The sequence below is a fragment of the Schistocerca americana genome, chromosome 11 (genome assembly GCF_021461395.2).
Source record: "Schistocerca americana isolate TAMUIC-IGC-003095 chromosome 11, iqSchAmer2.1, whole genome shotgun sequence".
Lineage (NCBI taxonomy): Eukaryota > Metazoa > Arthropoda > Insecta > Orthoptera > Acrididae > Schistocerca > Schistocerca americana.
The window spans coordinates 142,301,275-142,589,632 of NC_060129.1; the positions used below are offsets into that span (position 1 = coordinate 142,301,275).

Sequence of the window (288,358 nt, forward strand, 5' to 3'; positions counted from 1 at the left end):
CCACTTCTGTTTCTGTGCTGTTCATTTTTGGAACAAAAACTGTGACCTGCTTAGGCGCGAACTAGTGGTAGAGATGTAAGAGTAATATTGAAAAGTACTCACGTTTCTACGCTTGATCTTGATCCAAGGGAGGAGGAGGAGGAGGAGGAGGAAAAGAGAGAGAAAGAGAGAGAGAGAGAGAGAGAGAGGGGGGGGTGCATGGAGGGAGGGAGGGGCGGAGACATCATGTGGCTTGTGGCTTACGTCAGTGTGACGCACGTGATGATGCGTGCGCAGAATCCAGACTGCGGGGCGTCGCAGCTAGCTATTCCTAGTAGCGTTCTGCGTAACGCCCGTAGCATTTCATGGCTAGAGATCTAAGGCGGCAGGCCCACATGTTTCCCACCCATCATCGTATCTAGCGCAACTATCGTAACCCATCACAGAATCCTGGAGCAATAACTATCTTTGTTCACGTACATACTCCGCGACCCTCCATGTGCTGTGTGGCGGAGGGTACTTTGTGCACCTCAGTCGCTTCCTCCCTTTGCGAGTTGAAAAAGAAAATGGGACTTATCATCTGAGGTCATCAGTCCCATAGAACTTAGAACAACTACTTAAACCTAACTAACCTAAGGACATCACACACATCCATGCCCGAGGCAGGATTCGAACCGGTCAGCGGGATGAACGATTCCCGGTAAGCCTCCGTAAGGACTCGAAAGTCTCCAAGTTTATCTTGATATTGTTTCCGGGAGATGTATACCGTGTGTTCCAGAAATAAGTACAAACGTTTTGTGGGATGATAGGCTGGATATATGCGTAGGCTTCCGTGGCCAGAGTCCGTCGACATAAAAGTTTTCTGGGTAAGGTACAGCGTCATAATGTATAAAACTTCTGCTGCTGGAGAAAAAAACCAACGTGTCGCCCACGGTTGCAGCGGCCTTCTTCTTTGATATCAGTTTAAGACATCAGTTTAAGTATATGAACATGGGGTCACTGACTCATACACTGAACCGTCAAAGAAACTAGTAAAGGCTTGCATATTCAAATACAGATATATGTAAACAGGCAGAATGCGGAGCACCAGTCGGGAAAGCCTCTATATAACAAGTGTCTGGCGCACTTTTTAGATGTGTTACTGCCGCTACTATGGAATGTTATCAAGACTTAAGTGAGTTTGAACTTGGTGTTATAGTCGGCGCACGAGCGATGCGACACAACATCCCAGAGGTGGTCATGAAGTGGGGACTTTCCCGTACGACCATTTCACGGGTGTACCGTGTATATTAGGAATCCGGTAAAACATCAAATCTCCGACGTCGCTGCGGCCAGAAAAAGATCCTGCAAGAACGGGACCAACGACGGCTGAAGAGAATCGTTCAACGTGACAGACAGAAGTGCAACCCTTCTGCAAATTGCTGCAGATTTCAATGCTGGGCCATCAACAAGTGTCAGCGTGCGAACCATTCAACGAAACAATATCGATATCGGCTTTCGGAGTCGAAGCCCACTCGTGTACCCTTGATGACTGCACGACACAAAGCTTTACGCTTCGCCTGGCCCCGTCAACACCGACATTGGGCTGTCGATGACTGGAAACATGTTGCCTAGCCGGACGAGTCTCGTTTCAAATTGTATCGAGCGGATGGACGTGTACGGGTTTGGAGACAACCTCGTCAATGCATGGACCCTGCATGTCAGCAGGGGACTGTTCAAAGTGGCGGAGGCTCTGTAATGGTGTCGGGCGCGTGCAGTTGGAGTCATATGGGACCCCTGATACGTCTCGATAGGATTCTGACAGGTGACACGTACGTAAGCATCCTTCCTGATCACCTGCACCCATTCATGTCCACTGTGCATTCAGACGGACTTGGGGAATTCCAGCAGGACAATGCGACACCCCACACGTCCAGAATTGCTACAGAGTGGCTCCAGGAACACTCTTTTGAGCTTATACACTTCCGCTGGCCACCAAAGCCCACAGACATGAACATTATTGAGCGTATCTGGGATGCCTTGCACAGTGCTGTTCAGAAGAGATCTCCACCCCATCGTACTCTTCCGTATCTATGACAGCCCTGCAGGATTCGTGGTGTCATTTCCCTCCAGCACTACTTCAGACATTACTCGAGTCCCAGCCACGTCGTGTTGCGGCACTTCTGCGTGCTCGCGGGGGCCCTACACCGTATTAGGCGGTTTCTTTGACTGTTTACTATATAATGATGGGGCTGCTAAGTGTTATACAACCTACCGCACTCCCCTGACTTAAGCCCTCGTGAGTTCAACTCGATTTTTTAAAATGATGGAAACACTTCACGGCATTCGCTTCACAATTGGTACAAATTCGTCGGCCAATAGACCGCGCCGCTCGAACTGTCAACACAACTGGCACTGCTAAGAGTATCCTACGACTTCCACGTCGCTGGCAACGGGTTATACACAATTCTTGTGACTACTTTGAAGGTCAGTGAAACTTTGAAACACGTATCTATTTTGTACGAGCTGTAAATAAATGGTTGCCACTATTAAAGTTCCAACCCTCCTAGATAAGGAACAACCGAGGCCCTGTAAACACTATCTTGGGGAATGCTCGAATTCACTTCCGTTTTACTCGACGACTTTCCACCAATTACTACGAACTGTGACCTCCCTGACAGGAAATCATGAAACCAGTCGCATAACTGAGACGATATTCCATAAGCACGCAATTTGATTACAAGCCGCTTATGAGGTACGGTATCAAAAGCGTTCTGGAAATCTAGAAGTACGCTGTCTATTTGAAATTCCTTGTCGATAGCACTCAACACTTTGTGTGAGTAAAGAGCTACCTGTGTTTCACAAGAACGATGTTCTCTAAGTCCGTGTTGGCTATGTGCCAATTGACCCTTCTCTTGGAGATAATTCATAATGTACGAGCACAATATGTGTTCCAAAATCCTGCTGCATATCGACGTTAATGATGTGACCCTGTAATTTAGTGGATTACGCCTATTGCCTTTCTTGAATATTGCTAAGACCTGTGCAACTTTCCAGTCTTTGGGTGCGGTGTTTTCGTCGAAAGAGCTGTTGTATTTCCCATTTATGCAGAATCAGGTCTAGTTGGGACATATTTCCCGTGTCTCCCACCATTCTTGTTCTATAACTGTTTGTTACAGTCCAGATTCCATCTTCTTAAACTATTCCTGATCCAGTCAATCCCTCTCCCTCTGGGTCTCCCTTTTGCCCCCAGACTTGGCTTCCATCATTTCGTTTGGTATTCTTCCATCTCCTATTCTTTTTATGTGTCCAAACCATTTTAACTTACTCTTTTCAATTCTATCATTCAACTTTCCTATACTAGTGTCGTTCCTAACATCTTCATTTCCTACTCTCTCTCCTCCTCTCTTTCTCTCTCTATATCTCTTTTTACTCCTTTTCCCTATTTCTTAATTATTTCATTTCACCGGCTTGGATTCTACTCTCCTCTATTCTTCTCATTGCCCAGGTCTCTGATGCATTTGTCAGTATAGGAGTAAAGTATGTCTTGTAAAACATTCCCTTACACTTTACTGGTACTGTCTTTCCCCAGACTAAGTTCTTCACACACGTAAAATGCATTGCCTTGTGATAATATTTTAAATTCCGCTCCACTCTTGCATTCTTCATTATCACCCTTCCTATAAGTTTAACGTTGTTCAAAAGCTCAATATCGTGTACTTTAACATTAATTTGTCCTGTCCCTTCTATGTATCCATGGTTACCAACATAGTGTTGCTTTTCTCCACTCTGCATTCCGTGCCATATATCTCGACTTTTTGTTTATAATACATCTAATTGTACATCCTCACTGTTGGTTCCCCACAAGACAATATCATCGCCAAATAGCGATAACTTCGTCTCTTTCCTCTATGGGCTCCTTTTCTCTCTTTCATGATTTCATCCATCAACGTTACAAATAGTAAGGGTGACGAGACACTTCCTTGTCTCACCCTCGTAACGTTCGTAAACCTATGAGTTCGGGTCGGGACGCAGCTGAAACTTTTGTCATACAGGGTGATTAAAAAGTCAGTATAAATTGGAAAACAATAAATTACCCAATAATGTAGATAGAGAGGTAAAAATTGACACACATCCTTGGAGTGACATGGGGTTTTATTAGAACAAAAAAAAAAAAAAAAGTTCACAAAGTTTCCGACAGATGGCGCTGGACAGCAAAACTGCTACCGTAACGGGTGAGAGGTACACCGATATGTTACAGAATCGCATCATCCCCAGCCTGGCTGATAAACACCTGCTGGAACGTACGATGTTTATGCAGGATGGCGCTCCACCCCATATTGCTAGACGCGTGAAAGATCTCTTGCGCGCGTCGTTTGGTGATGATCGTGTGCACAGCCGCCACTTTCGTCATGCTCGGCCTCCCAGGTCCCCAGACCTCAGTTCGGGCGATTATTGGCTTTGGTGTTCCCTGAAGTCGCAAGTGTCTCGTGATCGACCGACATCTCTAGGGATGCCGAAAGACAACATCCGACGCCAATGCTTCACCATATTTCCGGACATGCTTTACAGTGCTGTTCACAACATTATTCCTCGACTACAGCTATTGTTGAGGAATGATGGTGGACATATTGAGCATTTCCTGTAAAGAACATCGTCTTTGCTTTGTCTTACTTTGCTATGCTAATTGTTGCTATTCTGATCAGGTGAAGCGCCATCTGTCGGACATTTTTTGAACGTTTGTGTTTTTTTTTTTGGTTCTAATAAAACCCCGTGTCATTCCAAGCATGTGTGTTAACTTGTACCTCCCTATCTACATTATCCCGTGATTTAATCAGTTTTAAAATTTATACTTACTTTTTGATCACCCGGTACATTACTTGAAGTATTTCAAATCCTCCTTTTCCAGCGCCCTTCCTCTCCAAGGTTTCTCATCCGTTTTGTCTGGGATCATTGTAATATGCGTTCTGTAAGTCAAGAAGTATCATTGACAGATCTTTCTCCTACTCCCAATGCCACTACAATTCCATCAACTGTCTCATACTAAAGTATGGGTCCAGTATTGGTCCATCACCTCGAAAGCCGTACTTCTCCTCCTGACCTTCTACTTTTCCGTTCAGTCTTCATTCCAGTATCCTCCCCGTTACTTGTTACTTGCGACATGAGTGTGATCATCCGCGGAGGCCCAATAAGTAAGTGTGACGCATCGTCGAGTTTCATTGCAAAGGATACGGCGGACGTTTGAAGGAGAAAACGACTGCGTCCTACATATCTCTCGTGCGTGCTGGAGATAGCCAGTTCGAATCCCGGTGGCGCGGGGAAATTTCATCGCCGCCACTAGACGGACAAGGTCGCAGCACTTCCTGATGGCAGGCCTGTGAAGCGGAGTCCTGGGTTTATGATCCGTCCACTTCTCGCCGGCCCACGCTTTTAACGCCGTCATCGAGATTCCAATTTCACGATAGGTTGCGCCGCGTTCACCGAGACTGGCCATCCGGTATCTCCGGCTGTGCAGCGAGATGAACTGTGGGGAGCTTTTAGAGGTGACCGGCGTAACGTCGACCTCAAAGGGCAACACTATATGGTCCGTAAAGGGAACTATGAGGGTGGAAGAGCTAGAACGAAGTGCTCGAATTGAAAGGGTGTAACAACGGATCTAGTCTTTCGCCCCTACAATTCAATCTGCGCATCGAAGAAGCGATGATGGAAATAAAAGAAAGCTTGAGGAGCGGAATTAAAATTCAAGGTTAAAGGATATGAATGATAAGATTCGTTGTGATATTGCTGTTGTAGTTGCGGTCTTCAGTCCTGAGACTGGTTTGATGCAGCTCTCCATGCTACTCTATCCTGTTCAAGCTTCTTCATCTCCCAGTACTTACTGCAACCTACATCCTTCTGAATCTGTTTAGTGTATTCATCTCTTGTTCTCCCTCTACGATTTTTACCCTCCACGCTGCCCTCCAACGCTAAATTTGTGATTCCTTGATGCCTCAGAACTTGTCCTACCAACCGGTCCCTTCTTCTTGTCAAGTTGTGCCACAAATTCCTCTTCTCCCCAATTCTATTCAATTCCTCCTCAGTAGTTATGTGATCTACCCATCTTATCTTCAGCATTCTTCTGTAGCACCACATTTAGAAAGCATCTATTCTCTTCTTGTCTAAACTATTTATCATCCCTGTTTCACTTCCATACATAGCTACACTCCATACGAATACTTTCAGAAATGACTTCCTGACACTTAAATCGATACTCGATGTTAACAAATTTCTCTTCTTCAGAAACGCTTTCCTTGCCATTGCCAGTCTACATTTTATATCCTCTCTACTTCGACCATCATCAGTTATTTTGCTCCCCAAATAGTCCTTTACTACTTTAAGTGTCTCATTTCCTAATCTAATTCCCTCAGCATCACCCGACTTAATTCAGCTACATTCCATTATCCTCGTTTTGCTTTTGTTGATGTTCATCTTATATCCTCCTTTCAAGACACTGTCCATTCCGTTCAACTGCTCTTCCAAGTCCTTTGCTGTCTCTGACAGAATTACAATGTCATCGGCGAACCTCAGTTTTTATTTCCTCTCCATGGATTTTAATACCTACTCCGAATTTTTCTTTTGTTTCCTTTACTGCTTGCTCAATATACAGATTGAATAACATCGGGGAGAGGCTACAGCCCTGTCTCACTCCCTTCCCAACCACTGCTTCCCTTTCATGCCCCTCGACTCTCATAACTGCCATCTGGTTTCTGTACAAATTGTAAATAGTCTTTCGCTCCCTGTATTTTATCCCTGCCACCTTTAGAATTTGAAAGAGAGTATTCCAGTCAACATTGTCAGAAGCTTTCTCTAAGTCTACAAATGCTAGAAACATAGGTTTGCCTTTCCCTAATCTATTTTCTAAGATGTCGTAGGGTCAGTATTGCCTCACGTGTCCAACATTTCTACGGAATCCAAACTGATCTTGCTATCCTCAGCAAACGCCAAGAAAAATTACAGGATGTGATGAATGGAATGAACAGCTTAATGAGTACAGAATATGGACATAGAGGAAATCGAAGGAAGACGAAAGTAATGAGAAGTAGTAGAAATGAGAACAGCGAGACACTTAACATGAGGATTGATGATCATGAAGTAGATGAAGTTTAGGAATTCTGCTGCGTAGACAGTAAAATAACGAATGACGGACGGAGCAAGGAGGACATCAAAAGCAGACTCGCTATGGCAAAAACGGCATTTCTGGCCAAGAGAAGTCTACTAATATCAAATACCGGCCTTAATTTGAGGAAGAAATTTCTGAGAATGTACGTGTGGAGCAGAGCGCTGTATGGTAGTGAAACATGGACTGTGGGAAAACTGGAACAGAAGAGAATCGAAGCACTTGAGATGTGGTGCTACAGACGAATGTTGAAAATTAGGTGGACTGATTAATTAGGGAATGAGGAGGTTCTGCGTAGAATCGGAGAGGAAAGGAATATATGGGAAACACCGACAAGAAGAAGCGACCGGATGGTACGACATTTGTTAAGACATCAGGGAATAACTTCCATTGTACTAGAGGGAGCTGTAGAGGGTGAATACTGTAGAGATTGGAACACATTCAGCAAATAGCTTAGGTTGCAGGTGCTACTCTGAGATGAAGAGGTTGGCACAGGAGAGGAATTTGTGGCGGGCCGCATTAAACGAGTTAGAAGACTGATGACAGAGAGAGAGAGAGAGAGAGAGAGAGAGAGAGATACATCATAACATGAATGTTTTGAGGTGAGGGACTAAAGCTCGCTGGCCGAACGGTTCTAGGCGCTACAGTCTGGAACCGCGCGAACGCTACGGTCGCAGGCTCGAATCCTGCCTCGGGCATGGATGTGTGTGATGTCCTTAAGTTAGTTATGTTTAAGTAGCTCTAAGTTCTAGGGGACTGATGACCTCAGAAGTTATGTCCCATAGTGCTCAGAGCCATTTGAACCACTAAATATACGGGGACACGTATTCATATTTTCATTTATTTATTTTTTTTACGTTTGTTCGCACAAGTAACGTTATAGTTTGTAGAGTTACACGGCTGGTATGAATTCGAACAAAACTGTTTCGTTTGTTTTGCTGCGTCATTGTATGAAGGCGTTTAAGGCATAATGGTTTAAGTCACATTCTGAGGAAAGTGAGTTACTTTCTATGTTATTTAGTAGAAACTGCGATGTTTTAGATGGGATACGGATGTCTGCCTCTATATGCACAACAGCATCAGAGATAGCACCACACGTTGTACGGTGAAATGGTTTGTATAACGCATGTTGTGGCAAAGTGAAGTAAGTCTGACTTGCACAACAATGCCATGAATAAAAGATAGGAAGTGCAACATGAATTACAATGAAGGAGAGCCGAATCCGCACGGAATTTGATGAAAGTGCGTAAGTAATTATCGAATTACAGCTTCCAAGGTATTTATGCTTTTACATCTGCTAGAGACAGCAAAGGACTTGGAAGAGCAGTTGAACGGAATGGACAGTGTCTTGAAAGGAGGATATAGGATGAACATCAACAAAAGCAAAACGAGGATAATGGAATGTAGTCAAATTAAGTCGGGTGATGCTGAGGGAATTAGATTAGGAAATGAGACACTTAAAGTAGTAAAGGACTATTTGGGGAGCAAAATAACTGATGATGGTCGAAGTAGAGAGGATATAAAATGTAGACTGGCAATGGCAAGGAGAGCGTTTCTGAAGAAGAGAAATTTGTTAACATCGAGTATAGATTTAAGTGTCAGGAAGTCATTTCTGAAAGTATTTGTATGGAATGTAGCCATGTATGGAAGTGAAACATGGACGATAAATAGTTTGGACAAGAAGAGAATAGAAGCTTTCGAAATGTGGTGCTACAGAAGAATGCTGAAGATTAGATGGGTAGATCACATAACTAATGAGGAAGTATTGAATAGGATTGGGGAGAAGAGAAGTTTGTGGCACAACTTGACCAGAAGAAGGGATCGGTTGGTAGGACATGTTCTGAGGCATCAAGGGATCACCAATTTAGTATTGGAGGGCAGCGTGGAGGGTATAAATCGTAGAGGGAGACCAAGAGATGAATACACTAAGCAGATTCAGAAGGATGTAGGCTGCAGTAGGTACTGGGAGATGAAGAGGCTTGCACAGGATAGAGTAGCATGGAGAGCTGCATCAAACCAGTCTCAGGACTGAAGACCACAACAACAACAACGGAAAATCCCTGGCATTTCCAAAGTTAACATGTTCATTAGCATACCACAAACACAATTTATATTCCCTGTCACGACCTCATAGCTGACTCTGCTTTCATGTACGTATGGGACGAAACTACAGTTTCGAGATAATGGCAGGAAATTTCATAACGCGTAGCATACACACAAAATAAGTTTCTAGTCTAAGGCAACTGATAGTAATGTACAGCGACGCTTGCACTGGACAAAACAGAAACTTTAAAATGCAAGTTTCCTGTTTGAAACTTGTGCCACATCCACTACTTCAAGTAGGCGTCCTTTGTCATATTTTCGTGACAGGCGGACAATCGTATATGCCAAACGACGCTGATTTTGGCTCTGTGGAACTCCAGGCAAGAGGAAGAACTACCTACACACTGTAAGACTTGTGTAAAATCGTTGCCTAATAACGAAGAAACAAGCCATCTACAACAGTACAGACGGAGCAACAAGAATTTGTATCGACGGTATCTTTGGAGAAAGGGGTAGTTAACCGCAAAAGTAATGAATTGAACTGTCCAGTAGCTTGGCTACAAATTCAGTGTTTGCAGTGGAGGAAATATGAAACTACCAAGGTACTTTACAGGAAAACTGTGAATGTTAATATGGAGTTTCTCACCCTCGACTTACAAAAAGGAAAGAAGGGACGTCAAGTCTAACTCAGCAGTATAACATGGGAACCACTGCGTGATTAAATACGACCAGTGAGTAATTTGAAGGGGAAGGACAAATGGTTTAAATGGCTCTAAGCACTATGGGACTTAACATCTCAGGTCATCACTTCCCTAGACTTAGAACTAAAACCTAACTATCCTAAGGACATCACACACATCCATGCCCGAGGCAGGATTCGAACCTGCGACCGTAGCAGCCGAGTGGTTGCGGACTGAATCGCCTAGAACCGCTCGTCCACAACGGCCGGCTATGGGACCCCTGATACGTCTAGATATGTCTGACGAGTGACACGTACGTAAGCATCCTGCCTGATCGCCTGCATCCTTTTGGGCAATTCCAGCAGGATAATGCGACACCCAACACGTCCATAATTGCTACAGAGTGGCTCCAGGGAAACTATTCTGAGTTTAAACACTTCCGCTGGCCACTAAACTTCCCAGACATGAACAGTATTGTGTCTGGGATGCCTTGCAACGTGCTGTTCATAAGAGATTCCCACCCCCTGATACTCTTGAGGATTTATGGTCAGGCCTGCAGGATTCATGGTGTCAGTTCCCTCCAACACTACTTCAGACATTAGTCGAGTCCGTGCCACGTCGTGTTTCGGCACTTCTGCATGCTTGCTGGTGCCCTACACGATACAGTTTCTTTGGCTCTTCAGTGTAGATACTGTCTGGGAAGTGTGTTGCGACTAGAGTTAGTGGTAAAGAAGTACTAACTAAATTAATACGGGATGCCTGATGTTGAAGTTTTACTGCGCTCCGTTTTAAGCAAAAGTTTTTCGTCCACCTCAAGGTTTAAGACGTCATATCTTCTGAACTGTTGAAAGGTGGCTACACTGAGCCACAGCGCCAGAGATTGCGCCAAAGAGTTTTATTCCGCCGCCTCCACTGGCAGTGCTTGTCGAGATGTGGCAGTAGTCAGTGCTTGTTGAGAAGTAGTAGGAGCCAGTCGTTGTTGAGATGTCGTCGTAGTGAGTGCTTGTGCAGATCTTGCTGAGAGGATATCAATAGCTGTGCTATTTGTGGCCATGTTGTATGCAGTTGTTTGATGGGCTAGACAGCAGATGTTGTTCGAATGGAGATATTGTAATGATCAGAGTGCTTTTCGTCAATATATATGAAGGTAAAAAAAATTCCTTTTTTTTTCATTATGTCTTAAACAATGCCTTGTCACAGGTTCAGTCAACAAAGCATCTGGCTCGTGTTCTTGTATTAGAGTGTATTTCTGGTTTTCTTGCGCAATTATAGTATTTCTATTTTTTTTAATTACTTCAGTATAAATGGTATTTAAAATTTCTTGTCTTATTGAAGAAGAACCATGCCATATGTGTACGTTGAATCACACTTCCACACACAGAACAGTTACACTTGTGCTTTGGTTTCATACGTTTTATAGTTGCTGGGGACTTAATTCATTAATTGTGTTAACGGAAATTTTCTTTCATTCTTTGTTGTTATTCTATGCAGTCAGATTGCGTACTAAAACTAGTCAGGGCCAACCGTTTACGAGACCTCGTAACCAAACAGACAGCGACAAAAAAAATTAAAAGTATTTGGATTTCATATCTATATAATTAAGCCCCCACGCACGTGGCGACCCTGCCAGGATCGTCCCTTGGAATTCTTCTGATTGTAAAAATAGCAGACAGTAGTATTGTTGTAGTAATTTGTAGTTTAGTAATTGTAGTCTATATTGCATGTGTAGATTTGGTAATTGTTATTCTTCTAATGGTATTTTTTTTTTTTTTTTGCAGAATTTAATTTTTGATGTCTTGTATACGCATTTGACAATTTTGTGTAATTATGAAGATTTCAATTGTTCGTTAATCGTGTTTGTCGGGAAGCATTTCGTGTGAATGGTATTGTTGGAGATAAAGTCTCATTGTGTGTAATTTTCGTATAGTGACGAGTTTTGTATGTTTTGTAAATGATTACGTGGTCGATGAAAAAGGCAAAAATGATGGATAGTGAGAATGACGAAATTGTTAACATGGCGAACTCGCCAACACAGGAGAACAGTGTGATGAATAATGAAAGTGAAAACAATTTAAAAAGTCGGGAAAATAGTCCGGAACCAATTCAAAACTTTTCACAATTAGAAAATTTTCAGAATTCGAGATTAACGACAGAAGATTCTGGAATAGTATCGAACACAGATAGCTTTACAGCTATGACGAAGGAAGCTGGTTTTGTGGGAAATGTTAGGGGCGAAAGGAATTTTGAACTAGTTCATATGGAGCAGTTGATGGGTGCAATATTAAATTTGGGATCACGGTTAGACACACTGGGATCACAGTTACGATCTGAAATTAAAACTGATATGGGAACAATGGAAACACGGTTAGACTCACTGGGATCACAAATAGGAACAATTAAAACAGAGATAGGAACTATTAAAATTGATATGGGAACAATGGAAACACGGTTAGACTCACTGGGATCACAGTTGGGATCACAAATAGGAACAATTAAAACAGAGATGGAAACAATGGAAACACGGTAAGATTCGCGAATAGGGACATGTTTCAAAAACATGGAAGATGAATTAAAGAAAGAAATTAGAGAAGAAGTACAACCGATTTTGAATTCTCACAATAATAGATTAATTGCAGTAGAGATTAGACAAAGGGAACAAGATAGAGAACAGGAAGAAAAAGATCGCGTGATAGTACAAAAATTTTCAGAGTTAAATTTACAACGTGCACACGATAAGGAAGAAATATTTGAGAGAATCGAGGAATCCGTACCAAATGACAGATTAAATAACCTAACACAACAGTTTGAACAGTTAACTACTAAATGTGTCAATACTGAAACCCGAGTGGCGACACTTACGGAAGACGTAAATAAACAGAAAGAAAAAATAGGTGACTTATCGGAAAGAGTTGAGGAGATTTCAGATAAATTGACAAGTCTTAGTTTAAATGGAGATAGAGATTCAGATGATACAGCTCCATTATCATTTGCAGAAACCGAAGAGTACCAGAACATAAATAAGCATGTTGAAAATCAGGGAAAATTTAATGAACGCGTTAAAAGGGAATTTGAAGCATTACAAAAGCAAGTCAAACAAATTGAAGGCGAAATCGTAGGAAAAGACAGCAAAAGAAATTTGGAATCACAGATAGCAGAGGGGTTTGAAGAAAGTAATTTGTTTCATTATAATAATCGACATCGGACTGGGACAGACGCGGTAGGTCTTTGTCGCCACGGGGAGAAAACTTTGACTATAAACATTTTTTGACTGTTCGCAAATTTAAGATCTTTCGCAATTCTAAGAATGACATACATCCATGTTCATGGTTAGATCAATTTACGTACGCACTTCCACCAAATTGGCCACTAAGTCACAAACTGGAATTTATGTGCGGCTATTAATGTCCTCAGGGGATTCACTACACTAAGTGAATATGTGCCGTAGCGTGCATAGGGCCCCGAGCTGTAGTGGTGCTATTTCCCTTTTAGTGTTCTGCACCGCTGCCTACTCTTTTACTATTCTTTGCATCTGTCAAAACAACTCTTCGACTACAATCTATCTAGAGAATCGTTAAAGAGTAACCGGATATGACTATTTTACCCAAAAGTGATTTCGAAAATTACTGTTTGGACTTACTGTATCTTCAGCAGCATTCATTTGTAGCTTAAACGAAATTTTACCTGTTTATCTTCGTGACAATATTACTTCATGTGTTGACGATATTCTTATTGCTAGACGTTCTTGGAGTGAGCACAACAAAATTTTGGATTCATTATTACGTATTTTTGCAAGAGTTGGCATTACAGTGAACTTGAAAAAATCAGACTTTGGTCGTTCTCAGGTGAAATTTCTCGGTCACATTATTTCTACAGAAGGTATTCTTCCTGATCCAGAGAAACTAGACGCTATTCGTAATTATGCTGTTCCTACCACAAAACGTGAGGTTCGTAGTTTCCTTGGTGTCTGTAATTTTCTTAGACGCTTTGTTAAATTGGACGATTTGGCCACGCCTCGTTTATGTGAACTATCTGGAAAGAATTCTAATTGGTGTTGGGATGAGGAAGCTCAATCAGAATTTGAACAACTTCGTGATGCTTTAGTTGCTGCTCCACTTCTCTCACACCCGGATTTATCTAAAGATTTTTGTTTGGCGACGGACTCATCATACAAGGGCCTAGGTGCACATTTATTTCAAGAGATAGAAGAAGACGGCGTTGTAGTACAGAAAACTACATCTACATCCACATCTACATTTATACTCCGCAAGCCACCCAACGGTGTGTGGCGGAGGGCACTTTACGTGCCACTGTCATTACCTCCCTTTCCTGTTCCAGTCGCGTATGGTTCGCGAGAAGAACGACTATCTGAAAGCCTCCGTGCTCCTCGTGATCTCCTCGGGAGGTATAAGTAGGGGGAAGCAATATATTCGATACCTCATCCAGAAACGCACCCTCTCGAAACCTGGCGAGCAAGCTACACCGCGATGCAGAGCGCCTCTCTTGCAGAGTCTGCCACTTGAGTTTATTAAACATCTCCGTAACGCTATCACGGTTACCAAATAACCCTGTGACGAAACGCGCCGCTCTTCTTTGGATCTTCTCTATCTCCTCCGTCAACCCACAATAGGTCGAACGAGTGTTTTGTAAGCCACCTCCTTTGTTGATGGACTACATTTTCTAAGGACTCTCCCAATGAATCTCAACCTGGTACCCGCCTTACCAACAATTAATTTTATATGATCATTCCACTTCAAATCGTTCCGCACGCATACTCCCTGATATTTTACAGAAGTAACTGCTACCAGTGTTTGTGCCGCTATCATATAATCATAGAATAAAGGATCCTTCTTTCAATGTATTCGCAATACGTTACATTTGTCTATGTTAAGGGACAGTTGCCACTCCCTGCACCAAGTGCCTATCCGCTGCAGATCTTCCTGCATTTCGCTACAATTTTCAAATGCTGCAACTTCTCTGTATACTACAGCATCATCCGCGAAAAGCCGCATGGAACTTCCGACACTATCTACTAGGTCATTTATATATATTGTGAAAAGCAATGGTCCCATTACACTCCCCTGTGGCACGCCAGAGGTTACTTTAACGTCTGTAGACGTCTCTCCATTGATAACAACATGCTGTGTTCTGTTTGCTAAAAACTCTTCAATCCAGCCACACAGCTGGTCTGATATTCCGTAGGCTCTTACTTTGTTTATCAGGCGACAGTGCGGAACTGTATCGAACGCCTTCCGGAAGTCAAGGAAAATAGCATCTACCTGGGAGCCTGTATCTAATATTTTCTGGGTCTCATGAACAAATAAAGCGAGTTGGGTCTCACACGATCGCTGTTTCCGGAATCCATGTTGGTTCCTACAGAGTTGAGTCTGGGTTTCCAGAAATGACATGATACGCGAGCAAAAAACATATTCTAAAATTCTACAACAGATCGATATCGGAGATATAGGCCTATAGTTTGCGCATCTGCTCGACGACCCTTCTTGAAGACTGGGACTACCTGTGCTCTTTTCCAATCATTTGGAACCTTCCGTTCCTCTAGAGACTTGCGGTAGGCGGCTGTTAGAAGGGGGGCAAGTTCTTTCGCGTACTCTGTGTAGAATCGAATTGGTATCCCGTCAGGTCCAGTGGACGTTCCTCTATTGAGTGATTCCAGTTGTTTTTCTACTCCTTGAACACTTCTTTCGATGTCAGCCATTTTTTCGTTTGTGCGAGGATTTAGAGAAGGAACTGCAGTGCGGTCTTCCTCTGTGAGACAGCTTTGGAAAAAGATGTTTATTTCAGCTTTACGCGTGTCATCCTCTGTTTCAATGCCATCATCATCCCGGAGTGTCTGGATATGCTGTTTCGAGCCACTTACTGATTTAACGTAAGACCAGAACTTCCTAGGATTTTCTGTCAAGTCAGTACATAGAATTTTACTTTCGAATTCACTGAACGCTTCACGCATAGTCCTCCTTACGCTAACTTTGACATCGTTTAGCTTCTGTTTGTCTGAGAGGTTTTGGCTGCGTTTAAACTTGGAGTGAAGCTCTCTTTGCTTTCGCAGTAGTTTCCTAACTTTGTTGTTGAACCACGGTGGGTTTTTGCCGTCCCTCACAGTTTTACTCGGCACGTCCCTGTCTAAAACGCATTTTACGATTGCCTTGAACTTTTTCCATAAACACTCAACATTGTCAGTGTCGGAACAGAAATTTTCGTTTTGATCTGTTAGGTAGTCTAAAATCTGTCTTCTATTACTCTTGCTAAACAGATAAATCTTCCTCCCTTTTTTTATATTCCTATTAACTTCCATATTCAGGGTTGCTGCAACGGCCTTATGATCACTGATTCCCTGTTCTACACTTACAGAGTCGAAAAGTTCGGGTCTGTTTGTTATCAGTAGGTCCAAGATGTTATCTCCCCGAGTCGGTTCTCTGTTTAATTGCTCGAGGTCATTTTCGGATAGTGCGCTCAGTATAATGTCACTCGATGCTCTGTCCCTACCACCCGTCCTAAACATCTGAGTGTCCCAGTCTATATCTGGTAAATTGAAATCTCCACCTAAGACTATAACATGCTGAGAAAATTTATGTGAAATGTATTCAAAATTTTCTCTCAGTTGTTCTGCCACTAATGCTGCTGAGTCGGGAGGTCGGTAAAAGGAGCCAATTATTAACCTAGCACAGTTGTTGAGTGTAACCTCCACCCATAATAATCCACTTCTACCTCACTACAGGATAAACTACTATTAACAGCGACAAATACGCCACCACCTGTTGCATGCAATCTATCCTTTCTAAACACCGTCTGTGCCTTTGTAAAAATTTCGGCAGAATTTATCTCTGGCTTCAGCCAGCTTTCTGTACCTATAACGATTTCAGCTTCGGTGCTTTTTATCAGCGCTTGAGGTTCCGGCACTTTACCAATGCAGCTTCGACAGTTTACAATTACAATACCGATTGCTGCTCAGTCCCTGCATGTCCTGACTTTGCCCCGCACCCTTTGAGGCTGTTGCCCTTTCTGTACTTGCCCGAGGCCACCTAACCTAAAAACCGCCCAGTCCACGCCACACAACCCCTGCTACCCGTGTAGCCGCTTGCTGCGTGTAGTGGACTCCTGACCTATCCAGTGGAACCCGAAACCCCACCACCCTATGGCGCATCGTCCCCTATGCTCCCAGAGTATGGGACCTCTTTATATTTTCAGTTCTCCTGACAAATGTGAGCCTGAGATATATATATGGCTTACATTTGTTAGGAGAACTGAAAAATAATGTACACTATGTCTTTTTGCACTTAACTTACTTGCATAAGAAAAGAGATGTAGCAGTGCAAACAGGACTTGCGCTCTGAAGGTTCCGTACAAACTTAATTATGTATATATACATGTGAGTCTGACATTTCCGATCCACTGTTGAAATATAGACTCTGGAAGGAGAGAAAAACAGATTAATTTGGTGCTGCATTATGTATAAATTTAAATACGAGTGTTTCTATCTGATTTATAACTGTAGTGACATTATGTAACCCGAGCGCTTCGCTATTTGCCCGAGCGCCGGGCGTAACACAATCTGCACAGAGCGGATTACGCCGCGCAGCTATTAACTTCTCGGCGCATCGCGTTGCTCCGCCTCGCCAGAGATAATAGCTGCCCGCGCGTGAACATAAGAGTCGACGCGCCTAGCCAGAGGTAACAGCTGTCCGCCGAGGCGCCGCGCGTCATCAGAGATAATAGCTGCTACGCGGTGAGCGAGCGCAGAGCGCTTCAGAGATAATAGCTGCTACGCGGTGATCGAGCGCAGAGCGCTTCAGAGGTAATAGCTGTGCGCGCGGCGGCGGAGCGCGCCAGAGATAATAGCTGTGTGCGCAGCGCGTCGCGGCGCGAGGCCTCGGGAGCAGAGCGCAGGGCTGCCAACCTGATCGGCGCGACCGTTTTTCGTGGTGTTGGCAGAGCTGTTCCGGTCCGCGGCGGAGGCGGGCCCGCTGGACATCGTGAAGCTGTACGGCTGCGACGGCCGCCTGCTTAACATCTCGCCTGCGCTGAAGGACAACGCGCCCGACCGCCCCTACCGCCTCGAGGTCGTCGCCGCGCACTGCAACGGTGAGTACCTGACGACGGCACGTACGTCTGACGTCGAAACGTCGCGACAGGAATAAATCTCCACAGTGTTAGTTCTACTACTGACGACACAGAGCTGCGTTGTGCTGTGTCCATGTGTCGCCAATGGACAACTGCAATGATTTACCTGACGACGGCGTACACATATGACGCCGAAACGTCGCGATAGAAATAAATATCCACGCTGTTACTGCTACTACTGAAGACACGCAGCTGTGTGTTCATGTGTCGGCGATGGACAACTGCAGCAAAGCGAAACGTGATGGTGCACCAGTCTGTCTTTTAAACGTCGCAGTAAATTTTAGTTTTCTAAGGATTGTTATTCCAACCAAACACGAGAATTTGCACTTTTTTCAGGGTATAACTAAAATCCCTTACAGAGATTGAGGACAGGTTCTTTACATCAAAACAAACAAAGAAAGATCTAGTAAACATGGCCTCTAAAATGCATACTGTAATTCTAGAAAGGGTTTTACTAATGCATTGGTCTGAAATGATATTCGTCATATAGTTTAACACTATTTACAGTTGCGAGCTTTTATACACAAATGCCAACAGTTTATGCCCACGTAGTTATAAGGGAGATAAAATTACAACACTGTTACATAAATTCCTAGTGTAATATTAACCGTCCAACACTAAGGAGAATTTCCTAAGGAATGGCTAGCAATGATCTAAACGGGGCGTTGCCTCTTCACATAACAGCAGTTTTTCAGTCAAGAATGTGATATTCTCTTATTTACAGGGAAATTATGGTCCTGTTTATATGTGTTGCCAATGTAATGTCGCTTTTTCTTAAGACTAAAGAGAACATTTCATACTTTTGACCGAAGGTAGAAGTGTTAGCTGCATCAGTGCTGGAACACTTTCGGTAGTCTGCAATCTGGTGCACCTAAAATTTGCTGAAATTCAGGAAAATCTCAATAGTAATACTTGCATAATAACTCGTCGTGGGTAATGACGTAGTTTTTCTCTGAATAAGCTGGCCACTGCGGTCGTATTCGAATCCAGGTAGTAATGGCTGCCAACAACGAAAATTTCCATCTGAAATTAATTCTGCAAGTTGCCAGAGAGAAAATCACATATCACTTTAACAAAAGTAAGTTATATTTTATAGATAACAAATACATAATTTCCAGCAGTACAGACCTTTTATCAAGAGAGAAAAATAAGAGCATCATGATATTACAACGCACGCAGCGTCGAACTATAGATGGGACTTGTATGTCCATTTGCAAACGATAAAATTCCTATGTCGTGTGTCATCGCTTTTTTCGTCTTTTTGACATAGTTCACGTATATTTTTGCACCAGATTTTTCCAGAAGATGTCTACCTTTAGAGCTATGTGCGCTTGTTCAGTACAGAGCTGTTTCATAGTAGCGAAGATGTACAACTGCCCATACCTCTGAAGATGTGCATTTCAGATCGTTTGTTTACTGGACATGTGTTCTTATTTTATTGCATACTAACTCGTCCGAGATTATGGAAAGCAAAGGGCTTGCAGTACAAGAGATGTGTTTCACAGTATCGAAGATATGCATCTTAGAGCCCATGTTTACTACGATTTTTTCTTGTTTTGTTCTAAAGAACCTGTCTTCAAAGTCTGTAAAGGGAATTTAGTTACGTCCTGTATATTTATCCGCTACTAAGCGACAATTACAAAGATGAGATCGCTGTTGATGCCACACGCATATGACGCCGAAACTTTGCAAATAGATTTTAGTTTAATAAGGGCTCCTGCTTTCACTGACCACTTGAAAATAAAAGGGAGAACGTTGTATCTTGGAATACAGCCCCGAAATAGCTACACTACTGACCATTAAAATCGCTGCACCAAGAAGAAATGCAGATGATAAACGGGTATTCATTCGACAAATATATTATACTAGAACTGACATGTGATTATGTTTTCACGCAATTAGGGTGCATAGATCCTGAGAAATCAGTACCCAGAACAACCACGACTGGCCGTAATAACGGCCTTGATACGCCTCGGCATTGAGTCAAACAGAGCTCGGATGGCGTGTACAGGTACAGCTGCCCATGCAGCTTCAACACGATACCAGAGTTCATCAAGAGTAGTGACTGGCGTATTGTGACGAGCCAGTTGCTCCGCTACCATTGACCAGACGTTTTCAGTTGGTGAGAGATCTGGAGAATGTGCTGGACATGGCAGCAGTAGAACATTTTCTGTATACAGAAAGACCCGTACAGGACCTGCAACATGCGGTCGTGCATTATCCTGCTGAAATGTGGGGTTTCGCAGGGATCGAATGAAGGCTAGAGCCACGGGTCGTAACACATCTGAAATGTAACGTCCGCTGTTCAGAGTGCCGTCAATGCGTACAAGAGGTGACCGAGACGTGTAACCAATGGCACCCCATACCATCACGCCGGGTGATACGCCAGTATGGCGATGACGAATACACGCTTACAATGTGCGTTCAACGCGATGTCTCCAAACACGAACGCGACCATCATGATGCTGTAAACAGAACCTGGATTTACCCGAAAAATGGGATTTTGCCATTCGTGCACCCAGGTTCGACGTCGAGTACACCATCGCACGCGCTCCAGTCTGTGATGCAGCGTCAAGGGTAACCGCAGCCACGGTCTCCGAGCTGATGGTCTGTGCTGCTGCAAACGTCGTTGAACTGTTCGTGCAGATGGTTGTTGTCTTGCAAACGTCCCCATCGGTAGACTCAGGGATCGAGACGTGGCTGCACGATCCGTTACAGCAATGCGGATAAGATGCCTGTCATCTCGACTGCTAGTGATACGAGGCCGTTGGGATCCAGCACGGCATTCCGTATTACCCCCCTGAACCCACCGATTCGATATTCTGCTAACAGTCATTGGATCTCGACCGGCGCGAGCAGCAATGTCCCGATACGATAAACCGCAATCGTGATGGGCTACAATCCGACGTTTGTCAAAGCCGGAAACGTGATGGTACGCATTTCTCCTCCTTACACGATGTTCCACAACAGCGTTTCACCAGGCAACGCCGGTCAACTGCTGCTTGTGTATGAGAAATCGGTTGGAAACTTCCCTCATGTCAGCACGTTGTATGTGTCGCCACCGGCGCCAACCTTGTGTGTATGCTCTGAAAAGCTAATCATTTGCATGTCACACCATCTTCTTCCTGTCGATTAAATTTCGCGTCTGTAGCACGTCATCTTCGTGCTGCAGCAATTTTAATGGACGGTAGTGTATTTCTTTTTTTGTTTCCAATTGTGAAATGATAGCATTCCGATTACGTGAGCTGCAGTCTTTTTTTGTGAAATTATAAAAAATAATCTGGGAAAGTAACGTCTTCCAAAACGTGCAAAACGCTACAACACGGTTGTTGCAGTCGATAGAATCTTACCTACACTGTGTTACATTATTACTCTACAACACAGTAATAATGAGTAAATGAAAAGATAGTAAGAAGAAGTATTAGCAAAAACAAGTTATATTAAAAACGTTTTGAAAGGAAACCTGTTGGCAAGCAGCACGAATTTCTGTTTTCAAGACAGGAAAAATAGTTAAAGCTATTAAAGAAACTGAGTTCATTTGAAAATATAACAAGAGTCTCATGGTGTGAGTCCAGCAGTACATTTGATGACCTCTTCTATGCCATTTAAAGACAGTCTTACGTCCACTTGAGTTTCACCCTAGCAAAAAATCACCAGACCATCTTCCTTTTGGAGGTAAAGGATGGCATGTGACTGGCGATGTATGACTTAACCGTCCACACGTTATGTAACTACACTATGTGATCAAAAGTATCCAGACACCCACAAAAACATAGTTTTTCCATTTTAGCTGCATTGTGCTGTCATCTACTGACGGGTACTCCATATCAGAGACCTCAGTACTCATCAGATATTGTGAGAGAGCAGTACGGGACGCTCCGCGGAACTCACGTACTTTGAACGTGGTCAGGTGATTGAGTGTCGCTTCTGTGATACATCAGTACGCGAGATTACCATGCTCCTAAAGATCCCTAGGTTCACTGTTTCCGATGCAACAGTGAAGTGGAAACGTGAAGGAACACGTACAGCACAAAAGCGTACAGGCCGACCTCGTCTGTTGACTGATAGAGACCGCCGACAGTTGAAGAGGGTCGTAAAGTGTAATAGGCAGACATCTATCCAGACCATCACACAGCGATTCCAAGCTGCATCACGATCCACTGCAAGTACTATGACAGTTAGGCGGGAGTTGACAAAACTTGGATTTCGTGGTCGAGAGACACATCACGCTGGTAAATGCCAAAAGACGCCACCCCTGGTGTGAGGAGGGTAAACAGTGGACGATTGAAAAGTAGGAAAAAATTGTGAGGAGTGACGAATCACGGTACACAATGTGGCGATCCGATGGCAGGGTGTGGTTATGGCGAATGCCCGCTGAACGTCATCTGCCAGCTTGTGTAGTGCTAAGAGTAAAATTCGGAGGCGGTGGTGTTATGGCGTGGTCGTGTTTTTCACGGAGGGGGCTTGCACCCCTTGTTGTTTTGCGTGGCTCTATCACAGCACAGGCCTACACTGATGTTTTAAGCACCTTCTTGCTTCCCACTGTTGAAGAGCAACTCAGGCGATTGCATCTTTCAACACGATCGAGTACCTGTTCATAATGCACGGCCCTGTAATGGACTGGCCTGCACAGAGTCCTGACCTGAATCCTATAGAATATGTTTGGGATGTTTGGGATCGCCGGCTTCGTGCCAGGCCTCAACGACTGACATCGATACCTCTCCTCAGCGCAGCACTCCGTGAAGAATGGGCTGCCAATCCCCAAAAAACCTTCCAGCACCTGATTGAACATATGCCTTAGAGAGTGGAAGCTGTCATCAGGGCTAAGGGTGGGCCTAAACCATATTGAATTCCAGCATTACCGCTGGAGGGTGCGACATACTTGTAAGTCATTTTCAGCCAGATGTCCGGATCCTTTTGGTGACGTAGTGCAGTTTTAAAAATATACGGAACTTCACTCACCACAAAGCTCTGCAAGTGGAGAATGAGCGATATCCTCAAAGTAGGTTTAAAATAGTAAACAACACTGAAATATGTTAAACTCCTGGTATTCAAAAACGCTGCCAAAACACAACGCTATGTTTCCGAGCAACAAAAATAGTGGAAAACACCGAAAACTGCTTATGGCGTTCCCTAGCGCACTCTCCCCAAAGTGATTCTCGAATCGGCCAGAAGGCTGAAGCATCGCCCAGGAGTGTCACATGTTCGTAGGTGCACTAACATCAAGGTACAACATTCTCCACTACCATACCTGCACTACTGGCCATTAAAATTCCTACACCACGAAGATGACGTGGCACAGACGCGAAATTTAACCGATAGGAAGAAGATGCTGTGATATGCAAATGATTAGCTTTTCAGAGCATTCACCCAAGGTTGGTGCCGGTAGCGACACCTACAACGTGCTGACATGAGGAACGTTTCCTACCGATTTCTCGTACACAAACAGCAGTTGACCGGCGTTGCCTGGTGAAACGTTGTTGTGATGCCTCGTGTAAGGAGGAGAAATGCGTACCATTACGTTTCCGACTTTGATAAAGGTCGGATTGTAGCCTATCGTGATTGCGGTTTATCGTATCGCGACATTGCTGCTCGCGTCGGTCGAGATACAATGACTGTTAGCAGAAATTGGAATCGGTGTTTTCAGGAGGGTAATACGGAACGCCGTGCTGGATCCCATCGGCCTCGTATCACTAGCAGTCGAGATGACAGGCATCTTATCCGCACGGCTGTAACGGATCGTGCAGCCACGTCTCGATCCCTGAGTCAACAGATGGGGACGTTTGCAAGACAACAACCATCTGCACGAACAGTTCGACGACGTTTGCAGCAATAGGAACTATCAGCTCGGAGACCACGGCTGCGGTTACCCTTGACGCTGCATCACAGACAGGAGCGCCTGCGATGGTGTTCTCAGTGACGAACCCCGGTGCACGAATGGCAAAACGTCATTTTTTCGGATGAATTCAGGTTCTGTTTACAGCATCGTGATGGTCGCATCCGGGTTTGGGGACATTGCAGTGAACGCACATTGGAAGCGTGTATTCGTCATCGCCATACTGGCGTATCACCCGGCGTGATGGTATGGGGTGCCATTGGTTACACGTCTCGGTCACCTCTTGTTCGCATTGACGGCACTTTGAACAGTGAACGTTTACATTTCAGATGTGTTACGACCCGTGGCTCTACTTCATTGGATCCCTGCGAAATCCTACATTTCAGCAGGATAATGCACCACCGCATATTGCAGGCTCTGAGCGGACCTTTCTCGATACAGAAAATGTTCGACTGCTACCCTAGGCAGATCTCTCACCAACTGAAAACGTCTGGTCAATGGTGGCCGAGCAACTGGCTCGTCACAATACGCCAGTCACTACTCTTGATGAACTGTGGTATCGTGTTGAAGCTGCATGGGCAGCTGTACCTGTACACGGCATCCGAGCTCTGTCTGACTCAATACCCAGGCATATTAAGGCCGTTATTAGGGCCAGAGGCGGTTGTTCTGGGTACTGATTTCTCAGGATTTATACACACAATTGTTGTGAAAAGTTATCACATGCCAGTTCTAGTATAATAACACTCCTCGAAATTGAAATAAGAACACCGTGAATTCATTGTCCCAGGAAGGGGAAACTTTATTGACACATTCCTGGGGTCAGATACATCACATGATCACACTGACAGAACCACAGGCACATAGACAGAGGCAACAGAGCATGCACAATGTCGGCACTAGTACAGTGTATATCCACCTTTCGCAGCAATGCAGGCTGCTATTCTCCCATGGAGACGATCGTAGAGATGCTGGATGTAGTCCTGTGGAACGGCTTGCCATGCCATTTCCACCTGGCGCCTCAGTTGGACCAGCGTTCGTGCTGGACGTGCAGACCGCGTGAGACGACGCTTCATCCAGTCCCAAACATGCTCAATGGGGGACAGATCCGGAGATCTTGCTGGCCAGGGTAGTTGACTTACACCTTCTAGAGCACGTTGGGTGGCACGGGATACATGCGGACGTGCATTGTCCTGTTGGAACAGCAAGTTCCCTTGCCGGTCTAGGAATGGTAGAACGATGGGTTCGATGACGGTTTGGATGTACCGTGCACTATTCAGTGTCCCCTCGACGATCACCAGTGGTGTACGGCCAGTGTAGGAGATCGCTCCCCACACCATGATGCCGGGTGTTGGCCCTGTGTGCCTCGGTCGTATGCAGTCCTGATTGTGGCGCTCACCTGCACGGCGCCAAACACGCATACGACCATCATTGGCACCAAGGCAGAAGCGACTCTCATCGCTGAAGACGACACGTCTCCATTCGTCCCTCCATTCACGCCTGTCGCGACACCACTGGAGGCGGGCTGCACGATGTTGGGGCGTGAGCGGAAGACGGCCTAACGGTGTGCGGGACCGTAGCCCAGCTTCATGGAGACGGTTGCGAATGGTCCTCGCCGATACCCCAGGAGCAACAGTGTCCCTAATTTGCTGGGAAGTGGCGGTGCGGTCCCCTACGGCACTGCGTAGGATCCTACGGTCTCGGCGTGCATCCGTGCGTCGCTGCGGTTCGGTCCCAGGTCGACGGGCACGTGCACCTTCCGCCGACCACTGGCGACAACATCGATGTACTGTGGAGACCTCACGCCCCACGTGTTGAGCAATTCGGCGGTACGTCCACCCGGCCTCCCGCATGCCCACTATACGCCCTCGCTCAAAGTCCGTCAACTGCACATACGGTTCACGTCCACGCTGTCGCGGCATGCTACCAGTGTTAAAGACTGCGATGGAGCTCCGTATGCCACGGCAAACTGGCTGACACTGACGGCGGCGGTGCACAAATGCTGCGCAGCTAGCGCCATTCGACGGCCAACACCGCGGTTCCTGGTGTGTCCGCTGTGCCGTGCGTGTGATCATTGCTTGTATAGCCCTCTCGCAGTGTCCGGAGCAAGTATGGTGGGTCTGACACACCGGTGTCAATGTGTTCTTTTTTCCATTTCCAGGAGTGTATTTGTCCAATGAATACCCGTTTATCATCTGCATTGCTTCTTGGTGTAGCAATTTTAATGGCCAGTAGTGTGTTTATATATCGCCAGTGGACAAATGCAAATGAGCACCCTTATGATGGCAAACAGTGCTGTCCCTTGAACGTCATAATAAATGTTATCTGCCGAACGATTACTATTACGGAGTAGTGTATTTATTCATGCATCGCCAATGGCCTGCCGCAGTGTGCAATATGATGTGGCGGCGCCCTCATCTGTTGCCGAAACGCCACAATAGCTAGCGTCCACTGCTGCCGGTGAGTTCATGCACACCTGCTGTGTCGCTATACCTACCAGCGGGCATTAATATGGAGTGGTCAACCTTTATGTCGGCTTTTGTTCTTCTGGGGACACTTTCAGTGAGGTTTCTGAATACCTCTGGAGGAATGAGAACCTATTCTTCCTCACAGGCCGAAACCAGATAAGTTAGTCATGTTGGGAGCTAGAGCCGAGTCGACGTTCTAAATCATCCCAGAAGGATTCCATTAGGTTCAGGTCACGAATCTGGGCAGGCTGGTCCATTTCAGGAATGTTTTCGTTCACAAAAAATTACCTCACAGTGCTACTTTACCTCTGGTTGAACTGCCATGCTAATAGAAACTACAACCGCCTCCAAACTGACAAAAAAAAAAGAAATGGCTCTGAGCACTATGCGACTTAACATCTGATGTCATCAGTTTAACCTAAGGACATCACACACAGCCATGCCCGAAGCAGGATTCGAACCTGCCACCGTAGCGGTCGCGCGGTTCCAGACTGTAGCGCCTAGAACCGCTCGGCCACTCCGGCCGGCCCAAACTGATCATCTACTGTACGTAGTGTAGAATGCTATGAAATGTGTTCATACCCTTCCGCATCTAACAATTTCTTAGGCGGAGTGCACGTGGCATTCTGCAGACATTCGCCAGCCTCAAACCTTTTCACCAGAATCTCTTGCCCAGTACAAAGTCCCAAGCGACTGGAACAAAGCGCAGTTCACTCCACCGTATAAAAAGGGTAAAAGAACGGACCCCCAAAATTACAGACCAGTATCCCTAACTCCCGTTTGCTGCAGAATCTTGAACATATTCTCAGTTCGAATACAATAAACTTTCTTGAGATCGGAAGCTTACATCCCTGAATCAGCATGGTTTTAGAACGCATCGTTCGTGCGAAACTCAGCTTGTCCTTTTCTCAGACGATATCCTGAGAACTATGGACGGTGCGCAATAAACAGATTCCATATTTCTAGATTTTCGGAAATCATTTGACACGGTGCCCAATTGCAGGCTGTTAACGTAGGTACGAGCGTATGGAGTACGTTCACAGATATGTGATTGGCTCAAAGACTTCAAAGAAAATGGTTCAAATGGCTCTGAGCACTATGGGACTTAACTTCTGTGGTCATCAGTCCCCTAGAACTTAGAATTACTTAAACCTAAGGACATCACACACATCCATGCCCGAGGCAGGATTCGAACCTGCGACCGTAGCGGTCACGCGGTTCCAAACTGAAGCGCTTAGAACCGCACGGCCACAGCGGCCGGCGGCTCAAAGACTTTATAAATAATATAACCAGTATGTTGTCCTCGACAGCGTGTGTTTATCAGAGACGAGTTTATCGTCAGGACTGTCCCAGTGAAGTGAGATAGGACCGCTGTTGTACTCTGTATAAATAAACGATTTGGTAGACAGGATGGGCAGCAATCTGTGTTTGTTTGCTGATGATGCCGTGGTGTACGGTAAGGTGTCGAAGTTGAGTGAATTGTAGGAAGATACAAGACGACGCAGACAAAATTATCAGTTGGTGTGATAAATGGCAGCTAGGCCTAAATGTGGACAAATGTAAGTTAATGCGGATGAGTAGGAAGATCAAACCTGCAGTGTACGGATACAGCATTACTAGTGTCCTGCGTGACACAAACAACTCTTTTAAATATGTAGACATAACGATGCAAAGCGATATGAGTAGAAGGAGAATATGAAAACTGTGGTAGGGAAGCCATATGGTCAGGTTTATTAGGAGAATTTTTTGCTAAGAGTGGTTCACCTGTAAAGGAGGCCGTATATAGCACGCTGGTTCGACCTCTTCTTGACTACTGCTAGAGTGCTTGGGATCCGTACCAAGTCAGATTGAAGGAGGACATCGAAGCGTTTCAGAGGTGGGCTACTAGATTTGCTGCTGGTAGGTTCGAACTACATGTGTCACGGAGATGCTTCGGGAACTTTAGTGGGAGTCCCTGGTTGTTGTTGTTGTTGTTGTTGTGGTCTTCAGTCCTGAGACTGGTTTGATGCAGCGCTGCAACCTACTCTATCCTGTGCAAGCTGCTTCATCTCCCAGTACTTACTGCAACCTACATCCTTCTGAATCTGTTTAGTGTATTAATCTCTTTGTCTCCCTCTACGATTTTTACTCTCCACGCTGCCCTCCAATACTAAATTGGTGATCCCTCGATGTCTCAGAACATGTCCTACCAACCGATCCCTTCTTCTAGTCAAGTTGTGCCACAAGCTCCTCTTCTCCCCAATTCTATTCAATACCTCCTCATTAGTTATGTGTTCTACCCATCTAATCTTCAGCATTCTTCTGTAGCACCACATTTCGAAAGCTTTTATTCTCTTCTTGTCCAAACTGGTTATCGTCCATGTTTCACTTCCATACATGGCTACACTCCATACAAATACTTTCAGAAACGACTTCCTCACACTTAAATCAATACTGGATGTTAACAAATTTCTCTTCTTCAGAAACGCTTTCCTTGCCATTGCCAGCCTACATTTTATATCCTCTCTACTTCGACCATCATCAGTTATTTTGCTCCCCAAATAGCAAAACTCCTTTACTACTTTAAGTGTCTCACTTCCTAATCTAATACCCTCAGCATCTCCCGACTTAATTCGACTACATTCCATTACCCTCGTTTTGCTTTTGTTGATGTTCATCTTATATCCTCCTTTCAAGACAATGTCCATTCCGTGCAACTGCTCTTCCAAGTCCTTTGCTGTCTCTGACAGAATTACAATGTCATCGGCGAACCTCAAAGTTTTCATTTCTTCTCCATGGATTTTAATACCTACTCCAAATTTTTCTTTTGTTTCGTTTACTGCTTGCTCAATATACAGATTGAATAACATCGGGGAGAGGCTACAGCCCTGTCTCACTCCCCTCCCAACCACTGCTTCCCTTTCATGCCCCTCGACTCTTATAACTGCCATCTGGTTTCTGTACAAATTGTAAATAGCCTTTCGCTCCCTGTATTTTATCCCTGCCACCTTTAGAATTTGAAAGAGAGTATTCCAGTCAACATTGTCAAAAGCTGTTTCTAAGTCTACAAATACTAGAAACGTAGGTTTGCCTTTCCTTAATCTAGCTTCTAAGATAAGTCGTAAGGTCAGTATTAGATCTCGTGTTCCAACATTTCTACTGAATCCAAACTGATCTTCCCCGAGGTCGGCTTCTACCAGTTTTACCATTCGTCTGGAGGGAAGGCGAATTCCTTTTCAGTAAACACTATTGAGAAAATTTAGAGAACTGGCATTTGAAGCTGACGGCGGATCGAGTCTACTGCCGCCAACATACACTGCGCCTAAGGATCACGAAGTTACGAGAAACTGGGTCTCATACGGAGACCTATAAACAGCCGTTTTTCCCCCTCGCAGTTAGTGATTGCAACAGGAAAGGAAATGACGAGTAGTAGTTATGGGATTTTTCTAGTAATAAAGGTTAATTCTTATTTGGGGTTGAAGTTTAATTGTTTCCAGGCCGCCTTCCGCCAAGGACCATATGGTAGCTTGGGGAGTATCTACATTATGTGATCAAAAGTATCCGGACACCTGGCTGAAAATGACTTGCACGGTCGTCGCGCCCTCCATCGGCAATGCTGGAATTCAATATCGTGTTGGCCCACCCGTAGCCTTGATGGAAGCTTCCATTCTCGCAGGCATACGTTCAATCAGGTGCTGGAAGGTTTCTTGGCGAATGGCAGCCCATTCTTCACGGAGTGCTGCACTGAGAAGAGGTATCGATGTCGGTCGATGAGGCCTGGCACGAATTCGGCGTTGCAAAACATCCCAAAGGTGTTCTATATAGGATTCAGGTCACGACTTTGTGCAGGCCACTCCATTCCTGGGACGTTATTGTCGTGTAACCACTCCGCCACACGCCGTGCGTTATAACCAGGTGCTCGATCGTGTTGAAAGATGCAATCGCCAACCCCGAATTACTCTTCGGCAGTGGGAAGCAAGAAGGTGCTTAAAACATCAGTGTAGACCTGTGCTGTGATAGTGCCACACACAACAAGAAGGAGTGCAAACCCCATCCATGAAAAACACGACCACACCATAACACCACTGCCTCCGAATTTTACTGTAGGCACTACACACGCTGGCAGATGTTCACCGCGCATTCGTCACTCCACACAACGTTTTTTCACTGTTCAATAGTCCAAGCGAGGCGTCGTGTGGCATTTACCGGCGTGTTATGTGGCTTATGAGCAGCCGCTCGACCATGAAATTCAAGTTTTCTCACCTCCCACCTAACTGTCACAGTACTTGCAGTGGATCCTGATTTAGTTTGGAATTCCTGTGTGATGATCTGTATAGATATCTGCCTTTTGCACGCCGGCCTGACTGGCCGAGCGGTTCTAGGCGCTACAGTCTGGAACCGCGCGTCCGCTACGGTCATACGTTCGAATCCTGCCTCGGGCATGGATGTGTGTGATGTCCTTAGGTTAGTTAGGTTTAAGTAGTTCTAAGTTCTAGGGGACTGATGACCTCAGAAGTTAAGTCCCATAGTGCTCAGAGCCGTTTGAACCATTTGCCTTTTGCACATTCCAACCCTCTTGAACTCTCGGCAGTCTGTCAGACAACAGACGAGGTCGGCCTGTACGCTTTTGTGCTGTACGTGTCCCTTCACGTTTCCACTTCACTATCATATCAGAAACAGTGGACCTAGGGATGTTTAGGAGTGTGGAAATGTCGCATACAGATATATGACACAAATGACACCCAATCACCTGACCACATTCGAAGTCTGTGAGTTCCACGCAGCACCCCCGTCTGCTTTCTCACGATGTCTAATGACTACTGAGGTCGCTGATATGGAGCACCTGCCAGTGGGTGGCAGCACAATGCAACTAATATGAAAAACGTATGCTTTTGGTGGTGTCCGGATACTTTTGATCACATAGTGTATGTAGATGTACATGTAGATTGCCACAGGGTGTGCCGCGATTCATCACTCCAAATCTGTCCAGTCGTCCATTGTCCAGTGGCGTTCGTTTTTACACCACCTGAAGTGTCGCTTAGCATTGCCTGCAGAAATACAGGATGTTTCAAAAATGACCGGTATATTTGAAACGGCAATAAAAACTAAACGAGCAGCGATAGAAATACACCGTTTGTTGCAATATGCTTGGGACAACAGTACATTTTCAGGCAGACAAACTTTCGAAATTACAGTAGTTACAATTTTCAACAACAGATGGCGCTGCGGTCTGGGAAACTCTATAGTACGATATTTTCCACATATCCACCATGCGTAGTAATAATATGGCGTAGTCTCTGAATGAAATTACCCGAAACCTTTGACAACGTGTCTGGCGGAATGGCTTCACATGCAGATGAGATGTACTGCTTCAGCTGTTCAGTTGTTTCTGGATTTTGGTGGTACACCTGGTCTTTGAAGTGTCCCCACAGAAAGAAGTCACAGGGGTTCATGTTTGGCGAATAGGGAGGCCAATCCACGCCGCCTCCTGTATGTTTCGGATAGCCCAAAGCAATCACACGATCATCGAAATATTCATTCAGGAAATTAAAGACGTCGGCCGCGCGATGTGGCCGGGCACCATCTTGCATAAACCGCGAGGTGTTCGCAGTGTCGTCTAAGGCAGTTTGTACCGCCACAAATTCACGAAGAATGTCCAGATAGCGTGATGCAGTAATCGTTTCGGATCTGAAAAATGGGCCAATGATTCCTTTGGAAGAAATGTCGGCCCAGACCAGTACTTTTTGAGGATGCAGGGACGATGGGACTGCAACATGGGGCTTTTCGGTTCCCCATATGCGCCAGTTCTGTTTATTGACGAAGCTGTCCAGGTAAAAATAAGCTTCGTCAGTAAACCAAATGCTGCCCACATGCATATCGCTGTCATCAATCCTGTGCACTATATCGTTAGCGAATGTCTCTCGTGCAGCAACGGTAGTGGCGCTGAGGGGTTGCCGCGTTTGAATTTTGTACGGATAGAGGTGTAAACTCTGGCGCATGAGACGATACGTGGACGTTGGCGTCATTTGGACCGCAGCTCCAACACGGCGAACGGAAATCCGAGGCCGCTGTCGGATCACCTGCTGCACTAGCTGCGCGTTGCCCTCTGTGGTTGCCGTACGCGGTCGCCCTACCTTTCCGGCACGTTCAGCCGTCACGTTTCCAGTCCGTTGAAATTTTTCAAACAGATCCTTTATTGTATCGCTTTTCGGTCCTTTGGTTACATTAAACCTCCGTTGAAAACTTCGTCTTGTTGCAACAACACTGTGTTCTAGGCGGTGGAATTCCAACACCAGAAAAATCCTCTGTTCTAAGGAATAAACCATGTTGTCTACAGCACACTTGCACGTTGTGAACAGCACACGCTTACAGCAGAAAGACGACGTACAGAATGGCGCACCCACAGACTGCGTTGTCTTCTATATCTTTCACATCACTTGCAGCGCCATCTGTTGTTGAAAATTGTAACTACTGTAATTTCGAAAGTTTGTCCGCCTGAAAATGCACTGTTGTCCCAAGCATATTGCAACAAACGGTGTATTTCTGTCGCTGCTCATTTAGGTTTTATTGCCGTTTCAAATATACCGGTCATTTTTGAAACACCCTGTATGTGGCTTATGGGGGAATTGCTCGACCAGTGTACGCCATCATTTTAATGTCTAAAGCACAGTCATAGCGCTGTCTGGACTGCTGGTAGCAATCTGGAACTGACTACTGATTCCTTCCGTTGATGTCGTGCGATTTTTTCACCACCACCCGGTGCACTGCACGGCAGTCGCTGTCCGTCAGTACATGCGGTCCGTCTGGTCCTGCTGTGCGTGTGACATCCAATGACCAGCCCGTGTTAGGAGTCACTGAACTCTCATGTCTGAGCCATTGTGCTGCTACTACTTGTCAACTGACAACGCAGGACACCCCGCTTGCTATGTCAAGATTGTTGGATTTGAAAATCACGTTAAAGGGAACGAATGGAAATTATAATAGGTGAGAAAACACTGGGACTTATGACATAAACTGAATTACCACATATGCTTACCATATAAGCTCCGTGTGATTTGGATTGTTGACAGTAATAAAAAGTACTCCGTCATCAGACCACAAGTGGCCCGTCGGGACCATCCGACCGCCGTGTCATCCTCAGCTGAGGATGCGGATAGGAGGGGCGTGTGGTCAGCACACCGCTCTCCTGGTCGTTATGATGGTTTTGTTTGACGGGAGCCGCTACTATTCGGTCGAGTAGCTCCTTAATTGGCATCACGAGGCAGAGTGCACCCCGAAAAATGGCAACAACACATGGCGGCCCAGATGGTCACCCACCCAAGTGCCGACCACGCCCGACAGCGCTTAACTTCGGTGATCTGACGGGAACTGGTGTATCGCCTGCGGCAAGGCCGTTGCCAATGCTGACTGTAGTGTGCGACTGGTCCCAGCGGAGGTTCGAGTCCTCCCTCGGGCATGGGTGTGTGTGTTTGTCCTTAGGATAATTTATGGTAAGTAGTGTATAAGCTTAGGGACTGATGACCTTAGCAGTTAAGTCCCATAAGATTTCACACACATTTTTGCCAATGCTGACAGTAATACACTATCTTATCTACAGTATCCATGAATCCCTTATCTGATGTCGAATTGACCACTAGCGTCATGAGAGTTGGACCTGTCAGTATAAAGGTAGGCATTGCCAGTAGATAAGCAGTAACAGCACAATGGGTTGGCATGGAGAGCCTGCCGGCTGGGATGGCCGAGTGGTTGTAGGCGTTGCAGCCTGGAACTGCGCGACCGCTACATTCGCGGATTTGAATCCTGCCTCGGGCATGGGTGTGTGTGCTGTCCTTAGGTTAGTTAGGTTTAAGTAGTTCTAAGTTCTAGAGGACTGATGACCTCCGAAGTTAAGCCCCGTAGAGCTCAGAACCATGGAGAGCTAAATGAGTTCCAACGTCGGCAAGACACTGGATGTCACCTGAGTGAAAATGATAGCTGAGTGGTCAGTGTGACGGATTGCCGTCCTATGGGCCCGGGTTCGATTCCCAGCTGGGTCGGGGATTTTCTCTGCTCAGGGACTGAGTGTTGTGTTGTCTTCCTCACCATTTCACCCCCATCCGGCGCGCAGGTCGCCCAATGTGGCGTCGAATGTAATAAGACCTGCACCAAGGCTGCTGGACCTGCCCCGCAAGGGTCCTCCTAGCCAATGACGCCAAACGCTCATTTCCATTACCTGAGTAACAGACCAATCGGCGGCACTTCGCCGCTTCTAGAGTTGCCCAAACCGACTGCTGGTGACGTGACTGTGAAATGGAAACGCGAAGGAGGAACCACAGCCAATCCAAGGCCAGGCAGTCCTCATGTACTGACAGACTGGTGGAACATTGCGGAGGATGATCGCAAAATACTGCATGAACTCGGTGAAAGGGAATCACTCTTGAGTTCCAAAGACGCGAAATTTAACCGACAGGAAGAAGATGCTGTGCTTTTCTGAGCATTCACACAAGGCTGGCGCCGGGGACGACACCTATAACGTGCTGACATGAGGAAAGTTTCCAACCCATTTCTCATACACAAACACCAGTTGACCGGCGTTGCCTGGTGAATCGTTGTTGTGATGCCTCATGTAAGGTGGAGAAATGCGTACCATCACGTTTCCGACCTTGATAAAGGTCCGATTGTAGCCTATCGCGATTGCGGTTTATCGTATCGCGACATTCCTGCTCGCGTTGATCGAGATCCAGTGACTATTATGAGAATTTGGATTCGGTGGGTTCAGGAGGGTAATACGGAACGCCATGCTGGGTCCCAACGGCCTCGTATCACTAGCAGTCGAGACGACACTCATCTTATCCGCATGCCTGTAACGGATCGTGCAGCCACTTCTCGATCCCTGAGTCAACAGATGGGGACGTTTGCAAGACGACAACCATCTGCACGAACAGTTCGACGACGTTTGCAGCAGCGCGGACTATCAGCTCGGAGACCGTGGCTGCGGTTACCCTTGACACTGCATCACAGACAGGAGCCCCTGCGACGGTGTACTCGACGACGAACCTGGGTGCACGAATGGCAAAACGTCATTTTTTCGGATTAATCCAGGTTCTGGTTACAGCATCATGATGCTCGCATCCGTGTTTGGCGACATCGCGGTGAACGCACATTGGAATCGTGTATTCGTGGTCGCCATACTGGCGTATCACCCGGCGTGATGGTATGGGGTGCCATTGGTTACACGTCTCTGTGGCCTCTTGTTCGCATTGACGGCACTTTGAACAATGGACATTACATTTCAGATGTGTTACGACCCGTGGCTCTACCCTTCGTTCGATCCCAGCAAAACCTTACATTTCAGCAGGATAATGCACGACCGCATGTTGCAGGTCCTGTACGGGCCATTCTGGATTCAGAAAATATTCGACTGCTGCCCTGCCCAGCACATTCTTCAGATCTCTCACCAATTGAAAACATCTGGTCAATGGTGGCCGAGCAACTGGCTCGTCACAATACGCCAGTCACTACTCTTGATGAACTGTGGTATGGTGTTGAAGCTGGATGGGCAGCTGTACCTGTACACGCCATCCGAGCTCTGTTTGACTCAATGCCGAGGCGTATCAAGGCCGTTATTACGGTCAGGTGTAGTTGTTCTGGGTACTGATTTCTCAGGATCTATGCACCCTAATTGCGTGAAAATGTAATCACATGCCAGTTCTAGTATAATATATTTGTCCAATGAATACCCATTTATCATCTGCATTTCTCCTTGGTGTAGCAATTCTAATGGCCAGTAGTGTATCTGGGACATACCTTACAGCATTGTGTACTGTGTACAGTAGAGGACAGTTCAGGGACTATGACTGATTATATCAGCATGACAATGAACCGTGTCCTGAGGCAACATCTGTGAGGCAGCGGTTTGTAGACAGTAACATTCCTATAACGGAGAGACTTGTCCAGAGTCCCAACTTGAATACAGTAGAACGTCGACTTTGCTCCACACTCCAGCTACCACCACTATGTTCCCTGGTTTCAGCTGTTGAGGAACAATGGGCTGTTGATCCTCCGATCCTCAAGACACAGTCAGACACGTCACTGAAAGTGTCCCCAATGGAGATGAAGCTGTCGTAAAGGCAAAAGGTGGACAGCCACCACCACTTACAGGGTGGGACAAATAAAATTGTCCCAGGAGAATAGATACAATTGGACGTGAATTTGTGGCAGCATTAAGGCAGGAGGGAAACACCTATAGTTATTTCCAACAGAATATAGCAACTGCCCATGCAGCCAGCCGGGCAGTGGAGCACATTTACACAGTATTCACACCTGTCAAAGTTGTTAGCAGAGGCCAGTCCAGTCACAGCCCTAGTGGCCATCCAGGTCATCAGACCTGTCAATTTGCGATTACTTTGTGTGGGGAGCCGTCAAGTGTAAGGTGTATCACAACAACCTTCATAGTTTCCAGAATGAGATTTTCACTCTGCAGCGGAGAGTGCGCTGATATGAAACTTCCTGGCAGATTAAAACTGTGTGCCCGACCGAGACTCGAACTCGGGACCTTTGCCTTTCGCGGGCAAGTGCTCTACCAACTGAGCTGCCGAAGCACGACTCACGCCCCGTCCTCACAACTTTACTTCTGCCAGTACCTCGCCTCCTGCCTTCCAAACTTTACAGAAGCTCTCCTGCGAACCTTGCAGAACTAGCACTCCTGAAAGAAAGGATATTGCGGAGACATGGCTTAGCCACAGCCTGGGGGATGTTTCCAGAATGAGATTTTCACTCTGCAGCGGAGACTGCGCTGGTATGAAAGTTCCTGGCAGATTAAAACTGTATGCCCGACCGAGACTCGAACTCGGGACCTTTGCCTTTCGCGGGCAAGTACTCTACCAACTGAGCTGCCGAAGCACGACTCACGCCCGGTACTCACAGCTTTACTTCTGCCAGTACCTCGTCTCCTACCTTCCAAACTTTACAGAAGCTCTCCTGCGAACCTTGCAGAACTAGCACTCCTGAAAGAAAGGATATTGCGGAGACATGGCTTAGCCACAGCCTGGGGGATGTTTCCAGAATGAGATTTTCACTCTGCAGCGGAGACTGCGCTGGTATGAAAGTTCCTGGCAGATTAAAACTGTATGCCCGACCGAGACTCGAACTCGGGACCTTTGCCTTTCGCGGGCAAGTACTCTACCAACTGAGCTGCCGAAGCACGACTCACGGCCGGTACTCACAGCTTTACTTCTGCCAGTACCTCGTCTCCTACCTTCCAAACTTTACAGAAGCTCTCCTGCGAACCTTGCAGAACTAGCACTCCTGAAAGAAAGGATATTGCGGAGACATGGCTTAGCCACAGCCTGGGGGATGTTTCCAGAATGAGATTTTCACTCTGCAGCGGAGAGTGCGCTGGTATGAAAGTTCCTGGCAGATTAAAACTGTGTGCCCGACCGAGACTCGAACTCGGGACCTTTGCCTTTCGCGGGCAAGTGCTCTACCAACTGAGCTCCCGAAGCACGACTCACGCCCGGTACTCACAGCTTTACTTCTGCCAGTACCTCGTCTCCTGCCTTCCAAACTTTACAGAAGCTCTCCTGCGAACCTTGCAGAACTAGCACTCCTGAAAGAAAGGATATTGCGGACTACACTACTGGCCATTAAAATTGCTACACCAAGAAGAAATGCAGATGATAAACGGGTATTCATTGAAGAAATATATTATACTGGAACTGACATGTGATTACATTTTCACGCGATGTGGGTGCATAGATCCTCAGAAATCAGTACCCAGGACAACCACCTCTGGCCGTAATAACGGCCTCGATACGCCTGGGCATTGAGTCAAACAGAGCTCGGATGGCGTGTACAGGTACAGCTGCCCATGCAGCTTCAACGCGATACCACAGTTCATCAAGAGTAGTGACTGGCGTATTGTGACGAGCCAGTTGCTCGGCCACCATTGACCAGACGTTTCCAGTTGGTGAGAGATCTGGAGAACGTGCTGGCCAGGGCAGCAGTCCATTTTCTGTATCCAGAAAGGCTCGTACAGGACCTGCAACATGCGGTCGTGCATTATCCTGCTGAAAGGTAGGGTTTCGCAGGCATCGAATGAAGGGTAGAGCCACGGGTCGTAACACATCTGAAATGTAACGTCCACTGTTCGAAGCGCCGTCAATGCGAACAAGAGGTGGCCGACAGGTGTAACAAATGGCACCCCATACCATCACCATCACGCCGGGTGATATTCCAGTATGGCTATAACGAATACACGCTTCTGATGTGCGTTCACCGCGCTCCTGTCTATGATGCAGCGTCAAGGGTAACCGCAGCCGTGGTCTCCGAGCTGATAGTCCATGCTGCTGCAAACGTCCTCGAACTCTTCGTGCAGATGGTTGTCGTCTTGCAAACGTCCCCATCTGTTCACTCAGGGATAGAGACGTGGCTGCACGGTCAGTTACAGCCGTGCGGACAAGATGCCTGTCATCTCGACTGCTAGTGATACGAGGCCGTTGGGATCCAGCACGGCTTTCCGTGTTACCCTCCTGAACCCACCGATTCCATATTCTGCTAACAGTCATTGTATCTCGACCGACGAGAGCAGCAATGTCGCGATGCGATAAACCGCAATCGCGATAGGCTACAATCCGACCTTCAGCAAAGTCGGAAACGTGATGGTACGCATTTCTCCTCGTTACACGAGGCATCACAACAACGTTTCACCAGGCAACGCGGGTCAACTGCTGTTTGTGTATGAGAAATCGGTTGGAAACTTTCCTCATGTCAGCACGTTGTAGGTGTCGCCACCGGCGCCAACCTTGTGTGAATGCTCTGAAAAGCTAATCATTTGCATATCACAGCATCTTCTTCCTGTCGGTTAAATTTCGCGTCTGTAGCACGTCATCTTCGTGGTGTAGCAATGTTAATGGCCAGTAGTGTAGCTTACGACAGACAACGACCGGAAAGTAATAGCAGCCGAGCAAAGATACTACGAGAGGGGATATATCGATACGCGCTACTAGCGCCGGTTAAGGCCAGGCAAAGCAGCAACTCAGTGACAGTAGCAATTTAAATTGACGTAGTGAGGTGGAAGTTCGTTAAAAACAGGGTGTAAAATACACGATGGCAGGAACACGAGCCGCTCACGGCTCAACAATCCTAAGGAAGAATGAAATAATTCGAATTACAAAGAAAGTAGCTACTGAAAGACGTGAATATTACCGAAATATCAGTATAATAAGTGGTGGTTGCAAAGTACTGACGAGAATCGTTTAGAGGAGAATGGAAAAACTCAAGTGCCGAACTTCGGGGAAAATCGCTTTGGATTCCGCAGAAGCGTAAAAATACGCGAGGCAGAACTGACCCTACAACTTATCATAGGCGATAGGTTAAAGAATGGGAAACCTACGTTTATGGCATTTGCGGATTTAGAGGCAGACCTTGACTGCACTATGCTGTTTGAAATTATGGAGGCAGCAGGGAGAAGATACGGGGCAACTAAAAAAGAAGGAGCAGATTTCAGTATTTTGGTTGGTTGGTTGGTTGATTTGGGGGACGGGATCAAAGAGCGAGGTGATCGGTCCCATCGGATGAGGGAAGGATGGGGAAGGAAGTCGGCCGCGCCCTATCAAAGGAAGCATCCTGGCATTCGCCTGAAGCGATCTTAGGGAAATCACGGCAAACCAAAAGCAGCATTGCCGGGCGCGGGATTGAACCGTCGTCCTCCCGAATGCGAGTCCAGTGTGCTCACCACTGCGCAACCTCGCTCGGTTTTGAGTTCTTTCTTTCAGACAAACTATAAAAGGTGGAAACACATTTTGCATGTCACGGGATGGAGGAAGGTTTAAAGTTTTGAGGCAGCTGCTCTGTTGTTTGTTTGTACCAACATGGTGACTACACCACACGAGAAATCGTTTTGTGTGCTGGAATTTGCGCGAAGTGAGTCCACTGTTCGAGAACGACGTGAATTCCGCCGTCGATTCACAAAGACGACGCCTCTGCACAACCATATTTACGATTAGCATACAAAATTCTTGGAAGCTGGTTGCGTATGCAAAGGGAAGAGCGCTGGTCGACAACGCATGTCTGATGAGGATATCGACCGTATCCTAGATGCGTTCACACGGAGCCACTGGAAGTCCACAAGACGGGCACCCAGGGACTTCACGTTTCTCAGACAAAGATGTGGCGTGACCTGAAAAGACACCTGTGTACGAAGCCTTACAAGTTTCAGCTACTGTAGCAATCGTGTCCCTATGACCTCAACAGAGGACCCTTTCACCGAGCGACTCATTTTTTCGGACGAATCGACATTTCACGTACCACGTAAAGCATTCTGCCATAACACACTCCTGGAAATGGAAAAAAGAAGACATTGACACCGGTGTGTCAGACCCACCATACTTGCTCCGGACACTGCGAGAGGGCTGTACAAGCAATGATCACACGCACGGCACAGCGGACACAACAGGAACCGCGGTGTTGGCCGTCGAATGGCGCTAGCTGCGCAGCATTTGTGCACCGCCGCCGTCAGTGTCAGCCAGTTTGCCGTGGCATACGGAGCTCCATCGCAGTCTTTAACACTGGTAGCATGCCGTGACAGCGTGGACGTGAACCGTATGTGCAGTTGACGGACTTTGAGCGAGGGCGTATAGTGGGCATGCGGGAGGCCGGGTGGACGTACCGCCGAATTGCTCAACACGTGGGGCGTGAGGTCTCCACAGTACATCGATGTTGTCGCCAGTGGTCGGCGGAAGGTGCACGTGCCCGTCGACCTGGGACCGGACCGCAGCGACGCACGGATGCACGCCAAGACCGTAGGATCCTACGCAGTGCCGTAGGGGACCGCACCGCCACTTCCCAGCAAATTAGGGACACTGTTGCTCCTGGGGTATCGGCGAGGACCATTCGCAACCTTCTCCATGAAGCTGGGCTACGGTCCCGCACACCGTTAGGCCGTCTTCCGCTCACGCCCCAACATCGTGCAGCCCGCCTCCAGTGGTGTCGCGACAGGCGTGAATGGAGGGACGAATGGAGACGTGTCGTCTTCAGCGATGAGAGTCGCTTCTGCCTTGGTGCCAATGATGGTCGTATGCGTGTTTGGCGCCGTGCAGGTGAGCGCCACAATCAGGACTGCATACGACCGAGGCACACAGGGCCAACACCCGGCATCATGGTGTGGGGAGCGATTTCCTACACTGGCCGTACACCACTGGTGATCGTCGAGGGGACACTGAATAGTGCACGGTACATCCAAACCGTCATCGAACCCATCGTTCTACCATTCCTAGACCGGCAAGGGAACTTGCTGTTCCAACAGGACAATGCACGTCCGCATGTATCCCGTGCCACCCAACGTGCTCTAGAAGGTGTAAGTCAACTACCCTGGCCAGCAAGATCTCCGGATCTGTCCCCCATTGAGCATGTTTGGGACTGGATGAAGCGTCGTCTCACGCGGTCTGCACGTCCAGCACGAACGCTGGTCCAAATGAGGCGCCAGGTGGAAATGGCATGGCAAGCCGTTCCACAGGACTACATCCAGCATCTCTACGATCGTCTCCATGGGAGAATAGCAGCCTGCATTGCTGCGAAAGGTGGATATACACTGTACTAGTGCCGACATTGTGCATGCTCTGTTGCCTGTGTCTGTGTGCCTGTGGTTCTGTCAGTGTGATCATGTGATGTATCTGACCCCAGGAATGTGTCAATAAAGTTTCCCCTTCCTGGGACAATGAATTCACGGTGTTCTTATTTCAATTTCCAGGAGTGTATAAGAATTTGGGGATCATAAATCCAAGGCGTCGTCGTCGAACATGTAAAAGACTCATGGAAACTGAATGTTTTTGTGTTCATAAATTTTACGTACCTTTCTTCCTTGCGGAGGAAACTGTGACAGGACTGTGATACCTCGACATGCTGCAGAATTGGTTATTTGCTCATCTTCACCAAGATTCCATTGATTTCCATTTTCTTGCATGAGAGCTCACCGCCTCACTCTGACCTAGATGTGTGGCGTTATCTTAACAATACCAAATGGCTCTGAGCACTATGGGACTTAACATCTGAGGTCATCAGTCCTCTAGAACTTAGAACTACTTAAACCTAACTAACCAAAGGACATCACACACATCCATACCCGAGGCAGGATTCGAACCTGCGACCGTAGCAGTCGCGCGACGCCGGACTGAAGCGCCTGGAACCGCTCGACCACAGCGGCCGGCCAACACCATCCCACAATATTAGATTGTAAGAGGTGGACAACAAGATTTTGTTCAATGCTTTTGACCTCCTAGGTCACCATACGTCACACTTTGCAATTTTTTGTCTTTCTGTGGGGTACATAAAAGACGGAATCTATGTCCCACCTGTGACAGCTTCTCTTATAGAGGTGAGAAATCGAATTGTTGAAGCTGTCGATCCAGTGGACATAGACCTGTTGATTTGTGTGGGGTGAAATGGACTACCGTTTGATGTCTTTCGAGGAACGCATGTTACTCATGTAGACTGTATGGTGTAGTGCCTGTGCGTGCGTAAATCTTTGAACCCTCCTATATCCAGTGACATGCAAGATATGCTTTTATCTTTCATAGTTTACCTATAAAAAACAACTGAAGAAGTTAAAGTTCAGGGGGAAGAAATAAAAAAATTGAGAGACAGGACAGGACTTGGAGGAGCAGTTGAACAGAATGAATAGTGTCTTGAAAGGAGAATATACGGTGAATATTAACAAGAGCAAAACGTTTTTAATGAAAAGTGGTCGAATTAAATCAAGCTACGCTGAGGGAATTGGAGTAGGAAATGAGAAACTGAAAGTCGTACATTAGTTTTGCTATCTGGGCACCAAAGTAACCGACGACGACCGAAGAAGAGAGGATCTATACAGATTGGGAATAGCAAGAAAAGAATTTCAGAGAAGGAGGAATTTGTTAAAATATAATACAAATTTGTTATCAAGTCATTTGTGAAGGTACCTGTGTCGAGTGTAGCCTTGTATGGAAGTGAAATGTACACGGTAAGCAGTTGAGGCAAGAAGAGAATATAAACCTCTGAATTGTGTTGCTACAGGAGAGTGCTGGATTATGCGGGTATAGATCGAGTAATTAATGTTGTAGTACTGAAGAAAATTGGTGAGAAAATAAATTTGTGGCACAATTTGACTAAAAGAAGGGATCGGTCGTTAGCAGAAACCGTGATGCATCAAGCAATGGTCAGTTTGGTAATGCAGTGAAGTGTGGGAGGGTAAAAATCGTAGAGGCATGGCACATGTTTAAAGGTTGATGTTATGCATGTGAAAATATTGGGAAGAACGGATCCTCGAGTTAAAAGTTTGCATCGCGAATAGTTTTAAGTGTAACACTTCAAGACACGCATGAAAGTTTACCTGTATTTTGTAGTGATGAAAAAATGTGTGTCGTGTCGATACGCTACTGTTACGTATTTGAGCGCAGCAGATTGCTACCGAAGGGGCCCGGGTTCGATTCTCGACCGGCTCGGAGATTTTCTCCGCTCGGGGACTGGATGCGGTGTTGTCCTCGCGTTCGTAACATCATAAATGACACTCCGCTATTGGCACGTCTCTAAAGTCGGTAAATTGCACGGAATGTAAAAAAAAATGGTAAAACTTATATAGTGTAACACCCAACCCCTCGCAGTTTTCGTAGTTCATGTACAATACAAGTGTGCAGGGTGACAATTATTGAACTATTTATATATGAGATACAATCCTCTTAACTTATGAATGGTTTGCGGTACGACATTCAAACTGACGGTTGGCCCGGGGCGTGATGGGAATTAGAGTGCACATGCGGACGCGCCTTGTTGTAGTCAACCACTTGCACGTGAAAATGTCATTGCTGCAGAGTACCTGAGCGTATAAGCGCTTGTGAAGGCCTACTGTGCGAGCAGTAGCAGCCCAACTGCGGCTCAATGGAAGTTTGCGGGCGAGTTCAAGCTGAACTGTGCTAACAATCAAGAATTTGATTCGCAAGTTTTGAGAGAACAGGTAGTGTTCATGATGACCGTTGGCAATGGCCCAAAAAACGTGAAGACGCCTGAAACCATCGAGAAGACACGGGCCGTGTCTCAAACCAGACCCAGGAAATCGATCAGACGAGCTGCACAATAGATGGGTATCAACCAGGAGACACTGCGACAAATTGTTGAAGATCGCGTCCCCTCCAATATAAAATTCCAACCCATCAGCCATTACGCCCCAGGGCCATGGTAACAGCGGTTGCGTTTCGCCAACACTTTTGTCCACAGAACTGGCGAACAGAACTTTGATGTGAATGTGCTTCAGTTTAGAGAGGCCACAGTTCGTAGTATTTGACGGGAAGTCATCGAGTAAAAAGCGATTTCTGGCTTTCCCCAAGGTAGTGTTATACTCCCTCTGCTGTCCCTTGTAGATCCAGGGTGAAATAAAACCGTCATAACTTCTGAACGGTTTTCATTAGGAGGTTCAAAAAATGGTTCAAATGGCTCTGAGCACAATTGGACTTAACTTCTGAGGTCGTCAGTCCCCTAGAACTTAGAACTACTTAAACCTAACTAACCTAAGGACATCACACACATCCATGCCCAAGGCAAGATTCGAACCTGCGACTGTAGCGGTCGCGCGGTTCCAGACTGTAGCGCCTAGAACCGCTCGGTCACCTCAGCCTGCTAGGAGGTTCAAACAGCATGGTTGGCCGCGGGGCATGATGGGAATTAATAAGCGCATGCATGTTTTGATTTAGCGACGAAGCCCACTTTCATTTGGATGGGTTCCTCAATAAGCAAAATTGGCGCATTTGGGGACTGAGAGTTCGTATTTCCGCATTTCGCGATCGAGGAGCCTCTTCACCCTCAATGGTTGAGTGTGATGTGCAATGTCCAGTCACGGAATAATTCGTGCGATATTCCTCGATGATACGGTGGCTACCGAACTGTACGTGGACGTTTTGGAAGATGATTTCATCCCCATTATCCAAAGTCACCCTGTTTTCCACAAGTAGTGGTTCTTCCAACACGAAGCTTGACCCCATCGAAGCAGAAGAGTGTTTGATGTCCTGGAGGAGCACTTTGGGGACCGCATTCTAGCTCTGGGATATCCAGAGGCCACTGGCATGGGGCTCGACTAGCTGTCATATTCTCTCGATCTGAACACATGCGACTCATTTTTGTGTGGCTATATTAAAGGCAAGGTGTACAGCAATAACGCCAGACTATTGCCCAGCTGAAAACAGCCATTCAGGAGGTCATCGACAGCATGTTCCGACGCTCCAGCGGGTCAAGCAGAATTTCGCTGTTCGTCTGCGCCATATCATCGCCAATGGCGGCGGGCATATCGAACATCTCATAACTGGAATCCGAATATCTGTAATGACGTTTACGTGTTGAATAATTTGTGTTCGCATCGTAGTTTGTAACTAATTTAGGTTTTTTCTATATAGTTCAATAATTGTCTCCCTATACAATACGCATCAAAATACTCGTCGCAGCCTTGTCCATTACCTGATACCCAGAGCTGACCAAGAGACGGATACACTAAGCAGACTCGGAAGTGTGTAGGTTGCTGTAGTTATTCGGAGATGAAGAGGTTGGCACAGGATGTACCAGCGTAGACATCTGTGTCAAACTGGTCTTCGAACTGAAGTCCAGAACAAGTCTATTCTGAAGGTACACTACTGGCCATTAAAATTGCTACACCAAGAAGAAATGCAGATGATAAACCGGTATTCATTGGACAAATATATTGTAGTAGAACTGACATTACATTTTCACGCAATTTGGGTGTATAGATCCTGAGAAATCAGTACCCAGAACAACCAGCTCTGGCCGTAATAACGGCCTTGATACGCCTGGGCATTGAGCTTGGATGACATGTACAGGTACAGCTGCCCATGCAGCTTCAACACGATACCACAGTTCATCAAGAGTAGTGACTGGCGTGTTGTGACGAGCCAGCTGCTCGGCCACCATTGACCAGACGTTTCCAGTTGGTGAGAGATCTGGAGAATGTGCTGGCCAGGGCAGCAGTCGAACATTTTCTGTATCCAGAAAGGCCCGTACAGGACCTGCAACATGCGGTCGTGCAGTATCATGCTGAAAATTAGGGTTTCGCAGGGATCGAATGAAGGGTACAGACGCGGGTCGTAACACATCTGAAATGTAACGTCCAGTGTTCAAAGTGCCGTCAATGAGAACAAGAGGTGACCGACACGTGTAACCAATGGCACCCCATACCATCACGCCGGGTGACACGCCAGTATGGCGATGACGAATACACGCTTAAAATGTGCGTTCACCGCGATGTCGCCAAACACATTTGCGACCATCACGATGCTGTAAACAGAACCTGGGTTCATCCGAAAAAATGACGTTTTGCCATTCGTGCACCCAGGTTCTTCGTGGAGTACACCATCGCAGGCGCTCCTGTCTGTGATGCATCGTCGAGGGTAACCGCAGCTAAGGTCTCTGAGCTGATAGTCCGTGCTGCTTCAAACGTCGTCGAACCTGTTCGTGCAGATGGTTGTTGTCTTGCAAACGTCCCCATCTGTTGACTCAGGGATCGAGACGTGGCTGCACGACCCGTTACAGCCGTGCAGAAAAGATGCCTGTCATCTCGACTGCTAGTGATATGAGGCCATTGGGATCCAGCACGGCTTTCGGTATTACCCTCCTGAACCCACAGATTCCATATTCTGCTAACAGTCACTGGATATCGACCAACGCGAGCAGCAATGTCGCGATACGATAAACCGCAATCGCGATAGGCTACAGTCCGACCTTTATCAAAGTCGGAAACGTGATGATACGCATTTCTGCTCCTGACACGAGGCATCACAACAACGTTTCACCAGGCAACGCCGGTGAACTGCTGTTTGTGTATGAGAAATCGGCTGGAAACTTTCCTCATGTCAGCACGTTGTAGGTGTCGCCACCGGCGCCAACCTTGTGGCAATGCTCTGAAAAGCTAATCATTTGCGTATCACAGCATCTTCTTCCTGTCGGCTAAATTTCGCGTCTGTAGCACGTCGTCTTCGTGGTGTAGCAATTTTAGTGACCAGAAGTGTATTTGTGGGGAAAAGACAATGAGTGCAAAAAAAATGGTTGAAATGGCTCTGAGCACTATGGGACTTAACATATGAGGTCATCAGTCCCCTAGAACTTTGAACTACTTAAACCTAACTGACCTAAAGACACCACACACATCCATGTCGGAGGCTGGATTCGAACCTGCGACCGTAGCGGTCGCGCGGTTCCGGACTGAAGCGCCTAGAAGCGCTCGTCCACCGTGGCCGGCTACAGTGAGTGCAGTAGAATTGAATCAGGCTACACTGAATGGCTAAGGTTATGCAGTGAGAGGCTAAAAATAGTAGATGAATTTTTCGGCAGAAGACCACAACAACAACATTCAGCGAACTTCTGTTGGCTAAAGTAAGAAGTGGTGTTTCATAATTCAGAACGGGTCATGAGGAAAGAGGTTAGGTTGTTTCGGGCGTATTACGCCGGAGAAGCGGAAAGCAGCACCCAGGTGCGGTTTAGGCGGCAAGGCCGCCTTTTCCGCGAACAAATAACCGCTAAGCTGACAAGCTGGAGCAGCGCGGCCTGCGAGATAAAACCGCCTGCCGTCGTCACGGGCCTCCAGCTCTCCTGTTCCTGCTCAAGCCGGGCAGATGGAGCCCCGTGGGCCGCTCACAGGAAAACACAGCGCGCGGCACGGCTGTGACGTCACTGCTGTGCACCCGTGGCCTACGATAAATCCAGGGCCGAGCACACGACCGTGTGACGTCAGCAGGGTGGTGTTAAGTACAGGCCGACACAAACGCATACTATGTCAAAGATTTTGTGAAACGTCTTTGAGCAAACTACACTGAAGTGCCAAAGAAACTGCTGTAGGTAGGCGTATTCAAATACAGAGATACACTATGTGATCAAAAGTATTCGGACATCCCCCAAAACATACGCTTTTCATAGTAGATGCATTGCGCTGCCACCTACTGCCAGGTTCTCCATATCAGCGACCTCTGTAGCCCTTAGACATCGTGAGAGAGCAGAATGGGGCGCTCCGCGAAACTCACGGACTTCGAACGTCAGCAGGTTATTGGGTGTCACTTCTGTCATACGTCTGTACGCGAGCTTTCCACTCCTAAACATCCCAGGTCCACTGCTTCCGATGTGATAGTGAAGTGGAAACGTGAAGGGACACGTACAGCACAAAAGCGTACAGGTCGATCTCGTCTGTTTATTGACAGAGACCGCCGCCAGTTGAAGAGGGTCGTAATGTGGAATAGGTAGAAAAAATGTTCAAATGTTTGTGGAATCTTATGGGACTTAACTGCTAAGGTCATCAGTCCCTAAGCTTACACACTACTTAACTTAAATTATCCTAAGGACAAACACACATGCCCATGCCCGAGGGAGGACTCGAACCTCCGCCGGGACCAGCCGCACTGTCCATGACTGTAATAGGCAGACAACTATCCAGACCGTCACACAGGAATTCCAAACTGCATCAGGATCCGCTGCAAGTACTATGACAGTTAGGCAGGAGGTGAGGAAACTTCGATTTCACGGTCGAGCGGCTGCTCATAAGTAGACCGCGGATTCTAGGTAAAAACCTATTTTGTTCTTGAGTTCCTATTTGCATAAAAATTTGTACTTATGCGTTTCATGACTATTTACACTTAATAGCATTAATTCTATAGGACCTAAAAAAACCTATTTCGACGTTAGTGCCTATTTTTGCCTATTTCGGCTTTAATGTGCTAAAAAGTGCCTAATTCATCATATAAGACAGTGGCTCCAAGTATTTCCACACTATACGACAGATAGAAAAAAATATTTTCTGCCCAGCGTGCAGCAAGGTGGCTAGTTGATATGCGTTCATGCTTCGTATTTGCCCAACACTTCGGTCTGTTTTTATTTTTTTATATCGCTATCCCTGTTAATACCAAATACTCTTTATAGGTGTCTTATTATTCGTATGTAAAAAATAGATCACGGATCTTTAGGTTAAAACCTATTTTTTTTCCTTAGCTCCAATTTGCATATAAGTTGGTACTTATGCGTTTCATGACTAACTAAACTGAATACCGTTAGTTCTATAGGATGTAAAATTGCATATTTCGACGTTGACGCCTAATTTTGCCTATTTCGGCATCAAAATCCTAAAAAGTACCTATTTCGTTAATCTGACATAGAGTTCTTGTGTTTTCAAAGATTAGAAAAAGGAAGTAAACTTGGGGCTTTACGTCTCGTCGAAGGCAAAGGCCGTTAGAGACTGTTTACAATTCCCTTGCTTGCCTTACAACCAACAGCACTCGGCAGGGTTGAATGGTCACCCATCCAAGTACGCGCCGAGCGCGATGGTGCTTAACTTCGGTGAGCGAATGGGAACCGGTCAAAGATTTGAGTTACACATTAGAATCTAACGTGGGAGTACTAAATGTTGTATTTTAAATATTTCGTTCGTAGGATTCTGGCCAGCTGTGTATTTTCGCAAATAAACGGTTTCATAGGTCTTAAGCTGAGCACGGATTAAAAAATCACAATGTTAATCGTAGACCCCCTCTATAGCTAAATTACTGCCCTTCCCGCATTTTCTCGCTGCTGTCTACAGGCAGTCCTATCAGTTAGGCGGAACAAAATAGGTTTTTACCTAGAATCCGCGGTTCACTTATGAGCAGCCGCTCGACCGTCAAATCAAAGTTTCCTCACCTCCCGCCTAACTGGCGGGTTCTTGAAAGGTATTATACGTGAATTTTCCGGTTCGAAAAATAATTTGCCAGTAGTGAGATGTTTTCATCTGAAGCACCGGTAGATTCCATTCGCTTGTTCAGAAGGGGCGGCCATCTGTCAGGTGCCACATGTCCAGCAACGAGTACGGTACTTCCCCTACCGCTCCCATGCACCGCAATAAAAGGATGAAAAAAAAAAACAGGTCATCGTTCACTTTTTCCCAGCGAAAACAAATCAGTACGCAGTGTAGCGACCGACGTGTTAAGTGTTACTGACGTTCTAAGTGCAAAATAAATTCTAGTTTCGCCAAGCCGAAAACAGCTAGTTCAAAGTCTACTCATATAAGGCAGTGGCTGCAAGATTTTCCGCATTATACAACAGATGGGAAAATTATTTCATACTGTCAACACTGTGTATTTTAATTTATTTTTATTTTCTCTGCATCATTTTTATTAGAGCCTATTTTAGGTTTTCCATAGCCTAAATGAACTACTGAAGGAGCCTATTTTAGGTGCCTAAAACACACTTTTTTACGACCTATAAATCCCCGGTATACTCATAAGGCACGCATCACGCCAGTAAATGCCAAACGATGCCTCGCTTGGAGTAAGGAGCGTAACCATTGGACGAATGAACTGTGGAAAAACGTTGTTTGGAGTGACGAATCACGGTACACAATGTGGCGATCCGATGGCAGGGTGAGGGTATGGCGAATGCCCGGTGAACGTCATCTGCCAGCGTGTGTAGTGCCACCGGTGAAATTCGGAGGTGGTGGTGTTATGGTGTGGTCGTGTTTTTATGGAGGAGGCTTGCACCACTTGTTGTTTTGGGTGGCACTATCACACCACAGCCCTACATTGATATTTTAAGCACCTTCTTGCTTCCAACTCTTGAAGAGAAATTTGGGGATACCGATTGCGTCTTTCAACACGATCGACCACCTGTTCATAATGCACGGCCTGTGGCGCAGTGGTCACACGACATTAACATCCCTGTAATGGACTGGCCTGCACAGATTCCTGACCTATAGAACACCTTTGGGATGTTTTGGAACGCCGACTTCGTGTCAGATCTCACCGACCGACATCTATACCCCTCCTCAGTGCAGCACTCCGTGAATAATGAGCTGCCGGCCGTTGTAGCCGAGCGGTTGTAGGCGCGTCAGTCCGGAACCGCGCTGCTGCTACGGTCGCAGGTTCGAATCCTGCCTCGGACATGGATGTGTGTGATGTCCTTAGGTTAGTTAGGTTTAAGTAAGTTCTAAGTCTAGGGGACTGATGACCTCAGATGTTGTCCCATAGTGCTTAGAGCCATTTGAATAATGAGCTGCCATTCCCCAAGAAACCTTCCAGTACCTGATTGAACGTATGCCTGCGAGATTGGAATCTGTCATCAACGGTAAGGGTGGGACAACGCCATATTGAATTCTAGCATTACCGATGGAGGGCGCCACGTACTTGTAGGTCATTTTGAGTAAGGTCTTCGGATACTTTCGATCACATAGTGTATGTAGACAGGCAGATATGGCGCTGCGGTCGGTAACGCCTATATACAGGGTGTTTCAAAAATGACCGGTATATTTGAAACGGCAATAAAAACTAAACGAGCAGCGATAGAAATACACCGTTTGTTGCAATATGCTTGGGACAACAGTACATTTTCAGGCGGACAAACTTTCGAAATTACAGTAGTTACAATTTTCAACAACAGATGGCACTGCAAGTGATGTGAAAGATATAGAAGACAACGCAGTCTGTGGGTGCGCCATTCTGTACGTCGTCTTTCTGCTGTAAGCGTGTGCTGTTCACAACGTGCAAGTGTGCTGTGGACAACATGGTTTATTCCTTAGAACAGAGGATTTTTCTGGTGTTGGAATTCCACCGCCTAGAACACAGTGTTGTTGCAACAAGACGAAGTTTTCAACAGAGGTTTTATGTAACCAAAAGACCGAAAAGCGATACAATAAAGGATCTGTTTGAAAAATTTCAACGGACTGGGAACGTGACGGATGAACGTGCTGGAAAGGTAGGGCGACCGCGTACGGCAACCACAGAGGGCAACGCGCAGCTAGTGCAGCAGGTGATCCGACAGCGGCCTCGGGTTTCCGTTCGCCGTGTTGCAGCTGCGGTCCAAATGACGCCAACTTCCACGTATCGTCTCATGTGCCAGAGTTTACACCTCTATCCATACAAAATTCAAACGCGGCAACCCTCAGCGCTGCTACCGTTGCTGCACGAGAGACATTCACTAACGATATAGTGCACAGGATTGATGACGGTGATATGCATGTGGGCAGCATTTGGTTTACTGACGAAGCTTATTTTTACCTGAACAGCTTCGTCAATAAACAGAACTGGCGCATATGGGGAACCGAAAAGCCCCACGTTGCAGTCCCATCGTCCCTGCATCCTCAAAAAGTACTGGTCTGGGCCGCCATTTCTTCCAAAGGAATCATTGGCCCATTTTTCAGATCCGAAACGATTACTGCATCACGCTATCTGGACGTTCTTCGTGAATTTGTGGCGGTACAAACTGCCTTAGACGACACTGCGAACACCTCGTGGTTTATGCAAGATGGTGCTCGGCCACATCGCACGGCCGACGTCTTTAATTTCCTGAATGAATATTTCGCTGATCGTGTGATTGCTTTGGGCTATCCGAAACATACAGGAGGCGGCGTGGATTGGCCTCCCTATTCGCCAGACATGAACCCCTGTGACTTCTTTCTGTGGGGACACTTGAAAGACCACGTGTACCGCCAGAATCCAGAAACAATTGAACAGCTGAAGCAGTACATCTCATCTGCATGTGAAGCCATTCCGCCAGACACGTTGTCAAAGGTTTCGGGTAATTTCATTCAGATATTATTGCTACGCATGGTGGATATGTGGAAAATATCGTACTATAGAGTTTCCCAGACCGCAGCGCCATCTGTTGTTGAAAATTGTAACTACTGTAATTTCGAAAGTTTGTCCGCCTGAAAATGTACTGTTTTCCCAAGCATATTGCAACAAACGGAGTATTTCTATCGCTGCTCGTTTAGTTTTTATTGCCGTTTCAAATATACCGGTCATTTTTGAAACACCCTGTAAGACAACAAGTGTCTGCGCAGTTTTTATATCGGTTACTGCTGCTACAATGGCTGGTTATCAAGATTTAAGTTAATTTGAACGTGGTGTTACAGTCTTGCGCACGAGGGATGGAACAAAGCGATGAAGTGAGGATTTTCCTGTACGAAAATTTCACGTGTGCACCGTGAATCTTAGGAATCCGGCTGCGGCCGGAAAAAGATCCCTCAAGACCGGCACCAGCGACGACTGAAGAGAGTCGTTGAACATCACAGAAGTGCGACCCTTCCGTAAATTGCTGCAGATTATAATGGTGGGCCGTGTAAAAGTGCCAGCGTGTGAATTATTCAACGAAACATCGTCGATATGGGCTTTCGCAGCCAAACGTCCACACGTTTACCCCTGATGACTGCAGAACACAAAGCTTTACGCTCGCCTTGGCCCGTCAACAGCAACATTGGAGTGTTGATGACTGGAAACGTGTTGCCTGGTCAGACGAGTCTCGTTCCAAATTGTATCAAGCGGATGCACGTGTCCAGGTATTGAGAGAACCTTGAATCCATGGACCAAGCATGTCAGCAGGGGACTCTTCAAGCTGGTGGAGACTGCGTAATAGTGTGGGGCGTGTGCGGTTGGAGTGATATGGGACCTCTGATTCGTCTAGATACGACTCTGACAGGTGACACGTACATAGGAATCCTGTCTGATCACTTGCATCCGTTCTACATCTACACCTACATCTATACTCCGCAAGCCACCTGACGGTGTGTGGTGGAGGGTACCTTGAGTACCTCTATCGGTTCTGCCATCTATTCCAGTCTCGTATTGTTCGTGGAAAGAAGGACTGTCGGTATGCCTCTGTGTGGTCTCTGATCTCTCTGATTTTATCCTCATGGTCTCTTCGCGAGATATACGTAGGAGGGAGCAATATACTGCTCGACTCCTCGGTGAAGGTATCTTCTCGAAACTTCAACAAAAGCCCGTACCGAGCTACTGAGCGTCTCTCCTGCAGAGTCTTCCACTGAAGTTTATCTATCATCTCCGTAACGCTTTCGCAATTACTAAATCATCCTGTAACGAAGCGCGCTGCTCTCCGTTGGATCTTCTCTTCTATCAACCCTATCTGGTACGGATCCCACACTGCAGAGCAGTATTCAAGTATCCGTTTATGTCCAATGTGCATTGCTACAGATTTGGGCAATTCCAGTAGGACAATGCTACAGCCCACTCGGCCAGAATGGCTACAGAGTGGCTCCAGGAGCACTTCAAACGCACTCGCTGGCCGGCAGACTCCGCAGACGTGGACATTATTGAGCATAACTGGGATGCCTTGCAACGTGCTGTTCAGGAGATATCTCCACCCCCTCTTACTCTTACGGATTTACGGAGAGCCCTGCAGGATTCATGCTGTCAATTCCTTCCAGGACTACTTCAGTCATTAGCTGAGTCCATGCCACGCCGTGTTGCTGGCCTTCTGTGTGCTAGTTGGGGCCGTACACGACATTAGGCAAGTGTACTAGTTTCTTTGGCTGTTCGGTGTATTTCATAGGGTCCATTATACGTTTGTAAAATTTTTCGTCATACTTATTCGGGAACGGATAGCAATCAGTTAAAAACAGCATACAATGGTGGCGATCACCTTTCTGGAAAAGACGTTACAGAGCCTCCACCAGCTTGAAGAGTCACCTGCTGACATGCAGGGTCCATGTATTAATGAGGCTGTCTCCATAGGCGTACACGTACATCCGCTCGATACAATTTGAAACGAGATTCGTCCGACCAGGCGACATGTTTCCAGTCATCATCAAATGGCTTTGAGCACCATGGAACTCAACTTCTCAGGTCATTAGTCCCCTAGAACTTAGAACTAGTTAAACCTAACTAACCTAAGGACATCACACACATCCATGCCCGAGGCAGGATTCGAACCTGCGACCGTAGCGGTCTCGCGGTTCCAGACTGCAGCGCCTAGAACCGCACGGCAACTTCGGCCGGCCCCAGTCATCAACAGTCCAATGTTTGTGTTGACAGGTCCAGGCGAGACTTAGAGCTTTGTGTTATGCAGTCATCAAGGGTGACGGTTGGGTTTTGGCTCTGAAAGGCCATATCGATGATGTTTCGACGAATGGTTCGCACTCTGATACTTGTTGATGGCCCAGCACTGAAATCTGCAGCAATTTGCGGAAAGATTGCACTTCTGTCACGCTGAACGATTCTTTTCAGTCGTCGTTGGTCCCGCTCTTGTATGATCTTTTTTCGGCGGCTGCGATGTCGGAGATTTGATGGTTCAAATGGCTCTGAACAGTATGGGACTTACTATCGGAGGTCGTTAGTCCCCCAGAACTTAGACCTACTTAAGCCTAACTAACCTAAGGACATCACACACATCCCATGCCAGAGGCAGGATTCGAACCTGCGACCGTAGCAGTCGCGCGTTTCCGGACTGAAGCCCCTAGAACCGCTCGGCCACTGCGGCCGGCGGACATTGATGTTTTACCGGATTTCTGATATTGACGGCACACTCGTGATATGGCCGTACAGAAAAATCCCCACCATCGCTACCTCGGATATGCTGCGTCCCATCGCTCGTGCACTGACTGCAACACCACGTTCTAACTGACTTAAATCGTGATAACCTGACATAGGAGCAGTAGTAACCGGTCTAACAACTGCGCTAGATACTTGTTGTCTTATATAGACCTTGCTGACTGCAGCGCCGTATTCTGCCTGTTTGCCTATGTCTGTACGAGGTGCATTCAAGTTCTAAGGCCTCCGATTCTTTTTCTAATTAACTACTCACCCGAAATCGATGAAACTGGCGTTACTTCTCGACGTAATCGCCCTGCAGACGTACACATTTTTCGCAACGCTGACGCTATGATTCCATGGCAGCGGCGAAGACTTTTTTGGGAATCTGTTTTGACCACTGGAAAATCACTGAGGCAATAGCAGCACGGCTGGTGAATGTGCGGCCACGGAGAGTGTCTTTCATTGTTGGAAAAAGCCAAAAGTCACTAGGAGCCAGGTCAGGTGAGTAGGGAGCATGAGGAATCACTTCAAAGTTGTTATCACGAAGAAACTGTTGCATAACATTAGCTTGATGTGCGGGTGCGTTGTCTCGGTGAAACAGCACACGCGCAGCCCTTCCCGGACGTTTTGTTGTAGTGCAGGAAGGAATTTGTTCTTCAAAACATTTTCGTAGCATGCACCTGTTACCGTAGTGCCCTTTGGAACGCAATGGGTAGGGATTACGCCCTCGCTGTCCCAGAACATGGACACTATCATTCTTTTAGCACTGGCGGTTACCCGAAAGTTTTTTGGTGGCGGTGAATCTGTGTGTTTCCATTGAGCTGACTGGCGCTTCGTTTCTGGATTGAAAAATGGCATCCACGTCTCATCCACTGTCACAACCGACGAAAAGAAAGTCCCATTCGTGCTGTCGTTGCGTGTAAACATTGCTCGGCAACGTGCCACACGGGCAGTCGTGTGGTCGTCCGTCAGCATTCGTGGCACCCACCTGGATGACACTTTTCGCATTTTCAGGTCGTCATGCAGGATTGTGTGCACAGAACCCACAGAAATGCCAACTCAGGAGGCGATCTGTTCGACAGTCGTTCGGCGATCCCCCAAAACAATTCTCTCCACTTTCTCGATCGTGTCGTCAGACCGGCTTGTGTGAGCCCGAGGTTGTTTCGGTTTGTTGTCACACGATGTTCTGCCTTCATTAAACTGTCGCACCCACGAACGCACTTTCGACACTTCCATAAATCCATCACCACATGTCTCTTTCAACTGTCAACGAATTTCAATTGGTTTCACACCACGCAAATTCAGAAAACGAATGATTGCATGCCGTTCAAGTAAGGAAAACGTCGCCATTTTAAGTATTTAAAACAGTTCTCATTCGCGCCGCTGGCGGTAAAATTCCGTGTGCCGTACGGTGCTGCCATCTCTGAGACGTATTGACAATGAACGCGGCCTCATTTTAAAACAATGCGCATGTTTCTACCTTTTTCCAGTCCGGAGAAAAAAAATTGGAGGCCTTAGAACTTGAATGCACCTTGTATTTGAATACACATGCCTAAACCTGTTTGTTTGGCGCCTCCGTATGAAAACCACTGGCAAGTACTGGGGCTGGCCAAAAAATAGGAAACACCATGAAAACTGCATGCTTGAACATAAATGCTGATCGTAGTGAAGCCTACAGGTTACGCTGCTGTATCTGACCACGAACGACACCTGCCCGGAGTCCTCGATACGTTGCCGGTGTCAGTCGTTGTCAGATCAGCGTTCTGTGTAGTTGTACGTCGTGTCGGAACTGAGTGAATTCGAACGTGGGCAAATTGTTGGTGCTCGTATGAGGGATGCTGCCGCAGGTGAGGTAGCCAAAGTGTTTGGTGCTTCAATGGGCACCGTAGCGAAGACTATACTGCATAGAGGGAAAAGCATCATCCGCTAAGATACAATGCGGACGAAAGTGCGCGTTGAGCAATCGTGAGAGACGGTCATTGAAGAGGATTGTGTCAAAAAATAGGACGACGGCTGCAAAAATCGCTGAAGAAGTGAAAGTCACGCCAAAACCACACAGAGCGATATCTGGAAGAACGGAATTGCAGGTAGAGCTGGAAAATCAAAAGCACTGATAAGTGTTGCAAATGCCCATAACAGGGAAACGTGGTGCCAAAGCCATAAAACCTGGAGTATGGAGCAATGGAGGCAAGTCGTTTGGTCTGCTTGAAATTTCTGATCGAGTTTACGTTCCAAGAGTGAAATATGCCAGAGATTCGGTGACGATTTGGGCAGTCGTATTGTGGTATTCGTTGGACACGCCAAGTTAGCCAAGAGCGCTAATCTGCTGCTTCCTAGACTTGGGTCGCCAGCCCTGGGTCTAATCCGCCCAGCGGATTGACGTCGTCGGCCGGTGTGCCAGCCAGTCTGGATGTGGTTTTTAGGCGGTTTTCCATGTCCCTCTTGGTGAATACCGGTCTGGTACCCACGTTCCGGCCGGCCAGAGTGGCCGAGCAGTTCTAGGCGCTACAGTCTGGAATGGCACGACGCTATGGTCCCAGGTTCGAATCCTGCCTCGGGCATGGATGTGTGTGATGTCCTTAGGGTAGTTAGGTTTAAGTAGTTCTAAGTTCTAGGGGACTGATGACCTCAGAAGTTAAGTCCAATAGTGCTCAGAGCCATTTTAACCATTTGAACCCAAGTTCCGCCTCAGTTACACGACTCGCAGACATCTGAATGCGTTCCCTCTATTCCATGGATTGCAGTAGATCCAGACAGCTGTGGTACACAAATTCCAACCCGGGGAGGGGGGGGGGGGGGTTACATGGTGGTGGCAGGAAGGGCATCCGTCCACCACTTAAAATTAACCTTGCCAGATCTGTCCTAACCATACCGACCCTGCGAAACCTGCGGGACAATGCACAGTAAAAGAAAGAAGGATCGTGGTATTCCATGGGCCCTATGGTTATTCTACAAGGTCGCATTACTGACAAAGATGATGTCGTCATTTTGGCTGTTCCTCAATGGTGATGCTGTGTTCCAAGAGCCCATGGCCCCTGTTCACAGAGCTTGCAGCGTCCAGGACTGGTTTCTTGAGCACAAGGATGAGTGGTCGTATCTCCTCTAGTCACTACAGTCACCACATCTCACTATTATTTAGGCTTTGTGGTCTACTTATGGATGGATGGACGGGTGCATGATCGCTGTCATTGCTACCAGAACTTGCGACTATGTCGTAGGAAGAATGACATGAGGTTTCCTTGAAAGCTATACAGGGTCCATTCTGAGAAAACTTGAAGCTGGTTTGGATGCCAACTGGTTTACCTCACCGTATTATGCAGGGTAATGTGTTGTGTTGGTATTAGTCCACCTGCTGTATATCTGCCAACTGTTATACCTGGCCAGGTGAACTGTGCCCGTGTAATGGGTGTAAAGTGTGCTGTCTGGCTATTTGAACAGTGCGTTACTGAAGTCATTATACGACTTTCCATCCAAAATTTTCCGGGCTGGTGCTGCCATCTGTTGAAAAACTTACTTTTGTACTAATGGTCACCATCACCCTCGAAGTAGTTCCCATCCGCACAGTACGCACCAATCCCAGAGCTTCTGCCACTGGTCAAACGTTTTCTGGAAGTCCAGAATGAGATTTTTCACTCTGTAGCACAGTGTGCGCTGATATGAAACTTCCTGGCAGATTAAAACTGTGTGGCAGACCGAGACTCGAACTCAGGACCTTTGCCTTTCCTAGGCAAGTGCTCTACAAGGTGGATTCAAGTTCTAAGGCCTCCGATTTTTTTTCTCTGGACTGGAAAGAGATAGAAACATGCGCATTGTTTTAAAATGAGGCCGCGTTCATTGTCAATACGTCCCAGAGATGGCAGCACCGTACGGCACATGGAATTTTACCGCCAGCGGCGAGAATGAGAACTGTTTTAAATACTTAAAACGGCGACGTTTTCCTTACTTGAACAACGTGCAATCATTCGTTTTCTGAATTTGCGTGGTGTGAAACCAATTGAAATTCATCGACAGTTGAAGGAGACATGTGGTGATGGAGTTATGGATGTGTCGAAAGTGCGTTCGTGGGTGCGACAGTTTAATGGAGGCAGAACATCGTGTGACAACAAACCGAAACAACCTCGGGCTCGCACAAGTCGGTCTGAAGACACGACCGAGAAAGTGGAGGGAATTGTTTTGGGGGATCGCCGAATGACTGTCGAACAGATCGCCTCCAGAGTTGGCATTTCTGTGGGTTCTGTGCACACAATCCTGCATGACGACCTGTAAATGCGAAAAGTGTCATCCAGGTGGGTGCCACGAATGCTGACGGACGACCACACGGCTGCCCGTGTGGCATGTTGCCGAGCAATGTTGACGCGCAACGACAGCACGAATGGGACTTTCTTTTCGCCGGTTGTGACAATGGATGAGACGTGGATGCCATTTTTCAATCCAGAAACAAAGCGCCAGTCAGCTCAATGGAAGCACACAGATTCACCGCCACCAAAAAACTTTCGGGTAACCGCCAGTGCTGAAAAAATGATGGTGTCCATGTTCTGGGACAGCGAGGGCGTAATCCTTACCCATTGCGTTCCAAAGGGCACTACGGTAACAGGTGCATCCTATGAAAATGTTTTGAAGAACAAATTCCTTCCTGCACTGCAACAAAAACGTCCAGGAAGGGCTGCGTGTGTGCTGTTTCACCGAGACAACGCACCCGCACATCAAGCTAACGTTACGCAACAGTTTCTTCGTGATAACAACTTTGAAGTGATTCCTCGTGCTCCCTACTCATCTGACCTGGCTCCTAGTGACTTTTGGCTTTTTCCAACAATGAAAGACACTCTCCGTGGCCGCACATTCACCAGCCGTGCTGCTATTGCCTCGGCGATTTTCCAGTGGTCAAAACAGACTCCTAAAGAAGCCTTCGCCGCTGCCATGGAATCATGGCGTCAGCGTTGTGAAAAATGTGTACGTCTGCAGGGCGATTACGTCGAGAAGTAACGCCAGTTTCATCGATTTCGGGTGAGTAGTAAATTAGAAAAAAAATATGAGGCCTTAGAACTTGAATGCACCTCGTACCATCTGAGCTACCCAAGCACGATCCATGATCCGTCGTCACAGCTTTGCATCTGCCAGTATCTCGTCTCCTACCTTCCAAACTTTACAGAAGCTCGCAGGTTCACAACACAGTCCGGAACACAGTTTTAACCTGCCAAGAAGTTTCGTTTCCTGGAAGTCCTGTTCTTTGACGGTGTTTATCGCCGCCGGCGACGCTTCTCGGATCCTCTCTATAGTGTCGAACCGACTGCCTTTAAACTTGAGTCTCAGTTTTGGGAATAGCGCGAAGGCGCAAGGTGGCAGATCTGGCGAGTGCGGTGTGTTGTTTTTTGCCAAAAAGCTCCTGGTGAGCAAGGACGTGTGACAGGGCGCGATGTCGTGATGCAGCAGCCAGTTCCCTTGACGCCAAAATTCGGGCCGCAGTCTCCGCACCTTTTCACGGAGCCGTCGCAAAACGTCACAGTAGTACGCAGAATTCCCTGTTTGGTTGGGTGGGACGAATTCTTTGTGCGCAATTCCCTCGGTATCAAGGAAAAAATGATCATGCTCTTCACTTTGCTCTTCACCTGTCTCACTTTTTTGTGTCTTGGAGAGCCCGGTCTCTTCCACTCGAACACACGTGTACGGCTCCTGCTCTGTCCCCCAAACACTTGTTGAATCATTCCAAGGGTCTCCGTAGCGCTTTTCCTGAAATTAGCACAGAATTTCATACACACGCTCTGTTCTGTTAGCGGATCCATCGTAAAATCGCCACACAGCAAACACAGAGTATTACGGAAACCACGGTGAACACGCAACACGTCCGCCCAGCTGAATGCCACTCCGCACGCTGACCCATCAGATATGCAGCTCTCGCCACCTAGCGTTGCAAAGATCTACTACTCCTACTTTCCAGATGGCAGCACCAGTCCCGAAAATTTTGTATTCTACCTCGTACGAGATGAAAGGGATCATACACGAATGTTGTTTGGCTGATTTCTGGGCAGGGCCAAACAGCGAGGTCATCGGTCCAATCGGGTTAGGGAAGGATGGGAAAGGAACTCGGCCGTTTCTTTTCAAAGGAACCATCCCAGCATTTGCCTGAAGCGATATAGGGAAATCACGGAAAACCTAAATCAGGATGGCCGGACGCGGGTTTGAACCGTCGTCCTCACGAATGCGAGTCCAGTGTGCTAACCACTGCGCCACCTCGCTCGGTATAAATGAATCTGAAATACATCGTGATCGAATAATGAAAATAGCTTTCTCATCTTGTCAGAACCATTCAATACGCGTAAATCTTGTTCCAAGTAGTTGTTGATTGAAGACAGTCGCGTGGGATTAGCAGAGCGGTCTATGGCGCTGATGGACTGTGCGGCTGGTCCCGGCGGAGTTTCGAGTCCTCCCTCGGGAATGGGTGTGTGTGTTTGTCCTTCGGATAATTTAGGTTAAGTAGTGTGTAAGCTTAGGGACTGACGACCTTAGCAGTTAATGTTACTTAAAATCCGTCTTGATTGCAATTTTTTTTTTATTCATATGGCCGGTTTCGGTTCATTCAGAACCATCTTCAGATCTGATATTTCAGTTACAGGAGTAACCCGTAGTATGTGAAAGTTGCTGGATTTGGACGGGTTACTCCTGTAACTGAAATATCAGATCTGAAGATGGTTCTGAATGAACCGAAACCGGTCATATGAATAAAAAAAATTTGCAATCAAGACGGATTTTAAGTAACATTATAAAATCACTGATTGTTGTTATCCCATAAGACATTATGTCTGTTTTTGCTTAGCGGTTAAGTCCCATAAGATTTCACACACATTAGAACATTTAGATTAAAGACATGGTACACATTTTAAGGTACGCAGGTGAAAAGTTAGGAAGTAAAAAGTTGACATTAGGAATAGTTTAACTGTAATACTTGAAGGCACACATGAAAGTTTATCTGTATTTTGTAGGGTTGAAAAAAATGTGTATCGCGTGAATACGCTACTGTTACACATTTGAGTGCAGCCGATTAATAACGGACCTGGTCGGAGGTTTCCTCCACTCGGAAATTGGCTACTGTGTTGTCGTTACCCATGTATCGTCATAAGCGAACTTCCACTATTAACGATGGCTGTATGGGTACGTCCGGAAAGGCAATAAATTAAAAAGAAATTTAAAAAAATCGTACAAGTTATTTAGCCGAACTCCCCGCCTCCTTGCATTTCTCGTAGTGTATGTACAACATATGTGTGTAATATGCATCAAAATACTCGTCGGAGTCTTTTCCATTATCTGATAGGCCTATGTGTTTTCTGAATTTACCTTGCAGTTTTAGTTTTTATGATGAATTTGCGTTAAATTTGCTTAAATATGGCGCGAACGAAAAGATAAGGCTATGCTATAGATCAATCTGCTATGATAATCTCTTTTTGGAACTCACATTCGTTGCTTTCAACGACTCCCAACCGAATTATCACCTTTCAACCTAACCTAGACCTCGGGATACGCTAAACAACCAAGATTTCAGAGGGGTAGTGGGAGGGGAAATGCAATATCATACGCTTGCCAAACGTATCAGTTTGGTGCCAGGTAAAACGCCAAGTGTAAAATGTTTCTCGTGGTACTTTAGATTCGTGGTTCATTTGTTCAAGTGTAGCTTATACATGCATAGCGCGAGACACAAAGGTCTTAGCTCGAAGTATGAAGGTCGATCAACAGATGGCGCATAGGGTTGATTGTTAAATGCTACTTTTGCTCGTACTTGATACATCTACGGGGGCTGTCCGGAAAGTAAGTTACGATCGGTCGCGAAATGGAAACGACTGTGAAAATCCGATAAAGCTTTGCAAAGATGTGTTGGGCAGTGTCTCTAGTAAGACTCTAGGTAGAATTATGTCGCTCTTTTCATTCCTGAGCTCTTAGTGAGCGCGTAAAGATATTCTAGAAAATAGTGTCTCCCGCCGAGTACGAGGGCCTGGTGAGAATTTTCCCCTGAAGCTATGCAACCAACATTACATAACTGTCGTGCGGTTTCTTCTTCAAGACAATTCTCAGCCTCATTCTGCAGGGGCAATGAAGATGTTCCTGCATCGTTTCAATTGGAAATGTTTGGTTTCCCACAATACAGCCCGTAATTGTCTCCCACTGAGTTTCATCTATGCTCAAACGAACCGCTGGCTATGAAGACAACATTTTGGCACAGACAACGAGCTTTAGGCCAGCGTAGAGAATTGGCGGAAAACACTGGCGGCTGCCTTCTATGATGAGGGTATTGGAAAGTTGGTACAACGCTACGACGAATGTCTGAGTCAGAACGGCGACTGCGTAGAGAAGTAGCTGAAAGGTGTAGCTAACTGTTACAAATGAAACATTTCTGATTTTCACTGTCATTTTCATTTCGCGATCAATCGTAACTTACTTTCTGGACAGCCCTCGTAGTTGTGACTGAAATCGCAGACGGATACTGTAAAGCCGATATTTTGAAAACTGCGACTTTTCTATCACTGTGATCTGTAACAGAAGCGTGACTTCTTGCCCACTACTACAATGAATGTAAGATGGCGGAGACCCCGGACGTCGGTAGCAAAGAGGCAAGAGTTAGAGACGTGTGGGTGGAACGAATAGGAAGCATCAGAAGTTCGGCAGGTTTGGTGTCTGTGACAGACTGATCGGTAACGTAGCGCAAGGTCTAGGTTAGGTTGGAAGCTGAATTTGGATGCTAAATACAGTAACAGAAGAAATACTTCAGTTGATTGATGAAAGGAGGAAGTACAAACATGTTCCGGGAAAATCAGGAATACAGAAATACAAGTCGCTGAGGAATGAAATAAATAGGAAGTGCAGGGAAGCTAACACGAAATGGCTGCAAGAAAAATGTGAAGACATCGAAAAAGATATGATTGTCGGAAGGACCGACTAGGCATACAGGAAAGTCAAAACAACCTTTGGTGACATTAAAAGCAACGGTGGTAACATTAAGAGTGCAACGGGAATTCCACTGTTAAATGCAGAGGAGAGAGCAGATAGGTGGAAAGAATACATTGAAAGCTTCTATGAGGGTGAAGATTTGTCTGATGTGATAGAAGAAGAAACAGGAGTCGATTTAGAACAGACAGGGGGTCCAGTATTAGAATCGGAATTTAAAAGAGCTTTGGAGGACTTTCGGTCAAATAAGGCAGAAGGGATAGATAACATTCCATCGGAATTTCTAAAATCATTGGGGGAAGTGGCAACAAAACGACTATTCACGTTGGTGTGTAGAATATATGAGTCTGGCGATATACCATCTGACTTTCGGAAAAGCATCGTACACACAATTCCGAACGCCAAGAGCTGACAAGTGCGAGAATTATCGCACAATCAGCTTAACAGCTCATGCATCGAAGCTGCTTACAAGAATAATATACAGAAGAATGGAAAAGAAAATTGAGAATGCGCTAGGTGACAATCAGTTTGGCTTTAGGAAAAGTAAAGGGACGAGAGAGGCAATTCTGACGTTACGGCTAATAATGAAAGCAAGGCTAAAGAAAAATCAAGACACTTTCATAGGATTTGTCGACCTGAAAAAAGCGTTCGACAATATAAAATGGTGCAAGCTGTTCGAGATTCTGAAAAAAGTAGGGGTAAGCTATAGGGAGAGACGGGTCATATACAATATGTACAACAACCAAGAGGGAATAATAAGAGTGGACGATCAAGAACGAAGTGCTCGTATTAAGAAGGGTGTAAGACAAGGCTGTAGCCTTTCGCCCCTACTCTTCAATCTGTACATCGAGGAAGCAATAATGGAAATAAAAGAAAGGTTCAGGAGTGGAATTAAAATACAAGGTGAAAGGATATCAATGATACGATTCGCTGATGACAATGCTATCTTGAATGAAAGTGAAGAAGAATTAAATGATCTGCTGAATGGAATGAACAGTCTAATGAGTACACAGTATGGTTTGAGAGTAAATCGGAGAAAGACGAAGGTAATGAGAAGTAGTAGAAATGAGAACAGCGAGCAACTTAACATCAGGATTGATGGTCACGAAGTCAATGAAGTTAAGGAATTCTGCTACCTAGGCAGTAAAATAACCAATGACGGACGGAGCAAGGAGGACATCAAAAGCAGACTCGCTATGGCCAAAAAATCATTTCTAGCCAAGAGTACTAATATCAAATACCGGCCTTAATTTGAGGAAGAAATTTCTGAGGATGTACGTCTGGAGTACAGCATTGTATGGTAGTGAAACATGGACTGTGGGAAAACCGGAACATAAGAGAATCGAAGCATTTGAGATGTGGTGCTATAGACGAATGTTGAAAATTAGGTGGACTGATAAGGTAAGGAATGAGGAGGTTCTACGCAGAATCGGAGAGGAAAGGAATATGTGGAAAACACTAATAAGGAGAAGGGACAGGATGATAGGACATCTGCTAAGACATGAGGGAATGACTTCCATGGTACTAGAGGGAGCTGTAGAGGGCAAAAACTGTAGAGGAAGACAGCGATTGGAATACGTCAAGCAAATAATTGAGGACGTAGGTTACCATTACTCATTTTAGCTGCTCGTCAGTTGGGGTTACCACTTGTCCACAAAAGAGAGATTGGAATACGTCAAGCAAATAATTGAGGACGTAGGTTACCATTACTCATTTTAGCTGCTCGTCAGTTGGGGGTTACCACTTGTCCAGAAAAGAAGAAAATCTGTTCTTTTTCTCGTATTTTGGTTGAGTCCAGCAGTCGTTTTTAAAATTTCGTAAAATGTCCGGCATTTTGGTTTTTCTTTCGTCTCTTGTGACCGATTTGATGCTGCCCGCCACTAATTCCTCTCGTGTGCCAGCCTCTTCATCTCAGAGTAACACCGCGAGACCGCAACGGTCGCATGTTTGAATCCTGCCTCGGGCATGGATGTGTGTGATGTCCTTAGGTTAGTAAGGTTTAAGTAGTTCTAAGTTCTAGGAGACTGATGACCTCAGATGTTAATCCCATAGTCCTCAGAACCATTTGAACCATTTTTTTTTTTTTCGGAGTAACATCTGCACCGTACGCCCTCAATCATTCGTTCGATGCATTCCAGTCTCTGCCTTTCACAACAATTTTTACTCTCTACAGCTTCCTCTGGAACCGTAGAACTATTCCCTGGCGTCTTAACACCAACCGTATCTTCTTGCCCTTTCTGCTTGTCGATGTTTCCCTTATCTTATCAGTGCACCTAATTTTCAACATCACTCGGTAGCCATGGTTTTTAGTGCACTCCTTAGCCTTTATTTTATTTCCACTATTGCTTCTTTGAAGTATAGATATTACAGTAGGGGGGGGGGGCTAAATATCCCGCGCGGTCTTACTCTCTTTAAGACGCTAGTACTTTGTTCTTGGTCTCCCATTCTTATTGTTGTCTCTTACGCTAGTACTTTGTTCTTGGTCTCCCATTCTTATTGTTGTCTCTTGGTTCTCCTACATATATTGTGTATTCTACAGTTTGTTCGGAAACTGTTCGTTCAAATTAATCTACAACTACATGGATACTCTGCAAATTACATTTAAGTGCCTGGCAGAGGGTTCATCGAACCACCTTGACAATTCTCTGTTATTCCAATCTCGTATAGCGCGCGAAAAGAACGAACACCTGTATCTTTCCGTTCGAGCTCTGATTTGCCTTATTTTATCGTGGTGATCGTTTCTTCCTATGCAGGTCGGTGTCAACAAAATATATGTTCATTCAGAGGAGAAAGTTGTTGATTGGAATTTCATGAGAAGATTCCGTCGCAACGAAAAACGCCTTTCTTTTAATGATGTCCAGTCCAAATCCTGTATCATTTCAGTAACACTCTCTCCTCTATTTCGCGATAATACAAAACGTGCTGCTCTTCTTTGAACTTTTTCGATGTACTCCGTCAGTCCTACCTGGTAAGGATCCCACACCGTGCAGCAGTATTCTAAAAGAGGACGACAAGCGTTGTGTAGGCAGTCTCCTTAGTAGGTCTGTCACATTTTCCAAGTGTCCTGCCAGTCTTTGGTTAGCCTTCCCCACAACATTTTGTATGTGTTCCTTCCATTTTAAGTAGTTAGTAATTGTAATAACTAGGTATTTAGTTGAATTTACGGCTTTTAGATTAAACTGATTTACTGCATAACCAAAGTTTAACAAATTCCTTTAAGCACTCATGTGCACGACCTCACACTTTTCGTGATTCAGGGTCAACTGCCAATTTTCGCACCATTCAGATATCCTTTGTAAATCGTTTTTCAATTTGTTTTGATCTCCTGATGATTTCACTAGACGATAAACGATAGCGTGATCTGCAAACAAACTAAGACGGCTGCTCAGATTGTCTCTCAAGTCATTTATATAGATAAGGTACAGCAAAGGTCCTATGACACTACCTTGGGGAACACCAGAAACCACTTCTGTTTTACTCGATGGCTTTCCATCAATTACTACGAACTGTGACATCTCTGACAGGATTCACAAATCCAGTCACATAACTGAGACGATATTCCATAACCAAGAAATTTCACTAGAAGCCGCTTATGTGGAAATCCAGAAACACAGAATCAGTCTGAAATTTCTTATCCATAGCACTCAATACTTCATACAAATAAAGAGCATACAGGGAGCAGAGGACATCAAAACAAATATATTTCGATAAGGAACATACGAGGTGCATTCAAGTTCTAAGGCCTCCGATTTTTTTTCTCCAGGCTGGAAAGAGATAGAAATATGCGCATTGTTTTAAAATGAGGCCGCGTTCATTGTCAATACGTCCCAGAGATGGCAGCACCATACGGCAGAATTTTACCGCCAGTGGCGACAATGAGAAGTGTTTTAAATACTTAAAATGGCGACGTTTTCCTTACTTGAACAGTGTGCAATCATTCGTTTTCTGAATTTGCGTGGTGTGAAACCAATTGAAATTCATCTACAGTTGAAGGAGACATGTGGTGATGGAGTAATGGATGTGTCGAAAGTGCGTTCGTGGGTGCGACAGTTTAATGAAGGCAGAACATCGTGTGACAACAAACCGAAACAACCTCGGGCTCGCACAAGCCTGTCTGACGACACAATCGAGAAAGTGGAGAGAATTTTTTTGGGGGATCGCCGAACGACTGTTGAACAGATCGCCTCCAGAGTTGGCATTTCTGTGGGTTCTGTGCACACAATCCTGCATGACTACCTGAAAATGCGAAAAGTGTCATCCAGGTGGGTGCTACGAATGCTGACGGACGACCACACGGTTAACCGTGTGGCGTGTTGCCGAGCAATGTTGACGCACAAAGACAGCACGAATGGGTCTTTCTCTTCGTCTGTTGTGACAATGGATGAGACGTGGATGCCATTTTTCAATCCAGAAACAAAGCGCCAGTCAGCTCAATGGAAGTACACAGATTCACCGCCACCAAAAAAATTTCGGGTAACCCCCAGTGCTGAAAAAATGATGGTGTCCATGTTCTGGAACAGCGAGGGCGTAATCCTTACCCATTGCGTTCCAAAGGGCACTACGGTAACAGGTGCATCCTACGAAAATGTTTTGAACAACAAATTCCTTCCTGCACTGCAACAAAAACGTCCGGGAAGGGCTGCGTGTGTGCTGTTTCACCGAGACAACGCACCCGCACATCGAGCTAACGATACGCAACAGTTTCTTCGTGATAACAACTTTGAAGTGATTCCTCATGCTCCCTACTCACCTGCCCTGGCTCCTAGTGACTTTTGGCTTTTTCCAACAATGAAAGACACTCTCCGTGGCTGCACATTCACCAGCCGTGCTGCTATTGCCTCAGCGATTTTCCAGTGGTCAAAACAGACTCCTAAGGAAGCCTTCGCCGCTGCCATGGAATCATGGCGTCAGCACTGTGAAAAATGTGTACGTCTGCAGGGCGATAACGTCGAGAAGTAACGCCAGTTTCATCGATTTCGGGTTAGTAGTTAGTTAGAAAAAAAAATCGGAGGCCTTAGAACTTGAATGCACCTCGTAAATCGCGACTCATCTGTGGAAAAAACATTGGCCCACAGGTGGCGTGTTGACGACTCCACTCTAGACGTTCCCTTCTGTGAAGACGTATCAGAGGTACATGTACAGAAGGTACAATAAAGACCACTATGCTGAAGCCTTCCGTACACACTTTACCTCGATAGAACTCGTCCAGTGGATGCTGCGAGGTCAAATTCCAGTTGAAGTGCAGTCCTAAGGCGGCACCGTCGTGCCCTTGCAACCAAATAACGATCCTAACTTTCTGATGTCACCCGTGGTGGCCCCTGTCGTGATCTTCAGGATACTGTTTCTGTTGTGGATTGGCAAGAAACCCAACCCACTATGAGAGGAAGGCGAAAGGCACGCGTTTTAGCTCACGCAGGCTGGCTTGAGGTCTGGAACAGGTCAAGGAAATTATACTAGCATAAAACGTACTTAGCTGCTGGAGTACTTAACTTTAATCCATAATTGCTGAACATCGCTCTTGACGCTACATGTGTTACAGCATCAAAAGTAACTGGTAATGGCGCCTTGCTAGCTCGTAGCAAATGACGTAGCTGAAGGCTATGCTAACTATCGTCTCGGCAAATGAGAGCGTATTTTGTCAGTGAACCATCGCTAGCAAAGTCGGCTGTACAACTGGGGCGAGTGCTACGAAGTCTCTCTAGACCTGCCGTGTGGCGGCGCTCGGTCTGCAATCACTGATAGCGGCGACACGCGGGTCCGACGTATACTAACCGACCGCGGCCGATTTAAAGGCTACCACCTTGCAAGTTTGGTGTCTGGCGGTGACACCACAGTTTCTGTCTCTATAAGCTGTCGCCACATCTGAGAAACAACATAACGGTCCACACTAAGCCATCATGCCACATCAGTTTGCGACTGTTCAAATGGTTCTGACAAGGGAACCTCCCCATCGCACCCCCTCGGATTTAGTTATGAGTTGGCACAGTGGATAGGCCTTGAAAAACTGAACACAGATAAATCTAGAAAACAGGAAGAAGTTAGGTGGAACAACGAAAAAAATAAGCAAAATACACAAACTGAGTAGTCCATGCGCAAGATAGGCAACATCAGGGAGAAATTGAGCTCAGTGGTGCCGTGGTCCCGTGGTTAGCGTGAGCGGCCACCGAACGAGTCGCCGGCACGGTAGCTCAGCGTGTTCGGTCAGAGGGTTACCTACCCTCTGTAACAAAAAAAAAACTGAGTGAACAGATCAACGAAGAACCTAAATGGGTGTCATCGGACGTCCGCAACAAAATGAGATTTTATATATATATATATATATATATATATATATATATATATATATATATATATATATATATATGGAATAGGAGGAGTTATTAAGGAGAACCGATCCCAGTTTAGCTTCAAAAAAAAAAAAACAAAAAAAACCGAGAGGTTCTTGGTTCAAGTCTTCCCTCGAGTGAAAAGTTTATTTTCTTTATTTTTGCATAGTTATGATCTGTCTGTTAGTTCATTGACGTCTCTGTTCACTGTAATAAGTTTAGTGTCTGTCTTTTGCGACCGCACCGCAAAACCGTGCGATTAGTAGACGAAAGGACGTGCCTCTCCAATGGGAACCGAAAACATTTGATCGCAAGGTCATAGTTCAACCGATTCCTCCACAGGACATCACGTCTGATATATTCTATACGACACTGGTGACGGCATGTGCTTCACATGACAGGAATATGTTGTCGACCCACCTAACTTGTACACTTGGCGAATGGGTAAAAAGATTCTTCTACCTTGCCCGATTTAGGTTTTCTTGTGGATGTGATAATCACTCCCAAAAAAGTGATGAAAACATAAGAGTTTGTCACATAAACTGAAAATAAAAAAAATACAATTTCCATTCGCGGGAAGACTTGAACCGAGGACCTCTCGTTTCGCAGCTGCTCACGGTAACCACGGGACCACGGCACTACTGAGCTCACATTTTCCTTGATGTTGCATTTCTTGCGCATGGACTACTCAGTTTGAATATTTTGCTTATTTTTCCATAGTTCCACACATCTTCTTCCTGGTTTCTCGATTGATCTGTGTTCAGTTTTTCAAGGCCTATCCACTCTGCCCTTTTATAACTAAATCTGAGGGGGGTGCGATGGGGAGGTTCCCTTGTAAGCACTATGGGACTTAACATCTCAGGTCATCAGTCCGCTAGACTTAGAACTACTTAAACCTAACTAACGTAAGGACATCACACACATTCATTCCCGAGGCAGGATTCGAGCCTGCGACCGTAGCAGCAGCGCGGTTCCCAACTGAAGTGCCTAGAACCGCTCGGCCACAGTGGCGGGCTTCCGAGTGTCTTGCTTACGTTCTTCCTATGGCCCTTCATGGCAGAGAGCCTGTTAGGCGTCTTCTCTGCGCCATACTGCACCGTCTGTGACTGTGTACTCAGCGATTGCGGATGTGGGACTACCCGGCAAACACTATCTCGTTTCATAGGTGCCCTGACGTCATCGTTGGCATGGCTGTCTGTTAACCAGAATGCCATCTTCCGTGCAGAACACGATCGTACGGACATCCGACATCTTCATTACAGTCTGTGTGATTATATCGCGAATTAGACACAGAACGGGGAAATATCGGTTTGTTGCTTTGATTTTGGTCACAAGTTTATTAACTAGAACGGAGAATTTGTTTATACCATTGTATTGTGTTGCATTGTATGTTAACTGGGGGCCTAGAAACGACGGAGAGGCTCCGTCCCCGCCGCAGCCGCAGTGGTCCACAACCCCACGACGACTACCGCAGTCCACTTCACCCCTCCACCGCCCCACCCCGAACCACTCTTTCAGGGTAATTGTGCGGTTCGGCGGTTCGGCCCCTGGTGGACTCCCCCCCCCCCCCCTCCCCCCGGGCTGACGAGTGTAACCCCTCTGTTTGCGTGGTAATGGTGGTGGTGTACACCTACGTGGAGAACTTGTGTACGCGGCAATCGCCTATATAGTGTAGCTGAGGCGGAATAAGGGGAACCAGCCCGCATTCGCCGAGGCAGATGGAAAACCGCCTAAAACCCATCCACGGAGTGGCCGGCTCACCGGACCTCCACACAATCCCACTGGATGGATACGTGCCGGGGACCCAGGCGCTCCTTCCCAATCCAACTGGGTGGAGCTCACCATTACTATCTGCAAGTTCATGAAGACGCGGATTTGGTAGAGGAGACGTTGCGCATGGAATGATTTCCAACAAGAAGGCATGATTTTTTTCGGCTGATTTTTTAGCGTTCTGTACCTCACTCGGTGAAAACAGAACTCTTATACCATAGCTTTCTTGTGCGTCTGTCTGTCTGTCCGACTGTTAAAAGTCCTTATTCTCAGGAACGGGAAGACGTGTCAAGTTGAAATTTATGTCTCCTACTAAAGTCTTTAGTCCTTTGGCGGTGTATTAAGTATAAATTTCTTAGTCAATCCAATAAAAACCTTAGCGTACTTCCCATTGACGCAGAATCATGACATCTGGCAAGAAGAAAGGTTTCACAGCACAAGCAAAGGGAAAGAAAAGGGAATTTTGGATTTGTAATTGTATCACACGAAAAAATATTACTTGTTATCCGACTTAGAACTTTAAAACATTCTCGAAACCCTTTGAATCCAGGATAGGTATCTCGCCAGTATCAATGTCGAGAACAGGCAAAAAGCGTCGTTAACCTCGATTCTCAGTGTGGATGAACTGTCTGTAGACGTAATGAAGTTCGTACGGGTCCCTCATAGTACTGGTCCTACCGGCACCTGGTCAATTGTTGAAACTCACATATTAAGAAACTGCTGTGACGCAACAGCTTCCGTTTCTTTTCTTTCTTTTTCGTTGTTTCCTTTTTATCCAGTACTCCATCTTTTTCTTTTTTTTTTTGGTCAGCAGTCTACTCACTGGTTTGATGCGGCCCGCCACGAATTCCTTTCCTGTGCTAACCTCTTCATCTCAGAGTAGCACTTGCAACCTACGTCCCCAATTATTTGCTTGACGTATTCCACCTCTGTCTTCCTCTACAGTTTTTGCCCTCTACAGCTCCCTCTAGTACCATGGAAGTCATTCCCTCATGTCTTAGCAGATGTCCTATCATCCCGTCCCTTCTCCTTATCAGTGTTTTCCACATATTCCTTTCCTCTCCGATTCTGCATAGAACCTCCTCATTCCTTACCTTATCAGTCCACCTAATTTTCAACATTCGTCTATAGCACCACATCTCAAATGCTTCGATTCTCTTCTGTTCCGGTTTTCCCACAGTCCATGTTTCACTACCATACAATGCTGTACTCCAGACGTACATCCTCAGAAATTTCTTCCTCAAACTAAGGCCGGTATTTGATATTAGTAGACTTCTCTTGGCTAGAAATGCCTTTTTTGCCTTAGCGAGTCTGCTTTTGATGTCCTCCTTGCTCCTCTGCCTAGGTAGCAGAGTTCCTTAACTTCATTGACTTCGTGACCATCAATCCTGATGTTAAGTTTCTCGCTGTTCTCATTTCTACTACTTCTCATTACCTTCGTCTTTCTCCGATTTACTCTCAAACCATACTGTGTACTCATTAGACTGTTCATTCCATTCAGCAGATCATTTAATTCTTCTTCACTTTCACTCAGGATAGCAATGTCATCAGCGAATCGTATCATTGATATCCTTTCACCTTGTATTTTAATTCCACTCCTGAACCTTTCTTTTATTTGCTTCCTCGATGTACAGATTGAAGAGTAGGGGCGAAAGGCTACAGCCTTGTCTTACACCCTTCTTAATACGAGCACTTCGTTCTTGATCGTCCACTCTTATTATTCCCTCTTGGTTGTTGTACATATTGTATATGACCCGTCTCTCCCTATAGCTTACCCCTACATTTTTCAGAATCTCGAACAGCTTGCACCATTTTATATTGTCGAACGCTTTTTCCAGGTCGACAAATCCTATGAAAGTGTCTTGATTTTTCTTTAGCCTTGCTTCCATTATTAGCCGCAACGTCAGAATTGCCTCTCCCGTCCCTTTACTTTTCCTAAAGCCAAACTGATCGTCAGCTAGCGCATTCTCAATTTTCTTTTCCATTCTTCTGTATATTATTCTTGTACTCCATCATCTTTCCCCAAATGTTGTCTTCTCCTTTCTTCTGTCCCTATTGTGCCCGACTTCTCATTTCATCTCTTCTAAATTTAGTATTTCTAAATTCTTCTAAATTTAGTATTTTATTCTTAAAAAATTTATGCTATTTCCGATTTTGTGATGTTGTTTATTTGTTGATCTTTTCTTATTTCTGTAATCCGTACTGCTGTTCACTTATTTTTCCAAAAATACAGGAATATTTGTTCCGTTAGCCTGTTCTCAACCATTCGGTAAAGGTGTCCAAAGAAGATTAACCTTCGCTTGGCCCTTACTTCTCATATTTCCTGTGAATTTTGCTGCATCTCCTCACGACTTCTCATTTTGCGACCCCCACCGCCCCTAGTTTGTACTGCACCCATTATTTTACTGAGAGTCTATCGTGCAAATATCTCTGTTGTCTCCAGCATATACTTCATCGTTGAGCATTCACAGACATGTACACATTCTGTTCTTGAAACTATGGCACAGTGTTTTAGTTTATATTTTTGGAAATACATTTCTTCCTGCAGATATTTTTAATCATATCATATGCTCTTTCCTACTAACCCTTTTATTTATCGTAAATCTTTGTATTACGTTCTAATTGTGGTTTCCCCAATATATTTATCCTCTTACACACGACATTGAAAACATTCACAGGATTTTTTTTCTTTTCATATATTTCAACAAACAGTTCGCAAGAAAGACACAAATGCAGAGTAATTTTTTTCTGGTTCACTAAGGTATAAACGGAGTCCATGTGTGTGAACCTCCAATCGCACAATAGTCTTTGCCTTGTATTTTCTCTTCCTGTTACAATAAAATATTTTTATTTATTTAAGACAATGAACTGTCTATGCTAATGTGCACAGAAAATAGGTTTCTTAAAATGTTAACACGTGTGGAATATATGATTTCCAATACATGCTTTTGTTGATGATCTCAGATAGCTTTATAAATGCAAGTAAATAAAAATTGTACAATTGTTTGTGGTACGTAATAATTTGTATTGCCAGTAAAAGAATCTTTATGTTTGGCTATAAGTTTCAGAACAATTATTGTCCACAGTACATACATAAATTTCACATTTGATATACATAACGCTTGTATCCGAATTGCAGCTACGTTTCCTGCGTTTTGAGACATTCTTTGCGTCACGAAGCATTGCCAGGTCTAACCTCTGGTGTCGGTTTCAAAAGTGCTCTTCTTGCCTATGTATACAGATTTTTTACACCATCTGCATCTTCAGTGTCAGATGCATTCACTGCACAAGAATGTCCTCTTTGCCTAGCAATTAGCATGACATATTTGTAATTAATTATAACTTTGTCAACGCGTATTTTGTAGTCAATTAATGGCAGTCTGTTTTGTTGAATATCGAATGTAGTACACAGACCAAAAGTGGACAATCAGGTGGAATATAAAATAATTAAAAATCCATACCAGCCATTGTTCGAATGTAACATATGTAATATCATAAAAATCTGTCACAAAGATCGACATATCCCATGTTTTCATTACAGTTTCACAATCGCTGATTGTGGAACATCTAACTTCTTTTTCTTTTACCTGCCGTATGACCAGAGGTCCATGTAAGAGGATGTTCATAAAGTGTGTCATTTCATAGTAATGAACTAAATTTATGCAAATGTGAACTAATTCTTACCATCTAGAGTATATAGCGAACAACACGGACTGTCTGTCTAACATTTACGCATGATAAGCATGTACGTATAAATGTTTCTCGTTTTTATGCGCAACCATTTTCAGCATAGGATCAAGTCTAAACTAATACGCCAATCGTTCTTTGCAAGATGCTGCGTTGTAGTGCTAAAAATTAAGAACTAGGAAGTCCACACTTGTGCACAATCGTTCTATAAGCGGAAAAATTCTCGTATTTGTGGCAAAAAAAAGAACTAAGATAAACATTTGTGGGCACAGAGAACGAAAAGTTTATCTATCTCATCTCTTTGTGTTTCTATGTATTTTGGTGCATTTTGTTTTACATTTATCATGCATTTTCTTTTTACAGTTCTATTGAGTAGTTTTCTGAAGATTGATTCGAGTATCCGCTTCTGTCAGATTTTATGAAAAGATTGGAAAATCGTCTGCAAAATGCTTGCACTTTTTTCTGATTCCATTTGATTTACTTCTCCATTCGGTTTACTTCCTACGATGATTGGTCCAGCACTGTGATTTGCTTTTACTTGTGATATTTTGTGTATATTTTAGTGTATCTCCTCGTGCCTGTTTCCTTTTCCTTCTTCTACAGTGATACGGTGGATGAGTGACGTACATGATTTATCGTATGTTCCAGGTATGCTGCTGGACGAGGTGGGGATCGACATCCGGGGTCTGGAGGAAAGGTGAGACGCCTGGAAGAGCTTACTAAGAGACCAACCAATGACAACACTCATCTGTGTCAGCCAGTTGTATTTTCTCACCCTCATCCACTGTCTTCACATCTTTACTGATTTATTTTTATTTATTTATTTATTTATTATTATCATTTATTCTTTCTTACTTTCTGTATGAGTGCCTATGGACTATGTTTAATTCAACTGTGCATTCACCTTCTTCTTCCACATTTCTCTCATTACTTTCGTATGTTTCTCTCTTCTCTCTTCCGTACAAGTGGCTCCAGTACTCCTCTTGCGTTTTCCGCAGAAATCCTTGCAATCTTACAATTTCTTTCTGAGTGCCAGTTGTTCTTCAATATCTTGCACAGGAATTCCGAATTCTGACATGCTTCTTCCAATTCCTTTGCACCATGTGTTATCCATTTTTAACTGACAGAAATAAGTGAACAGCCATTTGTTAGTCTATTGAGACACATTTACTCGATGCGGTGACAGAAAGCTATTATTCTTTTCCTAATCATGTCTGTAAATTTTTTCAGTGTTTGTATAAAGTCAACTATTACGGGTTAAGTGGTCCAAGATGTTCCTTTCTGCTTCCATGTTCCTTTTGCTTGCATAATCGCCCTACTTATTTTTTAGTCAAACATGCTGCTGCATAAACTGCTTCTGGGCGAATTACCGTACAGTAGTGTCTACGTTTAGCATTGAGGGATTTTGACTTCTCATTATATGAGAAGAGTGTCCAATAAGTATATATGACGGTAGTATCTGTTCCCGAAAGAACAGTTACCGTGAATGACCATGCAGCTTTGCTAGAAATGAAATGATAATTAAATGGACACCCTAGCTGCACGGTAACTGTTCTTTCGGGAACAGATACTACCGTCGTATATAGTGGTGGTGGTGGTGGTGGTTAGTGTTTAACGTCCCGTCGACAACGAGGTCATTAGAGACGGAGCGCAAGCTCGGGTTAGGGAAGGATTGGGAAGGAAGTCGGCCGTGCCCTTTCAAAGGAACCATCCCGGCATTTGCCTGAAGCGATTTAGGGAAATTACGGAAAACCTAAATCAGGATGGCCGGAGACGGGATTGAACCGTCGTCCTGCCGTCATATATACACTCCTGGAAATGGAAAAAAGAACACATTGACACCGGTGTGTCAGACCCACCATACTTGCTCCGGACACTGCGAGAGGGCTGTACAAGCAATGATCACACGCACGGCACAGCGGACACACCAGGAACCGCGGTGTCGGCCGTCGAATGGCGTTAGCTGCGCAGCATTTGCGCACCGCCGCCGTCAGTGTCAGCCAGTTTGCCGTGGCATACGGAGCTCCATCGCAGTCTTTAACACTGGTAGCATGCCGAGACAGCGTGGACGTGAACCGTATGTGCAGTAGACGGACTTTGAGCGAGCGCGTATAGTGGGCATGCGGGAGGCCGGGTGGACGTACCGCCGAATTGCTCAACACGTGGGGCGTGAGGTCTCCACAGTACATCGATGTTGTCGCCAGCGGTCGGCGGAAGGTGCGCGTGCCCGTCGACCTGGGACCGGACCGCAGCGACGCACGGATGCACGCCAAGACCGTAGGATCCTACGCAGTGCCGTAGGGGACCGCACCGCCACATCCCAGCAAATTAGGGACACTGTTGCTCCTGGGGTATCGGCGAGGACCATTCGCAACCGTCTCCATGAAGCTGGGCTACGGTCCCGCACACCGTTAGGCCGTCTTCCGCTCACGCCCCAACATCGTGCAGCCCGCCTCCAGTGGTGTCGCGACAGGCGTGAATGGAGGGACGAATGGAGACGTGTCGTCTTCAGCGATAAGAGTCGCTTCTGCCTTGGTGCCAATGATGGTCGTATGCGTGTTTGGCGCCGTGCAGGTGAGCGCCACAATCAGGACTGCATACGACCGAGGCACACAGGGCCAACACCTGGCATCATGGTGTGGGGAGCGATCTCCTACACTGGCCGTACACCACTGGTGATCGTCGAGGGGACACTGAATAGTGCACGGTACATCCAAACCGTCATCGAACCCATCGTTCTACCATTCCTAGACCGGCAAGGGAACTTGCTGTTCCAACAGGACAATGCACGTCCGCATGTATCCCGTGCCACCCAACGTGCTCTAGAAGGTGTAAGTCAACTACCCTGGCCAGCAAGATCTCTGGATCTGTCCCCCATTGAGCATGTTTGGGACTGGATGAAGCGTCGTCTCACGCGGTCTGCACGTCCAGCGCGAACGCTGGTCCAACTGAGGCGCCAGGTGGAAATGGCATGGCAAGCCGTTCCACAGGACTACATCCAGCATCTCTACGATCGTCTCCATGGGAGAATAGCAGCCTGCATTGCTGCGAAAGGTGGATATACACTGTACTAGTGCCGACATTGTGCATGCTCTGTTGCCTGTGTCTATGTGCCTGTGGTTCTGTCAGTGTGATCATGTGATGTATCTGACCCCAGGAATGTGTCAATAAAGTTTCCCCTTCCTGGGACAATGAATTCACGGTGTTCTTATTTCAATTTCCAGGAGTGTAGTTAAAATATGGCTTCCCGGCCATTGATCTTCTTGTGCGAAAGCACACGCTATGCCTGAACTCGTACGGGACTTGGTAGATTAATCTGCCACGAGTAATGAGTATGATGGGCAAACATCTATTAGGCGCACTACGAATGTAGTGGTGTGGACATGTTGGGAATGTGGATCTCACGGGGAGAGTGCCACGGATAAGTCCCTGCAGACGCACTATCCTCTGTGCCCGCGGTGGCTCAGATGGATAGAGCGTCTGCCATGTAAGCAGGAGATCCCGGGTTCGAGTCCCGGTCGGGGCACACATTTTCAACATGTCCCCAATGAAGTACATCAACGTCCGTTTGCAGCTAGGGTGTCCATTCAATTATCATTTCATGTCCAATAAGTAGTACAACATATTTTTTCTCTACCGGTTTCGGTTGAAAAGTACTTAATTTGCTGTGGGCGCTCGTAGAATATTCCCGCTTCATCCCTATAGTTGCATGAAGTTCCGATGAGTGGAACGGGACATTGGCTTTCGAAGTGGCGTCTGTAACGGAAGGTCCGCTCCAAACAGAGAGCTCTCAGTGAGTTTCTTTTTGGGAAAACCAGAGCACCAGAGACATTCAGAGGCGCTTTCAGAACGTCTACGGAAACCTCACACTGAACAAAAGCACGGTGAGCCGTTGGGCGAGGCGCCTGTCATCAAAACGAGGTGGCACAAACCTGTACAATCTACCGCATACCGCCCAGCCGCACACAGCTCTAACTCCTGCAGCGTTGCAGCGTGCGGACACTCTCTTTCGAGGTGATCGACGGATCACAGCTACCTCACTGTTGAACTGGGAGGCTCTGTCGGTAGTGCTGACATACTCGTCCACCAGCTGGGGTAGGGCGAGTGCTCGCTGGTTTCTTCGCCGCCTGACAGAATACCACAAGGAGCAACGAAGGACCACCTGTGCGGAATTACTTGAGCGGTACGAGGCTGATGGTGAGAACTTTTTGTGTAACATAGTGACGGGCGATGGAATATGTGTTCATCACTTATAACCGGAAACGAAAGTGAAATGCCCCGCTTAACCTGCAGGACAGGACAGATAGAATAAATTGTGGAAGGGGGCCAAAATAAGGGGCTGTCAGTTACACTCCAACGTACAACTTTATTATTTGATCAAACATTAGAAGAGCCCAAAAATTTTTTTAATCATAGGCTTTAATCTTTGGGACTTAATTACCGGCTGAGAGCCACTTTAATTTAAAAACGGCTGAAGGCCAATAACTTAAAATGCAAGCATAATCAGAAATTTAAAAGCCAAACCTTATCTTAAAATAGTTCTTTAGTTAGGCTGAAGTAAACAAGTAAAATTCAAATAGGCTGAAGGCCAAACACTTAAAACTCCAAAACATTAATTTTTTTTAAATACCAAAGTCCTTACTTGAAACAGTTCTTTAATTTAGACTGAAGGCCTTAAGAACAAACAACTGAAACTCAAACCGGCTGAAGGCTGAAGACTTAAAAAGTTCAATAGGTTAAAGTAAACAAGTTAAATTCAAATCAGATAAAGGCCGAAGACATACAAATTCAAAATTTTTTTTAAATCCGAAAGGGCTTACGTGAAACAGTACTTTAAACTAGTCTGAGGGCCTTAAGAGTAAAACAACTCTAATTTAAAACACCAAACCGGCTATTTTTTTAAAATACCAAAGTCCTTACTTGAAACAGTTCTTTAATTTAGACTGAAGGCCTTAACAACAAACAACTGAAACTCAAACCGGCTGAAGGCTGAAGACTTAAAAATTCAATAGGTTAAAGTAAACAAGTTAAATTCAAATCAGATAAAGGCCGAAGACATACAAATTCAAAATTTTTTTTAAATGCGAAAGGGCTTACAAGAAACAGTACTTTAAACTAGTCTGAGGGCCTTAAGAGTAAAACAAGTCTAATTTAAAACACCAAACCGGATAGAAGCCACACAAGTACCAACAAGAAGATCAAATTAAAAAAACATAAGGCAGTTCACAGAAGGGAGCCCAGATGTTCGACGGTCGGCCTGTAATTCTCTTAGGCGAGACAGGCAGTCGAGCCAACCATTCACGGTCCGACGACAACCCAACCGACCGTGGACCCACCGACAAGATAACTTCCACTTCAGCCGACCAGCGCACAACAGGGAGTTCAACGGAACAACGTAGAAGATATTGGCGCCCACAACCAATCTTACACGGAGCTGTCAAAATACACACCATACTGGACAGCAACAACACGATGAGGAAACTACACTGCCTGAAATTTACGTTACTGGAACGTTAACTGCCACAGGGCAGAAGATTCCCCTGGTGCACTTCAGTTCAAATAACCAAATACAGTGAAACTCCACCAGAGGATTGCTAGAATTTTCCAACTTGAAAACCACATGGATGCTCGCGGGAATATCCTAACAGCCGACAACGTGCTCCAAAATGTGAACAGTTTTGACTTGCTGGTAGGTTAAATCAAAAGTCAACTTTCGTGTCCGGGGTCGGTGAGCCACGGACCTCGTAGCAATGGGAACAGTGCTACTCTCTCCGACACCGCGTAGAGACCGCCAGCGCGCCCCGGCCAAACTACACCCCGCCGAGAATTCCTCGCTGCTCCACGCGAACCGACCGACTCCTCAGAGCCAGTACGCCGACAACATTTAAAATAACTTGCCAATCAAAATCACACAAGCTACGCACAGTTTCACGAACATTTGCACGAAGAACCAGACAATGCTAATGGCAGTGACTGTACAATAACAGGGACGAATTACGAGTCGCCACACACAGCCAACCCATAAGCGATCGCGGGCCAAATACACACCGTCTGGCAAGAGGACCAATCGAAGTCGTCCCCACTCCAGTCGTGTGTGTCGGCAACCGTCGAGCGAGTCATGGCGGTCCGGACCTCACTGCTGCTGCGCCCCGACTGAACTAGGGCCGCGTGCCAACTCAAACATCTACATCTACATCTACATCTACATTTATACTCCGCAAGCCACCCAACGGTGTGTGGCGGAGGGCACTTTACGTGCCACTGTCATTACCTCCCTTTCCTGTTCAGTCGCGTATGGTTCGCGGGAAGAACGACTGTCTGAAAGCCTCCGTGCGCGCTCTAATCTCTCTAATTTTACATTCGTGATCTCCTCGGGAGGTATAAGTAGGGGGAAGCAATATATTCGATACCTCATCCAGAAACGCACCCTCTCGAAACCTGCACAGCAAGCTACACCGCGATGCAGAGCGCCTCTCTTGCAGAGTCTGCCAAACATCTCCGTAACGCTATCACGCTTACCAAATAACCCTGTGACGAAACTCGCCGCTCTTCTTTGGATCTTCTCTATCTCTTCCGTCAGACCGATCTGGTACGGATCCCACACTGATGAGCAATACTCAAGTATAGGTCGAACGAGTGTTTTGTAAGCCACCTCCTTTGTTGATGGACTACATTTTCTAAGCACTCTCCCAATGAATCTCAAACTGGTACCCGCCTTACCAACAATTAATTTTATATGATCATTCCACTTCAAATCGTTCCGCACGCATACTCCCAGATATTTTACAGAAGTAACTGCTACCAGTGTTTGTTCCGCTATCATATAATCATACAATAAAGGATCCTTCTTTCTATGTATTCGCAATACATTACATTTGTCTATGTTAAGGGACAGTTGCCACTCCCTGCACCAAGTGCCTATCCGCTGCAGATCTTCCTGCATTTCGCTACAATTTTCTAATGCTGCAACTTCTCTGTATACTACAGCATCATCCGCGAAAAGCCGCATGGAACTTCCGACACTATCTACTAGGTCATTTATATATATTGTGAAAAGCAATGGTCCCATAACACTCCCCTGTGGCACGCCAGAGGTTACTTTAACGTCTGTAGACATCTCTCCATTGATAACAACATGCTGTGTTCTGTTTGCTAAAAACTCTTCAATCCAGCCATACAGCTGGTCTGATATTCCGTAGGCTCTTACTTTGTTTATCAGGCGACAGTGTGGAACTGTATCGAACGCCTTCCGGAAGTCAAGAAAAATAGCATCTACCTGGGAGCCTGTATCTAATATTTTCTGGGTCTCATGAACAAATAAAGCGAGTTGGGTCTCACACGATCGCTGTTTCCGGAATCCGTGTTGATTCCTACATAGTAGATTCTGGGTTTCCAAAAACGACATGATACTCGAGCAAAAAACATGTTCTAAAATTCTACAAGAGATCGACTTCAGAGATAGAGGTCTATAGTTTTGCGCATCTGCTCGACGACCCTTCTTGAAGACTGGGACTATCTGTGCTCTTTTCCAATCATTTGGAACCCTCCGTTCCTCTAGAGACTTGCGGTACACGGCTGTTAAAGGGGGGCAAGTTCTTTTGCGTACTCTGTGTAGAATCGAATTGGTATCCCGTCAGGTCCAGTGGACTTTCCTCTATTGAGTGATTCCAGTTGCTTTTCTATTCCTTGGACACTTATTTCGATCTCAGCCAATTATACTGTCAGGTCCGAACTAACTGCTGGTGCGTTCCAACTGACTGGTCGACACACGACGACCGGGAAGTAATAGCAGTCTAGGAAAGAAAATACGGCGCTGCTGCTGCCGCTCACGGTCAGGCAAAGCAGCAACCCAGTGACACAAGTAATTGAAACTAACATAACGAGGTGGCAGTTCTGCAAAAACAGGATGTTAAATAAGAGATGGCACGATCATGAGCCACACACAGCTCAGAAATGGCATACCATGGACTGGCGCTACACTACCTCTTCTCTGAAAAAAAAAAAAGTTTTAAGCTGCACCCTCAGCTGGTAAAGTAATCGCGACGGTCTTACTGGACTCTGAAGGGGTTATTTCATTTTATGTCCTCTCTCATGGTGCAACGATCAGCTCTGAAGAGTATAGTGCTATGAAACAAACGACTTCAGCATGTCCGTCGCCACAAAAAATGCAAACAAACATCCTTCTCCAGCTCAAGGACTCACGTAAGTCTGCGCATCCAAGAGGACCTCACAAAACTTCATTGGACCTTCTCCCTCATCCACCCTAAAGTCCGTATCTCGCGCCCTCCGACTTCTATCTGTTTGACCCAATGAAGGATAAACTCCGCAAGAAGCCATGCATGGGTAATGGGGAGTTTATTGATGCGATGCAGAAAGACGTTGGCTCTGATGTCGACCGGTAGAGTGGCACCATGTGGGCATACCGAACTTGCCAGTGATGTGGCGTAAGTCCATAGCATTAAACGAGGATGATGTAGAAAAATAGGTTTTTGTAGCCAAAAGAGTGGGGAATAATATTGTGTATGGGTATCCTGAATAAAACCAACCTGCTGTCAGGAAGAAAGTGTAGCATTACTCACTAAATGATTCTCGTGCAACAGAAATAGAAAAGGACTAAAAACACTCTGGCTCTGCACTTTTCATTGTTCTCTTCACCCTGCTGGTTTCTCTACATATGGTACATTATCCGTCCTTCCGGTAGTGTACATTTATTTGAGGATTTACGGACTTGCCCCAAATTTACATTGTGGAATGTTTTTTCTGACTCAACAAACTGTAGAAATATTATATCGATTTTTCTTAAATTAGTGTATCTTATATCATCTAATTCATCACGTACTCTCTACCCGGCACTTAAATGTGATTTGTAGAGTATCCCTGTAGATGTAGGTGTGACTTGGTATGTAATAAAGTGCAGTTGAACAACATAAAGTTCGTTACCTTCTTCCTTGTTTCGTAATGACAACTTGGTAATTTATTTTTAAGGGACTTTGCAACCAGACAAGAATTAATTACGTCAATATCGCCACTACTTTTGATATCCATATTTCTGGCCGCAGCAGATTGACAACTATTTTCACATGTGACAATACTACCCAGATACTTCAGTCATAATCTGTATACACTAGTTACATTCATACTATACATCAGGAAAAATGGTACAAAATATGTCAATAAAATATGCATACACCTTGCAGTCACATGGTAGAAGTGTAATTTATTGAAGTATATTATATCATATTTCATTGTGTTTAGTGGTCATATTACTAGTGTTTATACACTACGATGAGACTATCTGAAAATCGTTGTTAATATTCGGAAACAGGTAACGTAAGAGTTTGCAGTAATTAGTAAAGATATTGACCTGTTATTATCTGAACACTAAAAGGTTGCTTACTTCCATCTGACCACACGTGGATCGAAACGTGAGTGTCTGCTGGCGTATGAAACTTTCCCAACAACTTAAGCGGATTCATCTAACTGACGTATTCGACAACCGCCGATATAGCAACAAATGCACCGAGGTAGCTCTGTGCAAGGAAATTTAAAACTTAGGGATGCGGGGCCGCCGGCCGCGGTGGTCTAGCGGTTCTGGCGCTGCAGTCCGGAACCGCGGGACTGCTATGGTCGCAGGTTCGAATCCTGCCTCGGGCATGGGTGTGTGTGATGTCCTTAGGTTAGTCAGGTTTAAGTAGTTCTAAGTTCTAGGGGACTTATGACCTAAGTTGTTGAGTCCCATAGTGCTCAGAGCCATTTGAACCATTTTCTTATGCGGGGCCAAAAACGATAATATGGCCAATGCAGGAAAAAAAATGCGTCCTGAACAACTCCCATCACTCAACCATAGAAAACCAGCAGGACCGAGCGGGGTGACGCAGTGGTTACCACACTGGACTGGCATTCGGGAAGACGACGGTTCAAAGCCCCATCCGGCCATCCTGATTTAGACTTTCCATGATTTCCCTGAATCACTTGAGGCAGATGCCGGGGTAGTTCCTTTGAAAGGGCACGGCCGATTTCCTTCTCCATCCTTCTCTAATCCGACGGCACAGATGACCTCGCTGTTTGGTCCCCTCCCCCAAATCCATCAACCAAGAAACTAGCGTCAGGAGCTAACAGTAGTGAATATTAACAACCAGCGGGTGTGCAAATTTCAGTAACTCATTTCCTCTGTCATTTGACCAAGGAAGAAAACGATTCCTAGCAGAATTTAAGCAGAAACCTCAGTGTCCTACCACAATAAACTGATGTGCAAAAGAGATAAAATATTCAACAAACAGCCCTGAAAAGCGAATAATTCAATACAGTAACATATCCCAGAACTGAAACCAACACGAGACAATGTGATACCTGCTACCTAAGATGTAGGGATTGTGGAAAAAATCTACATTGAGATGACTGTGAGGACATTTGACACAAGAGGTAAAGAGCACATCAGAGCGTGGAAATACAATATAAGACGCTCAAGGTTTGAGGAGAACCTTCAACAGGAATATCATAAACCGTACACAATAGAAAAAGGTAGGAGCATCATAAATATCAGCAGACACCTCGTCCCTTTTCAAGAAAACTCAGGCCTACACAGTGTGTTAACACACAATAAGCAGTCACCCAATAACCAAATAAATATTGCAAATCATACACTATATAAAATCATTTTAAAAAATTACGTACCGGAAAAAAAAAGAAAAGCATTTTGTTTCCCATCCCTCTTTCGCTCTGACTCTGCCCTCCCTCCCTACTTCCCTCTCATCTTTCATTTCTCTTCTTCCTCCTCACCCCTTTTCCTCCATTTCATTACCAACTTACTCTCCGTTCCCCTACTTATCATTTACTGTACACTCACCTTTCTCCCCAACCCACCTCTGTCATTGCGAGATCTTCAACTCTGGCACTACTATTTCATTTCTCTTACACATTACATAAATGCATACTAATATAACTCAGCGACGTAACACACATTCGACGCGTCGCAGAGGAAGAGAACAGTTTCAGATCAAAGGAAAACTAACGTTTAGGTTGGTAACCATATTCACACAAAAGCGCACAGGCCTCTTTAATCAGAAACATGCATCCGCGCTAAGCACCCGCGCGGTTTAAGGCGTCATGTCACGGACTGCGCGGCCCCTCCCGTCGGAGATTCGAGTCCTCCCTCGGGCATAGGTGGGTGTGTTGTTCTTAGCATAAGTTAGTTTAAGTTAGGGACTGATGACCTAAGCAGTTTGGTCCCTTAGGAATTCACACGCATTTGAACATTTTCAGAAACATGCAAACAAACAGTAGTCGTGCCACATCCACATCAAGACGTGCATAGTTCTCCAAAGCAGCGTCAGGTTATGGGCGAAACAACATTGCCAAACGAGATAATGCCTCAAAAACGTGCAAGCAGGCGGGTTTCCTGGTGTGGGCGAAAATCGCTCAGAAATACCGTAAGAAAAGTCAACATCTTTTATGACGAACTGTTTTCCGATCTAGAAAACAACACAAATATTTCATTACGGACCACTAACGATGTTTTATTTCCATAAAACTAACTTCCTCCAGCCGCGCGGTATTATCCGAAGTTTCCAACCGATTTCTCATACAAAAAACGGCTGTTGACCGGCGTTGCTTGGTGAAACGTTGTTGTGATGCCTCGTGCAAGGAGGAGAAATGCGTACCATCACCTTTCCGACTTTGATAAAGGTCGGATTGTAGCCTATCGCGATTGCGGTTTATCGTATCGCGACATTGCTGCTCGCGTTGGTCGATATCCAGTGACTGTTAGCAGAATATGGAATCGGTGGGTTCAGGAGGGTAATACGGAACGACGTGCTGGATCCCAACGACCTCGTATCACTAGGACTCGAGATGACAGGCATCTTATCCGCATGGCTGTAACGGATCGTGCAGCCACGTCTCGATCCCTGAGTCAACAGATGTGGACGTTTGCAAGACAACAACCGTCGTGGGTGCACGAATGGGAAAACCTCATTTTTTCGGATGAATCCAGGTTCTGTTTACAGCATCATGATGGTCGCATCCGTGTTTGGCGACATCGCGGTGAACGCACATTGGAAGCGTGTATTCGTCATCGCCATTACCCGTAGTGATGGTATGGAGTGCCATCGGTTACACGTCTCGGTCACCTCTTGTTCGCATTGAAGGCACTTTGAACAGTGGACGTTACATTTCAGATGTGTTACGACCCGTGGCTCTACCCTTCATTCGATCCCTGCGAAACCCTACATTTCAGCAAGATAATGCACGACCGCATGTTGCAGGTACTGTACGGGCCTTTTTGGATACAGAAAATGTTCGACTGCTGTCCTGGCCAGCACATTCTCCAGATCTCTCACCAACTGAATATGATGGCCGAGCAACTGGCTCGTCACAATACGCCAGTCACTACTCTTGATGAACTGTGGTATCGTGTTGAAGCTGCATGGGCAGCTGTACCTGTACACGCCATCCAAGCTCTGTTTGACTCAATGCCCAGGCGTATCGAAGCCTTTATTACGACCAGAGGTGGTTGTTGTGGGTACTAATTTCTCAGGATCTATGCACTCAAATTGGCCGCGCGGAGGATCGAGTTTTCCCTCGGGCATGGGTGTGTGTGTGTTTGTCCTTAGGATAATTTAGGTTAAGTAATGTGTAAGCTTAGGGACTGATGACCTTAGCAGTTAAGTGCCATTAAGATTTCACACACATTTGAACATTTTTGAACTTCCTCCTGACCAATGCGTCAGGGAAGGGCGTTTCCATGCGCTTCCATGTGCTTGCAGCACATGGCTGTGCACAGGGAGTTAAAAAGAACGGATTACAGTGGTTGATAGCTTCTCAAAAGCCATATGTTTCTGTAGTGAACGCTAAGTGACGCTTGTGGTAGTGTAGAGAGGGACGCCACTGAACAGCGGGTGACTGGGAAATGGGCTATTTGGAGTGATCAATCACGCTGCACCCTGTGGCAGTCCGATGGAAGATTGTTTGATGATTACCTGGGGAACCATCGCTGCCGTCATGTGTAGTGCGAACAGTGAGTATGGAAGAGCTGGTGCCCTGGCACAGCGGGTGTTTTCTGTGGTTAGCTGGTTAGCGTGTGTACCCTTACTGCAGTATACAAAGCCCTAAATGTGGAAGGATATGCACACACTGCACGGAATTATCTCCTGCATACAGTAGGAACAGTTCGTAGACGATTGTTCATATCAGCATGACAATGCACCCTGTCATAAAGCAGCATCTGTGAGGCAATTGTGTTTATGGGTAATGGCATTCCTGGAAAGGACTGGACTGCCCAGAGTCCCAACCTGAAGCCAATGGATCAGTTAGAATGTAGACATCACGCGAGACCCTAGTGTCCAACATCACTATCTGCTCTGTTTTGCCGGCCGCAGTGGTCTAGCGGTTCTGGCGCTGCAGTCCGGAACCGCGGGACTGCTACGGTCGCAGGTTCGAATCCTGCCTCGGGCATGGGTGTGTGTGATGTCCTTAGGTTAATTACGTTTAAGTAGTTCTAAGTTCTAGGGGACTTATGACCTAAGATGTTGAGTCCCATAGTGCTCAGAGCAATTTGAACCATTTTTTGCTCTGTTTTCGCTTCTTCAGGAATAGTGGGCTGCCATTCCTCCTTAGACATCTGCTTGGAAGTGTCTCCAGCAGGGTTTAATTGGATCACACCCTGACTATCAAACCTGTGGTGTGCGTACTGTAAGACCTTCGGTACACATACCATCAGATTATTTGACCTGTCGCTCTAATGAAGTAGGCGAGTGTCAGCAATATGTCTCGTGGTCCTATCTTGGTGTATTTATCTTCTGCCATTAGGTCAGATGATAGAAATGCCACTTGCACACTTAGAGTAGCAGATTGACGGTGACCAACTTTAAACAGAAGTTGATTAATTTTCACACACATTTATTAAAATAATAACAAGCATAAAAATAACTGTACTTGGTTCTGGATGCTATTTACAATTGACAATCTGTAGTTCCTTTGGTCTTGGTACGTTAATCTTATTCTCACATATCTCTGATACTTGACAAAGTGTCTATTCATTTATCTTCATGGCTATGTGCAGGAATATGATAATCTTATTGGGTGCAGACTGAAACTTGACTATGGACTGGTGCAGACTAATGCAGACTAAGGCAGACTGACTAATCGGAAATCTGTACACTCGTTATAATACCTCGAGCGTTCAGGTATCACTGCGCGAGTGTGATCCGCGAGGAGGAAAGGTTCTACGTTAGCAGTAATCTCATTGGCTGCGTGACATATTAATACGCGGATCGGCGTAAGCAGAATTTGGTCCGTCTCTAAGGCAGCGCCATCTCGTAGTGCGGAGATGGACGAGCGCTGCGCCTGCGCTGTTGTGCTTAGCGGGGCGCGCTCTAGTGGGAAAGTTGTGTACGTGCTGACTACGCGGAACTATGTACACAACAAAACCCATGTTAATTTAGGCAAGTATTTGACCAATTTCTGAAAAAACTATTTGATGCAGGACCTTAATATTTTTACTGTATGTTACATGATGATAATAGAGTCAACTGTAGTAAAATCTACTTTATCCATTTTATAGTTTTTAAAAATACTTTTTTTAATTTGTTAACAAAAAATATTAAGTTTTTTCTGCAGAAAATATTTTTTGTGAACTTCCTAATGGGGTAAGATTAATGAATGTAGTTCCAGAGGTGGCTTTTTATGTTATACAGATTCTCTGAAAATTTCATTCATTTATCTATGATAGTTTCTGATATATTGGGGCATATGTACTGAGCATTTTAGTTTGCGGGAAATTGACGGAAAAAACTTTTGAAATTTGTTTCTTACAGTTAATTAAAACTGTCCTGCTGCGTATGGTGGCCCTTGTTTGGCCTCTAGCAGGTCTTCCAGCTTCTTTTTCACCTTTCTGGAAGTTTGTCTTCCTTTCTTGGCCATATTAGATGCAGACCTGTCTGCATCGGCTATCCTCATTTTATCGCAATGTTGCAGCCCAGTGATCATATTTTCGCCAGGATTAGTTCCCAGCTTTTTCAGTACCCAACATTTTCCAATATTACCACAATTGAATGTAATTACAGCATCATGAACTCCTAGTTTTATTGTATGCATGCCTGCAAATACAGTTTTAGGAAGGCGGTTCCATATTATGCTGTTGAAACATTCATTTGGGTTCTGTGTCCGCCCATACAAACATTTCCTTAGAAGGCCAGGTTGAGCCAAGTCTCTGAAAATAGGTTTAATTGCTGTAATAACAGCAGCAGGAAGAGAATGCTGGTGAGAATAAGATTCTCCAGTTGCCTGAGCCCTATTGTATTTGCACCACGAATTTTCTCCTGATGGACACAATCCATGGTATGGCTTATCATCAGTAGAGGCCTTATGGAAGAATATGGCCCAAACATCTGTCTTCATTGCCTCCACATTTTCTTTATTTCTCCAGATTGCCTGCCCATAGTATACCTTCAAGTTACTATTTCAGTTTTAGTTAACAGACCCTGTCCGGTCAACAATTTTCCATCTTCTAATTTTTTTCCTCTCATATCAGCAGATAGTGTTCTCAGCCTTGTTCCCAAATGTTTTTGATTATGGCCTACACATTTTATTTTGCTAATAATGGCATCTCCATATGGCGAATTCACCACATTGTTGTGTGCCTTACTGTCACCATTGCCCAAATATTTGGTGTACCGCACACCTCTTGTTTCTACGGAGCGATGAAATATTTGTTGTACTCCATGAACTTCCATACCACCACTTGTTCCTCTAAAATTAGCCACACGGTTGTGTTCTCTATGTTCATTGACTTTACAACATTTGCAATATTTAGACATTATCTCCACATCTAACACTTTACCGGTGTTTAAACTCATGTCAGTCACTACTCCATTCAGAGAAGTATGTCCTCTTTTCTGCCAACTTCCATTAAGTGCAACTGCAATATCCGAACATCCATCATTTTCTTCCACTGCTAACGTGCAATGCAGGGGATATAAAGATCTAAAATATATGCAGAAAAGTGGCTGACAGAAAAGTGGGTGTGGCACATAAACACACGTGATGGGAAAATGCTCTTTAAATGCTAGAAATTTTTTTTTGCAGCAAAATCCTTTTCAGAGGTACATAAGTAAAACTTCAATCTATCGGAATATGATGAAAACCGAAAATCGATTTTTTTCGACCTGAACCACAATGTGGTCCCCTTAAGCCACAACCCATATTAATGCTCGGTAGTAGAAATCCAAATTCCTTTAATGAGGCAGTATAGACAACGAACTTTTGTGGCTTGGAGCCGGCCACTGTGGCCGAGCGGCCCTAGACGCTTCGTCCTCAGCTCGTGGTCGTGCGGTAGCGTTCTCGCTTCCCACGCCCGGGTTCTCGGGTTCGATTCTCGGCGGGGTCAGGGATTTTCTCTGCCTCGTCATGACTGGGTGTTGTGTGATATCCTTAGGTTAGTTAGGTTTAAGTAGTTCTAAGTTCTAGGGGACTGATGACCATAGATGTTGTCCCATACTGCTCAGAGCCATTTGAACCATTCTAGACGCTTCAGTCCAGAACCACGCGGCTGCTAGCGTCGCAGGTTCGAATCCTGCCTCGCGCATGGATGTGTGTGATGTCCTTAGGTTAGTTAGGTATAATTAGTTCTAAGTCTAGGGGACTGATGACCTCAGAGGTTAAGTCCCATAGTTGTTAGAGCCATTTGTGGCTTGAGGATGATAGTATCTCCACCTGTCAAAATATCAGCGGTTGCCGAAGACGTCACCCAGCTACATTCCTTTAAGGGGCTCCGGAACGCCCTATACTTGCAATGTTAAAATAACGCTTATAAATTAAATCTTTCCTCACAAAGTATTTGAGGTAGGAAGTTGAACTTTTTACAGATTATTTATTGGAATATGGGCTACAACTTAACACAGGGATTTTACAAAATTTTAGGTCAGTTATTAAAGATGATTTTTTTTCAATTGTAATGAAAATTCACAACATTTTTTTGCAATTTTTTATTTATATATTCAAAAATATACAGTTTTTTGGAAAAAGGCTGTGTTAAATTATGCCAAACGTACTGTGTAACATTTACTGAAAGTTTGAAACAAATATGTTTGGAAGATCCTTAGAAAACATGTAATTAGTATGAGAAAATAAAAGTTTTGGGAATCGAGCGACAAAGATTGGATTAATTTTTTAGTGCATTCCAGGTCCATAGGATGGATTATCTTCATCCTCTGCAAACTCCTCCTCCAGCTTCCTCTTGTTCCTCCTCCTGTTTACTCTTGCTTGTATTTCTAGACTCTTTACAGCCCTGTCTGCAGCCCGAAGGCATTCCTTGTCTAAAGCAAGCATCGCTCGTTGTTGTGTTCGTAGATTTTGCTACTATTTTCTTCAGTTGCAGTTACTGCAACACTGTTCCAAAAGGTGGTCACGTATGAACACTTATCACATTTCAGTTGTATTTCACTAGCAAGTCCTACGTGCTTTATTATGGAGAGTTCCAGACCAACTTCACTACAATGAATACATCTTACACAGTTTGAAAAAATTCCTTTGAGAACCGACATATCAAATATTTCATTCACATCCGATTCGCCCATAAAACATTCATAGTTTTCACTCATTGAACCAAGCATCTTCTGTGAATTATTTTCTTTCCCACTTTGACTGCTATGGGCAGGTGTACTTGAGAGGTTAGGTTCACTCACTTGGTTATCGTCTTTATTGTTTACGGTAATAACACATACCTTTGGCTTTCCAACATTTCTCCTTTTCTTAAAAGCCTTCAGAGGATTTCTAATAACTTTACTTTTACTCATTATTATACTTCAACAAAACAGAGACTCAAGAAACAGAATTAATTACGAATATTTTCGAGATAACGACAGAGTAAATAAACATGAAACAATCGACAATCACACCAGCGATATATATTGAACCATCACAGGTTAGCCACAACACATACTTTATCTCACATCACTAAAATGTACCTGATGAACACGGACGTTAATAATAACACCATTTGACAGCAGTTTAACAGCGCCGCAGTGGGTCACGCCCATGTAGAACACATTTCAAAAAAAGTTTAAAAATAGTTGTAGTCTTCGGAATTGAATAAATTATACATCTATTAAAAGGTAATAGTCTGGAGATTCAGAAAACGCAAAAAAGTAAAAATTGAACTTTTCATGATTTTGAGCCTTTCCGGAGCCCCTTAAGTAGTTTGACCAGTATGTCAAGTCTTTAAAACGAAGAACGGGTTATGACACCGGAGAGTTGTATTGGAGGTGCAAGGTGTAGTGATGTAGTGACGGTCCGCTGTTTCGATGTCTGCAGGGTGGCCCGACTGGAGCGGCAGATCCGGATGGACTTTGAGGAGCTGCCGCCATCCGTGAGGGACCTCAAGGAGCAGGTGGACGCGTTCAGGATCAAGCTGGAGACGACGGAGCATCTCAGCTGGATGGGTGAGTAACCATGGTCAACGAGCGTGGATCAACCATCAAGGCGCCAGATGAAGTGCAAAGACTGCGGGTCTGATTGTATCAGACACCGTTTCTTGGCGTATTTTTTATTAAACCATCTGCGTTATGTGGTAGTGATGACAATTATTAAATATGTCACACTAGCATCTGTCATATTCTTGGGCCTGTATAGCTGAAAAGGATGGTATCTGATAAGCTCTAAGGGACAAACATACGTGCAGCATCATATTACAGTCTCAGCTGGTATACTTTAAAAGATACTCATTCACAAAAAAAATTCTGGTGGGTGGAAATGTAAAGAAAATGTACCCACTGACATCCAGAAACTGAAGTGATACCTGACAAGAACTTCATTTGGAAATCCTCAGGTAGCGTTCCAGATCTACACCTACATCTACATACAGCAACCGAGCTAACAGTGTCTGCTGGAGGGTACTTTGTCACTTCAGCCTCTTGTACTCCTTTCTTCACCTGTGTGCAACGGCACAGCTCGAAGCAATAGAGATCACAACATAATATGACTGTCGCCAGGTCAGCATATATCCGATGTAGAGGTCCCAATACAAAGTATTACAGTGTTTGAGCCAAGTTACTGGTCTGACGCAGCCCCATACACCTGTCTGACCCGTACAAGCGTCTCCACCTCTGCACACCTACTATACCTGCACCCTCTTGAACCTGCTCACTTCAGTCGAGGCTTGGTCTCCCTCTACGATTTTTACTCCCACCCCACTCCCACCACGAGACTTCCCTCCAGTACTACCCTTGATGCCTCATCCTTCGTTCTTTTAATCAAGTTGTACCAAAAATTCCTTTATTCTCCAATTATGTTCAGTATCTCCTCATCAATTGCTCTATCTGCCTATCTCATCTTCAGCATTTTTCCATAGCACCACATTTCAAAGGCGTCTATTCTCTTCTTGTCTGTTTATCGTTCATGTATCACTTCAATGCAAGGCTACTCTCTAGGTTCAATTGGTTCAAATGGCTCTGAGCACTAAGGGACTTAACATCTGAGGTCATCAGTCCCTTAGAACTTAGAACTACTTAAACCTAACTAACCTAAGGGCATCAAACACATCCATGCCCGAGGCAGGATTCGAACCTGCGGCCGTAGCAGTCGCGCGGTTCCGGACTGAAGCGCCTAGAACCGCTCGGCCACCGCTACTCCTCCAGAAAACACCATGTAAAACTTAAATTTATTTTTTTTCACAGGCTGCATTTCACAATCGTCCCAATTTCAGTGATATACTCGTATTTCGTTCCCGATATAACAAAATTCATCTGCTACTTCTATCGTCTCATTTACTAATCTAATTCTCTCAGCATCGCCTGTTTTAATTCGACAGCATTCCATTAGCCTTGTATTACTGTTGTTGAAGTTCATCTTACACTGTTTTCCAGACACTGTCGACTCCATTCGATGGGTCTTCCAAGACCTTTACCAATCGAGGTGGCTACGGGAATGGTCAGCACACTGGACCCGCATTCGTGAGGACAGTGGTTCATATCCGCGCTTGGCCATCCTGAATTAGGTTTTCCGTGATCTCCCTAAATCGCCCGCCATACGGTCCAATACCATCTTTTCAAACTCTACCGTGCGAGCAATTCTAGGCTCGTAACCTAGGGCAGCTCCCCTATACTCCAGCGCCTCAGGTTCTTGTAAAATTTCTGCCCACAGCGATAAATTACGTCCAGTTCAGACGAATCCTGTTGGGAATCTTTTCTCTGTATTTGCGTCTGTACGGTCACTCTGCGCATTCCACGATAGTGATGGTTGGACTTTGCTATAACCGTAGTGCTAAAGAAACGAATGTGGTTGTACCCTGGTTCCAGTGCATCATCTGTTATTGCCGATCTATCCGTGTCGCATTGTAACCAGTTTTATTAAGGCCCAATCATTACTGTTGTACACAGAGGCCACAGACATTCAGTAACACAAAAAAGCATAAGAGTTGAATTTGGGGATTAGTTCTAATCAAGTAAACCGCGTCATCTCTTCCACCCTACATCTACATGTACGCTGCGAAAGGCACCTTTCGTATGTGACGCCACTGTACTTTCCACCATCTGCCATACACGAATGGCACATGGGAGGAATATTTGTCGGCAGACCTCTGTCAGATCTCTGATTTCTCCAATTTTCACGTCGTGGTCATCTTGAGAGACCTGTGTTGGAGGAACTCTCGGACCCTTCCTGGAACACGCGCACTTGAAAAGTCGACACTAAACCCCTTCGTGATGCACACCGCCTCTCTTGCAGCTTCTGCCACCGGAGTTTGTTGAGCTTCTCTGTAACTCTCTTGCGCCGACTAAACGATGCCGCCACGAAACGCGCCGCTCTTCGTTGCATCTTCTCCGTCTCTCTTATTAACCCAACCTGTTAAAGAGTCCCAGACTGACGGGCAACATCCAGCAATCGGTCGAACAGTCGTTTTGTAACACACTTCTTTTCCGGATGAATTACATTTCCTAAAGGTTCTCCCAATCAAACTGAAACTGAAATTACAATGAAATGTATACCCTTAGCTGCATACAGGCGTTGATGTGAGTCAGCGGGGACTGTTGAAAATGTATGCCCCGACCGGGACTCGAACCCGGGATCTCCTGCTTACACGGCAGACGCTCTATCCATCTGAGCGATCGAGGACAGAGAGGATAGTGCGACTGCAGGGACTTATCTCTGGCACGCCTCCCGTGAGACCCACATTCGCAACTTATTGTCCTGCGCTATATTCATAGTGCCCCTGCCCATCATACTCATTACTCGCGGCTTTACCGCCGACTCCCGTAAGAGTTCGGGCACTGTTTGTGCATCCGCACAGACGAAGATGGTCAAATGGCCAGTGAGCCTTTACTATATATACAGGGTGTTTCAAAAATGACCGGTATCTTTGAAACGGCAATAAAAACTAAACGAGCAGCGATAGAAATACACCGTTAGTTGCAATATTCTTGGGACAACAGTACATTTTCAGGCAGACAAACTTTCGAAATTACAGTAGTTACAATTTTTAACAACAGATGGCGCTGCGGTCTGGGAAACTCTATAGTACGATATTTTCCACATATCCCCCATGCGTAGCAATAATATGGCGTAGTCTCTGAATGAAATTACCCGAAACCTTTGACAACGTGTCTGGCGGAATGGCTTCACATGTAGATGAGATGTACTGCTTCAGCTGTTCAATTGTTTCTGGATTCTGGCGGTACACCTGGTCTTTCAAGTGTCCACACAGAAAGAAGTCACAGGGGTTCATGTCTGGCGAATAGGGAGGCCAATCCACGCCGCCTCCTGTATGTTTCGGATAGCCCAAAGCAATCACACGATCATCGAAATATTCATTCAGGAAATTAAAGACGTCGGCCGTGCGATGTGGCCGGGCACCATCTTGCATAAACCACGAGGTGTTCGCAGTGTCGTCTAAGGCAGTTTGTACCGCCACAAATTCACGAAGAATGTCCAGATAGCGTGATGCAGTAATCGTTTCGGATCTGAAAAATGGGCCAATGATTCCTTTGGAAGAAATGTCGGCCCAGACCAGTACTTTTTGAGGATGCAGGGACGATGGGACTGCAACATGGGGCTTTTCGGTTCCCCATATGCGCCAGTTCTGTTTATTGACGAAGACGTCCAGGTAAAAATAAGCTTCGTCAGTAAACCAAATGCTGCCCACATGCATATCGCCGTCATCAATCCTGTGCACTATATCGTTAGCGAATGTCTCTCGTGCAGTAACGGTAGCGGCGCTGAGGGGTTGCCGCGTTTGAATTTTGTACGGATAGAGGTGTAAACTCTGGCGCATGAGAGGATACGTGGACGTTGGCGTCATTTGGACTGCAGCTGCAACACGGCGAACGGAAACCCGAGGCCGCTGTCGGATCACCAGCTGCACTAGCTGCGCGTTGCCCTCTGTGGTTGCCGTACGCGGTTGCCCTACCTTTCCAGCACGTTCATCCGTCACGATCCCAGTCCGTTGAAATTTTTCAAACAGATCCTTTATTGTATCGCTTTTCGGTCCTTTGGTTACATTAAACCTCCGCTGAAAACTTCGTCTTGTTGCAACAACACTGTGTTCCAGGCGGTGGAATTCCAACACCAGAAAAATCCTCTGTTCTAAGGAATAAACCATGTTGTCTACAGCACACTTGCACGTTGTGAACAGCACACGCTTACAGCAGAAAGACGACGTACAGAATGGCGCACCCACAGACTGCGTTGTCTTCTATATCGTTCACATCACTTGCAGCGCCATCTGTTGTTGAAAATTGTAACTACTGTAATTTCGAAAGTTTGTCCGCCTGAAAATGTACTGTTGTCCCAAGCATATTGCAACAAACGGTGTATTTCTATCGCTGCTCGTTTAGTTTTTATTGCCGTTTCAAACATACCGGTTATTTTTGAAACACCCTGTATATATATATATATATATATATATATATATATATATATATATATATATATATTGTTTGTGTCCGGAAGAAGAGATACCATCTTCAGTGGCGGAACACTTACGGCAATCGCCGGTAAAGCCGCGAGTACTGAGTATGATGGGCAGGGGCACTATGAATATAGTGCGGGACAATAAGTTGAGAATGTGGGTCTCACGGGAGTCGTGCCAGAGATAAGTCCCTGCAGTCGCACTATCTTCTCTGTCCTCGGTGGCTCAGATGGATAGAGCGTCTGCCGTGTCAGCAGGAGATCCCGGGTTCGAGTCCCGATCGGGGCATACATTTTCAACTGTCCCCGCTGACTTATATCAACGCCTGTATGCAGCTAAGGGTATTCATTTCATTGTAATTTCATTCTAACGAGCTGCATGGTCACCGATGGTATCTGTCCGAAAGAACAGATACCATCTTTATATATATATATATATATATATATATAATCTGAAACTGTCATCTACTTTTCCTACAATTTGTTTTTTGTGCTCGTTACACCTTAGACCACTTCAAGTGATCTGTCAGATGACTGTTGACAAATATACGTATACATGGTGTATCATAACTAATGGCGTAAAGTATAAAGTTGAAAGTACGTCTCAGTAAACGTAGGGTCGAAAATGCATACCTTAGAGCTACGAGCAATTTTTCATCTTCGATACTGTGAAGCAAATCTCTTCTACTGCAAGTTGTTTGCTTTCCATATTTTGCGAACTGATAGTGTGGTCCACAACAAGAAAAAAAAGTCCAGTAAACATATGCTCTAAAACGCATACCTTAAGGGCTATGAGCACTTGTTCATCTCTGGTACCTTGGAACACAACTCTTCCCCAACATATGCAAAGCAAAGAACTTGCAGTAGAAGAGCTTTGTTTCACAGTAACTATCTATCTATATATATATACAGGGTGAAGCGAAATTCGCTCCTCACATGGCCAGCGATAAAAAAATGTCTGTCACAAAATTTCGCCTGGCGAGTCCATCCGGCAGAGAAAGAACGTTAAAGAGTGGCAAGCTGGCAACACTGTAACCACATGTGTGGTAACTACCTCTGTGAGCGCATAATGTTTGTGCTGCACAGTTGGTGCAGTGGATAGAGTTTTGGGTTAGCATGCAAGAGGTCGATGGTTTGATCCTGGTTGAGGTATATGTTTTTTGTTTGGTGAATGTAGTCCAGGTGGTACGGTATCTGGCATCTTAATCATCAACAGCGATTGCAGCGGGTCCTCTGGAAAACACTTGCACTTACATAATCGTAGAAATGGAAGATTTGTCAGCTTTGAAAGAAGGCCTTATCATGTAATGAAATTTCACAATTACCACATCTTCTAGAGGCGAAACCTGTTTTCTTTGTACCCTCCTCCAATGGTCCAGAGATCAGTAGCAATTATTATTCTTGCCTAGGGACCGATGACCTAAGCAGTTTGGCCCCATAGAACCTTATCACAAATTTCCAGTTTGCCTATTTAGTATTTGACTAACCACTTATTTGTTATGTTCAGAGTTACAAAATGCTGTAAATGTAGGATACATGTGACCTAAGAAACGGCGTATGAAATATGAGAATGAGATTAAAAAAAAATCGCTATAACCCAGGATCGAGTCCACGACCTCCTGTATGGTAACCCAAAACTCCATCCTCTGCACCAACTGTACAGCACGGTCACCAACTTATGACAAAGATAGTTATCATACGTGTCGTTAAGTGTTGCCAGATTGTGACTCTGTAACGTTCTTTTTCTGCCGGATGCCCTTGCTGGACGAAATTTTGTGAGAGACATTTTTTTTATCGCTCGCATGTGAGAAGTCGCGCTGCGAAGCCCGAGTGCTCGAATTTCTCTTCGCCAAGTCTATATATACACACACTTGCAACCTACTTTCCCAATTACCTGCTCAATGTCCCAGTCTCTGTCTTCCTCTACAGTATTTACTCTCTACAGCTCCCTCTAGTACTATTGAAGTTATTCCCTAGTAACTTAACACATTCCCTATAATCCTTCTTTTTGTCGGGTTCTGCATATGTTCCTCTCTTCGCCAATTCTGCTGAGAACCTCCTCATTCCTTACCTTACCAGACCTCCCAAGTTTCAACATTCTTTTGTAGCATCACATCTCAGACGCTACGATTCTCTTCTTTTCCGGCTTTCTCAATGGCCATGATTCACAACCATACAGTGCTGTGCCCCAAACGTACACTCTCAGAAATTAAGGCTTATGTTTGGTACCAGTGGACTTCTCTCGGCGCCGGCCGCGGTGGTCGAGCGGTTCTAGGCGCTTCAGTCCGGAACCACGCGGCTGCTACGGTTGCAGGTTCGAATCCTGCTTCGGGCATGGATGTGTGTGATGTCCTTAGGTTAGTTAGATTTAAGTACTTCTGTTCTAGGGGACTGATAATCTCAGATGTTAAGTCCCATAGTGCTCAGAGCCATTTGAACCATTTGAACTTCTCTCGGCCAGGAGTACCCCTTTGCCTGTTCTAATGTGGTTTCTTTTCCTCCTCCGTGGTCACCATTTTTTGTTAATTTTCTCGCTATTCTCATTTCTTCTACATCTAATTACCTTTGTCTTCTTCCAGTTTATTCTCAATCCATGCTGCGTACTCAGACTCTTGATACCACTCAAATGTACTGTAGTTCTTCTTCATTTTCACTGAGAGTAGCAATGTCATCAGCGAATCATATCACTGATATCGTTTCATCCCCAACTGTAATCCCAATCTTGAACCTTTCTTTTACTTCTGTCATTGCTACCTCGGCGTAGACTATCGTTTGTACAGTAGGACCAAAATACTACATCCCTATCTTACACCCATTTTAACCCGCAGCACCCTGCACCCTTTATAAAGCTTCACATGTTCAAACTTTTTTTAGCCTCACTATTTTTCTTTCTAGAGTCCGTTTCCATCTGCAGGTCAGTTATTTCCGAATGCGTGGCACATAAACACACGTGATGGGAAAATGCTCTTTAAATGCTAGAATTTTTTTTCAGCAATATCCTTTTCAGAGGTACATAAATAAAACTTCAATCTATCGAAATATGATGAAAACCGAAAATCGATTTTTTTCGACCTGAACCACAATGTGGTCCCCTTAAGCCACAACCCATATTAATGCTCGGTAGTAGAAATCCAAATTCCTTTCCCTCATTCTGCTAACGGCCTACCATGTACTCCTTTCCTCACCTACATTTAGTTCTGTATCTCTCCAATTAACTTCCTACATTCCTCAGTAGCTCCACATCTCAGTATCGCTGAGAGCATGTCCCTATGGCGTGGCGAGGCTGTCAGGGACCAGCCGACTACTACCCCGGGCTGTAGTGTAGCTACATCAGCAGGCGCAGCGTCCCGGCAGCCGTAATCTGAAGCCCAGGGACCCACCTATTAACTCAACTAGAGTGGAGACAATCAGGGGACGAGGCGGTTCGCGCTGGACTACCAGCAGATGACCGGGACGACTCCTCCCTGGGGTCTGGCTGCTGTGAACACAGTGACGTCTGCCTCTCATCGTCATCATCATTACCATCACATACATTCAGAAAACAATTTAAAGTTGAGCGCACCATCTTCTTCGCAACCGTTCGATCGTTCTTGTACCCTCGGATCTGTAGTCGCACATTTTCGTGTCCGGCTTTGGTCCATATATGGCAGACTGTGGTCTAAAAACAACGGTCGGTTGAACCTCAATATTTTGTTGTTTTATAAATGGAAACGAGATCCGTTGTCGGTTGTATGTTAATACTCTTTATTTAATTTGTGCGATTAGCAAATTTCGACACTGCGTCATTTTACACGTGTTTGTGGAAGATGAATCCGATATCTACATCAATACTCCGCAAGCCACCCAAAGGTGTGTGGTGGAGGGCAATTTACGTGCCACTGTCATTACCTCCCTTTCCTGTTCCAGTCGCGTATGGTTCGCGGGAAGAACGACTGTCTGAAAGCCTCCGTGCGCGCTCTAATCTCTCTAATTTTACATTCGTGATCTCCTCGGGAGGTATAAGTAGGGGGAAGCAATATATTCGATACCTCATCCAGAAACGCACCCTCTCGAAACCTGGACAGCGAGCTACACCGCGATGCAGAGCGCCTCTCTTGCAGAGTCTGCCACTTGAGTTTATTAAACATCTCCCTAACGCTATCACGGTTACCATATAGCCCTGTGACGAAACGCGCCGCTCTTCTTTGGATCTTCTCTATCTCCTCCGTCAACCCGACCTGGTACGGATCCCACACTGATGAGCGATACTCAAGTATAGCTCCAACTAGTGTTTTGTAAACCACCTCCTTTGTTGATGGACTACATTTTCTAAGGACTCTCCCAATGAATCTCAACCTGGCACCCGCCTTACCAACAATTAATTTTATATGGTCATTCCACGTCAAATCGTTCCGTACGCATACTGCCAGATATTTTACAGAAGTAACTGCTACCAGTGTTTGTTCCGCTATCATATAATCATACCATAAAGGATCCTTCTTTCTATGTATTCGCAATATATTACGTTTGTCTATGTTAAGGGTCAGTTGCCACTCCCTGCAGCAAGTGCCTATCCGCTGCAGATCTTCCTGCATTTCGCTGCAGTTTTCTAGTGCTGCAACTTCTCTGTATACTACAGCATCATCCGCGAAATGCTGCGTGGATGTAAAGGATGACGTATTTAAGTTGATGTAACCTATGTGGTTGAAAATGACACAACGTCGAAATTAGCTAACCTCGCACAGATTAAAGAATGGACATTAACGTGCACTCTACAACGATTATGAAACAGAGGAACAAAATTTTTATTTTGTTTTTTCAATTAACTTAGTATTTGGCGTGAATGTTTAGAACCCTGCATTACTCAAGTGATTTGAAATAACAGTGACGGAAAAAACCGCAACTTCTTAAGTAATAGAACCCAGTACGTTGTCCTCCATGGTGAGTGTTCATCGGAGGTGAGGGTATCATCTGGAGTGCCCCCAGGGAAGTGTGGTAGGCTAAAAATGGTTCAAATGGCTCTGAGCACTGTCGGACTCAACTTCTGAGATCATTAGTCCCCTAGAACTTAGAACTAGTTAAACCTAACTAACCTAAGGACATCACACACATCCATGCCCGAGGCAGGATTCGAACCTGCGACCACAGCGGCCTCGCGGTTTCAGACTGCAGCGCCTAGAACCACACGGCCACTTCGGCCGGCGAAGTGTCGTAGGTCCGCTGTTGTTTTCTATCTACATAAATGATCTTTTGGATAAGGTGGATAGCAATGTGCGGCTGTTTGCTGATGATACTGTGGTGTACGGGAAGGTGTCGTCGTTGAGTGACTGTAGGAGGATACAAGATGACTTGGACAGGATTTGTGATTGCTGTAAAGAATGGCAGCTAACTCTAAATATAGATAAATGTAAATTAATGCAGATGAATAGGAAAAAGAATCCCGTAATGTTTGAATACTCCATTAGTAGTGTAGCGCTTGACACAGTCACGTCGCTTAAATATTTGGGCGTCGCATTGCAGAGCGATATGAAGTGGGACAAGCATGTAATAGCAGTTGTGGGGAAGACGGATAGTCGTCTTCGGTTCATTGGTAGAATTTTGGGAAGATGTGGTTCATCTGTAAAGGAGACCGCTTATAAAACACTAATACGACGTATTCTTGAGTACTGCTCGAGCGTTTGGGATCCCTATCAGGTCGGATTGAGGGAGGACATAGAAGCAATTCAGAGGCGGGCTGCTAGATTTGTTACTGGTAGGTCTGATCATCACGTGAGTGTTACGGAAATGCTTCAGGAACTCGGGTGGGAGTCTCTAGAGGAAAGGAGGCGTTCTTTTCGTGAATCGGTACTGAGGAAATTTAGAGAACCAGCATTTGACTGCAGTACAATTTTACTGCCGCCAACTTATATTTCGCGGAAAGACCACAAAGATAGGAGAGATTAGGGCTCGTACAGAGGCATATAGGCAGTCATTTTTCACTCGTTCTGTTTGGGAGTGGAACAGGGAGAGAAGATGCTAGTTGTGGTACTAGGTACCCTCCGCCACGCACCGTATTGTGGATTGCGGAGTATGGATGTAGATGTAGATGTAGACATACATTCAGAAACCAAAATAAATTTCAGAGCACCATCTTCTTCGCAATCGTTCGACCGTTCTTGTACCCTTGGATCTGTAGTCGCAAATTTTCCTTCGTGTCCACATGTGGCAGACTGTGGTCTAAAAACAACTATCAGTTGAACCTCAGTGTTTTGTTGTTGTATAAATGGAAACGAGATCCGTTGTCGGTTGTGTGTTAATATTCTTTATTTAATTTGTGCGATTAGCTAATTTCGACACTGCGTCATTTTACACATGTATGTGGAGGATGAATCCGATATTTAGACAATGTAAAGCATGACGTATATAAGTTGATGTAACGCACGTGCTTGAAAATGACACAATGTCAAAATTAGCTAACCTCGCAGAGATTAAAGAAAGGACATTAACGTACAGTCTACAACGATCATATTTTCATTTGTGAAATATTTATAAGCTGCTGGCATACACAGAAACAAAATTTTTATTTTCTTTTTTCAATTCACTTAGTATTTGGCGTGAATGTTTAGAACCCTGCATTACTCAGAACCATTCAATGCTGAGAAAAATCCTGTCTCTCAAGAAACACCGAGGAAGTGCACTAAATAGCGAAACATTAATTTTTGAGTTAAATTAACCTAACCTAAATGTGATACATATTAAGCTAGATTCGATAAAACTCTCATTTCCGCAACCAGTGTTTTTTTAAAAGTACCTAGTCTCGACATTACTGAGCAAAACGACGGAGGGGATATTTTTTTCGTTTCCACGCTGTTTGATCTATCATACTGTTCCTAGAACATGGAGCTGCTTTGTTCTCTATCTGTTCCTCTTGTGACCTTCTCATGTGTATCCCGCTAAAGACGTTAGAAGTTTAATTTCTGCAGCATCGGTTCTACTCAATTGTTTGGTGGTTAAAGTTCATATTTCAGATCCATAGAGCAGGAAACGTACAGTCATAGCATTATATAGAATTGAAGCATTCAATCTCTTTCCTGGTTCAGTTGAGAAGCGTTGAGATAATCGTACCTAAGACATGCAAGTACCTGAAACTTCCTGGCAGATTAAAACTGTGTGCCCGACCGAGACTCGAACTCGGGACCTTTGCCTCTCATGGGCAAGTGCTCTACCAACTGAGCTACCCAAGCACGACTCACGCCCCGTCCTCACAGCTTCACTTCTGCCAGTACCTCGTCTCCTACCTTCCAAACTTTACAGAAGCTCTCCTGCGAAATTCTGGAGGCAAGTACCTGTCTATTAGGATGGTGCATAAGCTCGTAGCGTTTTTGTTTTACCTCAAGGTATTCCAGTTGCTATGGGTTTATTTATCGATATTCAGTTTTTATTTGCATTTCACTGTCGGTATTTGAGTTTACACACTGTCATTTTGTCATTTGTACGCTACTGGCCATTAAAATTGCTACACCAAGAAGAAATGCAGATGATAAACGGGTATACATTGGACAAATATATTATTCTAGAACTGACATGTGATTACATTTTCACGCAAATTCGGTGTTAAGAAATGTTCAAATGTGTGTGAAATCTTGTGGGAATTAACTGCTAAGGTCATCAGTCCCTAAGCTTACACACTACTTAACCTAAATTATCCTAAGGACAAACACACACACACCCATGCCCGAGGGAGAACTCGATCCTCCGCACGGCCAATTTGAGTGCATAGATCCTGAGAAATTAGTACCCACAACAACCACCTCTGGTCGTAATAAAGGCTTCGATACGCCTGGGCATTGAGTCAAACAGAGCTTGGATGGCGTGTACAGGTACATCTGCCCATGCAGCTTCAACACGATACCACAGTTCATCAAGAGTAGTGACTGGCGTATTGTGACGAGCCAGTTGCTCGGCCATCATATTCAGTTGGTGAGAGATCTGGAGAATGTGCTGGCCAAGGCAGCAGTCGAACATTTTCTGTATCCAAAAAGGCCCGTACAGTACCTGCAACATGCGGTCGTGCATTATCTTGCTGAAATGTAGGGTTTCGCAGGGATCGAATGAAGGGTAGAGCCACGGGTCGTAACGCATCTGAAATGTAACGTCCACTGTTCAAAGTGCCATCAATGCGAACAAGAGGTGACCGAGAAGTGTAACCAATGGCACCCCATACCATCACGCTGGGTGATACGCCAGTATGGCGATGACGAATACTCACTTTCAATGTACGTTCACCGCGATGTCGCCAAACACGGATGTGACCATCGTGATGCTGTAAACAGAACCTGGATTCATCCGAAAAAATGTCGTTTTGCCATTCGTGCACCCAGGTTCGTCGTCGAGTACACCATCGCAGGCGCTCGTGTCTGTGATGCAGCGTCAAGAGTAACCGCAGCCACGGTCTCCGAGCTGATAGTCCATGCTGCTGCAAACGTCGTCGAACTGTTCGCGCAGATGGTTGTTGCCTTGCAAACGTCCCCATCTGTTGACTCAGGGATCGAGACGTGGCTGCACGATCCGTTACAGCCATGCGGATAAGATGCCTGTGATCTCGACTGCTAGTGATACGAGGCCGTTGGGATCCAGCACGGCGTTCCGTATTACCCTCCTGAACCCACCGATTCGATATTCTGCTAACAGTCACTGGATATCGACCAACGCGAGCAGCAATGTCGCGATACGATAAATCGCAATCGCGATAGGCTACAATCCGACCTTTATCGAAGTCGGAAAGGTGATGGTACGCATTTCTCCTCCTTACACGAGGCATCACAACAACGTTTCACCAAGCAACGCCGGTCAACAGCCGTTTTTTGTATGAGAAATCGGTTGGAAACTTTCCTCGTGTCAGCACGTTGTAGGTGTCGCCACTGGCGCCAACCTTGTGTGAATGCTCTGAAAAGCTAATCATTTGCATATGACAGCATCTTCTTGCTGTCGGTTAAATTTCGCGTCTGTAGCACGTCATGTTTGTGGTGTAGCAGTTTTAATGGCCAGTAGCGTAGGTAGTGAATGCAGCTGTGGCCACCAGAAAATGGAGTGCCATGTGGATAAACCGGAACATTTCCGGCCTATTCTTCTATTTGAGATCAAAAGAGGGTGGACAGCAGCGGATGCAACCAGAAACATTTGCTCCATGTGCGGGGATACTGCCACTAGGCAGAGCACGGCAAGAAAATGGTTTCCTCGTTCGAAGGAGTATCGTCTTGACATTAGTGACTCTTCGTCATCAGGAAGAACTTTGGGGTTCGATGAAGATCGTATAAACGCATTGATCCACAATTATCCACGTCTGTGTACTCGAGAACCGGCAAATATGATGAAGTGTGATCTGTCCACAATCTTGTAACGTTTGTATGCAGTGGGGAAAGTTGAAAGATCGGATGTATGCTCTAACAAGGGGAGGCCGCCAATTGTGAAATTCAGATTCGATTCATACTGCGCATAATAAAAGCTCATGGCCGGAGGTGTAATGTGGCAAAGCACCAAGATGCACTTCTCAGCCGTTGTCGAGAAAATCGACACTTAAAAGGAACCGTTGCGGTGAAATACTCTCTACGATTGATAAATGTCTACAGCGTGGTGGTGCAGCGGTAAGCGCTCGGATTCGTAATCCGAAGGGCGCCGGATCGAATCTCGCGCCATGTAACTTTTTTTTTAGTATTTGTTTTTTGTAATTTAATAATTAATTGTAATTAATTGTAATTAATTTAATAATTAATTGTAATTTAATAATTAAATAATTCCCGGCAATCAGTTGCAACCATTATGCATATAATAAGTTGTTGAAAGTCGTTTGTCGTGGAAAAACTGGCGACTTCGAACATCATTATGTTTTCCGCAAACAAAGTTGTATTTCACAAACGTTGTTAATTGTCTTCATAATGTTAACCACGTATAGTTGACGGAAGACGTAGAAACGAATACGTATAGCGTAAGTCAAACGTTCGAATTAGAATAGAGACCCCACAAACACAAACTTGCTGTGGCAGGTATGAAATATAAACTCCGTTACTCGCTCGTTACACTTGAATGGGCCGAAACGAGCCGCCGCATAACAGCGTAGTTGCGTGCTAACTTCGAAAGAAGGTAGATGCGGTCCCTAGCGCAACTTATAACATCGTCGAAAATCAGTGCGGACGGGAGAGCTTTGGTACACCCTGTTAAACAAACGGGAAAATGGAGGCGGTACAATTGGAGACCGATCCGCCTTCACCAACATGCATAAGCAATTAATTAATAGTTATATATATATATATATATATATATATATATATATATATATATATATATATATATATTTGAATTGCAAAAAACTAATAACAAAAAAATATATGGCGCGAGATTCGATCCGGCGACCTTCGGATTACGAACCCCAGCAGTTACAGCTGCGCTATGACGCTGCAGAAAATCATTAATCGTTGAGAGTATTTCACCGCAACGGTTTCTTTTAACTGTCGATTTTCTCGACAACGGCTGAGAAGTGCATTTTGGTGCTTTGCCACATTACACCTCTGGCCATGAGCTTTTATTATGTGCAGTATGAATCGAATCTGAATTTCACAATTGGCGGCCTCCCCTTGTAAGCCAAACTCACACAACACGGCGGGTGGCCATATGTGAATATCTGCTTGCTCGTCGTCAGCTGGCCGTGAACAACACAGGCCGTTCCTATGCCGTATCGTTACTGGTGACTAGAAGTGTGTCTTTATGCTAGCACAGGAAAAAGAATGGAACGGTGGATCCCAAACATAGCACCAACTCTTCATTCAAAGACTTGTGAGCATCTGGTGGGATAGGGGATGGTGTTGTACCAAGAATTGCTTCCCCGAGGTGTAACTGTCCCTGCTGACGTTTAGTGTCAGCAACTGAGACGTGTTGCAGACGCAGCTCAAGAACAGCGACCAGCAAGAGTGACGCTACTTAACAACGCCTGACCGCATTCTGCTAGACTGACAAGAAACACTATGCAAGTGTTGTGTTGGGAAGTTGTTCCACGCTCACTTTATTCACCTGAACTTGCGCCCTCAGATTTTCATCTTTTCCCCTGTCTCTATCGAACAACCTTCGACGAACTCCCTTACCAGATGGAAATGCGCTCTGAATATGGCTCGACAGTTCTTCATCTCAAAAACACGTCGCGCAACCGAAAAGTAACCGAGCGTTGGCAGACTGTTGTAAATAGTGAAGGAGAAAATATTTTTCAGGACTAAAGTCTCTGTTGTATCTGTTGTGTTTATTAAAAATATAGAAAAATGCTAGAACTTATGCACCAACCCAGTAGTTTCTATTCAAGATGGTTATCACATGCATAAGAGATATCACAGGCGACGTTGTTCAAATTCTCGGTAATGATTTTAGCCCTAAAATATGATTTTCAATGAAAGGCCATACCTTTACATTTATTTGTGCGCATTTTTACATTATACTGTTTAAATATGTATGTAAGCATATATAAGGAATACATACATCGGTAAGGACCATACAGGTCGGTCGCAGGTTCGAATCCTGCCTCGGGCATGGATGTGTGTGATGTCCTTAGGTTAGTTAGGTTTAAGTAGTTCTAAGTTCTAGGGGACTGATGACCACAGATGTTAAGTCCCATAGTGCTCAGAGCCATCTGAACCATTTTTTTTTAACCATACAGGTCGTCTTCCGTATCCGCCAGTATAATGTAGCTACACCACCTCATCAAAAGTATCCGGACACACCCAAAAACATACGTTTTTCATATTAGGTGCATTGTGCTGCCACGTACTGCCAGGTACTCATACCAGCGCCCTCAGTACTAATTAGACATCGTGAGAGAGCAGAATGGGGCGCTCCGCGGAACTCACGGACTTCGAAAGTGGTCAGGTGATTGGGTGTCACTTGTGTCATACGTCTGTACGCGAGATTTCCACACTCCTAAACATCCCTAGGTCCACTGCTTCCGATGTGATAGTGGAGTGGAACAATGAACGGACACGTACAACACAAAAGCGTACAGGCCGACCTCGTCTGTTGACTGACAGAGACCACCGACAATTGAAGAGGGTCGTAATGTGTAATAGGCAGACATCTATCCAGACCATCGCACAGGTATTTCGAACTGCATCAGGATCCACTGCAAGTACTGTGACAGTGAGGCGGGAGGTGACGAAACTTAGATTTCATCGACTGGCTGCTAATAAGCCACACATCATGCTGGTCAATCCCAAACGACGCCTCTTTTGATGTAAGCAGCGTAAACATTGGACGATTGAACAGTGAGAAAACGTTGTATGGAGTGACGAATCACGGTACAGAATGTGGCGATCCGATGGCAGGGTGTGGGTATGGCGAATGCCTGGGTTCAAAATGGCTCTGAGGACTATGTGACTTAACATCTGAGGTCATCAGTTGCCTAGAACTTAGAACTACTTAAACCTAACTAACCTAAGGACATCACACACATCCATGCCCGAGGCAGGATTCGAACCTGCGACCGTAGCAGTCGCGCGATTCCGGACTGAAGCGCCTAGAACCGCTCGGCCACCGCGCCCGGCCGAATGCCTGGGTTATCGTCATCTGCCAGTGTGTGTAGTGCCATTAGTAAAATTCGGAGGCTGTGGTGTTATGGTGTGGTCGTGTTTTTCATGAAGGGGGTTTGCACCCCTTGTTGTTTTGCGTGGCCGGCCGGTGTGGCCGTGCGGTTCTAAGCGCTTCAGTTTGGAACCGCGTGACCGCTACAGTCGCAGGTTCGAATCCTGCCTCGGGCATGGATGTGTCTGATGTCCTTAGGTTAGTTAGGTTTAAGTAGTTCTAAGTTCTAGGGGACTGATGACCTCAGAAGTTAAGTCCCATAGTGCTCACAGCCATTTGAACCATTTTTTTGTTTTGCGTGGCACTATCAGAACACAGGCCTACATTGATGTTTTAAGCACCTTCTTGCTTCCCACTGTTGAAGAGCAATTCGAGGATGGCGACTGAATCTTTCAACACTATCGCGCACATGTTCATAATGCACGGCCTGTGGCGGAGTGGTTTAACGAAAATCAACATCCCTGTTATAAACTGGCCTGAATCCTGTAGAACACCTTTGGGATGTTTTGGAACGCCGACTTCGTGCCAGTCCTCACCGACCGACATGGATACCTCTCCTTAGTGCAACACTCCGTGAAGAATGGGCTGCCATTCCCCAGGAAATCTTCCAGCACCTGTTTGAACGTATGCCTGCGAGAGTGGAAGCTGTCATCAAGGCGAGGGGTGGGCCAACACCATATTGAATTCCAGCAATACCGATGGAGGGCACCACGAACTTGTAAAACATTTTCAGGCAGGTGTCCGGATAATTTTGATCACATAGCATATCTCCAAAAAAGAGTGATTTATACACTTTCCATCTTATTTGGTAGAAATTTCATTTCTCTTTTTGCGAGTTATTGGTAGTATCATCTGCCCTTGTCTGACTGGTTACATGATCCTGCTTATTCCTGTACTTGTGGTTGAGTTGACATGTATCTTTATACGCAGTGCCGTATGATCATTACAGGCGCGTGACGTATGATTGTCCGCCTGCCTGGGTTACTTCCCTTCAAGTGGACTCTCCCAACATTCCACTGTTTCGTTTATCTCAGCCAGCGTCAGTAGTATCGTTGGTGTATGTCGTTACGTGTTGAGATGAACGGGTTTGAATTTAGTTCCATTGTTCGCTTGTTTCGTTTTTGTCGGTGTTAAAATGCTAACCATTGATGAACATGTGTTTCTAGTCAAACAAGTGTTCAAAGCTGGCGGTAAATACACAGTTTCAGTTCGTCAAACATTTAATTCAGTTTTCCCGGAGACAAGACTCCCACATCGGGATACTGTGCGACATTTGATTAACAAATTTCAAAGATCGGGTTCAGTGACAGATGCACCGAGAAGTGGTCATCCTAGCGTTTTTTCTGAGGATAAACTGCTCCATATTACAGATAAATGTGCACGAGTCCGAAAAAGTCAGTAAGAAAACTCGCCCAGGAAATCGATGTTAGTGTCGGAACGACCCACACAGCTGTAAGGAAAAAATCATGGAAAGAGACTGCAGTAATGTCAATGCTTCAAAAATTTCGTTCAACAAAATGGAAGAGATATTCTTAATGAAACGTTTTTCACTGATAAGGCGTGGTTTCATTTATCCAAGTACATGAACTCGCAAAATTCTCGTATGTGAAGTACTGCAAATCCATCGTGTATTCATGAGGAACCACTTCATTCTGTGAAAATAGGAGTTTGTATTGCAATCTCTAGACGTCGGATTGTGGGTCCCTTTTTTTTTTTTTTTTGCAACGAAACAGTAAACGCACAACGATACTGCAGTGATATTCTGTGCCCATTCATAGGAGAACTTGTGTTGAATGAAATAATGAAAGCTTATTTTCAACAAGATGGTGCCATCGCGCATACAGCTCGCGTTTCAATGTCACTGCTTGCTGATGTTTTTGGTGATCGCATAATTTCACAGGGACTTTGGCCTCCACGATCGCCTGTCCTAACACCACCTGACTTTTTCTTCTGGGATGCAGCGAAAGCAACTGTCTATAAAAACCGTCCAAAATCCATCGATGAATTGAGAACTGCAATATCCACTTTCACTGCTTCTGTTACGGAAGAAATGTTACAGCTTCTGTTTGTAAACATGGTTAGACGAATTGAATTGTGTACTCAACGACAGTGTGGACGCTTTCAACATTTAATGTGAAAATTTGTAAGTAAAAATGAATATTCAATAAATTAATAACTTGCATGTGACTGAGTTTCGTTTCGGTATATTCACTGCGGCATACGGCAAGCGCGGCTAACATTCATACGGCACTGTGGAGAGACTTTTTGAACACCCCGTATTCTTTGAGCATATAGAATCAGAACTGACGTTATAAAATATTGAGAAATGCCATACTCTGCTAAAATTTCACGTAATAAATCTCAACACCCGGGCGAAGACATTTTGTTAATTCGCAAAAGCTGTAGAAGCTTTTCTTTTGTCTGGTTTGTAGAGGAAATAGAGTCTGTACGTCATGTAAAGCCATATTGTTCTTCTATGAGAAAAATCAATGTTAAAGCACTTAACCTTTTGGCAAGTATTTTGGCATGTATCTTAGTTTAGTAGGTCTGTGAACATCTTCTTGCATGTAATCCAGTACAGATCAGGAGGCAGATGAAATACGTTACTGCCATGCACATTAGCTCAGCGCACAAAACATTCGACTCGCCCGTAGAAAATCAGTAACGGTCTAGCCACAATGGTAACACAGTTTCCCGTCAGATCATGGTAATTAAGCGGTTTCGGGCTTGGCTAGCACTTGGGTGAGTGATCGTCCGGATCTGCCGAGTGCCGTTGGCAAGCGGGCTGCACTCAGCCCTTGTCAGATCATTTGAGGAGCTACTTGACTGAGAAATAGCGGCTCCGGTCGCGAAACCTGACACCGGCCAGGAGAGGGGTGTGCTGTCCACATGCCCTTCCTTCCATATCCACATCCAGTGATGCCTATGGACTGAGGATGACAGGGCGGTCGGTCGGTATAGTTGGGCTTTCAAAGCTTGTTTGGAAAGAGAGCTTACTTAAAAGACTGCACTGGTCGCTTTGGAGCTTTGCAGGCACCACAAAACTGATACCAGATGGTCCTGTGACCGTCCACTGCTGACAGCAGTCATGGCAATGAGGTAGTGTGTACATGAGAGCCTGTTGTTCAGAATCAGTGCAGTAAGATGGTTCAACGTGCAGACCTGACAGAATGACAGAAAGGGGGTTACGTGTTTGGACGTGCCCGTGGCTTTATAGTAAATGAAGTCGCCCTATTTATAGGTGTATTGACACACACTGTCCTTATACCTCCCGAGGAGATCACGAATGTAAAATTAGAGAGATTAGAGCGCGCACGGAGGCTTTCCGGCAGTCGTTCTTCCCCCGAACCATACACGACTGGAACAGGAAAGGGAGGTAATGACAGTGGCACGTAAAGTGCCCTCCGCCACACACCGTTGGGTGGCTTGCGGAGGATAAATGTAGATGTAGAATGTGAAACTTCCTCGCAGATTAAATCTCTGTGCTGGACCGAGACTCGAACTCGGGACCTTTTCCTTTCCCAGGCAAGTGCTCTACCAACTGAGCTACCCAAGCACGACTCACGCCCCGTCCTCACAGCTTTACTTCTGCCAGTACCTCGTCTCCAACCTTCCAAACTTTACAGAAGCTCTCCTGCGAACCTAGCAGAACTAGCACTACTGAAAGAAAGGATATTCCGGAGACATGGCTTAGCCACAGCCTGGGGGATGTTTCCAGAATGAGATTTTCACTCTGCAGCGGAGTGTGCGCTGATATGAAACTTCATGGCAGGTTAAAACTGACTGAGACTCGAACTCGAGACCTTCGCAGGGGAGCTTCTGTAAAGTTTGGAAGGCAGGAGACGAGGTACTGGCAGAAGTAAAGCTGTGAGGACGGGGCGTGAGTCGTGCTTGGGTAGCTCAGATGGTAGAGCACTTGCCCGCGGAAGGCAAAGGTCCCACAGTTTTAACCCGCCAGGAAGTTTCATATCAGCGCACACTCCGCTGCAGACAAAATCTCGTACTGTGCAGTGTGTCTACAAGGAATGATGCACCACTCACAGGCATATCGGGCAAGAATATTGGTCCTGACAAGGGAACCTCCCCATCTCACCCCCCCCTCAGATTTAGTTATAAGTTGGCACAGTGGATAGGCCTTAAAAACTGAACACAGATCAATTGAGAAAACAGGAAGAAGTTGTGTGGAACTGTGAAAAAATAAGCAAAATATACAAACTGAGTAGTGTATGGGCGATATAAGCAACATATTGGAGTATGTGAGTTTAGGAGCGCCGTGGTCCCGTGGTAGCGTGAGCAGCTGCGGAATGGGAGCACCTTGGTTCAATCCTTCCCTCGACTGAAAATTTTGCTTTCTTTATTTTTGCATAGTTATGATCTGTCCGTTCGTTCATTGACATCTCTGTTCACTGTAATAAGTTTAGTGTCTGTGTTTTGCGACCGCATCGCAAAACCGTGCGATTAGTAGACGAAAGGACGTGCCTCTCCAATGGGAACAGAAAACATTTGATCGCAAGGTCGTAGGTCAACCGATTCCTCCACAGGAAAACACATCTGATATGTTCTATACGACACTGGTGACGGCATGTGCGTCACATGACAGGAATATATTGTCGACCCACCTAACTTGTACGCTTGGCGAATGGGTAAAAAGATTCTTCTACGTTGCCCGATTTAGGTTTTCTTGTGGATGTGATAATCACTCCCAAAAAAGTGATGAAAACATATGAGTTTTTCACGTAAACTGAAAATAAAAAATTAAACTTTTCACTCGATGGGCGATTTGAACCAAGGACCTTTCGTTCCGCAGCTGCTCACGTTACCACGAGACCACGGTGCTCCTGAGTTCCCAGCGTCCTTAATGTTGCCTATGTTCCCTTGAACTACTCAGTTTATATATTTTGCTGATTTTTTCACAGTTCCACACAACTTCTTCCTGTTTTCTCAATTGATCTGTGTTCAGTTTTTCAAGGCCTATCCACTGTGCCAACTTATAACTAAATCTGAAGGGGGTGCGATGGGGAGGTTCCCTTGCGAGAAGAGCCTGACAGGGACTGGAGATCAGCGTCGACGACAGGCGGTTTGAAGAACTCGCCAGGAATCACCTTCTGTCAGTGAGCGCAGGTCCATCTCGACCTGTTTCCGCGTGAACATTGCAGAAGGGAACTGCATGCCGTGGGCATTTGGAGTTAGGTGCTCGCAAAAGGCCATCGCTCACAGTGGCCGCTCGTTGTTAGTGAGCCAGGCAACATAGAAACTGGGCAGCAGCTGACTGAGCATGTGTGGTGCGGTCCTGCGACTCCTTACTTCGCCTCTTCTCAAATGATGCATGGTCTCTAGTGCAGCGGTGGCCCAGTAAGCGTTTATCAGCTTCTGTGTGGAGGCTGTAATTCAGGGCAGGTGGTTCTGTCATGTTTTGGGGTGTTTCTCGTATAATATTTCTCATATGACATCATACTCACAAGGGGAGGCCGCCAATTGTGAAATTCAGATTCGATTCATACTGCGCATAATAAAAGCTCATGGCCAGAGGTGTAATGTGGCAAAGCACCAAGATGCACTTCTCAGCCGTTGTCGAGAAAATCGACAGTTAAAAGAAACCTTTGCGGTGAAGTAATCTCTACGAGTAATAATTTCCTACAGCGTCGTGGCGCAGCGGTAAGAGCTCGACTTCGTAATCCGAAGGTCGCCGGATCGAATCTCGCGCCATGCAGCATTTTTTTTTAGTATTTGTTTATTGTAATTCAAATATATATATATATATAATTCCCGGCAATCAGTTGCAACAATTATGCATATAATAAGTTGCTGAAAGTCGTCTGTCGTGGAAAAAATGGCGACTTCGAACATCATTATGTTTTCCGCAAACAAAGTTGTATTTCACAAATGTTATTAATTGTCTTCATAATGTTAACCACGTATAGTTAACGGAGGACGTAGAAACGATATTCCGAAACGAATACGTATAGCGTAAGTCAAACGTTCGAATTAGAATAGAGACCCCACGAACACAAATTTGCTGTGGCAGGTATGAAATATAAACTCCGTTACTCGCTCGTTACACTTGAAGGACAGATGTTGAATGGGCCGAAACGAGCCGCCGCGTAACAGCGTAGTTGCGTGCTAACTTCGAAAGAAGGTAGATGCGGTCCCTAGCGCAACTTATAACATCGTCGAAAATCAGTGCGGACGGGAGAGCTTTGGTACACCCTGTTGAACAAACGGAAAAATGGAGGCGGTAAAATTGGAGAGCGATCCGCCTTCATCAACATGCATAAAGAATTCATTTATTTATATATATATATATATATATTTGAATTACAAAAAACTAATAATAAAAAAAAATATTTCATGGCGCGAGATTCGATTCGGCGACCTTCGGATTACGAACCCGAGCGCTTACCGCTGCGCCACGACGCGGTAGAAAATTATTAATCGTAGAGAGTATTTCACCGCAATGGTTTCTTTTAACTGTCGATTTTCTCGACAACGGCTGAGAAGTGCATCTTGGTGCTTTGCCACATTACACCTCTGGCCATGAGGTTTTATTATGCGCGGTTTGAATCGAATCTGAATTTCACAATTGACGGCCTCCCCTTGTCAGTAACACTCATTCAGGTTTTCATGTTCATGAGCCAGTATGTTTCATGAGTTTGTGGTTTATAAGTTAGTTTGACATGAGTCTCTGTACGTTTTGCTAAATGTGGCCTACTTTCCGTCGCGCGTCAACATCTCACGCCCAGTGTTCCGTGCCTCTAACTCCACTGCACGCCCCCTGCAGCCAGCCTGTGCCGACATCACACGTGCCTGTCTGTCTGTTGCTAGGCTTCTACAAGGAGCTGCCTCCGCCGCTCTCCACCGAGGCCTGCCGCCGGCTGCAGTACCGCAGAAAGAGCGACTCCGTCAGGCGGCGAGTCCGGGAGAAGTTCTACAAGATCTGGTGAGTGCCGCTCCGCCAGCCAATCATTTAACCCCTAGGTGCCCTGCAGCTACCTTCGTGTCTGATCTGCTTCGCCATATGACGCCCTAATGTGATGAAAGATGACACTCGAGCTTTCGGGTCGGATCCACTTCATCAGGTGCCAGCCAGTCTAACCACTAGGCAACAGGTGGCTTCCTGACTGAATTGTTTCGCCATAGCAGTGCAGTGCAAGGTGACACAGAAGTTTTTCGAACATCTCTCTCTCATTCATAACTTGCTCAGTGTTGTTCCCATCTGCGTTTTAGGACGCATAGCAAGATTTAGCATGCCACTCAACCTTTCGGGACGACTCACCGCTTCATCAATTGCTCAAATGGTTCAAATGGCTCTGAGCACTATGGGACTTAACAGCTATGGTCATCAGTCCCCTAGAACTTAGAACTACTTAAACCTAACTAACCTAAGGACAGCACACAATACCCAGCCATCACGAGGCAGAGAAAATCCCTAACCCCGCCGGGAATCGAACCCGGGAACTCGGGCGTGGGAATCAATTGCTCAGTGTTGTGTTGCACTCGCTGGGCGTCTTGCAACACGCAGGGAGAAAGTAGGGGAAACTGGCCACTGTAAAGGAAATTTAAATTCTACCAAACCATAGTAAACGATAGAATAGGGGCGCCCAAGATTTCGATTCGTGGGCTGTGCCCTGGCACGAGTTCCAGAATGCTCAGTTTGCAGGATGTTTCCCCAACCGCCACGCCACGCTCTCTGAGTAGGAGCGGGGTCAGAGAAACTGCATATGCACTGCAGTTCAATGGCGGTGCAATCGCACTGAATACGACTGTTTTATATTACACATTTCTCAGAAGGGAACATCCCCATCGCACCCCCCTCAGATTTAGTTATAAGTTGGCACAGTGGATAGGCCTTGAAAAACTGAACACAGATCAATCGAGAAAACAGGAAGAAGTTGTGTGGAACTATGAAAAAATAAGCAAAATATACAAACTGGGTCGTCCATGCGTAAGATAGGCAATATTAAGGGCAATGTGAGGCGAGGAGCGCCGGGGTCCCGTGGTTAGCGTGAACAGCTGCGGAACGAGAGGTCCTTGGTTCCCCCAGAACTTAGAACTACTTAAACGTAGCTAAGCTAAGGACATCACACACATCCATGCCCGAGGCAGGATTCGAATCTGCGACCGTAGTAGCAGCGCGGTTCCGTACTGAAGCGCCTAGAACCGCTCGGTTACAGTGGCCGGCGCTGTCATAGTAGACGAGTGGTGAAGCGTTTACATTCGTGCTTCCCGAGACAAACGTGTGTGATTCGATGGTTCGGTTTTCGCTCAAATTTTACAGCCGCCATGGTAGCTATGTTCACGCCGGCACGGTAGCTCAGCGTGTTTGGCCACAGGGTTAGCTGCCCTCTGTTCCAAAAAAAAAAAAAACTGAGTGACTTGGTCAACGGTGAACTTGAAACAATGTCGTGGGACGTCCGCCCGGAGCAAACGCAACGAACGATAAGAAAAAAAAAATGAGATCAACAAAAAAAGAAAAAAAAGTGGTTATCGATCGGGCGTTGCAAGAAGGTAGTGGGCGAGGCGACGGTTCGAATACCACTATGACTGAATTTTTGATCTACCTTTTGTCGTCACTGGTTTCATAATTTAATTTATATGACATTTGAGATATACAGGGTGATTCAAAAAGAATACCACAACTTTAAAAATGTGTATTTAATGAAAGAAACATAATATATCCTTCTGTTATACATCATTACAAAGAGTATTTAAAAAGGTTTTTTTTCACTCAAAAACAAGTTCAGAGTTGTTCAATATGGCCCCCTCCAGACACTCGAGCAATATCAACCCGATACTCCAACTCGTTCCACACTCTCTGTAGCATATCAGGCGTAACAGTTTGGATAGCTGCTGTTATTTCTCGTTTCAAATCATCAGTGGTGGCTGGGTGGCCGAACACCATATCCTTAACATACCCCCATAAGAAAAAAATCGCAGGGGGTAAGATCAGGGCTTCTTGGAGGCCAGTGATGAAGTGCTCTGTCACGGGCTGCCTGGCGGCCGATCCATCGCCTCGGGTAGTTGACGTTCAGGTAGTTACGGATAAGGTTTCATAACTAACCTTTTTCGTAGGACTCTCCATACAGTTGATTGTGGAATTTGCAGCTCTCTGCTAGCTCTGCGAGTCGATTTTCCTGGGCTGCGAACAAATGCTTGCTGGATGCGTGCTACATTTTCATCACTCGTTCTCGGCCGTCCAGAACTTTTCCCTTTGCACCAACACCCATTCTCTGTAAACTGTTTATACCAACGTTTAATACACCACCTATCAGGAGGTTTAACACCATACTTCGTTCGAAATGCACGCTGAACAACTGTCGTCGATTCACTTCTGCGGTACTCAATAACACAAAAAGCTTTCTGTTGAGCGGTCGCCATCTTAGCAACAACTGACGCTGACGCCTAGTCAACAGCGCCTCAAGCGAACAAATGTACAACTAAATGAAACTTTATAGCTCCCTTAATTCGCCGACAGATAGTGCTTAGCTCTGCCTTTTGTCGTTGCAGAGTTTTAAATTCCTAGAGTTGTGGTATTCTTTTTGAATCACCCTGTAATATAATACAAAAACACGTATATTTGCACGAAGTATTTGCAACAAGTTTCAGTTTAATCTACCTTTTTTCATCACTGGTCATGTAATTTAATTTATACCACATTTCAGCGATAATGTAATTAACAAACACGTGTGTTTATATGAAGTATTTGGATCAAGTTTCAATTTTCATTTTCCATATCGGCATGACAAACATCTCGGGACGTGTAATGTCGAGAGCACATCCGACGAGTAATTGTACATTACTGTTGTGGTCTGCCGCATCGTCACTAACTATATTACTGATAGTGAATAATATCATTCGCATCATCACTTATCGTGCTTTGACTTAGGCTTTCCGAGCCTGTCCCTCATCTTAGAAAATTTAATTACGGATAGTAAATGTTCAAATAATATGAAATTCTCTACAGCTTCATGAAAATGCACGTCGTCTTTTTTTTTTTGTTGTTATATTACCTCCCAGAGGCCATATAAATTGAACTATGTAACCAGTGATGAAAAAAAAGAGATTAAAAAGTAAGTGTTTGCGTGATCCTTACCATCGCCTCGACAAAGACCTTTTTTGCAGTGCCCCAACCCTTACTGCTTGCTGCTTGCAGTAAACGACTTTGCACAGATACATCAGCTACATAATAGACGCCTAAAATTTCTCTTGGATTTTCCCGGAGTTACCACAGTAGTGCACCTTATTACCTGCATATGTCAAAAAAATGTCGAAATTCCTCCAGCTGTATTAAGGCGTTGGTTTTACTGGCAACTAGTTTCGATGCTGTTACAACATCATCTTCAGACCCATACTTGTTGACGGCAACCGTATGTGTCTAACACTAGTAGTCAGTGGTGAGATAGGCGTGTTCCATGAGGAAGGCATACTACCTGGAACACGCCTATCTCACCACTGACTACTTGTGTTAGAAACATGCGGTTGCCGTCAACAAGTATGGGTCTGAAGATGATGATGTAACAGCATCGAAACTAGTTGCCAATAAAACCAACGCCTTAATACAGCTGGAGCAATTTCGACATTTTTTAACATACCGGGTGATCAAAAAGTCAGTATAAATTTGAAAACTGAACAAATCGCGGAATAATGTAGATAGAGAGGTACAAATTGACACACATGGTTGGAATGACATGGGGTTTTATTAGAACCAAAAAATACCAACGTTCAAAAAATGTCCGACAGACGGCGCTTCATCTGATCAGAATAGCAATAATTAGCATAACAAAGTAAGACAAAGCAAAGATGATCTTCTTTACAGGAAATGCTCAATATGTGCACCATCGTTCCTCAACAATAGCTGTAGTCGAGGAATAATGTTGTTAACAGCACTGTAAAGCATGTCCGGAGTTATGGTGAGCCATTGGCGTCGGATGTCGTCTTTGAGCATCCCTAGAGATGTCGGTCGATCACGATACACTTGCGACTTCAGGTAACCCCAAAGCCAATAATCGCACGGACTGAGGTCTGGGGACCTGGGAGGCCAAGCATGACGAAAGTGGCAGCTGAGCACACGATCACCATCAAACGACGAGCGCAAGAGATCTTTCACGCGTCTAGCAATATATGGTGTTTTTCTTTTTGGTTCTAATAAAACCCCATGTCATTCCAAGCATGTGTGTCAATTTTTACCTCTCTATCTACATTATTCCGTGGTTTATTAAGTTTTCAAATTTATACTGACTTTTTGATCACCCGGTATATTATACTAGGTGACGTCCCAAGTCGTCCATTACAATTATGGATATACGAAGATTTATTAGTTGCAGTTTTAATGGCCTCCTAAAGGTTTGCAAATTTTGACGTAAATCCGTAATCCGAATGTCATTGCCGCCCCTTGGCAGCTAAGTCGTTTGTTTGTATTTCATTCCGAGAACTTTTCAAATTACCCTCGTAGAAACAGTGTTACTTTTAAATATAAACTTTCGGCTTCTTAGGCGATAGTCAGACACCTTAATACTAAACAGGAAGTCCACGCAACTAATGTTGATGACTGTGTGGGTAAGGGGGATGGTGGTTATAGGCCGTGCTTTTTTTCTAAAAAAAAGTTTGAGGGTACTCCGACATTGGATATAATGCAGCGAAAATTACTTATAACTGAAGCATGAGATACCACCCGTCTACTTTTAGCCATGACGTCATCAGCATGTCGAAATAAAAAAAAAAAAAGGTATCTGACTCATCAGTTGACTTTAACAGCTCAAATGAAGCAGGCGATACTGAGAAACAGCTAAACATACAAGAGAATGTGGTATCGAAAACTTCAGTCTACATCACCTCAAATGAAGCATGCGATTCCCGTCAACCCCTGAACAATAAAGGTTTACAGTTCCACTTTCGTCATCCACTGATGTTGAACTCCCTGGCTTTTCCCTCGCACACGAATTATTGACAGTTTTTGGTTTTTTAGATGCAGGAGAACAAGTAAAATCGTTTGTTAGTTTTCTTGTCATTTCTCAACTCCAATTTAACTTACAAGTTGCAACAAAAGACAGGCCTCCCTGTAAAAATTTGCACAACTGACAAGAACGGAACGGCAAACGCAAGCGAATAAAGAACAACAAAATAAAGATGGCAATGAATCGCGAAGGACCATGGTAGCAGGACCGTAGAGATACCTATCGGTAGCTCGGCTTTTGAGCGTACGCATACCCGTTTAGCTCTACCATCGCCCACTATTAGCGAACGAGGGCACTACATGCTTGTCGAACTGGCTGCCAGCTATTCAGTTGTCGAGAACGGTTGTCGCAGCTTCGAAATGCTTGAAACAGTCAATGACATCGCTTTTCCCACCAAAATGATCTCTCGTATCGTTCTCATTGCAATTACCAACACGAAAAATGAAATAAAAAATTTACTTCCGTGAAATAAATCTTTGGCACTCTTCCAAGTTCTCAACTTTGTAAAAAATAATTATTTTGTCGACAAAAATGTATAGGGGAACGCATCCCCCAGCGTTCCCCCAGGAAAACATGCGAATGCACCGATTGGTACGGATAGGATCCGCTGGGCGTAAGGAGTGTTGGACCCCAGATCACGTAAGAAACAGATTGCCCGCTCGCTTGGTCTAGCAGGCAACCCTTGTCAGGGAACGGCCACCAGGCGGCAATAGCGTCGCACCCTTACTTGTGGAATCAACCACTAGATGGCACTCCGTTCTGTGAAATATGTGGCAACATCGGCCGAACGCTTGCAGCTTTTCCACTATTTGGCGTCTGTGAAGTACAGCTGTTTCTGACATACCGGTGGTAGTGGACGGAGTCGTCATGTCGAGGGCCTGCGAGTATATCAACTGTGGAAGGAGTAGACGAACAAATCTTGAACTAAAAGTGTTCAGATTTCCCGTCAAAGATAAAGAAAGGTTACGCGAGTGGATTTTAAATTCAGGTAAATCAATAAATTAGTTACGAGTAAAATTAATAAAGAGCCCTAAGCATTCGATCCTATCTACATTTTGTCGGTCTTATTCTGATATAACGTGGCAGCCCTTCCTGTACAAGAATCATATCATATAATTTTTAAATGAAATCTTTGCTGCAATATGGACTTTTTTAAATGTTCAAAGACAAGTGTAGTAGAACTGTCTCAAAACTGAAAGTTATAAAAAATATGTAATTCATTCATATTGTATTTAAGTACCAAATAAAGGTTCTCCGTTAGGCTGCACAAATAAGTTTCGTTGCCTGTCCTTGATCACTCTACCACGTTTAACTAGAAAGAAGTAATGTGTTAAATCTGAGCAAAACAGTACTGCTTGTGACAATGTAGATGTGCTGACCGCAAAGTTAAGATATTTACCATCACAGAATTTTTTTTACTCACGATATTTAAAGTTTCACAATATTTTTTTTTTCGAAGATATCGTTGTTAAGTGCGTACACGAAATTATATTCGTTTACAGCTAATAGTAAGCAAATGCAAAATGTGGTTATACTTAAGAATGCTTACAGAAATACTTAGAAAAGAAGCAAAAATCTGTTTCTTAAACTTATTTACAGTCTCAATGTGAAAAATATCTTGTAGTTATAACTCACCTAATCCCTATACATACTTTATGCAAAATAAATAATTATGTCGGTAATGTCAGGACGCGAAACCCACTGCTCAGTGCAATATTTGTCAGTAAATTAACGGAATATATTTCAAAGACGTTGAGGTTTTGAAAACTTTCTAGTGTTAACCTGCACGTGGAGATCGTTTTTACCACCATAATCCGTATCAGAAGAGCTGTATAACAAAGAGGAAATAGACGGCGTGGAAGGCGAGTGTAAAACCTATGCGACTGCAATACAGTCTGGATTTAAACAGTAACTCACGAGAAATATTTGCGTGTTACTTTTCATTTATTTAATTTCGCTTATGATTGTGAGAAGTATCCCTATAGTGGAAATAAACTTGGTTTTTAGAATTACAGGAGCTAATCTACATTCTTCGATTGAAAACTCGGGAAAAACTATAGCCAATCATAGTCTACAGTCAGCTGTGTGACGAATGCATTTCGCGCGCATCGCTCTAGCCGAACACAAATCAGCGTCATTGACGTCACCGAAGATACAGCGTTGCCAATTCCGCGACATGGACAGGTCAGCTAGCATTGGAGCGTCGCCTGCGACATCTGTTGACCGACGGGAAAACTATTGTTACGGTTGCCTGTTCCGCAGTAAGGACGGTCAATCTATTTCTTACGTGATCCGGGGTTGGACTCTGGAGAGGGGCGGACGGGTTTCATTCACATTCCGTCTGCAACTCTGCGGGGGGGAGGAGGAGGAGGCGCGCAGACCGGCCGGGCTGTCGATAATCACGTGGCCGTCGACTTCGTGGAAAAGTACCAGACCCTGCTAAAGGGGTTAGACTGGAGTGCCGTGATGCGGCGCGGTGACTGAGAGAGGGTGGGTGGCGGCAGAGGGAGTAGTGGAAGGGGGCAGAGGGGGTGGGGGGCGTTGCGGGGGAGGAGGGGGGGGTGAAGTCGTCGGTTGCCGGGGGACGGGAGGGGGCGGAACTCTGCCTCCAGTGAATTCTGGCAGAGCTGGGACAGCGACGCACCGACGTCGCTATGCAAAGGCAGGCTTCAAAGTTTTCACATAAACTATAATAACAATATTTATGCAATATTCCCCTGGTTCTTGGAGGAACATAGACATATTAATAACTTGGATACTCAGTTTTAATGTTTTACAATAATATTTGTGTAATAGTTCGTTATGAACTGGCTTCTTAGACCATCGTCAGAATACTAAACAGAAAGTCCACACAGCTTAAGTGAGAATTCATAGCTGGTTGGTTGTTTGTGGGAAGAGACCAAATTGCGAGGTCATCGGTCAGAATTCATAGCTGTACAAGGTTTGTTGCACAAAGATGAGTGACATTTTATTACTATATCGAGACAAAACACAAGAATAATATAAAGAGACCGGCCGGGATGGCCGAGCGGTTCTAGGCGCTACAGTCTGGAACCGCGCGACCGCTACGGTCGCAGGTTCGAATCCTGCCTCGAGCATGGATGTGTGTGATGTCCTTAGGTTAGTTAGGTTTAAGTAGTTCTAAGTTCTAGGGGACTGATGACCTCAGAAGTTAAGTCCCATAGTGCTCAGAGCCATTTGAACCATTTGAAGTCCTGATGAACTGCCGTTTGGCTTCTTAGGCCATCGTCAGGTAACTGAATACCAAACAGATAGTCCACTCAAGTGAGAATTCGTCATCAAAGATATGTGATATTTTATGACTGTGTCGATACAAGACACAAGAATGACGTAATATACCATGACGTGGAGGACGCATAAATTGGCCAGCCCGTTCTCCTGATCTTACACCTCTGGACTTCTTTCTGTGGGGTACGTTAAAGAAGAGTGTGTACCGTGATGTGCCTACACCCCAGAAGATATGAAACAACGTATTGTGGCAGCCTGCGGCGACATTACACCAGATGTACTGCGGCGTGTACGACATTCATTGCGCCAGAGATTGCAATTGTGTGCAGCAAATGATGGCCACCACATTGAACATCTATTCGCCTGACATGTCGGGACACACTCTATTCCACTCCGTAATTGAAAACGGAAACCACGTGTGTACGTGTACCTCACCCCTCATGGTAATGTACATGTGCGTCAGTGAAAAAGACCAATAAAAAGGTGTTAGCATGTGGACGTAATGTGCTGTTCCAGTCTCTTCTGTGCCTAAGGTCCATCACCGTTCCCTTTGGATCCCTACGTAATTCGGTGCTCTCCGATACACACGATCGAACAGCGGAGGAGTGGTACTCAAGCATCAACTTTAGGTTACAATATCTCCGGATGTAATTAACATTTTACAATGCAACAAACGGCACTGATTACGTATTTGTTTATGTGTTCAGATGTGCTAACAAAACTAACGGGGCTCCATTTAAAAAAAAACGTAGGTTTGTGTAAAAAAACATACTTCCGTGCTTTTTTTTTATGGTTTGTATTAACCAATTACACTAGCCCCTCTCCTCACATTCGGTCTGTGGAATCGATTCGTCAGTATTTGATGTGGTTTACGAAATATATCCAGCGGTAACGTTAGGTGACTCACCATGTATATATGATGTTACAAAAAGGTACTGCCAAACTTTCAGGAAACATTCCTCACATATAAATAAAGAAAACATGTTATGTGGACATGTGTCCGGAAACGCTTAATTTCCATGTTAGAGCTCATTTTAGTTTCGTCCTTCCACCTACGCACAATGGAGCACGTTACCATGATTTCATACGGGATACTCTACCTGTGCTGCTAGAACATGTGCCTTTATGAGTACGACACAACATGTGGTTCATGCACGATGGAGCTCCTGCACATTTCAGTCGAAGTGTTCGTACGCTTCTCAACAACAGATTCTGTGACTGATGGATCGGTAGAGGCGGACCAATTCCGTGGCCTCCACGCTCTCCTGACCTCATCCCTCTCGACTTTCATTTACGGGGGCATTTGAAAGCTCTTGTCTACGCAATCCGAGTACCAAATGTAGAGACTCTTCGTGCTCGTATTGTGGACGGCTGTGATACAATACGTCATTCTCCAGGGCTGCATCAGCGCATCAGGGATTTCGTGCGACGGAGGGTGGATGCACGTATCCTCGCTAACGGAGGACATTTTGAACATTTCCTGTAACAAAGTAAAGTCATGCTGGTACGTTCTGTTGCTGTGTGTTTTCATTCCATGATTAATGTGATTTGAAGAGTAGTAATAAAATGAGCTCTAACATGGAAAGTAAACTTTTCCAGACACATCTCCACATAAAGTATTTTCTTTCTTTGTGTGTGAGGAATGTTTCCTGAAAGTTTGGCCATACCTTTTTGTAACACCCTGTATATATATCAAAAAAACTTTTGCAACTCCTCGGTTCTGAGAGTTCCGGAACCTGAACAGAAAATTGGAATACAGATCAACATAAAGATCATTTCCCCACATTTTATCGCTCATCAAAACCACACATTGCATGCTGTACCACCATACAGCGAGACCTTCAGAGGAGGTGGTCCAGATTGCTGTACACACCGGTACCTCTAAAACCCAGTAGCACGTCCTCTTGCATTGACGCAGCCTGTATTCGTCATGGCATACTATCCACAAGGCCATCAAGGCACTGTTGGTCCAGAGTGTCCCACTCTTCGATGGAAAAAAATGGTTCAAATGGCTCTGAGCACTATGGGACTTAACATCTGAGCTCATCAGTCCCCTAGAACTTGTAACTATTTAAACCTAACCTAATGTCATCACACACATCCATCCCCTAGGCAGGATTCGAAACTGCGACCGTAGCGGTTGCACGGTTCCAGACTGAAGTGTCTAGAACCGCTCGGCCGCTCCGGCCGCCTCTTCGATGGAGATTCGGCGTAGATCCATCAGAGTGGTTGGTGGATTACAGCCCTTTCCAATCTATCCCAGGCATTTTCGATAGCGTTCATGTCTGGAGAACATGCTGGCCATTCTAGTCGAGCGATGTCGTTATCCTGAAGGAAGTCATTCACAACATGTGCACGATGGGGGCGCGAATTGTCGTCCATGAAGACGAATGCCTCGCCAATATGCTGCCGATATGGTTGCACTACCGGTCAGAGGATGGCATTCACGTATCATACAGCCATTACGGCGCCTTCCATGACCACCAACGGCTTACGTCGGCCCCAAATAATGCCACCGCAAAAAGGCAGGGAACCTCCACCTTGCTGCACTCGTTGGACAGTGTGTCTAAGGCGTTCAGCCTGACCGGGTTGCCTCCAAACACGTATCCGACGATTGTCTGGTCGAAGTCATATGCGACACTTATTGGTGAGGAGAACGTGACGCCAATGCGTAGCGGTACATTCGACATGTTGTTGAGCCCATCTGTACCACACTGCATAGTGTCGTGGTTACAAAGATGGACCTCGCCATGGAAGTTGTGCATCATGCAGCCTATTGCGCTCAGTTTGAGCCGTAAGATGATGCAAGACTGCATGTTGCTCGTACTGTCATGGCCCACATCTTTACAGAGGGTGTTAATGCTGTTGTCCCGGTTAGCACGTTCTCCAGATCTGTCACCTACTGAAAACATCTGGTCAATAGTTGCCAAGACAATGGCATGTGAACACTCAGCAGCCACAGTAACTATAGTATAATACACTCCTGGAAATGGAAAAAAGAACACATTGACACCGGTGTGTCAGACCCACCATACTTGCTCCGGACACTGCGAGAGGGCTGTACAAGCAATGATCACACGCACGGCACAGCGGACACACCAGGAACCGCGGTGTTGGCCGTCGAATGGCGCTAGCTGCGCAGCATTTGTGCACCGCCGCCGTCAGTGTCAGCCAGTTTGCCGTGGCATACGGAGCTCCATCGCAGTCTTTAACACTGGTAGCATGCCGCGACAGCGTGGACGTGAACCGTATGTGCAGTTGACGGACTTTGAGCGAGGGCGTATAGTGGGCATGCGGGAGGCCGGGTGGACGTACCGCCGAATTGCTCAACACGTGGGGCGTGAGGTCTCCACGGTACATCGATGTTGTCGCCAGTGGTCGGCGGAAGGTGCACGTGCCCGTCGATCTGGGACCGGACCGCAGCGACGCACGGATGCACGCCAAGACCGTAGGATCCTACGCAGTGCCGTAGGGTACCGCACCGCCACTTCCCAGCAAATTAGGGACACTGTTGCTCCTGGGGTATCGGCGAGGACCATTCGCAACCGTCTCCATGAAGCTGGGCTACGGTCCCGCACACCGTTAGGCCGTCTTCCGCTCACGCCCCAACATCGTGCAGCCCGCCTCCAGTGGTGTCGCGACAGGCGTGAATGGAGGGACGAATGGAGACGTGTCGTCTTCAGCGATGAGAGTCGCTTCTGCCTTGGTGCCAATGAAGGTCGTATGCGTGTTTGGCGCCGTGCAGGTGAGCGCCACAATCAGGACTGCATACGACCGAGGCACACAGGGCCAACACCCGGCATCATGGTGTGGGGAGCGATCTCCTACACTGGCCGTACACCACTGGTGATCGTCGAGGGGACACTGAATAGTGCACGGTACATCCAAACCGTCATCGAACCCATCGTTCTACCATTCCTAGACCGGCAAGGGAACTTGCTGTTCCAACAGGACAATGCACGTCCGCATGTATCCCGTGCCACCCAACGTGCTCTACAAGGTGTAAGTCAACTACCCTGGCCAGCAAGATCTCCGGATCTGTCCCCCATTGAGCATGTTTGGGACTGGATGAAGCGTCGTCTCACGCGGTCTGCACGTCCAGTACGAACGCTGGTCCAACTGAGGTGCCAGGTGGAAATAGCATGGCAAGCCGTTCCACAGGACTACATCCAGCATCTCTACGATCGTCTCCATGGGAGAATAGCAGCCTGCATTGCTGCGAAAGGTGGATATACACTGTACTAGTGCCGACATTGTGCATGCTCTGTTGCCTGTGTCTATGTGCCTGTGGTTCTGTCAGTGTGATCATGTGATGTATCTGACCCCAGGAATGTGTCAATAAAGTTTCCCCTTCCTGGGACAATGAATTCACGGTGTTCTTATTTCAATTTCCAGGAGTGTAGTTGAAACAGCATGGAATGACCTTCCAGATTGTATCGGCTGAGCTCAGTTCAACTCAGTGCCAAACCGTGTTAGATCCATCGTTGCAGCCAGAGCTGGTAGTTCCATGCACACTACATTCACAGATTGTACATCCCTAACACTCTGGAGACCAAAGCCGAGCATAGATCGGGCCACAAATTTGTGTTAAAGAGACGTCTCCCGAGTATAAGTCGGGACGCAATTTTCTCGATGCACGAGCCACCGGTAGCTTCAAAACTAGACTCATTTAGTATGAGAGCGAAGTACTGCAGTCTCGGTGTCTGTCCCTCGAGCAGCTCAGCGTTCTGTTGTTAATTTATAGAGTTATTTCGACAGAAACATTAGCTAGCGTAACAGATGTCACGAATGGGTGAGCAATTTCGTGTGTGTTCTCGTGAGGTTTCTCAGTGTTCTGTAATTGTGCTACAGATAGGTCTGCTTTGTTGAGTGAGAAAGAAATTGTGGAAGATCAGGAGAAAGAAACTGCTCAGTAAGTCACCTCAGACTTTTTGCATGGGAGCATACTTACTGTCATCATTATTTTAAAATTCGTAATCTATCAAAGCAAATACCAAAAATAAATCTTGAATCTCTATTGGTATGTACCGGGCGATCAAAAAGTCAGTACAAATTTGAAAACTTAATAAACCACGGAATAATGTAGATAGAGAGGTGAAAATTGACACACATGCTTGGAATGACATGGGGTTTTATTAGAACCACCCCATATTGCTAGACGCGTGAAAGATCTCTTGCGCGCGTCGTTTGGTGATAATCGTGTGCTGAGCCGCCACTTGCGTCATGCTTGGCCTCCCAGGTCCCCAGACCTCAGTCCGTGCGATTATTGGTTTTGGGGTTACCTGAAATCGCAAGTGTATCGTGATCGACCGACATCTCTAGGGATGCTGAAAGACAACATCCGACGCCAATGCCTCACCATAACTCCGGACATGCTTTACAGTGCTGTTCACAACATTATTCCTCGACTACAGCTATTGTTGAGGAACGATGGTGGACATATTGAGCATTTCCTGTAAAGAATATCATCTTTGCTTTGTCTTACTTTGTTATGCTAATTATTGCTATTCTGATCAGGTGATACGCCATCTCTCGGACATTTTTTTGAACGTTTGTAATTTTTTTTTGTTCTAATAAAACCCCATGTCATTCCAAGCAAGTGTGTCAATTTCAACCTCTCTATCTACATTATTCCGTGATTTATTCAGTTTTGAAATTTATACTGACTTTTTGATCACCCGGTATTACTGTCCACCTGCTTAGCTGAGTGGTAACATGCTTACAACCCATGCAGTTGGCCGAGGTTCGATTCCCGGCCGGGTTGGATATTTTCTCGGCTCATGGACTGGGTGTTGTCTTGTCCTGATCATGATTTCATCATCACCGGCACGGGAGTCGCCCAATGTGGTGTTGACCGAAACAAGACGGACTCGGCGGCCGAACTTCCCCAGATGGGGCCTCCTGGCCAGCAATACAAAAGAATCATTTCATCATTTCATTTCAGTATGTATTACTCTTGAAGATACATCAATTACATAGGTGCCGGTAACGCTTTAAATAACGGCATTAATAAAATGTCGTGTGACTAGGGCGTCCCATCGGGCAGACCGTTCGCCGGGTGCAAGTCTTTCGATTCGACGCCACTTCGGCGACTTGCGCGTCGATTGGGATGAAATGAGAATGATTTGTTGTTGTTGTTGTGGTCTTCAGTCCTGAGACTGGTTTGATGCAGCTCTCCATCTTACCCTATCCTGTGCAAACTTCTTCATCTCCCAGTACTTACTACAACCTACATCCTTCTGAATCTGTTTAGTGTATTCATCTCTTGGTCTCCCTCTAAGATTTTTACGCTCCACCCTGCCCTCCAGTACTAAGTTGGTGATCCCTTGATGCTCTCTTCTTCTAGTCAAGTTGTGCCACAAACTCCTCTTCTCCCCAATTCTAAGCAATACCTCCTCATTAATTATGTGATCTACCCATCTAATCTTCAGCATTCTTCTGTAGCACCACTTTTCGAAATCTTCTATTGTCTTCTTCTCTAAACTATTTATCGTCCACGTTTCACTTCCATACGTGGCTACACTCCATACAAATACTTTCAGAAACGACTTCCCAACACTTAAATCAATACTCGATGTTAACAAATTTCTCTTGTTCAGAAACGCTTTCCTCGCCATTGCCGGTCTACATTTTATATCCTCTCTACTTCGACCATCATCAGTTATTTTGCTTGCCAAATAGCAAAACTCCTTTACTACTTTAAGTGTCTCGTTTCCTAATCTAATTCCCTCAGCATCACCCGACTTATTTCGACTACATTCCATTATTCTTGATTCGGACAACACCCAGTCCTTGAGCGGAGAAAATCTCCGACCCAGCCGGGAATCGATCCTGGGCCCTGAGGATTGACATTCTGTCGTGCTGACCACTCAGCTACCGGGGACGATCGCGGCGCGAATGGCCGGTTTCCTGGGCCCGACATTCTACTAAGTTGGCGATCTCCAAAGTCTTAACCACGTATTATTCGTATTGTACTGCATACGCACTATTTGTCGTACTGCCTGGTGTCGCGTTTGTCGCGGCCAGCAATGCACTGCCTGTGTGTCGCGTGGCGCTGTGCTGACGTTTCTGCCCCCGGGCGCGGCGCCGTCTTCAGCGACGCGTCGGTGTCGGCGGAGGTGCGGGCGCGGCTGCGGCAGCCCACGTTCGACGGCTGCCAGTGGGAGGACGAGGAGGTGCTGCTGCTGCTGCAGCTCATGTACACAGACCTCGAGCTGCACACCCGCTTCGCCATCGAGCTGCCCGTGCTGCGCCGCTTCCTCTACGAGGTCTACAACAACTACAACGAGGTGCCCTTCCACAACTTCCGGCACTCCTTCTGCGTCGCGCAGATGGTGAGTCCTGCTCCACTCACTAGTCTCCGACATCCACTTGATCCACGACATGCCCTTCCACATGTAGTGTGTCGTAAAAAGGAACTAGCCAATCTGACATGTCGAAACCTGTCATTATTATTTTTTTATTTGTATCGTGCTCCATTACAATATTTGTAATTCTCACTCTCTCTCTCTCTCTCTCTCTCTCTCTCTCTCTCTCTCTATATATATATATATATATATATATATATATATATATATATATATATATATATATACTCCTGGAAATGGAAAAAAGAACACATTGACACCGGTGTGTCAGACCCACCATACTTGCTCCGGACACTGCGAGAGGGCTGTACAAGCAATGATCACACGCACGGCACAGCGGACACACCAGGAACCGCGGTGTTGGCCGTCGAATGGCGCTAGCTGCGCAGCATTTGTGCACCGCCGCCGTCAGTGTCAGCCAGTTTGCCGTGGCATACGGAGCTCCATCGCAGTCTTTAACACTGGTAGCATGCCGCGACAGCGTGGACGTGAACCGTATGTGCAGTTGACGGACTTTGAGCGAGGGCGTATAGTGGGCATGCGGGAGGCCGGGTGGACGTACCGCCGAATTGCTCAACACGTGGGGCGTGAGGTCTCCACAGTACATCGATGTTGTCGCCAGTGGTCGGCGGAAGGTGCACGTGCCCGTCGACCTGGGACCGGACCGCAGCGACGCACGGATGCACGCCAAGACCGTAGGATCCTACGCAGTGCCGTAGGGGACCGCACCGCCACTTCCCAGCAAATTAGGGACACTGTTGCTCCTGGGGTATCGGCGAGGACCATTCGCAACCGTCTCCATGAAGCTGGGCTACGGTCCCGCACACCGTTAGGCCGTCTTCCGCTCACGCCCCAACATCGTGCAGCCCGCCTCCAGTGGTGTCGCGACAGGCGTGAATGGAGGGACGAATGGAGACGTGTCGTCTTCAGCGATGAGAGTCGCTTCTGCCTTGGCGCCGTGCAGGTGAGCGCCACAATCAGGACTGCATACGACCGAGGCACACAGGGCCAACACCCGGCATCATGGTGTGGGGAGCGATCTCCTACACTGGCCGTACACCACTGGTGATCGTCGAGGGACACTGAATAGTGCACGGTACATCCAAACCGTCATCGAACCCATCGTTCTACCATTCCTAGACCGGCAAGAGAACTTGCTGTTCCAACAGGACAATGCACGTCCGCATGTATCCCGTGCCACCCAACATGCTCTAGAAGGTCAACTACCCTGGCCAGCAAGATCTCCGGATCTGTCCCCCATTGAGCATGTTCGGGACTGGATGAAGCGTCGTCTCACGCGGTCTGCACGTCCAGCACGAACGCTGGTCCAACTGAGGCGCCAGGTGGAAATGGCATGGCAAGCCGTTCCACAGGACTACATCCAGCATCTCTACGATCGTCTCCATGGGAGAATAGCAGCCTGCATTGCTGAGAAAGGTGGATATACACTGTACTAGTGCCGACATTGTGCATGCTCTGTTGCCTGTGTCTATGTGCCTGTGGTTCTGTCAGTGTGATCATGTGATGTATCTGACCCCAGGAATGTGTCAATAAAGTTTCCCCTTCCTGGGACAATGAATTCACGGTGTTCTTATTTCAATTTCCAGGAGTGTATATACGAGGGGCGTTCAGAAAGTAAGCTCCGATCGGTCGCGAAATGGAAACGACTATGAAAATCCGATAAAGCTTTGCACAGATGTGTTGGGTAGTGTCTCTAGTATAACCCCAGTTAGCATCACGTCGCTCTTCTCATTTCTGAGCTCGCAGTGAGTGCGTAAAGATGTCTAGAAAATAGTGTCTGCCGCCAAGTACGAGGGCCTGGTGAGAAATTTCGCCTGAAGCTATGCAGCTAACATTACATAACTGTCGTGCTGTTTCGTCTTCACGACAATTCTCAGCCGCATTCTGCAGGGGCAATGAAGATGCCCCTGCATCGTTTTCAAATGGAAATGTTAGGTTACCCACAATACAGTCCGCAATTGTCTCCCCCTGAGTTTCGTCTCTGGTCACATGAACCGCTGTCTTTGAAGACATCATTTTGACACCGACAACGAGGTGTAGGCCAGCGTGGAGAATTGGCGGCTGCCTTCTGTGATGAGGCTATTGAAAAGTTGGTACAACGCTATGACAAAAGTCTAAGTCAGAACGGCGACTACGTAGAGAAGTAGCTGAAAGGTGTAGCTAATTGTTACAAGTAAAACATTTCTCATGTTCACTGTGGTTTCAATTTGGCAATCAATCGGAACTTACTTTCTGAACAGGCCTCGTATATATATGGAGGAGGAGGATATTAGTGTTTAACGTCCCGTCGACAACGAGGTCATTAGAGACGGAGCGCAAGCTCGGATGAGGGAAGGATGGCGAAGGAAATCGGCTGTGCCCTTTCAAAGGAACCATCCCGGCATTTGCCTGAAGCGATTTAGGGAAATCACGGAAAACCTAAATCAGGATGGCCGGAGACGGGATTGAAGCGTCGTCCTCCCGAATGCGAGTCCAGTGTGCTAACCACTGTATATATATATATATATATATATATTGTGTTGGCAGAAGAGCCAACACCGTGTTACTAGACGAGGCCGAAATGCACGCGTTTTAGCTCACGCAGGCTGGCGTGAGGAGGGAAGGACTATACTGACGTGTGGTCTGGAACATGGCAAGGAATTAGAATTCAGAAAGCGGACATAATTAGTTTGATACTTAGCTTTAATCCATTAATGATGAACGCCGCTCTTGACGGTACATGATTCACAATATTATCTGTTCAGAATACATTCATAGTAACTGAATATGGCGCCTTGCTAGGTCGTAGCAAATGATGTAGCTGAAGGCTATGCTAAACTGTCGTCTCTGCAAATGAAAGCATATGTAGACGGTGAACCATCGCTAGCAAAGTCGGCTGTACAACTGGGGCGAGTGCTAGGGAGTCTCTCTAGACTAGACCTGCCGTGTGGCGGCGCCCGGTCTGCAATCACTGATAGTGGCGACGCGCGGGTCCGACGTATACTAACGGACCGCGGCCGATTTAAAGGCTACCTCAAAAAAATTATATATATATATATATATATACTCCTGGAAATGGAAAAAAGAACACATTGACACCGGTGTGTCAGACCCACCATACTTGCTCCGGACACTGTGAGAGGGCTGTACAAGCAATGATCACACGCACAGCACAGCGGACACACCAGGAACCGCGGTGTTGGCCGTCGAATGGCGCTAGCTGCGCAGCATTTGTGCACCGCCGCCGTCAGTGTCAGCCAGTTTGCCGTGGCATACGGAGCTCCATCGCAGTCTTTAACACTGGTAGCATGCCGCGACAGCGTGGACGTGAACCGTATGTGCAGTTGACGGACTTTGAGCGAGGGCGTATAGTGGGCATGCGGGAGGCCGGGTGGACGTACCGCCGAATTGCTCAACACATGGGGCGTGAGGTCTCCACGGTACATCGATGTTGTCGCCAGTGGTCGGCGGAAGGTGCACGTGCCCGTCGACCTGAGACCGGACCGCAGCGACGCACGGATGCACGCCAAGACCGTAGGATCCTACGCAGTGCCGTAGGGGACCGCACCGCCACTTCCCAGCAAATTAGGGACACTGTTGCTCCTGGGGTATCGGCGAGGACCATTCGCAACCGTCTCCATGAAGCTGGGCTACGGTCCCGCACACCGTTAGGCCGTCTTCCGCTCACGCCCCAACATCGTGCAGCCCGCCTCCAGTGGTGTCGCGACAGGCGTGAATGGAGGGACGAATGGAGACGTGTCGTCTTCAGCGATGAGAGTCGCTTCTGCCTTGGTGCCAATGATGGTCGTATGCGTGTTTGGCGCCGTGCAGGTGAGCGCCACAATCAGGACTGCATACGACCGAGGCACACAGGGCCAACACCCGGCATCATGGTGTGGGGAGCGATCTCCTACACTGGCCGTACACCACTGGTGATCGTCGAGGGGACACTGAATAGTGCACGGTACATCCAAACCGTCGTCGAACCCATCGTTGTACCATTCCTAGACCGGCAAGGGAACTTGCTGTTCCAACAGGACAATGCACATCCGCATGTATCCCGTGCCACCCAACGTGCTCTAGAAGGTGTAAGTCAACTACCCTGGCCAGCAAGATCTCCGGATCTGTCCCCCATTGAGCATGTTTGGGACTGGATGAAGCGTCATCTCACGCGGTTTGCACGTCCAGCACGAACGCTGGTCCAGCTGAGGCGCCAGGTGGAAATGGCATGGCAAGCCGTTCCACAGGACTACATCCAGCATCTCTACGATCGTCTCCATGGGAGAATAGCAGCCTGCATTGCTGCGAAAGGTGGATATACACTGTACTAGTGCCGACATTGTGCATGCTCTGTTGCCTGTGTCTATGTGCCTGTGGTTCTGTCAGTGTGATCATGTGATGTATCTGACCCCAGGAATGTGTCAATAAAGTTTCCCCTTCCTGGGACAATGAATTCACGGTGTTCTTATTTCAATTTCCAGGAGTGTATATATGTGTGTGTGTATGATGTTGTATGTGTTGTATGATGTTGATGTATTCCTGGGTATAGAAAAAGCCTATGATAGTGTTATAAAAGATCTGGGAGTGCCTGAGGAAAAAGGATGTGCCATAAGGGCTAATAAGAAAAATTCAGATGTTGTACAAAGACTGTAGTAGGTGTGTACAAATTGGGGAAGGACGAACATCATCGTTTGAGACCAAGGTTGGAGTTCAGTAAGGAACTGCACTGTCCCACTACTATTCACCACTGTTATTGATACTACACTACTGGCCATTAAAATTGCTACACCACGAAGATGACGTGCTACAGACGCGAAATTAATTTGACAGGAAGAAGATGCTGTGATGTGCAAATGATTAGCTTTTCAGAGTATTCACACAAGGTTGGCGCCGGTGGCGACACCTACCACGTGTTGACATGAGGAAAGTTTCCAACCGGTTTCTCATACACAAACAGCAGTTGACTGGCGTTGCCTGGTGAAACGTTGTTGTGATGCCTCGTGTGAGGAGGAGAAATGCGTACCATCACGTTTCCGACTTTGATAAAGGTCGGATTGTAGCCTCTCGCGATTGCGGTTTATCGTATCGCGACATTGCTGCTCGCGTTGGTCGAGAGCCAATGACTCTTAGCAGAATATGGAATCGGTGGGTTCAGGAGGGTAATAACGGAACGCCGTCCTGGATACCAACGGCCTCGTATCACTAGCAGTCGAGATGACAGGCATCTTATCCGCATGACTGTAGCGGATCGTGCAGCCACGTCTCGATCCCTGAGTCAACAGATGGGGACGTTTGCAAGACAACAACCATATGCACGAACAGTTCGACGACGTTTGCAGCAGCACGGACTATCAGCTCGGAGACCGTGGCTGCAGTTACCTTTGATGCTGCATTACAGGCAGGAGCGCCTGCGATGGTGTACTCAACGACGAACCCAGGTGCACGAATGGCAAAACGTCGGATGAATCCAGATTCTGTTTGCAGCATCATGATGGTCGCATCCGTCTCTGGCAACATCGCGGTGAACGCACATTGGAAGGGTGTGTTCGTCATCGCCATACTGGCGTATCATCCGGCGTGATGGTATGGAGTGCCATTGGTTACACGTCTCGGTCACCTCTTGTTCGCATTGACGGCACTTTGAACAGTGGACGTTACATTTCAGATGTGTTACGACCCGTGGCTCTACCCTTCATTCGATCCCTGCGAAACCCTACATTTCAGCAGGATAAGGCACGACCGCATGTTGCAGGTCCTTTACGGTCCTTTCTGGACACAGAAAATGTTCGACTGCTGCCCTGGCCAACACATTCTCCAGACCTGTCAGCAATTGAAAACGTCTGGTCAATGGTGGCCGAGCAACTGGCTCGTCACAATACGCCAGTCACTACTCTTGATGAACTGTGGTATCGTGTTGAAGCTGCATGGGGAGCTGTACCTGTACACGCCATCCAAGCTCTGTTTGATTCAATGCCTAAGCGTATCAAGGCCGTTATTACGGCCAGAGGTGGTTGTTCTGAGTACTGATTTCTCAGCATCTATGCACCCAAATTGCGTGAAAATGTAATCACATGTCAGTTCTAGTATAATGTATTTGTCCAATAAATACCCGTTTATCATCTGCATTTCTTGTTGGTGTAGCAATCTTAATGATCAGTAGTGTACATCATTCAAAAATTATATTAAGAGCTGTGATTAAAATATTTCACGTCAGCGTATTAAGGTCCTAGTTGATGGAAGTCGTCTGTAATGTAACATCACAGACTGCCTTGATTTTGTTTCCTATGCTAGTCAGTTGAGTTGAAATTACATCTGTACCAGTTAAGCGAAGCACTGAGAGACGTAAGTCGAAACAAGACCCCAGGAGCCGACGACATACCATCAGGAGCTCTGGTAGTCTTGGGAGAACCAGCCATGACAAAACTCATCCATCTGGTGTACGAGACAGGCGAAGTACCCTAAGCCTTAAAATAAGAATGTAATAATTGCAATTCCGAAGAAATCAGGCGCTGACAGGTGGGAAAATTAACGAATTATCAGTTTAATAAGTCATTGTTGCGAAATATGAACACAAATTCTTTGCCGAAGAATGGAAAAACAGGTAGAAGCCGACCTCGGGGAAGATCATTGTTGACTTTGGAGAAACGTAGGAAAACGAGAGGCAATACTGATCCTATGACTTACTTTAGAGGATGGGTTAAGGAAAGGGAAACCTACGTTTATCACATTTATAGACTCAGAGAAAGGTTTTGACAATTTCGTCTGGAATACTCTCTTTCAAATTCTAAAGGTGGCAGGGGTAAAATACAGCGATCGAAAGGCTATTTACAATTCGTATAGAAACCAGACGGCGGTAACAAGAGTTGAGAGGTGTGAAGGGGAAGCAGTAGTTGACAAGCGAATGAGACAGGGTTGTAGCCTATCCCTGATGTTATTCAATCTGTACATTTTACACGCAGTGAAGGAAACCAAAGAAAAAATTGGAGTAGGAGGGAGAAGAAATAAAATCTTTGAGGTTTGCCGATGACATAGTAATTCTGTCAGAGACAGCAAAGGACTTGGAAGAGCAATCGAATGGACAGTGTCTTGAAAGGAGGATATAGGATGAACATCAGCAAAAGCAGGACAAGGATAATGGAATGTAGTCGAATTAAATCAGATGATGCTTAGGGAATTAGATTAGGAAATTGTTATTTGGGCACAAAATAACTGATGGTGGCTGAATTAGAGAGGACGTAAAATGTAGACTGGCGATGACAAGAAAAGCGTTTCCGAAGAAGAGTAATTTGGTAACATCGACTGTATATTTAAGTGTTAGGAAGTGTTTTTTGAAAGTGTTTGCCTGAGTGTAGGCATGCATGTAAGGGAAACATTGACCATAAACAGTTTAGACAGTAAGAGAATAGAAACTTTTGAAATGTGGTGCTACAAAAGAATGCTGAAGATTAGATGGGTAGATCACATAACTAATGAGGAGGTACTGAAATGACGAGAAAATAAATTTGTCGCACAGTCTGACTGTAAGAAGGGATTGGTTGATAGGATACATTCTGAGACATCAAGGGGTCACGAATTTAGTATTTGAGGGAAGTGTGGGCTTTAAAAATCGTACAGAGAGACCAAGAGATGAATATACAGATTCAGAAGGATGTGGGTTGCAGTAGTTATTCGGAGGTGAAGAAGCTTCGACAGGATAGAGTATCATGGGAAGCTGCATCAAATCAATGTTCGGACTGAAGACCAAACAACAACAACAACAACAACAACAGAACCAACACCAACAACAGTTTATCTTACGATTTAATCTGCAAATCATTCAAAAAATTAATGATTCGAGACATTTTTGGTATGATTTAAGTGCATGAAATTCATGTGTGTGCACATTTTACTTTGCGCTATGTGGCGTTGCGTTCTCTTGTCATGGATGCGTCTGCTCATTCAGCGATTCTCGTTCGAGACAGGTAGGGCTCTACAAACCGCTGTTATAAACGCTTTCCTAGTGGGGGAAAAATTAGTAATTTTAACATTTTGAAAAATATTTGCGTGCTTAGAACGTTCAAAAGCCAAGATCGCTAAACCAGGTTCGGCAAACTTTGCTGTCATCTTCAGGTCTGTAACATAGATCATGTGTATGATAATAGTCTCATAACCTGAGCTTTAGTTTGGCACTACAAGAACGGAAACATAACTGTACATTTACATACCTTGAAGAGTCTTTTCATTATGGAACGTGTTTCAGTTGAACCTCCTAGGATGAGGCCCGTCTTAAAATGAACATATTTCATAACAAAATGAGTTTTTAAGGTGTGTAAATGTACAAGTCCACTTTCATTTTAACTTTTAACCTCAACTATTACGTCTTAACTCAGGTTATGAGACATATTTCCACGTATATGCACTTTGCTACAGACCTGAAGATAACAGCAAAGTCTGTCGAAACCGGTTGTTTTAAATAAAGAAATATTTATGCAATCTTGACTTTTGAATGTTTTTAGCAATTAAACCAGGCCATTCCTTTATTGTTCTCAAAATGAGAAAATTCAGTTAAATATTTGCAGTGCGCCGTAATTTCTTTAATACCCTCGACAGACCACATAGACAGTTCGTTGGAGTGAAATGCCTGGAGAACATGTGGTGATACGATGGACCAGATGGACCCATGAAAACAGTGTGACAAGAAGAGTAAGGACGGATTCTCTGGGACTGACCACACCTTGGGTAGATCATAAGATTGTTAGACTGACTCTGACAAATAGAGGGATGACAACAGCTCAAAGTTGGACTTAGCTTACAGGCAGAGACTCATCACAAGTCATCAGAAACACATTACTGGAAGCTGGGTTAACATCTCGAGTTGCCTTGTGTTGTTTACACCAAAAATAACAAATACTTGCAATATGTAGTGACAGAGTGGTAAAGTGGGTGATTGTGTGGCACTTCGTGTTGCTCAACAATGAGCCTCGCTTCTATCTCTGGTGATCATATCAACACCATATCTTGAGATCCATATCTCTCCAATTCCTTGGATCGTGATATGGTGAGCAACTTGATATGACAACACGAGTCATTTAATAGTTGTATAAGGGACGCTTAATAGTCCCCAGTATATGACATCCTGTTATTGCACCCTTCATGACCATGGTACAAAATTCCATATTTCAGCAGGATAATGCAATACCCCACACTACATTTCACATCGCAGCTGCCTTCAGGACTGTATGAATCCTTGACTGACGTACGTGGTCCCCCTGATTCCTCTGCCACAGACATAATGTGAAATGCAATGAGAAGACATCCACTTCCATACCATCCACCAGCAAACAAAGTGACACATTGTATGTTCCAGGCTTAGCAGGAAATTTCTCAAGACGACATTTGGGGCTGTTATCCATGCCACAACCAATGCAATATTGTATTCATACCAGAGGGAAGGAGGTTGAGTTTGGGGTGACCCCTCAAACTGATTTTGATGCTTACCTCTAGTTCTGAATGTGTCGAAAGTTTAATCATGTAATATCAGTTATGTGATGAACATTCTCAAAATTTGGTAAATATCAAGAGTAGTGGTTCATTGTATAATACTTCCCATATATATACGATTTCGGTTCGTGTCGTGTAACAGCCTGATTTCATTTAACCAACAATTTTAAGCAATAAGCGATTACTGACTGGCTTTTCCCGCTGTTGGCAGATGTACGCCATGATGTGGGCAGTGGACCTCCCTGCCAAGTTGGGCGACCTGGAGACTCTGGTGCTGCTGACGTCATGCATCTGTCACGACCTTGACCACCCAGGCTACAACAACATCTACCAGGTAATGTAGAAGCGGCAGCATACAAAACTCTGCTCTTCACCTCGGCCTGTGGCTAGAGCCAGTGAATTATGAACACTTCAACCAGACTTGTTGGTCGAGATAATGAATGTAAATTGATCTCATTTGAGGACCGATGAGCGATGGGTTGATGATATAGGTTTACTGAATACCATACCATGTGCCAGACCTGTCTCACAAAGTCAGGTCACGTGACAATGTTGATGGAGATTCGGTCATTAGCCAGGGTCGTTAAACATATGGGCCATCTTGGTGCTATTCGAGGGGAGTAGGCTTTCTTGCTGGGACCAGGATTAAAACTCCACTCGCTTCTCTCTCATTTCTATTGCCCTAAATTTTGCTTCACTTCTTTTTCCATTTCAGGCATTCTTCTAATCACTATGACAAACATGAATGAGGTTTCCAGTAACAGTATAGCATACCAACTGCTTTAATCAAATCGACTGAAGACATTAAACATTCCTTTGCCAGGCCAAAGTGACCATTGTAACACTGGTTGACTTTACCAAGGTTAAGTTGATGCTGTTGAGTTCAGTGTACAGCTTATGAAAATGGAGTGACAGAAATGAAAAGTTTTACACTATGAACACTTTAACCGAATGATACCATACTGCTATGTGAGTTTTCCATACTTGTAGGATACACTGATTCTTATGCAACTTTATTTTCAGTACAGAAAAATGTCTTTCCTTCACGTGAAGAATGGTGTAAGTAGGTGATGGATATTGGATGTGTACAGTGTAACTGAACTTTTCAGGTGGCGATAGCAGCGCAACATGTTCATCATCAACAAACCTAATGTCCGTCATTTACTCACACCATTCTTTATCTAAAGGAGTGGATTCTTTTCTGTACTAAAAATGAGCTGGAATATCGGTGAAATTTTAATCAGCATATCCCAGAGGCATGTAACTAATGAAGTTTCGCTTTGACATCGTTGGGGCATAGTGTTCATGGTCTAACACACATCAGATTTTTGTCTTCATGTGTCATGCAGTGGTACATGTTTCTCACAGAAAACATATGCAGAAATCAGTCTTCCATTAATTGACTGTTCCGTCGGTACTTGGTAGAATATTTGATACATTTCGAATAAAAGGAAGCACATAACACAAATGTAATGTCCCACAACAGTAATTTACAAACTGGCTTTCGGCTAGCATGCCATCGAGGCACAGAAAGATAAATATGTGTTGCTGCGAAATTTTTATGGGATTCAAAGTTTTAAGCTAGGTGCATCTAGAGAGAACATGAGTTGGTTTTCAAACATGATACTTGTTGTTTCATTTGGGACTAAATCGAGAGAGATTATTTCAGTAAAACGTGATGTAAAACTATTAGCTTGGATGAAATATGTGACACACTGAATACTAAACAACATGACAAGTTATAACAATTGTTCTGAGAAGAAAATTAAATTGAACAATTACAGGAAATTTTTGAAGGCTAACGATCTTGTTCAGAAATTCCCCTGGAACATGTCAGAAAAGATTACGACACATTGCTCAGCTTAATTTTATTATCGGAACAATAGTTGTAACGTTTCATGTGTAGTTCAGTAGTTCGAGGCACATATTTTACCGAAGTTTTACATCATCTTTTAGTGAAATAATCCCTCTCATTTTATCCGGAAATCAAGCATTAACAATTTTTTTAGACAACATAGTTGTATCGAGATAAACAGCGATTAATTTACTTATAATCAATTATTCAAAATGATAGTCACAATCGCATTATTTATTTTGCCACCAACCGGTTTCAACCCGCGATGGGGTCATCTTCAGGGTAATTTGCACCATTTGGTCGCTCGCTGGAGTCCTCACTCTGCCTGTGCACAGGTTGGTGGCAAAATAAATAATGCGATTGTGACTGTCATTTTGAATAATTGATTACAAGCATTAACAATTGCCATCTTTGGAAACGAACTGAGATAGTCTCTAAATGCACCTTGTTTGAAACCTTTGATCGCACAAAAATTTCGCAGCCACAGTTATTTATCTTTGTATGTGACTATAGCTTAACGGCCGAAAACTGATTTGTAAAAATAATAAATGTTACGGAATATTACACAAGTGTTGCACGTTTTTGTCATTTATAACCTGTGTGTCTCCTTAAGTTATAGAAATTCCATGATAATGGAGGTAAGATTCACTGAAATGGATAGACAGTGTTTATTATTTTCAACTGATATTCATACCAATCACAGGCAGCCCAAACTTGATATGTTTCCATTTCTTACCTTATTTGAGTGTAGTATATATTTTAAGCATATGTAGGAAAGCCCACACAGAGTGGTGTGGTGTGTGTGAGTTTGTGTGTGTACATATGTGTGTGTGTGTGTGTCTGGCGGCAGATCAACGCCAAGACGGAGCTGGCGCTGCGCTACAACGACATCTCGCCGCTGGAGAACCACCACTGCTCGGTGGCGTTCCGGATCCTGGAGCGCCCCGACTGCAACATCCTCAGGTCGCTGGACGCGGAGGCCTACCGGAGGGCCCGCGAGGGCATCATCCGCTGCATCCTGGCCACCGACATGGCGCGCCACAATGAGATCCTCGACCAGTTCCGCGAGATCACGCCGCGCTTCGACTTCAAGGACCGGGCTCACGTCAACCTGGTGGGTGGCAAGTGATGATAATCTCGACCATTGCGGGAACCAAAGGCCCTGGTGAATTACAGTGACAGTGTAGGTGCTCCACGCCAGAAAAACTTGGGCTTCATACACCCACCATAACGTGGGCTATACAGGGTGCTCCGTTGATCGTGACCGGGCCAAATATCTCACGGACTAAGCGTCAAACGAAAAAACTACAAAGAACGAATCTTGTCTAGCTTGAAGGGGAAAACCAGATGGCGCTACGGTTGGCCCGCTAGATGGCGCTGCCATACCTCAAACGGATATCAACTGCATTTATTAATTAGGAACTCCCATTTCTTATTACATATTCGTGTAGTACGTAAAGAAATATGAATGTTTTAGTTGGACCACTTTTTTCGCTTCGTTATAGATGGCGCTGTAATAGTCACAAACATATGGCTCACAATTTTAGACGAACAGTTGGTAACAGGTAGGCATTTTAATTTAAAATACAGAACGTAGGTACGTTTGAACATTTCGTTTCGGTTGTTCGAGTGTGATACACGTACCTTTGTGAACTTATCATTTCTGAGAACGCATGCTGTTACAGCGTGATTACCTGTAAACACCACATTAATGCAGTAAATGCTCGAAATGATGTCCGTCAACCTCAATGCATTTGTCAATACGTGTAACGACATTCCTCTCGACAGCGAGTAGTTCGCCTTCCGTAATGTTCGCGCATGCATTGACAATGCGCTGACTCATGTTGTCAGGCGTTCTCCGTGGACCGCGATAGCAAATATCCTTCAACTTTCCCCATAGAAAGAAATCCGGGGACGTCAGATCCGGTGAGCGTGCGGGCCATGGTATGGTGCTTTGACGACCAATCCACCTGTCATGAAATATGCTATTCAATACCGCTTCAACCGCACGCGAGCTATGTGCCGGACATCCATCATGTTGGAAGTACATCGCCATTCTGCCACGCAGTGAAACATCTTGTAGCAACATCGGTAGAACATTACGTAGGAAATCAGCACGCATTGCACCATTTAGATTGCCATCGATAAAATGAGGGCCAATTATCCTTCCTCCAATAATGCCGCACCATACATTAACCCGCAAAGGTCGCTGATGTTCCACTTGTCGCAGCCACCGTGGATTTTCCGTTGCCCAATAGTGCATATTATGCCGGTTTACATTACCGCTGTTGGTGAATGACGCTTCGTCGCTAAATAGGACGCGTGCAAAAAATTCATTCATCGTCCAGTAATTTCTCTTGTGCCCAGTCGCAGAACTGTACACGAATTTCAAAGTCGTCGCCATGCAGTTCCTGGTGCACAGAAATATGGTACGGGTGCAACCGATGTTGATGTAGCATTCTCAACACCGACGTTTTTGAGATTCCCGATTCTCGCGCAGTTTGTCTGCTACTGATGTGCGGATTAGCCGCGACAGCAGCTAAAACACCTACTTGGGCATATTCAATTGTTGCAGGTCGTGGCTGACGTTTCACATGTGGCTGAACACTTCCTGTTTACTTAAATAACTTACAGACATCCGGCGAACGGTCCGGACACTTGGATGATGTCGTCCAGGATACCGAGCAGCATACATAGCACACGCCCGTTGGGCTATTTGATCACAATAGCCATACATCAACACGATATCGACCTTTTCCGCAATTGGTAAACGGTCCATTTTAACACGGGTAATGTATCGCGAAGCAAATACCGTCCGCACTGACGGTATGTTACGTGATACCACGTACTTATACGTTTGTGACTATTAGAGCGCCACCTATCACAGAGCGAAAAAAGTGGTCCAAGTAAAACATTCATATTTCTTTACGTACTACACGAATATGCAATAAAAAATGGGGGTTCCTATTTTTTTTAAAAAGGAATTCATATCCGTTTGACCTATGGCAGCGCCATCTAGCGGGCCACCCATAGCGCCATCTGGTTTCCCCCTTCAAGATAGACAAATTTCGTTCTTTGTTGTTCTTTCGTTTGACGCTTATTTCGTGAGATGTTTGGCCCGGTCACTATCAGTGGAACACCCTGTATACCCATGTCCACTTTGAAAGTCAGTTGCAAAGTGAGCGACAGAGGACACTATTTACAGCATATAACAACTGCTCTGGATAACTTGGATCTTATTTTATGGGGTCATCTGCAGAGGGATTTGACTACTAGTTTCCTAGGGAAGTTCTGCCTGATGATGCTATGGTTTGACTTCGAGATGAGTGCCCACATCATTTTGGTGCATACCAAATGGCGAGCTATGTTCAAAGTTGATACCAAAGACCTGGTAGATCATGATGATAATAGTGATCCCCATCACAACGTTGGTCATACCCACATGTATGCTAGGCAAACGATTGATAAAGGAGTAGCAGAGGGTGCTATGTACAGTGTATGACAACTGATTTGGATTACTTGGCTTTACTTGAGTTATCTGTAGAGCGATTTGACAACAGATTTCCTTGGGATATCCGTGTGTCCATGGATATCCTGCGTGGCATTGAGTATGTCCCTTCTCTGCCGTCGATTCCATATTCGTGTGACAGTTGTGGGATCCCAACATTATGGGCGGCATTGCTATCGCCGTAAAATGATGAAACGTGCTGCCAGACGCAATTCTTTCTCATATGAACCATAAGACAATCTCCTCACAAACAACCAAGATTCTAATACGATTTCTACAGTTGAGAGACCCAGTGTTCAATCTCCCATCATGTATGGAATAGGAAGCATTTGCGTGGCTGCACTCAAATGCTAAGCATTTCCATATAGTACACTTCATGCAAACTTAATTAATAAATAAATGTATCAAATTTAATGAAATAGAGTGATTAAACAATTTTATGTGCATACAGTAACAGATACTCTCTCAGATCAATGCTATCAGTGGCTCCGCAGATAGTGTGTGCCAGGAGCTTGAGTAGCACTTTGAACAATGTGTGACTTTGGCTTGTATGTTGTAGATGGTTGCTCTGTTCTAGGGAGGTCACTGAACTGAGTCAGTTGAGTGATTTATGACGGTAGTTTTTGGGCCCCCTTTAAGTTAGGTGTTACCTAACCTTCCGTCTCCAACCGTAGAGGATAGTTCTCTGCCTTAAGAGATTTCCAGTAAATTGTGGTCAAGAGTGAAGGCTGCTCACTCATTAATTCTCCACTCGCACTGCCTAAATACTTATTGAGGGGATAAATTCTCTGTCTCATCCTATTGGATATTTTATTTGAATCAGTAGAATTGAAAATGAGAATAATTTGGATAGAAACTAAAATTTTTCTGAATCCATTACTTTTCTTTGTTTGTGATTTGTAGCACATATAATGGGATTTTGTATTAAGTAGAGAGTATAACCCCAGATCGCGTAAGAAACAGATTACCTGATCGTTTGGTCTAGCAGGCAACCCTTGTCAGGGAACGGCCACCAGGCGGCAACAGCGTCGCACCCTTACTTGTGGAATCAACCACTAGATGGCACTCCGTTCTGTGAAATATGTGGCAACATCGGCCGAACGCTTGCAGCTTTTCCACTATTTGGCGTCTGTGAAGTACAGCTGTTTCTGACATACCGGTGGTAGTGGGTCGAGTCGTCATGCCGACGGCCTGCAAGTATATCAACTGTGGAAGGAGTAGACGAACAAATCCTGAACTAAAAATGTTCAGATTTCCCGTCAAAGATAAATTCAGGTAAATCAGTAAATTAGTTACGAGTAAAATTAATAAAGAGCCCTAAGCATTCGATCCTATCTAAATTTTGTCGATCTTATATTCTGATATAACGTGGCAGCCCTTCCTGTACAAGACCTTTCCTTTGGAGGTGTCAACTTTGAAGAGCCACAGACGGCAAACCATAATTATGTTAAAATGGCTCTAGAGCTGAAATCGCAGTGAAATAAATGAATAATAGCCATCCATCATCTAACTGCTAGGTCATCGGTCCTTCTAAATCCTGGTATATACTAGAGCAAACGAAGTGAACGAGTGTAAAACCTCGTTTACACTGCTGCAAATGAATATTCATAGATAATTCGCCAATGTTCACTGCCATTCGTTTATACGTGTGAACAGGCGTTTATACTGGAATGAAGGGAAGAGAATAGAAGAGAACGAGCATAGCATGCAAACTGTAGACGCTGCCTATTTTAGTTTTTTTTATCTGTGCACTAATAATCCTCACACAGCTTTCACTCGAAAACAACACTACTTATAGTAACAGGTCTGCGCGAGTGCAGATATCTCCAGTAATAACTGTGTTGCAGATAAAAGCGTACATCTGTTGCGAATATTTGCGGGTTATCTTTAAACTGTACAAAGTAAATTTTTAACATAATTATGGTTTGCTGTCTGTGGCTCTTCAAAGTTGACACCTACAAAATATGCTCGAAAAACACGCTTTCATTTGTATATTACCGCGTTTGCAGCCCCCTTTCAACAACAATCCAAAATTCATCGTTTTGTGCTACTCTTATATCATTTACGATAAGTTACATGCAAAGTAAAGGAATTTAAATTTGAAATGACTGTCACTGAAACATGTCAAGCCTTAATTCGCTTCACAACAGAGTGCGGACATCAGCAGACAAAAATTCAGGCGAGGCACAAGTCTTTTCAGAGAAGTGGTGGGTTAAACTGCTTTACAAAACGTTAATATCTCTGAATGCGGATAAGCAACTTGGCAGATGTGGATAATGATCTTGTGGATGCGGTGCACATACGGACGGCGGCATTTTTCCTGTCCATGCAGACTTCTAGTTACAGCCTCGATGTAAATCTTATATATTGAGATAAGATTATTTTGCCCGCTGGTTTTGACAAAGCAAACAAAGTGGCGTAGGAAAATAATTATGTCGGTAATGTCATGACGTGAAATCCACTGCTCAGTGCAATATTTGTCAGTGAATTAACGGATTTCAAAGACGTTGAGATGATTTTGAAAATTTTCTAGTGTTAACCTGCACGTGGAGATCTTTTTTACCACCATAATCCGTATCAGAAGAGCTGTATAACCAAGAGGAAATAGACGGCATGGAAGGCGAGTGTAAAACCTATGCGACTGCGCTACAGTCTGCATTTAAACAGTAACTCACGAGAAATATTTGTGTTACTTTCCATTTATTTCATTTCGCATATGATTGTGACAAGTATCCCTACATTAGAAATAAACTTGGTTTGTAGAATTACAGGAGCTAATCTACATTCTTCGATTGAAAACTCGGGAAAAACCATAGCCGATCATGATCTACAGTCAGCTGTGTGACAAATGCAATTCGCGCGCAGCGCTCTAGCCGAACGCAAATCAGCGTCATTCACGTCACCGAAGATACAGCGTTGCCAATTCCCTGACATGGACAGGTCAGTTAGCATTGTAGCGTCGCCTGCGACATCTGTTGACCGACGGGAAAACTATTTTTACGGTTGCCTGTTCCGCCGTAAGGACGGTCAATCTGTTTCTTACGTGACCTGGGGTATAACCATGTATAACAGATATGCTAAACAGAGATTTAATAGTGTTATTTTTTTGTAATTGGAGTAGTTGTTGTTGACTTTCATAATGTCTCTTTCTTTATTTCAGCAGGTGCAAATATTCATACAGCTGTTAAATTTTCTTTCCCAAATTGATGAATTGCTAAAACTGATTTTCCAAAGTATACCAAAGTTTTGCAGTTAAATCTAAAGTGTCTAAATAAAAGATACTTTCCCCAAAATTGTTCCTTTACATATTTTACCAAAGCAGTTGCTATAAAAATTCTGCCTATCCCTCAGAAAACTTGATTTTCATAGTGTTTGATCGTGTTGATGAACCCCACAGCACAAAGCTTTCTGTCCACAGCTTAAAAAAACATGTTAGAATATTTGATACAATTTTCCTTCACTAAATATGAAACGGACAATGTTGAATGAATCAATTACCAAATTTTTATAACCAGTTCAAAAATTATGCTGTGTCTTTTTAAAACTAATTTCATCATGAACTCAGATTTACAAACAATAATCTTGGTCATTACATTATTAATTAACGTCTTTTAACTCACAGCTAATTTCTTTGTTGAACAGACTTGAACATAGTGCATTGTTAAAAAAACTAAAATGTGCTTGATTATCTTTTCTGTGCTCAGTTAGAACAGCTACATCAACTGTTGTGTAATGGGTTGAAATGTGTTGACTACTTCTTGAGAGACATACACTACTCACTGTACTCCTCATTGTTGTGTACCATAGTGCCTATGACACCTAGAGTACAGTGTTTGCAGGACACTGGCATAGAGTTTGAATATAATGTTTGAAATTGTGTTTTCTGTACACTCGTCACTTTGCTGGGAGTGAACTGTGCGTGTGATGCGGTGTTGCAGCTGTGCATGGTGCTGATCAAGGTGGCGGACATATCCAACGAGGCACGGCCCATGGAGGTCGCCGAGCCGTGGCTGGATCGACTGCTCCAGGTACGGATGCGATGTAGAACTCTGTGCAGTGCCAGTGTTGGGTACCCTGTTCCACCCATTTGACATAGCTTTACCTGTGCGTAGAAGAAGTGGTGGTGTTCGTTGATATAGAAACTTCCCAGTTGCTCAAGGTTGGAGAGAGGTGGGCTCCAGCTGTACTCTGTTTCAGAACATTATTGATACTAGGGATTCACAAGTGTACATACTGTATGTCTGTAAGTAATTTGAACAGATGTATTATTATACCATTAATACTTAATAGTGAGCAGCAAGTCCAAATAATGCACCTGGAGTTGATGACATTTCTTAGAATTACGAGGGCAGTTCAATAAGTAATGCAACATATTTTTTTTCTCGGCCAATTTTGGTTGAAAAAACCGGAAATTTCTTGTGGAATATTTTCAAACTTCCCGCTTCGTCTCGTATAGTTTCATTGACTTCCGACAGGTGGCAACGCTGTACGGAGCTGTTAAAATGGCGTCTGTAACGGATGTGCGTTGCAAACAACGGGCAGTGATCGAGTTTCTTTTGGCGGAAAACCAGGGCATCTGAGACATTCATAGGCGCTTGCAGAATGTCTACGGTGATCTGGCAGTGGACAAAAGCACGGTGAGTCGTTGGGCAAAGCGTGTGTCATCATCGCCGCAAGGTCAAGCAAGACTGTCTGATCTCCCGCGTGCGGGCCGGCCGTGCACAGCTGTGACTCCTGCAATGGCGGAGCGTGCGAACACACTCGTTCGAGATGATCGACGGATCACCATCAAACAACTCAGTGCTCAACTTGACATCTCTGTTGGTAGTGCTGTCACAATTGTTCACCCGTTGGGATATTCAAAGGTTTGTTCCCGCTGGGTCCCTCATTGTCTAACCGAACACCATAAAGAGCAAAGGAGAACCATCTGTGCGGAATTTCTTGCTCGTCATGTGGCTGAGGGTGACAATTTCTTGTCAAAGATTGTTACAGGCGATGAAACATGGGTTCATCACTTCGAACCTGAAACAAAACGGCAATCAATGGAGTGGCGCCACACCCACTCCCCTACCAAGAAAAAGTTTAAAGCCATACCCTCAGCCGGTAAAGTCATGGTTACAGTCTTCTGGGACGCTGAAGGGGTTATTCTGTTCGATGTCCTTCCCCATGGTCAAACGATCAACTGTAAAGTGTATTGTGCTACTCTTCAGAAATTGAAGAAACGACTTCAGCGTGTTCGTAGGCACAAAAATCTGAACGAACTTCTCCTTCTTCATGACAACGCAAGACCTCACACAAGTCTTCGCACCCGAGAGGAGCTCACAAAACTTCAGTGGACTGTTCTTCCTCATGCACCCTACAGCCCCGATCTCGCACCGTCAGATTTCCATATGTTTGGCCCAATGAAGGACGCAATCCGTGGGAGGCACTACGCAGATGATGAAGAAGTTATTGATGCAGTACGACGTTGGCTCCGACATCGACCAGTGGAATGGTACCGTGCAGGCATACAGGCCCTCATTTCAAGGTGGCGTAAGGCCTTAGCATTGAATGGAGATTACGTTGAAAAATAGTGTTGTGTAGCTAAAAGATTGGGGAATAACCTGGTGTATTTCAATGCTGAATAAAACAACCCCTGTTTCAGAAAAAAAATGTGTTGCATTACTTATTGAACTGCCCTCGTACAATGAGGTGAGAAAAGTCATGGGACGGCTCCTAATATCGTGTCTGATCTCCTTTTGACCGGAGTAGTGCACCAACTCGACGTGGCATGCACTCAATAATTTTCAGCCTGGGTGTGATGCTCATGAAGTATATTTCTGAAAGTAGCAGTTCGACAGCAGTACATTCTTGTTTTTATGTCTTTCTTTGTGACTAGTTTCGTAGCTGGCTGGCCATTTCCAGGTTTGCAGCTGACTGTTTAATTGTAGTCAATAATTACTGTAAGATATAGGAGTTACTAGGGTGAAACTACTATGAAACTTACTGCCAAATTAAAACTATGTGCCAGAGTGGTCTCCATCCTACACTACTGGCCATTAAAATCGCTACACCAGATGATAAACGGGCATTCATTGGACAAGTACATTATACTAGAACTGACATGTGATTACATTTTCACTCAATTTGGGTGCATAGATCCTGAGAAGTAACTACCCACGAAACGGCCTCTGGCCGTAATAACGGCCTTGTTACGCCTGGGCATTGAGTCAAACAGAACTTGGATGGCGTGTAATGGTACAGCTGCCCATGCAGCTTCAACACGATACCACAGTTCATCAAGAGTAGTGACTGGCGTATTGTGACGAGCCAGTTGCTCGGCCACCATTGACCAGACGTTTTCAATTGGTGAGAGATCTGGAGAATGTGCTGGCCAGGGCAGCAGTCGAACATATTCTGTATCCAGAAAGGACCGTACAGGACCTGCAACATGCGATCGTGCATTATCCTGCTGAAATGTCTGGTTTTGCAGAGATCGAATGAAGGGTAGAGCCAAGGGTCGTAACAAATCTGAAATGTAACGTCCACTGCTCAAAGTGCCGTCAATGCGAACAAGAGGTGACCGAGACGTGTAACCGATGGCACCCCATACCATCACACCGAGTGATACACCAGTATGGCGATGACGAATACACGCTTCCAATGTGCGTTCACCGCGATGTCACCAAACACGGATGCGACCATCATCATGCTGTAAACAGAACCTGGATTCATCGGATAAAAATGAAGTTTTGACATTCGTGCACCGAGGTTCGTTGTCGAGTGCTCCATCGGAGGCGCTCCTGTCTGTGATGCAGTGTTAAGGGTATCCGCAGCCATGGTCTCCGAGCTGATAGTCCATGCTGCTGCAAACGTCGTCGAACTGTTCGTGCAGATGGTTGTTATCTTGCATACGGCCCCATCTGTTGACTCAGGGATCGAGACGTGGCTGCACGATCCATTACAGCCATGCGGATCAGATGCGTGTCATCTCGACTGCTAGTAATACGAGGCCGCTGGGATCCAGCACAGTGTTCCGTATTACCCTCCTGAAAACACCGATTCCATATTCTCCTAACAGTCATTGCATCTCGACCAATGCGAGTAGCAATGTCGCGATACGATAAACTGCAATCGCGATAGGCTACAATCCGACCTTTATCAAAGTAGTGATTGTACGCATTTCTACTCCTTACACGAGGCATCACAACAACGTTTCACCAGGCAACGGCGGTCAACTGCTGTTTGTGTATGAGAAATCGGTTGGAAACTTCCCTCATGTCAGCACGTTGTAGGTGTCGCCAACGGCGCCAACCTTGTGTGATGCTGTGAAAAGTTAATCATTTGCATATCACAGCATATTCTTCCTGTTGGTTACATTTCGCATCTGTAGCACGTCATCTTCGTGGTGTAGCAATTTTAATGGCCAATAGTGTAGAAAGTAGCCCTTTCGAGGGCAGATGTTCTTCTGACTGAGCCCGCTGATCAGGAACATGGTATGAGGCTGGGCTGTGATTCTTGTCAGGATTTATCAGTTCGTGGATCATCTAGCCGCAAAAGGCAAAGGCCCTATGATCAAGACACAATCTGGCGGACACTTTTAATCTGGCAGCTAGTTTTATAGTAGACAGTTATGGATCCTTATAAATAATTCTTTGTTAGTGAAGATTGCAAAAATTATTTATAATCGTTGATAACTAGTTTCTGCTAAAACAGCTAGCCGTCTTCAGATCTGGCCCTCACACCAGGCTATGATCTACGAGCCATATTTAAAATGATGTACTACTTTTACAAATGCCTTCCAACTATACAATATTAACTATGTAACGTTGTTGTTATGAATACTGCTATGCAATCCATTGATGTGCTTCTGAATCACCTGTCATATCTTACATTCCGGGAAAACAATTACGACAAACATTACTGTGTGTAATCAACAGGCTGGTAGAGACGCGTTGTCACTGATACCATACACACTAGTGCTTGCCAGCATTGAGTACAAAAAGATTGAACTATGAATGCTGTTAAGCACTAATATGAAATTTGTCAGTAATGATGTTTCTCCTACAAGGCTATTCATCAGATGGTTGTCTTATTTGACATGAAGATGGCTAGCTGTTGTAACTGAAACTAGTTATCAATAATTATGAATAATTTTTGTAATCTTGACTAATAAAGGATATGTCACAAGAAAACATGGCCTTTAACATTGACAGATCGCTTATCTCCAAAGTGCCTATGTCAGGAAACATCAAAATAACACTATACAGGGTGACAAATTGCAGGAAATGGATGATAAGGAGGCAAGAAAGGGAGAAGGGCATCTGGACACTTGACTGGATATACACTCCTGGAAATTGAAATAAGAACACCGTGAATTCATTGTCCCAGGAAGGGGAAACTTTATTGACACATTCCTGGGGTCAGATACATCACATGATCACACTGACAGAACCACAGGCACATAGACACAGGCAACAGAGCATGCACAATGTCGGCACTAGTACAGTGTATATCCACCTCTCGCAGCAATGCAGGCTGCTATTCTCCCATGGAGACGATCGTAGAGATGCTTGATGTAGTCCTGTGGAACGGCTTGCCATGCCACTTCCACCTGGCGCCTCAGATGGACCAGCGTTCGTGCTGGACGTGCAGACCGCGTGAGACGACGCTTCATCCAGTCCCAAACATGCTCAATGGGGGACAGATCCGGAGATCTTGCTGGCCAGAGTAGTTGACTTACACCTTCTAGAGCACGTTGGGTGGCACGGGATACATGAGGACGTGCATTGTCCTGTTGGAACAGCAAGTTCCCTTGCCGGTCTAGGAATGGTAGAACGATGGGTTCGATGACGGTTTGGATGTACCGTGCACTATTCAGTGTCCCCTCGACGATCACCAGTGGTGTACGGCCAGTGTAGGAGATCGCTCCCCACACCATGATGCCGGGTGTTGGCCCTGTGTGCCTCGGTCGTATGCAGTCCTGATTGTGGCGCTCACCTGCACGGCGCCAAACACGCATACGACCATCATTGGCACCAAGGCAGAAGCGACTCTCATCGCTGAAGACGACACGTCTCCATTCGTCCCTCCATTCACGCCTGTCGCGACACCACTGGAGGCGGGCTGCACGATGTTGGGGCGTGAGCGGAAGACGGCCTAACGGTGTGCGGGACCGTAGCCCAGCTTCATGGAGACGGTTGCGAATGGTCCTCGCCGATACCCCAGGAGCAACAGTGTCCCTAATTTGCTGGGAAGTGGCGGTGCGGTCCCCTACGGCACTGCGTAGGATCCTTCGGTCTTGGCGTGCATCCGTGCGTCGCTGCGGTCCAGTCCCAGGTCGACGGGCACGTGCACCTTCCGCCGACCACTGGTGACAACATCGGTGTACTGTGGAGACCTCACGCCCCACGTGTTGAGCAATTCGGCGGTACGTCCACCCGGCCTCCCGCATGCCCACTATACGCCCTCGCTCAAAATCCGTCAACTGCACATACGGTTCACGTCCACGCTGTCGCGGCATGCTATCAGTGTTAAAGACTGCGATGGAGCTCCGTATGCCACGGCAAACTGGCTGACACTGACGGCGGCGGTGCACAAATGCTGCGCAGCTAGCGCCATTCGACGGCCAACACCGCGGTTCCTGGTGTGTCCGCTGTGCCGTGCGTGTGATCATTGCTTGTACAGCCCTCTCGCAGTGTCCAGAGCAAGTATGGTGGGTCTGACACACCGGTGTCAATGTGTTCTTTTTTCCATTTCCAGCAGTGTAGGATCCAACGTAGGTATAGCTACTAGGAGGTGGAGTTTCAATATCTTTGGCACTCCCCACAGTACAAACACCAGGCAGATTGCCTATCGGCATGAAGTACACCAGATTACTGCATGGATAACTGTGCATGACAACTACCTTTACCTGTAACACTTACAATGCATGATGGCGTCGCTACTACAGAATTGTCACTGTGGCAACGGTTTTGCCATACAGCCCACCCTACTTGCAGATGAGGGTACCTTCATGAGGAGTGTTATCGTCAGCCTTCGTGATACCCATCTTCGGGTTATGAAGAATCACCCCTGTGTTGTGGCAGTTCTAAGCTGCCTCCATGTTGACTCCTCAAAAATGTTCAAATGTGTGTGAAATCTTACGGGACTTAACTGCTAAGGTTATCAGTCCCTAAGCTTACACACTACTTAACCTAAACTATCCTAAGGACAAACACACACACCCATGCCCGAGGGAGGACTCGAACCTCCGCCGGGACCAGCCGCACAGTCCATGACTGCAGTGCTTTAGACTGCTCGGCTAATCCCAGGCCATGTTGTCTCTGTTCATTACAATATTCATAGCAATAAAACTTCACAAACTTTACAAAATTTGACTTTCCATATGTTTGCACAATAGACGCAAATAACAATGAGCAAGTGCAGGTAGAAACACAAAATTAACGGTTTATATTTAAATTGCAGTACTTCGTTGTTGGCCCTCTGTGTAGTGGGATGGTTCTTCGTCTTGCAAGAGGATTTTTTATTTTGTAATACACACATTAAAAAAGGTTTTGCAACTCCTGAAGACAGACGTTGACTGTGGATATTGTATCACAGACACAGTCCCTTTGACTGTTCACAGATGTCACGAAACCCGCCCAGAGATGTAAACAAAAGCAGCGTCTGTTAGACGGAGGGGGTCCGACAGCCGATCAGTTCCAGTCATTGCACCAGGAAGGAGGTACACGGTTCGTCTGTAGTTCAACCATACCTAGACGGTCAGTACCGTGGTTCGATCGTGTCCGCATTGTTACTTTGTGACAGGAAGGGCTCTCAACAAGGGAAGTGTCGAGGTGTCTCAGAGTGAACCAAAATAATGTTCGGACATGGAGGAGATACAGAGAAACAGGAACTGTCAATGACACTCCTCGCTCAGGCAACCCAAGGGCTACTACTGCAGTGGGTGACCAGTGGTTACCGCCTTCAGCTTGGAGGAACCCTGAGAGGAACGGTGCCGTGTTGAATGATGATTCATGTGCAACCACAGGCCGTCGTGTTTCGATTAAAACTGTACGACATAGGCTCCATGGTGTGCAAAAAAAAAAAATGGCTCTGAGCACTATGGGACTCAACTGCTGTGGTCATTAGTCCCCTAGAACTTAGAACTACTTAAACCTAAGGACGTCACACACATCCATGCCCGAGGCAGGATTCGAACCTGCGACCGTAGCAGTCGCACGGTTCCGGACTGCGCGCTTAGAACCGCGAGACCACCGCGGCCGGCTCCATGGTGTGCAACTTCACTCCCAACGTCCATGGAGAAGTCCGAGTTTGAAACCGAAAGACTGTGCAGCGCGGTACAGATGGGCCCAGAAACATGCCGAATGGAATCATCAGGATTGGAGTCAAGTTCTGTTTATAGATAGCACTTGCATACGCCTAGAACCAGACAATCGTTAGATACGTTTTTGGAAGCAGTGTAGTCAGCCTGTAATTCTTAGACACACTATCCACCGAGTGCAGCGAGGTGGTTGTTCCCTGTTATTTAGGGGTGGCATTATGTGGAGCCAACGTACGCCACTGGCAGTAATTGAAGGCAATCGAATGGCTGTGCGAGACAAGGATGACGTCCTCCGGTGTATAGTGCAACCTTATCGGCAGCATTTCGGAGAGGGATTCGTCTTAATGGACGACATTTCTCGCCCCGACGTCTTGCGAAGGCGATAACGAAATCGATAGATTAGAATGGCCGTAATGTTCTCCAGACAGGAATCCTATCATACATACCTGAGATACATGTAAAAGAACTGGTTCAAATGGCTTCGAGCACTAAGGGACCTAACATCTGAGATCATCAGTCCCCTAGACTTAGAACTACTTAAACCTAACTAACCTAAGGACATCACACACATCCATGCCCGAGGCAGGATTCGAACCTGCGACCATAGCAGTCGCGCGGTTCCGGACTGAAGCGCCTAGAACCGCTCGGCCACCTAGGCCGGCTAAAAGGACTGTTTTTGGACCAAATGACGCAGCAGGCAACCAAACAATATGCCGAATCGCCATTGAGGCGTGGGACAATGTGGACCGGCAGTGTCTCGGACAATATGCCACGACAAATATGGGCATGCATCAGTGCAAGAGGACATGTTACAGGGTGTAAGAGGGATTGGCGTATGCTGCAATCTGGAATACAAATTCAGGAAGTCCAGATCAGTATTGTACAACTTGTCGTTTTTGTTTTCATAAGCAAGAAGGAGAGCTGAAATGTTGTTTTTAGATATCTCTATTCTGTTGTCATGGAAAGGGTCAGGAGCTTATAGAACCGTGCTGATGCAACTCCTTTTTTATCTATGTAGCACAGATATTGCAGACAACTTTGTTTTCACATCAATTTTTCATAAACATTACAAATGACTTTTCTTCCATCAAACACCAAGTCCCAAAAATCAACAACACAACTCCGCACTCCACAAACAAGTGACCAACGATACAACAACTTGCATGGCAATTCAAACATGACGTAATTAGATATTGATTTTTTACATCCAGAGGAACTTACATACGACTAAGTGTTCATATAAAAATGTCTAATTAGCTATTTTTCAGAACAATTATGGAAGCATAAATACAGTCATAATAATGTTACATGTCAGTGAGTTGCCATTGAAATTTTGAAATACGTCGAAAAAACAAAAAGAATTATGTTATAATTTTTGTGTTAAATTCATGTCTTCTGTTTATAAAAATATAAGACTACTTTAGTTGTGTTCCCATAATTACACTTAATGCAAAGTTACAACTTGTGCAGTGTGTCACAGGGGACATTACAAATTTGGAATGACATATAAATTTATTGAGATAACTTACAGGATCAGTAGATGTGTCATTTTATAGCAAACAATCTCACGTTTAATTCGCATAGTGCGTTAGTATCCCATTCCGCCACCACGAGCGCCAGTGTGGTGCACAGTTAAGATGGCTACTTTCACTTGCGCGGAGCGTGTATGTTTTTGTATCATGAAACGAACTCTACAACAACTTTTCAGAGTAAATTTCGCACCGAATACGCTAAAGAACATCCAAGCTCATTTCCTCATTGAAGTTAGAGGTTTCCTCGATAATCTATTGCCTGGTTAACCGATTGGCCGTGAAGGGCCAATCGCATGGCCACCTCCCCCTCAAGGCTTGACACCACTTAATTTCTTTCTCTGGGGTTTCATTAGAGACCATGTGTATGTTCCTCCCATGCCAAACAATTTAGCCGAGCTGAAAAATCTAATCTACGCTGCCGTTACACCCAAACTGCTGCTACGAGTGTGGAAAGAAATTGATTACCGATGGGATCAGTGCCGCATCACAAATGGTAGTCACATCGAACTAAAATTACACTTGGCACTTTTATGTTAAACTTGAGGTTGTTTGCTACAAAATGACGCATCTACCATTTCTATGAGTTATCTCAATAAATTTCTACATCATCCCAAAGTTGCAAAATCTTTGTTGACACTGTTTGTATTGTTATCTACAACATGTGATGGAAGAAGGTGCACTGGCCAGTTCCATTGCACAGCGAACCATCAGCCCCTATTCAGTCTCAGTACCTGAACAGAGATTGTTGGCGACAGCCTCGATGTAACAGTCACCCGTCCGCATCACACCACGGGCGAGCCGTATCTTTGCTTCCTGTGAGTAACCCTTCCTTCCCTGCTGAAAGACGTGTCTTTAGTCGGACAAATGGTAATGTGACTCCCACATGATGGTGTTCCATCTCACTGACCTCTGGAGTGTGGAGCTAAAACATTGGTACAAACAGAATATTATCGCATGCCTGTCGTGTTCTCATGTATATTTTCAGGAGGACAACAGTTCAAACCCGCGTTCAGCCATCCTGGTTTAGGTTTTCCGTGATTTCCCTTAATCTTTTAAGGTATATTCCGAGATCGTTTCCTTGAAAAGGCACAGACGATTTCCTTCTCCGTCATTACCTAACCTGATCTTGGGCTGCATCCGTAATGACCTCGTTGTCGACAGAATGTTAAACACTAATCCCTCCTCCATTTGTCCTTTCAATCACTGAAACATATACTGTCAGAGATCTATCTCTGTGAGGAAACCATGGGTAACAGAAGAAATACTTCAGTTGATTGACGAAGGAAGGAAGTACATAAACGGCCAGGGAAATTCAGGATACCAAAATACAAGTCACTTATGAGTAAAACAAATGGGTAGTGCAGGGAAGTTAAGGAGAATTGGCTGCATGAAAAACGTCAAGGAATCGAATGAGAAGTGATTGTCAGAAGGACTGACTCGGCATGTAGAAAAGGCACTCGACCTTCCATGAAATTAAAAGCAGTGACGGTAACATGGAGAGAGTAATGGGAACACTGTTAAATGCAGAGGAGAAAGCGGATAGGTGAAAAGAGTACATTGAAGCCTCTTGTGAGAGTGGGCTTGTCTGATGATGATATAGAAGAAAAAACAGAGTCGAACTGAAATTTAGTGTGAAATGACATCAATGATAAGATTCGCACCCCTCCTGAATGGAAGTGAATAAGAATTACACAATGTGTTGAATGGAAAGAGCAAATGAGACTGAGTGTAGTGAAACATGGGATGTGGGAAAACCGACACAAGAGAGGATTTGAGATGTGGAATGTTGAAAATTAGGTGGACTGTAAGGCAAGGAATGAGGAATATATGGAAAGCAGTGGCAATAAAAAGTGGAAGGATGGTAGGATGTCTGTTAAGAGATCCGGGAGTAACATCTATGTTACTAGAGGGAGCTATAGAGGGTAAAAACTTCAGCAGAAAACGGAGATTGATATACATCCATCCAATAGTTAAGGACATAGGTTGCAAGTGCTACACTGAGATGAAGAGGTTGGCACAGTAGAGGGCCACAGCAAACCAGTCAGTCATCTTCAGTTGACCATACCTCCCCTGGAGTGCATATTTGGCCATATGTCCAAATGGCATTTTGTCTCCTTACTCTCTCAGGAATCACTTCCAGCAATTTTTTCCCATTTAGCAAATTCACCCCTTATACACACGTGCATTACAGTCACCCACACTCAGCAGATACAGTGCAAGGAAATGGGCCATCCTTTGTGTGAAGAGAGGGTGGGGGAGGCACGAAAACCGATACCAATAAAATAGTTGAAACAACCACTGAAAAGTCTCCAAGTCAACAGTGTTGTAGAACTCTTAATTTCTTGACTGACACCCATGTGCAGATGGTGTTGCCCGCTGGCACCATTGGAAGAACAAGATGGCGATGGACGTTGAGCACCTGCTCACACAAGTTCTTATCAAGTGGGATAGCGTTGTCATTAGCACACTGGACCCATACTTAGGAGGACGGTGGTTCAAACCCCACCTCCGGCCATGCAGATTTAGGTTCTCTGTTGTTGCCCAAAATTGCTTAAAGCAAATACAGGGATGGTTCCTTCGAAAGAGGATATGACAGGACGTTAAACACTAACCTGCTCCCTCCTCCCCCAGGAGTTCTTCAAGCAGAGTGATGCAGAGAAGCTGGAGGGCCTGCCAGTGACGCCCTTCATGGACCGAGACAAGATCACCAAGCCATCCTCGCAGTGCAGCTTCATCGGCTTCGTGTTGCTGCCGCTGTTCGAGGCCCTGGGCGATCTCTTCCCTGCCCTCAACGTGAGTACCACACATCACCAACTACTATGTAGTTTAGCTCAAAAAAGTCCAATGTCCAATAGGTTCTCAACATACCTCATGGATTCATGTACACTTCTCCTGCGCTCCGGGATTTGTCCCACTTTGCAGGTCGTCACTTCGTTTGAGGTGATTTTAAAGACTGAAAAACAAACAAAATACTTCCATAGTATTATTTTTTATGATTCAGCACAGAAAAAGGCTTTATTACTCTACTTCCATGTGATCGAGCGAAGTGGCCTAGTGTTGAGCACACTGCACTCACATTCAGGAGGATGGAGGTTCACACCTGCGTCCAGTCGCCCTGACTTACGTTTTACGTGGTTTCCCCAAATCGTTCAAATGGTTCAAATGGCTCTGAGCACTATGGGACTTAACTTCTGAGGTCATCAGTCCCCTACAACTTAGAACTACTTAAACCTAACTAACCTAAGGACATCACACACATCCATGCCCGAGGCAGGATTCGAACCTCCGACCGTAGCGGTCGCGAGGCTCCAGACTGCAGCCCCTAGAACCGCTCGGCCACCACGGCCGGCTTTCCCTAAACGGGTTAAGCCAAAAGCGGACATGGTTCACTTGAAAGGGCGCGGCTGCTTTAATTCTCCATCCTTCCCAAATCTGAGCTTGTACTCCATCTGTAACGACCTCAGTGTCTACATCTACATCTACATTTATACTCCGCAAGCCACCCAACGGTGTGCGGCGGAGGGCACTTTACGTGCTACTGTCATTACCTCCCTTTCCTGTTCCAGTCACGTATGGTTCGCGGGAAGAACGACTGCCGGAAAGCCTCCGTGCGCGCTCGAATCTCTCTAATTTTACATTCGTGATCTCCTCGGGTGGTATAAGTAGGGGGAAGCAATATATTCGATACCTCATCCAGAAACGCACCCTCTCGAAACCTGGACAGCAAGCTACACCGCGATGCACAGCGCCTCTCTTGCAGAGTCTGAAACTTGAGTTTGCTAAACATCTCCGTAACGCTATCACGCTTACCAAATAACCCTGTGACGAAACGCGCTGCTCTTCTTTGGTTTTCTCTATCTGTCTCTGTAACCCGACCTGGTACGGATCCCACACTGATGAGCAATAAGTATAGGTCGAATGAGTGTTTTGTGAGCCACCTCCTTTGTTGATGGACTACATTTTCTAAGGGCTCTCCCAATGAATCTCAACCCGTCACCCACCTTATCAACAGTTAATTTTATATGGTCATTCCACTTCAAATCGTTCCGTACGCATACTCCCAGATATTTCACAGAAGTAACTGCTACCAGTGTTTGTTCCGCTATCATATAATCATACAATAAAGGATCCTTTTTTCTAAGCATTAGCAATACATTACATTTGTCTATGTTAAGGGTCAGTTGCCACTACCTGCGCCAAGTGCCTATCCGCTGCAGATCCTCCTGCATTTCGCTGCAGTTTTCTAATGCTGCAACTTCTCTGTATACTACAGCATCATCCGCGAAAAGCTGCATGGAACTTCCGACACTATCTACTAGGTCATTTATATATATTGTGAAAAGCAATGATCCCATAACACTCCCCTGTGGCACGCCAGAGCTTAGTTTAACGTCTGTAGACGTCTCCCCATTGAGAACAACATGCTGTGTTCTGTTTTCTAAAAAATCTTGCATGATGAAAATGTCAAGATGTCGGCAGGACGTTAATCACTAATCTCCTCCTCCTCCCTCTTCCTTGTCCTCCTCTTCCACCTGGTGTACTCAGTGTTGCCACCACACTGTAAACTAAAGTCCGTTTAAAATTACTTAACAGTTGACGTCCGTCACTTGCGACTACAGTGTTGCCACATCAGCTGCCGGCTACCGCTCGGTTATAGGCGACACTCCAACACGGAGGTCACTTCAAAAATGGCGTTGACGTGTAACGCGGAGCAATGTCGGACGTGACAGCTGCGAGGTATGTTGGAAACGCGAGATGTTCTGCCCACAGCTCATTTTAAGTGACCAGTGACTGAACTGCTGCAGGAGACACGTTTGGTGGCCCTGAATTTAAAATCGTGTCCTAAACCAACCACGGCCTTGTGACGTGTAATGACTCTGAAAAAGTGCTGGTCTGTGGCAGAATTAAAAGCAGGATAGCCCTGTTCGCGGCTATTAAAGATAACTTCTACAAGCAAATTCAAGACAGAAAAAGTTCAGTTTCAGCGCTAAACGCAAATCGTAATTTCTCGCTATAACTGTCTACTTGAAACTATGCTCACACTGGCTACATGAGCTGCCGCATTACCAACCGATGACGTGTCCTGGTTGGAGCCAGGTTTGCAGATTATAGACGACACAGGCAGATTCTACAGGAAGAAAGTTAATACGATGATGAAAATGACATGGCAAAGAATTAGAAATAAAAGAAATTTTATTTAAACCAATTAACAGAATAAAAATTTTAATCAAACATTTATGATTGGATTTAGAAAAAAAAATATTTCACGACATTTGAACCTGCAGTCTTGAACATGGCAGGTTGTTATGCTAACCTTTGCGCTAAATTGCAACACTGAGTCAAGCTGTTGTATTGTATGGATGCAGAGCCTCGCAGCGATGGGCACTTGTTTATCTTCGCTAGTGTAAAACACATTTCTTCTGCTGAACAAGTGATCGTAGCTCGTAAAATATGCATTTTAAAGCCCTTATTGACTAGTCATTTTTTCCTTGTTTTGACTGTACTACTTTCTCTCAAAATATGAAGAGCGAAGTCCTTGCAGTAGCAGATATGTACAGTATTTCATAGTATGGAAGATGAGTAAGTGCTCGAAGCTCTTACGGTATAAATCTTAGAACCCATGTTTACTGGACTTCCTTTTTACTGTTTTGGTGTAAGGATCCTGTCCCTGAGACGGGACTCGATGTATTATTAAGATTCTTCTTGTTCTTTAATGTTCAGCCATGGGCATCACTGCTGGGAGGGGACAAGGGGACGTGGGTGTCCCCCCCCCCCCCCCCCCCACCCCCGCAAGTTTATTTTTTTAAAGCGCTTTCAATGTTTTGCGCCTTAGTTGACAAGTAATGATACAGTTGAGTAAATATATGCAAGCTTCACTAATTGCGCATACTAAAAAAAATGGCTCTGAGCACTATGGGACTCAACTGCTGAGGTCATTAGTCCCCTAGAACTTAGAACTAGTTAAACCTAACTAACCTAAGGACATCACAAACATCCATGCCCGAGGCAGGATTCGAACCTGCGACCGTAGCGGTCTTGCGGTTCCAGACTGCAGCGCCTTTAACCGCACGGCCCGCATACTAAAAGCTGGCCGGCCGAAGTGGCTGAGCGGTTCTAGGTGCTACAGTGTGGAACTGCGCGACCGCTACGGTCGCAGGTTCAACTCCTGCCTCGGGCATGAACGTGTGTGATGTCCTTAGGTTAGGTAGGTTTAAGTAGTTCTAAGTTCTAGGGGACTGATGACCTCAGAAGTTAAGTCCCATAGTGCTCAGAGCCATTTTTGAACTAAAAGCTGTTGTGCAGTAAGAATTAATGGCTTGCAGCATTTACTAACGTCCCAGTAAACCAAATCCATTTCTATTATTAACTAAACGACATTATTCCAAGTTTTAAGGTGTTGTGTTCGTACGATTGTGAGTGTTGAAGGAGTGCAGTAGATACGAATCTGATTGGTTTTGCTGTTGGAAGTTTGAAAGCAGGAAGCTGACGCCTAACAATCGAAGGTCGCGTGACAATCACGCACAGTGTGGTGTTGGTATAATAATAAATTTAGTCAGTGCATGCATCAAGAGGCATATTTCTATGGAGAGAGTTCACTAATTCACTAATATTATCGTTTTTTTGATAGGCAAAGGAATTATGATAAGTAAATATTTATTACAAAATATATTCCAATTTACTCAGTTTTACCATTTTAATGTACTAAAATACCTAGGTCATAGGAATTTGCTAACTGTTTTTAAACTGATCTGAATATACCATTTGGCTTATTGTGTTCTGTACATATTACTTTTCCTTCATTGTTCCCTAAAATATGGTTCACAATAAACTAGCAATTTTCCCGTCGCGGCTTCTTCCAATAAAAATCAGGCAGGATTTAGTTTGAAGAACTATTCAGTTTGAAATAGTTTCCACGATTGTTTGGGGGAAAGGCGCAGGTGACTCCAGTATGTAAGAAGGGCAAAACAACGGACCCGCAAAATTACAGACCAGTATCGGTAACTTCGGTTTGCTGCGAATCTTTGGACATATTCTCAGTTCGAATACAGTAAATTTTATTGAACACCGAGCGAGGTGGCGTAGTGGTTACACACTGGACTCGCATTCGGGAGGACGACGGTTCAATCGCGCGTCCGGCCATCCTGATTTAAGTTTTCCGTGATTTCCCTAAATCGCTCCAGGCAAATGCCGGGATGGTTCCTTTGAAAGGGCACGGCCGACTTCCTCCCCCATCCTTCCCCAATCTGATGAGACCGATGCCCTCGCTGTCTGGTTCCTCCCCCAAAACAACCCAACGATAACATTGAATAAAATGTTCTCGGGTTTCCAACCGCGTCAATTGCTTAAAACTACACGAGCTTTCGGCCAAGCACTCCTTGGCCATTCTCAAGTGGTATGACTGGCATAAAAAAATCGGCTTCACACAATGCCGTGTGAAGCTTATCTAATGTAAGATAATCTCTGTGATTATGATCACCTTTATATAACGCTGAATTGCATCTTGTACGGAATTATCCAGTAGTGTTCAGTTAGGGCTGTGTATGAAACGTGTGCATTTCATTACTGCTGGACGAGGAACTGGAAGTGAACTGACCAACTGTTGTGGCAGTTTGGCAACAGTGAACAGTTCGGGCACGACGCTGATTGCTCTGATTGGAGAAAACCAGCTTCAACGTGTGATCTGTCAACTGTCTAGTAAGTTTAATCAGACTACTGTAACTAATCACCTGAACAGCTCTACTGTACAGTAGCAGGATCAAGCATCCGATTACTTTACAAATGAGTTATTGTGTTAGATACCATACGTTGAGCATGTAAGCGAGAAAAAGTTTAGAAAAGGTTTGAAATTATGTTTAAAGTTTGTTGAATATCGCTAAGCACTCTCATTATAAAACACTGTATGAGTACGTTCTATGTAAACTGCAATCCATTTTAATCAAAAGCTAGTTTTTCTCGCATCTCTGTGTTTAGGTCGAGATACCTCGTCAACTGTGTGCCGTATATTGACACAAGTTTGCAGGTACATTCAGTGATATATGTGGATACTGCCTGTAAAATGTGTTCCAAATAGAGTTAGTAGTGAAGAAGTAATGATTTAAAATGTCATTCGTGATGCTGGAGTTTTACTGCATGCTCAGTGATGATGTAGTATGTGATAAAGTGGTTTCCTTTCGTAAGCGTGTGGTGATGGTCTGCGAGGAAAAGATTAGTAAATTATATGCAAAATTTGTTGGAAATCACTAAGCACTCTTATTGTGAAATGATGGATGAAGAATATGGCGCGGGTCATTTTCGCGCTGAGCTACTCTGGCTCAGAACATAGACACATTTTCTACCTACAGTACTTGTCTTACTGTGTTACTTCTTTAACTTACGGCTGAGTAGATTATGCCAGCGTATTTTGAATTCGGTCAATAATTATCTCAAATATTGAGGATCATATTTCAGGTGCCCTTGGAAGCCGTAAGATAGGCAACGTGCCACCAAAATTTCGCGCCATAACCCGTGAACCATGAACTGGGTTAGCCATTTGGTAATACATATAATGGATGTGTATGTTTCAATTAATTGTTATTAATTACATGGTGACATTTGGATGAATCAAATTACTTGCGCCGAGGTATTAGGAGCTCGTACGTCGACTTCAGTCGCCTCAGAATGCCTTTCTAAGTAACTGTCGAAAAGGATTTTGAGCAGTGCTCTGATATTCAGGCTTAGCAGAATTAATTCATCAAATCTATCCCTCAAAAAACCTGTTATCTCATTGCTAACAAGAAGAGTTTTGATTTCAACATTAAGGTGCTACAATGCACCATTAATAAACCTAATTCCACTGGAGGCAGGAGCTGAAAGATTCAGAACTATCAGATTAATAATTTTTATTTTGGCTGGAGCCACAGTTTAGGTAAATTTTTTGAATGATGCTGCCGCCATTTGACTGTAATAATTTTTATTTTATTCTTATACAATCCAGATTTCGGCCTTAGGCCATTTTCAACCACAAAGACTTGCTTACATGTCAAAGGACATCAGGATGGTATGGAACACGATCCTTGTCAGAAAAGTATATATTGTCACATAGGCCAGATTTGCCATTAGTAAAAAGTGAAACATCCCTAAAACGCTAAACGTAATGCAGACATTCGTTTGTGGACCCCATAGCACAGCTGTTATATGAAACCGATAACCAATAAACAGATATGCTATAGGGACCAGAAATGAAAGTCTGCAGTACAATTAGGCTTTTTAGAGATTTTTTTTCATTTTTACTAATGGCAAATCTGGCCTATGTGACACTATATACTTTTCTGACAAGGATCGTGTTCCATACCATCCTGATGTCCTTTGACATGTGAAGAAGGTTTTGCACTTGAAAATGCAAATATGGATCGTACAACACTAAAAAAACATTGCTACGGTCAAATGACGGCAGTGTCACCAAAAAAAGTATCAGATTAATGAGACAGGCTTTACAGACGATTGGAAAAACGGGAAGAAGCCGACCTCGGCGAAGTTCATTTTTGGTTCCGGAGAAATGGAGGAACACGTGAGGCCATACTGACTCCACAGCTTCTCCTGTAGGAGAGGTTGAACTAGGATAATATACGTTTATAGCTTTTGCAGATTCAGAGAAACTCTTTGACGACGTTGACTGGAAGAAGCTCTTTGAAATTCTGAAGGCAGCACACATGAAACACAGCTAACTCAATTATCAGTTAATGTAGGCTAAAAGCCAATTTTCCGTACAGTTCAGTACATTATGAAAAAAACGGGAGTACCGTTTTTGAAAGCGTGGACATCCCGTTAATAAGGTTTTGATTGACCCAGGTTGATACTAGCAGCGAAGAACACCCATTATATACTGGGCAAACAAACTATTCCGTCGATGCAAGGCGTGATACATGACGTCACGGTCACCATGACATGCGTGGGCAAACAGTGAAATAGAAAAATTTGACAGGAGGAAAGCACTTACTATTTCCTGATAGCACGCAACACTGCCTGAGTTTAGTTTCTAGTTCACTGCCAACACTGGTGGATTAAGTGCCAATCCTCCTCTACGAGAACAGTTCCATAGCTGTTCTGCTCTGTTTAGATACGTAGATCCACGTCGGCATGGCTATGTGCGAACCACACATAAATGCCTGAAACCCAAGGAGAATAATAATGGGCCAATGAGTGGCTGTAGTTAAACATACTTTCTTAAGAAATTTTTTATCTGACATTAGCCAGTTTGCATTAATAATGTAGTTTATTTCTGATTTGAAATTTTGTACAAAAGTTAATTTATAATCATTCTGTCTATTCTAATAAGTTTTATATTTCCCTGTTTGGTAACAACAGAATAACTCAGAGCATGGAATACAGGATGCAGAACATGGAACAAGGAAATTGAAATACAGAAGTCAGACATGCAGAATGCAGTCATGAAATACAGAACAGAGAACGCAAATCATTATTAATGGAACACAGAATACACATGTGCAACAAGAAAAATTGAATATGGAAGACACAACACAGATTCGAAATGCAGAATGCATACAGAAACACATAACCAGGACTGCAAGACATGGAAAATGAAAGGCAGAACTTAGATGATAAACACAAAATATGGAACACGCAACCAAAACATGGAACGCAGAAAGTCTAACACAGGATGCACATACAAAACTCAGAACAGGGACTACAAACGTGGAAAATGGAACACAGAACACGGAACACGGAACACAGACGTGAAACACAAAAGTGGAACATGGAATGTAGAACATGGAAAGTGAAAAAGAGAATGCAGATGTGAAACAGGAAACAGAGAAACAAAATATGGAAAATGGATCCAAGACATGAAACACAACATATGGAACACAGAACATGCAAAGGGGAAAGCTGAACAAGGACATGGACCACATAATATGAAACACAGAAGACACAAAATGTGAGAGGGACACAGAACAGCGATCTAAGAACCTTGAGCACAGGAAATAGTGCCACCCAGAACATGGAACACACAGCACTGAACACAGAACATGGAACAAAGGTCATTTAAATGGAATGTAGAACACCCAACATGGAAAATGGGACATGGAACACAGAATAAAGAACTAAGAACATGAACGCAGAAAATGAAACACAGAACATGAAACAAATAACATGGAACTAAGGACATGCAACTAAGGATATTTGACATAAAACACGCAATACAGTACATCAACTACAGAATATGGAACATTAGACTTGGAACACAGAAAACTGAACTAAGAACATTTAACATAGAACATGGAACACAAAACATAAGATGCACAGTATGGAACTAAGAACAGAAATGCAGAACGTGGCAGTCGAAACAGGAGAACACAACATGGAACTAACAGCATCTAACACGGAATGTGGAACCAGAACATGGAAGGCAATGAAAACACACAATTTGGTATGCTGAACACAGAGCACAAAGCACTGAACGAAGAACATACACTACCGACCATTAAAATTGCAGCACCACGAAGATGACGTGCTACAGACGCGAAATTTAACCGACAGGAAGAAGATGCTGTGATATGCAAATGATTAGCTTTTCAGAGCAATCACACAAGGCTGGCGCCGGTGGCGACACCTACAACGTGCTGACATGGGGAAAGTTTCCAACCGATTTCTAAAAATGGTTCAAATGGCTCTGAGCACTATGCGACTTAACATCTGTGGTCATTAGTCCCCTAGAACTTCTTTTTTTTGCTCATCAGTACTGACTGGTTTGATGCGGCCCGCCACGAATTCCTTTCCTGTGCTAACCTCTTTATCTCAGAGTAGCACTTGCAACCTACGTCCTCAATTATTTGCTTGACGTATTCCAATCTCTGTCTTCCTCTACAGTTTTTGCCCTCTACAGCTCCCTCTAGTACCATGGAAGTCATTCCCTCATGTCTTAGCAGATGTCCTATCATCCTGTCCCTTCTCCTTATCAGTGTTTTCCACATATTCCTTTCCTCTCTGATTCTGCGTAGAACCTCCTCATTCCTTACCTTATCAGTCCACCTAATTTTCAACATTCGTCCATAGCACCACATCTCAAATGCTTCGATACTCCTCTGTTCCGGTTTTCCCACAGTCCATGTTTCACTACCATACAATGCTGTACTCCAGACGTACATCCTCAGAAATTTCTTCCTCAAATTAATGCCGGTATTTGATATTAGTAGACTTCTCTTGGCCAGAAATGCCTTTTTTGGCATAGCGAGTCTGCTTTTGATGTCCTCCTTGCACCGTCCGTCATTGGTTATTTTACTGCCTAGGTAGCAGAATTCCTTAACTTCATTGACTTCGTGACCATCAATCCTGATGTTAAGTTTCTCGCTGTTCTCATTTCTACTACTTCTCATTACCTTCGTCTTTCTCCGATTTACTCTCAAACCATACTGTGTACTCATTAGACTGTTCATTCCGTTCAGCAGATCATTTAATTCTTCTTCACTTTCACTGAGGATAGCAATGTCATCAGCGAATCGTATCATTGATATCCTTTCATCTTGTATTTTAATTCCACTCCTGAACCTTTCTTTTATTTCCATCATTGCTTCCTCGATGAACAGATTGAAGAGCAGGCGCGAAAGGCTACAGCCTTGTCTTACAACCTTCTTAATACGAGCACTTCGTTCTTGATCGTCCACTCTTATTATTCCCTCTTGGTTGTTGTACATATTGTATATGACCCGTCTCTCCCTATAGCTTACCCCTACTTTTTCAGAATCTCGAACAGCTTGCACCATTTTATATTGTCGAACGCTTTTTTCAGGTCGACAAATCCTATGAAAGTGTCTTGATTTTTCTTTAGCCTTATTTCCATTATTAGCCGTAACGTCAGAATTGCCTCTCTGGTCCCTTTACTTTTCCTAAAGCCAAACTGATCGTCACCTAGCGCATTCTCAATTTTCTTTTCCGTTCTTCTGTATATTATTCTTGTAAGCAGCTTCGATGCATGAGCTGTTAAGCTGATTGTGCGATAATTCTCGCACTTGTCAGCTCTTGCCGTCATCGGAATTGTGTGGATGATGCTTTTCCGAAAGTCAGATGGTATGTCGCCAGACTCATATATTCTACACACCAACGTGAATAGTCGTTTTGTTGCCACTTCCCCCAATGATTTTAGAAATTCTGATGGAATGTTATCTATCCCTTCTGCCTTATTTGCCTTTAGTCCTCCAAAGCCCTTTTAAATTTCGATTCTAATACTGGATCCCCTATCTCTTCTAAATCGACTCCTGTTTCTTCTTCTATCACATCAGACAAATCTTCACCCTTATAGAGGCTTTCAATGTATTCTTTCCACCTATCTGGTCTCTTCTCTACATTTAACAGTGGAATTCGTGTTGCACTCTTAATGTTACCACCGCTGCTTTTAATGTCACCAAAGGTTGTTTTGACTTTCCTGTATGCTGAGTCTGTCCTTCCGACAATCATATCTTTTTCGATGTCTTCACATATTTCCTGCAGCCATTTCGTCTTAGCTTCCCTGCACTTCCTATTTATTTGATTCCTCAGCGACTTGTATTTCTGTATTCCTGATTTTCCCGGACCATGTTTGTACTTCCTCCTTTCATCAATCAGCTGAAGTATTTCTTCTGTTACCCACGGTTTCTTCGGAGCTACCTTCTTTGTACCTATGTTTTTCTTCCCAACTTCTGTGATGGCCCTTTTTAGAGATGTCCATTCCTCTTCAACTGTACTGCCTACTGCGCTATTCCTTATTGCTGTATCTATAGCGTTAGAGAACTTCAAACGTATCTCGTCATTCCTTAGTACTTCCGTATCCCATTTCTTTGCGTATTGATACTTCCTGACTAATGTCTTGAACTTCAGCCTACTCTTCATCATTACTATATTGTGATCTGAGTCTATATCCTCCTGGATACGCCTTACAATCCAGTATCTGATTTCGGAATCTCTGTCTGACCATAATGTAATCTAATTGAAATCTTCCTGTATCTCCCGGCCTTTTCCAAGTATACCTCCTCCTCTTGTGATTCTTGAACAGGGTATTCGCTATTACTAGCTGAAACTTGTAACAGAACTCAATTAGTCTTTCTCCTCTTTCATTCATTGTCCCAAGCCCATATTCTCCTGTAACCTTTTCTTCTACTCCTTCCCCTACAACTGCATTCCAGTCGCCTAGAACTTAGAACTACTTAAACCTAACTAACCTAATGACATCACACACAACCATGCCCGAGGCAGGATTCGAACCTGCGACCGTAGCGGTAACGCGGTTCCAGACTGAAGCGCCTAGAACCGCACGGCCACACTGGCCGGCAAACCGATTTCTCATACACAAACAGTTGACCGGCGTTGCCTGGTGAAACGTTGTTGTGATGCCTCGTGTAAGGAGGAGAAATGCGCACCATCACGTTTTCGACTTTGATAAAGGTCGGATTGTAGCCTATCGCGATTGCGGTTTATCGTATCGCGACATTGCTGCTCGCGTTGGTCGAGATCCAATGACTGTTAGCAGAATATGGAATTGTTGGGTTGAGGAGGGTAATACGGAACGCCGTGCTGGATCCCGACGGCCTCGTATCACTAGCAGTCGAGATGACAGGCACCTTATCCGCATGGCTGTAACGGATCGTGCAGCCACGTCTCGATCCTTGAGTCAACAGATGGGGACGTTTGCAAGACAACAACCATCTGCACCAACAGTTCGACGACGTTTGCAGTAGCTCGGACTATCAGCTCGGAGACCACGGCTGCGGTTACCTTTGACGCTTCATCATAGACAGGAGCGCCAGCGATGGTGTACTCGACGCCGAACCTGGGTTCACAAATGGCAAAACGTCATGTTTTCGGATGAATCCAGGTTCTGTTTACAGCATCATGATGCTCGCATCCGTGTTTGGCGACATACGGTGAACGCACATTGGAAGCGTGTATTCGTCATCGCCATACTGGCGTATCACCCGGCGTGATGGTATGGGGTGCCATCGGTTACACGTCTCGGCCGCCTCTTGTTCGCATTGACGGCACTTTGAACAGTGGACGTTACATTTCAGATGTGTTACGAGCCGTGACTCTACCCTTCATTCGATCCCTGCGAAACCCTACATTTCAGCAGGATAATGCACGACCGCATGTTGCACGTCCTGTACGGGCCTTTCTGGATACAGAAAATGTTCGACTGCTGCCCTGGCCAGCATATTCTCCAGATCTCACATCAATTGAAAACGTCTGGTCAATGGTGGCTGAGCAACTGGCTCGTCACAATACGCCAGTCACTACTCTTGATGAACTGTGGTATCATGTTGAAGCTGCATGGGCAGCTGTTCCTGTACACGCCATCCAAGCTCTGTTTGACTCAATGCCCAGGCGTATCGAGGCCGTTATTACGGCCAGAGGTTGTTGTTGCGGGTACTGATTTCTCAGGATCTATGCACCCAAAGTGCGTGAACATGTAATCACATTTCAGTTCTAGTATAATATATTTGTCCAATGAATACCCGTTTATCATCTGCATTTATTCTTGGTGTAGCAGTTTTAATAGCCAGTAGTGTAGAACATGGAACACCGAACTTGGAGCACAGAACACATACATGAAACACAAGGAATGGAACACAAAATGGAAGGTACGAAGATGAAGACAGAAGTGTGGGAGACATTTAAGTAGGTTTAGAGTGGCCGTGCGGTTAAAGGCGCTTCAGTCTGGAACCGCAAGACCGCTACGGTCGCAGGTTCGAAACCTGCCTCGGGCATGGATGTTTGTGATGTCCTTAGGTTAGTTAGGTTTAAGTAGTTCTAAGTTCTAGGGGACTAATGACCTCAGCAGTTGAGTCCCATAGTGCTCAGAGCCATTTGAACCAGTAGGTTTAGAGGAGTCTGAGGTGTTGTTGGTGTTGCAGCCGCTGCTGGTGCAGCCGGTACGCGACGCGCTCGACCACTACCGGCGGCTGAACGAGGCGGCCAAGGACGAGCAGCGCGCGCACCGCAAGAGCGTCAGCGTCGCCGTGGACGCCGGGGGCGGCGCGCAGCACCCGGCCGACGCCGCCCCCGAGGCGCCGGCTGGCGGCCTCCCCAAGTCCACCTCCGGCCAGTCGGTGCGCTCCAGGAGGGCGTTCGGCTCCATGGCCGGCCTCATCCACGTGAGTACCAGCGCCATTCTCTCAAGGCAGAGCACAGTGCAGCACTGTCGGCAGTAACTCACAACTGGTTCATCTCTTACCTCAACAACAGACAACTCTTGCTCCAGCAGCTTAACTTCACACTACCTGCCACTCTCCCAATAGGTGTGAACCCTTCACCACCTTGCCTTCGTGCGGTGGCCCGTGTTCACGTTGACTTCATCCACTTCTAAGAACACTCATCCAGCCTCGCTCTATCGCCGTAAGTTTCACGACCTTTGCTCAGTATTTCGCGATAGTACCTTTATGTACACTGATGGTCGATACAGTTCCCCACAGTTGCTTAATGAACAAAGTAAGAGCATATGGACCATCAGACCAATTGTGTGATTGGATTGAAGAGTTCCTAGATAACAGAACGCAGCGCGTCATTCTCAATGGAAAGAAGTCTTCCGAAGTAAGACTGATTTCAGGTGTGCCCCAGCGGAGTGTCTTAGGACCGTTGCTATTCACAATATACATAAATGACCTTGTGGATGACATCGGAAGTTCACTGAGGCTTTTTGTGGATGATGCTGTGGTATATCGAGAGGTTGTAACAATGGAAAATTGTACTGAAATGCAGGAGGATCTGCAGCGAATTGACGCATGGTGCAGGGAATGGAAACTGAATCTCAATGTAGACAAGTGTAATGTGCTGCGAATACATAGAAAGAAAGATCCTTTATCATTTAGCTAGAATATAGTAGGTCAGTAACTACAAGCAGTTAATTCCATAAATTATCTGGGAGTACGCATTAGGAGTGATTTAAAATGGAATGATCATATAAAATAATTGTTAGTAAAGCAGACGCCAGACTGAGATTCAGTGCAAGAATCCTAAGGAAATGCAGTCCGAGAGCAAAACGAAGTAGGTTACAGTACACTTGTTCGCCCACTGCTTGAATACTGCTCAGCAGTGTGGGATCCGTACCAGATAGGGTTGATAGAAGAGATAGAGAAGATCCAACAGAGAGCAGCGCGCTTCGTTACAGGATCATTTAGTAATCGCGAAAGCGTTACGGAGATGATAGATAAACTCCAGTGGAAGACTCTGCAGGAGAGATGCTCAGTAGCTAGGTACGGGCTTTTGTTGAGGTTTCGAGAACATACCTTCACCGAAGAGTCGAGCAGTATATTGCTCCCTCCTACGTATATCTCACGAAGAGACCGTGAGGATAAAATCAGAGAGATTAGAGCCCACACAGAAGCATACCGACAATCCTTCTTTCCACGAACAATACGAGACTGGAATAGAAGGGAGAACCGATAGAGGTACTCAAGGTACCCTCTGCCACACACCGTCAGGTGGCTTGCGGAGTATGGATGTAGATGTGGATGTAGATGTTTCTCGGACTGACCGTGGTGTCGGATGTGCCGTCATCATTGGCACCGACGTTTTCGGTATCGGCTTCCGGAACACTGCTCACTATTTACAGCAGAGCTCTTCGTGCTGTATCAGGCCACGCAGCACATCCAGCGACCAAGCCTTTTCACTTTCATCATCTGCTCCCACTTTCTCAGTGCCCTTCAGAGCCGGTGTATGCTGTACACCATCCATCCTTTAGTGAATGGGTCCAGGAAATCAGTCACTTGCTCACTCTTGATAGAGCCACTGTGATTTTCATGTGGGTTCCTGGTCATATCGGTCTGACGGGAAATGAGGCTGCTGATGCTGCTGCCGAGGCTGCAGTACTGGTACCTCAGCCCGCTAGTTCTTCCATTCACTCTGATGATCTCCGTGTAGCCATCTGTTAGCAGGTGTTGTCACTGTGGCATCACCGTTGGTCCTCCCTTCATTGGAGCAAGCTCTGGGAAATTAAATCTCTCCCAGGAGGTTGGACTATCTCCTCTCGGGTCTCTCGCCATGAGGAGAACATTAAATGTATTTTTCGCTGAAATTCATTGTAAATAAATAGTATCTCCATTTCAGCTTTTCGTTTCTGTAATTTCACTGCATTTCTTACATGGGCTACTTTTGTCTTCACCCCTCTATAGAAGGCATATTATTTGTGTAAGTAAGCGAGAACAGTGGCCCCAGCACTGATCCCTGGGGCACCCTCCTTTTAACAGGGCCCCACTCAGACCCCACATCATAGCCATTCACAGCGCTGAGGAGAATGACTTTTTGCTGTTTTGTTTTGTTTTATGGCGCAAACGCAACAGGGGTCATTCTCACCCATGTCAGAACACAAAGACAAAGGGAAAAGTAGTTAAAGTGACAACACATTAGGTCCAATCGATGGAAGGAAAAACAGCTAAAAACGGGTACTTGGTGGATGATCCATAAAAAGCGCCATTGAGAAACAGAGGTCCTGAACAGCAGATTACATCTTCTTTACCATATTGCTACGACAGATAAAAAGTAAAATGCAGTAGACAGACTGCGCGTCACTCCAAGTTTTCACATGATGTGTTTATAATGCTACCATATTCTACACTCCTGGAAATTGAAATAAGAACACCGTGAATTCATTGTCCCAGGAAGGGGAAACTTTATTGACACATTGCTGGGGTCAGATACATCACATGATCACACTGACAGAACCACAGGCACATAGACACAGGCAACAGAGCATGCACAATGTCGGCACTACTACAGTGTATATCCACCTTTCGCAGCAATGCAGGCTGCTATTCTCCCATGGAGACGATCGTAGAGATGCTGGATGTAGTCCTCTGGAACGGCTTGCCATGCCATTTCCACCTGGCGCCTCAGTTGGACCAGCGTTCGTGCTGGACGTGCAGACCGCGTGAGACGACGCTTCATCCAGTCCCAAACATGCTCAATGGGGGACAGATCCGGAGATCTTGCTGGCCAGGGTAGTTGACTTACACCTTCTAGAGCACGTTGGGTGGCACGGGATACACGCGGACGTGCATTGTCCTGTTGGAACAGCAAGTTCCCTTGCCGGTCTAGGAATGGTAGAACGATGGGTTCGATGACGGTTTGGATGTACCGTGGACTATTCAGTGTCCCCTCGACGATCACCAGTGGTGTACGGCCAGTGTAGGAGATCGCTCCCCACACCATGATGCCGGGTGTTGGCCCTGTGTGCCTCGGTCGTATGCAGTCCTGATTGTGGCGCTCACCTGCACGGCGCCAAACACGCATACGACCATCATTGGCACCAAGGCAGAAGCGACTCTCATCGCTGAAGACGACACGTCTCCATTCGTCCCTCCATTCACGCCTGTCGCGACACCACTGGAGGCGGGCTGCACGATGTTGGGGCGTGAGCGGAAGACAGCCTAACGGTGTGCGGGACCGTAGCCCAGCTTCATGGAGACGGTTGCGAATGGTCCTCGCCGATACCCCAGGAGCAACAGTGTCCCTAATTTGCTGGGAAGTGGCGGTGCGGTCCCCTACGGCACTGCGTAGGATCCTACGGTCTTGGCGTGCATCCGTGCGTCGCTGCGGTCCGGTCCCAGGTCGACGGGCACGTGCACCTTCCGCCGACCACTGGCGACAACATCGATGTACTGTGGAGACCTCACGCCCCCACGTGTTGAGCAATTCGGCGGTACGTCCACCCGGCCTCCCGCATGCCCACTATACGCCCTCGCTCAAAGTCCGTCAACTGCACATACGGTTCACGTCCACGCTGTCGCGGCATGCTACCAGTGTTAAAGACTGCGATGGAGCTCCGTATGCCACGGCAAACTGGCTGACACTGACGGCGGCGGTGCACAAATGCTGCGCAGCTAGCGCCATTCGACGGCCAACACCGCGGTTCCTGGTGTGTCCGCTGTGCCGTGCGTGTGATCATTGCTTGTACAGCCCTCTCGCAGTGTCCGGAGCAAGTATGGTGGGTCTGACACACCGGTGTCAATGTGTTCTTTTTTCCATTTCCAGGAGTGTATATACATACATGACCACCTACCTACACAGCTGGTATGTCTAACTTTGACACAGATAACAGCAGCGATCCATCGTAGAGCATGGAAACAATGAGGCCTTTGTAGTCCCTGGAGGAAGTTTGCATCAGGTTAATACTTGGCTGGATGGGGGGCCAGCACATCCGTTGCAACTCACCACTGTGTTCCTCCAACCACTCCATCTCACTCTTGGCCTTGTGACACAGCGCATGATCTTGGTCTGGATCCTGTGCACAGTAATTCTTGGCTATCATGGTGCCTTGCATGAGGTCCACTGGACCTGTGGACACCCCTGTTAATTTTCCCCAGAGCACAACGGAGGCACCGCCAGCTTGTTTTTGTCCTGCAGTACAGGTGCCGAGGTGCTGTTCCCCTGGAAAACCACGGACTCGAGCCGTCCCATCAGGAGATGAATAAGGTATTGGGACTCACGGTGTTAACATTGGCACATGCACGGGTTGTCGGCTGTGGAGTCCCATTGTTAGGAGTGTACGGTGCACTGTGTGTTCAGACATACTTTTATTCTGCCCAGAATTAATGTCTGATGTTAGTTCCGCCACATTTCGCCGCTTGTCCTGTCTTACCAGTCTGCCCAGCCTCCAACTCCGACAACTGTAATGATGGGTGACCGCCCAACCACAAGACGTCTGGACGTGGTTTCACCTTTGGTTTCGCCACAAGTTGAAGACACTCACCACAGCACTTCTCGCACACCCAATAAGTCGTGGAGCTTCAGAAGCGCCTGTGCCGAGGCTCCAGACCATCACCTTCTGCCCTCGGTCAAACTCAGATAGATCGCGCGTGCCTTCCCCATTGTACACACGGACAGAACGCTCACTGATACTACATGTACCGTATGTGTGTTTGACTAGCAGTCGTTCCTCGCCAGGAGACGTTGCTATCGCCCGGACGGTAGCCCGTGGTCGTAATGTCCTGGCTGATCACTGTACATCTTTCTGCATGCAAAGGGTTTTATTTCATACACTGTAAATGTGTTTTTGCGACTCCATTACAGTGACGTAATGTATGAAAGAGCTTTACTTCTGGAATAATGCCCTTTCAATGGCAGTTATCTTCACATGGCGTCTATCGAATAGCTAATGCGCTATGCGCTACATTTCGCTTTTCCGTACTTATGCTGTCGTTATCGATGGATTGCTGTTGCGAAATGTAAAGTTGCGCCTACTACTGAGTGGGAACAATTGAAAGTACCAAGGCACTCTTATTTCCGGCTGTGTCTGTTTTCGATTTTGCGAAGGCTGACACTGGACCAGTGGCTACTAACAGGAACAAAATGCAAAGAAACAACATTTACGTTATTATAATCCGCACGAATATAGGTATTTCTCAGCTGCCGACAGGTGTTGTTGATATACCTCGATGTGGACACCTGAAAATGTGTGCTCCGACCGGGACTCGAACCCGGGATCTGCTGCTCACATGGCAGACGCTCTATCCATCTGAGCCATGCTCGGTGGCTCAGATGGATAGAGCGTCTGCCATGTGAGCAGCAGATCCCGGGTTCGAGTCCCAGTCGGGGCACACATTTTCAGCTGTGCACATCGAGGTATATCAGCAACACCTGTCGGCAGCTGAGGGTTTCAGTTAGTCATCATTTATTCCAGGGAAAAGCTGCACGGTCAACAACAGTAATCTGTTCTTTCGAGAACAGTTACTGTCTTCATATATATATATATATATAGTTAAAGGCTACCCAGCAATTGACCTTCGTCTGTGCGAATGCGCACAGGTTGCCCAAACTCTTACGGGAATCGCCAAAGCGTGCGCGAGTAATGAGTGGGTGGGCAAATGTCTATAAGGTGCATTACATATGTAGAATTGTGGACAGTTGGGAATGTGAGTCTCACGGGAAGCGTGCAAGGGATAAGTCCCAGCGGTCGCGCTATTCATCTGTGTCCTCGGTGGCGCAGATGGATGGAGCGTCTGCCACGTAAGTAGGAGATCCCGGGTTCGAGTCCCAGTCGGGGCACACATTTTCAGCTGTGCACATCGAGGTATATCAACAACACCTGTCGGCAGCTGAGGGTTTCAGTTAGTCATCATTTATTCCAGGGAAAATCTGCACGACCAACAACAGTAAATCTGTTCTTTCCAGAACAGTTATGTCTACACACACACACACACACACACACACACACACATATATATATATATATATATATATATATATATATATATATGGGTATTTCTATCATGATTTGACGAAAAAGCGCCGGCCACTGTGGCCGAGTGGTTCTAGCCTCTTCAGTCTGGACCCGCGGTGCTGCTACGGTCGCAGGTTCGAATCCTGCCTCGGGCGTGGATGTGTGTGATGTCCTTAGTTAGGTTTAAGTAGTTCTGAGTTCTGGGGGCTGATGACCTAAGAAGTTAAGTCCCATAGTGCTTAGAGCCATTTGATGAAACAGCCTGTACGTAACAGAACTGCAGATGACGATAATCATTGAAACCATTTTGTGTGTACTTTGATTAGAGCTACAATGCTGTGAAAATGTATGAGTAAAAAAAAGGAACAATGTAAAATACTACAAAAAACGTAACTAGACCGTCTGAATAAACTACTTCCTGAAGAAAAGGACCTTATTCCAAGATTTGAACTTATTTTTGAAAAGAGATTACAAAAATTAGCAGCCACGCGGGATTAGCCGAGCGGTCTAAGGTGCTGCGGTCATGGCCTGTGCGGCTGATCCCGACGGAGGTTCGAGTCCTCCCTCGGGCATGGGTGTGTGTGTTTGTCCTTAGGATAATTTAGGTTAAGTTGTGTGTAAACTTAGGGACTGATGACCTTAGCAGTTAAGTCCCATAAGATTTCATACACACACAAAAATTAGCAACTGTAGTAATGGAAAAATATCCATTTCATTCTGTTCTTTAAACATTGGTAAGCTCATCCTGCTACATTCCATATACTCACCCGCAGAATGTTTTCCTTAGTTCCTGAAAACTTTAGATTTGGAGGTAAGGTCCTTGCAGACATGACTGTATCATTTGTAGAGGATGCTGTAAGTGATGTCCCTGTGACATCAATGCATGCCTGTGCACGTCTAAGCGTATTCAGATACACCCGGCGTAAATTCAGATATCGATGGCAGCAACTTCACGGCTGATGTTGTCTGTCAGTTCCTGTATTGTATATGGATTTGTTTCACAGACCTTGCTCTTGAATTGGCCTCACAGGAAAAAATATGTTGTTAGAGCCGGTGAACGTGTTGGCCATAGATGTTAGCTGATATTTCGTTCCTCTGTGAAGACATCAGGGACTCGTTCCAGACGTGTAGCATGTTGCCCCATCATGCTGGATGAAGCAGTATTGTCTTTCATATTCAGTGAGTTAGGCAAAAAATGTATCAAAAGTTTCCGTATTACAACCGTGTTGAGGGTAGTGTCAAAAATATCGGTCCAATGATGCCCGTTCCTGTCACACCGCACCAAACGCCGGAACTTTCATCACGGAGTGGTTGCTGACACACAGTGTTGGGATTCTCCGCTGCCCGGTACCTCATGTTCTGTGAATTCACAAGATCAGAAAGATAATATCGAGCTACATCACTCTTCATGTAATGAAGAGGGTCTGGCAAACGATCGTTGATGTTATTCAAAAGCCTCGTGCAGTCATCCTCCGGTAATTGCTGCACAGCCGTCACACACTATGGCTCAAGATTAAGAATTTTCAATATACGCTGGCAGTTCCTCCTGCTTAGATGCACCTGATGGGCCAATTTATGTGTAGACTTCTTTGAGCTCTGAATAATTCTTCGGTGAATGTCTGCAATAACTTTTGGCGTGTGAATTCAAGGAATTCTTTGTAGTTTTACATTTTGTGTGGATCTGTAGGTGCGCCAGTTTTTATGCGGACTCTGTATTGCTCTCTTTGCTGGTAGTCCTCTATCCGGATACTTCACCCCGAAAATTCCGCAGGTTCCCTTAATCGAACGTGTTTTCCACGGATGTTTCCACAGTTTCATTTCTTTCGTCTATCGAGAAGGTCATTTTGCAGATCGCAAAGAGAAACGTCTAGCTTCACTGTTGACGTAAACTGAACTGCTTACACAAGAATGCTAGCAACGATCATTGCATAAAACTGTTCACTGTTGTATCTGTTTACTTCCGAAGTCGAAATATTGCATTCGCCTTCAAAGGAGAGGCGGCTGGTTTTAACTGCGCCAGCCTGCAGTATTACAGGTGATTCTAAAATATTACTGTTTGCTGATGTAGTATCGGATGTTGTGTGCAACGTTGGCACTGTTTCAAATAGTGCTGTTCGTCAAGACATAAGTTCATGGTGTGTAGACAATACAGTAACGCTAAATCACAGCAAAGTTCACTTTTTACACTTTCCAACACACAGTTCAACAAAACCTGACGTTCTGCTTACATAGAATGAGCACATGATTAGTGAGAGTGAACATTTCAGATTTCTAAGTGTTCAGATAGACAGTCAGTTATCGTGGAAAGCCAATGTTCAGGATCTTGTTCAAAGACTCAATGCTGCCATTTTTACTATTAGAGCAGTATACGAAGTAAGGATAGTTCGACACCAAGTCTGGTTTGCGTATTTCTTTCGTTTATGACATGCGGTATTATACTCTGGGATAACTCTTCCCATTCTCAAACGGTATTTTTGGCTCAGAAACGGGCGGTTCGGGCAAGAAGTGTTTTAAGTTCGCCAGTCTCTTGTCGACTCCTGTTCATTAGTCTGCCCTCTCAATAAATATATATTCGTTAACGTCGTTCCTTGTTAACAGTATCAGCTTATTCCCAAGAATTAGCAGCTTTCACTCAGTTAAATACTAGGCAGAAATCCAGTCTGCATTTGTATCGCACCTCCTTGACTCTTGGGCACAAAAGGCCTTGTACTCCACCACCCTTTAGGTACCGGTAACTCGTAACAGATATACTGTATGAACAGGTGCCGCGCGGGATTAGCCGAGCGGTCTCAGGCGCTGCAGTCATGGATTGTGCGGCTGGTCCCGGCGGAGGTTCGTCCTCCCTCGGGCATGGGTGTGTGTGTGTTTGTCCTTAGGATAATTTAGGTTAAGTAGGGTGTAAGCTTTGGGACTGATGACCTTAGCAGTTAAGTCCCATAAGATTTCACACACATTTGAACATTTTTATGAACAGCATTTAACAGCACTGCAATACGTAGGTGAAAAGCAACGTCAGACAACGTAGCTCATTCTCGTAATACTACAATAAGGTGTCCTGCGAAGACTTTGCTTAAGCTCAACGAATTAATTTGTGTGACTTGAAATAATTCGTAACATTTGATATTCAGCTTCTCACACTATAAATCACACTGCAGCCCGCTACGACATCACTATGTACGAAAGAACGAACACAATAACACTTTTAGTGGTATAATGGGGTCCGAGCTAGCTATCTGGATATTAATTAGAACAACGCATCTATCAAGGGTTCACTAGGTTCGAAAGATAAACTACCACCGAAACTAGTATCAGTCACCAGAAAGATACTAAATGTGAGAGTCTACGGGGAGTAGGAATGATGTATTTACTTCACCAATAACAGAAACCTACAGTGAAGCTTAATCTGTGTACTCAAACGACGCAACTGAACACTTTCTCAACAACATGGATACCAGACTGATGGATACGTCAGATAGATCGCTTGCCTCTTGTAGTTGCTTCTCTTGTAAAGCTGCAACGAATAATCGTACATACACTCAATCAGTGTGAACGTTACAAATTTTTACGTAAATCGGAGAATACGTTGACAAGGCAAAGATATAATTCTATATTACCACTCGTTGTCAATCAACGATAACCTCTATAAGTAGCTTTTGCTACAATAATATCCTTGACCCCATTGAAATTTTATCGTAATAACTTATTTCGTTAACCTCAACCTTTCATAATTAAATGGAATAACTAGACATTTATAATTAATCACTTTTCAATAAAACATAAGCTTGCTATTCCTATCTAAATAAAGATTAATTATCTTTCTTTCCGTTGCAGGCTATTACCAGAAAAATACTATTCCTTCTGTTTAATTTTTTTAAACTTTGCTTTCACCAGTATTCCAGTTTTTTACTTTATTGGCCTTTGGATTTACTTTATTCCGAAAATGTATATTCATGAAATTAGTCTGCTTTCAAATAAGCCTTAGATTATTTTTATCTCGTAATAGTTTGGGGATGTAGAACAAGTCGCTATTCACTTTTTCAGTTTAAACTGTTTCCTTTATTACCTGCAATTAAATCATTTACAGGTACAAATCAGAGTTTTATTTTTTGAGTGCTGGTTCACTATTTAGAACCCCACTAAGCGAAAATGTAATTAAAAAACCTGAGTGTGACCGCCACTTTTCAGCTATCTGAACTTCAAATAATCAGACAAAGCTCAACCACTTCAGGCGTTGACTTGCGCGATCCACTAAGATTTAAAACTCAAAACACAGCACTTGATAATCTCTTTCAGAGACAATTAGCGTGTTCTCTAACAAATGATTCTTGATTTGTTGTTTAGGGTTAAAGGGAAAAACTCAATAAACTTCAGATTGTTTCTCAATAACTAACTATAACGCAGGACGACCATTGTCTGTAATGTAGACTACACACTCAGTGCTTCCAACGAGATTCCCGGAATTTACTGTATTACAACGCTCACGCTGAATTCACACAATAAATCGCATGGAGGTAAGAATAAGGGGAGATGGCGCTACGTATCCCAGCCGTACTACGTTTTGAAGCCATGGGGGCGTGGCTCGCTGCCATGACACTCTGACCAAAACATTGCCAGTGTGCTATAGCGCTGCGTGTATTACAGTCGCTAATTGCACCATATACGCATGTAACGTCATCAGATTGGTTGTTTCAAAGTTTTTGTTTAAAATAAAATCTCGTAAAGGCGAAATTCCGCGTTTCTTCTGATTAAAAATAGTTTTTAATGTAATGTTACGAATAGCTAGCCTTCAATGTAAACGATACAACTTTGTTAATTCAGTAATGAACGTGTATCACAAGCTAAATAATAGAAACTGAAAACTAAGTTAGCTATACCCTCCCTCCAAAGGCCCATAAATACATCTTGTTTGTAATATGTACTGGGACATTTCAGTTACGTTACACTACTGGGAAACACTGTTCATTACCACCAATATTTACTGAAATACGGTACATAGAACGGCAAATCTACACAGTGTCCTGTTTAGGCCTACACTTTACGCCAGTTAATGTAGTGTTAGCTTTTAATTTGGTACATGATGAAGACAAAGTGAGTTACTCAACACTTCGATTATCGACGATACGTACGTATTATACTGAAACGTGAACTTGAAAGCTAAGAATTTAATTCTTTGAATTGACATACCTTTTGCAAATGTTTTGGGTGTGTAGGGAAAACTGATGGTGCAGCATTTTCTCGGAGCCTTACTGTTGAAAGGGAAGTTCGGTCTATGTCCTCTTCTGGGAAATGCTGAGAACATATAGTGCTCCATTTAGACGCACGCCAATTCTTCCTCCTCACGGCATTCTCCCACAGAGCTTTCCGACTTTCATTTTTAGGAAATCTAAAATCGTACAGGAGAAAAACACGCTATAGTACAAGTACCGACGTAGCACACGTTCGTTCACAATGAAGTTGTAAAATCACACTTAACGAGACAACTTACACATGAAATGTAATTCCCATCGATTTCGCATCACAATCAGAACGATTCGTACATCCGAACCCCACACAAGTCACCATAATAGCGCGAAATCCTTCCAAAAGCGAGCGACAAGCCTATGCACACAAGCTTACAGCGGCAATGTTTTGGTCGGACTGAGATGGCTTCACATAGCTTCACAGCTGTGACGTCACGGCGTCTCCCTCTATTCTTACCTCCATGATAAATCGTAACCAAATATCGCTTAATCGCTGACTATTCCTCGGTGCTCGCATACAGCTATACAAACACAGGAATGCAACGCAACGCTACTGTCTCTTAGAGTGTGCTCTAATCCTCAATCACAAGATAACTAAAACGACTTCGCGTAAACATTTCACATACACCATACAATGAAAAATCTCACAAAAATATTGAGATATGTTTCGCCTACCATCGCATGGCTGCTAAACAGCACAACGCTCCATTAATCAGAAATAGGAGAAACCAAACTCACACTTCAAGAAAACGAAGCTTTTCCTATTCCGGGTGAGTCTACACTCTACCAAAATCGGCGAAGTAATCCTTTTCCACACAAGCCGATAACCTTCTCAAAATATCTTTCTGAACGATTTATAACACCCTTGGGATCTATCCCCACTGCAGACTAATTCACATATCGTACGAGTGAGCCGATCTCATCACATTGTTGAGGTGATCTCTCTCGAGGCCCACTATTCGAACGATACTCGGATACCAAAGTCCCTATTAGCCGTAGACCTATGCACCAGCGCCCCAAGCGTGTATATCTGTAACTACAGACTGGTTCACATCGGCATATTACATCTACACGGGATATGCCTGTTGCACATGCATAGTAGACCGTAATAATGCACGGAATGCAACAAGAATTGTCTGGTCTCTTGTAAAATCGTTCATTCTGCCGGGGAAACTGTGGTGTCACCGCCAGACACCACACTTGCTAGGTGGTAGCTTTAAATCGGCCGCGGTCCATTAGTACATGTCGGACCCGCGTGTCGCCACTGTCAGGGATCGCAGACCGAGCGCCACCACAAGGCAGGTCTCTAGATACGGAATAGCACTCGCCCCAGTTGTACGGACGACGTAGCTAGCGACTACACTGACGAAGCCTCGCTCATTAGCCGAGCCAATAGTTAGAATAGCCTTCAGCTAAGTCAATGGCTACGACCTAGCAAGGCGCCATTAGTAACATTGGATGTATCTACAGAGTCCCACTTGTATCGCCACAATCTCCAGATGTACCAAAAGGATGGATTAAAGTTAAGCATTCCAGAAGCTACGTACTTTTCTTTATAGCATTCATTACGTATCCTGTTTCAGACCTCACGCCATCCTGCTTTAGCTTAGCGCGTGCCTTTCGGCTTCCACTCATTGTGTCTAGGCTGTCTTGTCTAGACACAACAGAGACACCAGGGGGATCGTGTGATATATGGCTCTGAGCACTATAGGACTTAACAGCTAAGGTCATCAGTCCCCTAGAACTTAGAACTACTTAAACCTAACTAACCTAAGGACATCACACACATCCATGCCCGAGGCAGGATTCGAACCTGCGACCGTAGCGGTCGCGCGGTTCCAGACTGAAGCGCCTAGAACCGCTCGGCCACTCCGGAGCTAGTGTGATATATTGGAACGTCATTCGTACAAATTATTTTGCGAGCTCAAGGTTCCTATTTAATAAGAAATTGTTTTTATCATTTTTTGTTAAGTAATTATTATTATTAAGCTCGCCACTGTTGAATAGTGGACTCAACAACTAGTTTTATATTACGAAGCTTGGCTACACAGGTGTATTTATGTCTAAATTTACATTTGTACGGCATTTTTCACATGGAGGACCCACCTATTTTTGGAGCTACTGCGCTGGCAGTGACAGTCAATCTTCGTGTTAGGGCAGAACGGCGACGAAAACGAAAAGCCAGACGGTGTTGGGTTCGACCCTGCCTGAAAAGAAGGAAAGGCAGGGGAATATAATCACTTTAAGGTCATTTTTTCGAGTTTGGAATAGAATTTTGCAGTCCTCGTCTGTCGCACTGAGCAAAACTGCACGGACTTTCTCGCCTTTCGGTGCCCGTTTCTCTTTCCTGGCATGCTGAAATAAAGCAAGAGATGCAATCAAATAAGCATGGTTTTTCGTAAGCTAAGGCAATGCGATACAAATCGGATGTCACCGTGTAATGTTATATACATTTTACTCACAAATAAAAGGTTGGCGACGTACCTTATTATGAGAAAGCGGGTCGTGTGGGTCATACATCCACCTTTCCTCGTTTTATGCCTGAATTAAGACGGTTAACGCTTCTTTGCTCCATTCCATTTCTCGAATACGACACAATCAACAACAAAAAAATGATTTCACAAACAGCTAGTACAAAAGAAAGTCTACTGGCAAAAAAACTGTTTTTTCTGCATTTATGAAAACCTATTTGCTGAAAAATGCAGTTAATCCGCAATACGAATATCTGAAATTAGCCACTAACCACCTAACAGAAAGCACTGCAGTACCTCCTCCGCATGCACGAATTATCGCTGCCTAATGCGCATGCGCGGACCGTTCTCTATCGTGGCGCACGGATAACGTGTCTACTAATTTTTGTAGTAGAGGTGGTCCAAACGGTTATTCTGGAGTAACCGTTATCACAGTTCCAGTTATTCTTTGATAACCGTTATTTTTAACGGTTATCAATAACTGTCAAGTTATTTTTCGCTAGCGAATACCGAATACTCCGACAGTTAAATAACGACATAGTTGCAATCCATCAGTTTAGTTATCAGTAAACTGCGAGTAGTGTGAAATGGCACGAATGTCGTATGAATCGTGTCATAACTTTACCTAATTAACTCTGGGTACATTTTAGTTGATGTTAGAACGATTATTAGTGTTTCATATCATACGTATGTAGGTTATCGGTCGCTATGAGAAATATTATTTTCGCAGCTGCAACAGAAAGTACGCGGAACTTCGCCGCAGCACTGTTTAAGTAAAATGTTAACAACGTGCGTTTTTAAGTATGAAGTAATATGTAAACTGAATACTGTAGGTTAAATTCGAAGCTTAATTTCCTGTGCTGCTCACTTAATAGAATAAGTGTACAGCCCTGTAATACAAAAAAAAAAATACTTAATGTGACAGATTCGTTTACTCCTGTCCTGTACAAGATAGTCCTATTGGGGAAAGTGTGAGTATGCTAATCCAAATTTTGTGTGAGGTTTGGAAACTGCTCGATTTCTCCAGCTACAGCATGTTTATAACATATGAAGACATGCAGATCGAAAAGGTTGACAGTGTTACATTTCTGGGACTACAACTCGATAATAAAATCAGTTGGGAAGGGCATAACACAAAATTGATGAAGCGCCTAAACATGTCTGTATTTGCAGTGAGAATGATGTCAGATGTAGGAGACGTAAATATAGAAAAGTTTACATATTTTCTATCATTTCATAAGGGATCATATTCTGTGGTAATTCATGAAACGGAGCATAAGTTTTTCGCATGTAAAAGCGTGTAATAAAAATCGTTCGTGGTGTAAATTCAAGAACATCATGTAGGAACCTGTTTGAGGAACTTTGTTTTCTAACCACTGCTTCCTAGTATATTTATTCCTTAATAAAAGTTGTTGTAAGTATTTCCAACCAATAGCCCAATACATAATATCAGTACTAGAAATAGGAACAGCAATCTACATAAAGACCTAAAACCACTTACCTTGGTCCAAAAGGGGTCAAATACTGAGAAACACGCATTTGCAATAAACTGCCAGCAAGTCAGCAACCATTAAAAACTTGGTTTAACATAAAGCACGGTTTGCAGAGTGTTTGAAAGACTTTTTGATACAGAAGTGTCCGATTCCACCCGTCTGCTACAACCCAGGACGTCATCAATATGCCGGAAAAGGCTATTTTAAGTGTGTCTATGACGTCACTACATACACATGGCATCAAACATGAAGATACATATAAATAATACAATAACATCTCCCACCAAAAATACAATCAAACCAACGGGACAACCACGGGAAGTCAGGGGTTTTAGGGTGAGGACAAGCTAGTAAAAAAATCACACCATGATCCCAAAACACAAAATGAAGAACAAAAAGAAAAAAAAATACAGCATTCCGCTACACCAACAAAATCTGCAGGAATCGAACACTTCCTTTGAACAATATAGGTCAACCATAGGTGACCATACCAAAACAGCAATACCCACATCTAAAAGTACGAAAATTGGAATCGGACATTTCGCTTGACCTATGTGGGTCAACCTCAGATGACCAAACATCAACACCTACAACTATGAAAACGGGAATCGGTCATTTCCGGTGACCTATATAGGTCCACCACAACTACTGATGCCGGCCGGTGTGGCCGAGCAGTTCTAGGCGCTCCAGCCTGGAACCGCGCGACCGCTACGGTCGCAGGTTCGAATCCTGCCTCGGGCATGGATGTGTGTGATGTCCTTAGGTTAGTTAGGTTTAAGTAGTTCTAAGTTATAGGGGACTGATGACCTCAGAAGTTAAGTCCCATAGTGCTCAGAACCATTTGAACCAATTTTTGAACAACCACTGATGCCAAAAAACCAACACCTACAACTGCGAAAAATAAAACCAAAACCACATCCTCAAAAATCCACATATCATACATCCCTACATGTATTAAAACGCAATCAATACTCCATAAATACACAAAACATCACAACTAGAAAAAAAAAAGTTACCACCAGCAAATTCCGGCACTGCAAACTAGATCGGCCAGCCCAACGCCCCCCCCCCTCCCCCCATACACACACTAAACGTCTTACCAGACTACAAATAAAACCAATAACACCTAACGAAAACGCCAAACACATAAACAAAAAAAACTTGATAATTCATTCAAAGAACTTCCAAATCTTACGTTTGGAACTACAATTGCTGCCGCCAAAAAAACACACACACAACTAACTCATGAACACCGTGCCGTGATGACATTCCCACACCACAACACCTTTACGTCATAGCAGACGGCTGGAATGGGACGCTTCCATTGACCCCTCCTTCTACTCTGTAGATGAATATCTTATTATCAGCAGTCGCCGGCAAACGTTTGTAGTGGCCAGCTGCATCGTAGTTGTTAACTTCGCCACACACCGTGATTCAGCAGTCGGCTGTGCGTTGCAAACTCGCTGACTTGACAGGACACAGCTTTTCTCGACCATCAGGTGTCACATATCTACGAGATCTTAACACAAAAATATAAGAAAACTATATAAACAACGTAGTCTCTTCATTTTTCTAGCACAAAAAAATAAAAAAAAATGTTCAAATGTGTGTGAAATCTTATGGGACTTAACCCCAAGGTCATTAGTCCCTAAGCTTACACACTACTTAACCTAAAGTATCCTAAGGACAAACACACACACCCATGCCCGAGGGAGGACTCCAACCTCCGCCGGGACCAACCGCACAGCCCATGACTGCAGCGCCTGAGACCGCTCGGCTAATCCCGCGCGGCACCTAAAAATCGCTCATAAATTGACGCGATACAGATCAGTGATGCACTTTTTTTCGGGCTGAAGGAGGTTTGGCGCATTACAGCGTGCAGTATTCTGCTGCATCTATTTTCAATAAGCTAACGCAAGAATTTAAAAAATCTTAGCAGTAATCCACTCGCTATCAAATCTAAACCGAAGAGTTTCCTCATGGATCATTCTTTCTATTCTGCCGAGGAGTTCCTTGAAAATTGAGCTAATCCCTGAGTTACATTGTTGACTGCGTTTATATATAAACTTATAGATTTTTTTAGTATTCATAAACATTTTATTTTATATATTATTACTTTTCTGTCATCATTTCATTTACTGGCACACTCCATGACCTTGGAGATTTTCTGCTCAGTTCTGTCCAACAGAACTAGACGTGTAAATAAATAAATAAAACTGACTCATGTCAACATGACCGTTGCCATCACTTCATATACATCTTTATTTTTATTTTTATTTTGTTTATTTATTGTTCCGTGGGACCAAATTAATGAGAAGTCTCCATGGTCATGGAACGAGTCAATACATTAAATTATAACACGATATTAGAAACAGATAAAATGAAATATAAAAAAACATATTCAGGTGACAAGCCGTAAGTTTAAATGAAGAAAATCAACAATGTAACACTGGAATTTGCTTAATTTTTCAGCTCTTCCAGGAGCTCCTCGAGAGAATAGAAGGAGTGAGCCATGAGGAAACTCTTCAGTTTAGACTTAAAAGAGTTTGGGCTACTGCTAAGATTTTCGAGTTCTTGTGGTAGCTTATTGAAAATGGATGCAGCAGAACACTGCACTCCTTTCTGCACAAGAGTCAAGGAAGTGCATTCTACATGCAGATTTGATTTCTGCCTAGCATTAACTGAGTGAAAGCTGCTAACTCTTGGGAACAGGCTAATATTGCTAACAACAAACAACATTAAAGAAAATATATACTTTGAGGGCAATGTCAGAATTCCCAGATTTTTGAATAGGGGTCGACAAGACGTTCTCGAACTTACACCACATAGCTCGAACAGCCCGTTTTTGAGCCAAAAATACCCTTTTTGAATAAGAAGAATTACCCCAAAAAATAATACCGTACGACATAAGCGTATGAAAATATGCCAAGTAGACTACTTTTCGTGTTGAAGTGTCACTTATTTCAGATACTGTTCTAATGGTAAATAAAGCAGCATTTAGCTTCTGAACAAGATCCTGGACATGGGCTTTCCACAACAGCTTACTATCTATCCGAACGCCTAGAAACTTGAACTGTTCCGTCTCGCTTATAATATGCCCATTCTGTCTGATCAAAATATCGGTTCTTGTTGAATTGTGAGTTAGAAACTGTAAAAACTGAGTCTTACTGTGATTTAGCATCAAATTATTTTCCACAAGCCACGAACTTATTTCATGAACTACATTATTTGATACTGTTTCAGTATTACACACAAGATCCTTCACTACCAAGCTGGTGTCATCAGCAAATAGATTTATTTTTGAATCACCTGTAATACTAGAAGGCATATCATTTATATAAATAAGAAACAGCAGTGGCCCCAGCACCGACCCTTGGGGAACGCCCCACTTAACAGTTCCCCATTGGGACTGAACATCACTACCACTCTCAGTATTGCGGAGAATTACCTTCTGCTTTCTGTTCTTAAAGTAAGAGGCGAACCAATTGTAAGCTACTCCCCTTACTCCATAATGGTCCAACTTCTGCAGTAATATTTTGTGGTCAACACAGTCAAAAGCCTTCGTTAAATCAAAGAAAACACCTAGCGTTCGCAACCTTTTATTTAATCCGTCCAAAACCTCACAGAGAAAAGAGAATATAGCATTTTCAGTTGTTAAACCATTTCTAAAACCAAACTGAACATTTGACAGCAAATTATGTGAATTTAAATGCTCCAGTAACCTTGTACATACAACGTTCTCGAGAACTTTAGCAAACACCGATGGCATAGAAATAGGTCTAAAATTGTCAACATTATCAATGTCTCCCTTTTTATAAAGTGGCTTCACTACCGAGTACTTTAATCGGTCAGGAAACCGACCACTCCTAAAGGAAAAGTTACAGATATGGCTGAGAACTGGGCTAACATACATAGAACAATACTTCAGTATTCTGCTAGATACCCCGTCATATCCATGAGAGTTCTTGGTCTTTAGTGATTTAATTATTTACAACATCGTTTCGAATGCTGCTATTGTCAAATCTACAGCGCATGTCCCCCAGTTCCCCTCCCCCGCCCCTCAAAAAAAAAAAAAAAAAAAAAAAAAAAAAAAAACCTACAACCTTTACCTTACACCAAAACACGAAAAAAGACGAGTAAACATGGGTTCTAAAATGCATATCGTAAGTGGTATGGTCACTTGTTTATCTCCGCTAGTGTAACACACATTTCTTCTGCTGAACAAGTGATCGTAGCTCGTAAATTATGCATTTTAAAGCCCTTGTTTACTAGTCCTTTTTTTCCTTGTTTTGGTCTGTACTACTTTCTCTCAAAATATGGAAAGCAAAGTCCTTGCAGTAGCAGATATCTACAGTATTTCATAGTACCGAAGATGAGTAAGTGCTCGAAGCTCTTACGGTATAAATCTTAGAACCCATGTTTACTGGACTTTGTTTTTACTGTTTTGGTGTAAGGATCCTGTCCCTGAGACGGGACTCTCTGTATTATTAAGATTCTTCTTGTTCTTTAATGTTCAAAACAGAAAGTTCAAATGTGTGAGAAATCTTATGAGACTTAACTGCTAAGGTCTTCAGTCCCTAAGCTTACACACTACTTAACCTAAATGATCCTAAGGACAAACACACATAGCAGTACAAGGAAAAATAACCCTGGTGGCCGCATATCTTAGCCCCAGAGCAGCATTTGAAGAAAATGACTTGCTACAAATATTTGATAACAACAACCGAATCTTACTTGCCGGCGACCTAAATGCAAAAAACACGACGTGGAATGCCCAACGGAACAATGCACGCGGGAACACATTATATAATCTACAAGGACGACTGAATGCTGCAGTTTCCGCTCCTGAAGATGTTACCCACATTCCACCAACCGGACGTCCTCGACATATGCATAACCAAGAACCTCGATCCCGACCTGCATCTCCGAAACTTTCAAGATCTAACCTCCGAACATTTACCTGTAATCGGCCATATCGGTAACGTAATAGAACCGCCTCAACCACGACAAAAAACCACAATCAGCTGGGAGCAATACCAGAGATGGCTAAACTATAACATTCGCCCCACACTAGACCTAACAACTACTCGAAAAATAGAAGAAGCCATCGGCATTTTAAAAGACAAAATTAAAACGGCCTACAAGAGAGCATCTACAACAACCATATTTCCTGAAACAAACGTTCACACTCTGCCACCGCTTATACAAGATCTCAAGTACCTCAAAAACGCAGCTAGACGCCGATGGCTCCAAACACGAAACCCAGAAGACGGAAGACAATTAAACCGTGTACAAGAATGGAGAGCCGAAGTCTGGGAAGACCGAATGACTACTCTGCAACTTCGAAACAAAGACGACTGGAAACTCATTAAAAACCTCCGACGCACAGAAACACACAAACCGGCCTTACTGCACAACAACAACCTCATCTTCGACGCTTTCAGTCAGGCGGAACTGTTTGCAGCTACCTACGAACAACAAAATACAATTGAACCTCAAGAAAACCAACAGCAAGACATATTCCAATATCAACAACACGTGACAGCTACAGCCCAGAATATACGTCAGACACCACCTCGCGACCTACCAGAACTAACCACTCCTGCGGAAATAAAAACATGTATCTGAAACAACCACATAACTTTAGGCCAATTAGCCTAGTTACAACTATGTCAAAGCTCCTGGAACGCATCCTGCTCCCAAGAATTCGACAACCATTACTCCACGGCAACATCATCCGACAAGAACAGTTCGCCTTCCAAGAGACACTGCCAGCAGAACTCCAGGTACTCCGTATTACAGAATATACAGGGTGATTCAAAAAGAATACCACAACTTTAGGAATTTAAAACTCTGCAACGACAAAAGGCAGAGCTAAGCACTATCTGTCGGCGAATTAAGGGAGCTATAAAGTTTCATTTAGTTGTACATTTGTTCGCTTGAGGCGCTGTTGACTAGGCGTCAGCGTCAGTTGATGCTAAGATGGCGACCGCTCAACAGAAAGCTTTTTGTGTTATTGAGTACGGCAGAAGTGAATCGACGACAGTTGTTCAGCGTGGGGCACTGAGAATCCGCGGGAAACAACTCAGTATGAACGTGACTCGCCTAAGGTGAACGTTTTCTGTGCCATTTCAGCCAATAAAGTTTTTGGTCCCTTTTTCTTCGAAGATGCTACTGTAACTGGACTACAGTATCTGGAGATGTTAGAGAATTGGCTGTTCCCTCAGCTCGAACAAGAAGCACAACAATTCATATTTCAGCAGGATGAAGCGCCACCACATTGGCACTTATCTGTCCGTAACTACCTGAACGTCAACTACCCGAGGCGATGGATCGGCCGCCAGGCAGCCCGTGACAGAGCACTTCATCACTGGCCTCCAAGAAGCCCTGATCTTACCCCCTGCGATTTTTTCTTATGGGGGTATGTTAACGATATGGTGTTTCGGCCACCTCTCCCAGCCACCATTGATGATTTGAAACGAGAAATAACAGCAGCTATCCAAACTGTTACGCCTGATATGCTACAGAGAGTGTGGAACGAGTTGGAGTATCGGGTTGATATTGCTCGTGTGTCTGGAGGGGGCCATATTGGACATCTCTGAACTTGTTTTTGAGTGAAAAAAAACCTTTTTAAATACTCTTTGTAATGATGTATAACAGAAGGTTATGTTTCTTTCATTAAATACACATTTTTAAAGTTGTGGTATTCTTTTTGAATCACCCTGTATTACTCATAACATGAATCTCTCCAAATATACAGCTGCAGTTTTTCTAGACGTGGAGAAAGCGTACGATAAAGTATGGAAGGACAACCTTGTCACGAAACTACGAGACCAGGCAGACATACCTGACTGCCATATCAGAGTTATTGACAGTTTTTTACATGACCGGAGATGCTTCGTACAGATAGATGGCAAACGATCAGCACACAAAGTACTACAAGAAGGAATACCACATGGTTCTGTACTTTCGCCAACCCTTTTTACCGTGTATGTAAACAACATTCCGACAACAGAAACCTCGAAAATTGCGCACTTCACAGACGATGCAGCACTTCTGGCAACGCACAGACGACTATCAACAACAATAAATAGACTACAAAAACAAGTAGACTACACAGAAAAATGGGCAAAACTCAACAAGATAAAAATAAACCCAGAGAAGACAGTCGCCATCATATTCACACGCCGTCGACCACAAATTCACGACCAAATCGAACTAAACGGTACGCAACTTCCATGGACCACATCAGTAAAGTACCTTGGCGTAACAATAGACAATAAAATGCTATTCAAGCAACACATAGAACAAAAACGACAACGCATATCAAGAACAATCCACTCAATATACCCTCTTCTGGCCAGCAAAGAAATGTACCAAAGAACAAAACTAAACATCTATAAAGCAATAGTCCAACGAATTATGCTCTACGCCTGCTTGTCGTGGGGCATAACCAGCAAAACCAACAGAAAACCACTTCAAACCTTACAAAACAAATGCTTCAAGCTCGTCCTTAACGGCCCATGGTGGACCAGTACTAATCAAATACACGAAGAACTAAACATGCCGACAGTGGACAACCAAATCTGCAAGAAGACTCTTCGAAAAAATAGAACGGCTCAGAACTACTAGACAGCAACTACAAGAATTGGCAACAGAAGAACCAGCCCATTGGCACAAAATTCGTGTTCCGCTATCCATATTACAGTACAATTAAGAACCAAGAAGCAACTCAAAAACTGGAAAGATCACAACAAACAACAACGAAGCAACAACAATAATATATAAAAATACCAAGACTGTGGGCCTCAAGGACCAAAAAACCGCGCCCAACGGCTCTCAAATGAATACAAGGTGCCCCATTTTTTCAAATAAATAGTGTCCCCAATAAGTGACCCTACCACGCACACTTGAGGGACCAACCTCCTCCGGAGGTAGAGCCCTAGCCATCGCACAACAGACACACACACACACACACATACACACACACACACAAAACCCATGCCGGAGGGAGGACTCGAACCTCTGCCGGGACCAGCCGCACAGTCCATGACTGCAGCGCCCTAGACCGCTCGGCTAATCCCTCGCGGCTTTAATGTTCAGCCAAGGCATCACTGCCGGGAGGGGCAAGGGGACCTGCGCCCCTTCTCCCCCCCCCCCCCCCCAAGTCTATTTTTTTTAAGCGATTTCAATATTTTGCGTCTTAGTTGAGAAGTAATGATACAATTGAGAAAGTATATGCAAGTTTCACTAATTACACATACTAAAAGCTCTTGTGCAGTAATAGTTAATGGTTTGCAGTATTTACTGACGTCCCAGTAAACCAAATCCATTTCTATTATTCACTAAACGACATTATTCCAAGTTTTAAGGTGTCGTGTTCGCACGACTGTGAGTGTTGAAGGAGCGCAGTAGACACGAATCTGCTTGGTTTTGCTGTTGGAAGTTTGAAAGCAGCAAGCTGACGCCTAACAATCGAAGGTCGCGTGACAATCACTTACACTCAGGTATTGGTATAATAATAAATTTAGTCAGTGCATGCATCAAGAGGCATATTTCTATGAAGAGAGTTCACTAATTCACTAATATTGTCGTTCTTTTAAAAAAGGCAAAGGAATGATGATAAGTAAATATTTATTACAAAGTATATTCGAATATACTCAGTTTTACCATTTTAATGTACTAGATTACCTAGGTCATAGGAATTTGCTAACTGTTTACCATTTGGCCTATTGTGTTCTGTATATAATTATTTATCCTTCATTCTTCCCTAAAATATGGTTCACAATAAACTAGCAATTTTCCCGTCGCGGCTTCTTCCAATAAAAATCAGGCAGTATTTGGTTTGAAGAACTATTCAGTTTCAAATAGAATGAGATTTTCACTCTGCAGCGGAGTGTGCGCTGATATTAAACTTCCTGGCAGATTAAAACTGTGTGCCCGACCGAGACTCGAACTCGGGACCTTTGCCTTTCGCGGGCAAATGCTCTACAAACTGAGCTACCGAAGCACGACTCACGCGCGCTACTCACAGCTTTACTTCTGCCAGTACCTCGTCTCCTACCTTCCAAACTTTACAGAAGCTCTCCTGCGAAGAGAGGTACTGGCAGAAGTAAAGCTGTGGGTACCGGGCGTGAGTCGTGCTTCGGTAGCTCAGTTGCTAGAGCACTTGCCCGCGAAAGGCAAAGGTCCCGAGTTCGAGTCTCGGTCGGGCACACAGTTTTAATCTGCCAGGAAGTTTTCAGTTCCAAATAGTTCCACGACTGTTTAGGAGAAAAGCGCAGGTGACTCCAGTATGTAAGAAGGGTAAAAGAACGGATCCGCAAAGTTACAGACCAATATCGCTAACTTCGGTTTGGTGCAGAATGCTCGGACATATTCTCAGTTCGAACATAATAAATTTTTTTAAGAATGAGAAGCTTGCGTCCACGAATCAGCATGCTTTCAGAAAGCATCGCTCGTGCGAAACTCAGCTTGCCGTTTTCTTACGTGATATACTGTGAAATATGGATGAAGGGCAACAGGCATTCATATTTCTAGATTTCCAGAAAGCATCTGACACGCCACCCACTGCAGGCTCTTAACGATCGTACAGGCATATGCAATAGTTTCACAAATATGTGACTGGGTGGAAGACTTTATAAATAACAGAACCCAGTATATTGTCCTCTGTGGTGAGAGTTCGCCAGACACAGGGATATCGACAGGAGTGCCCCACGGAAGTGTGGCAGGACCGCTGTTGTTTTCCTTATACATACACTATGTGATCAAAAGTATGCGGACACCTGGCTGGAAAGGCCCACATCTCGTGGTCGTGCGGTAGCGTTCTCGCTTCCCACGCCCGGGTTCCCGGGTTCGATTCCCGGCGGGGTCAGGGATTTTCTCTGCCTCGTGATGGCTGGGTGTTGTGTCAGCCTTAGGTTAGTTAGGTTTAAGTAGTTCTAAGTTCTAGGGGACTGATGACCATAGATGTTAAGTCCCGTAGTGCTCAGAGCCATTTGAACCATTTTTGAACCTGGCTGGAAATGACTTGCAAGTTCGTGGCGCCGGAAATGACTTGAAAGTTCGTGGCGCCCTCCATCGGTAATGCTGGATTTCAGTATGGTGTTGGCCCACCCTTAGCCCTGATGACAGCTTCCACTCTCCCAGGCATACGTTCAACCAGGTGCTGGAAGGTTTCTTGGGGAATTACAGCCCATTCTTCACGGAGTGCTGCACTGAGGAGACCGCTCCAAAACATCCCAAAGATGTTCTATGGGATCCAGGCCAGGACTCTGTGCAGGCCAGTCCATTACAGGGATGTTATTGTCGTGTAACCACTCCGCCACAGGCCGTGCATTATGAACAGGTGCTCGATAATGTTGAAAGATGCAGTCGCTATCTCCGGATTCCTCTTCAACAGTGGGAAGCAGGAAGGTGCTTAAAACATCAATGTAGGCCTGTGCTGTAATAGTGCCACGCGAAATGCAAGACCCCTCCATGAAAAGCACGACCACACCATAACACGACCGCCTCCGAATTTTACTGCTGGTACTACACACGCTGGCAGATGACGTTCACCGGGCATTCGCCATACCCGCACCCTGCCATCGGATCGCCACATTGTGAAACATGATTCGTCACCCCACACAACGTTTTTCCACTGTTCAATCGTCCAATGTTTACGGTCCTTACACCAAGCGACGCATTGTTTGGCATTTACCGGCGTGATGTGTGGCTTATGAGCAGCCGCTCGACCATGAAATCCAAGTTTTCTCACCTCCCGCCTAACTGTCATAGTACTTGCAGTGGATCTTGATGCAGTTTGGAATTCCTGTGTGATGGTCTGGATAGATGTGTGCCTATTACACATTACGACCCTCTTCAACTGTCGGTGGTCTCTGTCAGTCAACAGACTAGGTCGGCCTGTACGCTTTTGTGCTGTACGTGTCCCTTCACGTTTCCGCTTCACTATCACATCGGAAACAGTGGACCTAGGGATGTTTAGGAGTGTGGAAATCTCGCATACAGACAGATGACACATCTGGCACCCAATCAGGTGACTACGTTTGAAGTCCACGAGCTCCGCAGAACACCGCATTCTGCTGACTCACGATGTGTAATGACTACTGAGGTCGCTGATACGGAGTACCTGGCAGTAGGTGGCAGCACAATGCACCTAATATGAAAAACGTATGTTTTGGCGGGTGTCCAGATACTTTTGATCACATAGTGTATATACATGTTTTCCCCCATTTCCAGCAGGAATCAGTCCCTGGAGTTCGTCGCGTTTACTAATAGTCAATATATATATATATATATATATATATATATATATATATATATATATATATATATATATATATATATATATATATAACCTTCAGAATTTGAAAGAGAGTATTCCAGTCAACATTGTCAAAAGCTTTCTGAAGGTGGCAGGGGTAAAATACAGGGAGCGAAAGGCTATTTACAATTTGTACAGAAAGCAGATGGCAGTCATAAGAGTCGAAGGACATGAAAGGGAAGCAGTGGTTGGGATGGGAGTGAGACAGGGTTGTAGCCTATCCCCACTGTTATTCAATCTGTATATTGAGCAAGCAGTGAAGGAAACAAAAGAAAAATTCAGAGTACGTATTAAAATCGATGGAGAAGAAATAAAAACTTTAAGATTTGCCGATGACATTGTAATTCTGTCAGAGACGGCAAAGGACCTGGAAGAGCAGCTGAACGGAATGGACAGTGTCTTGAAAGGAGGATATAAGATGAACATCAACAAACCAAAACGAGGATAATGGAATGTAGTCGAATTAAGTCGGGTGATGCTGAGGGAATTAGATTAGGAAATGAGACACTTAAAGTAGTAAAGGAGTTTTGCTATTTTGGGGAGCGAAATAACTGATGATTGTCTAAGTAGAGAGGATACAAAATGTAGACTGGCAATGGCAAGGAAAGCTTTTCTGAAGAAGAGGAATTTGTTAACGTCGAGTATAGATTTAAGTGTCAGGAAGTCGTTTCTGAAAGTATTTGTATGGAGTGTAGCCACGTATGGAAGTGAAACGTGGACGATAAATAGTTTGGACAAGAAGAGAATAGAAGCTTTCGAAATGTGGTGCTACAGAAGAATGCTGAAGATTAGATGGATAGATCACATAACTAATGAGGAGGTATTGAATAGAATTGGGGAGAAGAGGAGTTTGTGGCACAGCTTGACTAGAAGAAGGGACCGGTTGGTAGGACATGTTCTGAGGCATCGAGGGATCACAAATTTAGCATTGGAGGGCAGCTTGGAGGGCAAAATTCGTAGAGGGAGACCAAGAGATGAATACACTAAGCAGATTCAGTAGGATGTAGGCTGCAGTAGGTATTGGGAGATGAAAAAGCTTGCACAGGATAGAGTAGCATGGAGAGCTGCATCGAACCAGTCTCAGGACTGAAGACCACAACAACAACAACGTTTGTGAACTTATCATTTCCGAGAACGCATGCTAATACAGCCTGATTACCTGTAAATACTACATTAATGCAATAAATGCTCAAAATAATGTTCGTCAACCTCAATGCATTTGGCAATACGTGTAACGACATTCCTCTCAACACCGAGTATTTCGACTTCCGTAATGTTCGCACATGCATTGGCAATGCGCTCACACATGTTGTCAGGCGTTGTCGGTGGATCACGATAGCAAATATCCTTCAACTTTCCCCACAGAAAGAAATCCGGGGACGTCAGATGCGGTGAACGTGCGGGCCATGGTATGGTGCTTCGACGACCAATCCACCTGTCATGAAATATTCTATTCAATACCGCTTCAACCGCACGCGAGCTATGTGCCGGACATCCATCATGTTGGAATGACATCGCCATTCTGTCATGCGCTGAAACATCTTGTAGTAACATAGGTAGAACATTACGTAGGAAATCAGCATACATTGCACCATTTATATTGCCATGGATTAAATGGGGGCCAGTTATCCTTCCTCCCATGATGCCGCACCATACATTAACGCGCCAAGATCGCTGATGTTTCACTTGTCGCAGCCATCGTGGATTTTCCGTCGCCCAATAGTGCACATTACGCTGGTTTACGTTGCCGCTGTTGGTGATTGACGCTTCGTCGCTAAATAGAACGCGTGCAAAAACTCTGTCATCGTCTCGTAATTTGTCTTGTGCCCAGTGACAGAACTGTACACGACGTTCAAATTCGTCGCCATGCAGTTCCTGGTGCAGAGAAATATGGTACGGGTGCAATCGATGTTGATTTAGCATTCTCAGCACCGACGTTTTTGAGATTCCCGATTGTCGCGCAGTTTGTCTGCTGCTGATGTGCGGATTAGCCGCGACTGCAGCTAAAACACCTACTTGTGCATCATCATTTGTTGCAGGTCGTGGTTGACGTTTCACATGTGGCTGAATACTTCCTGTTTCCTTAAATAACGTAACTATCCGGCGAACGGTCCGGACACTTGGATGATGTCGTCCAGGATACTGAGCAGCATACATACCACACGCCCGTTGGGCATTTTGATCACATTAGCCATACATCAACACAATATCGACCTACCGCAATTGGCAAACGGTCCATTTTAACATGGGCAATGTATCACGAAGTAAATACCGCCCGCACTGGCGGAATGTTACGTGATACCACATACCTATACGTTTGTGATTATTACAGCGCCCTCTATGACAAATCGAAAAAAGTGGTCAAACCAAAACATTCATATTTCTTTACGTACTACACGAATATGTAATAAAAAATGGGGTTCCTAATTTTAAAAAAACGCAGTTGATATCCGTTTGACCTATGGCAGCGCCATCCAGCGGGCCAGCCATTGCGCCATCTGGTTTCCCCCTTCAAGATAGACGAGTTTCGTTCTTTGTAGTTTTTTCGTTTGGCGCTTATTTCGTGAAACATTTGGCCCTGTCACTATCAGTGGACCACCCTGTATACGTAACCCATCTGTTACCTGTTTTCCGAGAATATACAGGGTGTCCGAAAAGTCTCTCCCTGATTACATAAATTGATAACTCAGGCTAGAAGTAAGATACAAATATGAAACATATGTGGATTTGTTTACAACTATCAAAGTTTTTTTGTTTTTTTTGTTTTCGGTTCGCAGTACGTAAGTAGTGGATGAGGTGCAGTGCCCAGCAAGCCATGTTAACCAATCAGGAGAAGGCGCAGTGTGTCCTGTGGTACCATGAGACACGATCACCAACCACAGTGCAGAGACACTTCCAGACAACATTTGGAAGGAATCTACCTGATGCCAGGAGCATTAAAGCCTGGTATGAGAGGTTCAAGAACACAGGATCGGTTGCTGACCTTCCGAGGGCGGAAGCTGTAAGGCAGTCTTTTTTGCGAAGTCCGAAGAAATCGGTGCGCAGGGTGACACACTGAATTACAGATGCCAAAAAGCTCTCTCCATGACATTTTACACCAACGTTTATTGTTTCGTGCATACAAAGTTCAAATCGTTCAGGCCTCGTTGCCCAACAACAGTACCACGTCTATATGACTTGCGGTCGCAATGCTATCAGGTATTGAGGAGGATGATGGTAATCTCAGACGGATTGCCTTTTCGACGAAGCGACCTTTTTTGTCAGTGGAGTAGTGAATCGCCATAATGTGCGCATTTGGGGTTGACAACGCCCTGGTGAGGTCACGGAGTGCACCAGAGGCAGTCCAAAGGCGAATGTGTGGTGCGCGCTATGTTGTTGTTGTGGTCTTCAGTCCTGAGACTGGTTTGATGCAGCTCTCCACGCTACTCTATCCCGTGCAAGCTTCTTTAACTCCCAGTACCTACCGTAACCTACATCCTTCTGAATCTGCTTAGTGTATTCATCTCTCGGTCTCCCTCTACGATTTTTACCCTCCACGCTGCCCTCCAATACTAAATTGGTGATCTCTTGATGCCTCAGAACGTGTCCTACCAACCGATCCCTTCTTCTAGTCAAGTTGTGCCACAAACTCCTCTTCTCCCCAATTCTGTTCAATATTTCCTCATTAGTTATGTGATCTACCCATCTAATCTTCAGCATTCTTCTGTAGCACCACATTTCAAAAGCTCCTATTCTCTTCGTGTCCAAACTATTTATCGTCCATTGCACGATCGAATTATCGGGCCATTCTTCTTCGCTGAGGCTACCATCGCATCTGCAGTGTATCTGGACATGTTGCAACTGTATGCTGTTCCTCAGCTGCTTCAGTATCACCCCGATGTCTCGTTTCAGCATGACGGTGCACCGCCTCATTGGGGTTTGGACGTCTGTGCCTATCTCGATATGACCTTTCCTGGGCGATGGATTGGTCGTGATGGGCCAACGGTTTGGCCTCCACGCTCTCCTGACCATTAGACTTCTTTTTATGGGGTTATGCCAAGGACGAGGTCTACCGAACACGTGTACCAGATCTTGAAACCCTGCGGCAACGGATAACCGCAGTCGTTGAATAGATCCCTCCAGTGATGTTGGCTAATGCGTGGACGGAAACTGAATATCGCCTAGATGTGCTACGTGCTACCAAGAGTGCTCATCTGGAAGTTTACTGATATGAGAAAAAAACTTTGATAGTTTGTAAACACTTAGACACCAGTTTCGTATTTGTATCTTACTTCTAGCCTAAGTTATCAGTTTATGTAATCAGGGAAAGACTTCTTGGATACCCTGTAGAATGTCGTGCTCCAGTTTACAGAGTCAGCTCATTACCGAGCCGCACGTCACAGAGAGATGGTAAGTCGCCCGCCTGGTGTTGCAGTCCAAGTCGCGGTCGCGGTCGACAGATGAAGAGGCTCCACCAGCAGCAGAGGCGGCCGTGGACGGCTCAGCGCCAGCAGGGCCGGACAGCCAGGCCCCAGCCGACGCCATGCCGGACGTCGCGGAGGAGGAGCCCGCAGTCGAGAACGACGTCGCGCGCTCCGACGAGGAGGAGGAGGTGGAGGACGACGAGGACGAAGAGGAGGAGGCTATCACAGAGGTCAGCCAGTCAGTGTGACGCAGCCACTCGGTGGGTGACTTGCAAGTTTGTCGATCCGTCATCCATTTTCCTCTCAAGCCTTCCTCTGCAACAGAAGTCCAGTGTTGTGGAGCTTTGAGCAGTGTTTAACCCTTTCGCGAGCCGTGGAAAACACGCTTCCCACTACAGTGAACTCGCCCCTAGTCCCGTGGGATTCACAGTTCCCACCTCTGTACGGTGCTACCACCTAGTGAACAGTATAGGATACTACTTCCAATCGCCGGCCAGAGTGGCCGAGCGGTTCTAGGCGCTACAGTCTGGAGCCGCGTGACCGCTACGGTCGCAGGTTCGAATCCTGCCTTGGGCATGGATGTGTCTGTTGTCCTTAGGTTAGTTACGTTTAAGTAGTTCTGAGTTCTAGGGGACTGATGACCTCAGCAGTTAAGTCGCATAGTGCTCAGAGCCATTTGAACCATTTGAACTACTTCCAGTCGGAAGTTCCCGCCGTTTATGCTGTACCTTCGCGCAGAGGCATTGTATTAGAGATGGGGGATCCGCTCACATAACTAATGAGGAGGTGCTGAATAGGATTGGGGAGAAGATAAGTTTGTGGCACAATTTGACTAGAAGAAGGGATCGGTTGGTAGGACATGTTCTGAGGCATCAAGGGATCACGAATTTAGTATTGGAGGGCAGCGTAGAGGGTAAAAATCGTACAGGGAGACCAAGAGATGAATACACCAAGCAGATTCAGAAGGATGTAGGCTGCAGTAGGTACTGGGAGGTGAAGAAGCTTGCACAGGATAGTGTATCATGGGGAGCTGCATCAAACCAGTCGCAAGACTGAAGACCACAACAACAACAACATAGCTGTTTGTGAAAGCATTTTTTTCTGTTGACTGTGTCGTATTCGAGAAATGGAATGGATCAAAGAAGCGTGAAGCATCTTAATTCAGGCATAAAACAAGGAAAGGTGGATGTATGACCCACACGACCCGCTTTCTCATAATAAGATACATCGGTAACCTTTAATTGTGATTAATATGCATATAACGTTACATGGTGACATTCGATTTGTATCGTATTGCCTTAGCTTACGAAAAATCATGCTTACTTGATTGCATCTCTTGCTTTATTTCAGCATGCCAGGAAAGAGAAATGGGCAGCGAAAGGCGGGAAAGTCCGTGCAGTTTTGCTCAGTGCGACAGAACGACGACTGCAAAATTCTGTTCCAAACTCGAAAAAAATGACCTTAAAGTGAATATATTCCTCTGTCTTCCTTCTTTCTTTTCAGGCAGGGTCGAACCCAACAACGTCTGGCTTTTCGCGGTCGTTCTGCCCTAATACGAAGATTTACTGTCACCGCCAGCGCAGTAGAGATGGGGGAAGTTATTCATAGAGTTGAATCTATCAAAGGAGTGAACAGTCAGTGATTCAGAAAAAAAGAACGGTAGCTCCAAACGTTTCCCACAGCAGAGAGAGAGAGAGAGAGACGGAGCATATCAGTGGGGCCTCTGCTGGTCAGAGCACACTGCACGCCACACAACACAGCCGGTGCCGGCCTCTGCCCTGCTTCTGCCTTGGCTGCCTGCATTGTGCAGTGCCCCATTGGATTTTGTGTTTCACATATGCCGTGCCGTCTCTGTGCTTCCTCTGCCGCGGGCGGTGTCTGGCGCAGCTTAACTTAGCATCGCACTCCGTCGGCGATCGTTTCAGTCGCACGTCCTGCCCTCTGGGCAGTTGATGCGAGCAACAGGACCGAGAGCCTCCTAGCGGAGAACATTAGAACTACTTGCAACAACCTGCTCGCAAGAGAACGGACGATTTGTCTCGGAGCGGGTGACTGGCGGCCATTCACCGCTCCCCCTACCCTCGGAACTCGCCCGCTCAACGCTCACCCCACCGTTTTCGACTCTAGCCAGAGCGTTGAGCAAAGCAACTCAGGTGTCACTCTGGTCTCTGGGGTCTCAGCTCACGCAGTACTACAGCTCGCGGCTCGACCAGCTTGACTCAGCGCCTCTGCATCGGAGTTCGTCTCTACTGGATATTGTTCTTCGTAGTAATATCGCTATGTATATTACATTATTATGTTATGTATACATCATTTGTTTTTATTTTATTTTTATTTGTTTAAACTGATCAGATTAGGTTCCTGACGACTCCTCTTACTATAGGATTTTTATTATGGACACTCGAATTTACGCTTTAATAGCGAGTGAACCGATAAACGTATCGCAAAATGTGATACACCAATATTTACCTTGTTTTATTCTGCATAAGGTTATATGCAGCACTTTAGTCTTACAGTCAAATTCATTTTTTTTTTCTTATTCTGGTACGGATTTTGAGATTTTAGGCGTCTTCGAAAGGAAACGTTCACTTTAAAAATATATGGCTTGCGATGTATTTGTACGAGGTTAATGAAATTTTAATACATTATAGCCAAATATATTGTTAACGTAAATCTCAAGTTACAACATTTTCCGATCACCCAAAAAACCACGATAGTGCAAAATAAATCAATAATCAAAAACTTTGTCATATCGTGGAAATTTCAATAAACAATACAAAATTCTTACTCATTATCTGTGTTACTTCAAAATAGGATCAAATAAGATCAAAACACAGATATCGTACTGGAATAAACCAAGTTTAAAGGGCAATGTGCCTTCCATTTATTTTCTATTGTGAATGAGTGGTGAGTCATGAAAAAGAGCTAGTTCATTTCAGGGAGTGAACAGTTCTGATCCGATCTCTGAAAAGAACAGTTTTGCCCATCTCTACATTGTATAGCTGAGTGTTGCTCTGTAGAGGAACCTTTCAGTGCTGTTTGCGTGACATTTTGTGATTTTTTCCTCAAAGCTATAGTATAAGGTAAATACTTTTGATTTACCCAAATTTATGAAGGAAAACGTAACATTGGAACGAGCAGAATTCCAGTTTGAAACAAAAGGAGCCATTTCTGCAGTAAAATGGATGGATAACCGTCCAGTCACTTTCCTGTTCTCAATTCATGACCCTTGAGAAACAGACACAGTGAAAAGGAAAAACAAGGATGGTACTAGTACAGAGATTTCTTGTCCTGAAGTTGTGGCAGAATACAAGAAAATAATGGGTGGTGTCGATAAGTTTGGTCAGTTACGAGAAAGGTATGCTATTGTCATACGTTCTGTAAAATGGTGGCACAGAATATTTTATTTCCTGGTGGACGTTGCTGCAGTGAACAGTTTTATCATGCGGAAAATAAGTAAAAGAGAAAGTGGGCAGCATGATCAGCTGCATCTAGCCAGACAACTGATCGCTGGCTTCTCATCCCGAAAAAGGCGTGGACAAAAACCTGTCTTTCTGGCAAAAAGGGGTAAAGTACCTGAAGATGTTCGTTATGTGGCTGTAGTGGAGCGTCAACCTATTTTAGGAGAAACCTACTGGATGTGCCGTCATGGTAGTACCAAAGCTGCGGAAAAGAGCACTCGTGTTTGTACATATTGTCAAATACCACTTTGCATAGACCCATGTTTCAGAAAATTTCATGGCAAGTAACTGTGAACAATCGTTTTAACAAAAGAAGTAAATTTATAAAATAAATATGACATGTACTGTCGTTTAACTCCAAGGAAGGGCAGTGGGAAGAATACTTCCCACCTTGTTGTGTGACCTCACCTTCACAGTTGTAACAAATTTGACATTCTGTTTGATAAATATACCTATCTCCTAACTACTATCAGCTCTCCATTCACTAAAAAAAAATTGCTCAATAATTTTGCCCACGAAAGGGTTAAATTACTGTACCCTAAGTCTTTGATGTTACTGACCTGTAAAACCTAAATAAACAGTAAATACAGATGATCGCCACACCTTTCTAACGAAACACACAGTGGAAATGAAGTGTTAAGGTGCAATATGCTCAAAGAGGCTAAAAATGTGGCATCATGGTGCACACTGGCCATTGGAGTGCAGTTCCAGTGCAACATGCATTCAATAACAAGATCCCAAAAAATGGTAAGTGGAACCAAACAGTAGTTTAGTCTTATGAAACATGGACTCCAAACAGTTCTTTCTTATATGACAAAAAACTGTAATATATATCTTTAAACATTATGCAACACGATTATTGTAATCTTACACTACTGGCCATTAAAATTGTTACACCAAGAACAAATGCAGATGATAAACGGACAAATATATTATACTAGAACTGACATGTGATTACATTTACACGGAATCAGGGTGCATAGATCCTGAGAAATCAGTACTCAGAACAACCATCTCTGGCCGTAATAACGGCCTTGATACGCCTGGGCATTGAGTCAGACAGAGCTCGGATGGCGTGTACAGGTACAGCTGCCCATGCAGCTTCAACACGATACCACAGTTCATCGAGAGTAGTGACTGGTGTATTGTGACGAGCCAGTTGCTCGGCCACCATTGACCAGATGTTTTCAGTTGGTGAGAGATCTGGAGAATGTGCTGGCCAGGGCAGCAGTTGAACATTTTCTGTATCCAGAAAGGCCCGTACGGGACCACCAACATGCGGTCGTGTATTATCCTGCTGAAATGTAGGATTTCGCAGGGCTCGTAACACATCTGCAATGTAACGTCCACTGTTCAAAGTGCCGTCAGTGCGAACAAGAGGTGACCAAGACGTGTAACCAATGGCACCCCATACCATCATGCCAGGTGACAAGCCAGTAAGGCAATGAGGAATACACGCTTCCAATGTACGTTGACCACGATGTCGCCAAACACGGATGTGACCACCATGATTCTGTAAACAGAACCTGGGTTCATCCGAAAAAATGACGTTTTGCCATTCGTGCACCCAGGTTCGTCGTTGAGTACACCATCGCAGGTACTCCTGTCTGTGATGCAGCGTCAAGGGTAACCGCAGCCACGATCTCCAAGCTGATAGTCCATGCTGCTGCAAACGTCATCGAACTGTTCGTGCAGATGGTTGTTGTCTTGCAAACGTCCCCATCTGTTGACTCGGGGATCGAGATGTGGCTGCACGATCCGTTACAGCCATGCAGATAAGCTGCCTGTCATCTCGACTGCTAGTGATACGAGGCCGTTGGGATCCAGCACGGCGTTCCGTATTACCCTCCTGAACCCACCGATTCCATATTCTGCTAACAGTCATTGGATCTCGACCAACGCGAGCAGCAATGTCGCGATACAATAAACCGCAATCGCGATAGGCTACAATCCGATCTTTATAAGAGTCGGAAACGTGATGGTATGCATTTCTCCTTCTTACATGAGGCATCACAGCAAATCGGTTGGAAACTTTCCTCATGTCAGCATGTTGTAGGTGTCGCCACCTGTGCCAACCTTGTGTGAATGGTCTGAAAAGCTAATCATTTGCATATCATAGCATCTCCTTCCTGCCGGTTAAATTTCGCTTCTCTAGTACATGATCTTCGTGGTGCAGCAATTTTAATGTCCAGTAGTGTACAATAAATATTTATCACAGACCACTAAGCATTATTCATAAATAAAAGGAAGCCAAATGCATTAGGAATAGAAACAAATATCTTTTTAGTTAGTTGCATAGGTGGACTACATCTCCAACAACTTAATAGTAGTAGTAGTAGTAACGTGAATTTTGAAACACAGCTGACCGGTTGCAATAAGATTTTACATTAACATGGTCTTGACACTGATTATGAGTGACATTATCAGAAAATCTAAACTATTACCTAAAAACATAACAAACAATTGACACAAAGGAAAAGCAAGAATGGATGTCTATTTTACTGAGTAGATTTATTAAACACTCTACTCGCATGTACTAACAGGTGAACAGATTTACCAGAAAAATGCTTTCGTCTCATAAAATACTTCATGAGAAGATAATATATAAAACATATCAAAACTACAGACATTACAACTATCATAAAATTGGTAATTGTCACTAAAATTACAGCTACATGGCGTAGCACACTATACACCATAAGGGCTGTAACAGCAAACAAGCATTGGAGTTGGCATTAGACCATGAGCCTCACAGGAGGAAATTATGTACGTGAAACAAGTTCCTCCATCTACTGGCAATAAAAAATAATCAGCTGCTTACATTAACAAAAATATTTTAAACAGCATATAACTGTTCATCTCATAAGTCAATAGTCAGTATTATGCAAATAGATACGTACACAGAATAATGCAACAGCAATGATTCTATACATTTTGTATGAAAACAATTATAATGTAATAAACGAAAAGAGAGAGAAGAAGATGATATTTTAGAGTCTATTCTGAGGAAAAAGAAGATTTAATTTTGTCATTTTTAAGCAGGGGCTTTATACCATTGAAGATATTTTTATGACATAACTGCAACTGTTCATTCAGAACGAAACCGCCATTAAAAGAAGATCTTTGACAGTTTCTAATTCTTCAAGGATACCAAGTCTGCAGTCTTTCTTCTCTGTATGTAGAATGCTGATGCCATTGAACTTCTTTATGCTTGTGGCCTTTAAATAATAGGTGATCAGCAAAGGATGAGTTACATATCTGTACACTTTTGCTAAGTAATGTTGTTTATGTCTAACTGCAATTGTTCACCCTCTTCATAATATATAATAGACCTGGCATGTGTCACAGCTAATTCTGTACACACATGAGTTTTGCAAGGTACAGTGCATTAGTTTCAAATTGTCAATAAGATTATTTTGCAAGTTATTATTCGTAGAAAATGTTATTTTACAGTCATATCTGTTTTGGGGGAGATGTTGAATCGTGTACTATGGACAAATTAATAACAGTAATAATAACTAATTTATTTAGTAAACCGCTTTTTGGCTTACAGTCTGATGACAGTGTTGTAAACCAAAACCTGGTAAAGTAAATAATTTAATACTATAGAACATCCACAATTTTGTGCATTTTATTTATAAATACATTGAAGTTTTACCAAAAATCAGTAAGAATCAATTAACACCTACATAATTGCATCAAAAGTCTGTATAGATATCCAAGATCTCCATCAACCATACAGGGTGTCCCAGCAGGAATGGCCAGTGTTCAGGGCTGTGATAGGAATGGCGATTTGCAACCAAAATGTCTAGTAAACATGGGCTCTACAACGCATACCTAACAGCTGTGACCACTTGTCCAGTAGAAAGTATGTTTCACAGCAACAAAGAGGATGAGGTGCTCATATCTCCTCTTGAGGCCACATTCAGTGGACTTTTTATCTTGTTACAGTCCATACTACCTCCTCTAAAGGTATGGAAAGCAAATAGCTGGCAGTATAAGAAATGTGTCTCGCTGTATCAAGATGGAGAAGCATTCATAACTCTTAAGGTATGTAAGGTAAGCGAAGAAGGGAAAGCAGAAAGGTGGAAGGAGTATATAGCGGGACTATACAAGGGCAATATACTTGAGGGCAGCGTTATAGAAAGGGAAGAGGATGTAGATGAAGATGAAATGGGAGATACGATAGTGCGTGAAGAGTTTGGCAGAGCACTGAAAGACCTAAGTCGAAACAAGGCCCCGGGAGTAGACAACATTCCGTTAGAACTACTGACAGCCTTGGGAGAGCCAGTCCTGACAAAACTCTACCATGTGGTGAGCAAGATATATGAGACAGGTGAAATACCCTCAGGCTTCAAGAAGAATATAATAATTCCAATCCCAAAGAAAGCAGGCGTTGACAGATGTGAAAATTACTGAACTGTCAGTTTAATAAGTCAGGGCCGCAAAATACTAATGCGAATTCTTTACAGACAAATCGAAAAACTGGTCGAAGCTGACATCAGGGAAGATCAATTTGGATTCCGTAGAAATATGGGAACACATGAGGAAATACTGACCCTACGACTTATCTTAGAAGCTAGATTAAGGAAAGGCAAACCTGCATTTCTAGCATTTGTAGACTTAGAGAAAGCTTTTGACAATGTTGACTGGAATACTCTCTTTCAAATTCTGAAGGTGGCAGGGGCAAAATACAGGGAGTGAAAGGCTATTTACAATTTGTACAGACAGCAGATGGCAGTTATAAGAGTCGAGGGGCATGAAAGGGAGGCAACGGTTGGGAAGGGAGTGAGACAGGGCTGTAGCCTCTCCCCGATGTTATTCAATCTGTATATTGAGCAAGCAGTGAAGGAAATAAAAGAAAAATTCGGAGTAGGTATTAAAATCCATGGGGAAGAAATAAAAACTTTAAGGTTCGCCGATGACATTGTAATTCTGTCAGAGACAGCAAAGGACTTGGAAGAGCAGTTGAACGGAATGGACAGTGTCTTGAAAGGAGGATATAAGATGAACATCAACAAAAGCAAAACGAAGATAATGGAATGTAGTCGAATTAAATCGGGTGATGTTAAGGGAATTAGATTAGGAAATGAGACACTTAGAGCAGTAAAGGAATTTTGCTATTTGGGGAGCAAAATAACTGATGATGGTCGAAGTAGAGAGGATAGAAAGTGTAGACTGGCAATGGCAAGGAAAGCGTTTTGAAAGAAGAGAAATTTGTTGACATCGAGTATTGATTTAAGTGTCAGGAAGTCGTTTCTGAAAGAATTTGTATGGAGTGTAGCCATGTATGGACAAGAAGAGAATAGAAGCATTCGAAATATGGTGCTACAGAAGAATGCTGAAGATTAGATGGGTAGATCACATAACTAATGAGGAGGTATTGAATAGGATTGGGGAGAAGAGGAGCTTGTGGCACAACTTGACCAGAAGAAGGGATCGGTTGGTAGGACATGTTCTGAGGCATCAAGGTATCACCAATTTAGTATTGGAGGGCAGCGTGGAGGGTAAAAACCGTAGAGGGAGACCAAGAGATGAATACGCTAAGCATATTCAGAAGGATGTAGGTTGCGGTAGGTACTGGGAGATGATGAAGCTTGCACAGGATAGAGTAGCATGGAGAGCTGCATCAAACCAGTCTCAGGACTGAAGACCACAGCAACAACAACAACAAGGTTTGCATTTTACAGCCGATTTTTACTAGACTATTGTGCTTCGAATGATAATTCCTGTCATATCCCTGAGTATTGACCATTCCTGCTCGGACAACCTGTATTTATTAATATAATCATACTTTGAACAATTTCCAGTTAGCGCAGTCCTAAATAATACCTCCAGTCTGTGACAAGTGTCTTCAGGTGTATGTAAAATAATGTGATTTTCAATGCCTAATAATCACTCCTTGGACATGTAACTAGTGTTAGGTCAAAATTCACATAGCGTCCGTAAGATGTTAACGTTTCATAATAAACTTCATAAAGAATAATAAAAATCACACTGAATATAGCACAGAATGTGCTGGAACATGTTGTGCTAAAATAAAAGTAACCAAATGGTGTCTTGAATGAGGCAGAATTTCTCAGCAATTCTGATACTTTGTAGAAGTGTGAAATGCATTATTACAGGTCTAACATAAGAATCTGGAGAAGTTTACAAAAAAAAGTAAATAAATAAATCACTGCATATCCAACCGATGAAAGAATCTTCATTTTACCCATATTTTCATATATTGTGATATGTTCCCGCGTCAGACAGAACGCCAATACTTCAAACAACATCTTGAGAAAGTCAAGGGGCCTAAACTGAGGAACTAAGCCCCAAGCTCTTAGAATTGCTGCTTTGTCACTGTGCTGTTCTGCAGCACACTATGTCTTCCATGTTTGATATAACTCATTTCATGCGAAAATTTTGGACCCTACTGTGTATGTAGCTTGTACGCTGCCCACAGGACACTTAAAACCTACCACTGTTCACAAGACTTACTGTCTTGCCTGTATCGTGCATCCAAGTATTCGTTGAGAAATTGCCACCAATCATGAATGACTAAAGGCTGAGAAAGTTGAAGATCACCTACTCTGTGACCATGCCCAGCCTAGGCTCAAATCAAGAAAAAGTTTCCTTTGAAAAGCAGAACCTTTGAAGTTCCTTATAGACAATGCAAGACTTTTTCGATGGAAATCCAGACAACGTTGAATGGAAGTGCGAAAACATCTTCCAGCTGGTCACAAAGACTGGTTAACGACTGGTGTTGGCTGGCTGAAGACCTCCCTTTCACCGTGAGGTTTGGCATCAAATGGTTCAAATGGCTCTAAGCACTATGGGACTTAACATTTGAGGTCCTCAGTCCCAAAGACATAGAAATACTTAAACCTAACTAACCTAAGGACGTGACTCACATCCATGCCCGAGGCAGGATTCGAACCTGCGACCGTAGCAGCCGTGTGGTTCCGGCCTGAAAATTTGGCATCATAGGATAGCAAATGTGTGTATGGAGAATAACAAACTGTGGCACAAGATTTTAAACATGGTTGAAAGAGCAAGTGTTGAAATTCTTCACGGTAAATGATAACAGCCATACAGTTGCAGGATAAAAATTTATTATAATCCTTGACCATCTCATTTAAAATCCTGAAAACAGTTGACAGGGGAAGTACTGATGCTATGCTGTGTTCGCATCGAACCTCTGTCCATAATTATGTTGTACAAATGGAGATGATGTTTTAACTACTGACGACACCTTTGGCACAATTGTTTTATGTATCTCCACTGCAGGATGTGATTTTAGTGTATTTTACTTCTGATGGAGGTATATTTAGATGTACCGAAACCGTGGTCAAGGATTTTAATAAATCTTTATCCTGAAACTGTTTGGCTGTTATCATTTACCATTTACCATGAACTACGGAACATCTTTGGCAGTCCCCTCTTCGTCTGCTTGCTTGTTCAGTGTGGGACCTCATGCTTGCAAATGGCTTTGCCCTGTGTGTGGTTCAGTTTTGGACACATGTCATCTGATTTGCACATATGGTCAGTGATATATCTGAATGTTCCTTTTCTAAATATCTCTATGCTGTTTACAATGGTGTAGTGCAGGGCTTCACAACATACGTACTCGCGGAGCAAGCTGTGAGCAGCAAGGCGCGAGCACGGAGCAGCGCGAGCACGCAACCCCCCCTACCGGACCAGAGCGGAGAGTGGGGAGAGTCACGTGGGGCACACACAACAGCTGCCGCCAGTCGATGTAAATTCGCGGCCACCTACAGGGATAGCACTCACGAGTTATTACTGTGACAAATGAAACAAATAAAGGAGATTGTACACGTGCCACATAATTTTATTAGCTTAGCGTATGCCTCTACATTCGTATTAATTTGTGAACTGTTACACAATAAAAGGTGTCACTGAAGTGTGGGATTCTCGGTTGTCTTGTACTTTTTGCCCTTTAAAATTGCGTCTATGTTCGGAGTAATTGTTCTTGTGCGTTTTAGGCGCAGCGTGCAGTTTAAATTTCGATCAGACAATGCGTTTCTCAGGCGCGTCTTGTTACATTTAATTGCAGAGAACAGTTGTTCACAAATAAACATGGAACCGAACATTGATATTATTGTAGCCGCCAGTTTGTGCAGACGAGGAAATCTATCCTGAGGGAAGTGTCTGTAAAATTCCAAAATGTTTTTCTTGTTCTGAAATTTGTCTCTGTATTCTCTGTCACACTGCAGGTCAATAATTTCTAGTTGCAGCTCAGGACGAATCTCTTCAATATTCGCTGAATATGGAGAGGAGAACAGATCAAAATCACTGTCTAGTGCTGTCAGATCTTGAAAGCGCTGATCGACTAAACTATGTGAATAACGTTCACAGTCTTTGTGAACATCTTGCATGGATGAAAATTTAGGAAAATGAGCTAGGTTTCCTGTTTCCAGCTGACTCACCCAAAGTGTCAATTTCATTTTAAAAGCTCGTATTCGATCTATGAAATGAGTAATTAGCAGATCTTTACCTTGTAGTGAAATGTTCAAAGCATTCAGATGGCTAGTTAAATCTGCTAAGAACGCGAGATCACATTCAAACGTGCGCGCGCATTTCCCCTCCCTCCCCTCCCTCCCTACTCCTCCCCATTGCACCTGCTCGCGAGCACGTGCCTGAGCACACGCGTGTACTAGCGCTCAAAACCGGCCAGTTGTTAAGCCCTGGTGTAGTGGAAAGGTAGGCTTCTGACACAAGTAAACAAACAAGTAAATAAATAAATGTGTTATGTCACCACTTGCGAGGAATTTTAGTCAGTGTACTTGTATCCATTGCAGGTGGAGGTCAGCGAGAAGACACTGAAATTCAAAATCGCAACTTCTGAGGGCCCAGTGACGTCAACAACCGGCAGGAAGAGCATCCCCGGCAGTCGCAAAGGCAGCCGCGAGGGCGAGTTTGGCAGTGTGGGGTACTATGGGGGCCGCAAGCGCAGCGTGGTGTCGCCTGCCTCCAGTGGGGGCGGAGAGCTCTGCAATGGGGGCGGCGCTCCAGGGAGTCACAGGTAGGAAGACTCGGGTGTACCAGGGGCCACTGCTGACAATCCAATGCCCGTGTCCATCAGGCCTGAGTTCTGCAGTGTTGGGATGGGGCTCTACAGACAGACAGCAGTATGTAGCATCGACAACTCCAGTGATGGCGAGGTTCACTGCATTGGAGGCGGCACTCCAGGGAGTCACAGGTAGGAAGACTCAGGTGTTCCAGGGCCCTGCTGACACTCCACTCCACTGTCCATCACACCGCAGGAAGGGTGTTGCGGAGAGCTAATCAGAGGACGCTTTCGTACACAAAGTTTTTTGTAGCTGTTAATACTGGGTGGCATACATAAAAGTAGCCTGTGGAAGTACACTACTGGCCATTAAAATTGCTGCACCACGAAGATGACGTCCTACAGACGCGAAATTTAACCGACAGGAACAAGATGCTGTGATATGCAAATGATTAGCTTTTCAGAGCATTCAAACAAGGTTGGCACTGGTGGTGACACCTACAACGTGCTGACATGAGGAAAGTCTCCAACCGATTTCTCATACACAAACAGCAGTTGACCAGCATTGCCTGGTGAAACGTTTTTGTGATGCCTCGTGTAAGAACGAGAAATGCGTACCATCTTGTTTCCAACTTTGATAAAGGTCTGATTTTAGCCTATCGCCATTGCGGTTTATTGTATCGCGACATTGCTGCTCGCGTTGGTGGAGATCCAATGACTATTAGCAGAATATGGAATCGGTGGGTTCAGCAGGGTAATACGGAACACCGTGCTGGATCCCAACGGCCTCGTATCGCTAGCAGTCGAGATGACAGGTATATTATCCGCACGGCTGTAACGGATCATACAGCCACATCTCCATCCCTGAATCAACAAATGGGGACGTTTGCAAGACGACAACCATCTGCACGAACAGTTCAACGACGTTTGCAGCAGCATGGACTATCAGCTCGGAGACCATGGCTCCGGTAACCGTTGACGCTGCATCACAGACAAGAGCGTCTGCGATGGTGTACTCGACGACAAACCTGGGGGCTAGAATGGCAAAACATCATTTTTTCGGATGAATCCAGGTTCTGATTACAGCATCATGATGATCGCATCCGTGTTTGGCGACATCACGGTGAACACACATTGGAAGTGTGTATTCGTCATCCCCGTACTGGCGTATGAGCCAGCGTGATGGTATGTGGTGCCATTGGTTACATGACTCAGTCACCTCTTGTTCGCACTGACGGCACTTTGAACATTGCACGTTACATTTCAGATGTGTTACGGCCCGTGGCTCTACCCTTCATTCCATCCCTGCAAAACCCTACATTTCAGCAGGATAATGCACGACCGCATGTTGCAGGTCCTGTAAGGGCCTTTCTGGATACAGAAAAAGTTCGACTGCTGCCCTGGCCAGCACATTCTCCAGATCTCTCACCAACTGAAAACGTCTGATCAATGGTGGCCGACCAACTGGCTCGTCACAATACGCCAGTCACTACTCTCGATGAACTGTGGTATCGTGTTGAAGCTGCATGGGCAGCTGTACCTGTACACGCCATCCGAGCTCTGTTTGACTCAATGCCCAGGCGTATCGAGGCCGTTATTACAGCCAGAGTTGATTGTTCTGGGTACTGATTTCTCAGGATCTATGCACCCATATTGCATGAAAATGTAATCACATGTCAGTTCTAGTATAATATATTTGTCCAATGAATACCAGTTTATGATCTGCATTTCTTCTTGTTGTATCAATTTTAATGGCCAATAGTGTACAAAGAAAATGCGGTGAAACTACAAAACAAAGACCTGAAGTGGACGTACCCGTCATTTGCAATGAAAAATGCACTGAAAAATTCATTTGTAGAATACACTGAATGTGATCCCCTGCAACATCAGTACACAACTGTACACATCTAAGCATACACAGATACACGTCGAATAAAGTTCGGATATCGATGGCGGCAGCCTCGTGGCTAATATTGTCTTTTGGTTTCTGTATTGTGTGTGGAGGTTTCACAGACCTTGCTTTTCAAGAGTCTCCACAGGAAAACGTCATATGTTGTTAGATTCAGCAAATACAGTGGCCATAAATGTTAGCTGATACTTCGTTGCTCAGTGAAGACACCATGGACTTGTTCCAGGGATACTTTAGACAGGCGGTACGTTGCCACATCTTGCTGGAAGAAGCGGTATTGTCTTTCATATTCAGTGAGCTGAGCACAAAATGTATCCAAAATTACCATATAAGCAAACGTGTTGAGGGCAGTGTCAAAAAATATCGGCCCAATGATGCATGTTCCTGTTATGCCTAGCCAAACGCAATTTTGTCATGCTGGAGGTGTTGCTGACACACAGTGTTATGGTTCTCCGTTGCCCAGTATCTCGTGATCTATGAATTTACATGACTAGAAAGACGAAGCTTCATCAGTCATGACGTAATGGAAAGGATCTAACAAACCATCGTTGATGTTATTCAAAAGCCATGTGCAGTAATCTTCACGTTTCTGACATTCATCCTCCTGTAAGTGCTGCAAAGGTTAGGTTAGGTTAGTGGTGTTTAACGTCCCGTCGACAACGAGGTCATTAGAGACGGAGCGCAAGCTCGGGTTAGGGAAGGATGGGGAAGGAAATCGGCCGTGCCCTTTCAAAGGAACCATCCCGGCATTTGCCTGAAACGATTTAGGGAAATCACGGAAAACCTAAATCAGGATGGCCGGAGACGTAAGTGCTGCAAAACCGTCACATGATATGCCTTCAAGTTTTAATATCTACTGGCAAATCATCCTACTCTCATGTTCCTGTTCTGGTGGGCCAATTTATGTGTAGACTTCTTTGCGCTTCGAATAATTCTACAGTGAATGTCTGGAATAGCTTCTAAATGAATTTATTGACTTTTTCATTTTGCACAGATCTGTAGGTGCGCCAATTTTTATGCAGCCTCTGTATTGCTCTCTTTGCTGGTACTCTCCTATCTGGGTACTTTGGTGAATAGACGTCTTGTTGCCTACTCAGAGTCATATGGTGCGATTCATGGTCTGCTGCGATTCAGACGGACACTCATTTGGATACGTAGTGTCAGGAACCTGATTCTGCCAGGAGTCTATGGAGACAAGAGCATCACATGCACTTCGGTAGCCAGTGAACGACTTGTGTCTCTCTGTTGACGCCCCAACACAGAGATCATAATACTGCTACAGGCCTGAAAACATCATCGTTGGACCATGGAACAGTGGCACTGTGTAGCAGGGTCCAATGAAGCGTGGCTTCAGTTGTTTGAGGATGATGGACAGATGCGAAAGAAGCATCTGTCCCACAAAACTGTGGATCGCACGTGTTGACAAGGTACTGCCTAGACAGGAGGTGGATCTGTTACAATTGCTCTGTTACAGTTGGGCTGTGTTCCCATGATGCAGATTTGGCCCTATTGTCCAGTTGCAGGGAATAATGACAGATGGGACCAATGACAGGTGTGCATTGTGTGGACCCTCGTGTGGCCATCTTCACCCCTTTCTGGCACTGCATTGAGGCTCTGAGCACTATGGGACTTAACTGGCACTGGATTAGCCTGATGGATATGGTGTGTTTCGATAGGACAATGTCCCACATCACTGCTGTTCAGCTGCACAGCTGGCTTGATAGACACCCCAGTGATTTCACAGCCTCAGCTTGGCCCCTCCAGTTCCTTTAGTCTTACCACAGTCCAGCATTTGTGGAATGCTGTCAATACCCATGTCCAATCAGTAACCCAGCACTGGCTACGCAAGAAGAATTGTGGGTAGTACTGCGAGATGTGTGGATCGTAATCACTCCAGAATCATTACAACACTCTGTAGAGTCTATTCCTTAATGTTTTACTTATAATTTAGCCACTTAATCAAAACTTTAGAAAACTTTGATATTTTCAGCTGATGATTTGATTGACAGCATCACCATATGCCATCGATGAAGTCGACATTGTTAAATAAATAATGAAAATTTATACACTACTGGTCATTAAAATTTCTACACCAAGAAGAAATGCAGATGATAAACAGGTATTCATTGGACAAATATATTGTACTAGAACTGACATGTGATTACATTTTCATGCAATTTGGGTGCATAGATCCTGAGACATCAGTACCCACAACAACAACCTCTGGCCGTAATAACAGCCTTGATACGCCTGGGCATTGAGTCAAACAGAGCTTGGATGGCGTGTACAGGTACAGCTGCCCATGCAGCTTCAACACGATACACCAGTTCATCAAGAGTAGTGACTGGCGTATTTTGACGAGCCAGTTGCTCATCACCATTCACTAGACGTTTTCAATTGGTGAGAGATGTGGAGAGTGTGCTATCCAGGGCAGCAGTCGAACATTTTCTGTATGCAGAAAGGCCTGTAAGGACCTGCAACATGTGGTCTTGCGTTATCCTGCTGAAATGTAGTGTTTTGCAGGAATTGAATGAAGGGTAGAGCCACGGGTCATAACACATCTGAAATGTAACGTCCACTGTTGAAAGTGCTGTCAATGCGAAAGACAGGTGACCGAGACGTGTAACCAATGGCACCCCATAGCATCACGCCGGGTGACACGCCAGTATGGCGATGATGAATACACGCTTCCAATGTATGTTCACCGCGATGTCGCCAAACACGAATGCGACCATGATGATGATGTAAACAGAATCTGGACTCATCCGCAAAAATGAAGTTTTGCCATTCGTGCACCCAGGTTCCTCGTCAAGTACATCATCACAGGCGCTCCTGTCTGTGATGCAGCGTCAAGGGTAACCGCAGCCACGGTCTCTGAACTGACAGTCCATGCTGCTGCAAACATCACAAACTGTTCGTGCAGATGGTTGTTGTCTTGCAAACGTCCCCATCTGTTGACTCAGGGATCGAGACGTGGCTGCACGATCCATTACAGCCGTGCGGATAAGATGCCTGTCATCTCGACTGCTAGTGATACGAGGCCATTGGGATCCAGCACGGTGATCCGTATTACCCTCCTGAACCCACCGATTCCATATTCTGCTAACAGTCATTGGATCTCGACCAACGCCAGCAGCAATGTCGCGATATGATAAACAGCAATCGCGATAGGCTACAATCTGACCTTTATCAAAGTCCGAAACGTGATGGTACGCATTTCTCCTCCTTACACGAGGCATCACAACAACGTTTCACCAGGCAACGCCAGTCAACTGCTGTTTGTGTATGAGAAATCGGTTGGAAACTTTCCTCGTGTCAGCACGTTGTAGGTGTCGCCACCGGCACCAACCTTGTGTGAATGCTCTGAAAAGCTAATCATTTGCATATCACAGCATTTTCTCCCTGTTGGTTAGATATCATGTCTGTAGCACGTCATCTTTGTGGTGTAGCAATTTTAATGGCTAGTAGTGTATGTTCATGGAAATGAAGTGAGCGTTTGGTGTCATTGGCCAAGAGGCCCCTTACAGGGCAGGTCCGGGGCCGCCTTGGTGCAGGTCGTATTACATTCGAGGCCACATTGGGTGACCTGCACACCTTTGCAACAGCATTAATATGATCGGGGTTCTTATTTCGTAATAACGTGAAGCACTTTGCCTCCAACTCTTCTTTTATTTTTTTCAGACACAAGATAATGGACACTGTCTCTGCAGTAGTAACAGCACCATTGAATACACAGACTCAGACATGGATGACAATTAAAACTACAATTACTCAGTGGCCTGCACGTACCTATTTATAAATATCTAATGATCAGCCTATTATGATACATTGTTGTTTAGATTAAATATAATTGCCTATGCTATTTCACAACAAATATAAATTATTTACTGTATTGTAGGACATTTAGCTTCTACATTTTTAACAACTGATGTTTTTTATTCTCCCACATTTTATAAATTATTTCATTAATATTGCAATTTAACAGTCACCCACATACTTCAATTATTTTAACACTGACAGGAATATCTAATTAATTTTACCTTTTAAATTACTGTTACAATTTATGCTGAAATTGAAATTTTTGTGATGTAAAGGCTTGTCTGCTCCATGCATCCATATTTTGTCAGACATTATTAGTGTAGCCAGTTGCTAGGTTTGAATGAAGGGAAATACTCTTTAAAAAATAAAAATTGAGAATTATGTAATCAGAACTAAAGACAAAGCAAAGATTGAAAAGATAAATTACAAATGTATTTTTCGGATTGTACAGTGCTTCCGTGTACCCTTTTGTAAAATACTATTTGACAGTGGCGTTTACACTACATACTGCAGTTTTGAGGGCTCCCAGAGGAACAAATCACTATTAATATTACACAACGCCTCCCCGAGATGTTCATCCACGCAGCCTATTAGGGATTCCATTATTTTTTAACAAAGCAAACAATGTAGTTTGTGTACTGTTAGAATAAGAATTTTATGTTTCTATAAAATTGTGTTGAAATGATATAGTTCCTACTTTTATGAAATTGAAAAGATTTTTGTTAATGAATTTTTCTGCTACTTCTTTCTATAAAAGTTTCATATTTGAGGGTGAAAAGGTAAGAAACTACGTTTTGTTCCAGTTCTGTTTGGTCTATGTTACCTGATTTTCAGATTATTATCCACCTCATGTAACAAATTACTAGTGTCTGCATGAAACAGTAATCTGCTAGAAAGGAAACTGTGAGGAGTAAAGATGATACCAACGCAGAGAGTCTCCACTAGTGTGACTTGGCAAACATCCTTGCCTAAGTGGTCCACGAGTGGGTGAGGTAGTCTTGCCTCTCGTTTTCCAGTGGCCGGTCCTCGCTAGACAGCCGCCGCCAGGGCCCGCTGCCACCGGACGAGGCCGAGGAGAACCCTCCGGCACCCGCAACCCAGACAGTCACCGACTACTCGGCTGCTGCTAGCACTCAAGGCACACCCTCTGACAGGGCGCAAGGGCACGCCAAGCCCTCCATACTGGCCAGGTGAGTGATTCATCTCTGACCTGCTCTACACTCAGCCCTTTGAGTCACCTCCAGTTACCTGACTTCTGGGGAAAGGTGAGAGCAAGCAGTACCCCCACCCCAGGAATGACTCTTCATCCATCCAACATCGACCTCCGTCCAATGCAGTCATCACCCGTGTGCATCCATATAGCTTGCCCACGTTTCCTGACACCAACTAGCAGCCTTCCATTCGGAGATCGCCACGGAGCAACACCTTCCTCATCCAATCGGCAGTGACTGTAAAAGAATGGCATGGTTGGTAGCCCAATCTCTCTTATGACTGCCTTATCCAAAATTCTGGAAAAAGTAATGTATTGTAGAGTAGCTTCACACCTTTGTAAAAATAAAGTTTTAACAAAGTGTCAGTTTGGTTTCCAGAAGAGTTTTTCAACGGAAAATGCTACATATACTTTCACTAATGAAATATTAAATGCTCTGAGTAACTGGAAGTCACCTGATGGGATATTTTGTGATCTATCAAAGGCTTTTCATTGTGTAAATCGTGGAATACTTCTAGATAAGCTCAAGTACTGTGGTATGAATGGGACAGTGCTCAAATGGTTTAAATCATACCTAACTGGAAGAGTGCAGAAAGTTGAAATAAACAGTCCACATAATATGCAAAAAACTGGTGATTTCTCAAACTGGGGATCAATCGAGAATGGGGTGCCGCAAGGTTCGGTCTTGGGTCCTCTGCTGTTCTTAATATATATTAATGACTTGCCATTCTATATTCACAAAGATGCAAAGCTGGTACTTTTTGCCGATGATACAAGTATAGCTATCACACCCGACAGACAAGAATTAACTGGTGAAATTGTTAACGATGTTTTTCAGAAAATCATTAAGTGGTTCTCTGCAAATGGGCTCTCATTAAACTTTGACAAAACACAGTATATACAGTTCCACACAGTAAATGGAATGACCCCATTAATAAATATAGACTTCGATCAGAAATTGGTAGCTAAGGTAGAATATTCAAAATTTCTAGGTGTATGCATTGATGAGGGGTTGAACTGGAAAAAACACACTGAGGATCTGCTGAAACGTCTGAGTTCAGCTATTTATGCTGTTAGGGTCATTGCAAATTTTGGCGATATACATCTCAGTAAATTAGCTTACCATGCCTATTTTCATTCTCTGATTTCATATGGCATCATATTCTGGGGTAACTCATCATTGAGTAAAAGAGTGTTCATTGCACAAAAGCGTGTAATAAGAATAATTGCTGGAGCTCATCCAAGATCATCCTGCAGACACTTATTTAAAGAGCTAGAGATCTTTACTGTAGCCTCACAATATATATATTCACTTATGAAATTTGTTATTAACAATGATCTTCACTACTCAAGGTTAAATCTAACTTTGGCTCAGAAGGGGGTAAATTATGCTGCTACAAAAGTCTTTGGTCACTTACCTAATAGCATCAAAAGTCTGACAGATAGCCATATAGCATTTAAAAGGAAATTAAAAGAATTTCTTAATGGCATATAGTAAGTGGGTAATTTCTCAATCTCAAAAAAAAAAATTGTATAATGTAATATCTTGTATAGACACCTTTTATTAACCTGACATGATCCACATCATTACGAAGTGTCGTATTCATGATCTATGGAGCAAGTACTAATCTAATCTAATCTCTCTAATCTAAACCAAAATGATGGAAGCGGTTGAGGTAACATAATTGCAGAATGGCAAGGTAGTCTTATCACTAAAATGATGGAAGGAATTGAGGTAACATAACTGCATTGAAACAACAAGAATTGTAGAAGTATAGATCTCTGTCTAACATGTCTCCTTGATCCAGTGACTGCAATATCTGTAGTGTTAAAACCTAACAAACTTTGTAAAATTTTGCTAGTTTTATGTTTCCATAAAAGATGTATATCAGAATGGGAAAATTTTAGGTAGGAAAACAAAAGTTAATTGTTTGTATACAACTTTTGGAACTCATCTGCAGATTGATGAATTATTTGTTGGCACTCTGTTTAGTGGTACACTTCTTGTTCTTGTGAGAGGAATTCAGGTTTTAATTTTGGAATATGCATGACAAAATAGTGTAGATATTGCTGATAACTTTGTCTTCACATTAATTTTTAATAAACATTATAAATTTCATATCTTCAAGCCATCATAATTTACAGTCCTTGAACAAATAAAAACTTACCGGTTCTTTGTGCCATGACTTGACAACTTTTTCAACTCGACACGTCAGAGCCAAGTGACCAGCAATACAACAACGTACATGGTCACTCGAAGATGCTGCAATGACATGTTGATTCTTTTACATACAAACTGATGTATGAATTATTCATGAAAGAAAGCTATTTTTTAAATTACTTTTCAAAACAATGTCACAGACATGAAATACAATCAGTAACTTCAAATACAATACAGTTTGCAAATATGTAGAAAATATAAAAGTAATTTTTTTTAAGGAGTAAAAAGTTTTTTGTAGAATTCATGTTTCCTGTATATAAACATACAAGACTATTTTAGTTACACTGCGGAGATTACACTAATGCATAATTACAATTTCTAGACTGTTGAATTACATTGTAAATTTATCTACATATTGTATTCTACAATATGTGACAAAAAAGGTGCACTTCTAGAAAGTGAAATTGTGACACTATTAAGGCGACATGAAAGAAGCACCGAATTCACTTTGATATGCAAACCAGTAGCATTCCAGAATGAGATTTTCACTCTGCAGCAGAGTGTGCGCTGATTTGAAACTTCCTGGCAGATTAAAACTGTGTGTCGGACCGAGACTCGAACTCGGGACCTTTGCCTTTTGCAGGCAAGTGCTCTACCAACTGAGCTACCCAACCACGACTCACACCGCGTTCTCACAGCTTTACTTCTGCCAGTACCTCATCTAATACCTTCCAAACTTTACAGAAGCTCTCCTGCGAACCTTGCAGAACTAGCAGTCCTGAAAGAAAGGATATTGCGGAGACATGGCTTAGCCACAGCCTGCAGGATGTTTCCAGAATGAGATTTTCACTCTGAAGCTGGACTCACCTGTGTCAGCAACAATAAACATGGAGGCCCACAGATTGCAGTGGGTCATGTTTCAGATGAGTCTCACTTCTGCCTTGGAGGCAACAACCACTGGGTACATGTCAGGAGGCATAGTGGAGGGCGCCACGAAGAATGATTCCTGGTCTCCCCCACACGTCCCACAATCTTCTGTGATTTTGTGGGGTGCAACATCCTTGGTGCTCACTCACCATTGGTGTTTCAAACAGGTTCCGTGACAGTTGCATGGTAGTGCTCTTCATCAATGCCCACATCCATCCCCTATTTCAACAAGACAGCCCTCATCCTCATACTGCTGTCACCTACTACCAGGCAGCTGTCGATACTCTGCGATGGCCAGCAGTGTCGCCTTATTCTTCACAATTGAGAATGTGTGGGGAGCCATGGAGCAGACTGTCAGGACTCCACGCCCACCCACCAGTCTGTGGTATCTGTATATCCAATTGTAAGCAGCATGGGATGAAGTATCACAGAGCTAAATCCGAGTCCTGTACAATACCATGCTGTGATATCTCGATGCTTGTATTCACAACCACGATGGTCCGACAGCATACTAACATGTACATTTTGTGGCTGTTTTGCACAATATGTGTTGATCCTTCATAATTGTAAGTGTAATCATGGCACGTGTGGTGCCATCTACCTACATACCAACAATGATTGGACTATACCTTTTCTTTCTGAGTGCAGCTTATTTTATAGTGACGTGTGTATAATGATTTAACCAAACTCTCCATACAGATATGACAAAATGGACTGATCAACATCGCTTTACAGGGACAAACAAACATACTAATATCTTGTGAAATAAACCTCCTTAGATATAAAAACAATACACCCTGATGATATCACACCTCGCATCATTTCCCTCCCCCTCTCCCTCACCCAACTCCTCCCCCCCCCCCCTCTCTCTCTCTCTCTCACTCTATCTCTCTCTTACACACACACACACACACACACACACAGGGTGAGTCGTGTAAGACGTAACACTGCCATTCTTCCGGGGGCGATTGCAAGTATAGACATGGCTTAGCCACAGCCTGCAGGATGTTTCCAGAATGAGATTTTCACTCTGAAGCTGGACTCACCTGTGTCAACAACAATAAACATGGAGGCCCACAGATTGCAGTCGGTCATCTTTCAGATTAGTCTCACTTCTGCCTTGGAGGCAACAACCACTGGGTCTATATATACAGGGTGAGTCACCTAACATTACCGCTGGATATATTTCGTAAACCACATCAAATACTGACGAACCGATTCCACAGACCGAACGTGAGGAGAGGGGCTAGTGTAATTGGTTAATACAAACCATAAAAAAATGCGCGGAAGTATGTTTTTTTAACACAAACCTACGTTTTTTTTAAATGGAACCCCGTTAGTTTTGTTAGCACATCCGAACATATAAACAAATACGTAATCAGTGCCGTTTGTTGCATTGTAAAATGTTAATTACATCCGGAGATATTGTAACCTAAAAGTGACGCTTGAGTACCACTCCTCCGCTGTTCGATCGTGTGTATCGGAGAGCACCGAATTACGTAGGGATCCAAAGGGAACGGTGATGGACCTTAGGTACAGAAGAGACTGGAACAGCACATTACGTCCACATGCTAACACCTTTTTATTGGTCTTTTTCACTGACGCACATGTACATTACCATGAGGGGTGAGGTACACGTACACACGTGGTTTCCGTTTTCAATTACAGAGTGGAATAGAGTGTGTCCCGACGTGTCAGGCCAATAGATGTTCAATGTGGTGGCCATCATTTGCTGCACACATTTGCAATCTCTGGAGTAATGAATGTCGTACACGCCGCAGTACATCTGGTGTAATGTCGCCGCAGGCTGCCACAATACGTTGTTTCATATCCTCTGGGGTTGTATGCACATCACGGTACACATTCTCCTTTAACGTACCCCACAGAAAGAAGTCCAGAGGTATAAGATCAGGAGAACGGGCTGGCCAATTTATGCGTCCTCCATGTCCTATGAAACGCCCATCAAACATCCTGTCAAGGGTCAGCCTAGTGTTAATTGCAGAATGTGCAGGTGCACCATCATGCTGATACCACATACGTCGACGCGTTTCCAGTGGGACATTTTCGAGCAACGTTGGCAGATCATTCTGTAGAAACGCGATGTATGTTGCATCTGTTTGGGCCCCTGCAATGAAGTGAGGACCAATGAGGTGGTCGCCAATGATTCCGCACCATACATTTACAGTTCACGGTCGCTGTCGCTCTACCTGTCTGAGCCAGCGAGGATTGTCCACGGACCAGTAATGCATGTTCTGTAGATCACTGCCCCGTGGTTTGTGAAACCATCTTCATCGGTAAACAGGTAGAACTGCAACGCATTCTCTGTTAATGCCCACTGACAGAATTGCACTCGATGATTAAAGTCATCACCATGTAGTTGCTGATGTAGCGACACATGAAACGGGTGAAAGCGGTGACGATGCAGTATGCGCATGACACTACTTTGACTCAGTCCAACAGCTCTCGCAATGTCCCGTGTACTCATGTATGGGTTCATGGCAACAGCAGCTAACACACCAACTGCACCCGCTTCTCCTTTGACGGGCCTGTTACGGACCCGTTTACGTGCTACGACCATACCTGTTGCATACAGTCGGCGGTAGATGTTTTGCAATGTGCGGCACGTTGGATGCTCTCTGTCCGGGTACCGTTCTGCATACACCCTGCAGGCTTCAGCTGCATTTCGTCGACACTCGCCATAGATGAGTATCATTCCACCTTTTCAGAGTTCGATACACCATGGTCACAGTTCCTACAACACTACACTATCACAGACGTCTGGTAACACGGTGTACTACAGTTGGTCTGCGTGCGGAGACGAATGCAGAATAACAATAGCAGCAAGCGCTACGTGCGGACACTGCGACAGCTAGACCAAACCACAACAGTGCACTACAGCCACACTCGTAAACACGGTCGTCATCGTAAACATGTCCCTGCAGATGCTGCTCGCCGACCGTGGCCCGTGTTTGTTACAACACGCAACTGAACGTCCAGAGGTTTCAAGTGTCAACTTTAGGCACTGATTAAGTATTTGTTTATATGTTCAGATGTGCTAACATAACTAACGTGGTTCCATTTAAAAAAACGTAGGTTTGTGTTAAAAAACATACTTCCGTGCATTTTTGTATGGTTTGTATTAACCAATTACACTAGCCCCTCTCCTCGCGTTCGGTCTGTGGAATCGGTTCGTCAGTATTTGATGTGGTTTACGAAATATATCCAGCGGTAACGTTAGGTGACTCACCCTGTATATATATATAGACACACACACACACACACAGGCTGAGTCGTGTAAGACGTAACACTGCCATTCTTCCGGGGGCGATTGCAAGTATAGACAAGCGGTGTTCGGTGAATCATAGCCGACTATGGGGCACATACTTTGGTACATGCACAATACTCAAAACGTTTATATTGACCGAGATAATGAGACAAGTACATGTTTTTAAAAGGGACGCTATACTTTTTTTTACCATCATTTGAATGCTCTGGAAAAGATGCGTATAGCGATGTAACGCATGTTGCTATTGTGATTCAAACTTCGCTTAAAAGACGCTGGGAAATATTGTACGATTGAAGGTCAAGGTGGTCGGGAGCGGGTGCGCACTGTAAACACGCCTCGCGCGACCCGCGAGATGAGTTGCCGTGCTCTATGCAGCATGCACGGCCCACGCTACGTACGTAAATCCTCATACGCCCTCTTTTAAGCAAAGTTTGAATCACAATAGCAACATGCGTTACTTCACTATAACGCGTCTTTTGCAGAGCGTTCGAATGATGGTAAAAAATGTATAGCGCCCCATTTAAAAAAACATGTACTTGCCTCATTATCTTGGACAATATAAACGTTGTGATTATTGTGCATGTACCAACGTATGCGCCCCATAGTCCGCTATGATTCACCGGAAACTGCATGCTGATATATATATATATATATATATATATATATATATATATATATATATATATATATAATGAGAGAGGGGGGGGCGAGATGGGGTGAACATAAATATAACCAACAAACTGCATGGACAGAGTCCTGACTGGAATTCGAGGAAGAAAGCTACTATGAACATGTGTCTAGAAATGCATGATTGCCACAATAGATGGGGCTGAGGAATGAAACTTCCTCTGATCACGTGCCATGAGTTCCTTGTGTGTTGCAGACTGTGTGACTCACACAGCATACTGTAAACAGCAGAATAGTTCGGTAGTCAGTTGGGGAACAAGCCGAGATGGTGTTTGTATACAACAGGCAGGTGGAAGCTGTGAGATGCAGCACGCCTATTAGAAAACAAGTACCCTCACAGGCACCGGCCACATCACATAACATTTCCAGCCTTTTTTGTGTTTATGTGTAATCACGGACCCTTTCACACAGATGAACGTGCAGAAAAATGGCAGACTGTGTGAGCAGGCAACAGGCATCATATTAGCCAAAGTACGATTGTGTGTACCGTAACTGACGACCGCTGCTGTGCCTATCACATACAAGTGCAAGGGTTATCAGTAGCCGATTTCCCTCTATGGGAAGGATTTCTGCATCAGACCATCACAATTATGGAGTTTCTGTCATCAGTCCTCTTTACCAACAAAACAACCTTTACCAAAACTAGCATCATCAATCTGCGTAACAGACATCTGTGTGCTACAGACATGGAACTTTTATTCATCAGCAGCACCATGTACCGTGGCAACAATGCATTTCCAGACACAGGTTCATATGAATATTTCCCTCAATTTCCAGTCAGGAATGGCTCTGAGCACTATGGGACTTAACTTCTAAGGTCATCAGTCCCCTAGAACTTAGAACTACTTAAACCTAACTAACCTAAGGACATCACACACATCCATGCCCGAGGCAGGATTCGAACCTGCGACCGTAGCGGCCACGCGGTTCCAGACTGTAGCGCCTTTAACCGCTTGGCCACACCGGCCGGCCAGTCAGGAATCCTCGCTGCAGTTTGTCGGTTTTACTAATGTTCGCCCCGTACATACAACACACATTTCACACCCCCTCTCCCGCGTCTTGCAGGCTGCGGAGCTTCGCATTTGGGAGCAGTGGCAGCGACCGCAGCAACCCCAGCAGCCGCGAGGCTACGCCCACCAGGCAGCCGGGCGCCCGCCGCCGCAGCACCGTCAGTGGGAGCCCCGTCAGCGTCAGCGGGGGTGGCGCCACCACCCCGGAGCCGTCGTCTGCCCCCGACGGCAAGGCCACTACGTTGCCCAAGGCACGCCGCCCCCGTGGGTGAGTCATCGGCTTTAGGTTACAGCACATGTACAGGGTGGAAGGTATTTAAACCGGCAAACTCTGGGAGGTTGTAGAGGACATCAAAACAAATATTTTCCCCTAATGTCATTTTTTCCTACGGGGATTATTTAAACCGGTGGAGGCCGTATTACACTCTTCAGTTGTTAGAAACCGTATTACGTTCTTTAGTTGTTAGAGGACGTATTACGCTCTTCCAGTTGTAGGCAACTGCTGTCCATCAGTGTAGTAGTGCATTGTCTCTGTTTACTAATGGAGCTATACACCTGGAGTGAGTACACTGATATGGTTGGTAGTAATGGACAGCAAATCATCGAGTAAAACTTAAGTGATATCAGGTGTTCCCCAGGGAAGCGTCCTGGGACCTCTGCTGTTCCTGACCCATATAAATGACCTGGGTGTCAATCTGAGCAGTTCTCTTAGGTTGTTCGCAGATGATGCTGTAATTTACCGTCTAGTAAGGTCATCCGAAGACCAGTATCAGTTGCAAACCGATTTAGAAAAGATTGCTGTATGGTGTGGCAGGTGGCAGTTGACGCTAAATAACAAAAAGTGTGAGGTGATCCACACAAGTTCCAAATGAAATGTGTTGGAATTCGATTACTCGATAAATAGTACAATTCTCAAGGCTGTCAATTCAGCTAAGTACCTGGGTGTTAAAATTACGAACAACTTCAGTTGGAAAGACCACATAGATAATATTGTGAGGAAGGCGAGCCAAAGGTTGCGTTTCATTGGCAGGACACTTAGAAGATGCATCAAGTCCACTGAAGAGATAGCTTACACTACACTCGTTCGTCCTCTGTTAGAATATTGCTCGGCGGTGTAGGATCCTTTACCAGGTAGGATTGACGGAGGACATCGAAAGGGTGCAAAAAAGGGCAGCTCGTTTTGTATTATCACGTAATAGGGGAGAGAGTGTGGCAGATATGATACGCGAGTTGGGATGGAAGCCATTAAAGCAAGGACGTTTTTCGTCGCGGCGAAATTTCAATCACCAACTTTCTCTTCCGAATGCTTAAATATTTTGTTGAGCCCAACCTACATAGGTAGGAATGATCATCAAAATAAAATAAGAGAAATCAGAGCTCGAACAGAAAGGTTTAGATGTTCGTTTGTCCCGCGTGCTGTTCGGGAGTGGAATGGTAGAAGAGATAGCATGATTGTGATTCGATGAACCCTCTGCCAAGCACTCAAACGTGAATTGCAGAGTAATCATATAGATGTAGATGTACTACGTAGTGCACCACAAAGGACGAGCTGCACAGTGGGTTTATCAACTACAATATCCTAATCGCCGTATCCTGCATCATACGACATTTGCTGGTGTGTACCAACATCTGCGTGAGAACGGGTCATTTAGCAGATTACCTGGACAGGGACACCGCCGCACTTTAAGAACGCTGAAATTTGAGGAAGCTGTCTTGCAGCACGTGAAGCGGGATCCTTCAATCAGCACTCGTGCAATTGCATGTAACACAGGGATGAATCAGACGAATGTAAGAACAGTCCTTCGAGCAGTTTTAATGACCATTTGACTTACACCATGTCCACAACCTGGAACCAGTTGATTATCCACCCAGAGCACAGTTTTCGCAGTGGTACCTGGAACAGTGTGAAATGCATCCTACATTTCCATCCTGTGTGTTGTTTACCAATGAATCTACGTTCTGGCATGATGGAATCTTCAACATGCACAATTTGCATGTTTGGAGTGAGGATAACCCACATGCCACAGTTACTAGCGCTTATCAAGTGCGGTTCCTCGTTAATGTGTGGGTCGTTGTTGTTGGGGACTGTTTGACTGGGCCGTATCTGCTACCTAGGCCATTGAATGGCAGGCACTGTTACAATTTTCTCGACAGAGCATTGCCACAATTGCTAGAAGACGTCCCGCTCCCTACAAGGCAACGCATGTGGTTCCAACGTGACGGGGTGCCGGCACATCATTTCAGTCGTCATGTGCATCGATTCCTGGGCCGATGGTTCCCAGAAATGTGGATTGGCAGAGGTGGTCCTGTACCGTGGACTGCTCGGAACCCAGATATGTCCCCTTTGGACTTTTTTGTGTGGGGAGAGATGCGCAACCTTGTTTACACAACTCCTGACGCATCAGAAGAGGCTCTGGTTGCCCGGATAGCAGCAGCATCAGGAACAATTCAGGATACTCCTGGGGTTTTGGCCCGAGTCAGACAGAACATGATCCGACAGTGTAACCTTTGTTTACGTGTCAATGGAGGCATTTTTGAAAATCTACAGCAATTGAAATTGGGTTGTGTTAATGTGTTGTCTCTTGGTCATAAAAAAAATAGAAAAGTATTTGTTGGTTTAATTAATTTGCCGGCAGAGAAATCTTCCTCTAGTGGTTTAAATACTCCTCATAGAAAAAAATGACATTAGGGAAAAATATTTGTTTTGATGTCCCCTACAACCTCCCAGAGTTAGTCGATTTAAATACTTTTCACCCTGTATAAAGCCCAGAGCACAGTCAGCGAGAGAAGTTCGCTGGCAGCTGTTATGGGCCCCGCCCAGCAGCTTTGTGCATCCACCTCAGCTGATCATTTAATGCAACTTCATATACCTCTCTATGACGGCACATCAGTACTGTCACAACTCAGTGAATGCCTATTGTTGTAGTTTCAGTAGAAAGTTGGCACTGTTGCAGCCAGCTGGCCGTGATCATACCTCTCTGAGTATGCTATAGCCTAGCCCAGTCCATGGCAACCACTTCTCACCACTTACTCCTCGGCTGCAGACTCACCACCACTTCCTTCCCAACCACTTCTCACAATCAGCTTATCTCTGGCAAGTACTCGTTGTCTGCAAGCCAACATTCTGCAGCTAATGAAGCATTTGACATGCTACTATAGTGCGCGTCATTTATGACGGCGGCCGAGTTTAGGTTCGTTCTGCGCATCTGACGTCACAAAATACAGTCAGCCAATCAACAGAGAACGACGTTGCCAGAGCTCGACTGCAGTGCAGAGCACGGACGAGTGTCTTCAGTTTTAGAAATGTTCAGTCATAAATAAAGTAACAGAACAAAAGCAGTGTCTTGATAGCAGACTTTCTTTTATAGAAAGTTTGGAAAAAGCATTCTTTATGCCAACTGCTTCATATTCTATTAGTTAAACAAGCAATAAGCCTCCTAATTCAGGCGATAGCAAGGAAAGGTGTTTGTATCATTCTCACTAACCGCTTTTTCGCAATAAAGAACAGCAGTAATTGCTTATTTACTATTGTACTTCGACGAAACGTGAGTAATTCATAGTCATACCAATAGTGTTTGTCGGTATTTTGCGTGATATTGTAAAGTCCTCTGGGAGACGTATTGAATGGTAAGCGTTGTTAGCGTAATGGTTGAAGTATATGGCTGCTAAGCGAAAGGTTCCGTGTTCAAACCTTATTCGATGTTTAATATTTTCTTTATTTAAAAACAATATCGAAGTGTCTTATTTAAAGAATTTTAATGTTTGAAAGTAATTTTTTGAAATTTCTAGTGGCAACTATACGCCATGGACTTTTACCTCTGCAAACTCTTCAAAATTTCGTGCTATGATTTACTACATCTAATGCTGCGCAATAACTGCATTGAACCTCGAAACAAAATTAAGTCATTTATGGAGGGGGGGGGGGGGGGGGGGAGGAAGGTATCAGTCAAGAAGATGTGTAAAAATCAAATTTTTGGGCCAAATAGATTTTGTGAAATCGAATGATAAAGTGTGTCAAAGCAGTCGGAACACAATGTGTCTGCTCAGGCGAGCAGTGCAATTATGACAAAATGGCGCACATCACGTAATGCGGGGAGCACGTCTCGGTAGCGGCGAAAGGGTTAATGCGGCCGCGGTGGCTTTACTTCATAAACTGTGCTCCCCCCTAAGCGTAAGTTTGTGAACTATACTGCGGCACTGCTTCTCTTATCACGTGCGCCGTTTGCAACTGGCAATGCAGCAATCTCCCGCGTCTGGGCAGGCATGCGCGAGCCGCCAAGATAAAAGAATTGAACTATAATCGACTGCTTCAGAAGGAACCATCGTAGTCTAAATTTTCGCATAGTAAAAGTTGGTTTTTGGTCTTGTAAACTGACATACAGCTAGGAGAGCAGTGTGCTGATCACACGCCTCTCCAATGAGGCCTGTGGACTGAAGATGACATGGCGGCCAGTCGGTACCATTGGCCCTTCGTGGCGGAGTTTAGTTTAAAAGTTAGTTTTCATATAACATGGCTGGTCCTTTTGGCTACAACATTAATTTTCTTGGATTTATCAATCTCTTTTTAGATCAATATTTTACTTGTCTTTCGTTTATCAGCTTACTTTGTGTGATTCAAGTTTTCGTATTTGCTTTCCTTTTGAAACATTAGTAACATTTATTGCCACTCATAACAGTCTCTTAATCGCAGTGACATAGTTGGTTTCACAGGGGATACTCGTACCTTTGATGAACTAACTCATCGGAGTGTGATATGGGAGTGCTACTCAACCTATTTTTCAGCTCTTTCTCTGAAAAACTTTCTGAAGCCGTTGAAGTTCACCGTCCACGTGTAGTGCCACGTTGCAGGTGTGGTCTCATCTGAAGAGTCATATTTTAATTAATATCAATTAATTGACATCATTTAACACTTCCGGGGTGAGATGCCATGGTCCATATACACTCCTGGAAATTGAAATAAGAACACCATGAATTCATTGTCCCAGGAAGGGGAAACTTTATTGACACATTCCTGGGGTCAGATACATCACATGATCACACTGACAGACCCACAGGCACATAGACACAGGCAACAGAGCATGCACAATGTCGGCACTAGTTCAGTGTATATCCACCTTTCGCAGCAATGCAGGCTGCTATTCTCCCATGGAGACGATCGTAGAGATGCTGGATGTAGTCCTGTGGAACGGCTTGCCATGCCATTTCCACCTGGCGCCTCAGTTGGACCAGCGTTCGTACTGGACGTGCAGACCGCGTGAGATGACGCTTCATCCAGTCCCAAACATGCTCAATGGGGGACAGATCCGGAGATCTTGCTGGCCAGGGTAGTTGACTTACACCTTCTAGAGCACGTTGGGTGGCACGGGATACATGCGGACGTGCATTGTCCTGTTGGAACAGCAAGTTCCCTTGCCGGTCTGGGAATGGTAGAACGATGGGTTCGATGACGGTTTGGATGTACCGTGCACTATTCAGTGTCCCCTCGACGATCACCAGTGGTGTACGGCCAGTGTAGGAGATCGCTCCCCACACCATGATGCTGGGTGTTGGCCCTGTGTGCCTCGGTCGTATGCAGTCCTGATTGTGGCGCTCACCTGCACGGCACCAAACACGCATACGACCATCATTGGCACCAAGGCAGAAGCGACTCTCATCGCTGAAGACGACACGTCTCCATTCGTCCCTCCATTCACGCCTGTCACGACACCACTGGAGGCGGGCTGCACGATGTTGGGGCGTGAGCGGAAGACGGCCTAACGGTGTGCGGGAACGTAGCCCATCTTCATGGAGACGGTTGCGAATGGTCCTCGCCGATACCCCAGGAGCAACAGTGTCCCTAATTTGCTGGGAAGTGGCGGTGCGGTCCCCTACGGCACTGCGTAGGATCCTATGGTCTTGGCGTGCATCCGTGCATCGCTGCGGTCCGATCCCAGGTCGACGGGCACGTGCACCTTCCGCCGACCACTGGCGACAACACCGATGTACTGTGGAGACCTCACGCCCCACGTGTTGAGCAATTCGGCGGTACATCCACCCGGCCTCCCGCATGCCCACTATACGCCCTCGCTCAAAGTCAGTCAACTGCACATACGGTTCACGTCCACGCTGTCGCGGCATGCTACCAGTGTTAAAGACTGCGATGGAGCTCCGTATGCCACGGCAAACTGGCTGACACTGACGGCGGCGGTGCACAAATGCTGCGCAGCTAGCGCCATTCGACGGCCAACACCGCGGTTCCTGGTGTGTCCGCTGTGCCGTGCGTGTGATCATTACTTGTAAAGCCCTCTCGCAGTGTCCGGAGCAAGTATGGTGGGTCTGACACACCGGTGTCAATGTGTTCTTTTTTCCATTTCCAGGAGTGTATAAGACTCTCCCCTGACGTTTCACCTTCAATTGTGGAAGGCATCCTCAGAGGATGCCTTCTGTAGTCGAAGGCGAAACATCAGGGGAGAGTCTTATGTGTGGACCATGGCATCTCAGCCCAGAAGTGTTAAGTGATGACAACACCTGCCAGGAAAGCCTTCATTCCATGATCAATTAATTGAAACACCAATACAAAGAACATCAGTAGTTAACTGAATATGTTTGTTCTCTCCCCCTCCCCCCTCTTTTCTCTCTGTCTCTCTCTCTCTCTCTCTCTCTCTCTCTCTCTCTGTCGCTCTCTCTCTCTCTTTCCTCTCTCCTCCCTCACATTCTCTCTGTCTCACTCTCTCTACACAGACCTGCTTTTCACATAATTCGCACTATAGATGTGAGTGCCCAGTTTTGGTCACAGACGTATGCTACGTGTTGTTGCAGGTGGAAGGCACTGATCGGCAGTGTGAGCAGCAACAGCGTCCACCACCACCGCCTTCACGCATCCGTGGGCAGCGCACCGCCCGGGGCAGGGAAGAGGTCACCGCCGGTGTCGGCGTCATCCACGGCGTCGCCAGTGCGCCAGCAGAAGGAGGCGACGTCGCCGGGCGGCGGGTGGATCTCTGCGGTCACCTCCACACTGGGCAGTCGGCCCGTGAGACACCACCAGCCCCCACAGCGTGCCAACACTGTGGCAGGGGGTGGGTCGGGGGCAGCGGGGTCGGACTGACTGGGGGATCCGCCGCTGCCCCTCTCACCTTCACCGGAGTGCTCTGCCCCCGGGGGTGGCGGCTCCGGAGGCGAACTGACGTCCCTCTGCTGCTGCTGCTACCCACAGGCCAAGTAGCGAGCTACGTAGGATGCTCTGTGAATCTTGGTGCCCTGTAGTGTACACGACGCCGTGCGAATGCCTGGCCTCCTCAGCCGAACCGGAGCAGGAAACCCACACTCGTGTCAGTGCCGTTGATAGAATACGTGTGAGATTTTGTTCCGTTCTACTCCAGGAAGTGTGTTTGGCGTTTCATCTCTCCAGTCAGACAGTTTCCTAAATCTGCCCTGTGAGCATGTACATCAAAGACAGTTCTCTAACACACATGTCTACCACAAATTCCCAGAAGGTCATATTACTTTCACACAGTATTCAAAAATTTAAAAAATGCAAGATCTCTAAATTAAATATATTCTTCTCACTACATGAAACAGTGAAAACCAGGTCAAATCAAGAGATGCAAGCAACTGTTCATAGCACAGTTAACAGTTTACTGGACTGTAGTCCTCGCTGTATTTGTTGGGAACATAATGGCTTTTAAATATTGCTCTTTTGCCAATTGGATGGATTTGTATGTATGGACATGGCTAGCACAAATTGCATGAAAGAAGTATTGCTTTCACTAAGTCAATTACATCACAAGTTGTTCTGTACTCAAAAATAAGATCTGTAAATTGATTACATTTTTCAGGAAGAAAATAACTTTGTTTCTTCTCATTCCAGAAGAGAGAGGAAACAGCTGTATATCGAAAGTTGCTACAGACTACTCATACAATGCTTTATAGTTCAATGGATTGCATGTCTGGCTGAATTTGCTGGAAAGATAATGATTTATAAATATTCCTTCATCAGCAAATAGCGTGACTCCATATTTTTGACATGTGTGCAGATAGTTCACTGAAAGAAATATTGGTTTCATTGACGCCAATTATACTCAGAGAACATACATAAATTATAAATATTGTCCAGTAAAGAGAAAATGTATTTGGTTTTCTTGCCACAAGAGACAATGGAAATAGTGTCAAAGCAAGAGATGGAAGCAACTCGTCACAGTTTAGTGGATTACATCTCTGGCTGAATTAGCCATAAATGTAAGGACTTATAAATATTTATTCTTGAGTAATTTGGATGAGCCCGCATTTATGGACACATTACATGGACCTGAGGAGCCAAATTCCATTGGCTTGCAAATTTTGAGAAAAGTTAATGAAAAATTCGGTAATTTTTTTTACATGTGACTGAAGGTCAAGTATTGCACACACAATAGAAAATGACTGTTCTACGAAAGTGAATTTCAACTGGTTGTCCCCACCTCTCCCTCAACCACAATGTGAGAGTGAAAACTATGTTACTGCACTTAATGGATCCCAGATAAATAAATGTATCTTTCTGGTTGGTGGTTGCACTTTCATTTGCCTCACCACATCAGTTACCATACGAATTGGCCATCACTCGGGGTTATGGTTTCCTAAAACTCAGTTACAACAAATTCTGCACTGTGCCCTTTCCAAAAGATGCTGTCAATTCCTTTAGCCATTATTCCTCAACCCAAACTTGTTCCCCATTGCTAAACACCTCTCCATAGACCACTGAAAATGTAAATGTACTTATCCTTCTTATTTTTAGTGTTCATGAATAACTACTGTTATAATCTTTTTCTTTCATCTAATTTACTTCAAAGATTTCTGCAGCCAAATTTGTGTTACTTGAATATAGAATTTTCAAACAAGGTACACTGCTAATGAGAGACTAAGTGTTGTTTAGAGTAATGAATAATTTTTCAGTTAATCTTTCTCAATGGTGAAATTATACTGCAGCTATTTTTAGAAGTGTTGTCTGTTTTGGTAACTATACTGAATTGCCTGTTATTTATTTGTCAACTGTGCAGAAGGGTGCTGGCACAATTGTCTTTCATAATTTTTCTTAATATTTTCTTCACCATTGCTTTATCTGTGTCTGATGTTAGTTAACTTTCCTTCTGTGTGCATGTTTATAATCAGGAAATGCTGCTAAACACAGAGAAATGTGTCAGCTGAATTTATGTACTACAGCATTCCAGTGGTCACAAGGCAGCTTACCTGGCCCTTACAACCTGTTGATGTTGATACATATTTATGTGTAATTTTACACAATTTATTGTCTCTCTCGTATTATAAAGGAGGGTATTAGAAACAATATTTCCATATGAAAATGTAGAGGAAATTCACAAGGCAATAGCACATATATGGTTGAATAAGTGACACAAAAAGTAGCTTTGGCAAGCTCCTCCATCCAGAAAAGGAAAGAAAGGATGCAAGAAATGGGCCACTTGGGGTTTAAGTGGGAAATTCAGCCCAATACTCAAGAAGAAGAATGGAAAAGAAATTGATTCCTCTCTTATCCTGCTCTAATCTTTTTCTCTTGTTTGATTTTTTTTTCAAACTCTTGAATAGTCCTACTTACTGTCTTTTCTTCATGAGGGAGTTTCTAGTCCTCTTTCTAAGTTTTTAATCTTTTATGGAGGTAAACTATGTGATCATTAGTGCCATTCCTTGACCTAGAAGGTAGCATTTGTGTCTCTGCTTGTGTGCTTTGATATGCTCAGACCCTGGTGAAGTATGAGACTCCTTTCAAATGTGCATCCATCTATTAGTAAGATATCCAGAAACTGGTTAGATTTATAAGATCCACTGGAGAGTGGCTTATGCAGTTGTGCCTTGAGGGAACAATCAGTTTTAACTGACAATGAACAAATTAACTGACTCAGAAGTACATAGCATCATTACATATTCTTTGGTTGTACAATTAGCTGCTATCTATAACCATTCTCGCAATACTTCTGTTGGTTCAGTGTGTTGTGATCTCATTCAGACTCATTGAGACTCAAACTGTTTAGGCACTCCATCAAAATAGAGACAGCAAATAATTGTTGGTAAATTACAGCCTTGACTAGAACTGAAGGGAAATTTCTTTGAGAGTATACGGTCTCTGGGCATTGCATGACAGAGGTCATTGGTACTTGGATAGCATTGCCCTTGTGTGTTTTGCCCAACAATGTATGACTTACTTTCACACAGAGCACAGAATCTGTGTTGGATGGCTCTATTGCAGCACATCTGAAAATGAGATAAATCTAAATATTTTGGGATCTATTAATGCAAACATAAAATACCAGTTTCCTGGCACTAACAACTTTATTAGTCAAATCATGCAAATTTGCTTTTATCTGGTTTTGTTTCCATGTGGGCAAGTGAAAAACAATTGAACTCAGTTTTTCCAGTCAAATAACTTGGATTATAGTAAAGTACAATGAGCAGTATACTGCCAACAATTTAATCTTTAATAATTTGCCTTTTTGGACACCATATATAATTAATTTTCACAGCAAATCATTACCATTTGTTGTGTACAGAAGAGAAGTATGGCACTTTTTGTGTCACTGAGTAAGGCAATTATCACATAATCTCATTAGGCAAAGGAAATGAAATTGTAGGTGAGGGATACACATTTTCCACATTTGCTTAACAGAAGTGACACCCATGTGAAAATGACACTTTCATGAAACAAATGTATACAGGTTCCGAAAGAAAAAGAAAGAAATGTGATTTAATTCCAACAATAATGGTAGCATGTTACTGGATTTTGCTCTGTGAATACTTTCAACATAGTAGAATCTGTTGATAAACTACTATTGCTGATGCAATTTAGATATGCAAGCGTGTATCGAGAGTGCTAAAGAAAACTATTTTGGTCAAAATAAAATATTCTTCCAGATAATATTTAAGGCATTCAGATATCGTGAGGAAATTCTGTGTGTGATGAGTTGGATTCCCCTGACAGTGTCAGCTTTTGAGATTGTAAATGACGACAGGATAAAAAACATTGTGACTTCCAAAGTCGTTAAGTTAAAGTTACAATTAGGCAAGACACAGACATCTTGACTTCTGTTTCTTAGAAAATGTGAAGTAAATTTTCTGCAAATTTAGTGACAAGGAACACACCTTCACTATGGATACTATAAAAATTATCTTTTTAACTGATAATTCTCCATGATTGTAGTGAATATGAACTGTGCTGTTGCATACTACTTATTTTTAAAGTGTAAAATCTTGTTACCTAAGGTGAACATATTTTTGTTGTTTTACCATTCATCCTTAGAAAATAAGCAACTTATTATATGAAGCATATGTTCTTTTTTCCCCTTCTAGTCACAGTGGCTGCCATGAGGTAAATACAAAGAATGTGTATGAATATACAGTATGTATGTATACATTAAGGTCACAAAATGCCAATGTAAGTAAAGTGTTATCTTTAGAAATCATTGTGAATTACTGATAAAACTCTAGTTTATTAATTGTGTACAAAGTAGAAAATATGAGTTTGAAAACTTTTATTGTTGTATGTCTGAAATAGATATTGCTACAAGCCAAATTTGTTCATATGTGTTCAGCAGTGTATGTGCTTCCTGTAGAGGATTCATCTTTTGCATTTTACTGTTGCGTTTAAAGATTGTCTGTGACACTGATAGAAATCTAATCTAATAGTACTTGACGTCTGCTAAGCAGTTTCTGTGCCATAGCATACACTTATGAGAGCTAGTTTGATTGGCCAGTTAGAAGTAAGGTGAAGTGTGAAAGAGTAGCACCCACTGACAGTTTAGCCCACTCACCCTGAAGAGATTAACTGTGTCCTTTTACACATCAAAATAGATTTGAGGAAAAAAATTCACCTGCTTTATTAGCTGACCACTTAATGTTGGGCTAGAAAGGAGAATTAGTAAACAAAATGAAAGAAAGAGCTGTTACCAATTTCTCAAGAGTAGATTTCTTCAGTGTCACACCCACTAGTTTTAAATGCATCTAATTTAGAAGGAGGCAGTGAAAGACAGCACAGAATAGTTTTATTAGCTTGTTCTGTGGGGAGATTCTGGCAAAATAGTGTGTCAGTTCTACACACACAAGCTTTTCCTTGAAGTCGATACACCTTTCTATCAAGCACTAACAGATTGAATTACTTGTAGTCTCACACCCTATTCAGTTCAATTTAGCAGCTGTTCCACATCATGTAGCAGTGGTATTGGTCCCCCTCAGATGTAGTCATCTTTCAGCTGTCGCTCTGTGAGAATGTAATATTATTTATTCCTAGATTACATATACAAATGTTATTTTGAAAATGCTGCAGGTGAAACTGTATGCTCTTCAGTAATGAAAAATTTTCAGAAGTTATTAATCAAAATCAGCTATTCCATTTAGAACCATTGCTGACATATTTATCACGACAGATTCTGCAACTGTGTTGGAAATTAAAAGACATCCTCTGTGTTACTATCTCAGCTGCAAATTTTTTATCATATGGCTACTTTTGATCAATATTTGGTCACCATCAGGTCTATGTAATTGTGTAAGCGACCTGTTGTATCCATATATGAATACTGTTAGTACTGACATATTGACTGAAATTAGGCATATAATAAAAATAAATTTGCAACTGAGACAGTAAAATAGAGTATAAAATTATATTTTTCATTTTGAATCACTGAAGCTCCTTGCAGATTACCATGTTTTATCACTGGTTTTTACTTTGATTAACTCAAACACGTGTTCATTGCACAAGTGACATTTATTTCTGTGGGTTGTGACTATTGCAATTTCATCTGCAGGCAGTCTTTTTTTAACATACCTCATACAGTGTTTTTGTTAATTATTGTAGTAGTACATGTAATGTATATATGACAGCATGTGTTGGAAATCCTTTAAAGTGGAATATAATAAAGAAGTAAAGTACTATATATGAAAGAAATTATATGAAACTGAAATGATCTTATTGTGTAGGAGGGTATTTGTGAGCTTCGAAGAATGTTAATGCTGACTGTTTGTGAGAGTGAGAGAGAGAGAGAGAGAGAGAGAGAGAGAGAGAGAGATAGAGAGAGAGAGAGAGAGAGAAATGACTAGTAATAAGTGTTATAAATGATTGTTATGACAGCAGTAATTTATAAATATATTACCTCCTCCAGGAGTACCAAATCTTTTAAGGTGGAAAAATTGCTGTAACAAAGTTGCTGGACAACTTTAAAATATATACAAAGATATATACATATAAATAAATATATGTCAAATGTTTATATGAAATTCCCTCAGTTACTCTTGCAGAAGGATGTGAAGCAATGTTTGAATGCTATATGCTGATATGCCATATAGTATGATGATGGCATTGTAATACCTTTGTACCAATTATTTTTGTGATGAAATATTTCTGTAGCTTTGGAATATCTTCGTGTCATAGTTTCTGTTGAAATGACTGTCAATTATTTGAAATTGTGCAAAAAAAATTCATGAGGTGAGGTATGTAGTGACCTTACAGTCACGAAATTCTTCCACTAAATGTGAAACGTCTGTACACAGAAATCCTGAGGTGTATTCGCTTGAACCCAGCTTTGTGGCTTCTTCCCTTACCCATTTATCAATCTTTAAGTGGCCCAGAAAGTTATCTTCCTCTGCTTCAGTGAACTGATGTGCTACGGAATGTTGCTTGAATTAACTTTGTGACTTGTCTTCCGTGGATTCTGCTGTACCATTGCAGTTATCAAGTATGTACAAACATATAATATAATGCACCAAGAGTTTTCATAAAATGGCACAATGTGACAACAAGTACTGAAGGCAGAGTTCCATTGTAACTTTTGTGTAATGTGTAATGATCACACAGGTCACAACATGAACCATTCTTTGACGGGTTGGTAACTGAAATGAATTACTGGGGGCGGAAGGCAACCTGGATAAAAAATGTTAATTTTTATGCGTTCATAGTAAATGATTCTCTAATAGAAATCAGTGTATAGTGTTATTGATGTACTTTCTCATATGATACAATTCAGTGGACTGCATGATTGTTAGCACTCTACAACATTCAGTCCATTTTTTTTCTTTTTGCAATACTATTATTAGTACTATATACATAAAAACGTGCATGGCGCAATTCACAGGATGGTCAGATCACTCCAGAACTAATGAATGATAATAAGCCTCACTTTCTGAACCCAGATATTTATTCATCTAGAATTACATCAAAAGAGAAGTCCATTATTACGAAGCATAAAAAGGTCTTTCACACATTTTGAACAGCAAAATAGAATTTTTTTAAAATTCTTTGTTCATTTCCACAACCACACCAAATTTTAAGACCACGTAGCACACAGAATGGAAGGAAGGATGCATTTGTGATCATGGAGAATAATAATTGATAAAGCTTTTTTTTAATCGTTTCCTCACAGGCACAATTACACACAAATTCTGTTATGGCCAATTTATTTATTTGTTCTTTGCCTGGGAGATTAACTGATAATTTTCAGCTAAGAGTATAGGGTGCATTGCATAATTTTATATTCAGACAAATGTAACACATGCATTCTAGCAGCATTTACTATTTTACATCACATCAAGGCTTAATTATAATGTATATTCAATAAATATACGAAAAAGGAACAGTATCATATTTTACAGATATACAAAATGTTATAATACATTTTATATTACTGTGTAACATCTGACAGATAGTTGTATTTTTAAATTCTCAGTCATATTATACATACAATTCTCTGTGAGACACATTTTTAACATTTAAATTCCTTTTTTTTTCTTAACTGGGTCAGGCAGCTTATGAAGAGACATTTTGACCATTTCAGTCAGAGCACGCATTGCCAGTTTGAGGTTTCACTGTCTTGTATAATAATTTTCCTTTCCTCCTCTGGTATGGTCATGTATGTCTTTATTGAGAAGGTAATACTCACTTTCTCTCGCTGCCTTAATATTTTGATATACAGTAGACTGTACAAAAGCTTGTCTATCGGGCTGTTTGGGTGGTATTTGTGCTATAAACCTCACAAGTCTTTTCTGAATTAAAAATATTCTGTTTGAGTAGCCAGAGTGTGCATTTTCCCATATATGTACTGATTATGACAGTGTTGTATTATTCTGAGAACTACCATCCATGATTTTTGCGATTTTTCAGTGCATCTATGTGCTCTCCATGTTAAACGCTTATATAATATAGTTCCTAAAATTATTGTGCTTCTTACTTCTTTAGTTTCCTCTTTGTTTATTTTAATTTTTACACTACAAATTTGACTCTCTGATTTGATACAGCATATATATATTGTAACAGATGGATTGATAGAAAAATTGTTTTGCAGTAGATACTTCCTTGCATTTCCAATATTCAGGACTGCTTCCTTTTTAAGCTCTTCCTTTGTTTGAGCTTGTAGAAAGTTTTTCCGTCATCAGCATTCTTATCTGATTTATATCGTCTGGGAAACTATGTATGGAGAGCATAAATAGTAGCTGACCAAGTATGGAAGCATACCATGTTTGACATTTTGGTGCTCAGATCCATAACTGATTATGCTTCCCCCACTAGTATGTTTGATTTCTGTGCAATGTTCCCCATGAATACTGTAAGCTTTTATTATGTCATAGCATTACCCACAGAAAACACACTGTTGTAATGGATGAACAGTTTTAAAAAGGATTTTCATCACTAAAAGATGACTCTCCAATACATCTACAGCTACAACTACATCTACATATATACTCTGCAAACCACTGTGAGGTGCATGGCAGATGTACAGGAAAAGTATGAATGTTTTCCAAAAAAAGGAAACGCTGTGCAAGCATCAAAATCTGTTTACTTGCACATTGTCCATCATCTAAGGAATTTATTAACACGTTATTTGTGGTCTGTCACTACTTAAGCCTTGAAATGGATTTTCTGTTCACACTTGCCACATCACTCCCAGGGGGCAAGCATATTTCCTTTAACAGTAAAATTTATTACACTGAAATATTCACATAAAACATCTCAGCAGCTGACCCAGTTACCCTCATCAGCCATTTTCAGTAACCCAAGTAATTATTTTTGGCTTGAGGATATTTACGTGTATATCCCCTAGCAGTATTGTTTTACATAACAAGTCAACAAGAAACATTGACATCAGATTGCATTCATCGTGTTAATTATAAAGAAATAGATATCAAATGGGATAGAATACCATGTTATTAGATTAGAAAGTAAGCATTCATGCACTACACACATATAAACAGTCATGCACGCATGGTGACCATCGGCAAAATCTGACACTGCATTAGGCTAAGAATAATTACGCACATCTTTGAAAATGACTGAAAATTGGAAACCATCTCAGACAATGAAATATCTGACTGCAATAAACCGTACTATCAGCAGGTTTTCATTAGACTGTGCCTCAGCTGCCTTAATAAAGTTTAGCTATCTCCAGATTATATAAACAGTAAACTCTGAAAAATGTTTTAAAAAAAGAGACCGGTATTTTAAAATTCGATTAAAACCTGCCTTATTCAGTGCCAAAAAGAACAATACAATGGTGGACAAAACATTGGGCAACGTCTGTAAACATTTTACTACTGTGTTCACTGAACTAACAAGGCAGAGAAAAAGCAAAAAGTCATGAGAAGTGTTGGCTAAACAGAAATATGATTTGGCAAGGAGGTGTGGGATCTCACACACCATTCTGTTTACTGACAACTCACATGGGTCTGTAAATAACACGAATTCACAGCTGAATTCTACAACTGAACTTGCCTTCTTTGCGATGTTGCACGAATTTGACATAGCGGTCTGTAAAAAGAACTTTGTGTTTATACTTCTCATTCTCAAGTTCATTACTGCTCTAGGACTTGGACCCTTTATGTCTGTTTTTCACATAAACTTGGAGACAAATGCAGTGATGGACTGAATGTAAACACAGTTTCCCTGCGGTCATACCTCCAATCACATATCTATAAATATCATTCAATGCTCCTTTAATATTGCTAATTTTATGTTCCTTGAATAATTTGAATGATAAGTCATAACAATGTGGAGTGAGTCATTTTATGTTCATCTCACAAATTATTTTGTAAATATGACTACAAGCTGAACATTGTAAGTCATTCTTTTCTTTAATATACAGATATATATAATGTGAATTAATAACTTCTATCCACAATGAAAATACATTACAATACTAAAAATTATTCTACACTTTCTTTAACATTTCTAAAACTTTGCTGCACTTTATTCCATTATCATACACAAATCTAATATAAAGTCTCCAATGCATTTTTATGTAAAATAAATAACTACTCATAGTACCACACCACCAAATCTTTTTCATAGTCAAAAGCAGACTATAAGTGTCCAATATAGCTACCACCATAAAGATACTTTTGAGACCCATCTACCAACACAGTAACGAAACAATCACATGAATTTGATCAATAAAACATGCGAAATTATTCCCATTAGTCTTTGAGCATGCATCCTACTTCAGCCAGTTTAGAACAATGTACTGTATTATACAGCCATGTCTTTCAATAATGAACATTTTCGGCATTTTAAACTAAAAGTTACCTTTTCAAATGATTTTTGACGATTCACCGTGCATTTAATTCTTTCATGTTACTTCTAAATGATGTGTGTTGAAAAAATTTTCGTTTTTTATGGAAATAAATACTTATTCCGTGAAAGATATAACTACCTCGCGAGCTGTAAGATCACATCTGGTACGTACATGGCTCACCTCATTGAAATCTCTCCATAATTATAAACATTAGTTGTAAGCATATCTTTAAGGCATGGCATTTTTATATACCTTGTATGACTCATAATATTACAGAACACATGGGACAAGAGACAAAAATCAGATAAATCTATGTAACATAATCTTATACAGATTGTTACCTATATTGAATTTTTCTTTTCAGTTCATTGTGAATATATACTAGTGACATCAAAAGATAGTAACATACAGAGCAGAGATTCAATTCTAGTCTTACTTTTACAGTTTTATTGTTCAAGCAAGAGACTGTTGCAAATGTGGGCATGATGCTGATGCCTTCCTGCACTACATACTATTGTTAATTATAAACAGTGTAACATGAGAAAAAAATGATTTGTGTAAGTATGGAACTAAGTACATCTGTGATTACAGTATTTATTATGTGTGTGCAGAAGTTGAAATAGAAACACTGACAATATATACAGTATGTGTGTCTGTGAATCAGTGTCAACATATTGTGACTTTCCTTGGCCATGGACAGAGAATTTAAACAGTAACATGAACACTCGCTATGAAGTCTATCTACTATTACAAGAGTTACTGTACATTGTACTTGTGGAAAATCTATTTTTCTCTCTTAGTTTACCTTGTTATTGCAGTGTAGAATGTTTGTTTATCTTCATCAGATGTTGAGACATTTGCAAGGGATCAAAGCACTTTTCTGTGTTTCCAAGATGTACAAAGTGCCACTTGTGTGCTGTCAATGACAAGTGGTACATTGTAGGGCACGTGTGCACACAGGACAGTTTTGTAGACTAGTGCCAAAATGTAAAGACAGTGTGATGCTTCATTTCATTTGGTCTTTAAAAACATGCCACTCTTTTTACATTTCTTATATATAGCTTTATTTGTTCAGATGAATCGTGTTTTCTTCTTGTTTTGGGATACAGAGTTTTGTCGCATGTTTAATTCTTATAATTCTTGCAAGCAGCAGAGATATTGAAGCAGATATAGTTCCACATCAAATGGTTTTGATGAGATGGATACAGGGATATAACACTTGTTAATGTTGGTTTTAAAACTTTTCCAAGAGATATCAAGGAAATGTCCTAAAACTGAAAGGCTAGATGGCCAGGAAAACTGAAATGTAAGGCGGCCAGAACCAGTGAGGTCCTGAAAGAAACATTCCACATGGGAAAAATATATTAAAAAAAGGTGCTGTGACTTACCAAACGGGAAAGCGCTGGTAGATAGACACAATAAAAAATAAAAAACACAAACACACACACAAATATCAAGCTTTCGCAATCCACAGTTGCTTCATCTGGAAAGAGGGAAGGAGAGGGAAAGACGAAACGATGTGGGTTTTAAGGGAGAGGGTAAGGAGTCATTCCAATCCCGGGAGTGGAGAGACTTACCTTAGGGGGAAAGAGGGACAGGTATACACTTGCACGTGCGTGTGCCCGCCCGCCCGCACACACACACACACACACACACACACACACACACACACACACACACACACACACACCTGCACATATACAGGCACAAGCAGACATATGTAAATGCAAAGAGGTTGGGCAGAGATGTAAGTCGAGGCGGAAGTATAGAGGCAAAGATGTTGTTGAGTGACAAGTGATGTACGAGGGGCTAATTTCAAGTTGCCGCTCCTTGTACATCACGTGTCACTCAACAACATCTTTGCCTCTATACTTCCGCCTCGACTGACATCTCTGCCCAACCTCTTTGCATTTACATATGTCTGCTTGTGTCTGTATATGTGCGGATGGATATATGTGTGTGTGCGAGTGTATACCTGTCCCTTTTTCCCCTAAGGTAAGTCTTTCCGCTCCCGGGATTGGAATGACTCCTTACCCTCTCCCTTAAAACCCACATCCTTTCGTCTTTCCCTCTCCTTCCCTCTTTCCTGATGAAGCTACCGTGCGTTGTGAAAGCTTGATATTTGTGTGTGTGTGTTTGTGTTTTTTATATTTTATTATGTCTATCTACCAGTGCTTTCCCGTTTGGTAAGTCACAGCACCTTTTTTTAATATATATAGTTGTCTTTCAGTGCATGTATTGGTCTTCTTGCAAACTCATCAAATACTTTACAACCTAATGTTTCCTCATGGTCTTAACTGCACCAGTATATGCAGTATATGCAGTGAAAGACAACTAACACGCTAAAGTGGGTACATGTTAAGATATTAGCTGTCACAATATTTGTGCCTATATCCCTAACACCCTGTATATTTAGGATGTTAGGGGTATAAATGCAGATATTGTGCTCATTGGTATCTTAATATGTACTCACTTCAGTATGTAAGTTGCTTTATCTTTGCATCTAACAGTCTTCCCACAAACACGACACATAATTTAACTACTTGATATTTTCTGCATGATCGTAACTACACTGCTGAGTGGAGTAAACCTGTCAGTATAGACTCGCTGTTTTGCGTCCTTGCATCCACACTTCAAAATCTGGTGTGCTGCCCAAGGGAAGATAAGCATTAGTGGCAAGCTTGCTTGTGCTACATGTTCCTGGAGGTACTAACAAACTGAAAAACATCCCATTCCTAATAGGTGAATGAACTAAATACTGATGTAATGTTGTTCAGTACAGTGTCCTCGGTTATCAAAAAAATATTTGCACTTACAGACCTTATGAGGTTCCCACTTGATGCTGTAGCTACAGCAATAGCTGAGTCTGGCAGCATAGCCTTTCAATATTTTTGGCCATCTAGCTTTTGAATTTTAGTACATTTCTCTCTCTCTCTCTCTCTCTCTCTCTCTCTCTCACACACACACACACACACACACACACACACACACACACACACACACACACAAACAAACAAACATGCTTCTCTGTGTTAGGCAGACCTTCTAAAATTTCTATCTCCATTTACAGACATTCGTTCTTAAAGTTTTTTTGTTAAAATCTTGTTGAACATTACTTCATTAATTTACTGGGTAAAGTAGTATGCATACTTAGCACACCTGGTTAGTAGACCCTGCTAGTTTTGTGAGTGGTGAAGTCTCATCATCCCATGGCTCATGAATTTAGTGAACCAAAGACTTTTAAATACCCTGTATTATCATAATGTGTTACAAAATTTGCTTACAATTGGCCACTGAGCCATAATTAAGAAATTATCATATCAGAAATGTGGTCTCACAGTGTCTGTTCTCCTTCAGCCAGAACTTATCAAATTCCATCAAAACAACAGCAGTATCAGTTAACAACATAGTTGAAAAAGGTGGCAAGGATTTCTGTTTTACTTTACATCACTCTCAAGTTAAATAAAAAAAAATTCCAGTGATTCTATCTACAACTGTGGATCTGTTAGATTCAGGACGGTCCTGAGGTAAGTGAAGAAATTACATTTGCCAATGATGGCCGTCACATCAACTTCTATCAAGGTGAACTTGACAAGAACATAGCCTTTAAAAATTGCGAATTTTTCAACACTGCGTTTTTGATGAATCAGGGTGGCCGTATATGTTACGAAGTTTTCAGCAGTGCCCATCTTGGTTAAAGCTTCACTGTCTAGGAAATATTTTGTGCTGATAGTACTTAAGCAAAATAACAATATTCTTTTTTAACAAAAGCATTAAAAATAAATTTATTTGGTAAAATTTACAAAACTTACATTTTATACACAGAGGAGTGAGAAATAGTAGCATGTATTTTTGGTTTTGTAGTAAATATGCTCTTAATCAAGAATCGACAGACAAAGAAAGTCCTTGGCATACTTTACACTCGTTCTGGTCTTTTCTCCATCTCTACAGTCTGGGATCTGCTAATAAATGTAAGTCAAACAGCACTTTCCAGATCATCGTTTAAATGAATAATTAGAAAATTAATGACAGTTCGTTAATTTCTCAACACTGAAGATAGAAAGACATAGAAAAACCGACAGCATTTACTTACATACAATAGAGTAGGCATCTTTGATCTCTGTAAATTCTCAGTTCTAATGAGATAAACTTGCAGTTACAGAAAGATTACGAGATATCAGAAATGAATGACTACAGACATTTTGTTTTCGTGTATGAACTGTATATCACTTGTGAGAACTACTATATTTCGACAGGGTAAAACTTCATTAACTTTCTCTGGATTTTTATGCAACATCTATTGACCTCTTATAAATTGTTTATCCTTTGTGAAAACTAGTATTTTTAATAGGGCAAAACTACAGTTATTTTTCTCTGAATTATCATAAATATTTCTACCTGAATGAAAAGTGGAAGAAGAGAACAAGTTTTTATATTCTTTGTAAAAGGAATAAGTACTTCTAAATTTCATATGTTTCATTATGAACAGTATCTTGACACAGCATGCAAAAGAAAGTTCGCTTATCAACATGTACATTTTTACAGTACCTCATAATTAACTGGTATTATTGTAACCGGAAAGACAGAGAAAGACAATGCCTGAAATTTTATCATTTTTGACTATAGTTTATCTTGTTATACAGTCACACATGTGCTTTAAACCACTGAACTGCGTTCATTAACTGATTATAATTTCATGAAGATGAGTCAGTGTAGATCAAGTATTTTCATTCTAATGGTTCTTCTCTTCAGTTATAACATTTGGAAGTAATAATAATAACATATGATCTAGACCGAGCTTTATCTGCTGGTGAAAATTTTCTGTAAAGTGACTGAAGTTTGAGAAAAGCTCGACAAGTCATTGTGTCAGGAAACTGCTCATGATGTATCTCATCCTATCCCACCTCTGTGCCTTGATCTTAAACTCTTCTCTGCATAAACTCTTCAGACAACTTCTCAAAACTTCGCCTGCAAATTCATCATATGGTATTTTAATACTGTACATATGTGTAATATATGAAGTGTATTTGTTAATTTGGTCAAGTGACAGTCACATCATCAAGAGTTTAAGTTAACTTTGTCGAATGTCAAGTCCAGTGCTGAAATTAAATGTTTAGTACTGGTAGATGATGTATCAGTTTATTGTTAATACATCAAATGCATTTATTGTGTACATTGAAAGTAAATATAGATAAGGAATATTCAGTTACCTTGGCTTTAAGTTATGTAATATAATATATAGATTCAGTGTGATATTATTTGTATAACAATATAGAATGCACACTTCCACAAGAGGAAAAAAATTACAAAAGAGCAAACAGCAGTGTATTGAAATGTCTATGAAGTAGTCTGTGTTACATTCCTTTGCTTGATTCTGTAAAATTAGGCCTACAGAGGTATTAAAAAACAAAATTCAGTTGAATATACAAGTCTTTTTTGAATAACTAGGGATATCATGACGTGAATGACGAAAGTGTAAAAGTGTAGGTACAAAACTGGAAACAAATATAAGTAGAAATAAGTGTCCATAACTGAAAATGTGTATTTTCCTAAGAAGACTTGTACAGGCGAAATATAAATAAATCGTCATCAATCGAGAGTGGGGAGTGTCTCCTGTTCTTTCATCCTATTTCTTTACTTTCTGTGAAATGCATAGATAATAAATACTAATAATTAGACCTGCTCCAATGCTGATGTTGTACTAAAAACTCTACTTACGTCTGAAGCCATGCAACTTCAATCACTTGTGTACTTCTTCTGGAAAAGTGAGGAATGAGCTTATTATATCAGCAAATATTCAAAGCTCCCTTTTAAAAATATTCCGAGTTTCCTCTTACCTCCCAGTGCTTTTGACTAACATTAAAAATTAGTTTAGAAAAGGCTGTGATTTTCATGACTTGATTACAACACACACAGATAGTCTCTATTGGCACCGATACTCCCTGGTGAAGGTCCGATTGATGATCTGTGTGGTTGCGAGTGGACTAGTTCAGAGCAATTCGAGAGTGGGAAAATTGTTTGGGCTCATGTATTGGATCCTTCTGTGACCGAGGTAAGCGAAGTGTTTGGCGTTTCAAGAGGAATCAAGTGGAAGACATATACTGCATAGACGGAAAGCGGAAAACTGTCATCTGCTGAGTCACAATGTGGGCGGAATTGTGTGGTGAATGATCATGACAGACTGTCATTGAAGAGGAGTCTGATGAAAGATAAGAGGATGACAGCTGCGAAAGTCCTAGCAGAAGTAAATATCACACTCACGAACCCCTTCAGCACCAAAACAACACTAATGGTGCTCCATAAGCTGGGAATTGCAGGCTGAGGTGGAATTTCAAAACCACTCATCAGTGAACCAAATGCCTGTGACCAGAAAACTTGGTGCCAAAGCAATAAAATCCGGACTGTGGGGCCCTGAGAGAATGTCATTCGGTCGGATGAGTGTTGTTTCACACTGTCGTTGTCAAGTTCTGTAGATGCTGCTAGGGAATACCGCAGATCAAGTAACTTCCATAATATGAATTTGACTCTCACTACCCCAGCAGAAATAGTGTCCATCATAAAATATTTAAAATCAAAAACATCCAGTGGGTTTGATGGAATATCAACAAAGCTAATTAAAGAATATGATTCTGAGTTAAGTAACATATTAAGCTATCTGTGTAACCAGTCGTTTATCAGTGGAATATTTCCTGAATGGTTGAAATATGCTGAAGTTAAGCCACTGTTTAAGAAGGGAGATAAAGAAATAGCATCCAATTTCCCTTTTGCTAGCATTCTCAAAAATTTTAGAAAAAGTAATGTACAATCGGCAATGGCAAGGAAAGCGTTTCTGAAGAAGAGAAATTTGTTAACATCCAGTATTGATTTAAGTGTCAGGAAGTCATTTCTGAAAGTATTCGTATGGAGTGTAGCCATGTATGGAAGTCAAACATGGACGATAAATAGTTTGGATAAGAAGAGAACAGAAGCTTTCGAAATGTGGTGCTACAGAAGAATGCTGAAGATTAGATGGGTAGATCACATAACTAATGAGGAAGTATTGAATAGGATTGGGGAGAAGAGAAGTTTGTGGCACAACTTGACCAGAAGAAGGGATCGGTTGGTAGGACATGTTCTGAGGCATCAAGGGATCACCAATTTAGTATTGGAGGGCAGCGTGGAGGGTAAAAATCGTAGAGGGAGACCAAGAGATGAATACACTAAGCAGATTCAGATGGATGTAGGTTGCAGTAGGTACTGGGAGATGAAAAAGCTTGCACAGGATAGAGTAGCATGGAGAGCTGCATCAAACCAGTCTCAGGACTGAAGACCACAACAACAACAACAACAACCATCTTATCTCAAATAACATACTATCAAAGTCACACTTCGGATTTCTAAAGGGTTCTGATATTGAGAAGGCTACCTACACTTACAGTGAAAATGTGCTTAATTCATTAGACAAAAACTTGCAGGCAACTGGTATATTTTGTGATCTGTCAAAGGCATTTGACTGTGTGAATCACAATACCCTTTTAAGTAAATTAGAATGTTATATCATATCAGGAAATGCTGCAAAATGGTTCAAATCTTATATCTCTGGCAGGAAACAAAGGGCGTTATTATGAAAGAGACATGTATCAAGCTATCAGGCATCATCCTACTGGGAACTAATTACATGTGGGGTCCCACAAGGTTCCATTTTAGGGTCCTTACTTTTTCTTGTGTATATCAATGACCTTTCATCAGTAACATTACCAGAAGCCAAGTTCGTTTTGTTTGCCGATGATACAAACATTGCAATAAATAGCAAATCAAAAGTAGTTTTAGAAAAGCCAGCTAATAAAATATTGGTGGAAATTAATCACTGGTTCCTAGCCAATTCTTTGTCACTAAACTTTGATGAAACACACTACATGCAGTTCAGAACTTGAAAGGAATGTCCCACGAGTATATGCCTAACATACGATGACAAGCAGATAGAAGAAGTGGACAGTGTTAAATTCTAGGAATTACAGCTAGATAATAAATTCAACTGGGAGGAGCAAACCACAGAACTGCTGAAGCGTCTTAACAAATCTCTATTTGCAATGCGAATTGTGTCAGACATAGAGGATATAAAAATGAAAAAGCTGGCTTTCTATGCTTACTTTCATTCCATAATGTCATATGGGATTATTTTTGGGGGTAATTCATCAAGCCAAGCTAAAGTTTTCTGGGCACAAAAACGTGCAGTAAGAGTTACATGTGGTGTAAACTCAAGAACATCCTGCAGAAGCCTGTTTAGGGAACTAGGGATACTAACTACTGCTTCCCAATATATTTATTCATTAATGAAATCTGTCATTAAAAATATATAATTTTTTTTCAAACAAATAGCTAATTCCCATGAATACTAGAAATGAGAATAATCTTCATAAGGATTTAAAGTCACTTGGTTGGGGTTGGTTTGGGTTGTTTGGGGAAGGGGACCAGACAGCGAGGTCATCGGTCTCATCGGATTAGGGAAGGACGGGGAAGGAAGTCGGCCGTGCCCTTTGAAAGGAACCATCCCAGCATTTGCCTGGAGCGATTTAGGGAAATCACGGAAAACCTAAATCAGGATGGCCGGACGCGGGATTGAACCGTTGTCCTCCCGAATGTGAGTCCAGTGGAAGTCACTTAGTCTTGTACAAAAAGGTGTGCATTATTCAGGAACACACATTTTCAATAACTTGCCAGTACCCATAAAAAGCTTAACAACCAACTTCTTCTAGTCCATTGATGAATTTCTCAGTAGAACCATAAGTACAATATAACTTCTGAACAATTTCAGTGCAGTAATGTGTTCATTGTAAATAAGTGTGTGTGTGTGTGTGTGTGTGTGTGTGTGTGTGTGTGTGTGTGTGTGTTAAAGTACAATCTAACTTCTACACCATTTCAGTGCAGTAATGTGTTCATTGTAAATAAGTATTATAGTAGTTGTATTACACGTTTATTACCTTATAAATGAATAAAAAGACTTTTTTATTTTAAATTCAGTACATTAGTATTTGTAAAATGATTCTTTCATGTAGCATTCATTAAAAAAATGACAATCATTTCACTTGGGACCTGTGGAATGGTCCTTTAGCTTATTTGTTTGAATTGTAAATATTTGTCATGTATTGTTGTTTTCCTGACGTGTTCTACATCCTGGAGGACCTCTTCACTACGGATCAATTGGAATGAAAGTAAATCTGATCTAATCTAAACTGTTTCCAAGTTCTGGCCGAGTTTATGTCCCGAGAGTGAAACATGCCTGCGTTTCAGTGATGAGTTGGACAGTCTTATCTTGGTACTCCATTGGCCACATTGTTACTCTGGAAGGTCACAATTACCGCCACAGATTATGTGCCTATTTTGGTTGTTCCCCAGTGGCGATGCCGCATTCCAAGACTACAGGGCCTCTTTTCACACAGCTCGCATTGTCCATGACTGCTTTTGTGAGCACCAAAATGAACTGCCGCATTTCCCCTGATCATCACAGTCACCAGATCGCATTATTATTGAGCCTTTATGGTCTACATTGGAGAGAAGGGTGCATGATTGCTCCTTCATCATTACCTGAACTTACCCCTCTTTTGCAAGAAGAATGGTATAACATAGCCTCAAAACCATATAGCACCTGTATTTGTGCATTCTGAGATGAATGGAAGCTGTTTGGAATGCCAACGGGTTTCCTAAACCTTATTAGCCATGGTAACATGTTGTGTTGTTGGTGTTTCCGTATTTTCTTCCAACCTCTTCAGGTCAGGGGCAACGGTCTTGCCGCAGTGGTAACACCAGTTCCCATCAGATCACCGAAGTTAAGAGCTGCTAGGCTGGACTTGGATGGACGATCATCCGGTCTGCTGAGCACTTTTGGCAAGTGGGGTGCACTCAGCCTTTGTGATGCAAACTGAGGAGCTACTTGATTGAGAAGTAGCGGCTCCGGTCTCGTAACTGACATATAGCCGGGAGAGAGGTGTGCTGACCACATGCCCCTCCACATCCGTTTCCAGTGACGCCTGTGGGCTGAGGATGACACGGCGGCTGGTCGATACTGTTCGGCCTTCCAAGGCCTGTTCGGACGGAGTTCTTCAGGTCAAGAGACATGACGGTATAAATACTGAGAAATGTGAAAATCTAGCCTTTGCTTTAAAAGGCGTGCGTGTTATCCAGGTTGGTTGGTTGGTTTTGGGGAAGGAGACCAGACAGCGTGGTCATCGGTCTCATCGGATTAGGGAAGGATGGGGAAGGAAGTCGGCCGTGCCCTTTCAGAGGAACCATCCCGGCATTTGCCTGGAGTGATTTAGGGAAATCACGGAAAACCTAAATCAGGATGGCCGGACGCGGGATTGAACCGTCGTCCTTCCGAATGCGAGTCCAGTGTCTAACCACTGCGCCACCTCGCTCGGTGTTATCCAGGCTACAGACATCCAGTCACATAGCGACTTCCAACAAACTTCAAACATAATTTCAAACCTTTCCTAAACTTTTTCTCCCTTACACACGTAATGTCAAATATTTAAAACACTAACTCACTTGTAAAGTAATCAGAAGTTAGCCATTTTGTAGATGGGGCTTCGATTCTTTAAAGAATTGGGGGTTTAGTGGTTCTGTATTGATGGTCGTAGATTTACGGAAATCTTTAGACGGTGTTGAATGGAACACACTTCTTCATATTTTGAAAGTGGCAAGGATAAAATACAGGGAGTGGAAGGTTATCCAAAAGTTTCACAGAAGCCAGATTGCAGTAATAAATGTTTAAGTACGTGAAAGGGAAGCAGTGGTTACTTTTGTTGCTACAGACACATCCATCAACACTACGTACTATTTTCAGTGTTCCGCTGAGACGTGTTTGTAACCTACCCTAGTATTCTCAATCTGTACACTGAGCAAGCAGTAAAGGAAAACAAGAAGAAATTTGAAAAAGTAATTAAACTCCAGGAATAAGAAATAAAACATTAAAGGTTCGCCTACGACAATATAATTGTGTCAGAGGTAGAAAGGGGTCGGAAAATCAAATGAAAGCAGTGGGCAGTATTTTGAAAAGAGGTCATGAAATCAATATCAATTAATGTAAAACAAAATGAAGAACATACATTAGGCCCTACCATAAAAGAGAAGCATAAATTGTGTAACGGATCACCACAATGAGTATGAAGTAAGGAGACGGAAAACCTTCGGCAGCTTCTCCGCTACTAACAGCCCCCACATTTCGTGATTCTTCACACTACCACGTGTGTGGGTAATCCAGTACTTGTAGCGGGATCAAGCTAAGTCATTATTCAAATGGTTCAAATGGCTCTGAGCACTATGGGACTTAATGTCTGAGGTCATCAGTCCCCTAGAACTTAAAACTAATTAAACCTAACTAACCTAAGGACATCACACACATCCATGCCCGAGGCAGGATTCGAACCTGCGACCGTAGTAGTCGCGCGGTTCCAGATCGACGCGCCTAGAACCGCTCGGCCACTGTGGCCGGCTAAGTCATTATTATCGCGTCACGTATGCCTGTAATCCATTCAGTTTTCATTTTGTTTATCATAGCTTTAACGATTTCTAAAGTTTTGAGCTCGAACCTTGAGACAGTTAAATACCTTGTGATCTCTCCAGAACAGAACTTTACTCCTGCTCAAGTAATGATCGATGTTATGAATAAACGCTTTACACATTGCTTATAATCAGATATAACTTCACATAACAATTTGTTTCATAAATAAAATTTCCGTTTTAAGGTGTGGCAACCGGGTTATTAGTTTCATTAAAATGCAACTTTAAACATTAGTAAATTCGACTAACCAATCGAAGTGGAGAGGAATAATGCCTTTTGCAAGACACCCTTTTATAATTTGTTGCTACCGACACATGTATTAACAATTTACGTACTGTTTTTACCGGTATATTCGTTTATTTTCTTTCTAAAACATTGTTCTTACTTGTTAATGTGTTGTGTAGCAGACACGAATTTTTGGCTCGTAGGTAGGTGCATTTACAAAGGAGAGATTACTAGATGTTAAATATTCTGCCTTTGTTTACACACAGTTTACAGATAAGACTTACTCGCATACCACTAAGTTGAGGCATTATGCGTAGTTCATCTATGCTATGCTTAAAGGCTCTTTAGCCTAGAATACTAAACTTGGAAATCATAGGGGTATGTATTTGCTCATATACTTCATATGACGCTGTTAGTCGTGTGTGTTGGAAGTTTTAAATCTACCATACAGGGTGATTCAAAAAGAATACCACAACTTTAGGAATTTAAAACTCTGCAACGACAAAAGGCAGAGCTAAGCACTATCTGTCGGCGAATTAAGGGAGCTATAAAGTTTCATTTAGTTGTACATTTGTTCGATTGAGGCGCTGTTGACTAGGCGTCAGCGTCAGTTGATGCTAAGATGGCGACCGCTCAACAGAAAGCTTTTTGTGTTATTGAGTACGGCAGAAGTGAATCGACGACAGTTGTTCAGCGTGCATTTCGAACGAAGTATGGTGTTAAACCTCCTGATAGGTGGCACTTATCTGTCCGTAACTACCTGAACGTCAACTACCTGAGGCGATGGATCGGCCGCCAGGCAGCCCGTGACAGAGCACTTCATCACTGGCCTCCAAGAAGCCCTGATCTTACCCCCTGCGATTTTTTCTTATGGGGGTATGTTAAGGATATGGTGTTTCGGCCACCTCTCCCAGCCACCATTGATGATTTGAAACGAGAAATAACGGCAGCTATCCAAACTGTTACGCCTGATATGCTACAGAGAGTGTGGAACGAGTTGTAGTATCGGGTTGATATTGCTCATGTGTCTGGAGGGGGTCATATTGAACCTCTCTGAACTCGTTTTTGAGTGAAAAAAAAACCTTTTTAAATACTCTTTATAATGATGTATAATAGAAAGGTATATTATGTTTCTTTCATTAAATACACATTTTTAAAGTTGTGGTATTCTTTTTGAATCACCCTGTATATTCTGCAGCTTGTCAACTGTAAACAACAAGACGTTTCCACTATGTTTTCCGTTTCTCGTTCACTTCCAACTCAGAATCGCTATATATCGTGTTATTTAGCGTGTTACTTGCATTTCTTTTAGTGTTGTGGCCCTGGTTCCCCTGTTTGTGACAAGATAAAGCACTTATTTCTTCTGCTGTTATCGTTTCTTGCTGTTATACGCTTATTTGATATAATTTATTACCAAATCACATGACATTTCTGCGGCCATTTCACATATTGTTGTAACTGCGTTTTGTACATTTGCTTCGTTTCGTCTTTATTTGGAGTGTACCGTAGCGTGCATAACACAGAAATACCATTCCAATTTGCCTTAGCAGGCGCGGAAATAGGAAGAGCTACGACATCCGAAACATTATTAAACAATGTAAGTTGACTTTTATAAAACTCTTCTTTGCATTCAGTTCTTATTAAGGCTCGATTCACACGGTGGGCAACGTCACGTCAACGTCAGTCACGTCACGCACCGTGAAAAACCCACTTGCATTCACACTGGACGGAACTTCAAGCGACAGCAAAACTTCAACCACGTTTTGGCGCGTTATTGGAAACTCGCAGGAGTGTTCACGAGAGAGGATGGCGGACGTTATATTTTGTCTTGATGAACTTGCTACGATTGCAATTGCTTTAGATGATGAGGAAAGAGACCGGAAATTGGCAAGGCAATCAAAACGAACGTGGGTGAAGAAAATGATTTCAAGAGAATGTGTGAAGGCGAATATCACACATTGTGTAGAGAGCTGGAAGAAGAGGAGACGTCATTTCATAAATATTTACGAATGTCGAGACAGCAATTTTTTAATTTGCTGTCTTTGACAAGCAGCAGCATCAAGAAAGCAGACACAAACATGCGCCGTGCAATTTCTCCACGAGAAAAACTAATGGTTTGTTTGAGGTGAGTCTGATGCTTCAGCTTTACCAATTCCTATTCTACCTTTACGTATTTTATAGAACAGAATATTTATTGTAATACTGCACACTATCAACAAATTGATCTATAGGCTAAACATTCACAATTTATGGCCCCTAGTTATGTAGATCTAAATCTGCTACAGTTCATCCTGCATATACTTTGGCACTGCGGAGAACCAACTGCACACTGTATATGAATGTGAAACATCGAACTTTTTACTGCAGTTGTACTTAAATAAGCTGCATCCATACGAAATGTTAAGTGGGACTCAGTACCAGAAAGTATGCAAATAAATACAATACATAAGTAAACTACCAACCAAAACGACAATGTGGCGTAGAATACTCATATTTGCTTCGGAATGATAAGTATTACACATAAGCATGGTCGAAATAAACTTTCACGACTCGCGAATAATTGTGAAATTGGAAAGCAGGAAGGCTCTAACCTCTGCTAAGCGTTTTCACCTCCTAATCGTGAGTACATACATACATAAATAGAGGCAGGTGCGATGTTATACATGTAAATACATTACATACAAAATAAATATAATCTGCAGTAGGCCTACAATATTCATACAGTTACTTACCTGGGCGACCGATAACCAATCCAATTTTCTTCCATAGTTCTTCTTTAAACAAAGTGTCCCTGTATTTTTTGCAGCTCGTGTCATACAACTCCACATTTTGGCGAACAAGTTCGATTAACTTTTCGCCGTTCATGTTTGTATAAAAACATTTTATAACTAAAAACTCGGTAGATATTTTCGATGTGGAGAACACTGCTAGCAGAATCAAACTCGTGCCATGCGAGCAGCCGCAGAACAGAGAGAAAAGTAACAGCCAATCGCAAGCAGTTTGCCAATCACGTGACCCCCACCGTCAACGCCAAACTATTCTTTCGAAGTATACCGGCCGGCAGGCAAACTGACGTGATGTGACGTTGCCCACCGTGTACATCGAGCCTAAGACAGTGTATTTAGTTGCGATATCTACAGTGAGTCCCAGGAAGAACGGTTAATATTCAGAGAGCAATGCGTGATACCTTCAATGACTACCGTAGCAGAATATTGTCAACCAACATTTCACAAAACTCAAAGAAATTCTGTTCGTACGTAAAGGCTCTTACAAGGGAACCTCCCCATCGCACCCCCCTCAGATTTAATTATAATTTGGCACAGTGGATAGGCCTTGAAAAACTGAACACAGATCAATCGAGAAAACAGGAAGAAATTGTGTGGAACTATGAAAAAATAAGCGAAATATACAAACTGAGTAGTCCATGTGCAACATAGGTAACATCAAGGAGAATGCAAGCGTAAGAGTGCCGTGGTCCCGTGGTTAGCGTGAGCAGCTGCGGAACGAAGGGTCCTTGATTCAAATCTTCCTGCGAGCGAAAAATTTATTGTCTTTATTTTCCCAAAGTTATGATCTGTCCGTTCTTCATTGACGTCTCTGTTCACTGTAATAAGTTTAGTGTGTGTTTTGCGACCGCACCGCAAAACCGTGCGATTAGTAGACGAAAGGACGTGCCACTCCAATGGGAACCGAAAACATTTGGCCGCACGGTCGTAGGTCAACCGATTTGTCCACAGGACAACACCTCTGATATATTCTATACGACACTGGTGACGGCATATGCGTCACATGACAGGAATATGTTATCGACCCACCTACCTTGTACACTTGGCGAATGGGTTAAAAGATTCTTCTACCTTTCCCGATTTAGGTTTTCATGTGGATGTGATAATCACTCCCAAAAAAGTGATGAAAACATAAGAGTTTGTCACATAAACTGCAACAAATAAATGCAATAGTTTCACAGTCGCACAGTTTTCCCTGTGCTCTGTCAAAACATATGTTTTTTAACGTTTTCAAATTTTTCCGTGTGTAGACCGTCAAATCCCGCATATGTCCAACCAAATCTGAACATGTCCTGGAATTTTGGAGAGGGAAGTTGATTATGTGTGAGTGCCTGAACTTTGATAACTGTCTGAAAATAAATAATTTAACTTCTCGCTTGAAGGAGGGCTTGAACCAAGGACCTCTCATTCCGCAGCTGCTCACGCTAACCACGTGACCACGGCACTGCCGAGCTCAAGTAGTCCTTGATGTTGCCTATCTTCCACATGGACTACTCAGTTTGTATATTTTGCTTTTTTTTTCGTAGTTCCACACAACTTCTTCCTGTTTTCTCGATTGATCTGTGTTCAGTTTTTCAAGGCCTATGGACTATGCCAACTTATAACTAAATCTGAGGGGGGTGCGATGGGGAGGTTCCCTTGTTAGCAGCACCAAAGTTAGTGTCCAGTCCCTAACGAGTTAGGCAGGAACTGAAGTTGAGGGTAGCAAAGCAAAAGCTGAAATTCTTAACTCCGTTTTCAAACATTTTTTCACGAAGGAAAACCCAGGAAAATTGCCCCAATTTAATCCTTGTACCACTCGAAATATGAATGACATAAGTATGTTGAGAAACAGCTGAAATCGTTAAGATTGAACGGAGCTCCAGGACCTGGGGGAATCCCTGTCTGATTCTACAGGGTGAAAAGTATTTAAACCGACAAACTCTGGGAGGTTGTAGGGGACATCAACAAAATATTTTTTCCTAATGTCTTTTTTTCCTATGAGGAAGATTTCTCTGGCGGCAAATTAATTAAACCAACAAACATTTTTTTATGACCCAGAGACAACACATTAACACAACCCAATTTCAGTTACAGTAGATTTTAAAAAATGCCTCCATTGACACTTAAACAAACGTTACACCATCGGATCATGTTCTGTGTGACATGGGCAAAAACCGCAGGAGTATCCTGAATTGTTCCTGCTGCTGCTACTATCCGGGCAACCAGATCCTCTTCTGATGCAACAGGAGTTGCGTAAGCAAGGTTGCGCACCTCTCTCCACACAAAAAAGTCCAGTTGGGACACATCTAGGGATCAAGCAGGCCATGGTACAGGACCACCTCTGCCAATCCACATTTCTGGGAACCGTCGGTCCAGGAATCGACGCACACGATGACTTAAATGTGCCGGCGCCCCGTCATGTTGGAACCATATGCGTTGTCTTGTAGGGAGCGGGATGTCTTGCAGCAATTTCGGCAATTCTATGGCGAGAAAATTGTAATATTGTCTGCCATTTAATGGCCTAGGTAGCCGATACGGCTCAATTAAACAGTCTCCAATAACACTGACCCACACATTAACGAAGAACCGCACTTTATGAGCTCTAGTAACTGTGGCATGTGGGTTATCCTCACCCCAAACATGCAAATTGTGCATGTCGAAGACTCCATCACGCTCAGAAGTTGCTTCATCGGTAAACAACATACAGGATGCAAATGTAGGATGCCTTTCACACTGTTTCAGGTACCACTGCGAGAACTGTGCTCTGGGTGGATAATCAACTGGTTCCAGGTTGTGGACAAGCTGTAAGTGAAATGGACGTAACAATTACTCCCGAAGAACTGTTCTTACATTCGTCTCATTCATCCCCATGTTACGTGCAATTGCACGAGTGCTGATTGAAGGATCCTGCTCCACATACTGCAAGACAGGTTCCTCAAATGGCAGCGTTCTTACCGTGCGACGTCCAGGTAATCTGCTAAATGACCCGGTCTCACGCAGACGTTGGTACACAGCAGCAAAGGTCGTATGATGCAGGATACGGCGATTAGGATATTGTTGTCGATAAACCCGCTGTGCAGCTCGTCCGTTGTGATGCGCTACGTAGTACGCACCAACCATATCAGTGTACTCACTCCAGGCGTATCGCTCCATTAGTAAACAGAGACAATGCACTGCTACACTGGTGGACAGCAGTTGCCTACAACTGAAGATCGTAATACGGTCTCTAACAACTGAAGAGCGTAATACGGCCTCCACCGGTTTAAATAATCCTCACAGAAAAAAAATTACATTATGGAAAAATATTTGTTTTGATGTCCCCTACAACCTCCTAGAGTTTGTCGGTTTAAATACTTTTCACGCTGTATACTGAATACGCGCTTGAGTTTGCCCCTCTTCTAACAATAATCTATTGTATATCCCTCGAGCAAAAAACTTTGCCCAATTCTTGGAAAAAAGGCACAGGTCACACCCATGTACAAGAAAGGTAGTACAAGTGATCCACAAAAGTACCGTCTGATATCCTTGACATCGACTTATTACGGAATCTTAGAGCATATTCTGAGCTCAAACATAACGAGGTATCTGGAACAGAATGACCTCCTGAATGCCAACCAGCATGGATTCCTAATACATCGATCATGTGAAACCCAACTCTCACTTTCTCACATCACATACTGAAAGCAGTCCAGTAGACACAGTATTTCCTGATTTCTAAAAAGCATTACGCTCAGTATCACAGCTACACTTATTGTCAAAGGTTCAGTCATATGGGTAATCAAGTGGAATTTGTGCCTTGACTGAAGACTTCCTAGTAGGGAGGACACAGTATGTTATCTTGGAAGTTGAGTTATCATAGGCTGTAGGAGTAACTTCGGTTGTGCCCCAGGGAAGTGTGTTGGGACTCTTGGTGTTTATGTTGTATATTAATGAACTTGCAGACAATGTTAATAGTAACCTCATGCTTGATGATACGGTTATCTGTAATGGAGTACTGTCTGCAAGAAGCTGTAAAAATACTCAGTCAGACCTTGATAGAATTTCAAACTGGTACAAATATTGGCAACTTGTTTTAAATGTTAAGATATGTAAAACTGTGGACGTCACAAACGAAAAAATGTAGTCTCCTATGACTATAATATCAGTGAGTCACTGCTGGAATCGGTCAACTCACACAAATACCTGGGTGTAACACTTTGTAGGGATACGAAATGGAATGATCACATAGACTCAGGCGTGGGTAAAGCAGGTGCTAGACTTCGGTTTCTTGGTAGAATACTGAGGAAGTGCAGTCAGTCTACATAGGAGAATGCTTGAATACACTGTGTGATCAAAAGTATCCGGACACATGGCTGAAAATGACTTACAAGTTCGTGGCGCCCCCCATCAGTAATTCTGTAATTCAATATGGTGTTGGCCCACTCTTAGCCTTGATGACAGCTTCCACTATTGCAGGCAAACGTACAATCAGGTGCTGGAAGGTTTCTTGGGGAATGGCAGCCCATTCTTAACGGAGTGCTGCACTGAGGAGAGGTATCGGTGTCGGTCGGTGAGGCATGGCACAAATTCGGTATTCCAAAACATCCCAAAGGTGCTTTATAGGATTCAGATCAGGACTCTGTGCAGGCCAGTCCATTACAGGGATGTTATTGTCGTGTAATCACTCCGCCACAGATCGTACATTATGAACAGATGCTCTATCGTGTTGAAAGATGCAATCACCATCCACGAATTTCTCTTCAACAATGGGAAGCAAGATGTGGTGTCACCGCCAGACACCACACTTGCTAGGTGGTAGCCTTTAAATCGGCCGCGGTCCATTAGTATACGCCGGACCCGCGTGTCGCCACTGTCAGTGATTGCAGACCGAGCGCCGCCACACGCCAGGTCTAGAGAGACGTCCTGGCACTCGCCCCAGTTGTACAGCCGACGTTGATAGCCATGGATCACTGACAATTACGCTCTCATTTGCCGAGACGATAGTTAGCATAGCCTTCAGCTACGTAAATTGCTACGACCTAGCAAGGCGCCGTATTCAATTGATATTTATTATGTGAAGCATGTATCATCAAGAGCGATGTTCTACATTTATGGATTAAAGTTAAGTATTACAAGAATTTCGAACTTTATTGCAATTCTCAAGACATTGTCCTGTTCCAGACCTCACGCCGGTCTGCGTGTATTTAGACGCGTGCATTTCGGCCTCCTGTAGCGACACGGTGCTGGCTCTTGAGCCAACACCACACAAGAAGGTCCTTAAAACATAAATGTAGGGCTGTGCTGAGATAGGGGTGCAAGCCCCCTCCATGAAAAACACGACCACACCGAAACACCACGGCCTCCGAATTTTACTGTTGGCACTACACACGCTGGCAGATGTTCACTGGGCATTCGAAATACCCACAGCCTGCCATCGGCTCGCCACATTGTGTACCGTGATTCGTCGCTCCACACAATGTTTTTCCACTGTTCAATCGTCCAATGTTTACGCTCCTTACACCAAGCGAAGCGTCGTTTGACGTTTACTGGCGTGATGTGTGGCTTATGAGCAGCCGCTCGACCATGAAATCCAAGTTTTCTCATCTCCCGCCTAACTGTCATAGTATTTGCAGTGGATCCTGATGCAGTTTGTAATTCCTGTGCGATGGTCTTGATAGCTGTCTACCCATTACACATTACGACCCTCTTCAACTGTCGGCAGTCTCTGTCAGTCAACAGACGAGGTCGGTCTGTACGCTTTTGTGCTGTACGTGCCCCTTCACGTTTCCACTTTACTATCGCATCGGAAACAGTGGACCTAGGGACGTTTAGGAGGGTGGAAATCTTGCGTACAGACGTATGACACAAGGCACCCCCCTTTCACCTGACCACGTGCGAAGTCCATCAGTTCCTTGAAACGCCCCATTCTGCTCCTTCTCGATGCCTAATGACTACTGAGGTCGCTGATATGGAGTACCTGGCAGAAGATGGCAGCACAATGCACCTAATGTGAAAAACGTATGTTGCTTAGGGTGTCCTGATACTTTTGATCACATAGTGTTTAACTCGTGGCCATTTCTAGAATATTGCTCAAGTGTGTGGGACCTGTACGAAATACGATTAATGAGGCATATTAAATATATACAGAGAAGGCCAGCACGAATGATAACAGGCTTGTTTAACCCGTGGAAGAGTGTTACAGAGATACGGAAGGAACTAAACTGTAAAACTCTTGAAGATATCAAGAAAGTTTCAAGAACGGCTGTAAATGATGACTAGGAATATACTACAACCCCTTACGTATCGCTCATATAGGGATCATGTGGATAAGATGAGAATAATTTCCGTTCGCACAGACGCATTCATACAATCATGCTTCGCATGCTCCACACGTAAATGGAATGGGAAAAAAATCGTAATGACTGGTACAGTGGGACGTACCCTGTGTCATGCAGTTCGCAGTGGTTTTCAGAGTATAGATTTAGATGTACATGTAGATATGACAACAACAACCGTTCGAAGCAAACAAGTCTAGCAGACATGGGCTCTAAAATGCATACGTTAGGGCAGTCGCCGTCAAACTTTTTTTCGCTTTACAGCCAATATTAGCACTGTAAAGCAATACCTCAGACAGCATAAGAAGGGGGTTGGGCAAGAGGGGGTGCTAACGTGGGCACTTAAGGACTAAAGTGACCACTCAAATAGAAATTAAATTTTTTCACCAAACCATTGTTATTGATAGTAGTTTATCACTTAATATTTCGTACCAAAATACTGCAAGGTATCAGACCAAATACTTTTATCACTTTTTATTTGTCAATTTTTGTTTGCAGTTCATTGTTGTAGTTTCAATTTAAATATTGACATTGTGCTATTTGGAGGTAGTGAGTGGAGCTGTGGACGTTAGAAATCGGGAACGTTTCCTACACATTCTTTTGTTTAAGTTCAGTATAGGGTTAACAGCAGCAGGGGCAGCGAGATACGTTTGCTCCAGGTGTGGGGATAGTGCCATTTGAGAGAGCACGGCGAGAAAATGGTTTTCTCGCTTTAAGGAGGATCGTTTTCACATTAGTGACTCTCCACGTTCAAGAAGACCTTCGTGGTTTGATGAAGATCGTTCAAAAGCATTAGTGCACAATATTCCACATCAGTGTACTCGAGGATTGCCAAATGTGGTGAACTGTGATCATTCCACAATTGTTCAACATTTGTATGCAACGGGGAAATTTCAAACACTGGGTGTGGGTACCGCATTCTCTAAGCCAAAATCCTCAGGTGGTCACATGTGTATCTCTGCCCGCTGGTCATCAATTGGCTCGTGAGCAACACTGATCATTTCTACCCTGTATCGTTACTGGTGACAAGAAATGGTGTCTTTATGCTAACATAAGGAACAGACTGGAATGGTTGAGCCCAGACCAAGCAGCAAATCCCTCTACAATGAGCAGCACGCATCCACAAAAGACAATGTTATGCATCTGGCGGAACAGCCACGGTGTGGTGTACTACCAACTGCTTCCCCGAGGTGTAACTGTCACTGCTGACATTTATTGCCAACAACTGAGACGACTTTCAGACGCAATCCAACAACAACGACGAGGTAGTCTGGGTGAAGTGACGCTGCTCCACGATAAAGCCCACCCGCATTCTGCTAGACTGCCCAAAAAATACACTGCTGGACATTAAAATTGCTACACCACGAAGATGACGTGCTACAGACGCGAAGTTTAACCGACAGGAAGAAGATGCTGTGATATGCAGGTGATTGGCTTCTCAGAGCATTCACACAAGGGTGGTGCCGGTGGTGACACCTACAACGTGCTGACACGAGGAAAGTTTCCAACCGATTTCTCGTACACAAACACCAGTTGCCCGGCGTTGCCTGGTGAAACGTCGTTGTCATGCCTCGTGTAAAGAAGAGAAAAGCGTACCATCACGTTTCCGACTTTGATAAGGGTCGGATTGTAGCCTATCGCGATTGCGGTTTATCGCGTCGCGATATTGCTGCTCGCGTTGGTCGAGATCCAATGACTGTTAGCAGAATATGGAATCGGTGGGTTCAGGAGGGTAATACGGAACGCCGTGATGGATCCCAACGGCCTCGTATCACTAGCAGTCGAGATGACAGGCACCTTATCCGCATGTCTGTAACGGATCGTGCAGCCACGTCTCGATCCCTGAGTCAACAGATGGGGACGTTTGCAAGACTACAACCATCTGCACGAACAGTTCGACAAAGTTTGCAGCAGCACGGACTATCAGCTCAGAGACCATGGCTGCGGTTACCCTTGACGCTGAATCACAGACAGGAGCGCCTGCGATGGTATACTCGACGACGAACCAGGGTGCACGAATGGTAAAACGTCATTTTTTCGGATGAATCCAGGTTCTGTTTACATCATCGTGATGGTCCCATCCGTGTTTGGCGACTTCGCGATGAACGCACATTAGAAGCGTGTGTTCGTCATCGTCATACTGGCGTATAACCCGGCGTGATGGTATGGGGTGCCATTGGTTACACGTCTCGGTCACCTCTTGTTCGCATTGACGGCACTTTGAACAGTGGACGTTACATTTCAGATGTGTTACGACCCGTGGCTCTACCCTTCATTCCATCCCTGCAAACCCCTACATTTCAGCCGGATAATGCACGACCGCATGTTGCAGGTCCTGTATGGTCCTTTATGGATACAGAAAATGTTCGACTGCTGCCCTGACCAGCACATTCTCCAGATCTCTCAGCAATTGAAAACGTCTGGTCAATGACGGCCGAGTAACTGGCTCATCACAATACGCCAGTCACCACTCTTGATCAACTGTGGTATCGCGTTGAAGCTGCATGGTACCTGTACAGTCCATCCAAGCTATGTTTCACTCAACGCCCAGGCATATCGAGGCCGTTATTACGGCCAGAGGTGGTTGTTCTGGGTACTGATTTCTCAGGATCTATGCACCCATATTGCATGAAAATGTAATCACATGTCAGTTCTAGTATAATACATTTGTCCAATGAATACCCGTTTAGCATCTGCATTTCTTCTTGGTGTAGCAATTTTAATGGCTAGTAGTTTACTATACAGCAGTTGGGTTGAGAAGTCTATTCATGTGATCTTGCGCCCTTAGATTTTTGCCTTTACCACTCTCTATCGAAAAACGTTCAAGGGATTTCCTTTCCGGACGAAAATGTGCGCTGTATATGGCTCCATGAGTTCTTCGCCTCAAAACCACGTGATCTCTGCAGTCGTTGAGTGAGTAGGTTAGCCCAGCGTCAGCAGACTGTCGTAAATGGTGAAGGATAATACATTATTGATGACTAAAGTCACTGTTATGTGTGTCTGTTGTATTTACTAAACCAGTGGAAAAACGCTACGCACTTATGCACCAACCCAATATATTGGAACTACATGCACTTTTCTGAACGCATACAGGGTGACCAATTTTCAATATCCAACCTAGTACTGTGGCCAGTGCCACAGCAACACGAACCTACGTTTGTGTTTCTGATTTCCAGGCACATCTTCAGCAGTCTTCTCACTCTACTGTCTAAAAGAATACCAACTGGCTACAGCAGGCTGTTTGCAATCGGACTTTTGTATTGTTCCGTATGAAGACCACAGGGAAAGAAGGAGTTAAGTCTATGTTATTGATTTTTCAGGAGAGCAATTTTAAAGCTCAAAACGTTACAGTTCCATTGGTTATTGAAATATGCTTTTGTAACTTATATAGTACACTCAACGACCTTTTCTTTAGGATTCCTTAAAAGTGGAAAAAATATAACTAAAAATTGGATCCTCTATGTCTTTTTATCTGAATGTCTATTTTTTTAAATTTCTTTGTGTAATGCAATGTGATATTGGGATGATACTTCACTATAAAACTTCCCTGCAACTCCCTTGACAAAGATCTATTCGTTTTTGAGTCTAGTCATTATTGTACAGGATGTTCATGACTAATCAGGTTTTAGGAACAATACTTTTTATCAATATTCTGCTTTTATTTTCAATGATCTCATGTAAAATATAATGATTAATAAGCCCATCTCTCAACTTTTGTATCTTTAAATCATCTGTACACAACTACCAACAATTATTCAATAAATGGTTACAACACATACATTAAAATATAGTTAACAGGATGTAATTTCAGTTATCAGCATAAATCACAGTTTTTACAACTCACAGTCTTCATTTCGCACTTTTTACTTATTACAAACAAATAACACAAAACGTGTTTGTAAATTCACTGACGGAAAGGACTATTCGTATAGCTCTCTAGGGTCCTTAGTTCTTGCAAATCACGATACTTTTTGTTGGTGATAGGTAGCAGTCCTGAAACATTGGACATGCGACCTCTTATTAGCATGGTATCTCAAAAGGTTTGTTACAATAAAGCAGGACCTGCTATTTCACGTACAGATATGATCTAGTTTCATTTAATTACTGTGACTAAAGTCTTTATCAGCCTACCTTCGTAACAGGGTGAAGGGAACAAAACTCTCCTTTTGCAAGTTCTGGTTCCTCTTCCATTCATCCAGCAGAAGCAGTAACAACCGATGTGATCCAAGATCCACTCTAAGTGTTATGATGTAAGCCTTGGGTGGTGACATTCTATCTTCATTCTATCTTCATCTCTTTAATAATGTGAGATGGGAATTGACATTTTGGTCGGTATCTTGGTTGCAAGAAATCAGTCCAGTCACGTACCATTGAGCTACCAACTTCAACAATTTGAAAAGGAGTGGGTTTCGCACACGCATCTTTATGTCTGTCCATTTCTTTGCGACTCTGCTTTTGTCTTACATCTGATGAGGCCCATGTCTTTGTCACTGTCCAGGTATGAACGTACTGGGAGTGTCACATGAATTGATTCAGATTGTCTCGCATGATGGACAAGATAATGGATGAACCTGAAAAGGGTGTAGTTTTTGTTTTGACCACCACATGAGTCACAGAAAGTTTCCAAATTTTTAACCTCAGGATCCAGATATGAAGTAACATAGCGATGCAGGAAGTGTTATTGCTGTGGTCTTCAGTCCAGAGACTGGTTTGATGCAGCTCTCCATGCTCCTCTATCATGTGCAAGCTTTTTCATCTCCCAGTAACTACTGCAACCTACATCCTTCTGAATCTGTTTGGTGCATTCATCTCTTGGTCTCATTCTACGATTATTACCCTCCGCACTGCCCTCCAATACTAAACTGGTGATCCCTTGATGCCTCAGAATATGTCCTACCAATCGATCCCTTCTTCTAGTCAAGTTGTGCCACAGACTTCTCTTCTCCCCAATTCTATTCAGTATCTCCTCATTAGTTATGTGATCTACCCATATAATCTTCAGCATTCTTCTGTTGCCCCACATTTTTAAAGCTTCTACTCTCTTCTTGTCCAAATTATTTATCGTCCATGTTTCACTTCCATACAGGGCTACACTCCATACAAATACTTTCAGAAACAACTTCCTGACACTTAAATCTATACTCGATGTTAACAAATTTCTCTTCTTCAGCAACGCTTTCCTTGCCATTGCCAGTCTACATTTTATATCCTCTATACTTCGACAATCATTAGTTATTTTGCTCCCCAAATAGCAATACTCATTTACTACTTTTAGCGTCTTATTTCCCAATCTAATACCCTCAGCATCACCGGATTTAATTCGACTACATTCCATTATCCTCGTTTTGCTTTTGTTGATTTTCATCTTATATCCTCCTATCAAGACACTGTCCATTCCATTGAGCTGCTCTTCCAGGTCCTTAGCTATCTCCGACAGAATTACATTGTCATCGGCGAACCTCAAAGTTTTAATTTCTTCTCCATGACTCCAAATTTTTCTTTTGTTTCCTTTACTGCTTGCTCAATATACAGATTGAATAAAATCGGGGATAGGTTACAACCCTGTCTCACTCCCTTCCCAACCACTGCTTCACTTTCATGCCCCTCGACTCTTATAACTGCCATCTGCTTTCTGTACAAATTGTAAATGGCCTTTCGCTTTGCCGGCCGAAGTGGCCGTGCGGTTAAAGGCGCTGCAGTCTGGAACCGCAAGACCGCTACGGTCGCAGGTTCGAATCCTGTCTCGGGCATGGATGTTTGTGATGTCCTTAGGTTAGTTAGGTTTAACTAGTTCTAAGTTCTAGGGGACTAATGACCTCAGCAGTTGAGTACCATAGTGCTCAGAGCCATTTGAACCACTTTTGAACCTTTCGCTTCCTGTATTTTTTCCCTGCCACCTTCAGAATTTGAAAGAGAATATTCCAGTCAACATTGTCAAAAGCTTTCTCTAAGTCTACAAATGCTAGAAACGTAGGTTTGCCTTTCCTTAATCTATTTTCTACGATAAGTCGTAGGATCAGTATTGCTTCACGTGTTCCAACATTTCTACGGAATCCAAACTGATCTTCCTCGAGGTCGGCAGGAAATAAACTACGTCATTTTAGTCTTCCTTCCGTATAGTCTCAGGATGTACATAAAACACTGCATTACTGTCTTAGTGTCGATGTATGTTAAATAGATATAGAGAAAGCTGCCGCTTATAATAGACAATGTTGGTGCTGGTGTTTGGACATGGAACATTTCGTTGGAAATCCATACATATCGATTCTGTATTTGTAAGCTTCCTGCTTCTCTGTCGAGATTGTCTTTTACTATGATAGAACGCATCAGCTTTACGGCGGTGCAGTTTATATTCAATCTTCTCTCTCTCAATATTACTTTGGACGTCTGATCTTTCCTTTCCATCTGTTACATGTGTGAGTTGTGGCTCTACAGCTTTGAAAGTTACAGAAAAATTATCACAAGGGAAACCGATATCAAATTTTGTATTAAATATTGTACAAAAAGTTTCATATGATACAGAACAAGTAGAATGCGTCTCTTGAAACATCTTGGACATCTTCTTGGTTGTGGGTTCTTCAGGCAAATACAATTTCTGTGCTTTATTTATGCTGTATTGACTGGACCGTCCTTTAAATGACTTGATGTGAGAAGAGACGTTTTGCTCTATTTCTGTTGAAAGTTTATGAACTTGGTTTCTGTGTTTCCCTCAACTGGCGCCATGTCTTCATTTTTTAAGGAATTCCTGATAGTTTCTAATCGTTTCTTTGAAATACCATACACTGATATAAATGCCTTTTAACAAACAGACAATTCTGTCACAGTATTGTCTCTCATTATTCTGATCTTGTAATGAAATGAACAATCAGCCAAGGTAGCTATTGTCTCATCTCTGCAAAGCCTTCGACGTTATACATTGTCAACAGAAATCAGTCCTGTCAAACGGCAACTTTGCTCATTCCAGTCCTTCAGCAAATTGAAATTAGATATTAATGTAGACTTCTCTGCATCTGTTAGCAAATCAGTACAATTCTTCTTGCAGTTACAATGCTCTCCAATTTCATGTGACAGTGTTCTTAGCTTTTTCGATACTTCAGATTGTCTACCATAGCTCTGTCTTTTTCCAGACTTACCACTGCAGCTTGACTCTGGATATTCCATCACCATTTGAAACACGGACCTCAATTGGATTTTACACGAAATTCAATTCTATCTACCACACCACAAAGCGCTGAAAGGATTGTCGAGGCTGTTAGCAAAAATGACAAGACAAAATTCAGTTTCACCACAGCACAAAGCAAAGAAGCTAATGTCAAATCTGCTCCGTGTTAGCTTCGACACTACATAAGAAAGATCAAGAATGACATTGCATTTAACAATATCAACAATGCGACTTCCAGAAAACCAGACAAAAAAATCAATACCCTTTCTGTCCTTGTATTGGACGGACTTGACCCGTTTTCTCCGTGTATACCACATTTTAATCTGGCGACTACTCTGTGACTATACCTATGACATTCATTTAAGTTCACCCAACTGAAAGTACATCTGATGAACTTCATAGTGATGCTACTAACTCGTTTTCGTGAGATTTGGACATAACCCCTCCTTACTGTGTAGTCTTCGTATGTAACAAAGAACAGGGACTGTTTTAAATAATTTAAATTAATTAATTCAGAATTGTAAGAGGTAGAATGGCGGATGTTACCTTTGTATATGAAAGGGTTTAGGGGTCAGCTTCATCCGTTATGTTATTACTATCCATCTGTAACAAGAATAATATAAATGATTTTTCTTACAGTACATGACTCAAAAACAAAAAAAAGTCTTTACTGAAATATTACGGAACAGGCTTCCTCTGTCAATTTCGCTGATAACAATGGCGATGTGTATTAGATATTATTCACGGTAATGGGAGCTCTGTTAGGGAAAAAAAAAATACTTTTCCCATCCTGGTCACGTTACCAAATCTTTCTCCTATCGAGCTTGTGTTTAGCTGGTAACATACAGAAATAAGTATGCTGTATTAATTACTAACAGTTACTGCAAAATGAGACATGATCACAGATATTTACTATATATTATTTTATCTATATTGGATTTTCTGAACTCTGCAGGCGTTGATGATAGTTGGTAAATGACGCGACCAGTCACAAATAGTTTTTGAAGCGTTTTACTTCAGTGTTATAATCGGTTTCGGGCTACCATACCCATCTTCAGATGGCTAATATTTTGAGTTACATAGATGATGCAAGAGAAAGCTGGAAGTTGGACAGTGTATATAGAGTGTTTATATACGGGAGATGAAGTTCAGGTAATGTTATAGAAATGGAAGAAGACGTGGATGAAGAGGAGATAGGAGATATGATACTGCAAGAAGAATTTTACAGAGCACTGAAATACCTAAGTTCAAACAAGGCACTGGGAGTAGACGACATTCGGTCAGAACTACTGATAGCATTTGGAAGAGAGCCATGACAAAGCTATTCCATCTGACGTGCAAGTTGTATGAGCCAGGCGAAATACGAGCTCTCAGACTTCAAGAAGAATTTAATAATTCCAATTGCAAACAAAGCAGGTGCTGACGGATGTGCATACTACCGAACTATCAGTTAGTAAGTTATGGTTGCAAAATACTAACACGAATTCCATACATAAGAATACAAAAATTGGTAAAAGCCAACCTTGGGGAATGTCAGTTTGGATTCTGGGGAAATGTGGGCACACATGAGGCAACACTAGAACTACGAGTTATCTTAGAAGTTTGGTTAAGGAAAGGCAAATGAAAGTTTGTAGCGTTTGTAGACTTAGAGGAAGCTTTTGACAATGTTGACTGAAAAACTGTCTTTGAAATTCTGAAAGTTTCAGAAGTAAAATACAGGGAGCGAAAGGCTAGTTACAACTTGTACAGAAACCAGATGGCAGTTACATGAGTCGAGTGGTGTGAAAGAGAAGCAGTAATTGAGAAGTCAGTGAGACAGGGTTGTAGCCTATCTGCGATGTTATTTAGTCTGCACATTGAACAAGCAGTGAAGGAAACCAAAGAAAAATTTGGAGTAGGAACTGAAGTTCAGACAGAAGAAATAAAAACTTAAATGTTTGCTAATAACATTGTAAGCAGTTGAACGGAGTAGCCAGTGTCTTGAAAGGTGGATATAAGATGAACATCGCCGGCCCGAGTGGCCGAACGGTTCTAGGCGCTTCAGTCTGGAACCGAGCGACCGCTACGGTCGCAGGTTCGAATCCTGCCACGGGCATGGATGTGTGTGATGTCCTTAGGTTAGTTAGGTTTAATTAGTTCTAAGTTCTAGGCGACTGATGACCTTAGAAGTTAAGTCGCATACTGCTCAGAGCCATTTTAAGATGAACATCAACAAAGGCGAAATAAGGATAATAGTATACAGTCGAATTAAATCAATTAAATCAAGTGATCCTGAGTGAATTAGATTAGAAAACGAGACAGTAGTAGATGAGTTTTTGTATTTGGGAAGCCCGAAGTAGACAGGATATAAAACGTAGACCGGCAATGGTAAGAACAGAGTTTCTGAAGAAAATAAATTTGTTCAAATCTAATATAGATTTAAGTGTTAGGAAGTTATTTCTGAAAGATTTGAATGGAATGTAGTCATGTATGGGAGTGAAACATAGACGATAAACTGTTTAGATATGAAGAGAATAGAAGCTTTTGAAATGTGGTGCTACAGAAAAATTCTGAAGGTTAGATGGGTAGATCAAGTAACTAATGAGGAGGTAATGAACAGAATTGGAAAGAAAAGAAATTGATGGCAGAGACTGACGAAAAGAAGGTATTGGTTGATAGGACACATTCTGAAACATGAAGGAATCACCAACTTAATACACTCCTGGAAATTGAAACAAGAACACCGTGAATTCATTGTCCCAGGAAGGGGAAACTTTATTGACACATTCCTGGGGTCAGATAACTGACAGAAACACAGGCACATAGACACAGGCAACACAGCATGCACAATGTCGGCACTAATACAGTGTATATCCACCTTTCGCAGCAATGCAGGCTGCTATTCTCCCATGGAGACGATCGTAGAGATGCTGGATGTAGTCCTGTGGAACGGCTTGCCATGCCATTTCCACCTGGCGCCTCAGTTGGACCAGCGTTCGTGCTGGACGTGCAGACCGCGTGAGACGACGCTTCATCCAGTCCCAAACATGCTCAATGGGGGACAGATCCGGAGATCTTGCTGGCCAGGGTAGTTGACTTACACCTTCTAGAGCACGTTGGGTGGCACGGGATACATGCGGACGTGCATTGTCCTGTTGGAACAGCAAGTTCCCTTGCCGGTCTAGGAATGGTAGAACGATGGGTTCGATGACGGTTTGGATGTACCGTGCACTATTCAGTGTCCCCTCGACGATCACCAGTGGTGTACGGCCAGTGTAGGAGATCGCTCCCCACACCATGATGCCGGGTGTTGGCCCTGTGTGCCTCGGTCGTATGCAGTCCTGATTGTGGCGCTCACCTGCACGGCGCCAAACACGCATACGACCATCATTGGCACCAAGGCAGAAGCGACTCTCATCGCTGAAGACGACACGTCTCCATTCGTCCCTCCATTCACGCCTGTCGCGACACCACTGGAGGCGGGCTGCACGATGTTGGGGCGTGAGCGGAAGACGGCCTAACGGTGTGCGGGACCGTAGCCCAGCTTCATGGAGACGGTTGCGAATGGTCCTCGCCGATACCCCAGGAGCAACAGTGTCCCTAATTTGCTGGCAAGTGGCGGTGCGGTCCCCTACGGCACTGCGTACGATCCTACGGTCTTGGCGTGCATCCGTGCGTCGCTGCGGTCCGGTCCCAGGTCGACGGGCACGTGCACCTTCCGCCGACCACTGGCGACAACATCGATGTACTGTGGAGACCTCACGCCCCACGTGTTGAGCAATTCGGCGGTACGTCCACCCGGCCTCCCGCATGCCCACTATACGCCCTCGCTCAAAGTCCGTCAACTGCACATACGGTTCACGTCCACGCTGTCGCGGCATGCTACCAGTGTTAAAGACTGCGATGGAGCTCCGTATGCCACGGCAAACTGGCTGCCACTGACGGCGGCGGTGCACAAATGCTGCGCAGCTGGCGCCATTCGACGGCCAACACCGCGGTTCCTGGTGTGTCCGCTGTGCCGTGCGTGTGATCATTGCTTGTACAGCCCTCTCGCAGTGTCCGGAGCAAGTATGGTGGGTCTGACACACCGGTGTCAATGTGTTCTTTTTTCCATTTCCAGGAGTGTATTTTAGGGAAGTGTGGGTGGTAAAAATCGTAGAGAGGGACGAAGAGATGAATACAGTAAGCAGATTCAGAAGGACGTGGCTGCAGCAGTTATTTGGAGATGAAGAAGCTTGCACAGGTTAGAGTAGCATGGAGAGCTGCATCAAAACCGTCTTCGGCCTGAAGACCACAACAACGGATGTTTTGATCAACAGCATGTTGTCTACTCCCATGTGGTATAAGAATATTTGAATTTTTAGTACCACATCGTAAGTTGGTTCATTAACAAAAACACACTAAAGTGCTTCAATTTATTTAGATATAATGTGTAATAATTGTAGTCACTTACATGAGTTCCAGTAGACAGCGATTTTTTTTGTCTTTTTCTTTCACTCATTGATCTGTATTACAACATCCTTATGTTTGATTTCTTACTGCTTGCTGAAAACAAATACACTAGTGGCCATTCCGATTGCTACACCACGAAGATGACGTGCTACAGACGTGAAATTTAACCAACAGGAAGAACATGCTGTGATATGCAAATGATTAGCTTTTCAGACCATTCACACAAGGTTGGCGCCGGTGGCGACACCTACAACGTGCTGACATGAGGAAAGTTTCCAACCGATTTCTCATACACAAATAGCAGTTGACCTGCGTTGCCTGGTGAAACGTTGTTGTGATGCCTCGTGTAAGGAGGAGAAAAGCTTACCATCAAGTTTCCGACTTTGATAAAGGTCGGATTGTAGGCTATCACGATTGCGGTTTATCGTACCGCGACATTGCTTCTCGCGTTGGTCGAGATCCAATGACTGTTAGCAGAGTATGGAATCGGTGGGTTCAGGAGGGTAATACAGAACGCCGTGCTGGATTCCAACGGCCTCGTATCACTATCAGTCGAGATGACAGACACCTTATCCGCATGGCTGTAACGGATCGTGCAGCCACGTCTCGATCCCTGAGTCAACAGATGAGGGCGTCTGCAAGACAACAACCATCTACACGAACAGTTCGACGACGTTTGCAGCAGCATGGACTATCAGCTCAGAGACCATGGTTGCGGCAGGCCGCAGTGACCGTGCGGTTCTAGGCGCTACAGTCTGGAGCCGGGCTGCCGCTCCAGTCGCAGGTTCGAATCCTGCCTCGGGCAAGGATGTGTGTGATGTTGTTAGGTTAGTTAGGTTTAATTAGTTCTAAATTCTAGGTGACTGATGACCTTAGAAGTTAAGTCGCATAGTGCTCAGAGCCATTTTTTTGAACCATGGCTGCAGTTACCCTTTAAGCTACATCACAGACAAGAGCCCCTGTGATGGTGCACTCGACGACGAACCTGGGTTCACGAATGGCAAAACGTCATTTTTTGGGATGAATCCAGGTTCTGTTTACAGCATCACGATGGTCGCATCCGTGTTTGGCGACATCGTGGTGAACGCACATTGGAAGCGTGTATTCGTCATCGCCATACTGGCGTAAGCGTGATGGTATGGGGTGCCATCGGTTACACGTCTCGATCACCTCTTGTTCGCATTGAACAGTGGAGCTACATTTGAGATGTGTTACGACCAGTGGCTCTACCCTTCATTCGATCCCTGCGAACCCCTACATTTCAGCAGGATAATGCACGACCGCATGTTGCAGGTCCTGTACGGGCCTTTCTGGATTCAGAAAATGTTCGACTGCTGTCCTGGCCAGCACATTCTCCAGATTTATCACCAACTGAAAAGGTCTGGTCAATGGTGGCCGAGCAACTGGCTTGTCACAATACGCCAGTCACTACTCTTGATGAACTGTGGTATCGTGTTGAAGCTGCATGGGCAGTTGTACCTGTACACGCCATCCAAGCTCTGTTTGACTCAATGCCCAGGTGTATCAAGGCCGTTATTACGGCCAGAGGTGGTTGTTCTGGGTACTGATTTCTCAAGATCTATGCACCCAAATTGCGTGTAAATGTAATCACATGTCAGTTCTAGTGTAATATATTTGTCCAATGAATACCCATTTATCATCTGCATTTCTTCTTGGTGTAGCAATTGTAGTGGCCAGTAGTGTAGCACATTTGAAGTTGGCCATCTCGAAAAGACGCATTCACGAATCCTTGTTACTTGCGTTTGACATTTATACCGCAGCAGCCGATCGGTGGTGGTCACGCAGACCCGTGAGTTTTCAGCATTGAAAGACAAACAATAAAAC

At 44.1% G+C, this 288,358-nt stretch overlaps 1 protein-coding gene, 3 non-coding genes and 1 pseudogene across 4 annotated transcripts; 2 read left to right on the top strand and 3 right to left on the bottom strand.

The window, feature by feature from the left end:
- The first annotated feature begins 5,119 nt into the window (after positions 1 to 5,119).
- LOC124553397 (high affinity cGMP-specific 3',5'-cyclic phosphodiesterase 9A) lies at positions 5,120 to 228,474 on the top strand. Its single transcript, XM_047127263.1, has 14 exons — positions 5,120 to 5,150; positions 17,785 to 17,934; positions 76,898 to 76,946; positions 94,559 to 94,686; positions 118,541 to 118,655; positions 134,015 to 134,252; positions 143,977 to 144,099; positions 146,471 to 146,734; positions 153,067 to 153,156; positions 164,597 to 164,758; positions 177,844 to 178,068; positions 209,096 to 209,308; positions 221,344 to 221,567; positions 228,297 to 228,474. Exons 1-14 carry the CDS (start codon positions 5,120 to 5,122, stop codon positions 228,472 to 228,474), a joined length of 2,190 nt encoding a protein of 729 aa, XP_046983219.1.
- On the bottom strand, positions 33,535 to 33,652 carry LOC124554320 (annotated as a pseudogene).
- On the top strand, positions 79,701 to 79,775 carry Trnat-ugu. Its single transcript has one exon. It is a non-coding gene; the product is annotated as a tRNA-Thr (tRNA).
- Positions 97,281 to 97,354, bottom strand: Trnat-ugu. The gene has a single exon. It is a non-coding gene; the product is annotated as a tRNA-Thr (tRNA).
- A 2,776-nt stretch (positions 228,475 to 231,250) lies between the features above and the next one.
- On the bottom strand, positions 231,251 to 231,325 carry Trnal-caa. The gene has a single exon. It is a non-coding gene; the product is annotated as a tRNA-Leu (tRNA).
- Between the last annotated feature and the right edge of the window lie 57,033 nt (positions 231,326 to 288,358).

What these genes read in the sequence shown, in the direction of transcription:
- LOC124553397 (XM_047127263.1), top strand. Translation starts at nt 5,120, where the DNA reads ATGAGTGTGATCATCCGCGGAGGCCCAATAA. An exon ending in CCTTCTGCGTCGCGCAGATG is followed by an intron (nt 134,253 to 143,976) that starts GTGAGTCCTGCT and finishes CGCTGTTGGCAG; the next exon opens with ATGTACGCCATGATGTGGGC. An exon ending in GGCGCTCCAGGGAGTCACAG is followed by an intron (nt 221,568 to 228,296) that starts GTAGGAAGACTC and finishes CTCGTTTTCCAG; the next exon opens with TGGCCGGTCCTCGCTAGACA.